This window comes from Poecilia mexicana, unplaced genomic scaffold (genome assembly GCF_051168715.1).
Source record: "Poecilia mexicana isolate PSO_F unplaced genomic scaffold, ASM5116871v1 scaffold_17, whole genome shotgun sequence".
In the NCBI taxonomy this organism is placed as follows: Eukaryota; Metazoa; Chordata; class Actinopteri; order Cyprinodontiformes; family Poeciliidae; genus Poecilia; species Poecilia mexicana.
This window is the reverse complement of record NW_028263386.1, coordinates 16986555-17229718: the sequence shown is the minus strand read 5'-3', so window position 1 is coordinate 17229718 and position 243164 is coordinate 16986555. Positions and strand designations below refer to the sequence as shown.

General features: G+C 39.2%; 11 protein-coding genes, 1 long non-coding RNA gene and 14 other non-coding genes across 42 annotated transcripts; 17 read left to right on the top strand and 9 right to left on the bottom strand.

The window, feature by feature from the left end:
• Positions 1 to 653: 653 nt before the first annotated feature.
• LOC106934285 (ras-related protein Rap-2b-like) lies at positions 654 to 3119 on the bottom strand. The gene has a single exon (XM_015014086.2). It carries the CDS (start codon positions 2583 to 2585, stop codon positions 2037 to 2039), a length of 549 nt encoding a protein of 182 aa, XP_014869572.1. The 5' UTR covers positions 2586 to 3119; the 3' UTR covers positions 654 to 2036.
• A 1448-nt stretch (positions 3120 to 4567) lies between these two features.
• Positions 4568 to 49704, bottom strand: mbnl1 (muscleblind-like splicing regulator 1). Of its 14 annotated transcripts, XM_088015048.1 has the most exons (14): positions 49614 to 49704; positions 49279 to 49388; positions 47315 to 47473; positions 33069 to 33972; positions 16827 to 16997; positions 16053 to 16277; positions 14430 to 14669; positions 13342 to 13395; positions 12049 to 12202; positions 10841 to 10876; positions 9994 to 10085; positions 9549 to 9593; positions 8715 to 8786; positions 4568 to 8120 (listed from the first exon to the last, which is right to left on the bottom strand). In XM_088015048.1, the coding sequence occupies exons 4-13, from the start codon at positions 33240 to 33242 to the stop codon at positions 8730 to 8732; spliced, it is 1248 nt and encodes a 415-aa protein (XP_087871174.1). In that variant the 5' UTR covers positions 33243 to 33972; positions 47315 to 47473; positions 49279 to 49388; positions 49614 to 49704; the 3' UTR covers positions 4568 to 8120; positions 8715 to 8729. The 14 variants fall into 14 exon arrangements, with proteins under 14 accessions (XP_087871174.1, XP_087871173.1, XP_087871175.1 ...); XM_088015047.1 differs by lacking the exons at positions 47315 to 47473; positions 49279 to 49388; positions 49614 to 49704 and adding an exon at positions 46435 to 46514; XM_088015049.1 differs by lacking the exons at positions 47315 to 47473; positions 49279 to 49388; positions 49614 to 49704 and adding an exon at positions 41238 to 42053 and having other exon boundaries at positions 9549 to 9575.
• Positions 49705 to 55670: 5966 nt separating this feature from the next.
• LOC106931448 (cullin-3-like) lies at positions 55671 to 66778 on the top strand. The gene is made up of 16 exons (XM_015009585.2): positions 55671 to 55967; positions 57707 to 57904; positions 58026 to 58139; positions 61570 to 61730; positions 61841 to 61955; positions 62037 to 62265; positions 62360 to 62505; positions 62622 to 62798; positions 62901 to 63071; positions 63735 to 63842; positions 64038 to 64162; positions 64239 to 64335; positions 64453 to 64587; positions 65231 to 65417; positions 65727 to 65872; positions 66224 to 66778. Exons 1-16 carry the CDS (start codon positions 55908 to 55910, stop codon positions 66353 to 66355), a joined length of 2301 nt encoding a protein of 766 aa, XP_014865071.1. The 5' UTR covers positions 55671 to 55907; the 3' UTR covers positions 66356 to 66778.
• A 1031-nt stretch (positions 66779 to 67809) lies between these two features.
• On the bottom strand, positions 67810 to 72178 carry LOC106931450 (dehydrogenase/reductase SDR family member 12-like). 2 transcript variants are annotated; one of them, XM_015009587.2, is made up of 10 exons: positions 71911 to 72178; positions 70792 to 70925; positions 70606 to 70688; positions 70419 to 70514; positions 70212 to 70293; positions 70069 to 70130; positions 69827 to 69931; positions 68537 to 68627; positions 68249 to 68386; positions 67810 to 68121 (listed from the first exon to the last, which is right to left on the bottom strand). In XM_015009587.2, exons 1-10 carry the CDS (start codon positions 72132 to 72134, stop codon positions 67955 to 67957), a joined length of 1182 nt encoding a protein of 393 aa, XP_014865073.2. In that variant the 5' UTR covers positions 72135 to 72178; the 3' UTR covers positions 67810 to 67954. The 2 variants fall into 2 exon arrangements, with proteins under 2 accessions (XP_014865073.2, XP_014865074.2); XM_015009588.2 differs by lacking the exons at positions 70069 to 70130; positions 70212 to 70293.
• Positions 72179 to 72289: 111 nt separating this feature from the next.
• ap1s3b (adaptor related protein complex 1 subunit sigma 3b) lies at positions 72290 to 77482 on the top strand. Of its 2 annotated transcripts, XM_015009594.2 has the most exons (6): positions 72290 to 72427; positions 74820 to 74998; positions 75156 to 75264; positions 75806 to 75943; positions 76687 to 76748; positions 76921 to 77482. In XM_015009594.2, the coding sequence occupies exons 1-5, from the start codon at positions 72425 to 72427 to the stop codon at positions 76726 to 76728; spliced, it is 471 nt and encodes a 156-aa protein (XP_014865080.1). In that variant the 5' UTR covers positions 72290 to 72424; the 3' UTR covers positions 76729 to 76748; positions 76921 to 77482. The 2 variants fall into 2 exon arrangements, with proteins under 2 accessions (XP_014865080.1, XP_014865081.1); XM_015009595.2 differs by lacking the exon at positions 76687 to 76748.
• Positions 77483 to 77567: 85 nt separating this feature from the next.
• Positions 77568 to 80274, bottom strand: scg2b (secretogranin II b). Its single transcript, XM_015009586.2, has one exon. The coding sequence runs from the start codon at positions 80118 to 80120 to the stop codon at positions 78363 to 78365; it is 1758 nt and encodes a 585-aa protein (XP_014865072.1). The 5' UTR covers positions 80121 to 80274; the 3' UTR covers positions 77568 to 78362.
• An 11899-nt stretch (positions 80275 to 92173) lies between these two features.
• Positions 92174 to 104618, bottom strand: acsl3b (acyl-CoA synthetase long chain family member 3b). The gene is made up of 15 exons (XM_015009597.2): positions 104399 to 104618; positions 100758 to 101236; positions 98971 to 99148; positions 98778 to 98887; positions 98528 to 98666; positions 97288 to 97432; positions 96970 to 97093; positions 96760 to 96831; positions 96524 to 96663; positions 96015 to 96187; positions 95842 to 95916; positions 95568 to 95759; positions 95365 to 95479; positions 95123 to 95280; positions 92174 to 94695 (listed from the first exon to the last, which is right to left on the bottom strand). Exons 2-15 carry the CDS (start codon positions 101106 to 101108, stop codon positions 94538 to 94540), a joined length of 2130 nt encoding a protein of 709 aa, XP_014865083.1. The 5' UTR covers positions 101109 to 101236; positions 104399 to 104618; the 3' UTR covers positions 92174 to 94537.
• A 3667-nt stretch (positions 104619 to 108285) lies between these two features.
• On the bottom strand, positions 108286 to 113174 carry LOC106931461 (RING finger protein 228-like). The gene is made up of 2 exons (XM_015009607.2): positions 113007 to 113174; positions 108286 to 109408 (listed from the first exon to the last, which is right to left on the bottom strand). The coding sequence occupies exons 1-2, from the start codon at positions 113158 to 113160 to the stop codon at positions 108915 to 108917; spliced, it is 648 nt and encodes a 215-aa protein (XP_014865093.2). The 5' UTR covers positions 113161 to 113174; the 3' UTR covers positions 108286 to 108914.
• Positions 113175 to 122217: 9043 nt separating this feature from the next.
• On the top strand, positions 122218 to 142960 carry pax3a (paired box 3a). The gene is made up of 8 exons (XM_088014573.1): positions 122218 to 122928; positions 123428 to 123663; positions 124260 to 124389; positions 124504 to 124647; positions 134659 to 134858; positions 136681 to 136846; positions 136954 to 137174; positions 142629 to 142960. The coding sequence occupies exons 1-8, from the start codon at positions 122844 to 122846 to the stop codon at positions 142917 to 142919; spliced, it is 1473 nt and encodes a 490-aa protein (XP_087870699.1). The 5' UTR covers positions 122218 to 122843; the 3' UTR covers positions 142920 to 142960.
• On the bottom strand, positions 124396 to 136705 carry LOC148154791 (uncharacterized). Its single transcript, XR_015765804.1, has 2 exons — positions 136618 to 136705; positions 124396 to 124684 (listed from the first exon to the last, which is right to left on the bottom strand). It is a non-coding gene; the product is annotated as an uncharacterized LOC148154791 (long non-coding RNA).
• A 7873-nt stretch (positions 142961 to 150833) lies between the features above and the next one.
• Positions 150834 to 157265, bottom strand: LOC106931458 (uncharacterized). 2 transcript variants are annotated; one of them, XM_088014475.1, is made up of 10 exons: positions 157116 to 157265; positions 156539 to 156571; positions 156418 to 156474; positions 156281 to 156304; positions 155015 to 155047; positions 154858 to 154890; positions 154699 to 154731; positions 154363 to 154503; positions 152846 to 152934; positions 150834 to 152754 (listed from the first exon to the last, which is right to left on the bottom strand). In XM_088014475.1, exons 1-10 carry the CDS (start codon positions 157171 to 157173, stop codon positions 152665 to 152667), a joined length of 591 nt encoding a protein of 196 aa, XP_087870601.1. In that variant the 5' UTR covers positions 157174 to 157265; the 3' UTR covers positions 150834 to 152664. The 2 variants fall into 2 exon arrangements, with proteins under 2 accessions (XP_087870601.1, XP_087870602.1); XM_088014476.1 differs by lacking the exon at positions 156418 to 156474.
• A 54-nt stretch (positions 157266 to 157319) lies between these two features.
• On the bottom strand, positions 157320 to 168880 carry LOC106931457 (uncharacterized). Its single transcript, XM_015009600.2, has 29 exons — positions 168794 to 168880; positions 168146 to 168311; positions 168016 to 168068; positions 167838 to 167906; positions 167394 to 167617; positions 167235 to 167313; positions 166753 to 167150; positions 165825 to 166389; positions 165558 to 165754; positions 165098 to 165487; positions 164578 to 164870; positions 163969 to 164231; positions 163820 to 163873; positions 163606 to 163743; positions 163277 to 163533; positions 163113 to 163197; positions 162670 to 162804; positions 162128 to 162384; positions 161966 to 162050; positions 161630 to 161893; positions 161404 to 161541; positions 161008 to 161258; positions 160834 to 160915; positions 159008 to 160768; positions 158715 to 158923; positions 158480 to 158636; positions 158096 to 158397; positions 157840 to 157969; positions 157320 to 157763 (listed from the first exon to the last, which is right to left on the bottom strand). The coding sequence occupies exons 2-29, from the start codon at positions 168220 to 168222 to the stop codon at positions 157615 to 157617; spliced, it is 7062 nt and encodes a 2353-aa protein (XP_014865086.2). The 5' UTR covers positions 168223 to 168311; positions 168794 to 168880; the 3' UTR covers positions 157320 to 157614.
• Positions 168881 to 213712: 44832 nt separating this feature from the next.
• trnae-uuc (transfer RNA glutamic acid (anticodon UUC)) lies at positions 213713 to 213784 on the top strand. Its single transcript has one exon. It is a non-coding gene; the product is annotated as a tRNA-Glu (tRNA).
• Positions 213785 to 214382: 598 nt separating this feature from the next.
• Positions 214383 to 214454, top strand: trnae-uuc (transfer RNA glutamic acid (anticodon UUC)). Its single transcript has one exon. It is a non-coding gene; the product is annotated as a tRNA-Glu (tRNA).
• Positions 214455 to 215353: 899 nt separating this feature from the next.
• trnae-uuc (transfer RNA glutamic acid (anticodon UUC)) lies at positions 215354 to 215425 on the top strand. Its single transcript has one exon. It is a non-coding gene; the product is annotated as a tRNA-Glu (tRNA).
• Positions 215426 to 216009: 584 nt separating this feature from the next.
• Positions 216010 to 216081, top strand: trnae-uuc (transfer RNA glutamic acid (anticodon UUC)). Its single transcript has one exon. It is a non-coding gene; the product is annotated as a tRNA-Glu (tRNA).
• Positions 216082 to 216826: 745 nt separating this feature from the next.
• trnae-uuc (transfer RNA glutamic acid (anticodon UUC)) lies at positions 216827 to 216898 on the top strand. The gene has a single exon. It is a non-coding gene; the product is annotated as a tRNA-Glu (tRNA).
• Positions 216899 to 217797: 899 nt separating this feature from the next.
• trnae-uuc (transfer RNA glutamic acid (anticodon UUC)) lies at positions 217798 to 217869 on the top strand. The gene has a single exon. It is a non-coding gene; the product is annotated as a tRNA-Glu (tRNA).
• A 584-nt stretch (positions 217870 to 218453) lies between these two features.
• Positions 218454 to 218525, top strand: trnae-uuc (transfer RNA glutamic acid (anticodon UUC)). Its single transcript has one exon. It is a non-coding gene; the product is annotated as a tRNA-Glu (tRNA).
• Positions 218526 to 219270: 745 nt separating this feature from the next.
• Positions 219271 to 219342, top strand: trnae-uuc (transfer RNA glutamic acid (anticodon UUC)). Its single transcript has one exon. It is a non-coding gene; the product is annotated as a tRNA-Glu (tRNA).
• An 899-nt stretch (positions 219343 to 220241) lies between these two features.
• trnae-uuc (transfer RNA glutamic acid (anticodon UUC)) lies at positions 220242 to 220313 on the top strand. Its single transcript has one exon. It is a non-coding gene; the product is annotated as a tRNA-Glu (tRNA).
• Positions 220314 to 220897: 584 nt separating this feature from the next.
• trnae-uuc (transfer RNA glutamic acid (anticodon UUC)) lies at positions 220898 to 220969 on the top strand. Its single transcript has one exon. It is a non-coding gene; the product is annotated as a tRNA-Glu (tRNA).
• Positions 220970 to 221714: 745 nt separating this feature from the next.
• Positions 221715 to 221786, top strand: trnae-uuc (transfer RNA glutamic acid (anticodon UUC)). Its single transcript has one exon. It is a non-coding gene; the product is annotated as a tRNA-Glu (tRNA).
• An 899-nt stretch (positions 221787 to 222685) lies between these two features.
• On the top strand, positions 222686 to 222757 carry trnae-uuc (transfer RNA glutamic acid (anticodon UUC)). The gene has a single exon. It is a non-coding gene; the product is annotated as a tRNA-Glu (tRNA).
• A 585-nt stretch (positions 222758 to 223342) lies between these two features.
• trnae-uuc (transfer RNA glutamic acid (anticodon UUC)) lies at positions 223343 to 223414 on the top strand. Its single transcript has one exon. It is a non-coding gene; the product is annotated as a tRNA-Glu (tRNA).
• Positions 223415 to 224157: 743 nt separating this feature from the next.
• Positions 224158 to 224229, top strand: trnae-uuc (transfer RNA glutamic acid (anticodon UUC)). The gene has a single exon. It is a non-coding gene; the product is annotated as a tRNA-Glu (tRNA).
• The last annotated feature ends 18935 nt before the right edge of the window (positions 224230 to 243164 follow it).

Below are 243164 nucleotides of genomic sequence, written 5' to 3'. Positions count from 1 at the left end.
TCAAACTGCTGTGCCAGAAAAACGGTTCAGTTTTTTTTTTTTTTTTTTTTTGGCATCGTTGCCTACATACAGGATAGCAGAAGGTTCTCCCGTTTTCGTGCTGCATTGAAAAACACAGATCAACTTCATCTATATTTTGACATATAAATTGACTTATTGTTAAAGGTAATAACCATCATGACCTGCTTTGTTTTATTTTATTTTTTTTAAGTATGGAAATGTTTAAAGGGTTCAAAAGCTTGCCTCGTTCACTTCATATGGGGAATTAGTTTTTTTTTTAAAGTGTTTAGATAAGTGATATTATATAAACACCAGAAATAACAGCACACATCTGCTAAAGGATCTGAATTGATCAAGAGCATTGTATGCAGATGGAGTGCGTGACCTGCAACAGGATCACAGAAGTGTCAAAAGGTCACAACACAGGTGTCAAACTGCGGCAGGCGTCCTGCAACATTCAGAGGAGTCTCCGCCTCAGCTGACCTGCACCATGTAACTGGATCGCTAGCGGGACCCATTACCTGCGTGAGGAGGCAACTCGGCCGTGTCGTTCAGGTGTGCCGGAGTCGGGACACATCCGAAAGTCGGGAGAACAGCAGCGACGCTTCGCAGCACCCACACAGTTAAATGAGGCGAGACACGCACACACCACACACTGTTACGTAAAATGTGTTCTGTATTCCAAGTCTCTCAAACCGACAGGTGGATGGCCAGAAAATATCGTCCAAAAGCAGAAATACAATTACAGTAAGTCAAAAATGTCACTTTTTTTGTTTTTAGAAAACAATCTACATCATAGATACAAACATGGCTTGCCATTCACTGAACCGAGATCCCAGCAGGTTATCCCGCTTGTTCTTTATGGACTAGTACCTCTGGAAACAGCCTGAATTTGATGTCTGCTTACAAGCTCAGCATCCAGGCTGCAAAATAGCTTTTTTTTCATTATTATTATTATTATTACTACTATTTCACTTTGACACCAAATGAAAACCAGAATGCAGAGGCTGGAAACCTGTTTTAAAAAGAAAAAAAAAAAAGTTCTGATTGCCATTAGGACGCACTGCAGAGGAAGTAAGGGCTCATCAGTTGGCACAGTCACAGGAGTTTTTTTTTTTTTTTTTTTTTTTTTTTTTTTTTTTAAAGCAGGGAAGGCACTTGACATGGGGTCGCAGTGTTTCCCCATGCAGCGACAGCAATGCACCAAGGTCCTTGTTTGTGCACACCGAGGAGGAACACAGTCAGCTGGGTGCAAGTTTCAGATAAGAAAATAACAAATCACCAAACCTGCGGATGAGCTAAAGGAGGAGAGAGAGAGAAAAAAAAAACAAGAATGTATTGGCTTCAGATGTGGTATCCGAGTGGGCGGTGGGTCTGCGCCTCTTGTGTTTAACTTGACAGTTCGTGTTGGAGCGAGCTGTGCAAGGCTTGAGTGGTGATTTTTTTTAAAATGCTTTCCGAGCTCTCCTATGCATAAAAAAAATAAAAAATAAAACAACAACAACAAAAAATGCAATAAAAGAAGAGCAATCTCTGCTTCTCTACGAGGGAGATTTGGTTGAAGTAAACCCATCATCACCATCACCACTAATCTCCAAGACAGAAGAACCGGGCCGGAACAAATAACAGTACAGCTGAGAAAAAAATGGAGAGAAATAATAATAATAATTAAAAATAAAAAATAAAAAAAAAACAGGCCTGAAAACACATGACTCTTAGGTTTCACAATTAGACATTCCCACCGAGGCACATTTTCCAGCGAAGTGTCAAATACAAAGCTAGAAAAGAAAAACAAAACAAAACAAAGAAAAAATCCCAAAACATTCAAGTACTTTGTCATGTAAACACTTTCCAGACTATGATACATAATAGACTGTTGTCGATTTTTGTTCTTGTGCAACAATAAGACAACAGTGTGAGGAGTGAGGAAACTTTTAGAAAAAAATAAAATAAAGAAGAAAGCCTTCAGAGCCTCAACTTTTTTTTTTGAAGCTCTGAACTCAAGCCCCAGGTTTCTGCACGTCTCTGCGGCTCCTTCAGAGCAGGACACACGAGCAGCACTGGTCGCCTCCGCTGGGAACGCTGGAATAGTTCATCTGTCTCACGATTTCTGCGAACAGCTCGTCCACCGAGATTTTATTTTTGGCTGAGGTCTCCATGAAGGGGCAGCTCCAGTCCTGGGCCAGCGCCTTGCCTTCCCCGGAAGACACCTCCCGCTCCCCCTCCAGGTCCACCTTGTTCCCCACCAGGATCATGGGCACCCTCTCGTACCTCTTCACCCGGATGATCTGGTCCCGCATGGGCTTGATGTCCTGGAAGCTCTGCTGGTTCACCAGGCTGTAGACCAGGATGAAGCCCTGGCCGTTCTTGATGTACAGGTCCCGCATGGAGGCGAACTGCTCGGTCCCGGCCGTGTCCAGGATCTCCAGCACCGACGGGGACGAGTCCACCTCGATCTCCTTCCTGTAGAAATCCTCTATCGTGGGGTCGTACTTCTCGATGAAGGAGCCGGTCACGAATTGGACCGTCAGCGCCGATTTACCGACTCCGCCCGAGCCCAAAACGACCACTTTGTACTCCCTCATGGTTAAAGGAGGGGTGGCGGCGGCGGCGGCGGTGGTAGGGGGGATAAGCAGACACCTCCTTTTTTTTTTTCTTTTTTTTCCCCTCGACGAAGCCTCCTCTCGCTCCCTGGCTGTCTATCTCGCTCACCAGCCCCGATGTTTTCAAACCGAGCAGACTGCGAAGGCTGCTCCCCTCGTCGCTCGGGAGGCCGTCAAAATCGCACGCCGGCGAATCCTCCGAGGCTGTGGCAGCGCGGTGAGGGCCGCTGGGGAGCAGATCCGAGGAGAGCGACCGCCCCTGGACATCAACGTGGGGAATTAAAGCGCATTTTGATCGCGCTGTGTTGTGCAACGGTGCGGGGGAAAAGCGTGATCGCGTCTCTGTTCTTGCATGGCGTTTCCTGCCCACATCCTCAGCGCGTCAAAAAAAAAAAAAAAAAAAAAAGCCGAGGCTCAGTTCCGTTTTCTTAAAGGAGCCGTCACACGGGCACCCCGGTCCTTCCTTCCCTCCCTCAGTCTGGTCATCAGCAGCGGGTCTGCTGATCAGACTGGGCTGGGCAGAGCCCGCCACGGAAGCCCCTCAGCTGTAGCTGTTACACGCATTTGACCGTGTGAACTAATGAGGCCTGCCATTTGGTCAATAATCAATTTTAAATGTCTGGTTCCGCGTTAGATGTAAATTTAAAATGTTTTTGTGTTCTAAAAAGTTTTGTTTCTGAGACGACAAGAGGCAGCCACCTCTACAAGATAACTAAGCGACGAAAAAGCAACTCCAGTCTGTTTTTATTTCTACTTTACTCCAAAAAAGTGACATGTTAAACTTTGCTCAATTATCGATGAAAAAACCGTTATTGGGTTGAAAGGTCACCTTGCCATCAACCCAATTATTAGCCCCCTTTATATGTTCTTTATCAGATTCAAGTTTTAGAGTTTAGTTCACTAGTTAGAAGAAACATGTTGGTGAAAATTAAAGTGTTATTTTAAGTTTAAATTTGATCATTTTTGGGTTTAACGGGGTTGTATTGACCAACTTTATAGTTGTTACAGTTTTTGTTTTGCCCCAAAACTTTCAGTTGAATTTGGGTCTGGACTTACTTTGACTGGAAATGTGAGTTTACAGACATTTGTTTAATATTTGCTAGAGGTTGCAAAATCCATCCATGCCCAAGCTTTAACTTCCAGGTTGATGAAATTTAGCTTCAACATTTCCACATAATGTATATTTCCTATACAGTTACTTTTTAAAAGAAGAGCCTCTCTATTACATGCTTGTTGGAGTTAAGATATCTCCAGACGTTGAGATACTTGTAACTGACGGCATCTGTAAATCCCAATCTGACGTTTTCTGTTGCTTTTGAAATAATGACGTTTTCTTGACCCACCTCAGCAAAAATAATAATTCCAGTGGAGAATAATGTTCTCTTAGCACCTTCATGCTAATTTTACACCAAAAACATTTTCATCTTTGAGACAAAAAACCCTTATCCTTCCTGAACGCCATGATGTCTTGACATCACCATGATGCCGATAGTTCCCTACTTATTTGCCTATAATTTTTTCAACAGATGAAGGCAAGTCCTTCATGCATCTGAAAATTGTACCCATCCAATTTTACCTTATTTTGAGTGACTTTTTTATTTTTCCATAATATCACACAAGTAAGCTGCATGCCTGAGGTCATCAGGTCAGCCTCCGTTTAACAGATATTGTAACGTAACCAATCAGAAGCCTGTAAAGCCATGACACCAAGCCATGGGTTTCTTAAATGGTTACTATACTGTATTATATAGTAATATTGGTCTAAAAGTAATTGGAACACATTATGAAATAATATGTATTTTAAATTCACTCTTATTATTCTGTGAATTACTAAAATCCAGATATCTTTGATAATCCTAACTGACCTAAAACAAGAATGGCTTAATCTAATTTAATAATCAGACTATCAGAGAAAAAAAAATTCTAATTTAAACCTCCAAGATCAAAAGCACAAAGACACAAGGTTGCATGAGCAAATCAAATAGTTTTATTCAGATTTTTTTTTTTGTTGTTCTTTTCATCCATACAGCAAGAGTCAAAATATGGCAACAATAAAATGAGCATAAACAAATCTGGAGACAGAATAGTACATCATCATGTGACAGCTGTTAGCAAATACATAACTGGTGTCTGCGCTTACAAGTAAAAAGCAGTCAAAAGCGAACATGTGCACCCAGCAGGGAAGAAGAAGAAAGACCTTGGTTGCAGCCAGAAGACTTGAAAAGTCTTGTATTTCTCTCTCTCTTTTTTTTTTTTTGTTGTTGAGAAAATGGTGCTTTGGTTATGTAGCGACTATACAAAGCAGCCTCAAGTTAGAAACATATTGACACTGACTTTTACATTCATTTTAAAGAGGAATTTGCCAAATATGCATTTGGTATGACGAGCCTTCGCCTGCTGAGTGCACAGCTAAGAGAAGCAGGAACAACTGTTTGTGAGTTAGTGGGGACTGTAATTCTCTATCTGAACATATCTGAGGTGGACAAGTGCTAATATGTTATTATTGTTATTTTTTTTAAATAACTTGTTTTCTTGGAAATACTTGAGTAAGATGACTTGTTTTTAAAAGTATTATTTCTCCACACCGTAGATGTTATCTATGGCATGTATGATTTCAGAAACAAAAAAGGAACTACATTTTTTTTGTTTTTTTTTAAGGTTTTGTGGATCTCAAAGTGCCGTCTGTCCTTATATATCTACACAGCTTCTTTTGTTTACATGCAATCAAATCAAACTATAATAGAAGATATTTTTTATTTATTCTTTTTATAGATTCATGTATCTACTGTACCATGGGACACTGCTTGTCCGGTAAATGAGTATATGGACCTTAATGGATATGTCATCATATCGGAGGCATAGAGTTAGCATGACACGGGGAAATCCACTCCCCTGCAACGTTCCCTGACATTACGAGCCACCTATAAAATAAGCGCATAGCTTCCTCTGAATGCATTGGCCAAGAAACTAGTGCCCTTCTTTGCAAGCAAATTTTAGCTGGTCTTCTAATTTAAGAATTTTAAATTAATCTAACAAAATTCCTTATAATTATAGATCTTTTTTTTCTTTTTATTCAAAATAATATCTCATTATGATACACGTTTTTTTATTTATTTTCTCTGTTCATTTTACTATATACAGAAGTGCAAAAAGTTAACCTTCGTTCCTTAGGTTAGAACTCATTATCTGCAGCATGTCCGACTCTTCCCCCAGCGGGGTGCGGGGGGCGAAAGTCTCGGCTTTTCCTCACTCCAAATCTCAACAAACATCAACATCAATCTCACTGCTCGTTTTGGCCTGACATTCAGGGCAAACTTAATATTCAAACAAAACTACAAATCTCTTTGAAATGGATACAGTAGAAAATATTTTTTTTTCCTCTCTCAAACATGGACAATCCACTTTTTTTTTTTTTTTTCTCAATACAATATAGTATTTTCAAACATGACATTGACATGTTACAAGGAAAATCGGAACTTTTCCCGACAATCATCTCATTCCTTGTATCAAAAAGTTTCTCATCAATAAAATTAATTGACAAATACAACAACAAATGAGAAAGACATCCAGCTATATGAATGAAGTGAGTATTTAAACACATTATCCTCTATATGGTTTGAAAAAGTTATGAATGTCATACTATCTTAACATCTACAACGGCTATATGAATGTTGTCAAGTAATAATATAGTAAGGCAAAAAAAAAAAAAGAAAAGAAAAAAATCTAAAACTACATACCTCAAATAGATTCAAATTCTTAAGTAGTACATAACACATAAATTCAATGAAATTTAGGAGAGTAATTGTTTCAGAAAGAGAGACAAAACAACAAAAAAAGAGATCAAAAGCGGCTTGAGTGAAGTATAAAACTCATTGGTGTTTTTTTTTTTTTTTTTTTTTGTTTTACCTGCATGGTGATTGAAAGGACATTTGATTGGGTACAGACCCATAAATTGTGATCTAAGGCTTTGTTAGGTACATAACATTGGTAAAAACACAGCACACGCTTCTGTGAAGACCTAAGAGGGAAATAATCATACGACACGCACATGGAGGAAAGATAGTTAACATATTTCCTTATCTGTTTAATCCTCGACCTAGATGTGAGTAAGACTTAAGAGCAAATCTGTGCTTTGGTTTCATAGTGAGATCAACAAAAGCTTCATATTTTTACTTGAAATGCAAGCAGCACTCTATAGTAAAAACGAGAAACTGAAACAGAGTGAACCACAAAATTGAAGTGCACGAATGGTTTTTTTTTTTTAATGACCTACAAGACCTTTGGGCCTGTTTGTTTTTAAAAGTGGCTCAAAAGTGCTTCTCGGAGACACGTTTTTAGAGCTGCTCCTGTTTAAAAAGGAAGGGAATAAAGTAACACAACGCTAATTAAAGCTACTCCCTCTATTTCCCCAGGCTTTAGAGTCGACGGACTTGATTAACAAATTATCCTGACGAATAAAACTGGTTCATTTGAAGGAGGCATGACGGATTTTTTTTTTTTTTTTTTTTAGAAAAACACTCTCCATTTTTGATAAAAAAAACCCAAACCAAAACAAAAAATTAAAACCCCACTTTCAAACCTAATGAAATCTAAAAAAGAAAAGAAGATGAAAATAATAATAAAATAATAATAATAATAATAATAATAATAAAAAACACTCAGAATGGAGATTCTAAAAGAAAACAATACAAAAAGAGCCATACAAAAGTTTTACCTTCGGTAAACAAATAACACTGCTGAGATAACACTCTGGTTTTAGCTGTATGGCCTTGATGGCACATGACAAGGTGAGACAAGCTAGCCTGGCTGTGCTTTCAAGGTACACAGGTATGTTGGTTTACCCAGAACATTCATATGTCCAAGACCCTCATTTCAACATCTAGTTTCACTAGTAGCCGTAAAACACAATACTGTACATGCCCAATGCATTTGGCAGAGAGAAGAGAAACAAATAAAATAAAATAAAAATAAAAATTGATAATATCATTGTGCCTTTTAGATTTCAATTAAATTCAAGGTGCATATTTGCATTCCACTTGTAAACTATGAAATATGGCTATTGATTAAAAGTAAAGCTGAAAAAAAAAAGAAACAATAAAAGAGGGTGGAAAACTCTCGGTCTGTTAACGTACCAGCACTAGATGTTGTCTTGTAGCAACAACGCTCTTAACCTTCTGTGCATGCAGTTATGATAACAAGTAGAGTAAACTGAGTGGTATGATTCAGTTAGACACAGAGGCGCTACGCGATTGTTTCCACCAACTCATCCCCTTCTTCTTCTTCTTCTTCTTCTCGGCTGGACGTCGATTCTGACGGCGAATTCTTCTGGATATTGATATGTGGGAAGATGGCACAGATCGTGTGTTTGTACCCTTGACGCATGTGACGAGTCCCTCGTTGTGGACAGGCTAAGAGATGGCTGACCCTCCTTGTCCCATTGCTTGACATTCTGAAGGTTATGTACATAAAGGCTTAACTCTTTTGGCTTGGACGGTGCCAGCACACATTCATTTTGATCTGCAAGAGAGGACGGATGTCACTTAAAAACGAAAGTTCAGGGAGCAGAGTGCATAGAGTGTCCTGCACTTGAACTGTTTAGCATTTTGTCAACCTACAACCAAAAACGTCAGTGTATTTTACTGAAATTGTATGTGGTGAAAAAAACAAAACCCAGTGTTGCTTAAATGCAAAGCGGAAGGAAAACGAGACATGGTTCTCAATGTTTATCTTGCAAAGAACGAAAAAAAGGTGACAAGTATTAGTAGTCAGCTCCTCTTAGTCAGCATTTGATCGAACCTCATTTTGCTCTAATTAGTGATTAGATGTAACGTGAAGGCAATTTAGTTTGAAGTTATCAGAGTAAATCATCATTCTTCCAGTTCACAAACGTGCATTTTGTGATAGTCTATTGCATAAAATCCAAATAAAATACACTGGAGTTTGTGGTTGCAATGGGACCTTAAAGTGGAACATCCTACAGAGTATGAATGCTACTGTAAAACCAACACTCTACAGCCATGGAGTTGAAACCAGAGCTAAAGCGAGTCACACAACAAAGCCTAAAAACCTGGAATGAATAGACAGAATAGAAGCACTGTAATAGAAACTCACTGTTCTTAAGAGGAACTACATTTGAGTCAAGTACTTGTGACTACTCAGATGATCTGCAGATATTATTGGAATCTGGTGACAGAAAACAGAGAACATATGAAGCATGTCAAATCGAAAACACACAAAGTGAGCATTGGCCTCTAAACAAACAGATCAGTGCAATGTGACCACATCCTCTCTCTATGAGATGAGCTCGCTGCTGAAAGGAGACAAAGTTAAGGAGACAGGACAAGCTTACTGCTACATTCGGGGGGCACAATCGATGCAAGTTTGTCATACCAAGGACAAATAGTTCAATCAAGACACACTAGCAGGGGCGGGAAGAGGGTGACTTAAAGGAAGTGTGAGATGAGGGAGGGTTGGATGGGAAGCTCTCAGTTAGGTGGCTTTCCCCATGCAAATCTAAGTCCTCCATGTTGTTGACCTCCACACCTCAATCAGATGCGGAAAACATGTAATAATGCATGACATGTTGACTGATTCTTAATTCTTTTGCCAAAAACTTTTAATTCTGTATAATTCACCTCCAGCAAAATTTCAATCAGAATGTTGCAACATTGCAATACTGCTTTTTAACTAATAAAAAAACAACAACAAAAAACTAATAAAGTCCAGCGTTTAAACACAAAGATAATGGTAGAGCTTTGCTTTATGTGCTGGAAGCGGCTGCAAAAAAAAAAAAAAGAACAAAAAAAACAATAGTAAGCCAAGCACCAGAGGGGCACAGACAGCGACTGTTGCACAAAGCTGTGCAAAAAGGCTCTCAAAAATGTAGAAAAACAAAAATTAAACAAATGAAAAGAAAAAAAAAAAAGAGAACTACCTCATACATACCAATTGCATGTATTCGTTGGTAGTCAACTTTGATAAGGAAGAGTCCTCAAAGGTGGAAAGGACAAAAATCAAGGTTACAATGAGGACACAGAATAAATACACATCAGATACTTTAAGGGAAAAAAAATGATTATGCTTAAAGTTAACAAATATAGCCAAAAGAAACGCTTCATCATAATGTGTTAAGACATTAAATATGGCATGTTGGACAAGTGTAGGCCAACAAGAGGGAGTACTGCTTTCTACCCAACCCACCCATTATAAGACACAAGCATTCCAACTCTATCAATGTGCACAGATAGATAGATAGATAGATAGATAGATAGATAGATAGATAGATAGATAGATAGATAGATAGATAGATAGATAGATAGATAGATAGATAGATAGATAGATAGATAGATAGATAGATAGATAGATAGATGGTGGTAGAGGTGCTGCAAACCTGATTGGTGGAGGCAGTTGCGAAGGGAACGCTTGTGGCAGATGTGGTGGCTGCAGACACAGTGGCTGGAGTACCACCGTGCATCATGGGAACTTTTTTTTTTGGAGGGAAAATCATGTAAGCATAAATACACAGAGCAGAGGAGCCACATACAAACCAGGCAAATAAAAAGAAAGAAAATGTGAGCGGGTGGGGGTAAAGGGGGTGGCAGGTCTGGGCCCAAGTGGGATTCGATTTAACTAGTTCCCCTGACTTCTCTCTGCCAAGACTTGAATGCATATTTGAGTATTGTTATAATTGAAGTGATTCGATTGTGCTTTAGTTTCTTGGCCCACGTAACTTTAAAAGTTTACCTCACATTTATTGTTGCATGATGCTTAATAATGAAGTAACTACAGCAGAGGAGATGAAGGGACCAGTTGTAATTGAACTCCCTTTAGTATTCTTTAGGTATAAAAAGTAGGTCAGTCAAGTTAGGACGGCCAAAAAGAAGTTCTTAACAAGCAGGAAGTCGACTGTTCAAGCAGTTTATGAGCACACAGGGGAACTAACAAAGCATCGGTCGGTTTAACCGCTACTGAAATCAGCTGATAAACAAAATTCTGTTTCACATCATTCGTTTTTCAATGTGTGGACTCATGTTGCAGGTCTGAACTCGCGTCTTTACGCAGCTAAAACAGCGACTCTCGGGTCACCAAAATCAACATTGACCTCTAATTCTAACAAATAATTTTTAATGGACAACTTGGTTTTGATGACCAGTGACTCAAAGACACCAGGTTACAAAAAAGGAAACAAACAAACAAACAAACAAAAAACAACTGAAGAAGGAAAAGCTGGAACCTACCAACGCTGGCTGCAGGTGTCATGCACAATATTGAGCCTGCCCATCATGCAGTGCAACAGGAAGTGGATTGGGTAGGGAAGAGAAATCAAAACAGCCCATCACAAGATTCGTTAGAGGGAAGGGAGAGATAACGTGGGAGAAAAAGTTAATATTTCTCAAACACAGACATCAGAGACTGGAGAAGGTGCAAAGGCGACTGAGACTTTTGTCTGCAGGGTAGTGTAAGAGTTTGTAATTTGCTAAGCATAACAGGAGGAGAATCATTACAATCATTGAACATCAAATACACATTTCAGCATTGAGCCCAAAGCAAAGTCCCAGAATCATGGTTTGACCCCATCCCACGGACTATTACACAGTTTGATATCTTTTATGGTGGTTAATTTCGTATTTAGTTAAAAATCATTGTTACACTAAATTCTATAGATAGATATCCACAGTTTAATCAAGGTAATTAGTCGGAAGAAAGAGATTAAAACCCCATCTTAATTCACAGAGGCCATGCAATGCCATACAAAACATAAAGCAAGTATTTAGAGCCTTTCTTTTAAACTACAATACAAGGCACATGCAGTGCCTTGCACAAATTTACATTTCTATTAATCTTTACAACATTTTGTCACATTTCAACTAGCTTGCATTTGTATTCCCCTCAGTACGTTACAGCCACGACCATCTTTAATGATGGAGATGGTGCGTTTAGGAAAAGGTTCTCCGACTCCAGTGCTTTTCTATTTTACCACCAAATCTGAAGATTGCATCAAACTTTGATACATTTTTTTATTTATATAAAGTGCTGAAAGCATTGCATCAGTTTTTTGTCCCACTTAATTAATCATTACACCCCATACGCAAAAAAGACAACAAATGATATATATATATATATATATATATATATATATATATATATATATATATATATATATATATATATATATTACTGAAGTATATCGTTCTAAGGTGACAAAATGTAAAAAAAAAATTCAAGTGCTACAAAAACTTTTACAACATATGAATCTATGTTGGTTCAAAGTGGAAGTTCTCGTTTACTCAGTTCTGTAATTTCCTCCTGTCTGATGAAATAGTTGAACTGTTTATGACCCAACTGAGCTGTGTTGCAATCTATCACCCTGCCAAACCCCAGCCAAGCAAAGAAGCCAGGTTATACTGATCCACCATCCTCTGGCTGATTGCTTCGGGAGCCATACCTGATGGGAGGAAAGCAGCTTGCTGCTGAAACTGCATGCTGGCCAGGGCTTGTTGGTACTGAAGCATGCCAGTGTTAAACATGGCAGTGGCCCCGTTGGCCTTCTCCAGAGCCGCCCGCTTTGGGAGGGGAGCCATGACACTAGGGGTGATGCCCTGCCCGTCCACATGGAGGGAGGACAGTGAAAAGGGAAAAAAAAAAAAAAGAGGCAGAGATAGATAGAAAGAGAGGTGTGTGGAATTTAGAGAAGGTGTGTTAGAAAGAGGCAAAGACAGGGAAGAAAACAAGAAAAAAACATTAGAGAACATCAGAGAAACAGAGCCACAACATCTTTGTGTGTACAACAATTACAATATCATATCATCAGTAGCAAGCAAGCAGCAGTCTGACACAAATACTACACAAGCAGGAGCATGATGCCTACTGGAGCTATGAGCAGACAGGCATTTACATATTAATAAAAAAAGGCTTTATTATTAACTTTACACACACATAAGGCTGACTAATAAAGCAAGCATTAACCATTAAAACAATGAGGCTGCTAACGAGGTGGAACAGGTAGTAAGCACAGAGAAAGGGAGGCTGCACTGCTAGCTCCATGATAAACTGTGTAAGCCATGTTTAAGTGATGGTTCACTCTCAGAAAAAAAAAAAAAATCTATCAAAAATGGTTTAAAGCCAAGAAAAAAAAATTTAATAAATAACTGCAAGGCGTAACACTCTACACGTCTTGGCGTTAGGCCATTCTTGACTTCTGGTGATTAGTGTCAAGATCAAGATATGAGTGAACTATCATTTGTTACAACTAACCTGTTAATGTGGGATCACTCCTGTTTGGTTAGCCTAGCCCCCACCCAGATCCATTACCCATGCACTAGCAACACAGACATGCACACATTTGATTGACACTGACATTTAGACACACAAGACTTGAAGCCATGCCACTTTAATAGAAGCTCTACTTCCCTCGCCCTCACTAACTTTTGTTAGACAGGCTGCAGGCGATGAAATGACTGTGGCTCTTTACCACAATCTGCAACAGTGAATTTGTGTTTTTGCAAATTTGACACAAACCGTTTGAACTCTTAACGGGCCACAGTCATTGTATCACAAGCAGCAGTTATAGAGTAACAAGAAGAAGAAGGAGAAGAACACACACTGCACTGAGACGAACATTGTAAAACAAAACAAAACAAAAAAACACAACAACAAAAAGCTAAGTATCTTTGGTTAAAACATTGCTGCACAACAAAGCCACATGCGTGCCAAGCTAAAAGGTGAAAGGTCATAGTACCAGGTCAAAGGTTGCGTCGAGGGGTCGCTTCAGTGATTTGACAGCCGACTGAGTCTTAATTAGCAGGCAGCGAGCACATGATGGCAATGGGCCAATGGGGTTCAAGCGCATTAACATAAACCAGCAAGCAGAGGTGCATCATGGGGGCAGCAGTGCAGTTTGGGTATAGGTGAGAAAAAACAAAAATAAAAAAACAAATCATTGGAATGCAATATACAAAGGGGATAACAGGGCTAAGGCATGCACAGTGTGGACATTAGCTCTACTACTCAACAGTTAAATCATCATCAGAGAGATGATAACTACCGGACTACAGTGGTTATTTTCACACAGGAATAAATGAAAACAGAAAATTATTCAACCATCATTTGAAAAGAGCCTCAGCAAAAAAAACAGCAAATAAAAATGTACAGGGGTGTAAATTCACATTTCTCCGTTTCACTGTGCACGTCACGATCAAGTCGACATTACACTGATTCACCCCCATGTTCTCTGTATTGCTGCACCACTAAAAAGCACGTGGAGATAAACGGGACGTGTGGCTGCGCTACTATTCACCGGCACCGTCACAGCAGGAAAAGACAGAAGGCACAATGAAATCGTTTCAAATAATATCAAGAGGAAGAGAAGTTGTAGGTAGGAACAACAGAAACAATGGAGTCATAAAGGAGGCCAGGCAGAGAGAGACGGACAGAAAAGGAACTGGACTCTCTGCTCGTGGTCTGAGATGAGATGAACAAGGAACGAAACAAATGGTTTGACAAATGAGGAAGAAGAAAAAAAAACGCTTGACATGACAGTAGTCCTGGTTACAGTACACTGTTGTCTCATCTTTCTTCATGTCATCCAGCACAGAGCAGATTTTACCCACACCAACATGCAGACCTTTTAATATTTGACCTGGCAAAAGCAGAACTGAAAATGTTACACAACAACCAATTAGGAAGGCGAGACACGTTCAAACATGAAGGTGATTAACTTTGGCTCAACACGGCTAGACTTGCTAGCAAATACAAAATTCTCTCTCTCTCTCTCTCTCTCTTTTCTGGATTTGAATGAGTGCAACCGTACTGAAAGAGAACGCTCACCATGGCCGCGGCAGCCGTGGCCTGGTTCACCTGATGCTGGGTGGCCTTAATTTTGGCCTGCAGGTGGGCTGGGGGGTGAAAGTACTTGCACTTTTCCCTGGTGCACCGGCCCTTGATGTAGTCCATGCACACAGTGACGGTGTTGTCATTGGTGTCAATCATGGTGCTGTCTGCAGGGTGAGCGAAGCGGCACTCGCCCTCCCCCCGAGCGCAGTTTCCCCTCTGGTACTCCCGGCACACCTAAATGAGTCAGAGGGAGAATGGTTCAATAGTTTCCACGTCAAAATCAAAACACTGCGAAGTAGTTAATAAAAGTAAAAAAAAAAAAAAAAGAAAAATATGTACGACATGATCGAAATGCTTCTCTTTGACTCAACAACGCCTACTGCTACTAAAAGTATCTAACATGTTGATTATTAAGGTTAAAATGACGTTAATTGTTACATTTATTTACTATTGCTTTGATATTGATTTGTAGCTATGAAACAATTAGTAATAAATTGTTTATTGCGCAGGACAGACACACCTTTTTCTCCTTAATAACAGATTCTAATAAACAGAGAACTACACAGTACAAGGTACAAAATCTGCGTTTAAAATATTTCTATTTGGTTAAATGTGTAAAGATAAAAATGTAAAATATTATAGTGAACCCATTTAGTAGTTGGAACACTTAGTGGTATGTGCTAGCTTTCCTGTTGTATTACACTTTTAAAGAGTTTTGGTCTTAAAACTGTATTTTTGGGCAAGATTATTACATTTAAAATCTACCAATTTCTTAATGTTATTTTCCTTTGTTACATTACTGATGGTTCCACTTGCTTAAAGCAGAGGTCAAGTAGGATTTTAGGCATACAAAAGAGATTTTAAGTAAATGTCTTTAAAAAAGTTAAACAAGTGGAGGGGGGAGACCTTGTGTAAGCAGCATGCTTTGTGGTTTAATGCCGTTTGTTATTAAAAGGTAAACATTTTTCCAGTATGAACAAATACAATATTCACAGTTTAATCTTCAGAAGCTTCTCAAGTTTACCTTTGAGACAGTAGAGGGCAGCACTTTCTTTAAAATCAGAGCTAAAACCTTCTTTTAGCACCTAACATGAATTGAATAGAAATGTTGCTGTGCATGCTTCGTCTTCTAACTAATACATGAGCAAGATTGAGTTAAATCTGCTAGTGCAATATTGAAGATTTTTCAACATCAGAGATTATAGATTATTTTCTGTGTTTTTTTAAGAGTCATATCTTTGCTGATGTTTTGCAGTTACTGGTAGCCTGGGAACTGCTGGTGCTTTCTGCTCAACCAAAAGCAATTTCCACACAAATCAGAATTTCTTCTGGTGATTTCAGTCATGAAAAACCTCAAGACGGCAGCAGCAGCAGCAGGGACATGAAGGACAACTTCTCCTGTGACTTGGGCCTTCGAGTAGAAAGAGTCCCATTTTTTGTGTTTTTTATCTTCTATTAAACCTGTGATGTTCACATTTACCCATTGCATAAAGTACATTTGGTTAAAGTGAACGTCTTACTGGGATACAGTAGATTGCCTTCTAACAGAAGCATTTTCCCTTGAAAACAAAAAATGCAGAGAAATAAACAGGTTGCACCCATTGTTTTGTCTGTTACCTCAAGCCGGTCTGTTCTCAGCAGTTTCTGGGCTGCGGCAGCAGCAGCATTGGGAACTTGGCTGACGGTGGGGCTGGAGGCCATGAGCACGGGGGTGCTGGGCAGGATCTCCGGAGGCATCAGGCTCGGAGACACAGGGCTCAGGTAGGGATTAAAGGCTGCAGCAGCAGCAGCTGCTGCTGCGCTGGCGTTGGTCGCCAGGCCTGGTGTCACTGAAAACATGGGCTGGAGCAGGAACAAAACAAAAAGTAAAAAAAAAAAAAACTCTGATTGTGAGACTGTTTGCATTCACAAGCCTTCTGTTTGAGAAAATATACAAACTAATGACAAAAACAGCTGAAGAGAGATGAAGTTACGTGGAAGGCCTTATGAAAGAAGTTTATATTTGAACTTTTTCACAATTTGTCACCTTAAAAACACAAACTTCAGCTTCCCATGTCGTTGTTTAACTGACAATGTTTGATTGAGAGTCGATGCGAAAGACCAACACAAAGTAGCCAACAATTGAGGGAAGTAAAAGTTGTTGTTTTTAGCATCCTTAAAACTGAGACCCCTAAATAAAATTCAGTGTCATCTTCTTTGGCTTCTGTCGTCGGCTTCAGAAGCCAACAAAGTTGTGTCGCAGTGTTGCTGAATACAAGTGAATGCCATCTTTTTGGATTTTCATTTGTAAAAAAAATAATAATGACAATCGTATTTTCCTTTTCTCCCACGTCACTACAGCGTCACTGTGCAGTCGCTTTGGTGTATTTCATACTCGTGTTGTCCTCTTACCATAGGGGGTAGCTGCGTGCCGGGCATCATGGCATTGGCAAGCTGCATCTGCTGGGCCAGCATGGCCATATTCTTCTGCTGAATCAGATTGTTCCTGCCATTGATCTCCAGCTGGGTCTTTAGATGGGGAGGAGGGTGCAGGTACTTGCAGTTCTCCCTGGAACAACGGCCCTGAGATGAAAAAAAACAAAAACAAAAACAAACAAACAAAAAAAACAGACGTGTCAACATTCAGCATTACTCATGAGTGATGCAGGTACGGTCGGATGAACTGCATCCACAACAAGTGCAAAGTTCCTAAGGAAGTGACAAAGATACGAAATAAAAATACGGGAGAAAAAAAAATGCCAATGAGTCACAGCTGTATTTAAACACAGCAGATGTTTTCTCCAAAACGACAATAATAAATGACAAACATTTATCTGGTGTAACTATCAGCAGATCTTTCAGATCCCACAACAGCCCATATTTTATGCGAACATGACGAAAACCAACATATTTCAAGTTCTGCTGCATTTATCATTAAAAAAAAAAAAAAAAAAAAAAAGACAAAACAAAAAAGACATTACACAGTTTCAAACAAATTACATCTGGTCAATGACAGACTGTTACATTCAAGTTGGGCTCAGTCTGTCACTAATTGTTAACAGCCTGCTATTTCTGTCGGTCCCAGCTGGGACATGTGAGCATGTGTGCAACAGCCTCAAGGGGTCATGACTGACATACAGTGCTGTTTTTCTCCAGACATCTAGTTTAAGGCACACAACATGTCTAAGTGACACCAAAAATACTCATGTGCTCATCTGACCCGTCTACATTATCCCAGGAGTCACGCAGAGGTCGACCCATCAAAGCTTCTGGCTAATTATTTAGGACAGAGATCACATTCTGCTTTCTGTAGCAAATATCATTCTATACTTTCAGTTTCTAGAATCGCCCAGCCTGAAGGCCCAAGGATGCATACACATTTATGCTTTTTGTGCACTCGAGAGTTCATTCTTTTGGAAGTAACGCTCGTACGACCAGCGTCCGATATGCACGGACACACACACACACACTCACGACCAGGTCCACAATGTATTAAAGGCGTGTGTTTACTTTCAGGCCAGCGGCAGGGCTTATCTAACTGTGGCACCTATCTCTTGCTGACAGAGCCGGGATTTATCTCTACACGTTGACGTGACTATATCCCACTCTTCAGTCTTCTTTTACTTTCACTGACACTGGAGAACCAGACAGGTGCGGAGGCGGGAGGATAAACAAGAACCACTATTGAGGCAAAACAGGGTGACCGTAAAACGGTTAAGGTGTTTTATTTATTTTCTGTTTGCTCAAAGCTGCCGTCTCTGCCTCTTCCTGGATTTCCTTGTAAGGATATTGCGGCATGTGCGGCTAATGGCAGGCTGACACCAATTAAGAATTCATGGACTTGGATTTATGGACCTCTATATACAGGCCCTGTGATCTTCTGCACTGCTTGGATTATAAATTACAGCTTGATGTGGGCCGTTTCCTGATAAAATCTTCGAGGAAGTGGGAAATGATGGCACCTGTCACGTACCATTCTAGCGCGAAATCTGGTTCAAAAACTGTTTACATTCCCCAGCTCTAAATAAGTGCCAAAAATGTCAGGCTAATGTAGAAAGCAGACCACATAAAGAGAAGAAAAAATGTGCTTGATGCTTTAATATTTAGACAACCTGCCCTCCTACTGCAATAAATAAAAAATGTGCCTGTGGAACTAAAACTAGCTGTAGGGAAACGTACAGCCAACAATTTAACTCGTAGGTAACTTCCCATGTTGCAAGAACGAAAGAAAATGAAAGAAATGTAAGAAAATGGAAAAAAAAAATAATGTACTGACAAATACGGACATAAAGTTTTTATGCATACTGTTCAAACCATTTAAAATGTTGCCATGTCGCAGCCACATACTTTGATGTACTACAAATGTTCTGTGTGTGCTAGAAAAACACAGAGTAATACACAACTGTGAAAAGGAAGGAAATACTTAAAAATATTCACAAGTAAAAATACTGTAGCATGGTTTGTTTACCCTCCTGTGTCAGTACTTTGAAGAATCAGCTTTTCGTACATTTATAGCTGCAAGTCTTTCTGTGTTTGCCTCTGCGCCTACAGAGTGAAATTTATTCACATTTTTTCGTGCAGCTTTGTCGGATTGGACGGGGGCGTGGGGGTGGGGAGGGGCACTTGCGAACACCAGTTTTGAAATCTTTTTCACAGTTGCAATTAAGCCTGGACTTGTTAACACATGAATATGCTGTATCTACTGTAGCGCTGGTTGTGTACCCTGAGGGCTGGTATTCTGCTGGAAGGTCCAGGTCTCAAGTGTTTTTTCAGTCTTCAGCAGGTTGTCTTACAGGGTTGCCCTGAATTTACCTTAATTCACCTTCAGTATAAAACCTGACCAACTTTGCTGCCTCTGTGCGGAACACCGCCACGTTTCGCCCTCGTATGGTGTTTACCTTTACACGGTGTTTTACGTGTTTGTGGTGTCCTTGCATGGACGAACAGAACACCGTATAGCTTTCTTTCAACGGTGGCTCTCGTCTTGCCACTCTTCCATGAAGGGTTGATTTGTAGAGTGCATGGCCAATTCTTGTCCCGTCAACAGATTCTGAGAGGTGGATCTCTGGAGCTTCACTTGATCTAACATGTGCCGCTTCACTGCTTCTCTGAATAACGCCCACCTCAGACAGTTTACTTAGGCAACCTTATCTTGGTAGTTTTGCAGCTGTGGCATACTTTTCTAATTTCCTGATCCTGGAATGAACATTGTTTACGCAAGACATCTGAATCTTAGGATATTGTTTTGTAACCTAACCCTGCTTTAAACCCCTTAAGCACAACTACATATCTGCCTGCTGTGTTCTTCAATATTCACTATGCAATTTGAATTTCACTCATTTTCATTAATAAAACTTCAGGACAACTGTATTCACACTGAGGCATCATAATCACGTAGCTTCAGAAGTCAGTTGGCTGCGCTGGATACACATGAAATACACATATATATGTATCCACATATACATATATATGAAGTTATGCACTGCATACGAAGAAATGCATAATTTTTGCAAATCATGTATCATTTTCTAGCCACTTTGCAGTATCCATCACTTTCAGTGGGCCTATCATACCAATAAAAATATTGAAGTTTGTGGTTTTAACATGACAGAATATTCAACTCTTCAAGTTGCATTAATAATTTGACAAGGCATTGCATGAATCTAAATAACAGCATGTATTTATATGTATTTATATATTGAACAAAGACCAGTGATATTCTCCTGTAATTTCAGGAAACTGGGAAAATGCCTAATTTAATTTGAAATACCCAGCTTTTTTTTTATTTTTGAAGAGGAATATGAAATGGTTTTATTATTCCATAACAGTCCTTTCGGTGCTCGAGTAAATGTAATTTTATGACAAGCCACATGCTGAGATGTGCAGGTCTGTGGCAGAAGATCTGTGCATGAGCATGAAAAAGGAGAAAGAAAAAAAAAGAGTTGAAAGCAGGTAGTCCAAAGCATAAAAATGATAGGCGGTGAGGGGTGGAAAGTGTGGGTGTGATTTCAATGTGGTGTGTGTGGAGGGAGGGGGTGGGGGAGCGGTGTGGGCTGGAAAGACATAAAAGATCATGTTGCGCTCACCCCACATGACCTCGACCGCTGACTGCCAGGGTTGGCAACTGGAGCAGCGTATGTGAATGAGTAAAACAACAACAACAAAAAAAGATTCTAAGTAACCAGACCTGATCTAGTCGAGATGTTCAAAGAAAATGCCTGCTACCAGAACAGGTAGCCATTTTGAATAAGTAAGTCTGGGCCCAGAATAGGAAACGCCAGTCTGACTGTGACGAGAATGAGAGAAAGCGGGAGTCACGGCAACCCTGCGAGCCGGAGTGAGGCTGCGTTAGGGAAATCTTAGAAGTTGCAGAAGAAGAAGAAGAAGGAGAAGAAGAAGAAGGAGTGATTAAAAAAAATGGGGGGACTGTCAAGCGCAGGAAAGTGATGCGGACTGAGACGAAAGGAAGACGCTGCCGTGTTTGTGTCTGTTATGGTGACATCAGCGGCCTTGAGGAGTAGCTACAGATGGTGTCCACAGCAACGGAGCAGCCTGCCTGATCACTGGCAGACAGAGACAGTCAGAGAAGAAATCACTACTCGCCTTGCAGCCATAATTAGTTCAAATGCATCTGTGTCTGTACACCAGCCCAATTTGTTCCATGTCCACGCCAGTAATTAAAAAGGTCACTCTCAATGAAAACAAATGATGGAGGTGTCGTCTTCAATATTTCCATGCGCCGACTGACTCCACTATGAGATGCAAAAACCGAAAAGAGGATATCATCTTGTGACGCTGATGCAATTTAAATGTAATCATGCAAATGAAATGTTTGAAATGTGTAGCGCAGCCACACTTAATAAAGCCTGCGTGGGGATGCTTTGAGGAAATCGGTGGCAATAATGGGGACGTAAAGACTGAATAATACGATCCATACTTAATGTTTATGCTTACGACGCGCTTTCTGAACGATTCACCAGCGTCGTGAGCCGATTCCCAGGAGTGAATTCAGGTTGTGAGCAGAGAAAAATATAAATATTAATCTGTTAGTCAAAAAAATAAAATAAAATAAAGCAAACATGCAACAGTAGCTAACGTTGTCCTACGATCATCGACAACCTCCTTCTTTTTCGGGTTCACTCCAGGTCATGTTTTTGTGCTATCTGTGGAAGTCTGAGCTTCTCCTGTAGAGATCAGACCAGGCGATATCCACTCAGGCCAAACTGGGAACAATAATCCCACCGGCTACTGGGCTGACTGTTTGATGATAAGTTGTAAAAACACGTCCCGCCCTGATCGCGCTCCCCTCTAACTCGCTGTCTCTCACCCACAGACACACACCCTGGTTTTGTAAGTATGTGGGAATTAAACAAACAGTGAAGCAATGTGTAAAGAATGCAGGGTGTGGCCGAATCCCATTCTTTTTGGGAGGAGATGAAGCATGCAACGAAATTTCATAAAATGCACACACGCTCGAGTGAAATGGCATATAAGATAAATGCAATAAAACTTAAGTGTTGACTTGAAATCTGTGATTACTGTTTAAATGATAATCGGAAAGGAGCTCCTATATATGGAAGACATTTTTCAGATTTCCATTTCCCCGGCATCGGCCTGTGAGTGTTCGGAGGATCAACAGGTTATGGTCATTATTGTGAAATCCTTATTTTCAGTCTTGCACTGTTGGAATCCATGTTCTTCACCCACATTAATGCAAATTAATCCAGCAAAATGTCAAATGTCAAGAATTACTGGTTAGTTTTGTGGTAAATATAAACTCGTTGTGGGTTGCAGTATATTATCCCTTTTTATCGTTCTTTTTTCTTAAGAGTATCACAAATACAGAGGGTTTGTATTTCCTTTGCCTCTGCACCTACAGATTTTCTTTCAGGCAGTTGACTGGCAGTGTGCAGCAGCAGCAGACAGGAGCGATAAATATTCGGCCAGTTTATTGCTTTCCCTATTGTTTTTCCTGCAGTTTAGAGACTCTAAACTCTAAAGGATTTGGAGCCGTTGAAAGGATTAAAAACCTTTTTAGACAATGTAAAAAGGTTTCCAAAGGCTGTTTAGAGACTAAACTCAGTTTAGAGTTTCTAAACTTTCCTAAGTTAGAGACTTAAGAAAGTCTCCTAACAGCAGGAGTGGTCTAATGTAAAATTTATTGCAATTTTGAAAAAAGAAAAACAACAAACTTTTCAAACCTATGAAGAAAACAAATTAAACACTGAATGATGTAAATGTTATCTAATATTTCAGCTACCATTTTTTCCCCTCTTAATTCCAGCTTTGTGTAATCCATTAATATTTTATATTTGGCTTTATGCAGAAAATGAAATGGTTTTTGACTTACTTATGTAAGCTTTTATATTTTCAAAACCATCCACTTCAAAATAAATTGCTCAAAGAAAAAAAACCTTTTACACAAACTGCTGCCAAGGCCATTATGTGAATCCACCTCACGTATCTCATCTTCGCTGCGCCAGTGTTGTGGTATGATGGTATTCGGCTGCTGTTGGGATGTGAAGCTACGCTGTTCTGCGGCCTGCGTTCCACCGTCTTCTGTCCAAACATACACAGAGATGAAAGCCCCACTCTTCACACACACACACACACACACACACGTTGAAAGGAGCTTTGTTCTGCCGGAGAGTGGCGGAGACTCAAAGGAACCGGCCCAGCGGTTGGTCTCTTTGTCTCCCGTGCACGTATGAATATAAATATATCAAATCAATCTGCATGCTATGTATGTGCAGATTCCCGTGTTACCTAGAGCTGGTTGAATGAGCGGACAATGTACAAAAAGTAATCTTTCTTATAAAATTAAATAAAGTTTAGAAGATTTTAAATTTCTGCGCAAAACTGCAACTCTTTATTGGACGGCGAGCACACATCTGTACTCTTGTGATTACTTCCCTGCCGGGTTGCGACGCACGCACGGATCCGTGTTGGCGTTCTGCGGTCAGGGAGTTGACGTCGCCGCATGTGCTGGGGCTTGTGGCGCTCCGGAGATGCGAGGGAGTGTTAATCTATGATAATAGTTCAAATATGTCCACGGTGGCGCATTATCGCCCTCACTTATACGACACCAGAGTTAAAAGGACGGTGTACTTATCTGAAAAAGGACCACACATACTGCAGTAAGGTTAACCAAACACATTTTAAAGTGTTTAGTATACATAGTCAAAGAAAAAAGAAAAAAAAAAAAACCTGGGTGAATTATTATGTGATGCAAACTGCAAATCGAGGACAAATGCAAATGTGTTACAGCAGCAACCACACAGACGTGCAGAGCAATGAGTTATTCACACTTGAAAGTGTGTTGGTTCTCAGAAATGCTCCAGGTCAGATGTCATGTACACTGGAGCCCTGGGTCCAAACTTAGATCTCTCTGTCGTTCTGCTGATATGCTCCCCCATCTTCCTCCTCCTTCCCATGTGTTACCTCTTTCTACACCAAAACACTTTCATGTGACTCCTTCTACACGTCCTCCTCTCAACGCACTGTTGATTTCCGTGCCACTTTTCCTCCTCTGAGTGCTAACAAGGTTAGTTTCTTACTTTTCATTATGTGCAAATCCAGTGCAATAAGGCAGGTATTGATCTGAGCGAGCAGCGTTTCATTTAAAAAAAAACAAAAAAACTCCCAATGCTTAATATGTAAGTATGAGAAGCGAGTCCCGGAAGGTTCATTTAATCGTCTCTGAGCTTCGTTTCCCAGTGGGAGTTAAAAAGAAGAGTCACTGCAAAAATCCTATAAGGTTCTGGCAGTGGCCAGAGAGTCAACGATGACTCTGTTGTCGCTGAAATGACAGAGCTGTATTCTTCTTCAGCAGAGACTTGTATCTGAATGGACAAAAGCGAAATGGGAGCAGCATATGACAACATTCCAGCTTAAAACTCTTCCTCTTCTTGCTTCCAGGGTGGCCCCACTCCCCCCCTCCGGCGTCGTCAACAAAAGGGTCCTTTCTCCTCGTACCTCCGTGACACCAAGACTCATGACTAATTTAGTTTGCAGCAATAACAGATTTAATCTAGTATGCATTATGCTAATCTCATCTCACAGTCTTTAATCCTATCCACAACTCTAATCCCACTGTCAACTGGTCTAATCCTGTTTCTGTGTGCGCTTATCTCCGTGGGGTTTGGCAGTGAAACAAGGAGGATGCCTCCAGATTCTTTCCTGTGCTTTGGTGTCATATTCCTTCGGAATAAAATTCCTTTGAAATTTATGATGATTTCTGCAATGATTCACTGTTTTTACACAGAAACTAAACTCTGTAGACCGGACTCTACGTTACGTAAACGGAACGAAAAGATGGCAAAACAAAAATAAACTGAATTCCACTAAAGATATATATGGTGGCTTTGCAATAAGAGTCATTTAAGTACATATCCATGTCAATAAATATCACTGAGAAGTTCACTGATTTAGTAATGCAGTTTAAAATGTGAAGCTCGTGTATTGTAAAGGTTTTTCTATGTTATCTCCTACACAATCAGAGGGAAAGTACTGACTTGACGGTTGTCCAGCAGACATTGAACCCATCATAAGAAGAGTAAGATACAGAAGGTCACCACTAAAGAAGTTGGCCATGTCCAGAGTGCTGCACCCAGACATTTTTTTACTTGAAAGTTTAGTGGAAGGAAACAGTGTGGCATTAAAAGCTCTATTATCAACAGGGAAAGCAATCACATTCACAGGATGCGGGCTGCAATTGTAGGATTAACGTTTTAATAACTCCTGGAAGAGAGAGTCGGGAGCTTTTCAGATTGAGTTAATTAAATAGTCAGAGTCTGGAGGAACGGTTAGGTAACATCAGCTGAATTACTAACATGAATGAACCTTTAATATACATTCTGTTTTATAGAAACTGACATCTTCAGTGAGAAATAAGCACAGCTGGATTTAACGGGGGTCACACAAATCAAATCTGATTTAGCAATTAGACCTGCCCTGTTTCAACTCGAAGCGGACGTGTTGACTGGCAACAATAAAAAGCCTGAGGATGTTGATTGAGTCATGTTTCACTTATCAAAGCTCTTTTGCTCTACATCATAAACCAGAGATATTCGTCATTGTATGAAGATTGTGCATTAAGATGATGCTCTGGCCAATAAACGGCACTGTTAAATTTTTGCCGCTGTTGTTGGACAATAGACTCCTCAGACATTATCAGATGAGCTATCATTACGTTGACACTGGTGTATCTTTGTTGTCTTTAATATCTATGTTTCACAACAGAGAGGGGGTGGAGAAACTCGTGACTGATGGACCTAACAGCTGGTAAGAGGGAGAGGCTCGCCACAAAGGTGTTAAGAGAGTTGCGGCTAAAGCGAATAGCTGTGCCCTCCAGCTCATGTCTCGCTCGTCTAATGGGAAGAAAATAGCAGAGCTGACTAGTAGGATATCTGTTCACATGTTGGGTAAGGTGTAACGAAAGAACTGTAAAGAAAGGAGAAGAAAGTTGCAGTCAGCTCTAAAAGAGGAGCACATGAAAAAAGACCCCACAAACTACAAGGTTAATAAATGCATGCTTAGTAATTTAGCAATGTTAGCTTTACCGACAAACTCTACGCATTTAGTTTATAGGTACATTTTAGCGTCCGACCTTCACTTCCCTGCATCTGTGAAAACATTCCTGGTTAAAAGCCGAGGATGAACAGATTACCAATTAATGGATATAATTGAGTCTCTTTACAGTCAAGTAAGTGTTAATTAAATAGATATTGGCAAGTCATTTGCTGGGTCAGTTGAAGATGTGATACAGTTAAAGTGCACGTTTAATCCACGCAGAGAAAAAGCATAAAATGTGGAATTTTCTTCATCCTGTCTTGGAGTTTGTTTGTTTGTTTGTTTGTTTTTGTTGAAATCTCATCTCATGTCATTTCAAGTAAAATAAAACATTTAGTGCTCACAATTACACAGTCGATGCTTGTAAGTTCAGCTCTAACAAACGCTAATGCCTTTTACATTAAATCAGATTTTTTTTTTTAATGTTAGCTTTCTTTTGGTTGGTGGGAAATTAGTGAAAATGTAGTGTTTTAAATAAAAATACCACAAAATGTTTGAAGTTGGATTATTTTTTGTTTTGCTTTATTACAAAAAAAAAAAAACTATTTTAAGCTCTAAAGGACATTAACAGTCAATACATTCATAGCAATTTGTGTTCCAGGATTACAGACCACAAAGAGAAACAGTTCTCAACTGTTAAATTTAGAGTTACATAAAAAGCCACAGTGTCACAGAGCGTCACTAGGACATTAAATTATAATTTAAATCCAACATTCAATGAAAAATATGCAAACACTTATTCTTATGAAGCTTAATTGATGAATGTAACCATGTTTTAAACTACAAATGCTCGTGTGCATACAAACCCAAGCATAATTTTGTGGAAAAGGCATAAAAAAGGTGGCAGTGCCTAATATCTAAGCAATGTTTAAGCATGGCTCAAAAAGAGAAAGATTGATGAAAAGACGCATGTGTAAATATTTATGGAGAGTTAGCCGGAGGTATAAGCAAACCTTTAAACTGCTTTGGGCCCCCTGCAGGACGGGGTTCCCAAGGATGTTTGAATACACAGAGGACAAGATGACGAATGCACCGGCTGTATACATACAAAGAAAAACACCTTCATAGCTTGGAAATTATGCATATATGGTTACTGCTACTGCCGCTTGTGTCTGAGCTGGTAAAACATTTAAAACCGTCAACAAATCTATATGCTATATGCTATAAAATACTTACTATGGCTGTATGAGAACGCAACGATAAACTAGACTTTGCCTTCCTCACTCGAGAGTGGGTTAAACGCAGAGTCCAGAAATACAGCAACATAAAAGATAAAAAAGGAAAAAAATATATATATACAGAGACAATATAAACGGGAGCTTCGTTGTGCTGCGGTGGCCAGAAGTGGACTCTCAAACTAAATTCAGCAGGATCTCATAAAACCTTCAGCCGGCTTTGGTTTCATGTGTAAATGTGGCAAAAAAGGAGTTGGGGTTGATCAAACAGGCTAAGCAGGCGCGACTTTCGACACCCTTTCACGGAGCAAATGTGGACGGCTTACGGGGTCCAGAAGAAGAGAGACTTCTCAAGCTTAAACAAAAGAGAGCGACAAGTCATCTGGCATGGACATAAAAAAGATTCTCATGGACATCAACCTTTTGAAGAGGGATTTCTAGAAATACACATGCTGGCGCAAAACAAATCTAAAAGTGTATGTGATGTATAAAATCGGGGACATGTTTTAATCCTCTATATTATTTCATGCTGACATTTACGCACTGATCTGGTTATTATTCTGTAATCGGCAAACCTCGGCGGTCCGGAGGGCTATCTGAGGTTGTCTTCTCGCTGAGCTAAAGAGCCAGAAGCAGGGCTTGTAGTAAAGTGATTATTGTATCAGTGGCGTTATAATGGGCCCAGTGTGACAGAGAGACAGCGACGGCTGACACTGAAAAGAAAAGACTGTTGTCGCTGATCTTCCGTCACATAAGCTCACAGACAAGATGCAAAGCCATGCTGATGTGACAAGGATGTACGCACGCCATAAAACCAGCGCTGCAAAGAATAGCGCTGTGTGGTGGGGTGTGTGTGTGTGTGTGTGTGTGTGTGTGTGTAAGGAGGATAAAACAGAAACCCAACCCAGCTTGAAACTGAGAAGATGTTAGTATATTTCAGTAAATATGAGACTTATAAGAGCTAACTTACTAAAAAAAAAAAAATGACACTTTTTTATCTAAGTTGATCATTTTCTTCAGTAAGAGAGGAAGGAAGCGAGTGAGACAAAAAGCACAGCAATAAGAGCCGTTTCCTCCATGTAAAAGCCGGATCTTCTGGACGGCTTAAATCAAATTAAATGAAAAAGCTAAATCATTAATTGTGAATGCACTCTCAGTCATTCCATTAATTAAGTTGAAGATTCCCTGTGTTAACAGCTAATGCATCCAGAAAGCACAGTCTGAATTTCAGGCTTACATCAGCCTACAGACTAAAGTTTAACACCGTTCAACTCAATACAACTTGCTGATTGTAGGACAAAGGCTTCCTCCTGAGAACACGTCTCCTAGGTAGTTTTTATTCTAAATGTTTCCCTCAGAAAATACAAAAAAAAAACCTCAGAAAAAAAAGGAGTCAATTCAATATTTTAACCCTTTTACCATCCGAATCAACCATGCAATCAATACGAAACACAGCTCTTCATGTACCCTGCACATGGTCGTGTACAGTTTGGCTGTCAACGCAGTAAACAGTGTCTGACAGCAGTGTCAAACACACAATACCCCCTCGAACTCAGAACCCTGCGCTTTTCACACACAGTGCACACATAGTGTTGATTTTATAGAGAGAGAGAGGGACTGTAGCGAGATTTGTTAGGACCAATAACAGATCAGATTTCCCCAACATGTGTCTGGAAAACATCACATCCACTGTGGTAACCTTGTGGATGCAGCAAGCAGTCGCTACTATGACGCTCCTATCAGAAAGGCTGTGTAAGAATGAAGACGTGTGGTATTCATTTGACTACAAATAGGCTTTCTAATGTTTAAGAAAGCGTCACAGTAAATCTGGTGAAAATCTAAATACGTGCAATGGTTTTTTTTTCTTTGTGGCATGAGAGGTTTCCTGTATCGTTACTTTTTCTTGCCGTTATCAATCGGTTTTGACTTATCTTTACATTTTACTGATTTATACAACTTTGCTGCCAACCCCTGCTGCACCAGCAGACTTTATGTTATTGGTAACCTTGGTAAACACCAAATAATATCTGTTAAATTGATGATAACAATGTTAAAATAAATTTATCTATGGCAAGATTCGATGTAAACCTAATTTTATCTTGCCACCATTAATAAATGAGGATGGCAGGATAGCAACAAAGTGCAATGCTTACTGAGAACTGCAACACACACACACACGCACGCACGCACGCACGCACGCACACACACACACACACAAAAACAAGAGTGGATTTTTAAAATCTATAAAAAAAAACAGTTTACCTACATCTTTCCTGTTTCCTTTATGCTAACTCCTAATTTATTTTAAGAAAAGTTTTAAAAGCCAGTGTGAGCTCCAGAATTTTCTTAGCAGAAAATGCCCCAGGAGGAAAAATGCATAATCTGTCCAGTTGCTTATTGCTTGGACTGCAGATGAAATGATTAAAGTAGAAATTTGACTCAGAACAATCCAGAAGTGAACAGACTGCAGCTGCAACACAAACATAGCATATGCATGCACAAGTGTTTGACCTCTTTTTATCCAAACTAAGAAGTGACCACCATGGGCGTGTCACTTAGACAGGGAACAAAGTCTATCATGCATCAAAGCGAATTCAAACCGTTGTCCATGGCGGATTTTAACCGCTTTTTTTTGTGACTGCAAAAAGGAGGTACAAACAAAACGAGCTGCTAATGCTAATGAGCTAATATCACTGACTTATTGTCACTCCACACTGCTAAACACTTGCCACACAGGTTTTTGTGTGTAAATATGTACATATGTATGTGTTTGAGGCTGTTGAGGTAACAAGATGTTTGCGAGGGATAATGTGAGCCGTGCTCTAGATGGGTGTGACGACAGGAGGAAAAAAACAAAAACGAACTGAGTGGGGATATCAAGAAGAAGAAGAAGCCCGTCAAGTATGAAAACAAGCAACAACAAGTTCAATCATAGCTGAGAGCGGGATGAGTTATGGCACACTCAATTTAATTTTAACTAATGAGGCATCCATCCACTTCCATGATTCTGCAGATATGATTACAAACAAAAAAAAAAAAAATCTAGGCTTCCTTCACCGAAACGACATGAAGCATCTACTTTAAGCTCTCTATCTGTACAAGATAAAGCATATGGCTTCTTCCAGTTTTAACTATGAGCATGTTGTTTACACAGATCCCAAATCAGCATATTCTGCCCACCCAATCTGATCAGTCGGTTAATCATCAACTAACAAAGTTACAAAGCCAAATTAAAATCCAGGAGTCGAGGCTGCCATTATCCCTCTCTAAATATTTACCCTGTTTCAACATAGCTGAGCTGTCCGTGCAGCACCGACCGGAGAGACAGAGAGGGCTGTGCTCCGGGGTTAAGGCCAAGTCTGAGGCCAGAAGAACACGCGCATAAAACACACGCGTGCATATCTGCATGCTCAAACGCTGTGGTGTGTTTGACGGAGGACGCGACACGGTCCAAACGCAACGACATAGACGCCACGGGCATGTTGCCGTGAAAAGTTACAACTTTTTTTTTCTTACGCCCGCGTCAGGGAACGACTGCGTGAGCAGAACGTGTGCGTTATCTCTGTGCATGCCTGCGTGCGCGTGCAACACATGAAACGTTGGCTAAAAAGAGATAGAGAGTGGATGTTGGGGGAAATGACTCGGTTTGGGTGTGACCTGCTCAGCAATGCACTGGTGATCATGCGAGACCTGTTCTAATTATATACTTCTCAAGAAGAAGGTCGATCCGCTCTCATGGGCCAGGAGCTTGTGCACGCGTCCAAGAGGATGCACTGATGTCGAGTGCGAGACAAGTAAAGGAGAGCAATATGGCCTGTTGTAACGGCGCTCATTGGAGAGTTTGTCCTATTTCAACAGTAAATTAAAGTAGGACAACTCACTCTGTCAGTGAACGTGTTTGTGGGTCCGTGCGACAGAAAACCCAATGCGGTGCAATGCAGATGTTTCTGTGTATTTTTGTTTTAGATGTTTGAATAATCAACAGGCTTCATTTCATATTTGTTATTGTTCTTTTATGCTTTTATTCCCCTCCCCCCATCCTTTTTGCTCAATCAGCTTTTTTCTAGTGTTTTTTTATATTTTATTTTATTTATAGACCTGCTCTGGTTTTTCCAGGAAAAAAATGGGACAAATGGTTAAAGAAAAAAAAAAGAGCTAGACAAGTCCCCATAACAGCTGCTTATTTCCAATTATGATCTGTACTTCAAAATAGACGAGAATATGTGACCTCAAAATGTGACCTCAAAATAGTCAGAAATTAACTGTGTCAGGTTTTTGTACTAATTATATTTCACTAGATTAAGTTCAGATATTTTTTTGTCCTCGTTAACATCTATTGATCTCACTTGCCAGTGCTAACCGTTTACTTAATGATGCAGTGAACAGGCTTTTTCCGACAATTTTCCAATTTTCTATGAGGTTTGACCTTTTTATACCCCAAGAACTAAATCAAATTACAGAAAAATGTTCTACATTACCTGACAGGTGATTGTTTTGTTTTCAATCCAACAGAAAATGAAGGAATTTCAGCTTCAAGTCTGCACTCTTGCTGGAGCACTCTTACTTCCAGTCAGAATAAACATGCTGGTCGAATTAAAACATTGTTTTAAACCGTGGTATACCGGTATCAATAGTTTAATGACCAGCTGTGAGTAAAAAAGTTTCTTAACATTGATGCGATTGATTGATGTGTTCATAGACTAAAAATGGCAAAAGTTCTTTGTTTCGACTCATTTTAAGATTGGCTCAGAACTACTCATAAGAGGAAATTGGCTGATCGATTGGTGCTGCTACAGTTTTACCCACGCTGTGTATTTCTGGTAACACAGCAGCATCTCTGCAGCCATGTAGGAGATGGAAATAAACACTTTTTCTTGTGGAATCATGTGCTTTTCTTTACTTGTCCCATGAGAAAGGTTGCAAATTGATGCAGGCAGTTAACAGTGGTGTGACAGATTGCCAGCACTCCTAATTTTCAAAAGATCCACTGAAAAAGAAACGTACCAATCACACCAAGAGGCGAATTGTGAATAAATTTGAGCATGACTCTGCTTCTGCCTTCTGATGATCAAAATCCTGATATAAACTCTTAGTTCTAAACAACTCAGTCTCATATTAATCTAGAGAGATCTAAAGTCTCTTTAGAGATAAAAAAATAAAAAAAAGCACAAACACATAAACCATCATCTTGTTCTCTAGGCTTTGGGTTTAAAATAATCTCTCAGTTGAGATCATGAGCTCCGTCTGATAGACGGCTTGTGACAGAAGGACTAAGAAAAAAAGGTTTTCTTTTTTCTTTCATTTTGCTACCACTTGGGAAATGATTGCATACGGTTCTCCAAAACTGCCTCCAACTGTGCTCAAAAACATGAACATGCAGAATGAGATACTCGCACCAACCCCCTGTGGCCGCCCTTCGTTCTTTACACAGGAAGTGGTTTGAAGGATGCTATCGCTTCAGTCCTTTTAGATACCTCGATGTGAAATACTAAGGGGGGCTGTACAGAATTACATGGCAGCCTGTTAGGGGTTTTTTTTATCCTCTTAGCAAAATGGTGGCAATGTTTTTATTTCCAGTGGGATGTTGCATTTCTAAAAAATCAAGCCACAGTGTTGATGTAGTGTAATCAGATCTACAGAGGTCAAAACATTGTAGCTTGTTCTGTAAAGTCCTATTACCATTATTGGTTTAAAAAAAAGCCAGTTTAATTCCTCAAAAAGATTTACCTTCCTTTTCCTCTTTATTACAGTTGACTCACATGACCAGAAAGGGGTAGGGCAAAAAAAAAAGACCTGATGCTGCTCATGCTATTTCCAGTTTTTAGCTCTACATAGTTCCTCAACAGCTTTTCAGCCACTAATCTGTAATCTGTCTCACCGGCCGAGACACGGCTTATGCTTTTCTTACCTTGAGGGAGTCGAAGCAAGCAATCACCCGTCCGTTGTCCACCTGGCAGCTCTTGGCCGGATGGGCAAACTTGCACTCCTGGTCGGAGCGCGAGCACGTGCCCCTCTGAAATTCCCGGCATACTTCCAGTGTGAGCCACTTTGTGTCGCGGATGTGTGCTATGTTCATGGCCATGGCAAAACGCAGGCAAAAGGTGTTCCTAGCAAAGATACGTTCAAGTGCGGATAAAGTACTTCTTCTAGTGTTTTAATCCACAATTGTCCTGCCTTGTTTTAAATGTCTTCCTTGGTATCGTTGCTGCTTGTGACAAGCTGAAATGAAACATTCAGAAACGTACGGCTTGGTGAAATGCTGCAGGACAGTGTTTTGCTGTGGACGTTAATGAGTCATTTTCCCGATGCAAAACAGCATCTGGCAACAGGTCCGAGATATCCGGGAGACGTCTTAGCCAACTTGTTCCTCCTCACTGTTTGTGTTTATTGCTTACTCTCTTATGCAACATCCAAAAAGAGAGAGCCCTCTGGTTGGGTGCAGTGAAGCAGGCAACAAAGGTGACAGTCTGTATAGTCTGCTTCAGGAAGGTTAAGGACACTGAGGACTGAACAGAGGCCTTAAGGGGCTGAAGGCGATGGTGAAAGGCAAGGTGGGTGAAATGCTGTTTGTGGGGCCTGGCGGTGCAGTGGTAAGGCTGGTCAGCTGGTGGTGAGCAGCGAGGGTCGTCTGGTGAGTAGGGCTGATGTTGGAGTGGATGCTGATGGTGGAGCAACGGGGAAGGGCGTGGTCGTTGTCCCTTTACTCTTAAAACTGTGGCAGCAAGCGAGCGAGCAAGGGGAGAGGGGAGGGATGGAGCTTCAGCTGTAGAAGCAGGTCAAAGCTGCAGCAGACATCAGGGAAGGCACTTCCTCTGAGGAGAGAGGGGGAAAAGAGACAGACAGATTAGTCTAATAGTGTGTGTTGAATAAATATTTTTTTTTTCTCTCTCTTGTAGCTTTCAGAGGAGTTTCTAATCCGCTGCACCTTTTAAATCGTGCCACCGCAACACTATGCAGCTGTGGGAATGAAGAAAATGTAAAAATGTCAGAAATGCAGCAATGTCAGCTAAAAACAAAAACAACATTCGCCATAGCCTGTGCACTAAAAATGCACACATGCTCATCGTGCCACCGCGCTCATACTCACACAGAACGACAACAAAAAAAACCCAAACAAAACCGCAGAAAGCAGCTATCCACAACTTCCGCCTCTTCTGATCGACGAGGCAAAATCAGATCAGATCGGCTCCAGTGTCGCCTACAGTCTCATCAAGCAGAGGTCGGTCAGTCATTAAAGCGGTTTAGGAAAGAAAAAAGAAAGGGAAGAGTGAAAGCAGGGAGGGAAGTTGAGGCAGGGCATGAGGGAGAAGAGTTTAGTCATTTCCTTTCTTGTAAAGTCTTGTGAGAGTGGGGACCAATGAGAACGAGCGGAGTTGCAGCAACATTCTGGGCCGAGGGCCAGGTGAGAGCAAGAGGGGGAGGAGCAGACAGGAGGCCGACCTGACTGCTGCTGGAGAAAAACACAGGCGCAGAGCGAAAATTATCACTCTGTTTATTATTTATATAACTGCTGGTTCTCTCATAAACAGGTGATCAGTCACGCTGCCACACAACGCATTATTCTCACCGGGCCAACATCACAGCCCTGCGTCGGTCTCCATGTTATGCTTATTACAGCAGGATACTTTTTAAAAGTTTAAAAAAGATGAAGGCTTGTTTCCTCGACTAAGGTTTTCTTTTCCAGGCAGTGTTTATTTATTTATTTTTGTCATTTTTTGGTGCACCAATTTGCTCGCCATTTACATGATTGGGCTCCCAGGGGCCCATTCTGCTCTTATCGCACCGGCAGCCTGAGTCACCACACCCTCTGCGCAGAGAAATCGCATTTCCCAGAAAAAGTATATGCACCTTCAGTAACACAACTGACCCCTGCTAAGTTAACGATCACAACACGCTATATCAGAGCGGCGCAGAGGCTCAGCCCGAGCCACGAGGATCCAGCAACACAGTCAACATGTTAGCAGACCCAGAGAAGCAGAAGAGAAATTATACCTTTTTACCTTGGATGACCTTGAGGAAGTATTACTGCTAGAAATGACCTTTGGAGCTCAACCATAATTGTAAACAAATGCTGCAACTTCTTCAGTTGTGCAGCTGCGTATACAAGTTCACTGCATAAACAATACAGCTACCATACAGGGCTGTAGGCAGGAGACTAGTAACTTTAACAGTGTCTCTAAATGAATTATTTTAATATTTTATCAACTGTTTGTTTCTCAGAGAATGACTGGTGCCTGGAATCACACATATAGCACACAGTATACCATCATTTCGTTTGCATGAATTTCAGTTCCCATGAACTCTCCTAGTTTTTCATCATTTCATCCTTAAAGATCAGCCATGTCTGCAGGACCTGCTTAACATCATATAGTGTTGATGAGACTAATGCTGTTGCACTGCATGATGCAAACACTCCATAAACCACACTGCAGCTTTTTTTTTTTCTGAACAATAGCCACAGCTGGACACCATTAATGAGCGGGAACGGAGGATTCTATATAAAGATTTAAGTGAAAGGCATCAGCGGCCGTCTTTAAGAAAACGAGAGTGTAATGACTCGACGCTTGAAAAACGGCTGCCCCCTGAGATCCGTCTTAATCAGTTTCCATGGTTTCTGTTTGAGTCAGGCAAGTGGATATCTGTGACAATGCAGTATAAGGTAATGTGCTAGCGGGATAATGAGCTCTCCTTATGATCCATCATGTCCAGACGCAGGCATTCTTGCCCTATTGATTTCTTCATCTCAGTGGCCTTTCCTGTCAGTATTTCCAGTCCTCTATATAATTCCACTTTAACTGTCTCCTGTGGATCCATCTTTAAAAAAAAAAAAAAAAAAAAAGTTATTGGCTTGAACCATCAAATTCACATTATGTTTCAGGATGAATTCATACAGGAGCCAAAGCTCCATCCATATATTAATGTGACTGTCGCGTCTAAACTCTCCTCCAGCATCCTCGGCAGCCCTCCTTTAGGCTCCAAGGTCTCGCAGGCTGGTGCAAGGTCAGCCACGACGGTGGAACATGACGGCGCGAGAGAGCAAACAAAAAAGTCTGTGTGCTTCCCGTCGGCCTTTCGAACACGTGGTTCAAATATTGCATGGCGGCGAAAAGAAGAAGTTCATCTTCGATATCAGCACATCAGCAGCAGCGGCTCGCGGTCATGTGACACCGGCGAATGCCTTAACGGCATACGCGGTATCAGAAACAAGTCTGCACATCTTTTGCTTTCTCTTCATAATGGGCTGCACAACATATCGGCTCAGCAACGACAGCACTCGGCTTTCACAGAACGCACAAACTGAGCACAAAGCCTGCTTGAGATTTGATTGGTGATTATTCACTGAGGTTTTTCTCCGGCACAAAAGACTGTTTTGCAACGGAGACGTGTCTCAACTGATTAAGAAGACGAAGCTGTCAAAGTATTGCAAAAGTACGAAGGGGATGTTGAAGTGTTGCTGTTATTTTAACCGAAAAAAAAAAAAAAAGAGGTGTGGTTGCCAGATTAAACTTCCCCAAAATTAATAAGGGCCCACATTTTAAATGTAGCTAACAGCACATTAACTTAGTTTGACAGCTTAGGTCATGAAAAATAGAAATGGTTCAAATTTCCTCTTTAAATTAAATGAACTTTTTCAGTAATCTTGTAAATGAAAAAAAAAAAAAAAAAACAGACAAGAGGGCAAACCGTCATCACTTTATGCTTCATTCATACTTTAAATAATACGGAATAAATGAATGTATGTTAGTGATCATAGGCACTACGTGCTTGATTTAATTTACTAACACAAATTGGGCTTTAAATCCAGTCTGATTGTTTTTTTGTTTGTTTTTACCTCGACAGCAAAGAGATAGGCATTGGCGCCTTCTGGTTTGCTGCTCTTCAGTAAAATGGAGTAGTTTCAGCATTCTGACAGAGGTGGAGTCAGGGTGACAGTTTGCTGATGCAGGTCATCACAGAACACAAACCAGTGGGAAATGCAACACCGCTGGCCTTTGTGCTCACACTGCACCGTGTGCTTGGAAAAAAAAAAAAAGCATCCTCGCTGACCTTTACATCCACACATACACTTTGGTGCACATATCAGCTCATTTATAGTCGAACATTTGTTCCTGAGAGGCCAATGCAAACCAGCCATGACTACTGAGTAAAAAAAGCACTTTTTCTGAAAGGAAACCAATCAGACTATTTTTTTTTAAAATTAATAATACATGACTCATGTGTATGGCAATGAAACCACAGGACATCCTGTTGGTTTTATTTCGATATTGACATTCATTCTTATGCTCCTTGTGTCATCGTCATCACTACCAAGCTATTAGGTCTTCTTAACTATTATGTCTACTAAGTTTTTGTCCTTCAATTATATATAATTTGACTCTGAAAGTGCAGCCCCGGCTAGGAATGCCAAACAAACAATGCCTATTGATTCCTCTTAGCGCAAACCGCTGGGGACAATGAGATCTCTTGTTTAGCATACATAGACAAAACTAGTCTCACATACACACACACACATGCACACACTGACAACATACAGAAATGCAAACCTTAGCAACAAAACACAAACCTCGGTCTGTCCTAACAGAGAGTATTCTTCAGATGTGGTGAATATCTAGCTGTCTGCAACACTGTATCTTTGTGTACATGTGTGATTGGACCCATGTATGGCCTCATGGCACAATAAGTAGCTGAGCTAATGAGTGGATTTTTTATTTTTTTAGCTTCAATAATTAGGGCAATTATTAAGATTAGCAAGGTTAGTACACACTACACTGAGTGGGCATGAGCAGATACATTAAGGTTAAAAATATAATTAAGATTCTAAAAAAGCTAGAATGTTCTACCCTACTGTTCTAATGATTTAAATTTAAACAGCAAAGCAAACAGGGACAACAGTTCCTGTTTTAAGAACTTTAAAACTACCACTACATTTAGAGGAAGGTTTACAAATCCATGTATAAAAATCAGGCTGTAGACATTAGAAATAATAGCTCTTTTTCTGTTTCAGACAAAAGCAGTTTGTTGGTGGATAGTTGTTGGGCAACTTTAATTGTTTTTGTGCAAATAGTGTGACACCATTAAACTCGAGGTTACCGTCAGAACCTCATGCAGGCGTGTGCCTAGAAATGAGCAAAGGCAAATTCAGTTTATGTAGTTACTGGAAATATAAACAATGTGTATGAATAACTGTGATCTGCAAAAAACAGATCTCAACAACTGTCTCCGAGAGATTCTGCAGACGTGCGCTAGACGGGTCGGTAGGTTTTAATGGAGGATATATATCGCTCTAAACCTAAATGGCAATGGACCAACAACTTGCCAAAACAGTGTTTATGTTGTCTGTGCTGTGGTCCGCTCGGTTTGCCGTCCGCATGACGGAGTGACAATACTTTGCAACACGATAGAGAAGGTCATATTTTTAAACACCGTTGTCATAATTGCCTAGCTGCCTTGCCTACAAAAACAGAGTAGAGGATGTTGAAAAATGGAACGAATCCTGTCTTTATCCCAGCCAGCCACGCTCTGCTCAAAGTGCCGTGTCTGAGGGTTATTTAGCTGTTTATATGGAGCAGGGGGAGGATAAAGGAAGATGTAGCACTTAAAAATGGAAATACAGTATCTGAGGGGCACTTTTAGAAAGGAAACGACATGGGTGAGCTTCCGGATAAACTCACAACTGTAAATATATTCTTAGTTATCAAAGTTTATTGAGTGTGTAGTTCGACTCATTCTGATGTATTTTGTGAGATAATTTTACTCTTCACAAGTCAGTAAAGAAAAAAAACCCACAGCATTTCTCTGTTTAAAATATATTTTTACGAGTACAAACACACATACAACACTTTATTTTGGTTTATGCTGATGCACTGCCCACAGTAAAAAGTCATGGTTCTTGTGTATTAGTAATCAAACTAATCTCTAAATTTTGTGTATGCTTAAAGTATGCTACTTTGGAAGACTTACATTTTTGTAAAAGAAGAATTATCCTTCTTTTACAGAGAAGGATCATTTTGAGTTGGGATAGCTCATGTTTTAAATATGCATTTATCGACCTACGTTAGAAGTCTGAAGCAAACATTACAGTATTACAGTGCTAAGTACTGACTTACGATGCAAATGAGGGTGAAAGGAAGCTCTCAAATATTTGCTCTGTCTATCTCTCCTAAAATTATTAACTGCTGATAAGCAAAGAATTAGATAAGTATCATGTACGATTAAAGACATGTTAATTATAGGAGTAACACAGAGCTGTGTCCCGCCTCTGACAGCTGTTCCAGTCAATTATTATTATTAGCTTAGCCAGGATTGTACAAAGTGGAGAGAGACTTACCCAACAAAAGCTGTGGGAAAGTGTCACTCAGATGGGGTTAAAATGTTGTCATAACATCATAGGAACATGTATAGGATTCCTCGTGTAATGCAGGCTTAACCTGTCAGTGCAGACTCACCCATGCACAAAATCCTGTCTGTAGGGCAGATTAAATCACAGGTGACATACATCACTGGACAACAGTCTGCACCCAGAGTTTACATGCATATTTACACTGACAACAGCAGCATGTTGCTCTGACATCGCAGCGAGGCAACGACTCGGAGAAGTCTACCTGCAGGAAGGACTTTTCCACAGTCTCCTCTTTAAAGTCTATTACGCTTTAGTCCGCGTGTCTACACAAATTCAAATTGCACTGCTACTATTTTAGCAACCGTGAATCCAGCTCAGTCACAACAACATTCCTCTTCCTTTCCCCCAACCACAGACACACCACCAAGAAGAAACCCAGCAGGGCAAACAGGAGGAGGGCAGAGATAGTGAGAAGATCAGACAACGAGAAGGGAGAAAAGGAACGGAGGCCAGAGTTCAATTCTGTGTAAACTGTAAACATCTCTTGCATTACTTATTTATTTTTTTATGTACGGTACAATAATTAATGATTTTCTTTTGGTCAGAGTGTTCTTGGAATCTGAAAAGAGGAAATGGAAGCCGAACGGATGAAATACCTAAAATAACCGCAACTCTGATACGAAACAAACCATTTCCCCACAAATATTAGCACTTTTGCGACTTTTAAACTGACAAGATGAGCTGAAACAAACCCAGCACTTTAAAGAAAGAAAAGCACAACGCAAGAACCTAAAAGAATACTTCAAAGCGTTAAAAATGCGAAAATTCACTTACTTTCTCTCCCGTCGAAACATCAACTAAATTATCTCCATGTACTTGGACTTCCTACTTGTCCCTCGTTGCCTCTTAAACTTTCTTCCTCCCTATTCGTTACTTGCCTGCTGTCAGTCGCACGAAAACACTCAAACAGACAAACCCGCCAACACACACACACACACACACACACTCCCACAGACAGTCACCCTCTAACACACTCTTCTCCCGTGACCCAAAATGCTTGGCAACATTCTACTGTCCTGAAATACGGCTCTCACCATAAAAGGTAGCAGTAGCCTCTTATGTCACACGCAATTTACATATGCTGGGGTGGGAGTTTGGCTCACACAGCATGCATGTTAAAAACACACAAAGATATGAAGCCATGCTTTCCACCTTTGGGCTGACGCAGCAAGAAACGGATGGCGGGGGGGCAATGCCTTTGGAGATCGTTACCATTCTCAATGTTTACCATGCCCTGCAGGATTCCAACATGTCCAACGTTGAGTCAGATGGAGGGAATGGAAGCTGAGTGGGCGATCTATTGATCCTCTCCACTGCTTCCTGGAAAAACCACGGCCCTCCAAAGTCTCTCTCTCTCTCACACACACACACACATATACCAGCATATTTTCTCGCAAAGCAGCGCTACCCTCAGGAAGAAGTTGTTGTGTGACGGTGTGATTTGAGCCAAGAATGTGTCTTTCAGTGAGTGTGTGCTCATTTCTATAAAATAGGCTACAACAAATAGAAGTCCACTCGCAGCAGAAGACTGTAAAGGCAATGAATCTCGATCTCTCTACCTATGCGCTCCACTGCATGGAGACTTACTTTGCAAAGTGGAGCCTGAAGCTCGCACACGAGGAAAGATCTCGATAAACCAACAAGACAGGGTGGAGGGTGGTGAACCTCAGCTCTTACCTCTCACATTGCTCTCCAGTTCTGTGCGCGTGAGCTTCCGTGTGTCGACTGGCTCTGTGTGTTTATGCGCGCATTCAGACAGGCCGCGACAGCAGACCCTTAGGCACCGGCTGGACCATTCTCAGGCAGGCAGGCGGGCAGGGGGAAGGCAGGCAGAACGCAGCAAGGCAGAGCGACTGGCAGAGGAGAGGCAAGCGAGGGAGTGAGTGAATCAGCAGCGAATGAGTGAAGGAGCAGTGCAGAACCGAGCACCAGAGTGAGAGAGCGAGAGAGAGAAAACGAGAGCGAGAGAGAGAGGAGTGTGTGTCTGATCGCTCACGCGCGCGCTCCTGTGCGTGCGCGTGTGTGTGTGTGTTTGTGTGTGTGTGTGAATGTGTTGCAGTGTATCCCCTCCCCAGGCTCTCTTCGAGCGTCTGAGCCGGGCTGTGCCGAGCTGTGCTGAGACGGGTTGGGTTGTGTCTTTACTGATCCCCCAGCCTCTGGATCGTCTGTCTGCTGCAGGGAAGTGCTGCTCGCTGGGCGGCAGTAGCAACAGCTGTGGAGGAGGAGGAGGAGGAGGAGGAAGGAGGAGGAGTAGGAGGGAGCCCTGACTGCACTGAGCATACAGATCCTGCAGTTCCCTCTCCCTAACCTAAACTCAAAGCCAGCCACGCCCCCACTCTCCCCCCCCCCTCTCCCTAAAACAACACCAGGAAGTACTGGCTCACTTACAGCAGCATTGCCCTTGCCTTTCCAGTGAAACTGGGGGAAGGAGAGAGGAAACGGGCAAAAAAAAAAAAAAAGAATGAGAGAATAATTTAAAGAAAGAAACAAGATAAACATAAAAAAAAAATGACTGCGGACAATGAGATAGGGGGGGGGGTATCCAAAAGCAAATAACATCACGACCATGAGGTTAGACTATGAGCAAAGTGTGTGAAAGTTGGGTAGAAAATGGAAGCTGGGTGGAATGAAAAGAATAAGGGGTGTGGAGGAAACAAGTATGGAAAGATTTACAGGGAGTGTGTGACAGAATAGGTCTGGATTCTGTCCCGCTCCCCTCTTTCTCCTTCGAGCTGCTTTTCTGCTGTGGCATGCAACCCTCAGCTCAGTCTCATTGCAACAGCATCACACGGTACACCAGTCATACCCAACCTGCGCTGTAGTTATATTCTAGATATACTACTAGTGGTACATTTAAGGTAACATCAAGGAGAAAAAGTAAATAGAGGAAGTTTGTTGCATTTCAGAAACTTAATAAAGGACAAAGTAAAGTGGGGAAACATACACAGCTACAAAGTCTCCTGTACGGCTGTTGACACAAGGCTTCTGTGCATCGACCTTTGTATTCGGGGAAGAGCTGTTGTGTCAGAGGGGAGCCTCTAAAAATTGAATTCAGCTATGATGCTGCAATATCCGGTAGCTTAGGAGATAGAGGCCCTGGCATCAAAAGGAATCCTTCCAGGTTTTAAGCTGCGAGCAGAGCTTTGTTACTGATACTCTTTTCACTCATACTCTTGTGAAACCTCATTTTCCTTGATTGTGATCAGAGGAAAGGAACATTTATATAGTTCTGTTTGAAATATTGAAACTGCTTTACTAAATATTTTCTTTAACAAAGAAAGGAAATTCTATGTCGTTCCTAAAAATGAGCTAGCTGAGAAAACACATGAAGCCGAAATATTTGAGGGGATATTTCAGAATTTGAGAAAGTGGTGTTCCAGAAAAAAGCAGATGTTACGCAGTTGACATCTTACCTGAAGTATATATTTCTCATAGTATCTTCATTTAGTAAACATTTAGAACATTTTGGGCAGAAAGCTGGAGCTGCTAACTGCTTCGTATCTCAGCTGATTCTGCCGAAGATGAAAACAGCTTTTGTTGTTTCGTGTTTCTTTTCAGACCTTTTTAGATGGTGAAAACATTCCAAGATACGAAGGCTCAGATTTAAACCAACTAATCAAACCGTTAAAGGTCCACGATCAAAACAGACTTGTTCTGTCTTAAAGTAACTCCAACGTCAATAACGTCAAAATGCTTTTATGGAAACACTGTTTTGAGAACCTTTAAACAGGCACTTGAGGACCAGGGTTGGGGAACTCTGCTTTACATATTTCACACAAAATGATCTCTGGTGTTGCACCAGTAGGTGCAACACCAATGTATGAAACATCTGTCCACAAAACAGCCTTCACAGCCCCAAGCAGCTGTGACAGTTTTGAGATAGGAGTTGTGGTCTGAAACTGTTAGTTTGTGCCTTTAGGCCTCAAGGCCTAAAGGCACAACTACTCTACATTTATCCAAAAATAAAGAACCCAATAGAGTTATCAGACACAAGTTGGATATTAACTGTTTATACCCTTCAGAGAGGATTTTCAATCAACGTGGAAAAGATGATGTTGTCTTCCATCTGAACAACATGGAAACATTGTTGAAAGGTGAAAGGGTGCTTACTCAAAGACGTCTACTGATATCCAAATGTGGTTTAACAAAAGACAGTTATGTCTTTGGACTGAGTAAAGACGAGTATTAGCTAGCCTTTAAAAGTAATTTAAAAAAAAGACGTCTGTGGACATCCGGTCTTGAGAGGATAACCTTTTAATAGGTTCTGAACAAGCACCTTTTGTTTGAAGTGCTTCCTCAGCTCTAACTGAAAGGTGAAGGCATTTCCTTTGAAGACATTACATTTTTACACCCAAAATCTATGGCAATTCTCACTCCTTTTTTCCCAGAAAATGGTATATTGTTATATGTACATTACTGTAGATGTGAGTAACATACAACAGCACAGTCCCAGTATTTCCTAAAGAAACTCAAATTTTTCCGTTTGTCCGCCTTTAACTGGTCTGAGCAAACCAGATCCAGTGTTGCATCTCTCCACACGTGGTGATAAGTCATTGCTAATTTACACATCAGTCCCTTAAATCCTTGGTGCTAATTTGTAGATAAGAGAGCAGCAGGGGCCAATGTCTTATAGTTCACTATGCCCGATAGTGAATTACATTGAAGCAGTGAGAAAGCACAAAACACTTTGTTATGCAAAATATAACAAGCGATTGAATTTTATGTGCCTTTATCCATTACCAGCTGTTAGTCTGCAGTGTTGGAAAGAACTACTTCCTATTATGGAGCAATCCGGCTGGAATGCTGTTTTAAATTATCGGAACATTAGCTTTGGACGGAAGGCGAGTTTTTCTTGACCCATAATTTGAAACAGCGACTGATTTTCTTACACATACTAGCATTAGCTCTAAAGATCTGAAGTCCCTGTGAAACTCAAACACTGACGTGGAATTTCCCCTTTTCTGCTGCAGCTGACAGCGTTCTACTGCCTCTCTCTGTTCTGCCCTCTGCCTCTTTCTTTCACTCATCCACCATGCTATCTTATTCATATATTTATGAACTATGCATCATCATACTGCCATTGGCAGCTCATATCACAATAGCTTAAATCCAAACGTGGAAAAAAAGCTTAGTCTTAAAAAGCCACGCAGCCTCGATGTCTGCTTTGTACACAGTTTTATTTCCCTACCGATCCAAACATAGATCTGACAACTGAAACACATTTTGCATTCACGAAACGCCTGCACATTTAGCCTGACGCGCAACATCTTCAGGTTCTGCAAAAGTCTGAGTCAAATCTAAAAAAAAAAAAAAGTCTGAACTTTGTTCATTTCTACATATTTCTCCAGATGACATTAACCAAATGGGTTTTTTTTTTCCCCATGTGTCTTGTCTTACAGACAGAAGGGTGTTGTGACTTCTCTTCTCTGTGGAGTTCAGTGAGAGCAGCATGAATAAACACAATGAGTCTGAGAAAACTGTTCACACACAAGCGATGATAACCAACCGAAAACAGGAAGAAGTGAGTAAGTGGTATACTAAAAGGGGAATTCCGCCAGCAAGAAAAGTGAAATAGCCAACTACTCAGCCCCTAAACGCATAAGTAAAACGTTGTCGTTAGATTTAGCAAATCGCGAAAATTAACTCCACCAACGTCGGCTCCGCAAAGCATTAAGGTGAAACAGTCTCTCCTTTGTTGAGTCCAAATATTTGATGAAGGATTTGTATCTTTTAAAAATATCATTTCGGGCTTATAGTTATCAGAAAGTAAAACTAAGACAGGATTCTTGAGCTAATTTCACAAAGAAGCTCTACAAATCTTGATGGTCCATTGAAGTCATAATTTAATCTTGGCAGCAGCAGCTTTTCATGTGTGACTCATTTGTCTCGGTCAAATAAAAAAGTCCTCACGTCGGGTTTTACCTCCACATGTCCTCTCATATTTTACCTCATCCCTAATGAACACAACTTTCCATCTTGTGCTTCCATATCATCTCAGGGCTGAGCTATTTGTCAGTCGTCTGTAAATGACTTTGGTTGGCAGATGTGAACTCTCACTGGTCTGAGGAGACATCCCAGAGCTTCTGTGAGTCAAACTCTGAAGGCTCATCCATCACGAGGTCTCCAAGTACACATTACAATCACATTACAGACCATCACAACAACTGGAAGAGCACAATGATTTAGCATCAAATGAAAACAGCTTAGGGATGAATTTAAAATGGTCCTGTTTTACAGGCTGCAAAATGACAGCAAAACATATTTCCCAGAGACCAATGCAACACAGTGCTCTCTCTTTGTTTATAGCAAATTAAAAGTTAAACAAATGAGCCTCTTCATGTAGAATTGCAGTAGCATTTGCCCGTTGCATGCTCTGTGGTTTTCTCTAAAGTTTTTTTTGCTTTTTTTTTTTCCATTTTGACACAGTGGTGGGAAGCAGGTGCAGTTCAAACTGCCAGATCTGAAATACAGACTGAGGAAATAGCAGTGTGCTTTGTCCCCATCTGACACGAAGTGTTTAAGAGCAGATACTGTTTGAGCTTTGCGCTTATCTTGGAGATAAAATAAAAACTAAATGGAAACACCTTTGCGTAGGATTTCATTGTAACTTTATCTCATTTTCTGTCTGAATGCAGTCAACAGATAAAATGTATAACCATTATTCGCTCCTTACACACAAATTCTACTTACAACAGCGGAAAGAAGTTGAGAACTAGCTAAATTAGTTTACGTTAGATTCGTATTGTAAGTCTTGTAGAAAGTAGCTAAAGCATAACAACAAACACAAAACAATAAATATTCTTAGAAATAGTTGCGCACCGAGTCAGTATACAGATATAAATCCTTCAGATAGATTCATAGACAGAAGTTTTACCTGCGTGTCTGTCTATCGCTGACGTGCCACTGGGACAGACCAAGCCGCTTCAATGCAGGTCATGCTGGTGCAGTGCATTGTGGGACGAACTGACATCTTCATTCCTTCCTTCCTCTACTTCTCTCACTCTAACTCTCTCACATTCTCATAATAGGACCGTCTGCTTGGCAACGGCCATACCGCAAATGTGGTCAGGTTTACTGCAAGCCATCACTGCGGAACATCAAGTCTCCATGACAACAGCTCCTTTATCTCATTTGCATCTTCTGCTTGCATTATGAACTCATGCCAAATATGGTCACCTTGTTATTTTTGCCCGCCTCTCTCAGGATCCCCTTTTTTTTTATAACTTCCTCTTTCCCTCCATTTGCACAACCGTGCATGCACTCTTTGCATTTAACATGCGCACTCTGAAGACCTAACAGAAGCACCTGCTGCAAGCAAGTACAGCTTTCGATTAAAGTGTGCAAAGTACAATCATACGACTTCTATTGTCTTCAGGTTGTGAGTTATGTCCTTTTCTTCGAGACATTTATGCTGCATTAACTTATACCGGCGGATTTCACAAACAACTTCATCACCGTGTCAACAAAAAAGTGAATATTTTTAATAATTTAAGAGTACATTTTTGCAGCTACATTCGTATGTTTTGAGCTATGTGACTAATAAAAAGGAGTCTGACTGCGTATGCATGCTTAGAATTGCTTCTAAGAGCGCATTAAAAGAGGAAGCGTACGTGACATTAGGTCAGTTTGCAGCTTGAGAGATAAGCTATAAAGCTAAATGATACATTAGGACACGGAGGGCTTGTAGGGTGTCGCTGAGTCACACACACACACACGCACACACACACACACACACTCTACTGGGCTTCACTTACCCCTTCGGTTGTTCGTCTGCGTAGACCAGTGCTGCATTTCCTCCACTCCTCTTCCTCCCAGAAGGACTATGTCTATCAAACCTTCACTGGAATGTTGAACCAGGCCTCTGGGGCCCACACACGCAGCAACACTCAGCAGCACTCAGCACCTGTCTCCAACTGCCAGCGCAGAGAAAGAGACACGGTCAATCACACAGGACAGCACAGCAAAGTGGGAAAAATAAGCGAGAGAGTAGGAGGTGGGAAGCAAGCAGTTCATCAGCAAAATACTCTTCTAGATACGGAACAAAAGGAAGGAATATGCTTAACAGCCTGATTGGGCCAAATAAAAATCATTACTTTAAATAAGCTGGGTTGCTTCTTTGCAAAAATGAAACACAGAAGTACTGACTAATATCTATTGTAAATGTCAAACAGATAAAAAGTACATTGAATCTGCCATCTTAAAGCAAACGAAAACGGGGATTGTACAGGAGTGGAATTTTAGACTTTCAACAAATCTAGTTTAAACATTTATACAATTTCTAGTAGCCTTCCAATATCATTTTTCAAAAATTATAAGTATTAAAAGTACTGGAGACATTTCCGGTGGTCTGCTAACACAAAAACTAAATGTTTGGTCATAATAGCTATCAGGAGATTATTTGGAGGAAAAGGTGAAAGCTGGCCGGCCTGAGGACACCGTCCTAGCTGTTAATTATAGGTGTGTTAGCATCAGTTTGAGGGGGTGTGATAGTACAGGAAGGACAATAGATGGCATCATAAAAAAAGCGTTATGTGGAAAGATTGAAGCTACATTTTAAAACATTAGCCAGGAAGTTACAGCTTGGGCACAAATTGATCTTAAAACAGACAATGAGGCAAAGCATAGCACTGAATTAGTTGTGAAGTGGCTCAAAAGTTGACAAAGTACTTTCTTTTTGAATAGTCATCTCAAAGCCCAGAGCTTAGTTTCGTGGAATATTTGTAGCGTTAAAAAGGAGCAAAGGAACAATAAAGATGACTCAGTTACGCCAGTTCTGAGTAAAGGAATGGGCCAAAACTCCAGAAAACTGTGCTGAGAAGCTTGTGGAGGGATACAAAAAATGTTTGACACAAATAATATTAAAAAAGTAATTAATCAATTCTACAGATATAGTTCTAAAATGAAAAATAAAGTCTTTAAAATATCTAAAGACGTAGCTCCTATTATTCCTTCAGTAAATATAAATACTTTTGGTAATGCTAACTAACCTAAAACAGGAAAAGTTCTGTGATTTATTTTTCTTTTGCTACGGTATATTTTAAAATAAATCAATTGATTGTCCACTGTTGGTAAGGTGGTACATAATACTTTAATTTGAAAGAAAAAGGTATAGCTTGATACAAGAAAATTATTTTATTTTACAATAATAACAACGTGCAAATTGTAACTAATAACGAAAATTTTCATGAAGCAAAAAATTACAAAAACACTTCTTGACTTTTGAAATATGAACATTTACTGTATTTTCCGCACAATAAGGCGCACCTAAAAACCTTCAAAAGCCAACAGTCCGCCTTATAATCTGGTGCGCCTTATATATGGACCAATATTGAGCCACAACAGGTCTAGCAACTACGGTAGAGTGCGGAACAAAGGTACGGGTGGCAACCCTTCCTGTAGCGTCTATTCTGTGCGCCTTATTTATGAAAAAGGTTTTAAAATAGGCCATTCATTGAAGGTGCGCCTTATAGTGCGGAAAAGTTTCCAATTAAAAAGTACAATTTTTAAACCTAAAGGTCAACATTGTAAAATATATAAAACGATTTGCTTCTTTCATAACAGTACTCTGTATTTAATTTTTGTAGTTTGAACTATATATAGTAATCACAGAAATTGGGTTATGAAAATAACCCAGCATTTTTTACTGTGTATACACCAACAAATCAACTGTAAATTACAAAACCTTTCATAGTTTTCAGCATATATTCCTTAAACTTACCGCAGAGACCCCGGCAGCAGCAGTCTCGCCCACTCTCTGAATGGCTGCTGTGACTTCAGGGTTGGAAGCCAGTAAAATTGGGCCTAATTTAGCCTCCCCAGCATTGCAAGCTGCCATCAGAGACACACAGAGAGAGAGAGAGAGAGAGAAAGTGAGACCCTTCCCTTTTAAAAACTCTTTGGAAACTGTGGTCCACAAGTTGTACCACTACATTCTTATCTTAATGTGAAGAGATAAAATTGTTTGAGAATGTGCAATTTCTACAGCTGTCTTTATCTAAAAGCTATAAACTGAAGTAAATTGAAACCAAGTAAAATTCAACAAGTTTATTTCACCTTAATTTATGAGTGCCTTATCTTTCCCCAACTGTCACCAGATACGTAGGCAGATCTGCAAATGGATCCCAAGCCAGAATCAGAGCAACCTGTAATAAAATCACACTGGTAATTAGGTGAGAAGAGGCAACCTATCTAAGAGTCTATGCTTGCACCCTCCACTTTCTATGCTTGCACCCTCCACTTAGCCACTCCCTGACACTGTCATATAATCTTTAATAACAGCAACCTTCACTGTAACTAGACGCCGCAGGCGTAGAAGTCATCTGGCTGAGGTTCATGTGACAAAGAGATGGAGAGAGGCTGAAAGTAGAGCTGTAACTCCACATCGTATAACCCACTGGTGCGAAACGTAGCACTTTTATCTGCGCTTAAAATGTTTCAATTATCTACTTACATAAACGTCTGCACTGCCAATGCATAGGAAAGGAGGAATCACCATTAATGACTCTGACACACCAAGCATTTCCTTCAGAAACAAACAGCAGATGAGCACAATCTGTTTGTTGATGTATGTCTGACAACACATGGTAGTGCAAAAAGGGAAAGGCATTACTGCTCGTCGGTGCATTTGTGAAAATAATAGACACATCACTCCATTAACTGTGGCATTCCATGTATTCAAAATAAAAGGATTAGACGAGGATTACTCTTTGAGCCTCAATTCCCCTAAGATCGCGCAGTTTTGTTTTTTTTTTCTTCTCATGATATGGCCGCACATGTATTATTGAAGACAGTGATCACATGGAATACAAAACAGGATTAGCCACACTGGTGTGGTGAAGTACCTCACAATGCGTAGCAGGCCGAAAAATGCATGTTTGCAATTCTGCTTCATTTGTGTAAAACACCCAAAGCAGAAGAGTGTTTCAAATTAATCCCATTAGTCTGCCAGAGGCCCCTGTACAACCAACATGCATAATACGGAAGCAGAACCAAATGCAAAATCTAGAGGCTGTTGTTAGGCAGAAATATATGCATACTTCTACACACAAGTCATCTACTTGTGTTTTAAGAGCTACACCTGACTGGATGATACACATAATGAAAAATATTGTATACTTTGAAAAGAAATCCTACACCACGAACCAAGGAATGGGTACAAAATTCCTCAGCTGAATCAAGAACCTTCCTGCTGTAACCTGACAGCACTGTTCGACTCTTTGGAACCAGGTTAGTTTCTAAAAAATGTCTCTGCTAGCTTCTTAGCATCGGTCATTTTTAGTGCATAAAGTCACACTTTAAAATAAAATGAGAGCGTAGGAAGAACAATCTCACAATACCATAAACTGCTAATGAGGTTATTCAACGCTAAGTAGGTTTGTTATAATGGGCTGGTGGTAAGTAACTAAAACAGTATTTGAAAATCACTTAAAAACATCTTCCTCACTTAGTAACCTAGCAACCAGTCATTTCAACATGGAAGCCATTGTGATTCTTAAAATTTCCCCACATAATTATATCCCTCCACAGCCAATCACATGAGGCCTTGAGCCATAAATAACAGTCTGCTCCCCTACAGAGCTGTGCAAGTCTGTGCCATAAAGTCAACAAACACTTTCTCCAGTAGCGGGTCCTGCACAGCACGGGATTGGTTTAGCTGAAATTAAGATAAACACAAGAGGAAGAGGGCGGTAGGGAGGCAGAGAGAGGGAGAAGGGAGAGAGAAAGATAGGCATGAATGCAAAGAATGGCAAGAGTGGAGTGATGGGAAAAAAAAAAAGAGGAAAAGATAAACAAATGTAGCCTGTGATTATAGTGTCGCTGTGGAGGTTGTTAAATGGGACTCTGGTTATGAGCTGTATCATTACAGACTGTGCAAACAGTTGGTAAAATAAAGCCCTTCTATTTGAAACACTGGCTTGCTACAAGATCAATTCACACAGCTTAAACTAAATTATTGAACTATTTACCAAAAAGCTACAAAAATAGCACGATAGCAGAACCTCGCGTCTGTATGCGCTGCACTTTCAAGCCAAGTGCAGCAGTAACCGCAGTGCTGTTAAACAACTTAGTCTCTTGAGCATTATATTTAGATTTTATGACAAATACTAAACTGTGACCCATTAGGGTAATTTAAGATGTGAGCTCAGTATGGTAACAAGTCATGACTCCAATTATAATCAAGTAATTTCATCTTACATGCCTGGAAGAGGACATTGTTCCATTTGCTCACTCTGGGTGATGATAGCTAGGACTAGGAATGTTGCTAATGTGTTGCAAAATACCAAAACGTTTGTGTTTCTTTAGAGGTCAGACGGTTTATCAGACCTCCTCATAACGCATCTTCGCTGTCTTAGAGTCTGTGTGGCAGAATGGCGACACAGTTGCATAATGTTAGAGCCTCTGTTTTAGATAAGTTATTTTCAAATTGCCACAAAGTCTTTTGAAACAAACAGTTAAAATATGTGGTCACACACTTCCTGAGCCTGATAAACATACGTGTCATTAGTAAAAATAAAAATAAAAAACGGAGAAATGTCTATTATTTTTCAGCTGTTCTTATATAGGGAGCTGGTTCTTTCAAGTCCCAGTCACACTTAATTGTGCATGCTTATAATATGGTATGTGTAAGTGTTTTAGCACACGCAGAAGAAATTTTTTGCAGAAGGGTAAGAGCTTTGTGCATTATTTTTCAAACTTTACCGGTATTATTTTATGACCCCTAATGGCTTCTGGAGAAAGGCACCAGCTCCTCTGTGAGCCTGAGGGTAGAAAGAAATGGGTGGATGGATGTTACAGTGTCTTGCAGAAATAGTAATTCAACTAAACATTTTTCATCAATTGTCAAATTGAAAAGAACTTTAATGTGTTTTCATTTTGCTTTCATGTTGTAGAACAACACAAAAGTAGTGTGTGATTTTAAAATGGAAAGAAAATGATTGTTTAAATTTATTTTTGCTCTTACTCTGGTACTCTGAAAACAAGAAAGCTAATTAGCTTTACAACTCACCTAATAAGGAAAGCAAGGATACCTGCGTGTAATTTAAACTTACTATGGAAACAGTGTGTCGGCAGAGGCTTCAGAACTTTGTCAGGGATCAATAACAAAGACCAAGCAACACATACTCAGCAAAAAAATTGGAAAGAAGCATTGATAAACGGCAGGATACAAATGTAGGTCCTCCTTTCAGATTTTAACTTCTATTAAACATATGACAAGCTATGCAGTCTTCTCATTTATGCACAGCCTTGTTTTGGTCTATTCCATAAAATTATATATTACACAATGCAGGTTGTAGTTCAAAAAATTAAGAAAAAGTTCAAGGGGTAACATTACCTTAGCAAAGGATTTTATTTTCCAATTTCTTCTCGCAAACCTAAAGGGCAAATCTACATCTTTAGAGGTGAGACACCTGGATGTGACACAACATGCAGATCCACCTCACCTCTTTCTCAGTCGCCAGCAAATTTTCTTCATGCCTCCCAATTGGGATTCTGCTAGCCTACATTCCTCTCTTCAAGGTTGGCGGTGATGGCAAATTAAATTACTTGTCCTGTTTTGCAGTGCTGGCGCCAGGTCAACAGCATATCTATCGGCTAAAATGATGAGCGCAGGATTCTGGAGACTGATGCATTTGTCCTGACCTGTTGGTGTCATGTTTGCAAAGCAGGTAGCAGCAAGGAAAGAAGCTGAAATCAGAAGCAGCGTCTTAAATTCTGCCTCTCTAATCACCTGGAAAAAAAAAGAGAGATAAAAAATCAATGTGTCTCTCCTTTCAGATGTGCAACTTTATACTTTTATCTTTTGGGCTTACCCTGCTGATGGAAAACGTGTCATGTGCTTGCACTTGGAGAGAAGCTTGACTGCATTAGATGTAATTGTATTAACCTCTCAGTACAGCACACACCACCTGCTGGAGATTTAAGATATGACATAGGATGAAAAATACACTTTTTTTTTTACAAACACATTTTTCATGTACGTCTTGAGGATTGCTCTTTGTGCTGCAAAAAAAAAAAAAAATATTGCATTTGATTTCTGACTATGTTAAGCAAACTTAGCTGGGTTTTCATTTCTTCGGCCACAATGCTTATCTGTCTGAATGTAGGCTGCCTGAATGTCAACAGCAGCATTTGGAGTTTATCTATGATTTGCAGAGAGGGCTGCAATCGGTGGACAAACATCTTACACAGTACTCTGTGGAATGGGAGGAACTTGTAGTGTGTTAGGTGCTGTTCAACACAACACAAATAAACAAGCAACTTGATATTATGATTCTTTTGGCAGTCGAATGGGTGAGCAAGAGTTCTGTTTATAGTCACAACATAAGTCCAAAATGTTGAAGATATCACTGTGGCATAAACTGCACCACTAAATTTCATATACAGACATCGTTTTTATTATGACAAAAGATCCCTATATTTGTCTAGTTGTGTAATTTACCTAACAACTAGAGTTTAAATTGTGGTTTTATGCAAATACGTTTGATAACCTTGAAAGGCTGCTGTCGACATCGCGTTACTAAAGGCTTTAGATATACAGTATGTTTCAATTTTATTATTCATTGGTCTCTCACGGGGTCACCTCCACATATGCGGAGAATGAAAGGCAGCAGTCTCAGCTGGCCGTGAGCAGAAGATTTCAGCCAAGCAGATCTGTGAAAAAGTGATTTTCTGCTTGATATTAGATAAAAATACAGACATGAGGCTGGAACTACTGGACACTAGAGTGCAGCAGAGGAACTAACAAACAATGGCAGATAGGCTTAAAAAATGTGAATATAAAAGCATTTTTATTGTTTTCAAGAGTTGGGATAACTGTGTTGGTCTGAAAGTATTGAGAGTAAAAAGTATATTTAGGAGGAATTTCAGACATGGTGGATTGTCCTGCAAACAGTCCTGTGCAGACAGTGCCCACTGAATTATTTAGACCAGGGGTTCTTAACCAAGTATGACCTGTGAATACCAGGTTTTCCAGGTATCAAACAACAAGACTCTGACTTCTTAGTTTCTTGTGGTAGATGATAAATGCAAACCGAAAAAATGGAAAGAAAATCTTATTTATTGCTCAATGGAAAAAAGATGTTTAATCTTGTGGTATAATTTCACAAATATGCTGAAAAAACAAACAAAAAAATAGTCCTCAGAAGCTTACATTACAGATTGGAGAGTCAAGTGTTCTCACCAAATTTAAAATTCAATATGGTGGCCTTCCATAATAAAGATGAAATTAGATTAAATTATTTTTTGGCGAACAGCATCTTGTTAAATCTTTCATTTATATTGTGCTATCTACTTCAGTGAGTGTGCTGCACTGTCAGAAAGTGCAAATGTGTTTAATTTGCATGTGTTGATATAAGTGGCTATTCTTTTCAGGAATTTCCTTTCATGGTTTTTACAAAGTCAATACACTTTGCATGCAGTATATTGACTTAGCTTTTCCACTTAAAGTAGAAAAGTAAACTCTATGTGACTTTTGATGCTTACTAGCTCTATGTTAAAGTAAAACCAAGCTTCATTTGAGAAACATGAAAGTCAGAGAAAGAGTTACTAATGGTAGAGTCAGGGATTTAAATAATGGCTTGTCGGAGAATGGGTATGTATTAGCCTATTTTCAACTATCTTATGGACTGCAACAGAATGTGTTGTGATAGCAACATACTTGCCATGAGTGTATTAATGAATTTGAACATACACGTTACTTCTGTCAGTCATTTCCTTCCATAGTTTCATAGTCAATACTGTGTTTTAATAGTCTGTTTGTTTTTAACATGTACTTGGTTAATTGAGTCTGAAGCATCTTGATGGATCTGAATGATTTTATAAATAAAGACTAAAAAAACTCGATGTTAATTAGCTACTTGTAGCTTATAGCCAAATAAAAATAATGATTTATATCCAGCAGACTACGTTAAAACGACAAAATGGAGCATTTCTATGGTCACGCTACTTCTGAATAAATTGAGTTTTACTGTAAACCAGGAAAAGGTTAAATACTTACAAGAATAAACCTCAGAAACTAAGTGGGAGCGGGAGTCGTTCAAACTACTAGTCAACCTGTGGCACGCACCTGTCGTTGTTGTGACTCTACAACTCTCGCGAGATTTCCGGATTGCGCAGTGGAGAAGACTATTCACTTCGGCCGCCATCACCGCATACAAGCTAAAACATTAGCCGAAACATTCTGAGGAAAGCGACTGACAACAGTGTAACGAACGCAGATACTGACCGCATTCCCATAAGGGAGGCCATTAAGCGTCCTTTTTTCTGTCCGGGTGCAGAAAGCAGACTAGCAGCTGCCTTTCATGTAGTCTTTAAGTCAACTTAGTAACGAAGTCGCTTTAAGTAATCATGTCCAACCTCAAAGGCGGCACCAAGAAGGACACCAAGATGAGGATACGAGCCTTTCCTGTGAGTATTATTAGACGGACACTGCTTTTAAAACTAGGGCGTTGGAAATGAAAGATCTCTGTGTTTGTAGCTGCCAGCTAACTAGCATCTCAAACGAAAAAATAGACGTCATTGTCAGGGGGAAACTACAACTGCCTGAACAAATCATCTGAGGCACAGAGGCTTTAATTATTTTGGTTCAGGAGCATTATTTTCGTTATCGGTTTGAAAATATTACCGTTTATTTGTCACGAGCTAATGCTAGCATGTGTGAGGAAACTTCAAATAAAAGCTCGTTAGTAGCAGGCCTGTTAGCTGGCATGACGTTTGCCAAGTTTCTGTCAGTCTGTCAACCAGTATCATTACGTTATAATAACCGCTCTCGCTTCCGAGGACTGTGTGCATAAGTGTTTAACTCATGTGAGTGAATTCATTTGAGACCTAGTGGTTCTTTATTGAGAATGAAACATGAATGTGCCTGTCTAACCTAAGTTCTGAGGTTGAGATAAAAATTAGAACTGTGTAGATAAAAAATGAACGTATGTCAAAATAAACGATTTAATCTGAACGAGTCTTAAAACAAATTTTCAATGATGCATGGTCCCTGTCCCTGTATGGAGCCTAAAAGTTGATACAGGGATTTCGTTTGAAAGGTTGTATTTCTGGGATAATTTATGTCCCCCAATTTCCATTGAAACCTTTAAAATAAATAAAAAAGTTGGGATCTAAAATCACATAAATTGTTTCTAGATTTTTCAACGTGTTCAGCAAATAATCTCTGAGTGATCCACCCTTTCAGTGATAAATGTTTGTTTATTGTATATGACCTAATTTTACCCAAAAGTTATGCTTCATTGTTGAGAATATTATATTACTCTTTTAGATTATAAAGTAGTCTCCCTAGAAACAAGCAGAGAAACAGTTTGCAGAAATTATATTTTATTATTCCTTAAAAATCAAGGGATAAGTTATTTTCTATATCCTTGTTGTTGTTGTTTATGTGTTATAATGATTTTTTTTGTAGTACCAGTGGCCTTGACAATGATCAAACAGGGAATGGGCAAAAAGGAAAAGGGGGAAGATAAGCTCCTGAGGTCAGGAATCGAACCCAGGATGGTGTTAGGAACTATCGCTTCTTAGTATATGTGAGGTCTGTTCTACCTCTGCACCATGTGGGCTAATTAAGCCGGTCTCTGCATACCAAATCAGTTTGTTTGTATGAATTTCTGTCAATACGAAACAAAACAACTCAGCATAAGATGTCAGTTTTGATCTACATGCTAGGACTTTGCTTTGTAGTGTAACATGAAGAATAAGGTGTCATAGCTAAGTTTAACTCAATGGGGCATACTTATATTTTTTATATAATACTGCAGGAATAGTTGACATGCTTCTGACATGAAAGGATTTCTTGCTTTGCACAGAAATGCACCATAAAATGGATGAGAAAAGGAGACAAAAAACAGGAGACAACAGTTACAGTTGAAGTGTACACTGGCATTTTATGTAAGAATAATTGCTCATTTAATTACACCAACTTGACTTAGAGAAGACAATTAGACAAGGAAGTGCATGTAATTACAATACATCTAAAGCAACACTAGGACATATGTTTAATGTAACGTATTTGAAAATTGTTTCGTCTTTTGAAATTGTATTGAAAGAATAAACTCTCATCTTGCTAAGCTCATACGATTTACCAATATAGATCAGTTGACGTTTCCAAACCACAACTTTTCATTATTTTTTGTGTCCCGCAGATGACGATGGATGAGAAGTATGTAAATAACATCTGGGACCTTCTGAAAAATGCCATCCAGGAGATTCAGAGGAAGAACAACAGCGGGCTGAGCTTTGAGGAGCTTTACAGGAACGCCTACACCATGGTGCTCCACAAGCACGGCGAGAAGCTCTACACAGGCCTAAGGGAAGTGGTCACAGAGCACCTTATCAACAAAGTAAGATGCTGCTTTTCTCTTCAACAAAGTCATCAAGATTCTAAAAATGTAATCTGCACTGGTCCCACCGTAGATAAATTGGCTTGACGTGACTTGGTTTGGTTGTTTGTGTTGTTTTTAGGTACGGGAAGATGTTCTAAACTCCTTAAACAATAACTTTCTGCAAACACTGAACCAGGCTTGGAATGACCATCAAACTGCCATGGTTATGATCAGAGACATCCTCATGTACATGGTAGGAACTCTGTTCTGAAATTATTTGTGGACTAAAACAATGAGGCTTTGTTTGCATGTTTGTTTAATCGGAATACTAGCAGGACCATTTACATTACCTTTGCCAACAGCGAGAACAAAATGTGTCTGTGTGTGGTTGTGCTCGAGTGATTGATCCCTTGAGATTAGCTCAAGTGTAGGCTAAAACAATAGCCCAGTCAGTATGGAGATCACAGCGCTCTACTGGGGTCCTTTTGCTTCACACTTTTCTGGGTTTTTGACTGGCAGCGGGCCGACTGTTGTTTAACTTGATATCAAAAATAATTTTGTGCTCATAATTCCAAACCTGCCTGAAGATAAACATAAATCAATCCTCTGAAAGATTACATCATCTTCAAAGAAACGGTACACACCTTGATTGAGTTGTTTAGAGGATTGTTTAAGACCAGACTCGCTGTGATCAGTCTTGGGTTTCCTTAAAAAACTCCTATGTAAGAGATTATCAGTGAAACCAAAACTGCTATGTAAAACACTCATTAAAACCATAAAGTTTGGTATTTATTGTCTGAAGCCTGACAACTAAGCCCATGGATCATAAGGTTGTTGCAATGCAAAAACACAAACTCTTACTGTGTATTTTTGGTCAGGTTTCTTGGGCAAATATATTGGTATTCTTAAAATAAGACAAAACTAACTTACAAGTAACTTTTCAATAAGATATACAGTAGGGCTGTAGTGCTACAATAATCTCACAATACAATACACAATATTCTGCTCATGATACAATATATTTTGCGGTATTCATCAAACGATACAATTCAATACACTTTTGCGATTTTTTTGAAAGATTTTAGAGGACAGAGTGATTTTGGTGACATTTTGTGACTGTTATAGAGTTGGACTGAACTAATTTAACTAAAAACTGATTAAAAGCACCAACTACACAATACCTGGCTCTGGTTGGACATGGACACAGACTTAAAGTCGACAGCTGGACAAAATGAATCAAAGAAGTGGTGAGAAAACATGTTTCTTTTAATTGAAACAGTACAAACTGTAGCTTACATGCATTTGTAAAGTAAATAAAGTGCACCAAGTACCCTGCTCTAAATAGTTTGATACCTTTTTAACCTTGACACTTAACATCTGAAGGAATCACTAAACCTGGTGACCTAGTCACTCTCCCGGCGAAGCAAGCAGTGAGTGAGCAGGGTGACAGTTGGATGTTACGATACTTGCAGATGAATATCGATTTTTTTCTAGGAAGGAAAATATCGATATATATTGCAAAAATCGATATTATTACGCAGCTCTAATATACAGACTTGTTTTAAGTAAATAATTCTTATTATTGATGGCGATGTACTTGCTCCATTGACAGAAAAGACATTTTTCCCACATTATAAGTTTATTTATCTGAGTAAATGTTTTGTTTCTTTATTTAGACCGTGCGTCTTTGGTCTATTTTGTAAAACCAACTCACTTTTGCTTTTATTTCTCTGTTGATGTCAAAAGATAAATTGAACCTACTTGTTTGTCTTTCACCAAATGTATGTCTTACCAATACTTGAGCTTAAATATTACGTATACATGATTTTCCTTCTCGGATTACATAAAGCCTAATTTTCACATGAAATTGAAATGCAGCTTAAATATTAGTGATATGATGGTAATCTGCAGCTTATGACCTGAGATCATGTGGATTTTTTTACAGTGCCAAGAATCTGATTCAAAGCATCTCTTAAACCTTGGTAAATGTTTCAAAGACCAGTTGGTTACGATTAGTCCTATTTTTTCCACTTCACCAATAAACAGTGTCCTCATGGTGGGATAACTATCTCATACACTTAAAAATATACATCAAATATACGCATTTATAGTCCGTTCTAATAAAATAAAAAAAATCAATCTGCAGAGAATAAATAAATGACACATGAAATATAGTTTTCTACCAAATATTGCATTGAAGCAGCCTCTTGTCGTTCACGTGGATATTACGATGATTGCGATTTGATACATTGTGCAGGTCAATTCAAATTGATAGTCTAACTATTAACATGCTTTTAGTTTCTTTGAAGGGAAAATCTACTGGGAAAAAAATTCATCATCCAGAAGAAAAAAAGTTATAGAAGAATTAATAATGTTCTGTTATTCTCTAGACTAAACAAAGCATTTATCAGAAATACTATTGAGGAATACATTTTGAGTCTCATGTTGAGATAATTGTACTGGCTGAAACATTGCTGGTAGCTGCATGTGACAGTTTGTATCATGCTGTCGTTTCATTTTTAACAAGTGATTAACACTTAAAGTTGGCAGTCAAGGAAGTAAAGTAGATTTCCAACTAGATGTCAACAAAGAACACAAAGCATTAGGCGTGCTTAATAAACTTCCTCCAACATTTTTCCCTGCTGCAATTTTCAGTTTCTTCAAAACCAAAAAGACATGCGCTCATCAGGAACTCAAACAGGAAAATGATAATGACTCATTTCAGTTGTATTAAGACAGGTAGTTCCTCTGGTCTTGCATTACAATATGGCAAACTGTAATTGGAGTTTAGCCAGTGCTGAAACATAACAGGTTTCAAGATTAAAGATCAAAACACTACTTGCTTAACAGTCTCTCAAAGGTAAATTAAAGAAAATAATATTGCATTAATGGCTTCTTTAAGCTATTAAAGATTTGGAACATTCATATACTTGTTTTGGTTCAAATAAACCCTGAACTACAGAAAATGTTACACATTCATGTGTACACAGCAGTATATTTGTATTTTAGGTCATTTAGGTCATTTTAGGCAAATTTTGTTTGCATTTATTTTGTTTTGGTGCAAAGATTATGAAGTAAGTAAGTGCTGCAGCTGACTAAAACACCAGAACTCCCTTGCATCTCATACACACACACACACACACACACACACACACACACACACACACACACACACACACACACACACACACACACACACACACACACAAAGTGTTAGCATAAAAGCATTAAAAAAATACATCAGTACAAAATCCTACTCATTCTCTGAGATCCCTCACATGTTAGGTTAAGGGGAAGAAAACAACACTCAAGCTTCCATAATAAAATAATCAGACTTTCCACAAGCAAAATAAATGAGCTGAATGTTTTGGGACTAAACATTAAAGGTCATTTGGTCTGGTTGGACCAGATTAACCCTGCCTTAAAGATAGAAGAAGAAGAAAGGCGATAGATGAATAGTGCCTGATATACGGGAATCTATGAGCTACTGACTGACAAGGACTCTGTTTTCTTTTCTTTTATCAATTGTCATATTCTGAGATGACAACGCTAGGGTTCATTGAGCTCCAATAATTTATTTTTAAAAGAATACAGTGGGGAATATGTGCTACAATACAAGCTAAAACGTAACATTAAAATTGAGCAAAGTCATTGTCTCTCTTTGTTTTCTAACTCTCTTTTAGGATAGGGTTTATGTTCAGCAAAACAACGTGGAGAATGTATACAACCTCGGCCTAATCATATTCAGGGACCAGGTGGTACGCTACGGCTGCATTCGGGACCACCTACGACAGACGCTGCTGGACATGATTGCGCGGGAAAGAAAGGGGGAAGTCGTAGACAGGTAAGCTCCTGTGTTCCTTCACCGGACGCACAGCCAGATGTCTCGAATGAATCAGCAAGTCTGATGTAACTCGAGGTTTGTGTTTGTTTCCTTCCCGCCATCATCTGCAGGGGCGCCATCAGAAACGCCTGCCAGATGCTGATGATTCTCGGCCTGGATGGCAGATCTGTGTACGAGGAGGACTTCGAATGCCCCTTCTTAGACATGTCAGCTGAATTCTTCCAGGTGAGTTTGCTCTTGGTGCCTTTGTGCACTCGCTTGTCGTGTCTGCAGTAAAACAGCCCCATTAATTTTTAAACTTTTCAGATGGAGAGCCAAAAGTTCCTGGCAGAAAACAGTGCTAGCGTCTACATAAAGAAGGTCGAGGCGAGGATCAATGAAGAGATTGAGCGAGTTATGCACTGCTTAGACAAGTCAACCGAAGAGCCAATCGTTAAGGTAGTGGAGAGGGAGCTTATTTCAAAACATATGAAAACTATTGTGGAGATGGAGAATTCCGGCTTGGTGCACATGCTCAAGAATGGAAAGACGGAAGGTAAATATGTTGTTTTGTCGGTTTTGTTTTGATTGAATTCTTGATATCCTTTGTTTAATTATTATAATTTTTTTGCTTCATGTTTCGCTCTCAGATCTGGCTTGCATGTACAAGCTATTCAGTCGAGTACCAAATGGCCTGAAAACGATGTGCGAGTGCATGAGCTCGTACCTGAGGGAACAGGGCAAAGCTCTGGTGTCGGAAGAGGGAGAGGGCAAGAACCCTGTTGATTACATTCAGGTACGCTGACAGAACTGTCACAAAACTCCTTAGAAATTTAAAGACTTCATCTCAACATTATAAGAGAAACACGCTGTATTAGAGATGTCATTTTGTGTTTATCGCTTTCTCCACAGGGTCTGCTAGACTTGAAAACGCGATTTGATCATTTCCTCCTCGAGTCTTTCAGCAGTGACAGACTCTTTAAGCAAACCATCGCTGGAGACTTTGAGTATTTTCTTAACCTCAACTCGCGCTCACCAGAGTACCTGTCACTGTTCATAGACGATAAGCTCAAGAAGGGAGTAAAAGGGGTATGTGACTTTACAATAAAAACTCATTTTTATTTATTTATTTTTTTTTTTTTTATGAGGTATCCCAGTATTTACATTTTGTTTGATCTTTATTTTGATCAGCTGACAGAACAGGAGGTGGAGTCTATTCTCGACAAGGCCATGGTGTTGTTCAGGTTTATGCAGGAGAAGGACGTTTTTGAAAGATACTACAAGCAGCATCTGGGCCGTCGGCTTCTCAGCAACAAGAGTGTCTCAGATGACTCGGAGAAGAACATGATCTCTAAGCTGAAGGTGAAAGATTTGTGAGGTGTACAGGTCCTGCTCAGTAAACCCGGTTTATTTTAGTAATTCCATTCAGAAATTAGAAACTCGAGGTGATACATTTCAGGTATTTCGTTGTTTTTTGTTTTGTAATTTTGATGACTATGTCTAACAACTCAAAGAAATTCTCATTAATGATGCTCGTATATCAAAAAATGACAAACACTCAGGAGGAAGGTTTTCCTAAACGTAAGCTTGTAATAAACATTTGTCGTATTTGTGGTTGAGTTAGCCATCTTTACTTTTTTGTATTTGATAAGCCAATATTATGTCATGTTATGTTAAAAATCCATATTTGTAATGGCTGGGAATACTTCGATAACCAGAGAAACAGAATGTTCTTTTTTTTTTTATTCGCTCTAAGCCATAATAATCAGAATTAAAACAAAGGACTCTTAAAACGTATCGCTCTGTTTTATGATTATTGCGTAGGTTTTAAACTTTTTTGTATTGATTTTATCAAAATGAACTTTTTGATCATTTTCTAATATGCTAATGTGCACTTGTATCTGTATCTTTTAGGATCATATTCATGCTCTACATCAAATCCACCTCCACCTTTTTTTTATTTTATTTACTCTACATGTTTGTTTGCAGTCGTAGCTCATTGTTCTCCCCATCTCTCCCTTGCAGACAGAATGTGGCTGTCAGTTCACCTCTAAACTGGAAGGAATGTTCAGAGACATGAGCATCTCAAACAGTACTATGGATGAGTTCAGGCAATACATCCAGAGCATATCGGTAAGACATTAAAAACACAACGCCCACACTTAAAGTATGCGTTTTTATTCAAAACCAGTGTGGGAAATTCTTGCACGGTCACTAGGCTATGTGGTTCTCATTTTATTACATTTAAAAAAATATATATATATGAATCCTAAATACACCTAAAGATCATTGTTAAGGAATCTGAGAGGTTTTATGCATCAATTTCAGGCTTCTTTAAGTGGTGTAGACCTAACAGTAAGGGTCCTTACCACGGGTTACTGGCCTACACAGTCTGCAACACCCAAGTGCACCATCCCTCCTGCTCCTAGAGATGCATATGAAGTCTTCAGAAGGTAAGATATTCAGCAAGGTGAGAATGGTATTACTGCGCAGCTTCTAATGAGAATGCTGCCTGTCTGTATCGACCAGGTTTTACCTTGCTAAGCACAGTGGAAGGCAGCTCACACTACAACATCACATGGGTGGAGCAGATCTAAATGCAACCTTTTATGGAGCTATCAAAAAGGTACCAGCTTTGGTCCAACTATTGAAATCCTAAGCAATTTTAAGGGTCGAGTCGTGGATACTGGATTTAGATTCATGTTTTTATTTCAGTTGTCATCTTTTCCCGTTTCCTCTGCAGGAGGATGGTTCGGAGGTTGGTGTCGGTGGAGCACAGGTAACAGGTTCTAACACCCGGAAGCACATCTTGCAGGTCTCCACCTTCCAGATGACCATCCTCATGCTCTTCAACAACAGGGAAAAGTGCACTTTTGAGGTGAGAATGCTGCGCTCCATCTTTTCTGTTTCTAGACACAAATTAGGCATAACATTATGACCACCTGTCTCGGATAGAGAAGAGCTTCGTTTTACAGGAGCGAGTCGGGGTCAAGATGTGCTCCCTGGCTTATCTTTGTGCTTTGTGCTGTGCACAACAAATGACAGTCCATTGTTTTCTTTCACTTTCTGTCAAAGCCGTTTGACCTTATTATGGATGTGAACAATAATTGCTCTTCAATTTTATCCTACAGAGGCCAGCATTCACTAGTTGTGAGCATGAAAATATTTTTAGTGCACGTTTCACTGAATTACCGGTTTTGTTTTGTTTTTTCTGTCTCTACTCTTGTGTTCTGATCACTGCTTATATATAAACAATGTAATCTGGTAATACAATAATTACAAAGGCCAAATAGTTATCTGCCTCTCTCTCTGCTTTCAAGTCTTCAACTTTAATGGTTGATTAACTTCCTGCTACATACACAAAAGCCTATTTCTGTGTTTGGATCTGTTAGATATTAACAATTTTGACATGAATGAATGTTTGCAATCTTATAGAAATGTACGTGTTCCTGAATAGGACAAACCTTTAGTCCACAGGTCTTTTCTTAATTATTAGTCGTCACCTTTGTCCTCTTCTGCAGGAGATCCAGCAGGAGACAGACATCCCAGAGAGAGAGCTGGTGCGGGCGTTGCAGTCATTAGCCTGTGGAAAACCTACACAAAGAGTTCTAACAAAAGAGCCAAAGTCTAAAGAGATTGAAAATGGCCATGTGTTTACAGTCAATGATCAGTTTACCTCCAAGCTGCACAGAGTCAAAATCCAGACAGGTGGGTTGAATGGCTGCATGTCTATTTTTGTTTTCCTTTTCTTTTTTGTGAACTGGGTTCTTGCTGAGACAATTTGCACAATTTCCTCATTTATGCCACTTTGTTTCCCATTTTAACCTATTTTTATAGACTTCCTTCCCCATTTAGCTCAGAATATAAACACTCCAAAAGTTGTTTGATTTCTTACACAAGATCTGTTTAACAAATTGTAAATGGGGTTGGGATTTTTCCATTTCTTTTTGAGTTACCTTTTTTTTTTTTAGTTTCTTCTGTTAACCTTTTGTCTTTACCTGGCACCTACCTTACTAGTTGCTGCTAAACAAGGAGAATCGGATCCTGAAAGAAAGGAGACACGACAGAAAGTCGACGACGACAGGAAGCATGAGATCGAGGCAGCCATCGTCCGTATCATGAAGTCGAGGAAGAAGATGCAGCACAACGTCCTGGTAGCAGAGGTGAGGGCCACACAGATTTTTGATTTTTTTCCCCTTTTGACCTGAAAGCCACCGGTATTGTTGTTCCATTTGAAATGCTATGTAATAATACTTGTGATGTAGGGTTCTTTGAAGGTGGAGCACTCATTATTTGACCTTCATCAGTACATCGTGAGGACAAAGAGAGAGGAGTCCTTGTCTTACTGTAACTCAAAACAGTCAGAGATTAGCCTGGCTAATCTAGTAAAACTCCTGCTTCTATCTTATCAATGACCTTTACTATTCAGCATCTCCACAATGTCATTAAAAATACAATTTTAATGAGCAGTCTTTAACCTTGAGCCAAACATTTTTGCCTCTTTGCGTCTTCAGGTGACCCAGCAGCTCCGAGCACGGTTCCTTCCCAGTCCTGTGGTAATCAAAAAGCGCATTGAAGGACTGATAGAAAGAGAATACTTGGCACGGACGCCAGAGGATCGCAAAGTGTACACCTACGTGGCGTAGGAGATGAATGCTGGGGAGTAAAGATTGGAATGTTTTCTGTGGACTGTTGTTGCGTATGGACTGTAAGTTTCTTTTTACAGACATCGACTGGAACCCTGATTCATCAACTTGTGCAAAAAAAACAAAACAAAAACAAACAAAAAAACCCACAATAAACCCTCGTACATGGGACGTAAAAACTTGGAATAGACAAAAAAAGAAAATCCATCAGATGTTCTAGATGACTCTTGAAATCGGGCTCGGTCTTCCTATTCCCACTGAGTTTTTACATGGATGGATCCAGCTTCAAGATTTTCACTGTTTTACCCTGGTAGAGTTCATAACTTGCAAAGAATCCCGTGGGAAAATGTGAATGCACCACATTATTATTATTATTTTTTTGTGTTTCAGTACTGTATAAAGCTAATAAAATTATTAAAAACAGCAGAAGTGGATTGTTACAAAATAAAAATTAGGATTCTTTGTTATGGAATTGCTTTGCTCATCTTCTATATTAGGCTCTATTCAGATATAAAATGCTGTTTTACTCTTGAACTTACAAATAATTTAGGTATTTTGGACATATAATTATTTTTTTCCGTTTATGCATTTGATAACAGAAGTGACTTTAAAATGAACAACTGAGGTGTGGAAATGTGAAATTCAGTAAGCAGTTGCCAAATTAATTTGAGTAAAATTAAGCAGCCTACTCCTTTTTACCTTCATCTGATGGCTGTAGCATTCAGTGTATTTGATTTTCCTCTTTAAATTAACCCTTTTCTGATCGTATGTCTCTTAAATTTTATTTTTATTCCACCTTGAAATATATGAAACAAGTCCCAGTTATCACTCTTTGTAGTATCTATATTTAAACAGCAATTCTGTTGCTACAAAACTAAACATATTTACCTGAAATGTTTCCAATATAAACGGTTTCTGGATGAATGGAACCCAGTGCCACGCCGCTCTTTCTCCCGCCGCCGTCCCAACCAATCAAAATGCGGCAAATGTTCTGAATTTTGAAGAGAGAAATGAAGCGCAGTCCTGCTCAAACTATATAAAATATGCTTCCTGTTATCAGCATCATAGTTGGGGGCAGTAGGGAAGTTTTTCAAGGGGAAACTGCTGGATAACTTTTAGGTTTTTTTGTCCGGTTCTTAGGGAAATTGGGAATTAAAGTGTTTTGATTTTTGTCTACAATGTGAAAGTATTAACATGATTTTGATGTATTTTGCTGTTCTTGTAGTTTTTCTCAGTTCAGAAAATATAAACATTGTCATAAAGTCAAGCAGAGTCATGCTTAAACTGAGTTTTAATCAAAAAAGTTCAACCAGTGCCCTGAGGGGTGTCTTCAGTTTCCTAAAACAAGTTGCTAGTTGGTCGGCTGCTGTCCCATATTTTGTCAACAGAAACTGTATTAGGACATTACTTCAAGTCATGGGTATACTAATTCAACATTATACACCACTCTGTAGTGAGGTGACCAGAGTTCGATTTTATTTCAGGGGAAAACCTAGAGCAATATTTTACTGCAACATTTAAAACATAAATGTAATACGTTGTTCTTTCAATCTGCGACAATTTTACTTTCTGAGTCACCAACGCATTTCATAACACAAGTCAGACAAACTGAGGTACGGAAGCGTCCGTCTGGCCTCTGAGATCCGCATCATGTCGTGACTGAACAGCTCTGGCCAGAGTCTCCAGCTGAGTTATGAAACTGTGAATCTCTTCAGCAGAGCTGTGAGTCCAAGCCAGGGGCAGGTGCGTGGGAACGGGCTTACGATCTGAAACAAAAACTGCCAGTCAGAGGACTCAATGGCGAATGACGTCTGAGCTCGTCGAAGAGAGCTGAAGTAAAAACTGACCTGTTTTTCTAATTTGACAAAGACTACCTTACTTTGTTGATCTCACCTTGGAAAAACCGGCCACTGCGTTTTCTAGCAGCAGCTCTGGACAGAGCTAACCACACAACCGTGTCAGCTCCTTGGTCCACACTGCGCAACCTGTCCCCCATCATCTGATGGAACTGAGGCATTGCTGCAGAAACAGCTGGAAACAAAAGAAAAAAAAAACATTTCTGCACATATTCTGCTTTTAACGACATCACCTGATGGATCGTACACTTTGTTAAATGTGTATGATCCATCAAAAAAAAAAAAACTCCTTTTCAGATATTTGTCCACCCTATTAAGACTGTACCTGGTGTGTCAACCCAGCCCGGATGCATGACAGAAAAGTGAATGACAGGGTTGGCTTTGGCCCAGTGTTCTGTTAGCACCACCTGCTGTCTCTAAAAAGAAACAGCACATTGTCACGTTCCTTCAAATTTCTCTAATATAACCTTAGATTTTATAGCTTAGCAAAAATACAACCGCCGTGAAAAAAGTATTAAACACCTAAAGGTGGTTCGCATTTTTCTAGCAGACTATTTGTTGGATTTTTATGTGATAAAACACAAAATTCTGCACAATTGTGAGGTGGAAAGAAAATGCATCGTTTATTTTACTTATTCTTTACAAATAGTAATCTAAAAAAATGTGTTGTGCATTAATATTTAGCTCCCATTTCTTTTGACACCCTTAAATAAAATCTGCAACCAACTACTGTCACTTACATGGTCCACCTGTGCCTAATATATTCTCAGTATAACTTTTAGTTTTTCTCTGAAGAGGAACATTAGTCGACAAAAGCTTCCACCAGGACGCCTTAGGAACACATCAGACATGTCCGTCATAAAAATCATTGGCAAATCAAAGGAGTTCAGCTAAACTGTAAATGTACAAATTAATAACTGTCCTCCCTCCTAAACTTACAGTGTAGGCAATGAAGACTTAACTCACAGAAGCAGCCTAGAGGTTCTTATGGAAAAGTGAAAGAAGGAAACCTTTGTTTGTTTTTCTTATTTATTTGATAACGTCTTACGAAGTCACAGTTAGCCATGGATCTGTAAGGGATAAAATAATCATTAGGAGGAAGCTGCCCTGGTCAAAAAATTGCATCTTTTGATTGACATGTGGAATGTGTAGCAGAAAGCTAAGAGAGCTTCGGGCTTCATCATTTGTGTCATCATCCTATGACACAAAACACATCTAAATCATTTTATTCACCAGGTATAGGGGAGCTAGTCAGAGCTGAAAAGACGATGGATGAAAACAGCTAAATACTGGAAGGAAATATGTTAGATGCCGGAAAGGACTTGAGTCTGGGAACTCGAAGCAACAACCTGAAACATACTTTGACAGCAACGGTGCACTTGTACAGATCACAGAACATTTTAATGTGTTTGAAAAGCCCAAAGTCCAGGAATATATTCATGGACACAGCCAAAACAACAACACAAGGAAATCTGCATTTTCCCTTCCTTGTGATACTCAGTGTTAGCTTGTCACATAAAATCACAATAAAATAGAGGCCATTAACTGCAATGTGGAAAAGTTCAACAGCTGTGAATACCCTCTTTCTTATATGTAAATAATATCCTTGTCTTACCTTGTTTTGTGCATAAACCATGACGCCATCAAAGTGGCCCTTCTCTGACTGCAGATCATCAGCTCTGAGACTCTGGACCAGCATGCCCCCTGAGGACACGGTGATCTAACCGCCGAGAGAGCGAACAGCAACAGCAGTGTGGTTAGACAACAGCCACTGAAGCATAGACAAAAGTGGCATTATGCAGTCCACATGATCCAGATGAAGCCTCTGTTTGTGAGTATTTATGCATGAAGTCGTACCACTCGTGGGTCCCGGCTCTTCTGCAGAAGTGGTATGAGAGACTGAGTGAGAATATACACCCCTAAAGTAACGGAAGTAAAGTTAGCAGGAACAGTGAAGTGCTGCAGGAAATCACGCTCCGACTGCTGGAATCAGCTCTCACCCATGGTGTTGGTGGCAAAGTTCATCTCCAGGCCCTCTGCATTCAGCTCTCTCTTGTGAATCATACAGCCTGCATTGTTTATCTACCACATTATGTAAAAACCATCACATCAAACACACAAAGCAAAAACTTTTAAATTGTAAAACAAGAAAAGATTTGCCATTATTCTGTATGTGGCTAAGAATAAAGATGACGACTGATGCCTACCAAGACATTCAGCGACGGATGCTCTTTCGTGAAGGCCTCAGCAAACTCCCACACTTTGCGTGTCTGGGACATGTCAACGACATGGATGTACACCTCCTACAACAACTAGAGTGAGTTTCCAACCCCCTCTAGATATAGAATTCATCTTTAATTTTGACAATTTGATGTTCAAATTTTAGTCACTCACCGCGTTCCCAGACTCAGAAACAATCTCTGACTTGGCTTCTTCTGCTCTGTCTTTGTTCCTGCACACCATGTGGACTGTTCCTCCTGGGCGACAAAATACATTTTTACAGCTTAGATCCCGATGAGAGTGCACAAACATGACCATATGACTATAGTGGGACACAGAGTGCAACTCTTTAGCTGATACCTTTCTTGGCTATAGCCATGGCTGTTGCTTTGCCAATACCACTGTTTGCTCCAGTGATCAAGAAAGATCGCCCCACTACAGAAACGTCAAGATCCTTCGTCTCAAAGTCTTTGGAAGCGGCTGCGTATCCCTTCCTGAAAAAAAAAAATTAAATAAACATACTAGTCAGCTATTGTGTGAGAGGAATATTGATTACAATGAAATAAAGGTGAAAGATTCAATCATGTATTCAGCTGTAGAGCTCTCAGCACAGCTGAAAAGAAGCCCAGCTGCACAGAATTGCTTTACTGACAAATTATAAAGAAATCCAGCAGGATATGAGGAGTTTTATAAATCTACATGAATTAAGTAAATAAAATGTTAAAATAATTCAGTCTGAAATAATAAAAAAAAGAAACTCAAAAGAGGTATATTTTTTTATTTTAAAAAATTAAGTTCATGGCCCTGGATGAATTATTTACTGTTAAACATGGGGTACTATTTTCACATAGTGTCAGGTTGGTTTTGATAGCTTTTTCTGTCCTAGATGAATGAATTCTAATATCTAGGACTTGAACTAAAACTTATTTAATGATCTGAAATATGTAAGTATGACAGGATAGAAGAAAGGTAAAATAAACAGTTTCAAAAACAGAAGTCAGATCTAAAATCACTGTGACATCAACATTACCAAACCTTACAGCTAATAACTAATTTTAAAACTTTTAAAGACTATTTCTGTGCTGTGGTTGGATTTTAAAACCAGATGGTAACTTTTGAAAATGGGAATCAAGATATGGCTGCATTTGTTCATAAACAACCTTCTCCAAGATTGACGCTGTTTTAGCGTCAGTAGAGATGTGTCATCCTCAAGACACACCAGCTGTCAATAGATCCATTGTGATTGAACATAAAGACCAGTTTGTGTTGTGATTTGTGCCACACAGTGATCAGACCTTTGATTTGACCGTGTCAGGCAACAATTACAGCTACAGAACAAGCTATGACACAAAACACATCTAAATAGCCAAACAAAACGTTATAATTTGAACCAACATCCAGTCCATTAGTGACAAAGCATCTTTTTTTATATATATCCAGATCTCAGATCAGCATCAAAGTGATATTGTAGCTACTAACCTTGTGTACTGTTGGATCCCATTCAAAAACCAGATGGCGTTTCGGTAAATAGACATGATATGAAGTGGACAACAGCTCCCAGTGCAGTGGACCAACCAGTTCCCCTGTTTCTTTCTCAACCACTGAGACGGATTGGCATCACATGAAACGGACGCAGGAGCAATATGCTGCTCCCTACCGATCATCAGTTGCAACAGCATCGAAGCGGACCAGCTGACAGTCATTTGCTAAACTTTTATCAGTTCATTCATTTACATTTCACGCAGCGCGCTCCTGGGTGCGCTGATCCCTGTAACACAGGCCTGACAGTGACCAATCCAGATGCTTGTAAGTTGTGATGACGCGCCGTTCCTACGGAGGCCAGCAGGGCGGGGTTAAACTGGATTTTTCTCACTGGTTGCACTTCGCGGAGGGTAGATATGTTTTCAGCCTGGCCGTCTGACCCTTTGTGAGGGTTAAAGTGTATACTTTCTTGTTTTTGATAGCGTTCGTGTCTCTTGGCCCAGCGTCAAAAATGGTAAGTACTTTAAAAGCTAGTTTGTGCGCATGGCTGTAGCTGTAAAGTGGCCGCAGCCCGCTGGGCTATTCACCTGTCTCACCTGACAACAGGTGGCTAACACTGGAGCGCTGCCTAGTCACTTCCTCGAACACCGTAGCTGGTTTGTTTTGTCGGGCTTCCAAATAATTTACGCTATTTGCTTATATTGAGGCAAATTTACGAGTTTCAGTCCAATTTTGAGAACGGTGAAAAGAAAGGTGTTAGTTTGCTCCCACCGGTGGATTCCTTAAAACAGGTTTCGTCGCTTTTCTGTAGGTGTCCTGCCCTTAATGGCAGTTTAATGCTTTACATATTAATTTGCCTGCTGTGAACAGGGACACTCACGAAACTTGTAGTTTTTCTGCTTAATGTTAAACTATGTGGTTGTACATTAAGAAAAAAATGCTGCTAATTTTCCTTCTGTTTTATTAATTTCATTTCCTGACAAGTTTCAAATACTGGAAATACTTGTATGTCCACTTTTTGAGGTCCTTTTGAATTCTGTCATTGTTCTTTTTTCTCTATTGTCTGCATGTGTTGCTTTGTGGGGTGGAAAGGGTATTCAGAACAAGGTTAAGTTTTTTTATTTTTATTTTTATTTTTTTTATGGGGCTCTATGCAGATTTGGACCCCATCTACGGTCAAGCCACAAGGGCATCAATAATATCTGTTTTGAATGCTTGGTTATTTGTTTGCATATTGTGGATTATCAACCCTAAATTTCTTTGTTTACCATTAAGTAAACAGTTAAATTAATTTATGTGTTTTGATTGACTCTCAAAATGTTGACTTCATATTATTTATTATATATTCCACTAATGATTTATTAAGCTAATCTCTCAGCTCATTTCAATTTTGTTTCTCTCTAAACTTTTATTGCATGCCAGAAAAACAAAGTGCAAATGAAAACTTTATATACATAAATCAGACTGACACTGTCATAGTTTCATGGTTTCTTTATTCTTGCGTCATTAAATTATTCATCATTAAAATTATTACTCAGATGGTGATGCGGATTGACAGCTGACGTTACAAGGAGCCCACAGAAAACTCAACTCTAACCCCCGCTGACTGCAGCCAGGGGGCTTCTGTACACAACTGTCACTTTTACTGAAACATTCATGAAGCTGAGAACGACAAATTTGTTAAAATTATGTGTTGGCTCTAAATATTTTTCTCAAGAAATCATTACAGTCGAAACCATCAGTTATGACGCCTAGTTGCAGCGTCCCTTACGTAAGTTGCTATTAATAAATTGCCAAGGTTATTTGTCTGACGACTCAGTTTGTCTGGGAAACATGTTTCAATTTAGAGCCAGAAAAGCCTCAAATCATGACCTTACACCCGCGAATGGACGTAAGGACATTTAGTGATGTATAAATCTGCATAAACAGCAGAATTCATTAATAAGTCATCTCCAATACATTCCTTAGAAAAGGTACAATTTGTACATTTCTGAAGATCTTTAAAAATACTTTCATAATTGTCATTTTCCTATTTATTTTTAATAAATGTAAATACAGATGACACCTGTAATATGTGTGAGACGTTGGCTCCTTTTTGAAGGCTGGGCTTGGGACCCAGTGCAGGAGCTTGGCTTGGTTTGCTTCTGTCACGGGGCCTGTTCAGTGCCTTTATTAAAACACAAATAGGTTCAAGTTTCTTTATTGAAAACATACATTTACCAAATGTGTAAATATGTACCGTTTCAGGTGTAAAAGCATGGCTTGCAAATTAAAAAAAAAAACAAAAAAAAACAGTTAAGCAAATTTTTCTATGCAACAAGATGGTCTCACAGTTGATAGATGTTACGTAGTCAAGTTAAATCCAGAGGTTAGTCAAAAAGTTGGGAGGAAAAAGAAAATAATTTAGCAAAGAAAAAATAAAATTACACATGCATACACACAGTCACATGCATATCTCATGTTTTTATACATATCCAAGGTGTGAGGTGAAGTACAGCTTGAGGGTTTAACTAATTGACCTTCTATTTGGACTAAAGCATAGTTAAAACTTAAGATTTCTTCTTTAAATGCACATTTATTTTTCATTGTTTTAATGGCTTTTTAGAAGATTTAAGAGCAGGCTTTGCCAAATGTTCTCATTCGTGCCGAGGAAACTCTCCTGTTAATACAGTGAAATGTGTCCACTGCATAAAGAGAATTGGTACAACTATTATGTGTAATTTTGAGGGTTTTTTATATATATATATATATATATATATATATATATATATAAATGAAACATGTTAAAGCATTCCTCTTGACTACCGATTACAGTGAATGAATAACTTATCATGGCTTTATTAGGTTTCAATTTTGGTGATTCAGACATAACATCCCCCCCCCCCGCTGACTGTCTGTGTTGTCAGATGCGTTTCCTGCTGCTCTTCAGTCGCCAAGGGCGCCTGCGTCTGCAGAAGTGGTACACGGCTATATCAGAGCGCGAGAAGAAGAAGATCATAAGGGAGATGACAACCATGGTCTTAGCAAGGCAGCCGCGCACCTGCAACTTCCTTCAGTGGAAAGACCTGAAGATTGTTTATAAGAGGCGAGTCACTCTCTCGCATGTCTGCTCAAGCAGCTCAAATTAGTAGACGGGTTTTAGTAGATGGATCATTAGAGTTTCTCTCTGATAGTGAAGCTTTGTGTTGTGTAATATGTGTTTGTCCATCACCACCTGACAAATGCCTTTGTTCTCTTCGTAGGTATGCAAGCTTATATTTCTGTTTGGGCGTGGAGCATGAGGAGAATGAGCTTTTAGCCCTGGAGATTATTCACCGCTATGTAGAGCTGCTGGACAAATACTTTGGCAATGTACGTCACTCTATTTTTAAATTTTTTTCAAAGTTTTCTTTAAGCTGTTTATACAGGGCCAGCCACAATTATTGGCATCACTGTTGTGACCACTTTTGCCAGTAGACAATTTCATAAGGTTTAATCAAGCAGAGAGAACAATCTGGGCGTTCTGGGTTCTCTCTTGCCTTTCAGCTCACCTTGAGATTTTTTTACCATCCCCCTCACTGCACTTATTTTACTTCATTTATTATAAGTTAAAAGAAAGCGGAGCCAATAATTGTGCTATTAAAAACAATTGTTTGATAATGTGGATTTTTTCCCCCCCCATCTAATCACTAAATGTACTTGAGTTAAATATTGGAATTTCCTGAATTCTAGATGAAAGTATGAGTTTATCTAAAAGCTGTTTAGACATCTTTAACAGAAGTGTCAATAGATAATGTGGCAGACACTGCATTTACTTTTGTATGTTTAACTTTGATGTAGTATAAAAAGCAATAAATTATGTGTGCTGTGCAGATTTGATAACTTCAATAACTGGCATCATATCCTCTCTCAGGTGTGTGAGTTGGACATAATCTTCAACTTTGAGAAAGCCTATTTTATCCTGGATGAGTTTTTAATGGGAGGAGAGATCCAGGAAACCTCTAAACAGATTGTGAATCGAGCCATCGAATCCTCAGACATGTTACAAGAGGTAAGATGCATGAGCACACATGGATGCACACGCACGCACACACACACACACCCATGCACACACATTTTTTATTCTAATGCTGTGTGAGCATGTAACTTCTGTTGCATGCCTCAGTGATTTTTAAAGCACTAGTGACACATTTTTAGATTAAAACATCTGTTGTGTGTGTCTATTTATTTGATTTTTTTCTAAAGTTGTGGTTGTGGGGTAATCCAAATCTACAAAACTGGGTGTTTGAAGATTTCTCTCTACAACAACGCTTCTTTTAAAATACTACTTTATGCTCTGAAATGAGAGTGCAAGTTTACTGAGTGAATGTAGTGCGGTTAGTTTTCCTGTAGCGAGTTCAATGAATAGGTGCAGCTCAGTCCCTATTGTGTCTTTGTTTTCCTCATAGCTTAAAGACGTTTTAATGTTAGTGGCCCCTCCTGTTTTATAGATTTGTGCTTGCGCTGCTGTTTGTCCTGCCCCTCCTTTTCCAGCGTGCATATCTGCCTCTTCCTCAGCCAGGGTCACTGCGAGTGAGAAGCAGATTCTGCTGGAATTTGGAGTGAACTTTAGTGTTTGCCTGGTGCTTCCTGCTCCCACCCCTTCCTCTGTGCTCGTGGTTGTGTGGTACAGTGTTAGCCTAACTGGGTGTGTTGTCCTGTGCTTCTGACTAGGGCTGACTAACACTTCTAATCTAGAGTTGGATGATGTTCAGTTTAGCCTCCCTTTATTCATTTTGACCATTATCACTTCAGGATGACCACAGTGAGTGGTATGAGGTGGAGCTGTTTGGATGACCTTGAATATGGACAGACAGGTTAGATGGTGTGCTTGTGTTAGTTAACCTGCTGTGTGTTGGCACTGAATTGGAGGTGATGTGTAGGTGTGTGCCTGTGAATATTAAGAATTAAGTGTATAATTTTGCATGTTTGTTTTTTAAAAATAAAAGCTGATATTCTCTTCTTACCTCTGATGTGCCTTTTTCTCAGACCATGGAGGAGTATATGAGCAAACCTGCGTTTTAACTGTTGGGAAAGGAGGATGTGAACTTCGTGGAGGACTCCACAACCTGGATGTACTGTAAATGGGTCATGAAGTTTCTAAAAAAATTAGCTTCATTTAATCTATTTTTTCTTTCTTTTTTTTTTTTTTTTCAAAAACTTTGGAATGCGCAGGATTATTTTTCGAACTCATTTATAATGGATTTGAATGATATTACAAATAGACGATAAAGTTTTTGTTCTTTTTTTTTCTAGAATTAGAATTGTGATTCGTTCATATGAAAATCATACCTTTTAATATATTGACATTTTCACTCTTAGAAAAGTTTTTTTTTTTGTTTTTTTTTTCCAAGTGTGCTACTATTTTGACTTTCACCCTACTAAAATGTTTTTTTTTTCAAGTGTACTACTCAGATGTTTCACTCAAAATTTTCACTAGCAAAATGCCCACTTATAAAATATTTTTTACATTTTGTAATCTATAAACCTTACCACGTGTGAGATTTTACAATGCACATTTTCGATTAAAGTGTATATTTTGATACAAAAAGCTTTTCAGTCGTATGATCTTTCAAAACTGTGTAGACTGTGATTCGTGTCTGTTTCTCAATAAGGCAACAGAACTCAGCAAGAAGAAAAATAATACATCTGATGCTTTATTCGTCTGTGATTGATCACACGTTGTTGAACATGTACAAAATGGTTTAAAAATGAGCATACGTAGCACAACCACTGTTAGGCCAACGACACAGAGCTTTGCAGTATGAAAGGGTTAGAAGGCAGGCGACGGTCTGATATTTAGACTTAGAAATAATTACTCCATAACATGAAATCCACTAACCCTGAATATGTCAAGAGTCACAACACTCGCCCTCAGCCCTGACAAACAATAATTATTCTCAAGTAAAGCTTGACTGTTTTTTTTTAAAGGCCCATTCAGATTTGTACCTAATAATTTACATTTATATTCACATATGTTAATAAATAGTTCTACATAGATGAAAATAAGCCATTTTTACTTTTTACTCTGTTGGTTAAACTATAGGGCTGTTGCAAACACCAGTAAATGTAAACTTAACATCACACAACTTTTCATCTGATTTGATTGTAGTTGATCGTTAGGCTTACCGAGAACTCGCATCTCTACCTCACTGGGTGCACCTTTAATTTCCTGTGATGTATTAGAATATTTCTAGGATGTTCTTGCAGCAAGTAGGGACAGTCATTGATAAAATCATAGTTTACTTCTAAAGTTACTATATTTATATATATATATATAATTGTCATTAGTGATTATTAATACCAGCTATAGTTCATATAATAGAAATGTGTAAACTAGATCACGTCCACCAAACGTTATTTCTGAGACAGTAGAAATACTACATATTCATAATAATGCATCTTGCAGGGAGGGGTGGGGAGAGATCAGATTACATCCCGGCCGCTTTTATCTCACGGCGCTCCTCCTCTTCCTTTGCGGTTTGAGGAGCGGAGGTCTTGGCCGTCACCTCCTCCTTTCCCTGTACCTCTGCGGGGTTCGCCTTCTCCTCCGTTTGCTCCGCGGTTTCCCTCTTGGCCACTGGCCGTGCCTCAGTGTCTGCTTGCTCCATGTAGTCCTTCATGGCGCGCTCGTACAGCTCGTAGGGGAACTGTCCCTTCAGCTGCGCCTGGGTGTCCCGCTTGGTGATGGTGTTGGGGTACTCTGTGAGGATTTTGGCCGCCAGATAGGTGGTCACCTCGTCCTCTACGTCGCCGCCGTCGTCGTCGTCTTCGTCGTTGACGTCGGCCTGACGCTTTAGGGGCATCTTGTTGAGTTCCGACAGGAACAGGTTCTCTCGGCGTCCGGAGGGTGACGGGATTTTAACCGGGACTGCGCCGGCGCTCGTCGCTGCTGAGATTCTGTCTGTGGAGGAGGGAGTCTTTATGGGTCTCTGCACAACGGGGTATTCGTTGCTGATGGTCTCCACCCCGATGATGTCCAGAAAGTCCTCTCTGTCCATGTCTTCGGGAGCAGGCTTGCTTTTCAGCGGCAGCCTGCGGCTGAAGTACCTGATTTTGGGGGTCTGGCCGGCCGTGTAGCGAGTTAAGGTTTGGGGGTCGCGGTGGAGCTTCCTGAGCTCCTCCGTGAGCAGCATGTCGATGAGGTCTTGAGGGGGAACGTGGAGCTTGAGGGAAAGCTCCAGCAGCTCTTTCACTGTCCGGGGATCCACGATGGAGGGGCGGATCAGCCTCTTCCTCTGATCTCCGGTCTGATCCCTCTTCTGCGTCTGATCGCTCATCTCCAGGACCTTCAACAGGTAGTAATCTACGAGTTTAGTGTCATCGTCAGCATCCTCTTGGTTTTGGTTGGCACGGCGTTGCATCTCCTCGCGCTCTGCTTCCTCCTGTTCATTGAGCGCCCTGTCCATCTCTTCGTGGCTCCTGTTCACCATCTCCTCGGTCTCCTCCCTCTCCTCTACGGGGACCCACTCCTCTCCTCCAGCTATTTCCTGAGTAAGCCCATCCCGCCCTTCTTCGTCGTCGTCCCCGAACACACCCCTCTTTTGGTTGGGGACTGCGGCCATCCTCCCCAGTTCATCGAAGATGGATCTCAGATTGGCCAGGCTCTGAGGGGTATACTGCTCGTCCAGATCTTCTGTTGCGCGCTTGGCTGCGTCTGTGTTCTCTTCATCTTCAAACATCAGTGGATACTTCTTGTGGGGTCTGGGGAAATTGCCATAGTCTGCTGGTGCACTTTCAGGTGCTTCAGTGTCTTTGGTGCGGTGCCTGTGCGTTCGGCGGTCGCTCCTGGGATCTTTACCAGCCTGATCCTGGAGGGTCTTGAGCATCGCCTTCATCAGCTGTTCAGCGGTTATGTCCGGGCCCTGGATGCCGGGGTTCGACTGGCGGTCCCCGGGAACCTCATCTTGTTGCGAGGCGAGTTGAAGCAAAATCTTGAATTTTTCCACCTCATCATAATTCGCGGGCTCGGGTCGGCCGCCGTTTCGCTGCTTCAGGTTTTCAATGTACTCCAGGGCTTTGATCAAGTCGGAGCTGGGTGAAAAGGCAGCCGGTTGCCCCTCGCTCTCCCCGCCCCGGAGCCTGTAGTGACGGGGAAGAGACGCAGCTTGCACGGCGCATCCGTGGAGAAGGAAGGCGAGCAGGACCACGGCTCCCCCCGCGGGCAACTTGTGGTGGAAATGCAGCATTATAGGCAAATGTATTACCTGTAAAATGAAACCAGAACGGGATTAGGAACCAGATCCTCAGGGATGGATGCGTTTTAAGAGATAATTCAGCGCATTCTAAGGCGAAAGTGCGTAAGCCAGTGTGTTTTGATCCAAGGTTGATCACATCAGGGAGTTACGCTGATGTGATGCTGAGCGCGTTACATGTACATCACTGGATGAGTCACTCCCTGCGTTGTTACGGGCAACCTCAACATTACGTTTACACCTGTTAGCGCCCTATAAAACCTAACACAACACGTATCGTATTTCATAGCCTGTAAGCAACAACGTGCTTTCAATATTAAGACGAACCGTTCCAGTAAATCCATAAGTCTCACTCGAAAACGCCCAAAAGCGAAACTATCATGCATAATACAATCGAGAAGCACATTTATATAAACTAATAACGGTTAGTTAAAACATAAAATATGATTTCGTTACCTTTGGTAATAAAGCTCAGACAGCAGTGAGGGTGTATGGCATCTCCTCAGGAACGGTGCTGATTCGCTTCTGTTTTCAGCACTTGGACAGCTCCTCCTGTTATATGAGGCACCACCTGACCAACGCGTCATCAAACAACACACGCAAAAGCTGATCCTAAAAAGTCCTTATAAATGATTCAGGTATAAGATATGGCAGACTAACGAGTCTGCTGTACTAAAATAGACCCTGTGTGTTGTTTGCAGCGTTGCACCTTTCTGTAGATGCTACGCTGGAGAGATGTTTAATGATCACGAGGACTTCTGCTTCTTCTCTTTAAAAAAAATAAAGGATGTTTGTGTTAATATTGAAATGACAAACACAGGTTTCACTCGTCAAAAAAATGGACTGTAGGGTAATTACATTTTTACTTTAATCTTAGTCTTTAATCTGATGCTTTGCTGATAACTGACATTTATTTTGATACTCTTTCATTATGATTTTTTTTACCCCCCCCCCCCCCCATTTTTGCGATTATGATTCAATTTAATTTAGTCTTCTCTGTCGTTGGCTTGCATCGTGGCATTTCAAGAGTTAACTTCTCCAGCGATGACTCACAGGGCTCAACGCGCCGCGGAGCTGCTGTCGCAGTTGAGCAGCCCTTCATCCCCTCCTCCCTGCGCTGATGGTGATGAACACCCTCCTGTCGGCTGGGGGCCAAAACCCCAGCATTCCGCAGGTCGACGAGATAAAGGGGCCACAGCACGCCAGCTGCCAATTAAAGGTCAGGGACGGGCGGTGACATAGTTTATGGAGAGATCAAAAGCTGTAATCAACACCTTCTTCTTTTAATATCTTCCCATGGAACATCTGTGATGATCACCAAAACAATGCTGCTTCATCATCCTAACCTTCTGTAGCCGCAGTCCACAACACTGCTTGGTACAAATGGATTTTTAAAAAATGAAAAGGAAAAAACAAACAAACAAAACGTTTGGTTTAATGCTACTAAAGCAAACGCACCGTGTTTCAATTCTTAGTATTTACATAGATTCATAAAATAATTAATTTTGTAATCGGAGCTGGTTTTGCCCAATGTTTGACTTCTTATGTTGTGTTCAAGTTTCCTCGGAAGTCGGAGCTTCGATGTGTGAATGACGTCACACACGACTAGAAAGCCAGCATGATTGCTAATCACTGTGCCACTGATGACTATTTCTAATGCAATACGTCAAATTTCTTTTAAGTTATGTTTGATATGCAGCATTTATATGACAGCCAAAACTTGATTATGTTATAAAATGTCTTTCACAAAATGGAGAAAAACAGTTAGTGCCTTGATAGTTTGCACTAAGAATGATCAAATTATACTGTTTTTGGGTGTTTAACCAGACAATTCTTAACTTGGCTGTGATGCATTCCCAGACCTAATCTTTCACTTACTGGGCAAAGGACTTCCAGCCATCCAAGTTGCAAACCCCAAACCACAGGATGTTAGGGATGCATTTCTAACTGGGAATTTGGAAAATCCTAATAGAGCACACCATTATTGCCCCCAGAACCCCAAAAAAATATCTTGGAGTCACTCCAGATCCCAAATCTCCACTAGAGCCTCCAAATTGATTCCCACTATTACTATCCCCTAACACTGAGGAGCACTTTTGTATGTACACAAAAGTGCTCCTCTATTTCAGCCATGCTCTGCCTAGTTTCACCATCCTTTACCCGTTTCTCTTCATACCTAGAGAAGTACAAACAAAACGTGGTCGCTTAATATCTCCACTCCCTTCTCAGGAGCAATTACAAAGCGTGACATTTTGACCAAGGTGACGTTGACGACGCTAGAGGAGCTTTCTTGTTTTCAATTGAACGTGCCTTTACCCGCCTGCCCCCTTGGGCCGAAGAGCTATAGAAAGCTTCCTGACATTCATAAGCACAATAATCCATTTTCCTGATGCTGTGTGCCGTTGTTCACCTCAGCTGTGAATGTGTGTGTGTGAGAGGGTAGTCGAGTTAATTGGCAGAAAAAGACAATTAGAGGTGTGGTATTTCATTTAAGCTTTATAGGATAATTCCATTTTATTAATCCTTGTGTTTTTATACAACTCTCTGCAAAAATCGCCTTCATGCTGAGAGGAGCACTCCACATTTACAGTCACTTCAAACTGATCGTTATCATGACGTTCTCTTGGTTTCATTAAGAAAGTGATTATGTTCGTTGTCTCCCATCAGTGTTACTGAAGAAGCAGGTCTGTCCTTCCCACACACAGTAAAATGGAAATAGCTTACAGCTCATTTACAGATCATGACGGAGTCTAATGAAAATGTCTTGGAGTGACTGTGATGGATGTTTCCCACACATCGGTAGCTGTGACAACAAATAATGGAGTGGAATATTCCATTTGCTGAAGCCTGTCAGTTGTTGTCCATTTACAGCCAACAGTTTACAGTGTAAATACACACGAGCACATAGATTTTTTTTAAATTTATATTTATTTTTTTGTCCAACTGAACATAATTACCTATGTCGTAGTTCAAGTATGCAACTTTTTTTTTTTTTTTTTTGGTAGATATGTTTTTTTTCTTTAGACACACTTCTGCCATCGTCTTGGATTTGGATCAGTCGTGAGACGTGGCAAGCTGTTAAACATCTGCTGAGGCTCCATAGGCATCATTCAGATCTGTGTGTTTATCTGCTGTGCTTGTTATTTAACCCTCCTGGGAGCGTCGAGGATTCTAAGTAACAGATAAGATTTCTCTGAAATCATATCTCTGTGGGCTCCTGGTGGTGGTGCAACATCCACTAAATGAATCTTTGATTCCTCTCTGGGGCCTGAGATGAGCTGTCTGTGGGCATCGTTGCAGACCACTTCCCTCACTGATGAAAAAGCAAAAAAAAAAAAAAAAAAAAAAAGATTTTCGGTAATTGGTACTAATGAATCCCTTTTGTCTCAGTCTTTGTCTGCAGTTCTTTCTCCCTCTTCATCAATGAACATTGCAGCAGAGTAGAAGAGAAGGAGAATTAGGCTAATTAAATAAGGTGTTCACTCACCGTCTTAATGACTTTGTGACTTTCATCACCTCACTTTGAGGCTCTCTCTTTCATGCTCTTTTTTTTGTTGTTGTTGCTGAAACTAAATTCATCAAAGGGCAACACATACATGCTGCAACCTCCACTCCATTTATAAAAAGCTTGACAAAGAAGTCATATTATCCAACAGTGCAATCTCGTGTTTAAATTCATAAAAGTGGGGCATTATACCCCCTTCCTTTAAAATGTGGGTGTGATCAGCCTATAAGTAATTTTCAATTACATTTCACAGAAAAATTTAGAAAGGTATTTCCTTCATTTTATTTGATAAATTACATTGCTTATATCAATTTTTAAATATTTCATTTTCTCTCTTCTTGCATCACATTTCTATAATCCTTGATATGCTTAAACCGTTCATCAATAAATCAAATAATACCTCACACATATCACTGTGTATCTGCAGCATACCAAGTATACTGCTCTATTTACCTACATGCCGATCTTTTCTAGGGGGGGAGGAAGAGGAGAGGATAAACACAAAAGACATGCGTCAAACCAGATGCTTATCCAATCCAAACACATTCATGAAACTGTGCTGTTTGTTCCTCTGTGTGGCTTTGAAGCTTCAAAATCAGCTCAAGGACCAGTGAGTCATACAGAAGTTGAGGTGTTGAAAACACTGCAGCATTTCACCTTCACTTATGTGGCTGCAAATACAATAACGTTTCATAAAGTCATGTAAATACAAAAGGCTAAAAAGAATAAATCACCATGCGACAGGGAGGGGGGAGGGGGAAAAAGGGCCACCCACCACCAATCTCACCTCTTCTTCGACCCGCGAGAGCATGAAGCTTGGCACACCCGTTGTCAAGGCTTCCTTGCAGCCAATGTCTCCATGGTGACGCTGCCCTCAAAGCTTTTCAGCTGCCTCCAGCTTCATCTCCTTCCCCCAGGTTGGTGTCCTTGTCTCGTTCATTAGAGTCTTCACTTTTTTTAAAAATCTGGTCCCTTTCCCCTGGGGCTTGTGTTCATTGCTTTTTTCTTTTTTTTCTTTACCACCCAGCCCCTCCCTTTGAATGTGCCAATTACAGCAGCAAATGCATGGCCCTTGTCTTCAGGAGGAAGGTGGTTCAGGTGTAAAGACGGAAGTGATTAGAGCCACAATGTGTTAGCTGAGCCATTAGGTCAAAGGAGTAGACTGAAGGAACTACAAAACTTGACATCGTCCATGCAGTAAAGCAGCTGAAGTTCTGCCTAATGGATTCAAAGTCTGATAATTAGATTAGACTGCTGCTACTGAGCATTCATTACTTTTTATTAAGATTAATCAGCTTGTCTTTTTGTTTAAGATAATCAAATCATTATTTTCTTTTACTGATATTCAAAAGTACATTTATTCTGCTTCTCTTGTTTGACAAAACTGATTTCCCTTCATAGATCCAGGAGCTCTTCAAAACCAGCCAGTTAGATCTTGTTTGTTCAATCAGCGTCACTGAAGAACTGTGACTGATTTCGCAGGATTGCCGTGCCAGACGTTTCCTGGCCAGCGTTTTCTACTTCCAGGAATCCTGTCTAGTTTCTTGGCAACTTGATCTCAACTAAAAGTGATTTGAAAACATAAATGGTGCACAGGAATTTTTACCCTGCAGTTATTACCACAATCCTCTTTTTCTCCATGTCAAGTCATGCTCCAGCTTTTTGGCATACACTCTATACAGGATGTGTGTAGTGTGTGTGTAAGATGGTTGTGGGGGGTGTTCTTCTGTTTTGCCCACAATACCTATTCTCACAACACATCTTGTAGGCTTTTCACCGGGTTATTTTTGGCTAGATACATCCTGTGGTTTTGAATAAAACCTGTCCCTAAAATCTTTGTTTTACTTGGATTAAACTGCAAAAATTAATCTCCTGTCAAGGAAATTTTGGAAAACTAGTCGTATTTTTCCAAAATGCAACTATTTTGGCAAAATGCAGATATTGTAATTTTCTTTCATTAGTTTGTCCTGGTAGTGCTGCAAAAAGCCTCTAGTTGATCCAAACATGTTGCAAGAAGAATTCACACATGAACTAAAGTCAGACATTCTCCTGTCAGCCATTAGCTGTCAAATCCTTTACATGTAAAATCTTTAAAACTGAGAACGAGCTACAGTTTTTGCTACTACCTCACACTTATTTACTAACTAGAGAGGCTTTTTTCTGGCCAAAGTATTCGTGCCTCTAAAATATTTTATCTACAAAGTAAAGCTGTCTACATAAGCTGACATGCTGCCTAAGGAGGGCATTAATCAAAGTTTGGAAAAAAAAAAAAATCCAAACCTATAAGCAGCAAATAATTTGAGACCGAACTGAAGTACAACCCAAAACATGCAGCCAGATTTGCAATTGAGTGTCTTCAGATCAAAGCATGTCCATGTTTTAAAATGGCCCAGTCAAAGTCTACAACCAAATCCGATTGAAAATATGCAGAAAGACTTGATTGTGAGAGATGCTCTCCATTGAATTTGACTGAGCTGCTTTGCAGTAAACACATGGAGCCATTTGAAAGAAAAATGGGGAAAGTTTTCAGTTTGCAGCTGTAGCCACGTTGAATGTGGTTATTCAAAATATTTACATGGTCTGTCTGGCATGCCGCACATTTCAGACTATTTGTATTAGATTTTGAAAACCATGTTTTCGTTTCCTTGCTCTTTAAACCTATGCACTAGTCGGTTTTAGTGACGCACACAAAATCACAACAAAACACATTGAAGTTTGCGGGTTGATTCAAAATTTGAACATTTTCAAAAATGATACATATTTCTTGTAAGGAACTGCAACTGTTTTCCAATTTTGAGAGGTTCACATCCTCATTTGTCTTTTTTTTTTGTAACGCTTACATCGGTAGCCTTAAAGCAGACATTAATTTTGCAGCTTTGCACTGAAGCTGCCAGGGAATTTTCAGTCACTCACCTCCATTTTCATACTTTGTTGTCATCGAGTTTGTGTGCTTCCCTTTCTTTTTCAGTCCGAACCCTGTTGTTTCAGCACGAAGCTAAAGCCCATCATCTTTGTTCCCCGTTTCTTCTTAAGCTTCTTTATAAGACAAGACTGTTGCATAACTAGTTGGCTTTTTAACCCCTGTCACTTTTGGTTAGTCATTATCATTTGAGTTGAATGATAATTTACAGAGGCAATTTCTGGTAATGCAAAGCTCTAAACTCGTACTTGCAGGAGAAAAACTATGAATAGATGCAAAAATATGGAGTCAAAGCTCATCAAATGATCCGTCACAACTCGGTTATCATCACTGCAACAGATCCATGGATAAAAATAGAGAGAAAAAAGTAGCCGAAAACACGAAATCCTTTTAATGAATGAAACTCTTTTTAGTTTATTTGCTTGATAAATGGCCTTAAATAAACATTGTAATGAAATTTCCCTCCATCTGAAGGAGGACATGCCAGAATGAGTTTGAAAGCCATTAGGCTAATAAAGCATTAGTTCCTAACCCCAGACCCACCATTGCTTTTGCATCTTGTATAACTGAGTTATTTTTATGGGAATACATGCTTGTTTGTTGTGTGTGTGTGTGCGTGTGAGTGTTTTTTTTTTTGCTCAGCTGATTCATATTTGCCCACATTTGTGCAACAAGGGATAAGTGGATGAAATGCAGCAGACGAGGCGGATAAGATACTGATGATAAAAGTCCAGGCACAATGCGTATCAAGAGCTTCGTTTTTATTTGCTTTTTTGTTTAATTTTATTCCCCTCCTTGACGACGGCCGGCTGTGAATCCTTTGAATCGTCCCTCGTCCGTCTAAGTGATGCTTTGTTCTCATGCACATGTGTGCGCGAGCACAACGTGAACTGATTTGATCAGTCTCTCTGGTAAAAAGGATGCAGCTTGACGCACTGGCTGACGTCACTAGAAACCAGGGCAGAATGTGTTTATTGATGAAGTCAAGAGCCGAGAAAGAAACATAAAGAAACCTCCAAGAACCAGAAACAGAAACCCTCGTGTCGCCAAGACCGACGAATACAGGAAAGTTTAGTTTGATATAATAGCCTCGCGCACACTAATAAAGCGCCTATTTACTGCACAAATATTTGGAAGATGTCTGTTGTTTTGCCTCGCTAATTGGCTGAACGTTTCTGGAAGTGCGCAGTGTCTAGGCAACAGCAGAGAGTTTTAGAGTTTTAGGCTCATTAAAGAGTGCCACCTTTTCCTGTCCTCCTCTGCAAACTGTGTGTGTGCGTATATATATATATATATATATATATATATATATATATATATATATATATATATATATATATATATATATATATATATATATATATATATATATATATATATATATATGTGTGTGTGTGTGTGCGCTCAATAAGAGGTTGAACAGAGGCGTGGGCTTTTTTCTCTCTCTCTCTCTCTCTCTCTCTCTCTCTTTTTAACGTGAATGAGTCAATATGTGCGGATGCTAATATACCAGAAACAGTTATTATTATTATTATTATTATTATTATTATTATTATTATTATTATTATTATTATTATTATTATTATTCAGCTAAAAGCCAACATCCTGTCCTTGCCACAGCACACTGACAGGATGTTGTCGCTGCACTGAGCCAAAACATGATTTGAGTTAATGTGTGAATTTTGAAAAGGCTTTCTATTTTTGTCCCCCCCTTCCCTCCTCCCCCTCTTCTACCCACTTTTTAATCACAGTTAATCCTCTCATCTCTCCATCTCTCGCGGTCACCAACCCTTACACCGCTCCCTTTCCCTTATTTCCTTTTTTGCCCCCCCCCCCTTCATCTTCTCTTCTGTTTTGTCCCTCTCACCTCTTCCTTTTCTCTGTCACTTTTATCTCTCTGTCACTTTTATCTCTTTGGTTTCTCTTTAAACCGCTCTTTGTTGTGAAGCTGCCTCCAAAAAACATAGTGACCCCTCGCTCCTCCATCCCTACTCCTACTCCTACCCTCCCTTCCCTTCCCTTCCTCCCTCCTCTCCTCCTGACTGATGCTATAAATACCCATCATCGGTGAGTCATCGTCCCGACGTATCAGTTGCCTATCTCTCTGTGCCTTGCCACCCTCAGCCTCCCCGCTTCCCCCTCGCCTACCCTCCCCAGAACTCTCAGCTCATTACCAGCCCTCGCTCTTTTTACCATCTCTAATTTGGCCTTTGCATCATGATACATCCATGCTGAGTGAAGCAGAGCCCAGTGCCTGGCATGGCGCTGACAAAGGTCGGACTGACACATTACCGACACAGACACCAAAAAAAACAGAATCAGCAGGAGGGCTGAAAGTCAAAAACACTGTCAACCGAAAACGAGCATCAAAGTCACTGTAGGTGATTCGAAATGTGTGAAGTAACTTTCTTCATTTAGCTCTGAAATGCCTCAAGTCTTGAAGAAATAATCAATGTATCAACAGCAACACATAAAAAGTCTCTTTGACTGAGTTGTACACATCTCATCTTAATTATGAATTAACGGGAAATAAACACGAAGAAAGGAACGGGACACAAATGTTTTCTCCAGCTAATTCAATGCTGAAAATTATCCAGGTGTGTAGTGCTGGAAGTATCTCAGCTGTTAACTGGAACTGAATTCACAATCAAAGCAGAAAGGATGAGCTGGTAAATAAAAAAAAAAGAAACGCCCACCAGTTTTAATGAACAAGAACTTATTGCATGAAAAGAATGTGACAGCATGAAAATGTTGCCTCATTATTTTGTGTGTGCAAAAACAACTTGGTGAAAAATATGAGTTAAAACACACAAAACTTATTTCTACAAAAGTGGAAGTAGAGTCATTCGCATCTTTTTTAAAATTTTTTTATTGCTAGTAGTGATAGCATGGCTCACTGCCCAGGGCGCCATTATACCAGTGCCACAAGTGTTCAATTGGATATTGTCATGCCTTCTATTTTACATTTTATCTGTTTTATTTACATTAAAGTTTTCTTCTTCATAAGTAGATCCTGAGTCTGAGTGAGATACTCTATGTACTTTTCTTCCTGCAATAAATTATCCACTAACGTCTAGAGTTACGTTTTAACTTCTTAAAGTTACCATGTTCAACATGTCTCTATTTGTTCCTCATATTGTTGACAAAATAATACCATTCATCTACCTTTGTGACCCTGCATGGATCTTTCCAGATTTTAGTGTTAGTTTAATTACTACCACCGATGTATACACAGTTGTTTTCAGGGCTTTGTGCTGATTTTCTTGATTTGTTTTGTAGATGTTGCAGTGCTCTGTGCTCAAGTGAGCTTGTCTCTTCCCAGAAAATATTTATTTCTAGAAGTCTTGTTCAGCTGCAGCTTTGAAGTTCTAACACAGCCTGATGGGTTAGAGATAACGCCCTCAAAACCCAATGAATGCTGATGTTGTGCATGTCCAAATAGTGGGAAATGTAGTCCTACACAGCTCACATAGTAAGTAAACTTTATTTACATAGAACCTGTTACAGGACAGAAATCACAAAGTGCTTTACAAAATAAAAGACATAAAACAAAAGATAAAACAGGAGGAGGTATAAAACAGCACACACGTGATATAAAACAAAATAAGACTAATTAAAAACCTTGGATGCAAGCAGATTTTTTTTTTTTTTTTACAGATCCATTGGGAAATAAAGTGGGTTTATGTTTGAAAGGTTACAATCTATATGTACTTCCTCAAACATCTTCTTCCTCTTTTTCCACATCTCAGCTCCGTCCTTGCGTTACCGCCATTTTTCAGCCTGAAATGCAATTATTCTCACTTCTTCTCCAGGCACCACCCACCACCTCTCCAGAGTTATGAAGCAGTCCAGCGTCAGCCCTGCTCATCCCTGGGTAAACGCCAATATGTCTCTGGCTAACCCAGGAGTGTGTGTGAGCAGAACATAAAGATAAAAGTTTTTTTTTTTTTTTTTTCCGCACTTCTGAGTCATAAGCAGACAGGAAGAGGGAGCCAAGCGAAGCAGCAGCAGGATGAGGGGAAAAAAAAAAGATGGAACAGCATGCCAGTGGAAAAAAAAAAAGGAAGACGGAAACAATACAAAAATAGAAACAACAATCTTTATTCAAACAATATGGAAGACAACCTTCCTGCTTCTCTGTGTTGTTGTTGTTGTTGTTGTGGCAGAGCCGTTTCTTCTCTCTACATGTGTGCATCAGTATCAGTGGACTAATGAAGGGAGCGTTATGCCTATGACTCACTCACTTGTCCCAGAGGAATGGATGGAGGGATGAAATGGCAGAGAAGAGTGGGAAGGATTGCCTGACTGTGTGGTCTTGTAGACCGCCTTTTATTTCAAATGAAAGATGGAGCCAAGAAAAAAAAAAAAAAAAAATACCACGTCAGTTGAAAACTAAAATTAAAATTAGCAGTAAGCCTACCTCAATAAAACACAACATTATTATTTAGTGTTGTAGGTGTCACTGATACTCCAGCATTGTGGGTTAGCAAAAAAAAAAAAAAAAAAAAAAAAAGGTGGAGAAGCTGGTTGTTCACAGCGCGCTAACTAAAACAAGTTAATGAAAAGTGGAGTGGAAGGAAAACATTTTACTAGAAAATAGTGCACAGGCAATGGAAATAACTGCAGCCTTCAGAGAAAGGAAGAAAGGATTTTTCAAGAGAATGGAGAAGGTGTAGGTGTGTGTGTGTGTGTGTGTGGGGGGGTGTGGGGGGTTCAAATTAATTACTGGAGTCAGTGTTTCAAGAGCCACAGCACACAGACGTAGCTAAGACACGAGCTACGGCTGTTGCATTCCTGATCCAGAGACGACATCAGAGGAGTCTTACCTGTTGGTCCGCTGGGTTTCTCAAGTCCAAAGTCAGTCAGTGCAGTCATCCACTGGAACGTTTTATAGCACTCCATGCTTCCCTCTGCTCACAATCTTGGTGAAGATGTTTCAGTTTTCCAGCAGCACTTGGCACACATTGCCAGAGATACCAAAAGCTGGTATTATTGTGCATAAGCTGGGCAAACCCAAACCTCCCGGAGAATCCATGGAGTATTGCATGGAGAAAGAGGAGAGAGACACCCAATCATCAGATTTTGATCATTGTGATAATTAAGGCCATGATTACTAGAAATAAGCTTTTTAAATATGGGACTTTATGTGTACTGAATCTTTGACATCTTGTGTGAAGTGAATTAATTACTCAAATAAGTTAACTTTTTTTTGAGACAAATCTGTAATTTATTTGTTAATTATCTAGTCTGGTTCCAAGAAAGAGAAACATGCACGCTTCTTTGCTAATCGATAGTTTAATGACGTAATTATGGGATCGATAAGTGAGAGTCTGCTTTCTTGCAACAACAACAATCTTCTTCCTTCAACAGATGAGGTGGGAGCGCAGGTCTGTCATCAAAACACTGAAAACAGAAAGAGAAATCTTATTTTTTCAAGCGCTACATTTTCGACTCCGAGAACTGCGTGTTCTGTGTGTGTCGGGGCGCCGCGCCGCCTTCCACCAACCGCGTTCACTCAGACAGGAACACTGGCCTTCGTTACCATAGAAACTATAGTTTCAGGGTGATTCCAATCAAGTTGCTTATCTCTCAGACGCTCGACACGCCAAGAACAGAAGGACCAACAATACAAACTTCTTTATTTCCATTACATAATTGCCAAGGCCAAATCACAAATAAATAAGAAAGGATACACTTGCAGTAGCTCAGCTTCATCACACAAAAACAAACCAAAAAAAACAAAACAAGAGGAAACGGAGACCCTCAAAACCGGTCAATAACAGAGATCATCAAATACATTTACAGGAGGCTTTACAGGTGTACAGTTATTGGTAGTATTTAATGCAGTTTAGATATCAGAGCCCCCCCTGACCTCTAAGCCTTTTTTTACAAAGCAAGTGAAAAATAAACATTAGATTTTGTCTCTGCACCATCTGCTGCCTCCGCCTCGCCGCTGAGGGCAGGTACACGGAGTGTGTGCGATATCAACAATAAGCATGGAGCGCTTCACATTCTAAAGAACCCCTGAAGATATCTCATGTCTGTTTTTTTGTCAGAAGGCAACAAGCCACCTCTAGCCGGGCAAAAGGAAAAAAAAAGCAGAGTAAAGGACTCTTCATTGAAACATCAGAGAGCGGAGGAAGGAGCATTTTGTGTTTATGTTAAAAAAACAAAAAAAGGGAAGACACAGGCGAGGTTCTTACAATCTAAACCTTTTCGAGCTAAAAGGGATGGAGCTAGACTGCCTGACTGTACCTTTGTCGACGCAGGGATGCTTTAAGTACCAGAAAGCAGAGGTTGCATTCAGAAAAAACTGTCCTCCTTACATTACAGCACTGAGCAAACATTCTCATCTTCAGTCTATAAACACATAATACTGAAGGAAGAAAGTCACTTGTAATATGTAATTAATTAAACACCACCGTCTATCTGACAGCCTACCGTTGGAGCTCTATATTACATGGATTCAAATAAATGGGAGGTTACAGAATCCTTTTTTTTTATGTACATTACACATACAGTTATTATACACACAAACCTGTCTAAATATACAGAAATCTCAGTTTGAGTTTTCCCTATGTACTCTAACATGGAGTGTGTTCATAAAGCATTTCTTTTTCAGTGGCCTGAATGGAGTGCGATTTTTTATTTTATTTTTTGGTACAGTCGTGCACCTTCCATCATGCAGTTTTAATGAATATTTTCCAGCACAGGCTACATCTAAACTCCCCTATCAGTGTCTCTCTACCATCCTCTACAAAGCCTTCACCCTAAACGAAGCTTAGTGTCGAATACGCCACAAAAAAAAAAAAAAAAATCTGTCGGCTGTGCATTTTCTTCCTTCTTACATTAACATTGAGTATAAATATTGCACATTCATTTTTGTATCCCATTATTCTATTTAAAAACTGAGAGAAGTAACAGTAAGACCTATGGTTAATAAGATTAACATACAACTGAGCCCAAAAAAAAAAAAAAAAAAAGACTAAATCTACTTCAAACCATTCTACAGTAAGCTAAGTTCCCTTGGAGTATATCCGTATTGGTGCATTAATTATGACCGGAGGAATTCAGGGCAGATGACGCAGGTCATTTTGGAGCAAATCCCAACCCATGCATTGTCTCAAAGGACACCTTTCCCCATTGATGCTGCATTAGATGGGAGCAGGGATAAAAGAGACAAGTGAGTAAACATGCACTCAAATGAGAAAACTTTGGGATTCCTGACAAAAAAATAAAAGGAGAAAATGATCTTAAAAATGGAATGAAAACATACAATGGAGCATGAACAGGTAGAAAATACAACTTAACCATATAAAAACAGTAAACCCATCTGAATAATACAAGTAACAAGAAAACGTATTTTCCAATGTCGTAATGTAAAATCTCTCATGGCTTCGCAACAGTTACTCACCGCACACATGGACTCCAATGCAGACAAACCAAACGTAGAAGAAACATTGCAAAACACACAAAAGAAAAAAAAAAAAAATTATGACAACAATGATCCCTGCAAATATTCCAACCTGAATGTTCCTCAGAGTCTTAAGAGGGATCGCACGTCCCTGCCGGATATCTGCGCCGCGTGTTGGCAAACCGAGCTGCAGAGGTGGAATGTTCCAGAACGCGTGGCGGGGAGAAGAGAAGCGAGACAGACACGGATGTACAAGCGTCCAGCATGACATTCTTTATACTTTGAGTCATGCAAAGGTCTGACTTCATGTGGTCGCCGTGGCAACTCGATGGGTTTTTTTTTTTTTTTTTTTGGATCGGCGGAGAGTGGAGTTGTTAGTGCGTCTGGTGGGATCGGCCTCTTGCTCTCGACCTAAAGATGTGAACCTGACTCCAGACTTTTCGTGCCTCGTTTGATCGTAGATGGTGACGGAGAAGCTGAAGAGGAGGCGAACAAGTCCGCGTGTCTGTGTTTGTGTGAGTGTCGTCCATGTAAGTCCTCGTGAGACGGTCATTTGGAGTGCGTCTACTCTTTTATTTCCCACCGTACATCCTCTCAATGTCCTCTTGGTAGTGTGTTTTGAGCTCCTTGCGTTTCAACTTGAACGCGTCGGTGACCAAGCCGGTCTCCGGCGTCCACGGCTCGGAACTCAGGCGGATTTTCTTGGGAATCTCGAACTTCTCCAGTTTGCCTAATTGGAAGAGAGCAGAATCACAGATCAGCCTGACAAATACCTTAATGGCCAGAAGTTCAAAGCTATCATAACACATTTAAAAGTTGTGGCCTAGCAGACACGAGTTATCATTAGCTGTTAATTGTGGTTTCTACACATTTTCCAAGTTGAAATTTCTCCAGACTGATATTTTCAAAGAATCTGTTTCTGTAACTCTGTGTTTACGGATACATTGGCAGATTAGTAAGAAAAATATAGACTTTTATTACACACTACCATCCCAAATTTATTTATAGAGCTGTACACAATCATATAACACAAATATGATCAATCATAAAATCAATGCCGACAGGAAACGAGATAAAATCCAGAAATGATGGTTTTCCCCCACATTTTTCTTTCTTCCCATATTAAATCCCATAGTTTCAAGCCTTTTCCTAACTACCTGAGACGGCCGCCTCAGTAATGACGCGGAGAACCTCCTTCTCCATCTTGGGATTGTTGCAGAGCTCTTCCCACGTGCCCTTTATTTGAACCTGCTCCGCCAATGACATGAGGTGTTTGTGGTTGGGAACCACAAAGCTGATCACATATGACTCTTCACTGAAAACAACAACAAAAAACATCATAGAACATCCTTACAGAGCAGGGACAATGCCTAAGAGGGAAGCAGGTGCGGGATGATACCTGTTGGCGTAGGCACAGATATTGTCTATGAGCGGGCAGTTCTTCAAAACCGCCTCTACTTTTCCGAGAGAGACGTATTCGCCTGCCTGGAGTTTCACCAAGTCTTTCTTACGGTCTGCAGAGAAACAAAAACAAAGAGCTGATGAGAGGCTTAGCTTTTTATTTTTAAATGTGTGAACAAACAGAGCAGTTTGCGTGTTTACCGATAATCTTCAGGCATCCGTCAGGATGGAATTCTCCTATGTCTCCCGTACAGAACCATCTCTGGCCCTTCGCATCCACGAAGAAGTCTTCATGGTTCCTGCCTTCGCTTTTGTAGTAACCCATTGTTACATTTGGACCTCCAATCAAAATTTCCCCCCTTGGGTTGGGCTTGTCAGTGCTGTGGTAGCCACCTAAACAACCACCAATCTTGTCAGTGATGTTTTTTCCCCAACATGACCTCTGGACATGTTGCCTTGCTACGAGTTTCCTTACCCTCTTCCCAGTCCTTCAGAGTGATCTCTGAGCAAACCAGCGGCGCGCCAACCCGTCCAGTACTGTAATCCCACACTGGAAAAAAACAAACAAAACAAAAACAAGTCCAATTTAATCTAAAATTCATAAGTACATCGAGAAAACCCTCACTCGCTATTTTCCGATGTCCTTACTCTCACTGATGGTGCCAGCCCCACACGTCTCTGTCAGGCCGTAGCCCTGTCCCACCGGGCAGCACATGCAGACGTTCATGAAGCGCTGCGTTGCCGCAGAGAGCGGAGCCCCACCAGAAAGCAGCACCCGAGTGTTGCCTCCCAACAGAGACCGCACTCTGTTAAAAACTATTCTACAGGGCAGGAGAAAAAGAAAAAGAAAAAAAAAAAAAAAAGAGATCAGCGAGGTGATGAGGAACATTTTGTCACATCACTAAAACGAAGTTCAATTTATTTTATTGGAATTTTATGCGTCACAAAGTGGCATTTTTACATTTGTAAAATACTTCACAACACATTAAGTTTTAATATCTCTAGCTACAGTTTTGCTTTACTGAGGATTAGTGGAGGAAGAAGTTCCTTTAAGTTGCGATTAGACAGAAAGATCTAGAGATTAATGAATGCTCGAGTGTGAAAGGCGAATCAAATGTCAAGTCAGTGAGCAGCTTTGTGTGTGCAATGTGGATTACCTGTCACAGAGAGGCGTACTGTAGCCCTTGGAGAGCTGCTCCATCTTGTAGTTGTAAGCCAACACAAAGAGCGTCTTCTGAAATTTGCTCATCTCGTCCACTTTGGTCATGACATTTTTGTAAATTCGATCCATGATCTCCTGCACGCGGAGAGATCAGACGACAGCTCAGATGTGACTGAACACACAGCATTTCGTCTGTTTCGGTAAGCTATGTGACAGGTTAACGGGACTTACTGGCACAGATGCCATGAGAGTCGGTTTCAGCACGCTGGTATCCCCTTTGCTGCCCTTCTTGATCTTGGAGGACTATGAAAATGAAACAACTCTGGTGAACTGTTATCGTACAGATCGCAGTCTGTCACCTGTCACAACCTCAGAGCTCACTGCGCTTTAGATTATAAGACAGACTGGCTCGAAGAGCTGTTTGTCCATTTGCACACTGACCTGGTCGGCGAGAGTCTGAGGAGAGGAATATCCGATGCGACAGCCGTGGGAGATGCAAACCAGCTCTGCGCTGAGCTCTAAAACGTGGGCCAGTGGTAGGTACCCAATGTAGGTGTCAGTCTCACTGCCAAGACAACAAAAACAAGCATTGTCATCTATTTACATATACAGGAGAAGAGAGCATCACAAAAATAAGCATCTCTAAAAATGCTTGGAAAGTCACAGTTACGAAGAGAAAGACGTTCTGAAGAATTTAACCGCTAGAAAAATCAGAGGGGAAGTGTCAAAAGCAAGCCGGTCAAACTGAGAACCTCATACTTGAGATTAGGGATCCGCTCGGCCATGCCTGCGATGCCAGCGATGAGGTTGCCATGGGAGATCATCACACCCTTGGGGATGCCAGTGGAACCACTGGTGTACATGATGACAGCGATGTCCGAGGGCTCCGGCTGTCTGCGGTCCACTACAAGCGCGGAGCAGAAAGGGATGGTTGGAGAGGAAATATAAGGCAAATTAAAATTCTTTCAAATTAAAACAATCTGAAGAATATTACACAGTTGTTTTTATTTACAACATCTTCGAAACCAAATGGTTTTGAGGTTTTCTGGACTGATGCTTCAGAATAATATCATATTTTTGACTCACACAAGTAACTGTTGAGAATAGAAACCAAATGTTATCAAATGTGCATTCATAAAAGTACATTGTTGCAGGTGGAAAATCATTTCAATTTAACACTTAGTACTTTTTTAAGACCTTCAAGCAAGTTGGTAAAAAATGTATCCAATTCAAATTAGCCACCACCCGTTCTGCTGCAGGTGGGGGAAAAAAAAAAGAGACGTTCTCCCTTTTCAAATACACAATCGAGAACCGATAGCACGTCCAATAAAACTTAAACACAATTTTTAAAAGCAAAGACTGCATTCTTCTTAGTGATCGCAACAGCCTGAAAGACGACGAAAAAAGAGAAAGCAAACATGAACCAACATATTACCTAAAACAAATATGAACTATCCTCAGGGTTGAATACAGCCGGAAAGAGTCAAAACCTAATATTGTTCTTCACATACTTTTGAAGGCATTATCAAAATTCGTAAAAACATTTGTAAAAACTGTGACCTTCTATTCTTACTCAAGGTTATCATATTATGAGAATCTCAAATCTGCCCCATGTTTAGCTACACTGTGTCATAATAGGCAAAAGTTACACAGTCAAATAAAACCTAAACGCTCCAACTAAGCTGATTCAGGCTTGGACAGCTCTTTGATTTTGTTCCAGTTTGTTCTCATTATTTTAAACTACCTCAATCATCTAAATACCTATTGTTTCTCTCTCAAATGTAGCTGAAGTGATGCCAGAGCGCCGTTATGGCTGTTATCCCATTACCCCACCGTGATCAGGGCGGCGTTTGGTAAGAAGTGATTTGATGACTCTTTTATGCACCGGCACATCATTCTACTTACATATCAGCGAGCTGGCTTTGCATTAAGCCAGCATCTGTGTACTTCCGTGTCCTGGATAAAACTAAAAACATTTCAATCAGCACTAGACGCTCACTCTGAACGGGCTTGGATCCCAGCTCCTTCACACCCTCCATGTTGTAGACTGTGATGCCTCTGGGAATGTCTGACCAGCTGGTGGGTTTAATGTCCACGACGATGATGTACTGGAGCCGCGGCACGTCGCACAAAATGGCCTGGGAAGGAAAGCTCAATTTAGAATCAAAAACCAAATTATGCAAGTGTATATATTTACATTGCTTAATGATATTTACTTAACAGAGGGAGGGGGAAAAAAAAAAAGGTACCTTAAGGCGGCTCTGAAGTAAGTCCTTGCTTGTGATGATGTGAGTGACCTCTGTCTCGTTCAGCCCGTGAGCTATGGCTTTGGGCCCGAGTGTGGCGTACAGTGTCACGACTGTGAAAGTCAGTTACATTCAAGTCTGGTTAGTTTTTACTGACGGCTCACTAGATATCGCAGTCTGCCTGTGAGTCACTTACGTGGGAAATTGTACATGAAGCAGGCCTGCGCTGCTATGACCCACTCCGCTCTGGTCTCACAGAAAACGGCGATGTTATGGTGAGGCTTCTGATTAAGAGCTGCCAGACCACTACCAAAGCACTTTGCTGCATTGTAGGCTTCCTCATACGTGAGCCAGTTATAGTTCCCCAGAATCACCTGCAGAAAACACGAAGGTTACATTCGGCAACCAGGATTACACAGCACACACAAACTGAGAGCTGCCCTGCAGAACGTTCATGCCATCAGTCTGAAGCTTTATAGAAATGATTCGAGAGAGCAGGTTGCACAATGAATGAAAACAATCACTTCGACAACTGGTGTTTAAGTGTATAGTAAAGATATATTATTTAATGATTTTGACACCAGAAACAAACCAAGAAGAAAACCAACCCCCAGAAAGATAATGTGCTTAAATATAAGCAGTAGCATTTGAGGTTGACGCATGCTGATGCAAATCAGACCTCGATGCTTATACGCTGTCAGTTAGCGCCATCTACAGGGCATTTCTTGTCATTCAGCTGTCAACTAAGATGAAGCTTCAATATCAGAACTTGCGCTTTGGCCGTTTTGGCTTTACTCACATTCTGACATACAAAAGCTAACATTTAGCCAGCCACTTATGACATTATGTCAATAATTATTCTATTATTTATTTAATTAAAACATAGGACACATTTTTTGTGATGAAAAAGATATATTTCTGTTATTGGTATAGTTTTGGCATTTTAGTTTTTTTGACATCCAGGTTTGACATTTACAACAAACACATTCAAGAACAAAATGCATGTTTAACATGACATCTCCAGCACAACTAATGTAAATTAAGTGAAACTCAGCATTTTTTTGTTTAAAAAATGTGTTCAATATTCAGCACTGAACGTGGGATGTGCTATTAAAGTCGAAATAAAGAAAACTAGGACCCGTTTCAGTTTCACTGCAACTCCACAGGGGCAATAACCAATTTCTATAAAAGTTTTTTTTCAACTCTAATTGTGGAGACTAAAACATTTCCATGCAACATGAATTTTATTAATTAACTGTTTGGATTATGTGTGAGAGTTCGCTTGGTTTAGATTGCATTCGTTACGGTATAAAATTATCTAAGCAGGTAAATGTAATAAAATGGGCAAAAGTAAAAATGGATCAGATCAGATGCATGAAGCCTGGATGTTAAAACGTGCAGGAAGAGCTTTAAAATGTTAAATAGAGCTTGGGACAGATTTTTATTTAGAAGTTTGAATCAACATGTAATCAATGTGAAATGTAGAAAATCAACAACGTGACTAACTGCATGTATTCAGCAGCTTATAAAAATCAAATGGTGACTTTGTCTTGTTGGGTCATTACTAAGTGCATCATCGTTGTGCTGCAGACCAAAACCTCTGTTTGTTGTTATGTCACCCAAAGCATCTCCAGACTTTAGATCTCTTCTGACTTTAAAATCTTTGAAAATCTCTTAAAAATCCGCTCGTTCACAGCTGAAGCTAATATTTCTTCCCTTATGATGTTTTGAAACTACAGCCATTCTTTGATTGCTGCCAAACTCCAATGACATGTGCTCTCACATTTATGTTTATAACCCCATGCTCACTGCTTCCAGAGGGGTTTTTCACTGTAAACTGAAAAACTGTTGTTTTTTTGTTGTTGTTGTTGTTGTGAAAGGTTTAGAAAAAATAATTCTGAAAATTTCTCTGTTGATAAATTACCATACATTATAAAAACTTCCCTCACTAGCCATATTTAAAACAGGAGGCACGTCACTCACCTTTTTAAACACTTTTCCATTTGGCTGCAGTTCATCCTCCTCACTCAGCACCTCCCTGGTGCCCAGGCAGTCCCTGTTTGGAAACCTCCTCGCTGCAAACTCGAACATTTTGTCCAGTGTGTCGACTCCCGGCTGCACCAATGCCACCAGCTTTTCTCGGCTATTGACGGCCCGGTAAGGTCCCGCTGGGTGTCCGCTGATAGAGCAGGCCTTAATCCGACGCGCTCGCTCCAAATTGGTTCCGGCCCCGGAAAAGAAGTACCAGGGTAGGAAGGTTATGACGGAATAGACCCAGACGACAGAGCGGAAAACCTGCAGGAGCAGGGGGTTTATATCCTCCTTCAACTTCATTTTTGTAATGAAGTCGGTCCTAGAGACAAGTCGATCCCTTCTGACCAATGACAAACTGAGCTGGCCTGTACAAAGTATTCTGAAGTGCTGCCAGTCCAGCTGGTGGGTACTTCATGCAGCAAGGCACCCTGCAAAGCAAAGGGTACACGTGAAATTTTAGAGGTGTTCTATGAGATAAAAATCAATCTAGCACATTTTCCATAGATTGGATTGCAGTAAATATAAGTAACTGCATCCTGGTAAGTAAATCCTTGCTTGAATGAAAACCAAGTCTGCCTATTCTTAGGCTGCGTCTCAGTCAGCACTTTTTATTTCACTCGAATGTCTGGCAATGCTTACAGTGAAACATCTTACAGCAGAAAGTGTGAAGCTGAAACTCCCAAAATCAAGATTTGAGCTATTTTAATGGATAAACTAATTTGTCAAATAAGAAACAGCTTTCTGTCATTTCAACTGGTGAACTTAATTTATTTATTGTCTTTGCTTTACAGATGAAAATGGCAATAAAATGGAACTACAATGTGAAATAGAAACAATTCCGATCTTTGAGTCAGTTCCTGCTTTCACACTCTGTGGAAAACCCCCCCAACTTTGTAGGTTAAACAGACAAAAAGCAGACAATCTAGAAGACGACACTTGGAACAAGCCGTGACTCCCTTTACAATAGCCTCTCCGAGTGTCTTGAATAATTCACTGAAACATACACTGCACTAAGTTCTTTGGCTACACGGCAAAACTCTTTGGATCACCCCAGACGCAGCTCGGGTATCTGAAGTGTATGCTTAGGGAGGCCTGATTGTGGTAGAAGAGGCTGCGGTGACTCATGCTGCAGCTTGCAGGGAGAGGAACCTGGGTCAGGAGGACAGACGGTCCGCTAGAGTCACAGTGCTATGAGGAAATACTTCAGGCTGAAGATGTGGGCCGCTACCACCATCTGCAGCTGAAATTCCTTTGGAACGATAGAACCAAACTGGTTGCCACACACCTGTGTGATCCGCTCTGCACCTCACAGCCAATGCAGAGTTAGACTGCAAATGCAAAACTCTTTGGTTTAACCAACCACGTGTCTATAGTATAACTCTGTGCCCCATTAATAAATCTATAAAACGTTATTTCTTTCCACAGAGTTGGTTCTCTGTTTCTTAAAGAACGCATAAAATTTCTGAGTGTTGTGCATCTTTCTTCCCCCCCCCCCCTCTAAACAAGTAAAAGTCATTCAAGATAAACGTGTTTCACTTGTTTTGCAGCATCTCAAAGAACAACGCCAACTGACACAACTCAACTGTGATTTGGTAAACCAAACAGTGTGAAGGTGAATCGGCAGCCCTGGCAGTAAAATCTTAGACGCATTTGGTTCGACTTGGCAGTACATGTGTGGCATGTTGTATGTTTGACTTTGAGGGTGTCGGTGGGGAAGGAGACACACCCTTTCCCATGTTAGCTTTACATCAACAAAGAGAAAACATTCTTTCTCAGATGAAGGCAGTTCCTTGGAGAAGGACGGTTACTGTGACTCACCAGATATTCTGCTTTAGACACAACACTTCCTTTTTGGAATTTTACTTTACGTTAGGAATGAAAAACAAATGTGCTGCACAGATTCACTGAAGCACAGGGTGATTGCACATATCTAAATAAATAAATGTAACTTATGAGTCCATTGTGAAAATATAAAAATCCAATATTAACGATCAGTATTGCAATGATGATATTAATTGTGATCAAAAATGTTCCTTACTGTTCTCCGACTTTTCCATCATCACAATGAGCTTTAGCATTTTGATGTCAAAGAACAATATCATGTTTAAGCATAAAAGACTACCAAATACTGCACATAAGCAGTTCTTATGTGCAGTATAGTGAAATATAGTGAAATTGGGAGGACACTTTTGTCCAGCTCTGCTTTCTTTGATTATTTTCTTGATGCTTCAGGCTATGGCATGACAAGAAACATTTCATTAGTAAGTCAATGGGTTTATTTCACTTCTCCGCTAGGTTTTTAATGATGCAAAACAGAACATTCTGTAAATTAGGACATGCTCCAAAAATGATGTTCTGGTTTACACAGAAAAAATATAGGTGTGCCATTTTATCTGACAGTTATCTGGACAGTTCAGCTCTGTACAGAGATAAGCAGCAAGTACACTTCCAAATTCAATGCTTTTACATCTATCAGAAATAAACAAAACAAAGACAACTGCTGAAGATGTTTCCTCTCGCCTTTCAGTTGTTATAGCACTTAGGTAAAAAAAAAAAAAAAAAAAAAAAAAAAAAAAATCTGAATCAGGAGGTCAGATGTTAAAGTTTACTATAATTTATGATGTAACACCAGCCAGGAAAAGTCTTATCAGTGGATCTTTAACGAGTATAAGATTTCTAAATAATACAGTAATGCAAATTAATACACAAAGTGTGTACAGATTTTCCAGCCCTATCATGGACGGTTGACAGGATGATGGTTGTTACAGCAATTTGTAGGAAATTAATTTGTTAAAAGAGCCCACCTCACCAACTACTAATACAATCAGCTAGGTTACAGAAACCTTACTATCAAACATCAGTGTTTCGGTGCACACCTGCATGTCATTTCACCAATATATTTGAGATTTTCTTATAATACGGCGTTCAATATGTCAAGTGCACCTTTACGGTTCAAGCAGCACGTTTGACAGCACAGGTGAGCGCATCAAAATGAGAGGACGATAAGCGAATGGTTATATTTTAAGTTCGTACATTTTTATTTTTGTTTATTGACTTTCCTGGTAAATGATCACAGCTTTTCACTCTGTAACTTGCTAGTTAACATCTATTATCTGCAATGCAATATAGACATTGCGTTGCCACTGTTTATGTCTGTGTCGTTACCTTTAAAACGTCGCTATCTTTTATACATACATACATACATACATACATACATACATACATACAAGCGGCACTGTATTTTACAAGTCACGTTTTTTTTTTTTTACTTTTAGCTAGCATATGTCTTTCAAAATGTCCATAAGGTTAGCTATAATTCGCTAAGATTAGCAGTTAGCGGACACTCGCTCTCCTCGCGAGGTAAGCTACTCATTAGCTGCCTTGCTACACGCTGGAGAGGCTGCAGTGCCCGCTGCTGGTGAACTGAAATCAGCTTACTCACACATATTTACCTAAGATGTAAAAAAACGAGACACACTCATCATCTCATAAACCAGGCGAGGCATTGAGCTTTTGAGCAACCTGGGGCTAACAATCGTCCTGTCCTTCCCCAACATCTGCAACGCGCTTAAAGTGAAACACATTCTCACCTCTTTTCTCAACCGCTATGCCCGAGCCGCTCCGGGACCGTCTTCGTTATATGTATCCTCGTAACGACAGCTCCGATAAAAATATTCGCATAAACTATATACATTGGATTTTCCGGCAATAAATAACAACAGCAAGCATGTCATAAAATTGTAATAAAGAAGCAAAATCTATGAATTACCGGGCCACCGCTACCAGCCCGGAAGCTTTAGTTTGACGTCACACTGTTTCTCCGATAGTGATTGGTGTTTTGGTGGTGGCGCGTGCTTGGGGCAGCGGCAACGTAACAGAGGTTACTCACGGTCACTACTTGGCAGTTCCGTAATGCTGGGATTCACCGTTCTTTTCACGAATTCGGATCATTTGGAGTAGTTCGTGAACGAGATCCGGTTCTTTAACGTTTCCAAACTGTTTTTCACAAGGTAGGCTGATCCATATTTTGATATTCTATCAACATGTGTGCATAAAAAATGTCCATATAATGTTAACACTGAGCAATATATTTTCAACTATTTCATATAGAGAAAGATAAAGAAAAAAGTAAGACATTATAGTATTTTTACTCTATTTACTTGTTATCACCATGTAATATTAGTATCACTGAAATAGAGGATTTATATTTGGTAACCAAAGAAATAAAACAGTGTTTTATATTTTAAGGTGCCACTTTGATAAAGAACTATTTATAGTACATGTATCTATTGTCTTACTATGGGCATAACTGTGTATTTCTATAAACAGTATATTTCATAAAGCACTGAAAATAGACGTCTAGTGGTGTTTCTTTCACATCCACTTTCACTTCAAGATGGGGAATGTGAGACTGACCATCTCTCCCAAGATGAAACTCAGCAGTGAAACATAGTACCGGTTTAGGTTTTTTTTTATTTACAGTGGCTATGCTCTCCCTTGTAGGCGACTGCACTTTATTTTAATTTTTGAAACAACACAACATGCACATATGTCCTCTTGTTGGTCATGTGCTTTCATATATTAATATATTATATTAAAAAAATAGTGGTGGGCAAGAATGTCTGGTCCATTTATTGTTCCCAGTCCAGGCCTACGTTAAGTACAGTAGTTGCTGACTTAAAACACTTTTTTTTTAGAAAAAAAACCCAAACAAACATATATATATATAAACGGTATGCAAACGATGCATTTTTTTTCCAAATATGTTTAATTTGCAGTTAGTAGATATAAAGTCTTTTATAAAAAAAGAAGACTGCCTTGGGAAACAGGGTGGCTAACATGCACACCATCTGCAGAGATTGTATTCCGTTAGGGTTCTTCTTCAGGGTTTGGTTCCCAGTTTTGCCAAACAATATAGAAAGTGAAACACAACAAAATCAGTGGGTGTGCTTTTAATAATGATTTGTCATTAAAACTATAGCTTGAGGTAAGTTTTTTTCCTTGAAAATTAATTGTTTGGAAGTAAAGAAATTCACTTGTTGTCATTTTAACAGACAGTTTGTTAATTTTTCAATCCCCCTTTTCCATGCAAACATTTTTTCACACACAAGAGGGAGCCAGATTTGATACTTCCTGTGATTTATCATGCCATTTGTTTCAATTTGGCATAGGAAAATGTCCGTGTCCATACATAAAACAGACAGAACATCTTCCTTGACATGTTTAGGGCGACGAGATTAAAGTGAAGTTGCAAGATAAGCTTCGTTTGACACTTTTAACCTTAAACATTGAGCTCACGTCACTTGACTCTGGAGGTTTTGCATGCTTTTTAGACCATATGTCTTTGCAGGGACATTTTGACAACTGCACGCTCATTCTTCCCCACAACCCCCCATCCGCAACATACACACCCCATAGGCACACACACTTGAACACACGTACATACACAAGTGTGTGATCACATGACGAGTCAAAGTGCGTACGGAGAGGTGATAATCGCTTTCCTCGGGCAATGTCTTTGAGGTTCTGATGGGTCCAGATGTTACAAGTATATGGAAGACTTTCATCTCCCCTGTGAAATATGTGTGTCCAATCTGGTAATGACACATCGACACACTTTGCACACACTTAAGGCAAGTTGCAGGAAGATGTGTATCCCACAACTGTCTCCATTCGATTCTTGACATTTGTGCACAGAAAATAATGGTCAGAACCCTGGGACTCACCTGCAACTCCAAGAGATCCAAGGAAAGTTTCATTTATTCACTGAGAAACTTTCCCAAAAGTGTGAGAGCCATTTCACATGTTTTTTTTTTTTATTGTTCTGCTTAATAAATTATTTAAATCACTGAAAGTAAAAAGTAAAAGCTTCTTGTCATTTATTGTAGAAAAGGTAAACAAATATGTTTTGAACCCCTGACGGAAGCCACTTAATGTCCAATTGGACTTACAGAGAGAGGAAAAAAAGGGTGCCAGGGGGGTTTTGTGGGGATTAGGGAACAAAAGGATCCTTCTCTGTCATCAAAGAGGATCTACTCTCCACTCATCCCCTTTTCTGTGGAGACAGCTTTTTTTTTTTTTTTTTGGGAGCTGAAATGATGGCTGCAGGGAGGAGGAAGGGTGGGGAGATACCAGGAGAGTCTGATGGTAGGGGATGCAGATTTCAAAGTGATCTTTAACTTTAAGCCCTACAGTCCCCATGACATGAGCCCCTTTGCCCCAGACACAGCGTTGCCTATATTGCTCCAAGTAGAAGTCTGCCACCCCTCCTTTCTTTTTTTTTCTTTTTTTCCCCCTCTCTCAAGCTTTTGTCATGGTGGCATTTAAGCGGCATTACTCACTGACCAAAAGAAGGAATTCTTTTGAGGGACCTAAAAGGGATGGATTTTAACTACGGAGACCACTGTCTCCACTTAGGACAACACTGGGTGGATATAAATGCCCACTGTGTGACTCGGAATCAACACAATGGAGACATCAGCTTGATCATAAGTCTTTGAGCCCAGTAAGTTCATTCACATTGTTATTTTTCGTCCACATTTTTAGAAAATGTAAAATTATGTCAAAAAGCACTAAGCTAATAATTAACTGCCAACAAATAACCTTAAACAAACTTAAAAGTTATGAGATGATTTAGAACCCTGCCGGAGGGCATCTGCACTTCTATTGTTTTGTCACATTACAAAACTATGTATTTAGGCCCCCTGCCTCAGTTATTTATTTTTCTTTGAATGATTCATGTCCCCTCAGGGTTACTAATCTGGGATCCCCTGCTGACCTGCTCCACCGTAGGGAGTCACTGTGATCACACAAAGGTAGTTATGAGGTAAACAGGTCTGAGTCCGTGGTATAGGTGATTGAAATAATTGTACCTTAGCAAATAATGCATTGATTTGATTAATAAAACACAAACAGGTTGTTATACAGGAAACAACTTAAGGATATTATCTCTTAATATCTCAATGTTGATTTCAAATGATTGGTGACGTTATGCTTTGGTATGTAAGTTTTTTATTTTGCAGATTTCAGCTCAATCTAAACTTTTCTAATTAATAAGTCTTTTAAGCTGTTAGAAGCGTGGATTGTCTTTTTTTTTTTTGCTTCAATGCAAGACCTTTTTTTTAAATAAGATATGCTTTTATATTAATCTTATTTAAATAAATAAAAAAGGCTCAGGTCATTTCACCTCTTTGCTTTTTACCTTTTTAGTTTTACTATTTCTTCTTCTTTCAAGTGCTCTGTTGTTATTTCACTGTTTGGCAGCTTTGATAACTTATTACACAACTTTTCTTTAGGAACATAATGGAGCGCTCTTTTGAAGAATGTTTAATTCCTGCCATAACTCAAGTTACACCCAACAGTGCAACGTTTTGGTCTGCCTTGACAATGACGTTTTATACAAACTATGTTAAATGGCTGGAATAGAATGTCAGGTTTTAGCAAGGGAGTACAGTAACAACTCGATCAAATAAAATAGTTTGTATTGGAACTTTGAAGAGTTTCTATTTTAATCTTAAAAGTTCATGAAATACACAATTACAATAAAAAGCCATAAGTGGATCTTAGGTACACCAAACAATATGAAACAGCACTGCATAGGTATGTAAAGTTAGGTAAAGAGCAAATTGGTCCAGACCCAAATGATACAATTTGCCATTGGCAGTATCAGTTCTTCTGACATGAACGTCGCCTTGGGCAGGAACCGCCGTTTGCACTTGAGAACGGCAACAAGAGATTTAAATTTTTAACTCTTCTTAGAAAACGTTTCTCCGTAGGAGAAAGTGCCACCCTGACAAAAAAAAAAAAAAAAAAAAAAAAAAAGCTGTGTTGGCATGAAATGGACTGTTTGAAGATACTGAAAATAAAAAGGACATAAAGGGCAACATGAGGTTTGAAAATAAATTGGTTATGTGGCGCTCCTCACCACAGTAAATGAAACTCAAACAAATGAGCAACAACAATTTCCATTAGTCCATTTTCACAAAGCACACAGTCATTTATTGACAGTCCTAATTGTTCTCAAAATTCACTATGGAGGCGCGTCAAGCCCTTGAATTTCACACCTCTGAATATCCCATTTCAAAAGTCCAGTTCAAACTCTGAGGATCACATTACATTAGAGGTGAGGGAACTTAGAGTGCTCGCTTCTGCTTCTGCTCCATACTTCAGCATGCACATCAGCCAAGTGAGTATTATAGAGAGCAGAGCCAGGACGCTGGCGACGAACAGACAAACCGGGCCGACAGGAGACGCTATGAAGTTGTGCACAAAAATGAGGCCCAGAAATAAAAGCACCAGAAATAAAAGCACCACCATGGAGAGGAAGGAGAAGATGGCGCACACACAGCCCGCGGTAAAGGCTGCGTTCTTGCAGGTCTCACAGCGTTCCTCGGTGGCGAAAGATCCGGACGGACCTGTCTGTTGTTCTTCCGTGACTGATGAGCTCTGACGCCGATGCTCTCTAAGGGGAAGAGCCTCGAACAGCGCCCTGTTGTTCGGGAGGTTTTGAACCTGATATTCCCGAACCGGAGTCCGATGGCGACACACGGGACAGCCGATCCTCCATCCTCGACCCTCTCGTGAGTGCAGAGTTTCGAGGCCAGCAGGGCCGAGCGCAAATCGTGACACCGCACCTCGTACTGGCACTTCCGGTGGCAGGTCTGACACCTGCCACAAGTGCCACTGCGTTCGGCTGACTTCGGCTGACCTCGGCACCTCTTACTGGCACTTCCGCTGACACCTGCCACAAGTGCCACTGCTTTCGGGACTAGCTGCCAGAGTTGCCACTGCGTTCGGCTGACTTCGGCTGACCTCGGCACCTCTTACTGGCACTTCCGGTGACACCTGCCACAAGTGCCACTGCTTTCGGGACTAGCTGCCAGAGTTGCCACTGCGTTCGGCTGACTTCGGCTGACCTCGGCACCTCTTACTGGCACTTCCGGTGACACCTGCCATTAGTGCCACTGTTTTCGGGTCTAGCTCTCAGTGTTGCTACTGACTTAGGCAAATGGACTACATATCCCATGATGCTTTATTACTAGTAGAAGAAGAACTTAAACACAGACGAAGAAGACAGAATTTAATAATTTTTTTTTCGCATAAATACTTATGTTAGCTGAATTCCTACACGTTTATTATATCATGTATGATTCGTTCATCCTATTTATTCACTAAAGTTCATCTGAATAATCCAGCCGACTCCTTCCGTCTTTGAATTAATCAAATACACAGAAGGTATCAGGGATGCCATTGGTTTCGGCACCTTTGTAACAGCTGAGTCTCGCCTCCACTAGAGCTGCTGTTAGATGTCCAGGATGTTTCAGAGCTGTCACAACTGTTTCCGATGTTTTGGGGGATGGCAATGACAGTTTTTTGAAAACGTGTTACTTATAATGCGTGTTTATAAAAAAAAATTCAATGGTAATTGTATATTTATCCATTTAACACTTTGAATATTTTTGACTGAGTTTAATTCAATCAAGATGGCCAATTGAATATACTATAAAGTGTCACTATTACAGTGGAACCTGTCACTATGTTCAAAGACACATCTGGTTAATCACACATCACTGATAGTTAATAGGACTTTTTACTTAATCAAAATGACATTCAACCCTTGCCCATGTTTATATCGCAGAACAGTGGCTGACATAGTGCAACAGGAAGCCAAATGTTGCAACTGGATAATAGTAATAATAATCAGACTCTGTATAACGTATATTGTAGAAATTAATAAAGTTTGAAAAATAAATTTAAGCTTAATGATCATAATTTCTCATGGAGGAATAATAAGTTATTTGATCCTGATGTAGTAAATTCACACGTTGACTAAACATGAATTTTACAGTAGACTTCAAATTGCTGTTTAAAGTATTTACATACAATGGCTAATAAATATTGACAAATCAATTACTATGCATATACTTTGTGACATAAACTTGAAAAAATGTTGAAACATATCTGCCAAATAAAATAATATGTAAACAGCACAATTTTCTTTGAAAAAATCATTTGCATCTTAAGTATAAACTAAAGTAATTTTTATTTCCAAAAATATGTAACATTCTTGTTCTTAATGCTGCTTAAGATTCACACATTGTCAAATTTTTTGAGGTGTAAATAATTTGTGTTTTGACTTATCAATATTCAATATTGGTGTAAAAAAATTGAAGTTGTTTTAACTTGAAAGTGAAAATCCTCCTGCTGCCTTGAAAATGCTGTTGAAATGCATTTTTTAGCTCAGATTTTAGTCATTCTCTCATCTTTGAATAAGAAAACTTTGAAGACAATGAACCGAACCAGAAAAAAACACAGAGAAGCAACCTTCATTTATGCCACACAAATCTGTAATAAACTTGACAAATAATGAAAAATAGCGGGGATTAAATGTAATAAATAAAAACAAGTAATAACTATTTAAAAATGATTAACTGGCATTTTTGGAAAATTATGATAACATGTTTCTTTTTTTAAAAAATGCATTATCTTAACAAAAAACACTGAAAGTTATAGTGGCTGCCTGGTCTATTAGATAATAGACCAGGCAGCCACTATAACTTATGACATCCTGTGCACTGTCATGGAACCAGGCTGAACATAATGTCACTCTGGAATTGTCAATATCTCATGTTGCCACTGTCAGAAATGTTAACTAATAAGTCAATATTAGTGAACTTACCCGGTTTAATAATCAATAGCATTATATTAAGGTCATTGTATGAAAATAATTATAATCCGGAACTGACAGGAGCTTGTCAGCACTGACATACCATGGCAACCGAGTGTCAGTTGTAGTGGTAGGTACCTACTGGTAGCTATTATCACCTGTTGCAGAAGAGGTCCCATCTGAAAGCGCAGGAGTTGTCTTTCTCTGTTTAAGTCTGAACACCGGCTGTATATTTAAATATGTATGAGAATTATGTTGTAATTAAGATATATTTTATTTCTATTTGTTTGATCTAAAGTTATTCATATGCTACATTCTGTCTGAAACAGATAGAGAATGAGGTTAGCAGCCTGTGGCACCCATGGCCACCTTACTTGTGTCACCTTACCCAGTGGTAAGGTGGCACAAGTGGCACCTTACCCAGAAGCCCGTGGCACAAGTGGCAGCTTATGGCAACTGTCAACATGTTTTCACTGAGGCTGTTTATTGGAAACTGAAATTTGAGACTGTATAAAAAATAGACCAGGGCATATTTGCTTTTTTTAAGGGAACAGAATACTTAACAAGAAATGCAATACTTTGTGCCAGATCCACCATTATTTTCATTAATTATAAATTCATTCATATTAATTCTGACACAGAAGCTGTCACCAAAGAATATTATATTTCTATTCTATTGTTTTCCCCACTAAGCATATTTAAATATGCTGAAGTATGTATAATACAATTAAAAATACTTTAAAAATACAACTGTTTATAAATATGGCTGCATGTATAAGGTTTCCAGTAACAAAACAGCGTGTTATGAAAGATTAAATGTTCAAATACGTCATTGTGCCTGTTAAACATATAACGCTGAGTGGAGCGGTCGAACGCTATAAGATGGCCGCCCTAAATCTCGTGAGCAAAAATAGGCGAGAGGGGTCCGTGAGGCGTGGGAGGTGCCAGTATGAGGTCGTGGCAACCCTTGGAAGGTGCCGAAGTCAGCCGAAGTCAGCCGAACGCAGTGGCAACACTGACAGCTAGACCCGAAAACAGTGACACTAATGGCAGGTGTCAGAGGAAGTGCCAGTAAGAGGTGCCGAGGTCAGCCGAAGTCAGCCGAAGTCACCCGAACACAGTGGCAACTCTGGCAGCTAGTCCCGAAAGCAGTGGCACTTGTGGCAGGTGTCAGCGGAAGTGCCAGTAAGAGGTGCCGAGGTCAGCCGAAGTCAGCCGAACGCAGCGGCAGCACTGGCAGCTAATCCCGAACGCAGTGGCACTTGTGGCAGGTGTCAGACCTGCCACCGGAAGTGCCAGTACGAGGTGCCGAGGTCAGCCGAAGTCAGCCGAACGCAGTGGCAACTCTGGCAGCTAGTCCCGAAGGCAGTGGCACTTGTGGCAGGTGTCAGCGGAAGTGCCAGTAAGAGGTGCCGAGGTCAGCCGAAGTCAGCCGAACGCAGTGGCACTTGTGGCAGGTGTCAGACCTGCCACCGGAAGTGCCAGTACGAGGTGCGGTGTCACGATTTGCGCCTGCTGTCTCTCTTCGAGGCACTCCAGACAGAAGGTGTGGGAGCAGCTCAACTCTTTGGGAATGCGACGGTCCAAGTCGTAGTGGTTGTAGCAGATTTTGCACTCGTATTCTCCTTCTTCTTCGTTAGACTGAGCAAAAGCAGAGCCGCTTTGTCCATGGACTTTGTCCGCCATGTTCTCCCATATTGCACAGCTTCATTTGACCACACAAGCTAAATGTTAATAATTAATATGTACTCGGCATCAAAATCAGTTAAAAACGTTTTTTTTTTTCATGTGACTTTTTTTTTTCTTTTTCTTTTTCTTTTTTTTTCTCTAAGTGTGAGTTTGACCTGGTTTCAGTCCAGCTCCATCCGGTTCACAGACTCGTGTAACAGCCCCCCCGGAGCAAAACCCGAGAACAGGGATGCTAAATCTAACCGTGAAACAACTACCTGAATAGACGAAAAGAAAAGAGAGAGAGAGTGACAGAGAGAGAGAGAGAGAGAGAGAGAGAGAGAATAAATAGACGTGTTCAGATTGATTTTCTGATCCGTTGTCACCTGGTTGGCGTCACAACGAGCATCATGTGATCGATGCGCCCTATTAAACCGTGTAATTAAAATTGGGCACCTGCTCTAACAGTAAGAAGCGCCGTCAGACGTGTCGCTTTGAGTTTCAGCACCACAGTCATCGGACAGCGCCGAGCAGGGCGACGGCGGTGACATCTTCAACAGCGACTGCAAGGTCTTTCAAAAGCATTCACGCTTCTCACGTTGTAACAGCAAACTTGAAAGAATGCATGTTCCAAGAACAAAGTAGCACATTATTGTGAAGAGAAAGTAAAAATGATTACACGTTTCCATTTCTTATTACATTATTCTGAAAACCCCATAAGTAAAATCCAAGTGCCTGAAGAGCTATAGCAAGTGTACAATCCACTTGTGTATAATTTCACATCTACATAAATGTAGCTGTTTTGTGAAGCCCTTCTTAGAGAACATAAATGAACAAAATGAACTAACTGCATGAAAACGGAAGGAGTATGGTGTAAATGCAAACCGAGACATGCGAGTCCACCTAAACTGACAGGACAGACAAGGAGAGTATTGATAGACTCCACTTACAGGGTCATGTAGTAAAATCTACCTATATAATGACTTGTTCTGTACTGTAACAAAGAAAAAAAAGCCATGTGAGACCAAAACCTGAAGTTGAAGGAGAACCATACTGACGACAGCATCATTAGGTGGAAATTATTTACTTTAGGGCAAAGAGGGAAGTGTGTCAGTGTTGCTGCTAAATACAGGGCAATCCTGGAAGAAAACCTATTAAGACAGGAACAGAGGTTCGCCTTCCAGTAGCACTCAACCCTTAAGCATACATCCATAGCTACAATGGATAGCTCACAGCAAAGACTGTTCAGATGTCAGAAGTATATGAATACTTGTGCAAGGCATGTCAGAACATTATAATCCATTAAAATCACACTTCAAACAAACTGTCTGTGTAATGTTTGTAAAAGCTGTTCACTAAGCTATTATGCTCTCAACATTTTCCCTGACCTTACTGATGTTTGCCTTAGTCTTCATTATGTCCTTTATTTGTTGATGTTCTCTGACAAACCTTTGAGACCTTCACAGAACAACTGTCTTTATACCAAATTTAAATTACGCACAAGTGGACTTGATTAACTGATTAGGGGATTTCTCAAAGCAACTGGTTGGAATGAAGTTTCTTTAGATGTTTGAGATTATGGGGCAGACTTTATGTGCACACCATACACACACACACACACACGATAATTAAGAGCATTATTTAAAACTTCATGGGTTTGTATTGGTCTGCAACATAAAATGCCAACAAAATGAAGGAGATAAAGTTCAAGGAGTGCATTCTTCTGCGTAGCATTGCATAAGCCCCCTCCTTCCTAAATGCACAGAGTATGTAATGGAAAAAATTCTGTATTCCATATCTATAAGCTTTAAAAAAAATCATTTTTTGACAACCATGAGAAAGAGTATCTTGCAATGCAGAGAGTTTGAAATATAATTCTAGAAATTAATTCCCAGCACAGACCAGATTTCATTTTAAACCAAATTACACTGTGTCATGCAAGTAATTTACTGAATTACTTCCAGGTTAGATTTTTTTTTCAAGGTTTAGGATAGATTACTTTTTAATAATGTTATATTGAATTAGTGGATGTATGCTGTGAGTATTTGTTACACTTTTCAACTATACAAATTCAGATTGATAGTATAAAAAATAAAAATAAAAAATAAGATAAAAGCTGCAATAAAACAAAAACATAGATAGATAGATAGATAGATAGATAGATAGATAGATAGATAGATAGATAGATAGATAGATAGATAGATGGATGGATGGATAGATAGATAGATAGATAGATAGATAGATAGATAGATAGATAGATAGATAGATAGATAGATAGATAGATAGATAGATAGATAGATAGATAGATAGATAGATAGATAGATACAGTAGATAGAAAGTGCCCTCTTGTGGCCAAATTTATATGTGCATGTAAAGTAATGAATTCTGTGTTTCCAGTGTGAGGGATTGGGTGATTTTATGCTTTATCTAAAACTGAACAGAAATTAGGAGCTGTTGATTTTTTCAGGGGAAAGGAATTAATGATGTTCGAACAAGACTGGTAAGACACAAGATGTGGCGGTCATAAGGACATGTTAATGTCAACTAGTTTAATTATTTTAAGCTCTATTAAAACATAAATAGGTTTTGCATAGTCAGCTCTCTATGGTCAGATGTTTTGCCCTTAATGCTAATCTCATGAGAGGAGCTTTACAGGAACAGGTGAAAATATAAGTTTCTTTTGAGCTCTGCGACATCCAACGATTAATGTAACTTTTTATTTTACACATGCTTATTTTCTGTGAAATAAAATGCTGTATATAATTTAAAGTTATTCCGTTAGATAAAATTGGAAATATGTGTAAAAATACATAAATTCAGATATAAACACTGTAAATGTTCCAAGATTTTTAAGCATCTGTAAACTTCACAAAAATACTGTAAATAGTTAACTTCACTCAGATTTCCCTTCATGGAAAGATCATGGTGTCTAAAATAGCACTTTTTTTTAAATTTGCAACTTGTAAAGATTTTTGGATTTCGTTGTTTCTATTCTAAGTCCAAACTGATACAGCATTCTCCAGTTTTCCGTAGATCTTTTTGATAGTTTCGCTTGTATCTGATAAGCATGGTGTTCTGTTGCCATACACTTTATCAGCAGGCAAACGATAAGCCTCATAAGTCACTAAATTTGTCTTGGCTCTATAATACAAACGCGCCAAGTTTGCTTTTTATGCGTGAAGAGGCAGAAAACCCCCTTCTCTGTTATCCTCTGTAATTCCAGTTAGATAAGAATCTCACAGGAGGTGTGACTGCGTGTTCGTCATGAGATCATGAACTGTTAGCTTGACGGTTTTCAGTCGCCGTTTGCTGGACTGTTAATTTAAGCCTGCATGCCCTTTGGCTGTTCCTTTAACAAACGCTCTGATTATCTGTTTTTGGTTCTTCTGCCTCACCTGGGTTCACCTTCTCAAGCCTTTTGTCATGATAACTCCACTCAGTCTGAATTGCCACTGATAGGTTTTGGGGCCAGTTATATTTGATAAGATCAAACACATGAAAAAAAAAAAAGTCTTTTGATAGTGCCTTGTAAGTGTATGTAGTATGAGAACAGATTTCCCTATTTCAAACCTGTGACCTTCCTGAGATGTTTATCTTAATTGATGACTTGATCCTTCAGCTAATGTATATTTTTCCGCCATTATACTCTCTTGGAGAGTGGAGTACAATTAGGCTCTTTCTGAGCAGCTACACTTTAAAACATGCATGTGAATACAATTAAATTAGCTGCCCTTATTTAATTTATGTCATTCCTGAACTCCATTTTGATCATCACTGCTTATTCATGTAAATACGATCTTAAGCAGAATTTATTTATTTTTGGAAATAGAAATGAATCACAAACCTTTTATTTTCCATGCTGTAAAACTTTAGGCTAAATTAGCATAACCTTTTAAGTTTAAAATGTGTGGTTCATAATTCCAGCATATCATAATACAATTTGTTCCTTGATTGACAAATATTTAAATCTTACAAAAAACAATCAGTTCTGTCCTACTTAAGAAAAGAAGGTATTATAGTACAGTACAGCAGATTAAACTGCTTTATCCAACGCTTCTACTATACAGGTGCTGGTCATAAAATTAGAATATTGTGATAAAGTTCATTATTTTCCATAATGTCATGATAAAAATTAAATTGTCATATATTTTAGATTCATTGCACACCAACTGAAATATTTCAGGTCTTTTATTGTTTTAATTTTGATGATTTTGGCAAACAGCTCATGAAAACCCAAAATCCCTGTCTCAAAAAATTAGAATATTATGAAAAGGTTCTCTGAACGAGCAATAAAAATAATCATCTGAATCAACAAAGTAACTCTAAACACCTGAAAAAGATTCCTGAGGCCTTTAAAAACTCCCAGCCTGGTTCATTACTCAAAACCGCAATCATGGGTCAGACTGCTGACCTGACTGCTGTCCAGAAGGCCATCACTGACATCCTCAAGCAAGAGGGTGAGAAACAGAAAGAAATTTCTGAACGAATCGGCTGTTTGCAGAGTGTTATATCAAGGCACCTCAGTGGGAAGTCAGTAGGAAGGAAAAAGTGTGGCAGAAAACGCTACACAACGAGAAGAGGTGACCGGACCCTGAGGAAGATTGTGGAGAAGGGCCGATTCCAGACCAAATTAAATTTTCATCTCCATAAAACTTTTCAGCAGAAGTAAGCATGAAGTGCTCCAAAATCTTCTGATAGCTGCTGCATTGATCCTGCCCTTGATAAAACCCAGTGGACCAACACCAGCAGCTGACATGGCACCCAGACCATCACTGACTGTGGGTACTTGACACTGGACTTCTGGCATTTTGGCATTTCCTTCTCCCCAGTCTTCCTCCAGAGTCTGGCACTTTGATTTCCGAATGACATGCAAAGTTTGCTTTCATCCGAAAAAAGTACTTTGGACCACTGAACAACAGTGGTCCAAAGTGCTGCTTCTCTGTAGCCCAGGTCAGGCGCTTCTGCCGCTGTTTCTGGTTCAAAAGTGGCTTGACCTTTGACCTGGGGAATGCGGCACCTGTAGCCCATTTCCTGCACACGCCTGTGCACGGTGGCTCTGGATGTTTCTACTCCAGACTCAGTCCACTGCTTCCCCCAAGGTCTGGAATCGGCCCTTCTCCACAATCTTCCTCAGGGTCCGGTCACCTCTTCTCGTTGTGCAGCGTTTTCTGCCACACTTTTTCCTTCCTACTGACTTCCCACTGAGGTGCCTTGATATAACACTCTGCAAACAGCTGATTTGTTCAGAAATTTCTTTCTGTTTCTCACCCTCTTGCTTGAGGATGTCAGTGATGGCCTTCTGGACAGCAGTCAGGTCAGCAGTCTGACCCATGATTGCGGTTTTGAGTAATGAACCAGGCTGGGAGTTTTTAAAGGCCTCAGGAATCTTTTTCAGGTGTTTAGAGTTACTTTGTTGATTCAGATGATTATTTTTATTGCTCGTTCAGAGAACCTTTTCATAATATTCTAATTTTTTGAGACAGGGATTTTGGGTTTTCATGAGCTGTTTGCCAAAATCATCAAAATTAAAACAATAAAAGACCTGAAATATTTCAGTTGGTGTGCAATGAATCTAAAATATATGACAATTTAATTTTTATCATGACATTATGGAAAATAATGAACTTTATCACAATATTCTAATTTTATGACCAGCACCTGTAGTTTCAATAACACATTATATTTGACATATCATCAGACATGTAAAGAAAAAATAATCTAAGCAAAGAAAAAAAGGACAAAAAAACAAACAAAAAAAAAAAACAACAACAAGAGCTTGCAATAATTGTCCATTATCCAAATCCTGAACCAATAGTCATTATTTCAGAACAGAAACTTCAGTGATGATGCACTATTAAGGGCCTCCTTACACAGCAGTGGCTTCTTCATTTACAGGGCCAATAAAGGTTAAGCGCATGCTGTTTTACAACCAGCTGCCAGTTTCACAAACTCAGAGCTATGTCTAAATGAAACAAATTTATAATATGAATTAAAGTTACTGCTTTCAGAGGTAAATGTATTTTAGTATTTTTTAGGACCCACACTCGTCTCGCAATTTCAAACAGATCATCAGGATGATAGCAAGGTAAAAACAACTCTAAAGCTCAATAAAACATCATCAACAAATAGTGGCAACTTGGGATCATCAACTCTCCACATTAGCATACCAAATGATTATTTGAGAAATACCCGATATAAGCTTTGTCTATCCTACTATCACAAATGTAAACATGTGGAGTTGGTTAAACTTTTTTGAGATCTTCACTATAATGTTTTTGCGTTGGCCAGATGAGGATAATGTTGTGGGCTGGATCTCTTTCGTATTTCATAGCATCATGAAATATCAGGCAACTTCTTCATAAAATGTTGGTGTACTCCCCTAAAAAATTTTAACTGGTCATTATCCAGTGATTCGATGCATTAATGATCAGAAACACGTGGCCATAACAACAAGGAAACTGTTCACCAGACACAATATCAACCCAATAAATCAACAATCAATTTAAAGCAAAAAAATAATCATCTGTATGGTGAGCTGAAGAGAAGAGAGCATAAAACAGGACCTTGTTAGAGTGCTTGCAATTTGGTTCTGCAGGATCCAAAACATATGGCCAAATCAACATGGTAATGGTTCAACTGACACAAAATCAATTTTTCCATGACCATCTCAGTTCCCAGATCCCAAACCTTTGGGATGACCTAAGATAACAGATCATAAGAGGCAACCCAGAACTGGGTGATCTAGAGACGCTGTACAAAGAGGAAAGGTCAAATCGCTTTGTCTGCTGAAACATACAGAGCAGGAGAAGACCAGCTATCCTTCTGCCAAAATGCGGCAATGTAAAACTAATAGCAGCCTGTATACCAGTAACTGTGTCACTGATATTAATAAAGAATTTCTCTCAAAGTCCGTATTAAATAAATGCATTCAAATAAAAGTTTTTTTTTTTTCAAAAATGCTTTGGGTTTTTTCTTTCTTTTTTTTTTTTTTTTTTTTTTTTTTTAGTTTCTGATGTTACCCAGTCTTGTAAATCTGATGAGAAAACGCAAAGTTAGGGGTACAGCCAACAGATACAAACTTTTCCATTGACTGACTCAGAAAAAATAAGGTAACATTTCATTTAATGGAGACAGATACTGTGCGTTATTGATTTAATTGATTTAGAAATATAGCCTCTGGATCCCTGAGTTGCTACTTGTACACACTGCAACACGCTATTCCTCCTCAGAAACATTTTTTTTTCTTTTTTTGGCTTGTTTCTGACGTAGCTTGTCCACCGGCGCTGCACATTTCTGACCCAGCTCCCCACTCTAATTGATTTGGCACGGTAGATCCGATATCCTTTTCATGATAGTCAAACTTTACTATGATAACTCTCTATGGCCCCCATTCTTGCTTTTATAGAGGTATAATGTTTCCACGTCTTTTTTTTTTGTGTCCACGCCATCATTTTTTTACTGCCCAGTGTCTTGGGAGTTAAAGTGCAGTGAGAGAGAATATGGATTAAAATACCACTTTAAAACCTCTGTGCCACAAAAAGAGCGTGATGTTGACTTATTTTACTTTACATCTTCATAAAATCCCTCCCTTGATGTTTGTTGGCCTGTTTGAAAGGAAAAATTCTGATTGTAGCAAGCGTGTTACATATTGAATATTGTAAGGTATATAAGTTTTGCTTGTTTATTCTGGACACAAAATGATCAAGCCATTCATGGGACGCAGAGCAAGGGAATGCAAAAAAAAAAAAAACGGGACAGAGTTTTTCCTTGAGGGACAAAAGAACGAGAAAAAAAAGAAGAAGAAGCGTCGGTCTATTAAACACGCCTAATTATTGCAATTATCACATCTCTACGAGCTTCAGAAAAGTCAAGTGATCCCTCATGTGGTCCAGTGTGTCAGCAGTTGCGACATTTTGCACGGATGTGTTCCACGGCCGTGTGGGCCAACCGCGGCTTTGCTGCAGCGCCCTTTGTTAAATCAGCGCTACCGCTGCGAGAGACCACGCGGAGCTTTTCTGACGTGGGCTGAGGTGGAACTCGTGGAGGAGAGCGGATCCTCTTCTCCACGCTTAAACTCAGCGGTGTCCGCACCTTGTAGTTCTGCAATCACCTCCATTGTGGACGCTTTAGTTTGCGCTCATCAGGTGGTTCCCTTCGGACAACGAATACAGATGATTGTCGTTGTTGGACTTTTCAGTGTTGTTATGAACATGCTCATGTTGTAGGTGTTTGATAGAAGCGAACAGTGGTTTATTAAGTAGTCTATCTATCTATCTATCTATCTATCTATCTATCTATCTATCTATCTATCTATCTATCTATCTATCTATCTATCTATCTATCTATCTATCTATCTATCTATCTATCTATCTATCTATCTATCTATCTATCTATCTATCTATCTATCTATCTATCTATCTATCTTTTGATGGACTGATGCATCATGATGTGTTTTGTTCAGAACTTTTTCAGTTCTTCCGTTCTAAAAAAAAATCTGTCATATTTCTTGACTTAAATTACGCAGATATCGCAGCATACCGTATATTACAATGTGTAATGTCTTGTTTTGTGTATTCATGTATTTCTCACAAAAATGTGTAAATAAACAAGTAAATACATAAATTAATAAATTAATTAATTTACAAAGTTTTTAACATTTTGGCGTAAACATTCTACAAGTTAGACTAATGGTTGTTTTATGTCTAGTATTTTGAAAGATTGTCATTTTAATGTCTTTTTCATGTATTTGGAAAATGAAACGCATAACATTTAGACGTAAGTGCAGTTCTATTAATAATCAGGATATATGAGATGTTTTTGAAAACGGTGTCGTTGTTTAAAACTCAAAAATTTCGTGTTGCACGTTTTGTGTCAGCATGCTGGTAAAACAGTTGCGGAAATCTATATACATTTTAAAATGAGTAAAGTAGATGTACTTTTTCTCCCCCTCTAAGGCACTTGTGGGATTATAGTTTTCTTGTTCCTTAACAAGCATACGACTAATGTTTACTGCAGGATTGCTAACCGGTTAACATGTGTAGAAAGACACTAATGCGCATATGTTAGCATAGCAGAGTTCAGAACTAATGATGTTTCTGCTTTGGAATGGAGTGTCCCATTTGTCAGCTGAATGTTTCACTCACCACCTGAGTTAAGTGTCAAGGCATGGGGCATACTCCACCTTAATATACACATGCTTGCTTTATTGAAAACATTTACTGTATGTGAAAACTTTAAAGCAAAGACTCCCGTGACAAGTTGACCTCATGAGGTCAATTCAACCACAACTTCAGCCTCTTCTGTCCAATCACAGAGCTCCTCCTACTTCCTAATGTCCGGGTCCCGAACCAATCATTGCGCCCAGCTGGGAGTCAGAGGGTATAGTGTCCACAGATAAAAATCTTTGACCATCATCCATCCTCTCAGAGCATCTTTCTTATCCTCCGAGGAACCCGTCCGAAAACCCGGAGTGTCGATTCCAAACTCTCCCCGTTGGGATAACATTAGGCAACATCTTTGAGTCCCCGGGTTCACTTTTCTTCCCCAACTGTGGCAACCTGTTACTCAGGAATCCAGACGACGGAAAAGGGTAAATGAAACAAAACTGACAAAAGGTAATTACTGGATTTAAGAAAGAAAAAGAAAAAGAAAGAAAGGCGCATCGCAGACAGCTTATCCAGGTGACAGAGATCGGAGGGAATATGACGGCGCTGGCAGGAGGTTTACCGAGAATGATGAGACCGACTCCTCACCAGAACTACCCGCGTGGAGGATACTCGTTGGAAGGTAAGAATCCACCACCAGTTGCGGGTGGACATGACAAAAAAAAAGAAAAAGAAAAAATCAGAAACGTAGGCAAACTTTGTTAAACTCGATTTTGCTGAAATATTTACTCTTGAAAAATTACTATGTTGGATAAAAAAAAGAAAAATTTTGTAAACCAAAAAATAAAAAAATGAACAGCGGCACATTTTCGAGAAAAAGTAAAGATTTCAAAACTTAACCGACATTTATTACGCAATTTACAACTAATTTAATTTCGAGTATGTCTGTTTTCAAAATTATGTGAAGCAAGTAGACTTTCCTTAGTAAGACAGAAATTAAGTTTTGTTTTTTCTAAGTAGATGTCAAGTTTTTTTTTTTTACATTTTAAGTATGCAGTCTTGCAAGTTTTAAAATATTAACATAGATAATTCTGAAATGACCTCCTGCAATGTTGGATTATAAATTATGCGTTATTTGGAAACAGACAGTACCCGGCTGAATAAAAGCGCTCCCTGTCCAGTTTCCACTCCGTTAGGACAGGGTCGCGTCAACCAGCTCGGAGGAGTCTTCATAAACGGCAGACCTCTCCCCAACCACATCCGCCACAAAATCGTAGAGATGGCCCACCACGGAGTCCGGCCGTGCGTCATCTCCCGGCAGCTGAGGGTGTCCCACGGTTGTGTCTCCAAAATTCTCTGCCGGTACCAGGAGACGGGCTCGATCAGGCCGGGAGCAATCGGAGGCAGCAAACCAAAGGTATGGCGCACATGATCGTACAGCTGTGTTTTATACCCAGTAGAAAGAACGTGTTCATTATAAGGATTTAGTTTCCATACTCCTCAACTTTCTGAGATGTTCAGAAACTACCAGCATGAGTTAAGCGCAGTCGCTGCAGCTTTTCCATGAAGGTCAAAAAAGAAGTTTAGCAATTCGTTTTTATTCATGTCCTCTTTTTAATATTTTTTCCCCCTCCAAACATGCGTTGTAAAAAAACTGATTGATCTTTGGTGTTGTCAAAATACGTAACAACGAAGTCTGTTTAAAACTTTTGATTTGTTCTCTCTCAAAGTAAAAGTAAAATATAGATCTACCGAGAGGTCAAGCTAAAAAAAAGTTTATATTTATATCTGCTTTATGTTATTTGCTTAGAACACGACAAGGTAAACGTGATCATCTGCTGTCCTTTTTATATTTTTAACAACCACAAACATATTCATGGGGCGTCAAGTTCTGTGGATATTTATACACTGTTGCTGTAAATTTCTTGCATTTTGTGACTTTTGTGTTTTCTGCCAAGCCGTAGCACTTTATTTATTTAACTAACATGACGTGTCCTGATTGTCTCTACGAAGCAAAGTGCCTCCCCAGAAGTGGACAAGAAGATCGAGGAGTACAAGAGAGAGAATCCCGGCATGTTCAGCTGGGAAATCAGGGACAAACTACTGAAAGACGGAATCTGCGACAGGAACAATGTTCCCTCAGGTATAGACCTAATAATTTATTAACCACAAAATACATTTAAGAAAAAAAAAAAAAAAAAAGCTGACATTTTGTTTGAATTTATTGAGCAGTATTGGTTTGGTCTCTGTTTCTCAGTGAGCGCCATCAGCCGCGTCATGCGTTCTAAGTTTGGCGGAGTTGGTGAGGACGAGGAGGAGGACGATGAGATGGTGAAGAGGACGCTGGAGGAGAGCGAGCCCCGGACTAAACACAGCATCGATGGCATCCTGGGAGACAGATGTGAGTCCGACTTTTTACACTGTAATCATCCAAACCACTGAAAGCAAAACAGAAGACTGTGGGAATCAGGTTTCAATAATAATAATAATAATAATAATAATAATAATAATAATAATAATAATAATAATAATAATAATAATAATTTTCTTCCTGTTTATAGCTTTTTAGACTATTTAAAAGTGTAACGTTTAAAGTTTGAAGCAGTTTACGCATACACTGGCCTCAAAAAGAAGAAGAAAAAAACTTTTCAGACGAGCTTTAAAAAAAAAAAAAAAAAAAAAATCAAACATTTGTTTAGTTTCCAAGCCTGAGAAAGTTTTTTTTTTTTTTTTTTTTTCACTCAATCGGATACTTAAGGATGAACTTCACTGAACAAAGCGCGGAGAGTCCATTGAGTCTCACACCTCAGTTTGACGCGCACAAAAGCCAAACTCCAGCAAGCAGCGCAGTGCCGTACAAAAAAAAAAAAAAAAAAAAATGCCAGAGCTTTTTTTTTTTTTTAAATAATGAGGAGAGAAAAGAAAGAGGGTGAAAAAAGAGATACACTGACAAAAAGGGGGTGAGAGGAGACATTATGAACTCGCAATGAGCGATGAATTATTCAGGGAGCCAGTGCGCCATTGCACAAAGAAATGCCACTTTTGAGCCTCCTGTCACTGTTAACAGTTTGCTTTTTTTTTAAAAAACCAGGCCTTTAGACAAACACCTGTTGATTTATAACCTGTTGGAGACTCAGCAGGTTTGTTAAAAAGGAAACCCGGACATAAAACATCCAATATAGTTAATAATTAATTAACTTTCGCTTGAGACGATGTTACTTTGCACACATTTCCACTTTAAATACATTGCTGAAGATTTGTTTAAAGCAATCAAAGAAAATTTAGTTTGACCATAACTATGCAGGGGGAACACGCAGATTATAGACCACAACCATATTGACTGACTTAGTTGTTTTTACGTAGCTTTGTATTTTTTATTTTTATTTTTTCTTCAACAAACGAGCACAGGGAAACTGTTCTCCTCACTAGATTAAATCCAAACCCTTTTATTTCTCTGCACTTTCATCTCAGACTGAAGTCCGCCCCTTTTTCCTTTTGGCCCTGGGCGCCCACATTTAGTACGGGGGACACTTCCCACCCCTTCTATAGCCCGTAGCCGTGGCGGGACAAACCCCACTGACTTGGTTAAAAACTCGAGTTGATTATTCTGAATGAAAATAGAGTAATCAAAGTTAGAATGTCTAAATTTTAGTCTATGAGCATTGAGCTTTATATGTCAGTAAAAAAAAACTTAGTTGTGTACTTTTTTTGTGTATTTAATCTTTTTTTTTTTTTTAAAGAAAAATTAAAATTACTCAGCATCATCCTAAATGCAAGCACTTTCTCTAATCCAGATCAGCCCTATTTTATTGTTGTGTCTCTTTGTGGAAAGCAGTAGTTGTTTTTTCTCTTTTATAGCACTTCATTAGAATGTGAAAAGGGTGATTGGGGACCGAGAGAGGGTCTTCTGGCCAAATATTGATTAAGTAGGTGTTTGCAGAGGCCATTGTTGTGGTGGGGAGAGGCCTGTTGCTCTCTGCCCCTTTTCTCCTCTACTACTATTGTTGGCCTTCCATTAAGTGCTAAGATCAAAGCTGACTCATTTAGATTTATTTGTCTGGGAAAAGGAGAGCTGATGTTTGTGGGACAAAGTACACTGTGGCATCAGAAAGTTTAGCAGATTACAGGAGCATTGTTGTTGCAGTAACGCGAACAATTATTATTTTTTTTTAACGTTTGCACAATAAATTAACAAATATTCCTTCTCAGAATTTAAGGACTTATTTTCTGTTTATACGCTTCATGAGGAATTTATTCATTTTCGTTTTATTCTCTAATTATGAATCAGTGTCAGAATCGCTGTTCCTCCTGCTAGTGTTCTTGATTTAATTGATGGCATCCTCTATTTATTAGTGTTAGCACATTAGCCTTTAGCCTCATTTAACTAATTAAAGTAACCAAAGTCATGAAAGGCAGCCACTCTTGCAGGATCTTTTATGACAGGACGGACGGGAGGGAGGGAGGCTGAAAGACAGAAAGAAGAAGGGAGGAGGGGTGGGGGGGTGGGGGGTGGGGAAGCTCAGAAATACAAACAGTCAAAGGGATAACTTTTCTTTAAAAGGGAGTCCTGCAGAGCCAGAGTGAATGAGCCCAGTTCTTTCAAATGTGCCATGGTGAACGCAGTCAACATGTAATAATTGGTCTCATTGAGGTGCATTCCAACAATCTGCTGCCATTCTCCTGCCTCCATTGTGCCGGGGCAGGCAAGTAGCCAGAGGGACAGGAGGAATCAAGTCCTGACAAAACATGAAAGATTTAGCTGCTTTTGTCACAGGAGCTGAGTGGGACTTTGTTTGTGTAAATAAACTGGGTCTATATAGGCTCCCTGGGATCTTGGCATGGGTTTAGGATGAGGGATATTATTTGAAAGTGAGAAGGACCGGAGAGTTAATATCCGCGCCGCAGCGTATGTCTAGTTTTGGAGCTGTTGTGTGTGTACGTTTTCGGTTCAAAAACCAGGAGAGAAGAAATATGAAAACAAAAGATGTCCACTTCTATACCACCTTCAAAGGTTTGTGGCTTAAACACTGTAAAAAAACAAAACAAAAAAAAAACAAACCCAGATGAAACGCCTTCAAATAACACAAAGTTGTTTTTAAAGTATAGCGTGGTAATATCCTTTAGCTGTAATCATCGAGGTATATGTGGAATTTTCTTTTTTTTTTTTTTTTTTTTTTTTAGTTTATGTGAGTGAAGGCCCAAAACGCAGCCAGAGGAATGTCTGCTGCAGCCACATTTCCTTTTTCCTCTGAGGGCTGGATAGTGCAGAAATTTATATGAGGGCTTTATTGTCCTTTTTCCTGTATTAATAGTGTTTATATTGCTTGTTGATTGTGCTGGACTGCTGGGGAAAAACAAACTGTAGTTCAGAAATCCAGACAGATGCACAACAACAGAGAAAATTCAGCTCACTTGCATTATCGATTTGTAAGACCACTTGTTTCTGCAATTATAGCCGATTATGACATGTTTTACGATATTTTTCTACCATCTAGATATTTGTTTTGGCAAATCTTCTTTGCAAAATACCCCGAATATATGGTGAAAAAAAACATTCTTTAAAGTTCTGGCTGCAAGTTTGGTGTTGTTGTCATGCTTGAAAGCAAACATCTTTTCCGGTCTTGAGTCTTTATCGGCCTATTGAAGATTTTTCTGAAGGACTTTTGTGTGTTTAGCTGCATCAGTCTTCTTATCATCTCTGAACAGCTTCTCTGCCCCTGTTGATGAAGAGCAATCCACAGCATAATGCTGCCACTACCATGTGTGTCACCATGGGGGATGGTATATTTTTTTTGTCATGTCATGTCACACTGGATTTTTCAAAGTAAAGAAGCTGAATACAAACGCATTCTCCACTTTTTGTATTTTTCTTTGCTGAAAACTGAAAAACCATAACTTTTTTCCACTTCACAATTATATGCCACGTTATATTTAAGGTTATGTGAAAGAGAACAAATACTAAAAGCACGGACGGCGACGAGACGGCCTTCCTAAATATAAGCAGTCAGAACTTTCTTCTTCTGCGTTGGCATGATTCTCAAGACTCTCTTTCTTCAGAAAGAAAGAAAAAATCCACACTGGCTGATCTGCAACTGAATACAGACTCTATGCTTCATTAAAGCCTCTTTCTCTGTTAGCAACCTCATTGTGATCCCCCCCAATATTAATTCAAAGGACAATTAATGAATGCGGGCCAACTTTGAAGTAATGGGCTGGGGTCCTGCCCCAAGCCGGCCCCTTGGCGCTGATGTACTCCTCGCATTCTCCCCAACTAACCCCAGAGACACTGCGAAGTGACTGAAAGGAGAAGTAGCAAGCAATGGAAGGTCAAGAAGAGGAGCCCCAACAGAAAAAAGAGCTCTCTATTTCCTCCAAGTATTAGCCAAGCAAAACTCTGTGATGGGGAGGATAAAGGGGTGTGAGGAAGAAAAGGGTCGGGGGCATGGGGACTTTGCAAAGAGGGGCACAATGGGATGGTTAATTGAGTAAAGCCAGACAGTGTTGTCAATCACTTAACTTTGTTTAGGCTCAGGTTTTGTGGAGCTCTTTCGTCTTGGACATCGCACATTATGGACGTGCCAGCAGAACCCTGTTTCTGATTGATTGATGGCATTTTTCCCTACGTTCGGTGTGATGCAGCTCTGCGTTTGCACCACTCGAGAATAATTAAAAAAAAAAAAAGAACAAGAAAATAAACAGATGCTCTTGAGTTTATGGTGTTTAAAGTGAAAGTATGTTTTTTTTTCTTCTCTGAATGCTCTTGAAGTTAGTCTGAAGAGCCAGCGCAAGGCTGCTTTTGCTGCAGTGCTGTGTAGTTGTGTGAAAAGGTCAGGGGCCAACTTAAGGTCAGTTGACTGTTACAACTATCAGGCCCCAGGAACTGGAGGTTAGGATAACGTTTAGAAAAGATCTGAGCTCAAAATCTTGTGTAAGGATTTCAAAGCAATGGCTCTTGCGCTGCCCTTTTGAGTACCTTAAAACACCTGGATTTTTTATTTTTCTTTTAAACAAAAATGTATTTTCTTGAAACAAGCTGCTTTGGTTTGGTTGTTGTCTTTGCTAGTTAGTCTCCGTCGATCTGGAACGTGCAGTGGACGGGCCTTTTTAGCTCGCGGCCCAGTGTGGGCTTCGCAAGTCGCTTTGTCTCCACACGGAGGGTGGAAATGCCACCGTGAAACTGTCACCTAACTGCACCGCGGTGGGACGGAATAATAACCGTCACACACTGGGCGCAAATAATAGCCACTCAGTGCCATTCGTGGCTTCTTGTCACTGCCGTGGTGTTCGACAGAGATACATCCTTCAGCTTCATATTGCCAGCTCCTTCTTTGTCCGTTAAGTGCCAACCTCCTGTGCTCTTTCGCTTAATTTTGTTTTGTGTCCATCACATCATCATCTCACTCTCCTTTTATTTCTATAACCCCCCACCCCCCCACCCTGCCCCCCTTTCCCAGGCAGCTGCAGGTTCCTAGGGGCTCTTTAGCAAGTCAAGTGAGCAGCCCACTCGCTCCCATTTTTTCTCTTAAACTGTTAACCCCAGCTGAGTCCATAAGCTGTCAGTTTACCATTCTTTCCCCCTCCTCACCCCCCACACCTCACCCAGTGCATCTGCTCGCTTTGGCTCCGCGCGGCACGCAGCTATTTTATTCAGTGGCCCACTCGCACCACACTCCCTGCCCTGAAAGGGCCAGATCTACTTCCCTGGGCAAATAGCGAGTTCATTTGTCTCTTATGCCCTTTGTTTTGCGTCACGAACACATGTCACCAGCTCAATTACCTTCTCTATTAAAAGCCCCAGGAGGATGGGCCAGCCAGCCCCTACTAAGACAAGGCCATAAACTGCCCCATATGGTTTGGTTTCTCTCTCCATACGTGATTCTTCGTTTCTTATGCTTTGTCACACTTTCCATTTCTTTTATTTACATTTTTGAACCACGGATGGGAATTTCTTTGCACACATGAGCAAAGATGTTGCTGTGCGTAGCTTTGCATGCCTACTTATATTAATGTCTCCTAAGGCGTAGGAGAGGGTGGGAGACGGGTGGATGTCCGCCAAGATGAGCCTGAGCAGTAAACAAGGTCAGCCTTTATCCTGATGGCAGGAATCCTCTCTGGGTTTTTTTTTTTTTTTTTCAAGGCGGGAGGTTGGGGGGGGGATTTTTTTATTTGCATCTTAGAAGCACTCCTCCTACCGGTGAAGCTAATAAAACTGGAAGTTCACCAGATTCACATCATTTTTGTCTGTTTTTGGAACATTTTTTTTTTTTACAGTAAAGAAACCTTTACAATTTTATTCACAGTGAAAGGAGCGTTTTGTAGTCACTTGTTAAACTCAGTTCTACTTCCTAAATATGTTTCTTTTTTGCTGGTTAATTAACATAACTTAATGTTTATGTCTTATTAAATTTCTGAGCAGGTCTACACATGGAGGAATTGACCTTTTTTTTTTATAAGTTGTCATAGTCAAACTTTGTCTTTCTTGCTTTATTTATTTCAAGAGAAAGATACACATTCAACTAATCACAAATTTCAACCAGTCACTCAAACTATATTTGCAGTACTTTTCGTACAGACAGGTGTAACCCACCAGAAATGGTCAAACTAAATAAACAAACAAAATCTAAAAAAAAAACTGAACACATTTAAGAGCAATTACGAAAGATGGTATATTGAGGAAACATTATCATGCAGTGAAGAAACATAATGAAAAATTCTGAACTATCAAATGTAAGTGAATGAACAAAACAATCAGAAAAAGTATAAATAATTTTAAATGCAATATAATCAAAAGAAATTGGACAAAGTGTAAAATTAGAAAAAACCCATGTAAAATAATGAAATATCAATATATTCTAAATGACTAAATTTCAACTATAAACTCATCTAAGCAAGTTGATTTATAGTTTGCTGTTGAAATAACCAACACTCTCCACTGCTGTTGGATTTTCAGAAAAGTTTTCCTACATGTAAGTGTCACACACGGAAAAGAGCCCCTCACTGATACTAACAGAGGACCTTTTCCATAACACCCAAACAGGAGGGCATGAGTGATAAAAGCAACTATTTCCCCCTGACATGAAGAGGTCGCTGCCACAACTTGATGCTCTGCTTCCGCCTTTGAAAGTCTGTCCAAAAACCCTCAGCTTTGCACTGACCGAGCAAGCTGACAAAAGCTATGCGCCATCAATGAATTAATACCAAAAATATGGTCAAAAATGTATCGACTGGTCTCGGGTAATAAGGCGATATAAAATAAACAACTCTGTGTTATCTGGGTTGCGATGGAAGTGAATGTTACTTCTTTTACATGAATAAGTGGCAACATGTAAAGATAAAAATAGTGCAGCTTAAAATTGGGCCTTGTGTTAATCCAGAGTTTAAGTTGCAACATTCCGACAAATAACGTCCTAAACGAGGTTTGAGCTAAACCATGTGTGGAGATTAATTACCAACCAATTAAAGGGGAATAGTCCTATTCTTTGGGTTACTGTATTCCAAGTATTAGCTGCTGTGCCGGAGAAAGCCGACTGTCCAAAGGCACTTATGCTGTGTGGGATCTTACACATTTCCTCTGGTGCAGACAGGGACAGGCCCCTTGTTGCTTTATCTGTTGCACAGAATTTGATTGAGGAATTCGAGTAACAACGCTGATACTTTCCCGTTATATGGCCAGTATTATCTCCTGTCATTGTTGTGTGGAATGTGTGGGAACAAGTCTGCTCCAGCATCAGCTTGGCTTAAATCATTCCCAGGCAGACTTAGAACAGTGTTTGACAGTGTCTCAGATGCGGATGTATAGCAGTGGGTGAATCCAGGAAGAGACGAGTGATGTGAATGGCTGAGGTGAAAAAAGACAGGTCCTATTTTATTTTTTTTTCTTTTTTAACAATCACTGCCTCCCCCCACCCCTCATTCGCTGTGCACCCTCCTCCCTCAACCCCAGCATCTTCTTCAGGTGCTTTCAGCTTTCCTTCTCCTCTCCATGTCAACCCCTTTGACTTCCCATCCCCCAGCTTTGTGCCCCTCGGGCCGTGGAAGGAGGGAATATAGGGGTGCTCCCCTGCTGTGCCCCTCCACAGCCCCAATGGCCCTTCTCTGGACCCTTTTGTGCCCCCTTTTTTCTCCTCCTACTCCTCATTCCCCTACTCCAGCCCCCAACTTACTCTTCTCCCCACCTCCCCCCAGGTCCCCTGCTGTGCAGGTGACAGGCCCCTGAATAAGGGCCCGGGCGTCCCTGATGGCTCCTACAGATGGAGCGTGGTAATCGGTCCAATAGAGCCCTGCCACAGGCTTTTCCCCACTGGGATACAATGGCCTGGCCACATCACTCCCCAAAAATAAAGGAGAAAAGTGGGTGAAGAAGAAGACAGAAAAAGACAAAAGAGCAAGCAAAGGATGACAAAAGCATCGCTGTCATTTGCCATTACGGAATAGTCAAAGACAAATAAAAACAGGAAGGGAAAAAGAGGAAATGGTAAAAAGTAAAAAGGGCTGTGGGGGTAACCCTATGGTAAGCAGAGAGAGCAAATGGATAACTGTTGCCTTCAAAGTTTTCTAAGCTTTCCTTCACTAAACAGCAAGGAAGTATATTTTATAAATGATAAAATTGGCTAAATAAAGCAGCTTGCTTGAATTTGCATGTGTTAGCCTGGCACCTCAATCTGGTTTAGATCTAATAATGAGCTTGTCTCAGAGTCAGGATCGTTTCTTTCTTTTTTTTTTTTTTTTTTTGCCAGCAGGCCTTTGACTAACAGCATTCCCAGAGGCCAAATCTGTGTGTAATGCCTGGTCAGACACACACTGGCAACCGGTGCAAAGACTTCCTGCCTTCCTTGCAGAGGCTCCAGAGCCAAGGGGAGATCACTGTCCCCCTCTCCCTGCCCCCCTTCAATGTCTGACTTGGCACTTTTTTAATTAAAGCCTAAGAGGAATAAGAAAGAGTCTGAGACAGACCAGTATTTCTCTTGCACTCGCCTGTCTTTTTGCTTTTGAGCATTTTATTTCGTCACAGTTTATTGCGTCAAAAATGTGGCGGGATCCCTCATGATGATTTTCTCACTGGCATTGATTTAGGAGTGGATTTTAACTCAGGATGCACCGAGTGACAACTAGCAATCCAGAGTCAGCAGATTCATGTTTTTGATGGAGAAAATGAAGGATAAGATTGCTGGTGATCATGATCATTTTTAGGGCTTTGTAGTTTTTTTTTTTTTGTTTTTTTTTTTTTTAATAAATATGAAAATCCACACAAATTCAGAAACATCAATTTCTGATATCGTTTCCAAAGTTCAATAATGCTCCTCCTCTTCTGCACCTCCCATGTTAGCTCAGTCAGTTTCTCTTGACCTGAGCGAGCAGATTAGGAAGCACCTGCAACGGGCTGCCTTTCCTGTGCTGCTGAATATCAGCCTAACACACAGCATGGCTAAGACTAGAAGAGACACAGTGTCCCAGGCGATTGATGCCCCGGAGGGATCTTGTCCTCTTTAATCCATGTTCAAGCAGGCTTTTGCTTTTGATCCCCCGGGGAACCACTGAGGAGTTTAAGAAATCAGGAGGACACAACCTAGAGTGGCTCTGTGCGACGTGCTGTGGAGCAGCTGGTATGCTGTGTGAAACTATTAAATTTACATCAGTAGAAGTAGTCACGGTCCAACTCAAAACCGAAAATCTGTGAAACATCCGTTCTGAAGGATGAATTGTTTTATATAAAGTGAGCAATCTGCAATTGAAAGAAAGAAATTTTGTATATTCCTCATAGTTAAGATTTTTTAACCAGTTTACGAGATTTGAATTTATTTCATTTAATATATGAATACATCATTCATTTACATCACAATAGGAAATGCTCCCAAATATGTTATTTAAGCAAATCAAACACACAGAAAATGTTAAAATTTAAGCAACACTACTTCTGTAAATTAATTTAACAGGGGAAAAAATGAATATTTTGCAAGTGTGAAATAGTATTTTCAACTGTCAATAAGGAAAATAAATATGTTTTTAAACTCGGAGAAAAACTAACTAGATTTGTTGATGCTATGCTATATCAGTCTTAAATTTGTCATTGATTTTAAGATCTCTAAAACAAACTCTTGCTGTTGAATAAAAAGAAAGTTTAGAATTCATAAAGTTAGTCTTATAACTCTGTGTTGCTAAATCAGCAACATATGGTTATATATTGCAAACTGACAGATAATCGTCATTAGACAATTTATATTTTGCGTTGAGCAGTTCAGGATCACAAAAAACTTTAATGGCCAGGATGCCAGCAGCATGGTTATAGGTGTTTTATTAAACTGCAACGGCTTAGCCTGTGTGTGTGTGTGTGTGTGTGTGTGTGTGTATGTGTTGATATTATAAATTAATTGAAAACGTCTTTTTTTTTTTTTTTTTTTTCTTTCTATCCCAGCGAGCCACTCGGACGAGGCTTCAGACGTGGACTCCGAGCCGGGCCTGCCGTTGAAGAGGAAGCAGCGCCGCAGTCGGACGACCTTCACAGCAGAGCAGCTGGAGGAACTGGAGAGGGCCTTTGAACGTACGCACTACCCAGACATCTACACGCGAGAGGAGCTGGCTCAGAGGGCCAAACTGACAGAAGCTCGAGTTCAGGTTAGAAACACGAGCATGCATGCAAGTCTAAATCTTGACAGCGCGGCAATCTGTCACTCCCTCTGAGACATGCGGGTGTTAAGTTGTTTTGGGATGTTGCTACGCATTCTTTACAACCATTAGCCATGTGGTCCATCCCCAAAACAACCCCTGGACCACCCCAGCGCCTCCCCCTGCCGCTCCACACGGAGACACCCACAGCCGCCTTTATACACAAAGACATCTTTCTATTTTTGTCAACATTTTGCCGAAAGGGGGCTATGTAAAAAAAAAAAAAATCTGCAAATAGATTCTCGATTTAGATAGCCTCTCAATATAGCTTTTAATAGCCATGACAGCCCTCTGGCAATGTATGAACTCTGTGACGTTAAGTAGCTCACAAAGATGTGGTTTCACTGCGCTCTACAGATGTGAAGATCGCTATCAGCGTAGGTCCCTGCAAAGGGACAGAGAGTCCTTGCACAGATACATTTTCAGTGAATGAAGTAAAGTTACAGTTCTAACTGTTCCAACTGAAAAAAAAAAGTGATTTTTTTAAAATAAAAGACTAAAATACATATGTAATATTTTTTTACTAATAAAAATTGGTAAAGTGTGGCATGTATTCAACCTTTTGCGTGAATACTTTTGCTTGGTTCTACCGTATTTGAGCATCTAGAGACATAATTTTGCTGTTCTTCTTTGCAAAGTAACTAAAGCTCAGAAAGTATCTATGCAACAGCAGATTTTAAGTTTCTCATCTAATTTAGTACTGAACGTTGACTGGCCCAGTCTAACAATTGTTTCATGCTTTGATCTTAATCGTTCTGTTGTCGCTCTGGCTGTATATTCGGATTTGTTGTCTCCTGGATGATGAGCCTCCACTGCAGCCTCAAGCTTTTTGCAGCCTCTAACCGGTTTATATTATTTTTATGCATGTGATTTCATGCATAATCCAATAAACCTTCACCAGCTTCCCTGTTTCTACTTAAGGAAAGTCTCCCCACAGCCTGATGCTGCCACCAACATGTTTCATAGTGGGGATAGTGTGCGAAGTGATAGTTTTGGGCTAAAATTTTTAACTTTTGCATCATCTTTCTAGAGCACCTTCTTCCACATGGGTGTTGTGTCCCATATATGCATTATGGCAAAGCAGACCGATTCACAGAAGACTTTTTTTCTTGGCCCTCTTCCACAAAGGCCAGATTTGTAGACTGCATGACAAATATAGTTCCCCTGTCAACAGATCCTTTCATCTGACAAATGGAGCTCTCACAGAGTTACTGTGGGGGTCTTGGTTGCTTCTCTGATTAAGGATTTCCTTACCCGTCACTATAATTTTAGATGGTTGGTTAAACAATGCGTCATGTCAGGATCAGTGCTTAGAATATTATTTTATTACCTAACCCTGGTTTAAACTTCTCCACAATTTAATTCCTGACCCATCTGCTGCATCCCTGTTGTTTGTTCAATAATGTCCTCTAACAAACCACTAAGTTCTTTACAGATCAGCTCAATTTTTATTCAATTATAATAATTAGATGCCTTCTAAAGGCCGTTGGTTGCTCTCGGTTTGTTCTGATCAACAGGGGGCTGAACACAAACGTCTGTAAAACCACGTATCCTTTTTTCTTTTACTTTCCAACTCGGCGCTATTTGCTTTGTCTGTTGTATAAAATGCAAATCAATTACAACAAAGTAACTGACTGTTGCAAGACTGGAAGTTCATGGAGAATATTTTTTAAAGGCACTAAACTTAAAAGAAAAAAAATCTACTTACCATGTTGGTGACGATTTTCTAACCAAAAAATTTCTTTCATGTTCAATTGTATTTTCCTGTCAGGTGTGGTTCAGCAACAGAAGAGCTCGATGGAGGAAACAAGCAGGAGCCAATCAGCTAATGGCTTTTAATCACCTCATACCAGGTGGTTTCCCTCCGTCAGCCATGCCAGGCCTGCAGCCTTATCAGCTGTCAGACAGCCCTTACCCTCCAACCTCTATAGCCCAAGGTGGGCCTAGTCAAACACACACTCGTCTTAATGCTTAAACTGTGTTGCAAGTCTGCGAATAAATAAAACGCCAGCAGCACAATGACTTCCTGTTTCATTCTCATCAGCCTCTGAACAACCAAGTACAGTCCATCGACCTCAGCCTCTGCCGCCCACCTCAGTGCACCAGAGCGCGCTCAGCTCATCCGCAGCCTCCCAAGATGGCGGCTCAGGATACTGCCTTTCCTCTGGAAGACACAACTTCTCAGGGTACTCGGACAGCTTTGTGCCCCCGACGGGACACGGCAACGCTGTCAATCCCAGCATCAGCAACGCCATCTCTCCACAGGTCAGTGATGTCAAATGTAATTCAATTAAAAATAATAATTTGTCACATCATTTATTTGGCAAAACACAATATAATAGTTCTCTAGGATGTTTTGGTGTGAACGTAAAAAAAAAAAAAAAAAAAAAAAAAAAAAAATATATATATATATATATATATATATATATATATATATATGAAATTTGATTAAAAACCATAAGGAAAGTAAGTACCCGAATATACAGGACAATCTAAACACCAGTTGAGCGTTTTAATAATTTGCGGCGTGTCTGATGGTTTGTTTGCCTGATGGCAGCATTTAAATGCCTTGTACCTGTAGAGACTTTGAATCGTAGATCCTGACCAAAGGGTTGGGACACTACAATATCCTTCTTAGCTCCTCTCACGATCCTTTAAAGGGGCCTCTGGTCTGCCATGTTCCAGCTGGAGTCTCATGCTGAGCTGGAGTCTGTGAACATGCCGCAACTCTGTCAAGTCTTAAGCCCCTTCTGGATCATTCTTTAGTTACAAGAGCTATGGCGATCTTTATGGCTTGCAATAAAGGGAAAATCCAACATAGAGTGGGAGGTTGACGCTGACTGTGGAATCAAGAGGTGGTTAGCACCTGTGACCATTATCAACAGTAAGGGATAATACAAGATTACGCAACAACCATGCAAAGCAAACGTTTTAGAAGATACGGTGATCCCTCGCTATAACGCGGTTCACCTTTCGCGGTCATGCTGCTTCGTGATTTTTTTGTGTGTGCAGTTTTTTTTGTGTTCTTTTTTTTACAGTGCATTTTGTTCTGCATCCTGATTGGCTAAACAGTCTCTGCGGTTCTCCTCTACTTGTGTGCCAATAAAGTTCCGGTATTTAAATATAAGTAATACAGCTTGGCCATTCAGGAGATGAAAAGTGAAACTTTGAATGCCTGCTGGAAAAAAAACTGGCTGGAATCAGCGCAAAACCCGACCGGAAGCTCGCTTGACGAGATCCATCGCTCTGCCGTAGATACAGCTGTGAGTCTCGCAGGGCAGGTTGGAGGAGACGCTGTAATGACATGACTCCGGATCAAATGAAGGCCCTGATTGATGATCATGCACATCCGCTGACCTGAACACAGTTTTTGTTCTTTGGTTTCAATGTAGAGTATTTAATTATGCTGTGTAATAATTGTAAAAACTAAAGGAAATGCAAAAAACGCGAAAAACGAGGGATCACAACAATGTTTCCTGTATTTAAAGCCTTAAATTAATTTTTACCATTCGCAAGAGGACTTTGACACAGAGCTCATATGCATGTCACTCAGGCCCGTTTGGTTCCGAAATCCTAGCTGCATGTTTTGAAAACGCACAATCTCAGCAGACCTAGTTGTATGACGTGAAAGGATAACGGGATGTGGGGATTTGTGGCTTTCTGTTTATAGCAGAGCTCTTACCTGGAAGATGTAATAGTCGATGAATCCTCCTCTAATACAAGTGTGCTCGCAAACTTATATTTCTGTGGAGCAAGCTCTCCACAATCTGGCAGTTCTCACACGTCGCCGCATATTTAGCACGTCAGTAAACGGAAGGCTTCATGAGGTGTACCATATGGTAAAAATAATAAAGCGCACAAACACATACTTCTCTGCGTGACCTATGCAGGAGGTGTCACTGTCACGACAATGATGGATCCTTGTCAGGGTGAGGAACTCTGTGGCTGTTCAAAATTTTTTTATTTTTTTGTTTATCTCGACAAATAGTTTGATGAATTTAAAATGTGGCAAACGTCCATCACCAGAGAGGCGGGAAGGCAGCAGACACGGGGAAGGATGCATGGATGTCAGACGATGACACAAATCAAAACTGAAAAGACAATTATGGTTGATTACACAGTCATCAGTGTCTATCAGTGGCACCCTGTGAGTCCAAGAGATGGACTAACAGGCGGAAAACGAGCTTTTAGCTGGCACAAAGGGTGGCCAGCCCTTGTGCTTTGCATGTTGGGTACTAATTCCCATGAGAGAGGATCTCCATTTCCTGTTATGCACTGATAAAAAAAATATGAAAAAAAAAAGGGAGGCAGGTTTGTTGCTTTTTGTTATTGATGCCTCTGAAGGCCTCTTTTGAAGCTGAAAGTATAATTAACTGCTTTCGTGTGCAAGTTCCAGTTATATTTCTTTTTCCCTTTACTGTCTAACCGCATAAACTGGTAAAATATTACCTGTTTTTAATGAAAACTGAGGGTTAAAATGACACAAAGCAAAACGCAGGTGCAAATTCGTGTAACCTGGCAGTCTTAATGAACTCTTAAACTGCGCCTCAGATAATGATTTTGTCGAAGCAGAGCTGGTCTGCAAGGTGGATGCTTTCTCCTGTCAGTGGTTGTGCTGGTAGGTGTTCGAATACTTGCAGGGTCAAAGAGTGAGATCAGCTCCAACAAAAAGGCCAAAGGTGCTCAGTCTCTGCGCATGGTTTCAGCATTAACCTTTCCAGGCAGCTTGCATAGAATGGAAATCTCATCTGTCAAATTGCACCACTCTCCTTTAAGGTTTCTCTCAGTCTGGGAATGCAATCACGTAGCGTTCCAGTGTCCTAATTGATTGGAATGAAGTAATCTAGCAACTCGTAACAAAGTGTGTAATTTATGCAAATGAATCACTTTGTTGGCTAATTTGTTTTAATTCGTGTATTCATTGCAGCTGTTTGAATGTATATTGCAAATCAGTTTTCTCTATTTGGTATGTTGATTTAATTAATTTTCAGATTTTAACTTAATAAGAGAGAGGAAATGAGAAATACGTTCGTTGACATTGATAGCAAAGGACCTCTTTGCACTTGGAAAAAAGTTTACAACTTCGTTTTTTTCTGAGATCGCCTCAGCTTTACGGATTTATACGCCCAATCCTTGCAGAAATTACATCTCTTGTGTTATCTGGACTCCAGATTTGTCTCTAAAAGCCGCCTATTATTCTGTATACATGAGAGGATTCCGCTAACTCCAGATATGGTCACAGCACCGCGCAGTCCTGCTTTAGAGACGGTTTGCTTTAGATCGGAGATATTCTCATCTGAGCAGTTAGCTCTGCACACTGAGCAAACAGACAGAGTGAAGGCTTTCTCCATCTCTGGCGTCGCAGCTCTGATCTGGTGCATACCTTAGCAATCCTTTCTCACCAAGGAAGCAAACAGTCAGGATTTGCACCCCCTGGGACCTAATCCCCGGAACAACCTGGAAACAGACAGACCATCGGGGAAATGCTGCTGTTTCAGTTGCTCAAACTCTGGACACATGCATGCACACAACAGGATACAATTAGTACCTTAAACCATCTTAGACATCAAACAAAAGTATTAAAGTTTGGAAAATGAGTTTGAAACCTTGTTATTGATTGATTATTAATCTGCAGGCCCAAAAAAAATGTATAATATTTCTGTCATATTAGATAAATTGTGTTCTATGTTTTATTTTTACTTGTGAAGTACATATATTAAAGCCGAACAAGTTAACCTTTGTCTGTGGACATGTACATTTTCTGATCAACTGGAAGTGAGTTGGGGAAGCTCGTGTTTTCTCTTCATTCGTTATCATCTGTCCAGCAAAGGCCACTTGGATTTTAGTTTTGGCTTTTGCTGTGTTTTCTCCAAGATGGACTTTTTCACAACTTTGCTTCTCACGCAAACCCTTATGCAGCTGTTCACGATGGATCACTGATACCCCAGCAGACCTGACATCAGAACAAAAAAAAAAGAAAAAAAACCCGACATCCCCCACAGGCATGTGCACATACACAGGCTCGCTGTTTAGGCATGACCCCACATATAGGTAGCTTCGACATAAAAACATACCTTACTTCTGCTTCTCATGTAACCTTTGGTCTCCTTTATGAGGACAAGGTCATTTTGAAGACAGAGGCAAAAAAAGTAATGCGATACAATCATTTTTTTTATGTTTGCGCACAAAGGAGATTTGCTTCCTGTAAGTTCAGGTTGAAAGATATCACCTCATGCAGTTTATTAAATTCTTATGGCGGCTTTGGGAGAAATTTAGAGTGGATATTTTTTATTTTCTTTAAATTTTATAATATACGGCGACATAAGTATTCGCTCCCATTTTATAAAGTCACAACAACAAATTTTAGTGCATTTTATTGAGGAAAATGACAAATGGTTTAAAGATATATCAGAAAAAAACAAAACAAAACAAAAAAACAATCGCAACATGTCAGGCATTTCTATTCAACCCCACAGAGTCAATATAATTTAATTATTTTCAAAGTAGCTGAAGCTCATTCAGAGTGAACAGCACTTCTCAAGTCTTGCCACAGATTCTCAGTTAGATTTAGGTTTGGACTAACTAGCCTATTTTAATATTTTAGATGCTTTAATCTAACTCTTTCCATTATAGCTCAGGTTGTAAATTTAATGCCATTGTGCTGCTGGAAGGTGAACCTTTACCCCAAGTCTCAGGTTCTCTGGAGCTGCTAAAGTCCAGCTTTATCAGATCAGTTGAAAGAAAGTATTCCCACCGCATGATGCTGCCACCACCATGTGTAACTGTTGATGTATTCAGGTTGGTGTGCAAACTTACAAACTTCAGCTTTTATTTTTTTTTAGCTAAAAGTTTAATTTTAGTGACATCTAACTTGAACAGATATTAATGATGTGTAGCAATGTTTAAGCTTGACTTTTTATGGCTTTATGGGTTTATTTAAATGACGTGGTCCTCTTTGCTACTTTTCATGAAAGGAAGAATTACAGAGTGCATAACAAATAGTTGCCCTGGGAGCTCTGCAGACTCCTAACTAGTACTCGAAAGCTGTCAGTTTAGGTGGATGGCTATGTTTGACTAGTTTTGCAGTTGTGTGACACTTTTTTTGTGTCACAAATTGGTGTTCAGTACTTGTGATGTTTTATAAACTAACTTCCGAACAATCTAACACCTGACCTCTCTGCTTGGTTTCTTGGTCTTCATGGCACACAACATTTCTGAGTGCTTCGTAGAAAACCTGGACTTGTACTGGAAACAAATGATTTGTGCTGATGTGTCACATAAAATACAATGAGGTTTGGGGTTGTAATGTGACATAATGTTGAAAAGTTCAATGGGTTTGAATAGTTTTTTTTGCAAGGCACTGTATGCAACTGTTCTTTTGTGTACTTCATGACGGAACATCAATGAGAAAAAAAAAGATGCAACTGGTGTTAGTTTTAGTCAAGTCAATCAAGTTTATACACATTTCAGCAACGAGGCAGTTCAAAGTGCTTTACATCATAAAAAGGAAAGAATACAGAGAACATGTCTGAACAGAGCTGCTAATGCTAACAGTGAAGAAAAAACACCAAGATAGGAAAGTTTTCAAGAGTGGAAACTGAACATAAATTGTCAGCATTGTTTGTACGTAATGGTGAACACTAGAAAACCTCAGCCATGTGGCTTTCAGTTAAATCGACATGCGTTCTAACGATTCTATCTCTCTGTGTCTCCTTGCAGGTGATGGGCTTGCTGAACCCGAGTGGAGTGCCGCATCAGTCCCAGAGTGACTTTGCCCTCTCCCCTCTCACAGGAGGCCTCGAGCCTAACGGGGCCATGGCTGCTAGCTGCCACGGCTCTCAGCGCTTGGAGGCCCTTCCGAGCCTGAGCAGCATGCCCACCCTGCCAAGTACCCAGTCTTACTGCCCACCTTCTTACACCTCCCCGGCCTACGCCGTCGACCACCACCCCAGCTACCAGTACGGACAGTACGGACAGAGCAAGGTAGTGGTGCACCTTTGTTTTTATTGAAGAAACAATTTCATTCACGCTGGTTGTTATTGCGAGGACACATCGTTCTGCAATGCCATCTGTTGGCTGTTGATTTAGCCAGGATTTTCGGACTCACAGTTAATTGCAAAGACCCCCTCTGATTAGGGAGCGTCTCAAATCTCCATGTGCTGCACTGGAATTACATTGGGGTTTGGGGGATCGCTAGTGGCCGGGTTACTTCAGTTTATATTATCATCATTACGGTGGCCCAGTCGCTGTCTCGGTACACTCGTTTTTACTAACTGTTCTTTCGTGACCCTGTGTGATGAGCTTGCCCATCAAATCCACAGAGCAGCTCACCTAGCCATGTAATGACCTCTGTGTAACAAGGATAGCTGCCCAAATAAAAGAAGCCACATTCCCAAAGTATGTTTGACAGGAGGGAGGGGTGGATTGTGTGTGTTAGAGGCCTGATGTGAGGTACACCACCACATGTTGACCGGCCCGTCAGTGCCAACATCTTGATGTCATTAATTTAGTCAGGGACCTGGAAGAAAACCACATGTTTTGGGCAGGGTGGGGGGCATACAGGGGTTGTTCTCGTGAAGTGTGTACACGTCTGTACGTGAGCACAGGTATGTGTGTATGAAGGCACGGTGAGAGGGCTCTTTAGCAGGGGGGCGATTACAGCCCCTGGCAGCTGAGGATTAGAACCATGTGTCCCTACGGAGGTCAGATTTGGAATTGTTATTGATCAGTAAAAGCAGTGCCAGAGATCCAGGCTGAAACTTGGTCAACCTCTCTATCTTCTGGATTGATTTCTGGTCTTTTTTACCAGAGAAAAAGTTTCATTCTCACCTGCTGTAAAATACATTTAAACTTTTTGATTACATGGGAAATGTATTGGTGAAAAGCTTTTTTCTTCTGTTTCTGTCTGTTCTTAATAGGTGCCTTTCATTATATGAAGCCCCGACACGGCCTATGCAGGAAGCTCACATGGGTACGCTGGCATTCCTACCCGGAGAGAGCCGCCACCCACTGTCTTTGCCAACTTCTCCAGCCCTTGGGACAGCGAGACCAGCAGCGTGGGAGGTGAAAGGGTTTATTTGGTTTGACTTCAGCAAGAAGCAGAGACACTTTGGATGGTTGTGTAGCAGCGATGGAAACGAACAAGTTTCACTGTAATGATTAAAGACTGTGGGCAACCTCACGCCCACCATGCCAAGCTGAAAGGACCAAGAAAATTGTTTTTTTCTATTTTTTTCTGAAAAAAATAGGGAAGTGGGACTTTGTGTATGAACTGAATGTTCAGGACTTTGTATTTGGATCCTACGGCAAGGCGGAGATGTAATGTGGGCTTTTCCAGCCCCAGGTGCCTCTGTGGGTTTTTTTGTGCTCGAAGGTTAGACAGGTTGGTGATAGTGTGCTCAGCTGTAATACTTCTCTCAGAATGTCTTCATGACAAAGTCTTACTGTATATTGACGAGACTCATGCATATGTAGTTCGACATGAACACGCGGCTGCGTTTGGAAATCCAGCAAGAAAGCACAAACTGAAGCCAAGTGGTGTTGGTGCAACCCAAAGAAAGTGCAATACATTCATACCTCATGTGCTGTAAATGAACACAGATCGAGGATCTCCAGTTATATCCTCGATTAGCTATCTCTCTTTTTTTTTTTTGGTGGTATAAAATTTTGGGTGAGTGCATTTATCAGTCAGGGGAACTTATCAAGCAATGGATAGAAGTCAATGTAGTCATACAGTCTTTTGCCAAAAAGTATATTAAGAGACTCTACCAGTGAGTACAACTTTCATCTTGACTGTTGATTTTGTTGTCGCTTTGCATGTTATAGTTGTTTTCAGGATCTTGTCGATTTGTAGGTGCCCTCCTTATTTATTATTGTTTTTTTTGTTTTGTTTTTACAGTAATTCTCCTACAACTGCTCCACTGTGCTTAAGTCTTACATACAGTTCATTATTCCCTTTCTTTTGTATGATTTTTTTTTTAATTTACAATTGTGTGATTTATTTTTGTTGTTGTTGTTGTAAGAAGTTTTGTGTAAAGCATAGCACTATTTCTATTTATAATAAACAACGTGCAAAATACAGAAGTTTTACATTTGGAATATTTTCATTTGTTTGTCGGACTTAAAAAAAATGTACAGATAGTTTCTAAAATTAGAAACCTGCAGTTCTGTAAAATGTATTTTTATAGTGTTGTCTAATTGACAACAAAACTATACTATAAAAGCTTTATTAAACAAAAGAACTGAAAAGTTGGTGTTCCCGATAAAACACCAGGATTTCACAGAGCACAAGAAGTGAACGTTACACCATAAATTTAATATTTAAATATGGTTTGAATAAATCACCTTTGTAAAATATTTTTTTCAGAAATAATGTGACATGCGTCCCAATATTCACTTAGAAAACAAACACATCCTTAAAAATGATAACAAAGAAACAAAACTGTGATTTTGTTTGTGCTCTTCTCACTTTTGTACATTTTGATGGCTGTAGCCTAAAGATTGTAAATAGACAAATGGAAAGTTCTACTGCAGCAGCTGAACCGTATTTTAGACGATTTATATTCCCAATAATTAAATTTGGTTGTACACCAGAGAGGACTGAATGCAAAAATGGAAGGTTTGAACATTTGTGCAGTGCGGGTAAGTGCAGCATTTTTATTTTTAATTTTACGTAACTTATAATTTCTCAAACTTATAATTTCTCAGTTAAATTGTACAAGCTGTGTGAGATATTAGAACTGAAAAAGACTTGAAAGTATTTTTCATGTTATTCTGTTAAGTCACTAAACCGGTCTGTTTATTAAAATAAATAAATAAATAAATAAATAAATGAAATAATCTGAAAAATAGTGGAAATGTACAGCTTAAGAAATGTAGATGAACCAAAAATATCATATTTTATCTATAATGTGAGATTTTTTTGTGTATTGTTATTTAAAAAACACATTTGTCAAATAATATTATCTAGATACATATTTGGTAAAAACATATTTCATGGTTCATGTGTTTGTTTTACTTCAGTTTGGAAATGTTTTGTATTCGTCATTAATGGGTTTACATAGATTACAGATAAACATAATTTCACTGGAACTGACCAGTTAATAGCACTATTAATAATCCAAGAAAATATATTATGTGATAGAAGTTTATTTATGTTTTTCGTCAAGTATTTAATATTTCCAACTGCAAACATTACATTTTTATCAAATGGGCACCTATTTATTTATTTATTTATTTATTTATTTATTTATGTATTTATTTATTTATTTATTTTTACTCACACATGCAAGATACTTCATAACAAGTGCTTAGAACATTTAATATAGCTTTTTATTGTATTTTTAAAAGTATTGACAGTTCTTTTGTCTATTAAAAAAATCTACTCAAAAATATTAAACAAAAAATATATATAAAAAATAAGTGTTGGCATTACAGCAAATAAAATCTGTCAAAAAATAATTTAACAGCTTTAAGATATTTTATACACCTATAGTTTTGCATGGTAAAATGTCTAGAATTTGTTTGATTTTTGCCCGAATTTGCCTCAGGTTAGCCACATGTAATTTTAAGAATTGTATCATCTGTTGCATTTTAATTAAATTAAACAAGACAATCTAAGCTATACTCAGAGGGACCCCTGTTAGATTTCCCGTCATATTGGTTCTATGTGCCTTGGAGGGACTTTGGTCTTGTGTGATTTTCTGTCTCACTCACACTCTCCAGCACTAAATCATAAATATATCCTCTTTCATAAACACTCCTTTCGAACAAATTCCCGCTCCCCGGTGGCTCCTTCACACCCCGTAATGACTAAAGCAGAGCGGCTGTAAATTATATAAGGCCGACAGGCCTCAGACACACTGGGACATCAGTCACTGACATGGCTGCACAGAGCTCAGACGGCTTTGGGCTCCGACCGCCAAACAGAGATGAAAAACACTGCTCACCCAGTGGGCAGAGTCCCCAGAAGGTTAAACAAATCGCCAGCGCATTTTTATCATTCCCCGCTGTTTTTTCTCTCGCTTTCCCTCTGAGTTTCAGGAATCAGGTGTGCAGCTGTCGGTGTCATTTATGATACAGCCCTAAAACGAGCATAAATGTGTGTTTAAATGTGTGTGTGTGTGTTTGTTATGTTTTTTTTTGTTTGTGTGGTTAGCTTTTAGTTTTTTTTTTGTTTGTTTGTCTTGTTTTTTTGCAATTCAGCTTCTTTGGCTGCATTTGTTTAAGTTTGCTGATTGACCAAAATGAGATCAAACTAAACTTTGCTATATTTTTTATAACTCTGAGAAAGGTTTTATTTTTTTCTTTTACCACTGCTCTGAACTTGTAAGAGTAAAAGAAAAAAAAAAGAAAGTCAAAGGGGTTGCTTTGGAACAAAGTGTCAGTCAAGCAGCTACACACTGGAGACAACTTAACCTCTGACCCCAACACTCTTTGAAATGAGTAGACTACTTGACCGGAGCTGACAACAATCCAAGCGTTTCTGCAGCTTCCAACCCCCAAATTAAAAGTGAAAGGAAGAAGGACAAAGACGATGGGCTAAAAAAATATTAAGATTTCAGTTAAAAATATTGAAGCAAAGGTATTTACAGTCAGGATATTTGATGAGAGGAAATTGACTAATTTTAGTTTTTGTCTTACCCAACAAAATGTTTTTTTGCTTCAGCCATATTGTGCAGGAAAAAGGGGAGCTTTATCTGAGAAATGCCACCTTATCAAGCCACTTAAAGAGTGGGTGGCTCACAGCATGCCTTTCCTAAAGTGGTGTGTGCCTCCCTCCTGTGCACCCGTGCCATTTGCTGCCCATTTTCCGTTGTCCATGTTCATTTCCCTGCACATTTTTCAGTTTTATTTGGCTTCTAGTTAATTCTTTTTTTTTTTTTTTTTTTTTTTACATTTAAATATGAAGAGCACGAACCGGACCCACTTCCTTGCTCTCTTTAGTCAATGCAAGCAAATTCTGGAGGACGCGAGCCTCGCCGTCCACGACGTGGAAGTGAACAGGACTTTTTCCAACTCCACCACGAGTCCACTTTCTCACACTCGTCCGGCGTTCTCCACTTCCAGGGAGACTTACGACAATGCTTACTTCTACATACTTTTTGTGATGCTCTTTTACTCCTTCCTCGCCATGACACTTTTTAAGTGCTTCATAGGCAGCGATGAAGAGAAAAAGGATCCCTATGAGGAGTTCATAGGAACGAGGCGCCCGTCAACACAAACATGCAACGCAGGCCACATGGCTGAGAAGTTTTACTTTGAAGAGGAGAGCAGCCTGTGAGCCACAGGCTTTCTGGGGGAAAGCGGAGGAGGGGTACGGGTGCATATGGGGAATGTTTTGACAGTCACCAAGCCAGAAAAACGTCAGGCGAGACCTGCTAGTGATTTTGCGAGACTCTCAGTAACTTCATTTTCCCCTTTCCTCCCGCTACCCCTCCTTTCGCCAACTGACAATCAGAAAACTCGCGCAAGTACGGCCAGTCGGCTGACATGAGGGGAGACTTACGCGTCTCTGATCATCCGAGAGAAGGATGGAAACATGCAAAAAGTGTGGGTCAATGGCGGGCCGGAATCTCCTCCTGTGAGGCCCAATCAGGATCAATAACACCGGGGCCCACAACGTGCACACACCGCAGGGAACTAGGAATGATGAACTCTCTCCACGAATGCGTGTGTGTATGTGTGTTTTAAAGAATTAGAAAATATAAAAAAGTGTAAATATTAACCAGCTTTATTACTTTTTTCTGAATACCTAGAGTACATTCCTAAAGTGTTGAACTCTCTTAAGCTTTAACATTTTATTGCATAACACCCTAAAGTTTCTATTTATTTTATTGGCAATTTGCATAATAGACCAAACAAATCAGCACATAACAGTAAGGAGGAAGGAAAGTGATGCATAGCTCTTTATTTTATTTTACATAAAGATCTTAAAATTGTGGTGGACATAAATGTTCCGCCATCGATTCAGGACGGTACTTTGCAGAATCATCATTCCCTGCAGTTACAACTGCAAGTTTATTGTGCGCAGAGAGTTAAAGGTTGTTATTCTGTGGCTGTATGTGTAGACCTGTCCTGCTGAAACCTAAACTTCTGTAATGATCTCAAGTCTTTTGCAGCCTCTTCCAAGATTGCCCTGTATTTACCACCGTCAAGAAACACATTCATTCTGACTAGTTTCCCCTTATGTGCTGTTCTGTTCGGGGCAATGAGCACACTTAACGTTTCCACCACATATGACATTTTGTATGCAAGCCAAAAGTTACGTTTTCGTCTCATCTGACTGGAGGGTCTTTTTCCATATGTTTGTAGTGTCCTCTGCATCTTTTTAGTTCTCCCTACTGTCAGTAAGAGGCCAAACCTGTGGAGTGTAAGACAAATTTTTGTCATGTCAACAGATCTTTCCGCTTGAACCGTGGGCCTCTTTGCTGTTTTTGACAAATGATCTACCTGCCCAGTCTTTATATTTGATTGTCTTCGGAGGTTTGCAGTTGTGCCATACACTTTCCATTTTCAGATAATGGATTAAATTGTGCTCTTTGAAATAAAATAGTCAATTTTCTGAATTTCTCCTTAGTTTAAATTACACACAGGTGGAATCTCTTTCCTAAGATGCTGACCTTTAAAGCCAAATATCTAATTGTATATAGAGGTATTAGAATAAAAGGGATTCAATATATGTGTATGCTGCACTTTTCATATATATATATTAAACTAAGAGCTTTTTTTCTTACACTTCACAATTATGCAGTACTTTTTATATTTCCATCGGTTAAACTACATTGACATTATACTCATTGTTTGTGAGTATATTAGATGAGAAGGAGCTGCAGGGGTCTGTACGTTTTTGCAATGCATTGCAAGATAAAAATACATTATTCAATCAAGAAAAAATTAAATAGTCCAAATTAGGCTTTAAAAAAATATTTCATATCGTCCTGACAATGAACATTGATCTTATAGTATTTTGTGCTATTTTTAACCAAAGTGCAGTTGATTATTCCAAAACATGACGACATCTCAGGCCCACATTGGCTCTGCGGTAGTCACAATTGAGGGACATTCCTTTGTCATTATATTGTAATTGATCTGCAGTGTATGCACAGTTACAGATCGTTTCAACCCCAAAGTGACCCCATCAGAGCCAACTTTACAAAGCTTTGGGTGAAATGCGAACCCAGGACTCCCTCTGCAGAATTAACTTCAGTTGAGCGGTGGGTTGTTTTGGGGAGGATTTCTTGAGAGAACACACGCTTCTGATTTGGGGCACGAATTGCAAAAGTTACCAAACGAAGAGAAAAGGAGGATGCTTCAGATTAGCAGTCAGCTGGACACGCAGGTATCGCTCTAGATCTCTCAGATGCACAAAACTTTGGTGCGATTTGTACAATTAAATCTCCTGGGGGGGTCAAAGGTGGACCTGGGCGGACAATGCCGCTCTAATTTGAACTATCCGCTCCTGCCGGTCCCTAAGGCTGAGTGGGCCTGTTTTCACTTCGCCCTTCATAATTAAATTTTTGCCTCGTCCTCCTCCTGTGAGGAGCAGGGGGTCAGCATGTGTTTGTACAGGCTCACGCCCCTGGAAAACTAGCTCTCATTTTGAACAAATATTTCCTAATACTTCAAATGCTAACACTTCAATTTATCGTAGCAAGGCAAACGTGAAAACTGTAATAGATGTTGGATTCTTTTCAATGTTTTTAATTGTCCGCTTGCAATAAATTAAACATTAAGCATCAGCGTTTTGTTAAATACAGGTTCTCTTTGTAAGTGAACATAACTAAGCTATTTGTTATTTTGGATGTCTCCATAAAAATGCGTTTTATATCACAAATTAACTTTAGTTTGTTTATTCTTCCTTTGCTAGAGTCATGCTTTCTAAACCAGAGATTTGCTGCCATCTGGTGGTCAAAATATAATATATTTTTCCTGGTAGTCAGGAGGCTAAAGCTAACGCCACCAACAAGAAGTTATTCTGCAGCAGATAATACTGTTCTCCCAGTTAACTTCAACACCACTACAGTCAAGAGCTCATGATGTACTTGGTATCCTAATTCTGGTCATTAAATTGAAAATCACATTTACATTGCATGAAGATTGATCCAAATCAGTAACATAATTCACACATTCTCCAAAGCATACGATGAGGATGCACAGATATATTTATAATAGGAGAGAAATTAAGTAAAAAAAAAAAAAAAAAAAAAAACTAAGCTAAGTTTTATTATAATCTTATTTTTGTTAATAGTAACTTTTTTTTATTTGTAGCACATTTTTAATAAAATGTCAAAAGATTATTGCCAGTTACCATGACCTGGAGCAGCCCCTCTATTTCAATGTATCCCAGTCATACACACTGCCTCACATAACATGATGATATATTAGATGCCCCATGAGAAAACTAGAAAACAAGTTGCCTGCATAGAAAAAGATAAAAACACCAATTTCTGACAAAGTTGAAATTTTCATTCTTTTTGCAATACATACTTGCCGTCATGAAGAGAGCACCCATTGACTTCAATTGTTTTATAGAGACTTTAGAAAAAGGCACACCGTATTTGTATTCTTAGTTGTTTCGGGGCTCAGAGAAATTAACAGCTGATTAAACATACAGGGGCATTTTGCTATTTATTTTTAGTTTTTGCCAAGAAGATGAACATTTGAAAGAAACACATGGCTACTCAACAACAGATTCTTCAGCAGCAAAAAGAGAGCAGCAGGACATGAGAATTACTGCATATTTTGAAATCAACAGGCATGTTTCCATACTTGAGATGACATCCACCAGAAAGATACAAGTGAAAACACATCAGGACTGCTGATATGATCGGAGGCATTCGTGTCAGTTATGATATAGCCTCCAGATTGAAAACCTGGGCGTGGACAGCCGAGGCTATATGATGGTAATCCGACAGGTGAGCAGTGGTGTGATAAACCGCATCAAGTAAAAATGCATCACCTAAAATTTATTTTATGTTTCCTACAAGATGAGTCAGATAAATACTCACTTTTGTCTGCGCACATTCCCGGGCAAACCTGTTGGCAATCAATCCTGAGGTGATGGCACAGTAATGTGAATGGACAGCCTTTCTTGGCACCACAAGGCTGCTCATCAAGTTTGGGGACAATTTTTTTTTTAACTATGAGGATTGTTATCTGTTTCCCCATTCTTTATTTGTTTTTGTTTCAAATCACTGGGAATCGCAGAATCCACACTTTTGCAATCTGTCGCAATGCACCTGGTTTTGTCTTAGTCCCGCAACCTCTGAACTGCTGTGTTCTAGGTAAGCACAATCAGTGTAGGTAAAGTTTCTTAGTGCATCAGTGGATTATTGTGGGCATCCGCCTATGCATGTTAATGCTTTATGCCTTTGTGTTTGACAACGTCAGCCGCCTGTGGATGTATGTGTACAAGCATCTGACGCAGGAGGAAGTCCGACAAACCTCTACAAAGTTTCTCTCCTAATTTTTTATTTTTTTTTTGCAGTATATGTAAATATCTCGTCTCAACTGTGAATCAGTGCCATTTTCCTTCAACAGTTTATTGTTGAATTTGTTTAATTGTTTATCTGGATTTACAGAACAATTATATTATTTACCAGTTTTAGTAGAGAAGAAAAAAAAAAACAGAGCTTAGAACCTGCCGAAAAAATTACAATAAGGATTGGTACCAATAAAAGACAAACATTTTAACTCCAGAACTTTCCTGCACAGCTCACTGTCAATTTCAGTGACTGCGTCACCATATACAGCTCTATCCCCCGGGGGTTTGGTTGAATACGATGTGCTTGATTGTCAGAGAGCAATTATTGCAGGTCGGCTCAAGAAGGATTTGGGATAAATACTGCAGGAAAGGAGAAACCCGTTAATTGTGAGCAAATAACTTTGTGATCCTGACAATGTGTGATGCAAATTAAAAGGGGATTTATACTCACGCCAAACAAAGCATCAGAAATCCCATCATTGTTATTGTTTCCACGGGTTAACAGAGAGACTTTTAGGTGAAGTGTCATAGATTGGAAATCTGAAACAAAGAAATGGCATCAGCTAAACTCTGCACTTTGACATTTCTTCTCCAAACTCACTCTGCTCTTCTGCACTTCATTTTTACTACCAATCAGCTACAATATCAGCCCTAAGAAATAAAATCAGCTTTACATAAAAATATTAATCCTTTGACACTCTGAACAATTTGATTGTTGATAATTAAATCATCATCTCTAGCATAGGGCTGCAACTAAATAGTTTTTAGTAATCAATTATTTTTTTTACTATTAATAGACTAAAAATGGCACATTCTTCAGATTTTTAATTTAACCAAGAGAAGCTAAAAATAGGCCTCTTGAGTCTTGGGTAGAACATATTAAGATTTTTATCTGAAATGCAAAATGCATAACTATTTGTACGATTTTAGCTTAATTGCTGCTATGAGCATGTTGTTCTTTCAGCAAATGATGGTTTTTTTGAATCTGTATGCTCCAGTTAATGATTAATCCATTCCTAAATTAGCTGATAGTTATCTCAGTAATCGATTCATCATGATTAATCGTGTCGGCTCTTCTCCGGTGAAATCAATTCCCACGTAGGTTTTGTCAGGAAGTAACATTTTAGCTGTTTCCTCAGCCTTTGAGGAAACAGCTAAAATGAAAGTTGACCTCTGACTGTCAGGTTAACCAGTTGGTCAACCTGTAAATGTGGAAGTTGATGTGTTATAGTCAGCAGAAGTCGCAGAGGCTTGTGACTCAGTGGTCTCAGTTTGGGGAGGACAAGGAGTGCTGCTATTGGCTGAATTGAAGACTGTAGAGAAAACTGTCAGATCATAACTGTGTGACTTTTATGTTAATGCACTCAAAGTATGATTTTGTAATTGACAGAGAAAGTGTTTCCCATTTCATAAAAACACTTGCACCATATTAAATAGAGGTGGATTTTCACTGCACATTTAATTCAAATGATGAAATCATGGCACTTTTTAGTGTTGTGCCAGAAAATTATGTTAATTTTCTTACTCTTAAAGGTTAATTGGTGTTGAGCAGCTTTTAATGTTACCTGGAAATCTCCTGTTGGGTTAAAATATCTACTGCTGTCAAGAAAAGTAAGACGAGAGACTACGGTATTTTAAATGTTATAGGCAACTGCAATGCAAAATCAATTTTAATGTAGTGTGTGTTAAGCCTGTAGATTTTGCTTAATAAAGTTACACAAAAGTGAAAATCTGTGTTTTTAAGTTCTTTTTAAAGGTGCAACATGCGCTATTTTAATCAACTGTGATTACTGTCCATCACGCTTATCATACGTTTGTTTATTGAAGTCTAGCATGTTTACAAGGACTAATTTCCTCCTTCTTGAACCGCATGTTTAATTAATTTAATCAGTCTCCACTATTGAGTTTAGGTTGCATTGTAAGGAATTATGTATTTTCTCTTATTTTATTGTGTTTACTCTTACTTACAGTTCTTGCAGGTTGACTCAAAGTCGGAGCAGCAGTCCCCTAAAGTCACACAGGCCTGATCACAGAAACACGTGTTCCTATGACAGCCATTATTGAGACCCGCGCAGCACAGTACTGGTGGATCTGAGCAGCCTGGACCAACTACAGAAAGCACAGCTTTTTCAGATGAAACTCAACTTTTTTTTTAACCTTTAAAATACTCAATTTAAAGTGGAAATAATGAAGTAATTTGACTGGCAGACCCTGAAACAAGGGTCACAAAAATAATGGGAGCAATGAAAGCGAATGCACAAGAGTAAATTAAAGGAGTGAAAACTGTGATTGTGTTTGCATTACCTGTTGCATTGACATTTGCAACTGTTGTTTCAGCTGGAAAATTGCAAAGCACAAGTCAAATGAATTTTAAAAGAAAGAAAACTCTAAGACAAATAGCTCAGTTACCTAGTTGGAATCCACTGAAAATTTACTAGCTGTCGGAATGAAAACATTGGTTACCTGTTGTGTTGGCATTTCTAAAAGTTGTTTCAGCTGGAAATTGCAAAATACAAGTCAAATGAATAATAAAATAAATAAAACTAATAAAGCTCAGTTAGCTAGCTGGTTGGAATCTACTGAAAATTTATGCTCTGAATGAAACTAGTGGTTGTTTTACCTGTTGTGCTGACATTTGTAACAGTTGTTTCAGCTGGTGAAGAGCAAAGCACAAGTTAGTCAAATTAAATTTAAAGTAAATAAAACATTTCACCTAGAAATAATGACAAAGAAAGCACAGTGATTGCCATGCGATCCAAACTAATGGTTGAATATGTGCTATTTCTAAGCCTATAAGCTTTCAAATTTAACTTTTTACCATCTTTGGTAGGATTGCCTCAGTTTTGTGCATGACACCTCATATATTTTCTAGTATTTGTATCTTAAAATCCCCAAATAATCAAGCAATGCATGAGTCATGTGTTGTACTCATGACAAGGGAAAAATGCAGCCAAGCTGAAATGCCTAAATAAAAAAAAACACACACTGGGTCACATAGCTGTTGTGGGTTTCCTCTGGTTTTCTTCTCAGCAACGAAACTACAGTCCAATTGGTTTCTACAGATAATCATCTTTGACTTTTCATTTGGGGACATTCTATTTTGAGAAGTTAGAAGATTTACTTAGCAACTAGTTACAAAACAACAAAAAAGCTTTCATAAGCCTACGCAAATAAACATTTGGGACTCTGCCAAATAAGGTTACTCCCATCATGTATTGAAGTGAGCTACAAAACAAGTTAAGCAATGACATTTCCCTGAATGACTTGACTGCCTAATAAAAAAAAGAAAAAAAAACAACTTGTCCAAGTCTGTCTAAAGATCTGATCAAGCAATTTTTTTTCTCTCCCAAACATATTTTTAGTTTGTGTAATATATTTCCAATTAAACCTACAAATCAATCTTCCTCTCAATCCCTGTGATTTAATCAGATACTAACCAGATTTTTCTCCCATAAAAAAAGAGCTCCTGTTGCAGTCTCTCATTAAGTAGTACAGTCATCAGTTTGGTTGTATTTTATATTGTTTACTTTGCCCATTGGGCTTTCTTATTTTTCTATTTGGTTTTGTTCATTAGAATATTGTATTAATTTCATGTGCAATATTTTTATCAACCTGTTTTGAAGTAATTAATTTCTGTGCTCAAAGTCTCCTATTTTAAGTTCCATTTAAAACTTCTGAGGTGTAATTCCTCAGGTTAAATTAAATATAAAGAGGTGGAGCTGAGTTGATCTGGAAATTCAGTGAGATTGGTTGCCATTATATATATATATATATATATATATATATATATATATATATATATAATTTAAAGCAGCCATTAAGCAAGGTACCAGTTGAAAGTTTAAAAACATCTAAGCCTACAATTTAGTGGTAAAGGACTGATTACCTGTTGCATTTGTTACCGTTTCAGCTGAGAAATGACAAAGCACAAGTTAGTCAAATTAAACTGGAATAGTATAAATTAAACAATCCTGATGTGTTGTGATGCTTAGAAATGCAAAATGCATTTGAAACACCCCATACCTATGTGAAGATGCAGAATCGTACCAGTAAAATTGTAGGAAATTGGCAGAGAAGTTTCTGGACACATTTCACAAGGTCAACAAAGAGTGGTGGAAAATGTCAATTACATTCATGAAATTACCTGAAGGACTGGCGTTTCTGTATGTTGTTTGTGCTATAAGAGATACAAAAGCAAAATTTTAATTTCAGAAACTAATTTCAACTAAAGATACAAAACCCTTTGCTTTCAGAGGCTGTTCGTTGAAGCGATACGAGTATCGGCAGTGTAGCTGGTGATGTTATCTTCATTTGGTACATCTATGGAGCCGCTGTGTGTTTTGCAAGGTAAGCTATCAAAGTTAACTTAACCAGCTCGAGTAAGATTGTCTTGTGATCAACCCCATTTGGATACTCTAGTTAATACACAACTAAATGAGTAATTTCCTATTTTATGCAAACAGAAAATCTTTTGCTATAGCATGCCGGTTTTTGGTTTCCTAAAGATAATTGTGTCGATTCCCATGAACTACCTGTGGAAAGAAAAAAAAAAAAAAAGTCTAAGACTAAACTTTTCTGTTGCCATTAAAGTCATGGCAAGAAGCCATTTCTGCATCAATTGTTTAAACCTTTCGACAGATTACTTTCAATTTTAAGAGTTACAAGAAATCTTGATTCAAGAGGCATTTTTAGAAGCTGGTAGAATGTCATTTTCAACTCACCATTACAGGAACATAGCTCCCCAAAGACAAGAATAAAGTAAAGCAGGAGCAAAGCCATTTCTCTGCGAACAAGTCTGAAGGTTAATCAGACTGTCTAAGTGTGCCGTTAGAGAACAGGACATTTAGAATACTGGCATGCAGACATTCTAGTTCTACAGGTTCAGTCAAACAGTTCAGTTTAACAGCACATAGTAAACAGACAAGTTAACATTTCCTTTGAATTTATTAGGCTCAAATGTCAGAAGGCAGGATACTGCATTTGAAATACACATGACACTCATGTTTCTTGCACTTAGACTCATGACATTTATCCAAGTCGCAGTATTAGAAAATCCAGAATAGCAAACTGTTACAGATGAGATTGCGTTGCAGATAAACATTGATCAAAGGAAACTGGAACATTCACAGCAAAGCCAGTGTGAAAATGTAAAAGGCACAGTGCCACACTACTTCCAAGGATGATTTTACAATGTTGGAGATGAAACATGAAAATGTACTCCTAGATATGCACTCTCCAGCTTTCGCCAAACTCTTGTGTATTCTTGGCGATAGTTCCATCTGGTTTCACTTTGTCATTCGTCTTTCGGCCATCGAAGTTTCCACACAAGCCTTCTACTCTCCTTTTATAGAGGAACGGCAGAATGATATCTACAGAGCAACAAAAGGTCTGCATAAGTAAACAGAATTGAGATGTGGCTCACACAGTGGGTGAAGGATTCATTACCAGCTTTACAGTGTCCACTGAAGTCCACCAAAAGGCCAAAATCCGTCTTTAGGTAGACGCGAGAAGAATGCATTTGGATATCAAGGCCAGGAGCTGCTGAACCTGGAGCTTTAATTCTTTTTCCATCCACCTGCAAGAAAGAGGAAAAAAAAGTAATTGAGAAACTCGAAATATTAAAATATCCATACAGTATTTTCCTTGTAGTAGACTAGAAATTTGTAAAGCTTGTCAAACGCGTTATGGCTTTGATACTTACGAACACTTTCCTCTTGTGCTTAAGCTCTACAGTGTGGTTGTAGACTTTAATTTTAAGCTCCTGCAATCTTCGTTTGTGCTCCTCCTCCTCCTCATCATCCTCTCCACTGATTTCACTTCTCTCCATCTCCTCACTGCTGTCATCAGTGCATGCATTTGTGCCCTCTATATAGATTTCTGGGAGATTCTTTGGCAGATTTTTGGTCCTCACCAGCACATACAAGTTTGTTCCACTGAAACCATGTTTCAGTTTATCAAATGTTTGGTACTGTGGGTTTCCCTGGACGGTGCATTCACCAAAGTCTGTAAACATCACCAAAAAAAAAAAAAAAAACGTTTGTAGCATTGCCAACATTTTGAGAGTTAAGGAATTTTCATGCCTTACCTGTAGACTTGCAATAATATTTGCCCGTTTCAAGCTGAAGGCACACAGCATCATCTTCACACCCATCTTTGTCTTTGCAGTCAACCTTTCCCTCTCCGTCATCTTCTTCACACTCACATTTCTGCTTGCAGTGACTGGTGTACCATACTTCATTGAACTAGAAAATGACAGACAATCTTAGAGCAATATACACATTGCTTTGAAAGCAAATTTGGTGACATTTAAAGTTATTTACCTGGTGAGTTTCACCATTCCCATCAATACATCCACATTTCTGAATAGGCACACAAATGCTCCCTTTTTGTACAAAGCCATCATCACATACACATCCTGAGTCACAAGAAATCTCTGAACTGCAGTGTGGTGGACCAGTCAGGTTTTTGCATGTAGGGCTGCATGCAGGAATGCAAGTGGTGTAGTGACTGTTCTCTGCACAAGAGGGTGCTGAAAGAAACATTTGACAACTTTCAGTCCGACTCTGAACAAACAATTATAGATATTATTCATAGAAAGATGCAAGTAATTTACTTGAAACATGTGGCACTCCTGGTTCTGGAACAGTTTGTTGGGGTCTCATTGTAAGATTAGTGGAAAGGTTTGGCCTCAATGTTGGTACTTGCGATTCATTTGTGGGTGGAATTGTAGGTGTTTGTGATGTAGTTGAATTTGGAGGCTGTAAACCAGTCTCTGGGGAAGGTGCTGGGTTGGTTGGAGCTGGAAATTGAGGCCCAACAGTAGCATTGCCTTGTGCAGTTGTAGCATGTGGCCCACCTGTGGGAGAAGGCTGTGGCCTTGTGTCGGAGGGCGCTTGGTTGGTTGGAGCTGGAACCTGGGGCCCAGGAGTAGCATTGCCTTGTGCAGTTGTAGCATGTGGCCCACCTGTGGGTGAAGGCTGTGGCCTTGTCTCATTGGAGGGCGCTTGGTTGGTTGGAGCTGGAACCTGGGGTCCAGCAGTAGCATTGCCTCGTGCAGTTGTAGCATGTGGCCCACCTGTGGGAGAAGGCTGTGGCCTTGTGTCGGAGGGCGCTTGGTTGGTTTGAGCTGGAACCTGGGGCCCAGGAGTAGCATTGCCTTGTGCAGTTGTAGCATGTGGCCCACCTGTGGGTGAAGGCTGTGGCCTTGTCTCATTGGAGGGCGCTTGGTTGGTTGGAGCTGGAACCTGGGGTCCAGCAGTAGCATTGCCTCGTGCAGTAGTAGGATGTGGCCCACCTGTGGGTACGGGCTGAAGTTCAGTCACATTGGAGGGTGCTTGGTTGGTTGGAGCTGGAACCTGGGGCCCAACAGTAGCATTGTCTCGTGCAGTAGTAGGATGTGGCCCACCTGTGGGTACGGGCTGGGGTTCAGTCACATTGGAGGGAGCTTGGTTGGTTGGAGCTGGAAATTGAGGCCCAAGAGTAGCATTGCCTTGTGCAGTTGTGGGATGTGGCCCACCTGTGGGAACGGGCTGGGGTTCAGTCACATTGGAGGGTGCTTGGTTGGTTGGAGCTGGAACCTGGGGCCCAACAGTAGCATTGTCTCGTGCAGTAGTAGGATGTGGCCCACCTGTGGGTACGGGCTGGGGTTCAGTCACATTGGAGGGAGCTTGGTTGGTTGGAGCTGGAAATTGAGGCCCAAGAGTAGCATTGCCTTGTGCAGTTGTGGGATGTGGCCCACCTGTGGGAACGGGCTGGGGTTCAGTCACATTGGAGGGTGCTTGGTTGGTTGGAGCTGGAACCTGGGGCCCAACAGTAGCATTGTCTTGTGCAGTAGTAGGATGTGGCCCACCTGTGGGTACGGGCTGGGGTTCAGTCACATTGGAGGGAGCTTGGTTGGTTGGAGCTGGAAATTGAGGCCCAAGAGTAGCATTGCCTTGTGCAGTTGTGGGATGTGGCCCACCTGTGGGAACGGGCTGGGGTTCAGTCACATTGGAGGGTGCTTGGTTGGTTGGAGCTGGAACCTGGGGCCCAACAGTAGCATTGTCTTGTGCAGTAGTAGGATGTGGCCCACCTGTGGGTACGGGCTGGGGTTCAGTCACATTGGAGGGAGCTTGGTTGGTTGGAGCTGGAAATTGAGGCCCAAGAGTAGCATTGCCTTGTGCAGTTGTGGGATGTGGCCCACCTGTGGGTGATGGCTGTGGCCTCGTCTCATTGGAGGGTGCTGAGCTGGTTGTAGCTGGAACCTGTGGTCTAGCAGTAGCATTGCTTTGTGTAGTTGGAGTATGCAGTCCAGTCTCACTGGAGGGTGCTGGAACCTCAGGGGCATTTGTTGTAGTCCAGTTTGCTGGTGCCACAGTTGCTGGGTTGACCAAATCTGCAACATTAATGAGTTAATTTGAGGGTTTTTAGAGAACTAAGAGCTAAACATTACAAGATTACCTTGGCAGCCTCCACGGTGAAGTTTTACGTCATCCAAAGCTACGCCAGATTCATTGGTGCCTCTTCGGCCCTCAAAAATGATCTGAGTGAGAACCACAGAATAGAAGCATGTTCCATTGTCACTTAAAAGTAAACACTGTACTTTAATCATTGGGAAAATACAAGAACTCCCACCTGAAATGTCCCATTTCCCACCACATCCACCTGAGCAAGATGCCACACATTTCCTTGGTCATTTCTTCTCCATAAGATGGTAGCCTTTCTGTCTTGAAGCAGGTATACATTTAGACCCATTGTGTCAGAGCCAGACATATGGTACCAGAATGTTAGACATTGTGGGCCAGTGTCTGAACACTCTGTACTAATAAGACGAGCAGTGTCCCCTAGTGATGCCATGCTTGCATCAAGGTGGAGATAGTGGCCATCTGGACAAGGAAATGAGAAAAGTTGTAGATTTTGTAATTCTTGAGATGACCAAAAAAATAAATCTGATCCTTTGGTCAGGTCTGAACAAGTATTCATGACCAACACTCAGGATGTAACTCAGTTTTGCTATAATTAGTTGAATACCTCCTGTGGTGTGATCCAAGAGGGGACCAGTGATCAGTGTAGGGATGGAACCATTACGCCTTTCCCAGTCAAACACGTCAGTGAGCATCTGACTCCACTGGCAAAAATCTTTTTCAAAGTCACAGTCAAGATCGCATACTGAAATGAAAAGTTAGTAATTTGGAGAGTTCATTTTTCCAGGTAGTAGTTAAAAAAAAAAAAAAAAACTGTTGTGGCTTTACCATACCTGGGTGTTTGGCTTCCTCAGGAGTTTTAGTTGCATTGTCCATATTGATGGTCATTAGTTTAATTGTATGAGGCACAACATTCAGTGTTGGTACCTCAGCTGTGCCATTCAGCATGGGGGGTTCCAGAGCTGTTGTGGTAGGCGAAGTGACACTCAAGGGAGCTGTAACATTTCCCATTGTGGGTTCTGGAGCCATCATGGTAGGTGAATTGACACTTGGGCTGGATGTTTTAAAAGGAAGAACTGTACCTATGCCACCCAGATCTGTAGAATGAGAAAAGGCTAGTTTTTTTCTTGGGAGGATAGAGAGCGAGTTTTTTTCTTTTTAAAGCTTACCTGAACATCTTCCTTGGTGCAGTGCAATATCATCTATGGCCACATCTGATTGATCATTGGAACCCCTCCGTCCCTCAATGATAATCTACATGGTGAAGTTAGATTTGTAAGTGTCCACAATCATTTTAAATTAGCTAGACATTCCACATTTGGATACATCACCTGAAACACTGCAGTTGTGTTTAGATCAACCTGGGCCAGGTGCCACATATCACCATGGTTGTTCCTCTTCTGCCAGACTGCCTTAGCTACTTTGTTCTCAAGAAGGTAAATATTGAGGCCCATTGTGTCTGCTGACCCATACATATGGTACCAGAACTGCAGACACTGAGGACCAATGTTTGCACACTGGGAGCTGATAAGACGAGCTGTGTCACCATGTGTCGTGTTCGTGGACTCAATATAAATGTAGTGGCCATCTAGTCAAAAGGAAACGTATAGATGTCATTTGTATAATTTCTCAGAGTAAAGCAGAATTCTCACACTGTAACCTTCAAGGGCAAGTGCCCTGCAATATTTAGCTGCATCTCCTGTCCTACACACCAATTCAATGGCTAAACTGCCTCACTAGCATGCAGTTGAGCTCGATACTGATGAGCCAATAGTGGATCCAGGTGTGCTGAAGCAGAAAGACAACCAAATGTTGCAGGACCAGCCTTTGAGGGCTGGAGTTCAAGATCACAGAGTTGGAGAATAACCATTACCACCAGTGTGGTCGCTAGAGGGACCAGTCATCTCAGTAGGGGTGGAGCCATTGTTCCTTTCCCAATCAAAGGCGTCAGTGATCATCTGCCGCCAAGTGCATAAGCCGTTCTGGAAGCTACAGTCAAAGTTGCAGACTAGAGAGAAATTTTGGAATGAGTATCAAGAGGCAACTATTCCACTTCCTAAAACCTCAAGTCTGAGTTTTACATTTCCTCGTTTGCTAAATATGGCAATTAAATCTTCAAGTGGCAAGTAACCTCTAAAGGAAACTTCTTGTGCACATACTTTGGAGTAATGGGGGTACTTTTGTAGTTATGAAAGGTAATACAGTTCCAGTTACATTGGGGAAGGCAACTAAGGGGTAAAAAAAAAAAGGAACATCCTAATTCATGTACATCACTTAGTATAATTGGTGTATGCATTTTTAATAGGCAGCAGTCACCTGAACATGACCCAGAAGTGATAGCAATGTCATCTATAGCCAGGTCTGACTGAGCAGTGGAGCCTCGAATTCCCTCAATTATTAACTGAAAGAAAGTTATATCAGTTATTTCCAAGACAAGAGAATTAGCAACTTTGAGGTATATGGAGAGAAAAAAAAATTACCTTGAATGGACCAGAAATTTCCAGGTCAGCTAATCCCAACTGCCACTCAGGTCCTTTGTTGTCCACTGTAGTCCATACCCTGGTAGCCTTATTACCTTGGAGTTGATAGACATTCAGAACCATACTAGTGGCTGAACCAAGCATGTGGTACCAGAAATGGAAGCAGATTGGGCCATCAAGCTGGCATGATGGGCTCAACAGTCGAGCAGGATCTCCATAGGTTACATCATCTCCCTCAAGGTACATGTAAAAACCAGCTGGAAGCATCACATTAGTCATTGACATTGAAAATGAGTGGGGAGGGGGAGGAAAAAAAACAAAACCCTTACCTCCTGTGGTGTGGTCCTGGTTTGGTCCCGTCAAATCTGATGGTGTAGATCCAGAATGTCTTGTCCAGTCAAAACTGTCTTGAATGAGCTGCTCCCATCCACACATATTTGTGTCAAAGCTACAGTTAAGGGGACAGGCTACAAAAAAATAAAAATAAGCCATTTGACAAGCCAATTAAGAGTTTTGGACAAGAGGTACCATTTTATGTCTTACAATTGATGTTTAGAGATGTAGTGCCTGGAATTGTTGGATCTGCAGTTGAGAAATCTGAAAATTAGTGGATAGAAAGGGTGGGAGCAGGCATTAATGTTTGAGCCAGTTTACTTAAAGAATATTAAAGTCTTGAAGGGTCAAATACTCACCACATAGTGTGCCAGTTTGCCAGCTAGAGAGTTCCACTCCTTCAACTTGGCATGCTGTGGCATAAGATTTCATGGATTCGCAAAAAGTGAGCTGATCACCACTTGTGGCACAATAGTCATATACACAACTGCTGAAGTAGATGCTTGGGTGAACATACTCATGGCAGGCCTCAAAGGCCCCATGAAACACCATGGAGCATTCCTCATTGGCCACAGTCCCATCATTGTCACATTCTCTAGGATCATTTGGATGGGCAATGCATCTAAAAAAAAATTAAAAAACAACTTTGAGTGATCATCTGTGTCCAGTAGATTACACAAGATCAAAATTCCCATATTTAAATTTAACATCTACTTTTCACCAACAGAAAGTGAAACTGCATGCTTAAATAGTTTCAACTATGTTGCTACAGTATTTAAATTCTACCCCAGCAACCGGGTAACTCAGAACATCCAGGAATACTTTATTTTACTTTCAGAGCACCTTAATGTCCCTTCGTGTATGACCACCAACATGTTCATGACAGCAAGGACTACAAATCTGACATTTAGTAACTTGCAACACCCAGATACATTCAATACAACTGATATTTTCTGGCATCAACTTACTCTTCAGTGGTACGAGTTCTCCAGCTGTCACCAAATTCAAATGATCCAGAGGCAATATGGCCTCCTGGCATCATGAAGTCATCCTCCTGATATCCAGAGTAGGTGCCACACAGACCACAGAGTTCATATTCGTAACGTTCATCCACTTGCAAGAACAACCTGCCGTGTCCATCTATCCATAATTTCAAGCCAAAGGTAGTCTCCAGAACGGTGTAATCCTCCTTCACAAAGATCCACAGTGAGCCATATGACCCATTGGTTGAATAAGGAAGTCTGACGGAGACGCCATGGACCTGAACAGAACAGCATTCAAGGTATGAAAGTGACAGACAAATTAGCCTTTACCTCTGAGTCATTTTGTTAAAGTTGGAGGCTTTAAAGGTTTAGGATAGGACAAAACAATTTACCAATTTGAAACAGATACTTATGTAAATCATTGCTATAGTTGAGGACAATGAAAACCAATGCCCTTCCCACTTCTGGTTTAATTTGGCTTGCATTATTATAGCTGTTTACTTACATCGACTTGCCCGCTCTGATTCAAGGTGACATCCAGTCCATCAAGCTGAAGAACCACAGCTTCAAGTTTAGCTCTAGTAAAATTTTGTCCTGCAGGGTGGATGTTGAAGCCAGTTACAGTGAACTGCACTGTGCTGTGCCTGCCACATGTTGTAGCAAGAGTGTAAGCACAGCCCCCTTGAAAGCTGTAAGCCAGTTCGTCAAAGGTAACGTAATGTGGATCACCATACACGCTACAGGTGGCGGGTTTGAACGGGAAGCAGCCTTTGATGCCATTTTTTTCCTTACAAACTTCATCACTTGCACATGTCATTGCAGTGCATCGCATGGCATTATTGCCAATGCATTGGCACTGTCGCACACAGTCGCCCTCCACAGTCATTCCCCCCCTCTGTCAAGAAAAAGCAAAAAGTTTAAGTAAAATGCAGTACTGTGTAACCAAATAGATTATAAACAGTTACCTCATAGTGTTTTCCATTATGCCAGCACCCACAATGCTCTGCTGGGACACATTTACCCCCACTGAGACTGAACCCGTGGTCGCACTCGCATCTTTCCTCACAGCTACCACATAAGCTCGATTGATCTAGACTGGAGCACACCTCTGGACAGCCATTGGCACATGAATTATAATGGCTGTTCTCGCCACACTCGAGCGCTGAAAGAGAAAACAACATGAGATCCAGCCACGAGCTACAAAGTTAAAGATGGTCGATAACGAGACCTACAGCAGAAAGTAGAGTTCCTCCATGTGGGTATGGCAATTCCAGCCTCTCGGCAGACATCTGCATAGGCTTTCAGTGCTTCACACAGTACTTTTTGATCACCACGAGCAGAACACAAGGAGAGTAAACAAGCACGGAAATAGCTCTCGGCGCCTAGATCTGGTAGACAGGACGCAAAGGGCCCGGAGCCAGAACGAAGGAGTCCACAGTAATTCTCACTGCTATAATGAGCCTCATCTCGTGCGCTACACTGTTGTGGTACTTGAATGGCTTCACAGGAGGAGACATTTCCCCCAGTTTGCCAACTCTCAGCCAAAGCTGTGGCACTTTCAGCTTTTGTGCCATCAGGCTTGAGCAAGTCATCTCCTGGGAGCTGATTGAAGTTGCCACACAATCCACAAACCCTGTCAGAATATTGTAATGGAATTCTGAGCTGAAGAGCCCCAGCATTGTCAAAGGAAACAGACACTCCAGAACTGCTTCGCACTACTACGGCAGCAGGGTTGCTCTCAATGTGGATCGTATTATTGTTCAGGTTTAGTGGAAGCTCTCGCCAGATGCCATTAACCTGAGGGGGGGAAAAAATGCCATCTATAAAACAGAATCATGCAACATTTTACATAGGGGTTCAAAGCTTTGGATATTGCTACAAATCTGAAGTTGTGTCGAGTCAATATTCTGGGCACATTATGATATAGCTTTAGCCTGCCTTCCAATGAATGCCAACAGCATATTCAGTTTGGGCAAGATCAGTGTCAAGCTGGTGCATTACATAAGTTACAGCCATACACTTACAACTTACTCTACTCCATGCTTGTTAAACACACAGGTGATCATTTTAGCACATTTAAATTGATAAAAACATCTACATTTAGACACCCACCAAATGCCACAACGGTTCACTTTAAACAATTACTTTGAGGAGACTTACCACAACCCAGTGGGTCTGACTCTTTAGCAAGGACACCCTCGTGTTCCCCAGGTTTATAGTGATTCGCTGTATAGTAGGCTGCGACACATTGCCTGTTTGCATGTTGGCTACCTCAACGGTGAACTTTGGCAGAGCTTCAGATGCTGAACACGTTTTGGCCAGTACATATGTGCAGGGGGAAGTGAAGCGGAACAATGCACCATCAAAGGTGTGACAATCCGTGTTGCTTTGAATAGTGCACACGCCTGAAGGGGAAAGGCTCCTGGGTTCATCTCTTTGAGGACCACATATTTGGCCCTTAGGGCAATGAGAGAGAAAGCAGAACAGCTGACCAACTGAGCAAAGGCAGCGTGTGGAGTCACCAGTCCACAGGTCAGTGTTTGAGTCACACTGGTTTCCTGTAGGGTAAGAATATGATCAGGAAACTGGGAAAGAAAATCATGGCTCAGAGCTTCAGATTTATGAGGGTAAGCAGCACTTACTACATGATCCACTTCTTATGCCAATCTGTTTTAATGTTGTCTGATCTACAGACAGTGGATGGACAGCTTCAAATATGACCTAATAGACAGATTAATCTGTTACCAAAGCAAAATTCAAACCGTAGCACAATTCAGCACAGCCAATGTAGAGCCGGTCACCTGAGTGCCTGGTTCGGTAAGGTTCAGGGGCACTGAGACTTGTCTCCATGCATCTCTGGGGAGAGGAGGAGAAGTCCAGATTTCCACTTGCCTCAAGCCGCTTTTCAGCAAAGCACGCAATGTAGCGCCACTGGAAACACCTGAAGCCAGATGCCAGAACTCCAAGCAGGCCTTGCCAGTGACAGTCAGTGGATGGCTTGTCAGTATTTCCACTGAATTATCTCCTGGATAGGGAGATAAAAATGTAAAACCCATTTCCAGAGAAATTCTCAAACATTAGATGGCAGTAGTGCAATTGAACACACTTTTTTTTTTAAGTGCGCAATTATGCACCATTTCAAAAAGGAGCCAATAGTCTTCAGATTAGCACATTATTTGATCTCAAGGAAAAGAACCATTTCAATTAAATTAATCAGCCTCTATGCTGCACGTCATCTTTAGTACCCGTTTGGCTTCTTGTCCAGTCGCAAGTCAGATTCCCATGTTGGCTGTAGAAACACCGGCCAACATAATCTAGAGATTTAAAAAATAAATAAAATTAAAGCTGGATTATACTAATTGTCTGATCTGTCCTTCCAGACATCATCATTTCCAGTGTTTATAATTATAGGCGATGCAGTACCTGAGGTGTCTTTCCACCCTGGCAATTTTACCAAAGACAAATCATTTTCAGCTCTGAAAACAAAAAAAAGTAGTCCAAGATTAATGTTATAAAGACAGTATTTATTTATTACAAAAAATAAAATCCTTACCTGCACATGGAGTCCAAATGAGCCAAAAAGATTAGTGCCACAGTGATCAACAAATCTGTGTGGATCTTGCCAAGCATGGTTGATCCAACAGTAGCAGCTTTTCAGCCGTCACCAACTCAAATCCTTCAATAAGTCAACAGATTAAAGTAGTAGAAGCAGAGCCTTCCTGTAGAGACAAACAAGCCGTCAACCACCTGCACAAAGTTAGAAGCTCTGCAACTCTGACAGAGCTGGGAGTCAAAAGGTATATTTTATCCCCTACAACCAGGTAACTTAGTGGGAGGAGAAACAAACAGCCTGGGTTTGGCATGCGAATGCTCTGAAAAGGTCATGACAACCAACCAACAGTTTCAGTAAATGGTGACGGATGAGGCAAGGTTTGGGACTTCCAGGTCATAAAAAGCACTGAACCAAAGCAAGCTCCAAAAAGAGCCAGCTTAAAAATAAAAGGCTAGTTAGTAGGCTGACTGGAGAACCTCTTTCATTAACTTGTGAAAAGTGCAGCACGGTTAACAAAACGACCAGACTCAAATGACCAGAGGGTGAAGAAAACGTAATACAGATCAGTTCTAGTGAAAAGTAAAAACAAATGAGTTTAAGACTGAGCTTAAATGTTTGTTTGAAAAAAATAATAGGTAGTTAACTCACCCCTACGGAGTCAGTCACCCTGCTCTGTAGGTTTAGGTTTCAATGCCTCAGCACAGGTGATTTAAATAGAGGCTCATCAGTGGACCTTTGAGGAGCAAAGACAACCCAGATAAGATCATCTATTTGAATCAGGTGTTCTGGAGTAAAAACAGCTTAATGTCTAAGACCATCAATGGGAAATGCTGATCTCAAAATATTTCCTTACATGGATAAATAGTACCTGTTAAACACATACCTACTAAATGAAATAAACAAATAAATTTGACATGTGTAAATGTCCTTACAGTTATTTTAATACAAGTAATATAGATGTGGTATTCCTTTGTAAACAGTCTCAGCTGATATTTCTGTTAGGTTATAAAATAATGAAGTTCCCATGCTGGTATGTACTATAACCTTAAAGCTGTCATTTTATCTTTTATTTCCTTGCACAAGATATGCTGAAAAATAATCTGCACTAACTTATGCAACCCTTGTTCTCAAACATATCCACAAAGCAAATAATATATTGTGACTTGATGATGCAGGTTGTGTTTGCAGAGGTAAATGTTGCGCATATATGTCAGTCAAGTAGCCTGACAGGGGTTGTGATATGAAAAAAGATGCATTGTGTGTGTGTGTGGGAAGTGCTATCTGGGCCAGCATGTGTAAACACAGAACTTCACCCTAAATTGTGTTCCCAAAGAGTTGTCTTTGTTAGGGACCTAATAGTATCAAGAACTATTCATTCTGAGCATTTATGGTGTACAATAAATGTTGCAGAGCTGCACTGAATGACATATACCGACATAAAAAGTCTGTAGTAATTTTTTGCTGCATGCTGTTTCAGAACTTGACATTGTTCCAAGGCCTTTATATTTATGGGGTCTTTATAAATTCCCATTATGTGCAAATGCAAAAAGGAATCAATATGTTGTCACTTAGTTGTAATTTCGCTCCTTTAATTGAATTTCACTGGATAACCTGACAACAATGCAGAGCTACCTGAGAAGTCAGCAGCAGCAACAGATAATATCTGGGTGGGTTCGATTTTGTCACTGCTACAAAGTGGGAGTTGTCTGTCTACTGAAGCCTATCCCCAAGTCAAACACAGTCGGGTCTATGTGTAAGATTAATGAAGTTGAATGTTGACTGCAGACTTATTCGTTTGGATGTTATCTAACAGCGTCTCTGATTTGGAACCTTTCTGTCTCAGCCCTAGGAACAAAACAGCACTGATACACCCCATAGAAACCTTATCAGTGTTACCTAGTAATCATAATGAATGTTGAAATATGACATTTAGAGAACACTGCCTAACCACATACCTATAAATCCATAAAGCTGTACTTGTCGCCGTTTCCCCCCCCCCACCTCCTGCAAACAGGCTCAATTAATAATAAACCTCATCCACAGGAAGCAGGAGATGAAGAAACAAGGGTCCAGGAGCACGTACCAAATAATACGCGGTGGAATATTCCAAGGGTCACTTAAAGCAGATGCCCTGATCCATGACAGACAGTTAATAAACCTCTGCTTGCTATTTATATCTACACAGACCACTGTGTTCACAAATAGTACACCATAGCTAAGAGGAGACAAAGAACATGCTAGATCTGTCAGATTTTTACAAAACTCAGCATTGTTTGCTACGCTACTGCGTTTTTAAAATTGAGAATATGTGTTTCGTTTAAAAAATAACAAAAGCAAGAACTGAACAGATTTCAGGGAGATAATAAAGACGAACATTATAAAATATAATATTTCGTAAAGTTCAGGTGGAGTTGGAGTTCTCTATCTTGAATTTATTCCTGTACAAAACTGCTGTGGTAGTAGTGGCGGTAATAGGGATTTTGAGCTCCCTTGAGGTCAGCAGTAATAAGTAAACAATCCATTAGCTGTTGAACGGCAGAATAACTTTCCACTTCTCTGAGATTTTCCAACTCATTTTACATGTTTTTCTTTAGTTTATCTTTTCTTTGTGTCCCAGTTGGTAGTTTTCTGCCTGTCAGTTGTGATTGTAGTAGTGCAAAACTTGAGTGAATCTCTCGAGCAACCAAACAAGGAGGACATCAGAAGCGCTACAGGAGTGGTTAAATCACAAGACGTATTTTTTGCATCCTAAACCTGTCCTTCAAAAAAATGCAGTCCTTGCATGTTCCAATGAGAGCATCTATTGACACAAGCAAACAAATGAGCCAGTTTGCATGAGTCAAAGTGCAGCTCTAAATATATATACTTCTATGCATCATCATCAAACATTCATGGCCATGGCATGTACCGCATGGATTTCCAGTTTCTCACAGATGCTTTGGTTCATAACTCAGATCACAACTGAAATTTTCAATGCTACTTGTTTAATCTTCAAATTATTGTGTCAGCAAAAAAACAAAAAAAAAGAAAGAAAAAAAGATCGAAACAAAGATGTCATGCCGTTGCAAAAGAGCAGAAGTAGAAAATGACTGTCAAAAGAAGATTAACGCAGACCAGTGAGAGACGGTCCACTGGTCAAATGAGACCAAGATTGTTGTTTTATTGGATTACTGTCAAAATGTTATGAGCTGTGGAAAACTAACTGCATATCATTATTTTGAAAAAAAAACAAACAAAAAAAAACATAACGATTGCTTTTTTCCCCCACACTCTTGTAGCTTTTCATTTGACAGTGGTCAAACAGGAAATCAGGTGTGAGAGAGGGGGACGACGTGTGGCAAAGGTCAACAGACCACTGCGCCATCGCCACGCCCTCTGAGTATCATCCTGAACACATCACACCTGCCATGAAACACTGTGGTGGCAGTCATGCTGCAGGGATGGTGCAGCATGACATGAAAACATGTGGCGGGAACTCGAACATGTGACGGCCTTGTCAAGGACTAAGGCCTCTGTACATGCTCTACCCCTGCGCCACCACATCACCGAGGGATGCTTTTTTTTTTTAACACATAATAAAATAGAATTTATGCCAATGAAATGTAGAAGTTTGTATTTGAAATGTGACAAATTGTTTGAAAGGCATTTTATTATAGATCCGTTCATTCCTTGGGAAAAAGTTTTTTTTAGTGCTGCTTTAGAAAGTATAAACTTGAGAATCTCCTTGACCCTTTTTGTCAGAGTTCAAACTTACCCAAACTACTCTTGAGGTCACCTCGGCCAGAGAAGAAATCAATCCTGGAAGTAGTGTTCAGTCTACAAATAGGTCACTCAGTGCCATTTAAAAAAAATGTTTTCAGTTATTGAAGAATTCCTCAGATGTAGCACCAAGGTCAAAGTTAGAGATGATTAGAGGACGGAACAATTCATGGAGATTATACATCTACTCGTACCTTTATCCACTCTCCATTATAATCTCATTCCACAGACTCAAACCTGTGCCGACTACGACTAAGGGCCTCTGTAAACAGATTACAGATCTACTTAGACACATATTTATCTATGCTTCGCATCTGAAGAATGTGTTTGTGAAATTGGAGGAAGAGGAGGAGGAAGGAGGTGCTTGCGAGGGGCCTATTTTTCTCAGACTCACCGCTGTATGGGATGTGAAGCAAGGCACTCAAGGTTTACCGCAAGGTTATGCAAAATAAGTATATGAGGACTAATTAGGTTTCAATGCGCAGCGGCTCTTTAATATTCATTATTCATCTTCAGTTGACTTGGCAGAGCGTTTATTCATTTCACAGGGAGGGCTCAAACTTGTTAACATTTCACCCCCAAGCCTTCAAAGTGAACAGATGTTTAAGAAGCAATAAAGCAACAAATAACCTGTCTCAGTCCAATCATATTTCCAATGAATGCAGCCATTTTAGCTTTTTTTAAATTTATTTTTAACTTTACCACTGTGTCACCTCTCTGTTTTTCTGTGTCTTTTTTTTTTTTTTTTTTTTTACATGAGGTATGGGCCAAGCTTTCCTTCCATTTGATTCTGTCCCCACTGTCACGCTTCGTGGAGAAGTTTCTGTTCGATTTAGCTGGTGTTTCTCGCTCCGCGGTGCTTCGCTTTGCGAACAGAGGCTGACTTCTCCTTGTGCTCTGTGGTTACTAAACAGGTTGTTTAATGAATACAGGTGCTGCGGTTCTGCTCTGACTGTCAGGGTGACACGATCAATCCCGATGGCAGGCTGCGTTTAATTGTCTTCTGTCAACACTCAGGGGAGACGGAGGAGAAAGGAAAGAAAAACACTTCACACCGATCACACATTCCCCCACTTTATTACGGTTTTTCTCTAAGGTTTTTCTGCATCGATTTTATTACCAAAACAACATTGTTCTTCTTAGTCTAGGAAAAAACATGGCAGTTTTCTTTAAAGTCAATGTTTTTTAAAAACCGTAGTGGTGTAAGATCGATTTATTATTTTAATTGTGTATTCAAGACAAGACAAAAAACAAACAAACAAAAAAACCAGACTGAATCAGCTGATTTCACATAAGATCCCCTATTTTGTTTGTTTGCTGTATGTTGTATTTTTAAGGACTCTGAGCGTTAAGAAAGTGTGTAATTAATTTCTTCCACCAGAAGATGGCAGTATTTCTCCTTTTCAAATCCAGTTGAACGGGAGCCACAGAACAGCAAAGTTGTTTTGAATCTGCACAGACTCAGATTGCTGCATCCTAGAACTTCTTTCACTGTTGCTATCCAAGCGCTACAATTTCATATTTATCACGTATTTAAGGGAAGCTAAAAAGCATACGTGAATGACAAGAAATTGTCGGCAAACATAATGTCACAACATTTAAGTTTGTGAATGCTTAAATATGTCTTGCAGCTGCAAGTTTGTCCCCAAAACAAATGGAATTAAGTCAATTCAAGACAATTCAACTTCTACTTACAATGGGAAAGTAATGTAAATTCCTTTTGATAAATGTTTATTTCCTTACTATTATTTAAAGATATTATAGACTTTTTCACTGTGAAGCCCAACACCCCACTACAGTGCTGCAGCAGGCAGTGGTCTAGTGTCCTATCTCCCCTCAATTAACTTCAAACTGCTTTCTATTACACGCTACAATGAAACACGCAATTTCATTACCTCACACAAGCCAATCAGAACCACTAATTGTTTTTTTCTTCAGTATCCCTCCATTTCCTGAGCAGAGGGTGATATTCCATGTTTATAAAAATAGAAAGAGGATGGACTGTAGATTTAAAAAAAGGAGAAAAGACTCAGAGAGGTTATTGGTTGTCTGGTGTCACTGCTGTTATATAAAATCTAAGATTTGTGTCCTGAACTGTTAAATCAATTCTTCTTTTTTTTTTGCACACACGTGTCAATAATTTCTTAAAGCAGAACAGAACTATGACAAAACTTAACTTATGAGCGAGAAGTTATGTCCCAAAAATAGGTGTTCTCAGAAAACTGTAGCGTCTCACTTAATTCATGTGTTGACCTTTGGCTAATTTTATGTCAAGAGTCTCTGAGGACTTCGGTCTCCTGGCCTTTGAGCATAGAAATGCACACCAAACTTTTTAAAATGTGATATGTCAAGTATTTTTTGTTTTCTATTTTATCTAACATCCTCTACTCTGTATTGGCCAATCAAATGTGAATAAATTAAACTAAAATTGGTGGTGGTATTGCGTTAAAATATAAAATGTTCAAGAGGCGTGACTGCTTTTTAGATGGACCATATGTTTTAGAATGTACTTTGTTGTTATTTAATACAGAGCTTTAAATTTAACCGGACTAAAACCTGCAAAAGTGTATTTTTTCTGTCTTTTTGTTTTAAATCTGGTTAGGTGTATTGTATTGATTATTCTGTGTTGCTTTATTTTCATACCCTTTTCTGTCATTTTTAAAAGCCTTTCCTCATGTTTTCCCGTATCCACACTGAATTAAATCAGAAGCACCCGGTTGAACGTGCCCCGACGACTTATACGTTAGTCAGGGTCTCCAGTCTCAAGCTGCAATCGCTTTGGTTGTGCTGTGCAAGATTTGATTCGCTTACCCAACCAGCCGAGACCCACCTGTGATGAGGTACTGGTCTCCAGCAGGGCTGTAGAAATCACATGGACACTGTTTTCACCTTAGCTGAGACACACAGGGAAAAAAAAAAATGCATAAACTACAGAGAGACACATGGACAGCAAGAGAGAGAGGAGCAGAGATAAGGAGAGGGAAGTCTTGGATGTTCAAGCAGGAGAGTTCCCCTGCCCTAAATCCAGTTCAGTCAAGCATGGAAGAGCAATCAAAGCTTTCAAAAACACACCTACACACACACACACACGCTCACACACTTGTTTGAATAGTTTCCTAGTTGTTTCATCCTCCAACTTACTGTTTTTCTTGCTAAATGATTCAGCGTTGTCCGCAATGGTCAGCCCATGGGAACTAAACAACAGCAACCTCTTTTCAATTAAGGTGAAAGAAAAAACAGTCAAAGGAAGAAACCTTTTATTCTAATTACTGAGCAATCTGCATACATTCAAAGAGCGACATAGTAGCCCAAGGCGGGCCCTCGGTTCTCTGACGTGAGGAATAAAAGTGGTTTTTCTCCTTCTTTGTGAAGGGACCAGGCACAGCGGCACCCAGGCAAACTCTCATTATGCTGTGAAGATCCGGCTTCGCCTGCAGCGCCCAACCTATGCACCTTTTTTCGCTCAGCCTAGCCGAAGCAGATAACAGAGCAGCTGCAGCCAGGTAGAACGGGCCACATTTGAATGTCAACCGTTGAATATCAGAAGCTACAAACGGTGCGGCAGCGTCAGTCGCACAGACACACATTATCTCAACATGGAGCAGCTCTGATAAGACGAATAAAAGCCAGAGGAATTTCAATCATGATATTAGGGATTAGACTTTAGTAGCTGAATGGCATTAATTTTAACTTGCCTAACACATGCCTGAATGCGAAATGAACACGTTTCATGAGAGATGCATAAAGAACAGTCATGGTTGGTGGTATGTTTTAATAATCGATGCGGCGCTTTATTTATGCAAATACTAGCTAATTTGTAATTATATGAGTGGGTGCATGTTAGATATCTTTTTAATGCATTCCCTCAGTGTATAACTAACAGCCCCCGTCCATAGCTGCTGATAGTAATGAGGAAATCAGAAGCAGGGATTCCTTAATAAAATGCTAGATTACGAACGATGCTTCAGACATTTCAGGTGTCCTACAGTAAATAACCGTTAGACTTAGTCATCGCTGATTTGGTGCTACAACTGCCATCAAAAAAAAAAAAAAAAAAAAGAAAAGAAAGAGCAATAAGCCTTTCAGCAGGGGAAGAAATGGCAGTCAGTTTTATTACGGTTGTTTGGTGTGTGCTTGCATCAGGTTTACTGTGTATAGTATGATCATGACAGTCTAATTGTTTTTTTCTTCTGCCGTGTATGTGAGCAATGCGAGTTCAAAGAGCAACACTAACATAAAATTATAACCAGAAGTTTACATACACTTTACAAGAATACTTTTTTTTCACATGTTCAAATTTCAGGTTAATTGAGATCAATCAATCAATCAATCAATCAATCAATCAATCAATCAATCAATCAATCAATCAAATTTTACTTGTAGAGCACATTTCAGCAACAGGCCATTTCAAAGTGTTTAACATCTCAAAAACACAAAAAACACAACATCATAGAACATAGATGACCAACATTAATACCATTGGCTACATTTGTGAATAATTATAAAAGCTTTTTATTATAGAACGTTTCCAGTAAACAATTTTAATATCTTTCCACAAGCTTCTCACAATGATTTGCTGGAAATTTGGTCATTCCTCCCAACCAAACTGTGACTAAATTAAGTTTTTAGGACGTATTGCTTATGCATTACGTTCCTGCTTGATTTTTTTTTTTTTTTTTGCAAACTTGCCTCAATATTTTCTCATGATGCTCTTTTTTCATTTTGCCATGAAAAAGAGTTCACACAGGTGAACTTAATAAAGTTCTTTGTCTAAATACACAAACCGATGTTGTTCACCTTCTCCCTGAAATGTAATGATGGTCATTATGACCAAATGTTTCAGTTTGACATTCTTGATCCAAAACATGAGCTCTGAGAGCATTTACAAACTCTAATTTGGCTTTTTATGTTACGTTTGGAGTAATGATTTCTTCCTCCCTGACTGGACTTTCTCACTGAAAGTTCTGCCAGAGCATCCAAATGAAAAATAACAAAGTCAGGAGATAAAACTTTGCTTTCAAATAAAGTTGCTAAGCTCACCATCTTAGTTGTGACTTTGGCCACCAGTGGCATGTCGATTTGATCTATGTAGTGTAAAGCTAGCCAGCTCATAAGTAGATGTCGATGCTTTAAGACCCATCCCGTCCTCATTTAAAAAACGAGAAAGAAATGCATCGGGTAAAGTACGAATAGGGGACAGAAAAATGTGAACAGAACACCGGGATATGAAGAGATGCAGGAAAACAAATGCATTTATAGATAAAATAATTGAAAAGACATCTAAGAGTAAAAGGAAAAAAATATATATATTTAAAAAATATTTTAAGAGCAGGAATATGTGTAATATAGACTAAAATTTATGATTTGTTGAAACTGAAAAAATAAATATGAAGGTCAAAAAAATGATAAAACATGAAGTAAAGTTCTCTTTTTTTAAGTAATTGGAGCATTTAAAGTATTGATTTTTTAAAATTTTTTTTATTGGGACATTTTTATATTCCTGCTTTTATTTTTAATGATGTCAGGTTTGGTCCTTCATAGGACACAGAGATGAACATGAGTTTGTACTCGTCTCCAGAAGCCTCTCACGGTGATAAAAGGCATGCTCACCTCGTCGATAAACAATCTGAGCACCACAAAAGAACAACGGCCACAATGTTTTGTTCATGCTCCTTACGCGTTCTCCTTAAAGTGTTGAAAGCAATATCTCTCAGAATTGTTCAGCCTCCATTTGATTCAAAATGGGGTCATCACTTGACTACCATGCCCAGTTTGTGGACTACGTCCATGTTCAATACACAGTGATGAGTAAGAATGAGGCTATTTAGTAAATCGCAGAGACTTTTCTTACAGTCTTTAAGTGTTAGCAAAGACAGGAATAAAACTTTGAACTTTTCTTGTAAAGAACTAGATATGTGTGTGAGAGAGTGTGTAGGTAGGGGTATTGTGTTGACAATAGCTGTAGTTCCAAACATGATTTCTTTTTAAACGGGGACTCAAAACCTGAACCCAAAAATAAAACGGAGGTGTTTTAAGTCTCACTTCCTTTGAAGGGTGGTCAAGTGTGGATATAGTCAAGTTTAATATCCCTCCTTCTTGACCCGGTAAAACACCCACGACTTTTAATCTATGTTGTGGCATTTACTTTTTTTTTTAACTTGTGCAACTTTTTTGATTTAGGTAATGTTTTAGGTAATGTAGTAAAAAGATGTACACCAATTTCCACACATCCGCAAACTAATCTTATTTAGTTCGAGTATTTTACCTCAGCTGACGCTAAACTAGCTCAAACAGCACAGTGGCCAGAGCTTCAATTTTTGTCGCTTCTTCTATCGCCGCCCCGTTCTTCCGAGAGGCATGCTTTGCGCAGTGCTGCGAAATATGGTCATTCTACTCCAAAAGTCGACACATGTATTCCTGGCTCTGCTTATGATTGCAATATCCGGTCTTTGCGCGTGCAGTCATGTAAATCACGGGCCAGTCCACAAATGGAGTCTGCTGTCAATCAAATTGCAATTCTACACGGCTTGGCCCGGCTTGGCCCATTCCTGAAGTGGGTACAAAAAAACGAAGAAAAAAGAGAATCCGCTGTTGATCAATCTGGCCAGGGTTCACTGTGGATGAACAGGTTAAAGCCATGACTGTGGAGAAAGGGCTGTCTGAGATGTGCTTAATCCATAAAGGATTAAGGGCTTGTTTTGATTGTTTGCGATTCTCCTACATTGAAATAGATTGATGAATTAACCCAGAAAATATTTCAGCAAACTAAATATTGGGGCCACGTTTGGTCATCATCACAATAACAACTTTATTTTTGCTTTTACATCTTGTGCAATGCAAAGATGAAATGCACTACATAGAACCAGTTTGGTTAACGTTAGTGGCAGTGCCTAAATATGCAGTTTTAGATTAGATGTATTGGGATGTAAAATATTGACAAAAAAAAAAAAAAGAAAGAAAAACATATTATGACAGTGCATTGCTGTCATGCTGGAAAATACAGTTTTGAGCATTATCACATTATAACATGATAGCTATATTGTATAAACGTGATAATTTCATACGTCCAGAAGGTGGCGGTAAGGAGGCAAGTTTTGAAGTGCCTAAGCATGTTCGTTTTTAAAGCAGAACAGATTAAAGATGCTCAAGGTCGTGAAAATTAGGTGGATAAAACATTTATCCATGTCCAGAATCGGAAGCTGCAATCAGAAGCCAACTTCAGCTTTGTTGGCCACCTTACTGCCGGATGGATACAATTCTCACATTTATACAATATAAGTATCACTTTTGCACAATACAATGATCATGTTGTTACAATTATTACATTTATACAACATTTCACGCAATATTATGTTTGCACATGTGACAGTGCTCGAAAATGTATTTTTGTTTGTGAGAGCAATATGATTCTGTAAAAAAAAAATCGTTGTCCTATAATATAATATACATGCTAACATAACTGAGGTGGCATGATGGTGTTTCATGTTCGAGCTCTGGGGAACAGAGGCATAGAGGCATAAGCTGAAGTTAGGATGTTTCTGAAGTATCATCTAGCAAATGATTTGTAATATAAGCATAAAATCCATGAAAGATAATGAAACCTCCCAAGATTTTATTAGACCTTTAAAGCAGTACATGCACCATATGTTGTCCAGATCATTCAACGAAATTACTGACATGGAAAGTAATGAATTACACTGCTGACCATGTTCTTGTAATACTAATTTAATTTAGAGAGGCTATTGTTGTGGGATAAAAGGAGCACACAGAGGAGCACTTAACTCAAAATGAGAAGCTTTTTGATAATAAGAGTGATGGAATACTTTGGCAATAGACCCATTTCTCTGCCGGGGTCACAAAAATATCTAATCACAACAAGAAGAACAGACGGAATCTTGAAATAAGAGGCAATCATGCATTTACAACAATTACAATGATTTTTTTTTTTAGAAAACAATTATCTGCAGATCTTTTTCATGTTTAGCTGTTACATGAGACAACGTCCTTTAATTTTGTGAAACTTATGTTTTTTTAAAAATCCTTTTTAGCTCTGATTTACTTCTAACTAAATAAACTACAATTGTTATTATTTATTTTGTTTATTACTTAAGGTAAGATGAACATACATTAGAATGAAAAGTAAGAGCTGTGTATTTATTAGTAATATTCAAAATAGATCCTTTAAGTATTTAAAATCACAAAGATCAGGTATAAGGTGCACAAAAATGTGAGTAGAATATTTTAAATTATTTAAAATTTCTCCAACCTTAATGGTTGCTGGGTGTATTGGTTTGCGTTTTTTATGGGTTATTTATGATACATACTTTTTGCATTAAAGTAACTTTGGCGTTAACCTTCCTAAACAGTTTCTGTTGTGAAATAACAGAGCGTCTTTCCGTATTTAGGATATTTTAGTCCTTGCTCATCGGGTTTTGTCATGCCAGTCCATGTATAGTTTCATAGTTTATTCTTTAACCCTGATTATTAGGGTTTTTTCCCCTTTTGATTGTTCCTGTCATGGTCTTGTACCTGTCTTTTGGTTCTCTTAGTGTTGCGCTTCTTGTGTATTTATATTTATTTTCTTAGACTGTTGTCAGGCCCGTTTTTCCTTTTGGTTCCAGTTCCTCAGATCATCTAATTGTCCCAGCAATCAAGCCCATTGAACCCACCTGTGTTTCCCCATCTTAGTTATGCCACTCACCTGTCTCGCTGTCTATTTAGGTTCCTGCCTTCCCTTTGTTCTCTGCTCCCTTTAACTCGGTTCAGGTCTGTTCCTTGTTCTAGTCAAGTCTGATTAAGTGTGTGGTTTTTAGAGAAACTAAATCTGTCTATTGCCACACATCAGCAGTCATCAGCAATTTGGCTCTCTGGGACTCATCCTGACGGTAACAGTCAAACCACAAGTCATCTTTTGCACAACTTTTATTTGGCGTGCCTTGATTAACAATGGTTTATCCTTTGTGCAATGTTTCTGTATTTCTAGATACTGTATCTGTTTACTTGGATTTAGAAGAAAATGTACTGATGTGCTGCCTGTGCGTTGTTTTTCAAACCTCAGTGGCTTTGTGATAAATCATTATTGCCCACCAGACATCTGCCTGTATTACAGCGGGACCAGACTAATGAACTGGACTGAAACACAGTCATAATTAACGTTTAGTTGCAAAATCATCATCTTAAATGAGAAAAAGCCATACATAAAATGGAAAAAGTTTGTCTATCAGTTGAGGGTAATTCAATAAGCTGAAATCCTAGGTCGGAGAGAAACAAACTCTGACCTAGGAGAGTTTGGTCTCCTAGGAAATGTAAGAACCTTTTCTGGTTCTTGCGCTTCCAGAAGGAAATGCAAGAACCAAAAAAGAGGTAAAATGTCAGGAATTTGGCACATTGCATTGATTGGTCTGTTGTTGCTGCCAGAAAAAAGACTTTTAATTTGAATTTTGCATGCAAATCAGATATTTTTCAGTGGCATATGTAGGCAAAGGGTCACTTTTGTCTTTGCCCAGGAAACACATGGAAACATGAATAGGGTTCTATTAAAATGCAAGGTAATGTCGAGGCTTTAGACTCGACATTACCTTGACGTGAGCATCTAAGAGTAAAAACTTAGATGCTCATGGTTTTAATACATGAAAAGGACAATCCAAAAGCAAATTTACATAAAATTCACTTCAGCTGTTGGCAACAATCCAAGTTATCCACACATGCTAAGAAGTAGCATATGTGGATATTTGTTTGTCCATGAATAAAGTTATGGATAAACAATCCAGTGTAAGTGTTGAGCAGACACTTTGTATAAATGTTGAGATGACTCCTATATCTATTAATTAGTTGCATGTATTGTAAAGGACTTGAGTGTGCCCAGTTGTCTCGCATCAGCTGACTAGTTCTTCTAAATCAGCATGTTTTCTCAATTTCCCTTCACTGATGACGAGAAACCTTTTATAAGGTATCAGTTAATGTTAAATCAACTTGTATTGATTTGTACATAAAAACAAGGAATCTCTAAATACCGGTTTCCTGTTGACGCATGTGAATAATCTGAAAATGTTAACGTATAAATACTAGATTACACAGATCAATCAAGCTATTATTTTGACCTAAAAGCCTCTGAGGGTTACCCAATTCACAGCAACGAGTTACCTAGGGAGCGACGACCGACGGCGAAAGATGAGTTTTTCGTGGCAGCAGACGGCAACAGAAGTTGAACATTTAGAACTTGTGTAGCGTCACCAGCTTGATCGAAATTTCACATGCATGAGATATGCCGGTCGTTCAGCAGGAAGAGGATAAGCGACTGTTTCCATGTCAGGTTCCATATGAAATTAATGAAGGACTTTTCTATTAACATTTTAAACAAAATTACTTCCTTTAGAGCTTCCTGAAGAAAAAACCTTGAAAATGGAACATTTACAGACATGTTTGGGTTGAGACAATAAATTATATATTTTTTTAATGTGCATGCAGTGCTGATTTTTGATATGGGCTACATGGGCAGTTACCCAGGGCGGCATCAGAAAGGGGTGGCGCACTCACAAACAAGAAAATATATTTTATCTGTTAGTTGTCCTCCAAACACATTTCCTGTTTATATAATGGAGTAGGTTTTCCTTAGTTGCTGTTGAGTACTTGTGCAGAGTACACCAACTACTTTTAGCAACAACAAAATATCAGATAATTGCTTGCTTTTTAATTGGTTAGGGTTTGGTGGGAGGATCTTGACCACTGTGTACATGTTTATATTCCAAGTTTACAAAGTTAGACAAGGGGTTAATTGTGATTAGTCTCACCAAAACTTGTAATTGATTGACAGCAGTAATCATCTACATGTTATGGCATTCTAAACCTCCATTTTTATGTTTAAAAATTCACCGAAGGCTTACAGCATTCTAAACGTTTATAAACATTGTCTGAGACAATATATCTTAAAATGGATTACAAGAAAATTTGTATCTGATATTCCATTTATCAGCCCTATATTTAGGCAGCATAGCTGTTTTGAAAACATCAATTTAGCAACATTTCTGAGAGCCTGGTGGGAATATCATTTAATGAATAGGTTTTCAATCCTCCAATGCCGACGCCTCTTTGGAACAAGTACAGCAACCTACAAAAGAAGAATGCCTTTAACTTTAACATGGAGCAGCAAGGGGATGTGTCAATGAAAGCACATATTTGATATATGAGATAATCTTTATAAGAATAAAGTTTATTTTATATTCCATAAGCATTAAGCAGAGTATTAAAATGCTCATTGAATAACCGGAGCGGCAAACCACCTAAAGTTCTGTTTTTATTTAATTGTGCATTTAATTACAAGCCCTTAAAAAAATCTATTTTAATTCCTGGAAAAGCCATCATGGCAAAAAAAATAAATAAAATAAAAGGTGCCCAGGAAGGTTGTCATTGTTTTACCTCTATATTGTACATCCAGGATGACATTTACCAACATACCTCTAGATTATGAGATTTTTTAGTTTTTTTTTTTTTTTTTTTATAGCTGGAAGAGCTTGACCCAAAGTTCCCTGAAGTATAATGAAGTGACAATGATAGCATACCTTCACACTCAACTTTTTGTAGGAGTATTTCTGATGCAACTGATACTGAAATTGCCTAAAAGTGAAAGTAAAAATAAATATATATATTTTTCTCCTGCCAGCAACTTGCTGTCTTTCAGTTGAACGTAAATAGTCCCTTTTAACATTTTTTTTTTTTGCGCAGAAGGTAGAGAGCAGGAACAAAACACGGACTGCATGCACCTTTACATAAAACTCTGAAATCCCAATGTTGAGTTTCTGTCTGTTCAGAAAATATACACAGAAAATTCTAATTAGAACAATTATGCAAGTATAATCTTTCTGCATTGTTTTTGGTTGTTGATTAGGTTGATGAACTCATTATACATTTTACAGAGCAATTAGTAATATGCTGACAGTTCAATTTAACAATCATAATGAGATAACACTAAGTCACAGCAACAGTCAGTTGAAGTCGGGTTTTAAAGCAAAAAACAACCCATTCGCAGAGTTTTTTTTTTTTTTTTTTTTTTTTTTTGCAACCTTTTCAAATCAAATATGTTTTTATGAAACGGGTAACACAGAGTTCAATCTTCAATGTTGTATTTGTAGATGTAGGTAACAGACTGTTGTCGTCACATGTCCAACATGGAGTCGTCGATTAGTAGGGATAGCTCTCAAAAATCTCCCTAATGATCTCTCCACAGTGTGAGAGTGATGAATAAAACACAGTAGAATCAATAAATTATTGACTATGTGCCATCTGATTCAGGAAACCCCACATGAAAGTGATACAAATCCAGGCTCTAATGCAACATATGCAAATATGATTTATTAACTTTGTTGGGCCTCTAAGCAAAACCATATGTGTCCACAGCAATAAAATCATTTTTTTCAGGGGGGCGGGAATAAACGACAAATATTTTAAAGTAAGTCAAGTCAAGTTTATTTGGATAGCACAATTCAGCAAGGTGGTTCAAGGTGCTTTACATCAATATTTCATTTATTATAGTTCAAACTGGTGGCTTTTGAGTCTTGACTTAGAGAAACTCGGTGCTTCAGCTGTTTTACAGTTTTCTGGAAGTTTGTTCCCGATTGGAGGAACTTAGAAACCGAATGCTGCTTCTCCATGTTTGGTTCTGGGGATGCAGAGCAGAACCAGAAGTCCTGAGTGGTCTGGAATGTCGATACAACAATAGCAGATACTTAATGTATTGCGGTGCTAATTCATTCAGTGATTCATAAACTACATTTTGTAAAGTTTGTTCTCTGTGAATCGCTAAGGAACATTTTTTAAACTCTTACCTAAACCTCACTTGTGTAGTGGTTAATTTTTTTCTACTGCAGGAAAAAAAAATTATGAATACACAAAGAAAAAACTTTACCTACAGTTCAGCCTGTTATCATTCTCTTGGCATATTTAGGGTGGAAGGAATCTTAGCAATTTTTCTTCTGACTCAAAGTCCCCAACTTGAATCTGACATGATGGCACACCAGCCTTCCACCCTCACAGACGTGAAACTCTTTAAGATAAACCATCAAAATATCAATGAGAACATTCACAAAGATGGTCAGCAACTATCAAGCTTTGATATACATTTATGACTAGCCAATTTTTTTTATAAAACGTAACCAAAGACAGATAATTTCTTCAAACATTGTCCTTTAAATTTTTTGTGTCATTTGTTCCATTTCCTATCAGGAACAAACTTGTTTAGTGAATGAAAACTAAATTCAACTAAATGTTTTGAACTGTGACTCATGACTACATCAGGGGACCCTGTGCATTGCTTACTGCCAATGCTCAGGGTCCCCTGCATCCCTGAGCAGGACAAAGAAGGCTCCAAGATGGATTTACTCTTTAGACCTGTTTGGAGTCAGTAATGGCCCTTACTCTTTAATAACAAACATGTTTCTTCCCCACTTACAAAAAAATAATAAAATAACAGCAAAGCACACATTTTCATGCAAATGGGCTTTGCAACCGCATCTGCAAAAATATTTAAAGTACCGACATTATCGCTGGCTGCTCCTGTCGGCTGTCTGAAAGCTAAATGGTGAAGTGGTTCTCGCTTGTCTGTCGCTGAAAAGCAGTGAAGCTGTGGGCCCATTTTCTGTCTCAGACTGACAGCTCTGTGATGTATACAAAGCCCCCATTCCTCAGCTGGGAAATCAGCCTTATACAGCCCCGTCACAAACAATCAGTGCTTATTACCGGCTACACACTACCACATTTGACTGCACTGTTTGGGCAGGTATTGTATGTACAAGCTCGCCAGTCTGTGTTTGTATGCTGCACGAGGTCCATGGTGTTTTTGGTGCGCAATGAATAATAAGCACGCCTAGGTAAATTGCTGTTATGGGGCAAACTTTGAGGCTCTAACTTGGTGAGTGAGCTCTATTGTCAGGTGCTTTTGCTGATGTACCCGTGGACTCTGACCTTGCAATGAGCAGAGCAACCGTCAAATTCAGCGAGGTGCTTTTATCTGCTTGGTGCCCCCAACGCAGCGCACTCAACCAATTATCTCCCAGTCAGACGTAAATACGGATGCAGTGTTGCTATTCTCTGTGTACACCTTTTCTGAAGGACATGATGATCGCAAACCAACCTTGTGGCAGGGAGAGGGCCATTGCATGAATTGAGTGTAATTGGTGAGGAGAGCTGCGAGCCAGTTGCTCTCTGTGTAAGCAGATTACAGGCTGGCAAAGCTGAGACCCCCTCAGGGCGCCACAACATGGCCGTTGGTACGTGGTGTGTAAAACAAGCATGTCACTCATGAATTATACATGGGAGGATGCCCAGCCATGAAATTGGAAGACCGGGAAAAACAGTGGAACAGGATGAGGTAAAAAATAAGAGAAAAGAAACGAAAGAGGGGAAAAAAAATGAATGACTGACATCGTTGCACAGCGATTAAACAGGAAACAGGTATTGGAAGCTTTTGTCTCTGCAAACAAATGTTTGTTTGTTTTTTTATCTCAGTTGCTTCTAAAATAAGCTTGATCAAATTAAAAACTGAGTCACCATTTCCATTTCATACTCAAGATCTTTCTAAATGTGTTTTGTTTTCGTGATCTTATCATTCATGACCAAGTCAAATTCTAGCAAAAACAAAGAAAATCTATGTAAAATCTTCAATCTGAATAACTTTAAAAAAATTAATTTCTATATAACAAAATACATTGATTAAAACAATTATGACATTTAGCAAATGAAAAGTTTTGAATTCATGAATAAAGCTACAGCCAGAAATGCTTAGTCTGATTTAATGTCAGCAGGCGAGGCTATACATCTCGGATCAGTAGATTAATATCAAGGCAGTATTGGTGACAATACTTTTTCTAATAAGAGGATTACCCTTGTTAGGCAAAAGTCAGGATTCTTTATTCCTAGTTTACTGAAGCAGAGCTGCAGTTTCCTCCTCAAAACTGGAGGACAGAAACGCAGCTTAGCTCAAGTTTCAACAACAGAAACTTGAGCTAACCATGTTTATGAAGGTTATTTCCTTATTTCTGAATTCATGCTCCACACTCTGGATACTTTTGTTTTGAATTCAAGTTTTTGTAAGGAAAGAATTGATTTAGCCAAAGGGAGGATCTATAAACAACCAGTAATTTACTTGGCATTGACAAATTTCCATTATGTAACTATATTTTTTAATGGAATAGATTATTTTATTACTTCATCTATTCTGAAGAGATCAAAACAACGTTTGAAATTCAGCAACTTCAGTTAACAATGTGTTAAAGTCCAATGCATTGTTGTTTAATTTACCAGACTAGTATCTAGTGGGGAAAAAAAAAAAGTCTCACAGAAGTTACATTTTTATTTCTTGGCAATTGTTTTAGGAAATGAAAGCTGCTAATCACATTTTTAAGCAAAAGTACAACCAGAGCACCAGGCCATCGAGAGAGTCACAGTTGTTGATGATGCTCATTTCAAGACACATCATAGAACCAAAACAAAATCAGCAGGCAAAAAAAAAAAAACAGCTTCCGAATGAGACTGTCCAGTGCCAAATGAGCATCGCTGGTGCTGCTTTAGAAATTCAAATCACTTCTCTTTTGTGTTTTGCATTAGGATGCGGCGGACAGAAAACCTTGATAATGGTTTTCATTTACCCCCCAGCAAGATTAATCACACTGCTATTGGTTCCACTCACTGCTCTGGCTGATGCATCTGAATTCTGCAGACCAGCTCTGTCAGTGGCAGTGGAACAGGTTGGTGTCCTTGCATTACCTTGTCTACCAGTGACGCCCACACAAGCTCAAAGCAAGAATGCAAGGAATCTTGACTGTTATGTCACAGCACACGTAAAGAGTGCCAAAAAAAAAAAAAAAAAAACCTCTGAACACCTCAGATTAGTTGAATTTATGTTTTGTTTTTTGTGCCAAAATAATGTCAAACATATAGCCCAGCTGCCATGCAGGTGCTGTAAGTTGCCCATTGAATCAGAATCAAGTGAGAGGTATCCAGGTCAGCAGTGGCTTTATCAAAAAAGCCTAATTTTGATAAAGCAATGAAAGAGGTGTCAAAAATACTCACATTCTTTAAGTAGAAGTACAGATACATGCCTGGGAAAAAAACTCTGGTACTCTGGTAAAACTCTGGTAAAAGTAAAAGTGCAGTTTAAAAAAACTGCTTGTTTTGAAAGGTACTTAAAGTTGCAGAGTTCTGACAAAACTGTGGATCTTAGCTATGTTTGCTGCATGGAAACTGCCTGTATTTTCTGATGTTGACAGGGAAAAAGTTCCATGTTTAGACAAAATCACCAGAACACTGAATCTGGTGTAGTTTTCATGCCAGGCCACTACGTGGCGCTGTGACTTTAGCAAGTTGTCAGGAACTTATCAAACATTTCTTGTTCAAGGGTTAATTTTCTTTGTAAGGAACACTAATGGAGGGAATGCATCATGGATGTATTATAAGAATCACAATATTAACCCTTGAATTCAAAATTCTGCTCAAGGTTTATTGCATGAACTAAGAAGAGACATGCGGTAGATTATAAATTAGCAGAATAAGTCCATTATTTCAAAGAACATTGCCTGACATGCACTGATGTGTTTACAACTGGCAATTTATCATAGTAGCTTTATTTTTATTGTATTTGGTTAAATCTGTGGAGCACAGTCTGTGGAATAGAAGACTATTAATTAATCTTGAACTCACTATGAAGGTCTTTTGGTCAGGGTGTGAAGTGTGTGCGTATGTGTACAATCTATTTGGATATGTTTAAAGTCAGATTCTGTGCTTTTCTTAATGTTATTCATTAATGCTTAAAAGATCCCCTAATAGGAATAAACTCATAACAATAATAAATGATTTACTACCAATTTAATGGGATAAGTGAAAATTGCATTTAATTGTAGATGCCCATTTCCATTTGTCAGTTTAGAAAGTGAACAATGTATCTACAACAGACTTAGTCTTATATCAACTCACTAGCATAACAGTGATTTCATCACTTAATTAATTATGATGTATAAAATGAAGTCACATTTACTTAGACCCAGATATATTTTTCTTTGTCCTGCTGATTTATCCTGATAACAGGCTCTTGGTCCTGTGTGATGCACCATCAGCTTCAAACCCTTCCAGCACAAAAATCTCCACCAGGCTTCTGACAATCATTCAGAGGAGAGGGTTCCATTTGTGGAAAATGGTGTCCATTTTCCACATGGCCGAATAACTGAATAAGTCAACAGCAACAATGTGAGAGAATTTGTTCTTGACTTAGCCATTTCTCAAAATAACTTTCCTGAGGCTGAAATTGAGATGATATGAAAAGGAGAGAAAATAGGTGGAAAAAAAAAAAAAAAAAAAGCAAAGCAAGCTGCCTCTGTGAACTGCCTGACTCGCATGGCTTTCTATGAAATAACAAAAGCTGAGGACTAAGGTCATACTTTATTCAGATTAAAAGCCTCTTGCATTTTTGTTGCCTTAAAGGGCTAATTTAAACCCTGTCAGTTTCTATCTTTGTTTTAGCCGTATCACACTGTTACCGTAATCAAGTGAAGACAACACTTCTGCAGCAGAGAGAGAGAGAGAGAATTAAGCTATGCAGCAAACCTATGCATATGATTTAAGTTAATAATCTTTACCAAGGTTATTTCACTGGTACAAAAGGAAAGTAAGGAATGCTTGAATAACCAGGGTACATTGATTACACCACAGAGAAATTTCTTTTCTCAGTTTTGACTCTGTTATCCATGATTTTTTTTTTTTTCTTTGGTTTTAGCTGTTCTGCTCGGGATTTGGAGGCAGGAAAACACTAATTAAAACAATGATGAAGAACGGATTTTCTTATTGTTTTGCCATGATGGTTGATTAGGTGGATGAAATCATTATCCAACACTTCTGTGTATAATTAGGGGAGATGCTGACAATCTAGCTCAACAAGGATAATTAAGAATTAACACTTCAAGTCCCAGAAAGAGTCATCAGCAGACTGTTTAAGACCTAGCATGGCAGTAATTATGCTTCTTAAATTTTGCTTCTTGGTACAAAAACTAACGCATTGGAAAACAAAAACCAAAATATTGTTTCTTCACTTAGATTGAATTAAAAAAAACAAAAAAAAAAATAACCAACGTAATGTGAAATGAAAGAAAAAAATTCACAAGGCTGTCAGTCAGTGGAAAAATATTGGAAATATTTATTGAACTTACTGACTGATTTCTTGCAATGTAAATGGCTATTCAACGAGGTCATTGATAATTGTATTGCATAAAACCTAAAGACATACATAAACTGAACATTTTATTATTACTTTTTACATTGATTATTAAGACAGCTACCAAATCAAAGGGGAGCATCACAATTCGCATACCATTTTATGTGGTTCAAATTGAGTATCATAATGAAAATACGGGTTTAACTTACTTTTAGCATGTGTGTTGGTGGACTGGGTCGAGTATTTCTGACACTGTTGATCTGATTTAGATATAATGTTTTGTTAAAATGAGATAATGTTTCTTTTCTATAATATGTCGCTGTTAAATAACAGGTTATCTGTAACCATTCCTCATATAACTGGTTTATATAGCTCTATGTATCTGTGTGTGCGTGTGTGTGTGTGTGTGTGTTGACATGTTCTTTCTGCTTGAGCAGTACTTCACTATGCAGCTGCTGATTTGTTCTGTCTGGGAGCAGCAACATAAGTCTTGAACTTGTCACATTCTGGCATGATATTGTTTGATAAGAGCACAAGAAAGGCACTTTGCATCCTTTGGGGTTTTCTGCTGCAATAAAAGTACAGCAGTACTGCTTCATAAGCTGAAACAGAACAGTTTTTCTACAGAAATAAAGTACTTATATTTTTCAGTTTTATCTCTTCCCTTTAACCCCCATTTTTAGGGTCTGATCTGTTATCAGGGAATTTCACTAAATGGAAAAAAGATGGGGACAGAGAGTAATCCAAGCCATCAGTATACAAAGCATGCCATTTCACATGTAGTTGCACATGGTAAAATAATAAAACAATTACTGTATTTTCCGCACTATAAGGCGCACCTAAAAACCTTCATTTTCCTCAAAAGCCGACAGTGCGCCTTATAATCCGGTGTGCCTTATTTATGGACCAATATTGAGCCACAACAGGTCTAGCAACTACAGTAAGCAGCCGCTGACTTCATTTTTGCCCGTAGAAGAAGAAGCGCGCGGTGCATGCTGGGATAGTTGTCAGAACGCTGGTTTGTAATCTATTAATAAAGTTTGACTGACCTACCTACCTACCTACCGACCTGGTGATCAGGTCGTCTGCAGGTCATTTAGCACCACGTTCTCCACAAACATGCTGTGCGCGAACGGAGAAGGCTGACCATCGTCCGGCCACGCCCCGGCCCAGTCGCGGAAGGCTCTCCTCGCCGACCGAGTCGGACTGTTTCGTTGATATTCTCTTCAATGCAGCTCCATCTAGTGGATGCATAACGTAACTCCAGCCTCCACTGTAGCATCTATTCTATGTGCCTTATATATGAAAAAAGTTTTAAAATGGGCCATTGATTGAAGGCGCGCCTTATAATCCGGTGTGCTTTATAGTGCGGAACATACGGTAGTTACACTAAATGCATTCATGCCAAATCTTATGCCCTCTAAGTCAGGACACATGAAGGCACTTGTGCCTTTATGCGTAAAATAAGAGGAAAAAAATAGCCTTGTTTAATTTTACGCCTTCATAAACTCTTCACACTGCCAATATTTCCATTAACAGATAATGTAAAAGTGGACAATGTTTGTGCTTTAGCCTAAATATTTGATGGTTTTATCATCGATAGAACTTCAACTTCCCACCCAAGTGCTCTAAGATATCAGATTTTCAGAGAACATCTTTAAACACTGTAGAACTAGAGCTTCTGTATCGTAAAACAGTTTTTTTTTTAAAACATTAAAGTGTGATCAAATCCTCAGCTTACAAAATCATCACCACGTAAAGACAGCTGATATTTTAGTTATAGCAGACAGTAAAGATAGAAGGAATAGAATGCATTAAGCGGCGGCTTCATTCCACTGTTCATGTTTGATGCAACTGCAAATCCACACCTGCTCAGCAGACTGATACACAGCTCAATACAACTAGGATGCAGAAAGAAATCAAAGTAACCTATCAGTTTTAATAGTCTGGGGATGGCCTACCAGTAAGGCAGCAAATATTGTCAATAACATAGCAGGACAAAGACAGATGTAGGTGTGTGCGTATGTGTGTGTGTGTTTGTGTCTGTGTGCAGGGGTGTGTGTGTGTGTAACAACCTTAATCACACCCTTGGGTGCATACACACATTGCAGTTACCAATCATTTAGAAGAAGTTTCACAACTACTACTTCCTGGATACAGTTTTTAAAGTTTGGTGTAGAAGTTTCTCAGCTTTTACTCATTCCCACATGGATGCATGAATATTACCAGGGAAAGATGTCCATTTGGTTAATGAGCTCTCAAAACAAAAGCTCTAATCTTAAAGATAAATAAGGTGTCTAAATGTACGTCATTTAAAAGTTTACAAATGTATTAGCTATTTCTGTGACATCCTCAATCCATTTAGCAACTACAAAAACAAAAAAAAAAAAACGAGGCACACAATCCTCATTAAAGAATATATCAAAGAAAGAAGTGAAATTGCTCTTTATTGTATAGAAAAAGCTGTTAATGTTATTACACTGTGTAACAATATAATGTGAAAATTAGGTTCTACATAAAACAGAATGCTACACAGAAAATGACAAGCTGTTTTCAACTAGCTCAGTTTTTTTTTTTTTTTTGCCTCTAGGCAAAAATCATTCTCATTACCAAGTTATCAGATACTTGAGCCTACTGAGGAGACATTTATGTTTGTTGTCAATGTGCCAAACTACTCTATACTGCCTTTGGATATGTTTTTATTGTTGGGGACAATGTTACCAAGAAGATGCAAAACATATTCTTATGCTTTGCAGCAGTGTTTATTTTAACGCCTGACAATAAGTATTCCATAAGATTTCTAATTTTCTAACAAAGTACCGATGAAGTTGCCATTATTTTCTCCTGCGGTGCCCAGTTAGAAATTTTCTGCACATCATTTAGTGAATCACAAACTAGCTTTGGCAGTACGACAGTCTACATCTGCAGAGTGACAAATGGTTGAGAAGACAACAAAGGTTGTGACAAATTTAGAGTGTTGCCTAAGCAGACGTGAAGACAACGGTAAAAACAGAAAGGTTTTTAGAACAAGTTAAAATGAAGTTTCTTTTTTTGTTGTTTTTCTGTCCTTTACATCAGATGGGAAGTATCTAATATTTTGTAAAAAAAAAAGGAAAAAAAGTCAAACAAGCAAAACATTTTTTACAAAGACCTTCAACAGTCTCCACAACCTAATTAAAACGCCAGGTAAAAACAATGACATGCTGAATAGTTTCAACATTTTTATTCACAAGTAATGGGACGTTTTTGTTGCACAGTTAATCAGAAAATATAAACATAAGTAGCCTTAGGTTGGCAGTACCTGACCTCCCTACATCCCTGAGCAGTTGTTTTCTCTTGTATTAGTTTTGTAGAAAACTCCTGCTTTTGCGATGTAACAGTTGCTCCAAGATTTGCTTCCTTTTATTCACATGACATTCTCTGACAAACTTAAACAAGCATTTTAAACAAGGTTTTTCTGATTTCTTTAGATTTTTCCAAGATGTCAGTTGGAAGATGGAAAATTCATCCCCAGCTTTTGCCTCCATTTAGCCCAGAGGCAGTGAATTAACCAATCACAAGCTTAGAAAGCAATGATGTCGTCATCTTTACTTTCCCAAACAGTTCAAAGGCATTATAATCCTGGTGTATGTACACTATGAATGTTGAAAAAAGTAATAAAAATAAGTTTGTTCTGGCATTTAGCAAACTATTATTATGCTTGATTGCACACTTCAATGGTTTAATCTATATAAATTACTTCCTTTGAATAATAATAACACAAACAACAACTTTGGAACATTTCTAACCTCCCTGCTAGCTGGGGCTTTAGCTAATGGATTCAAGTCAGTACATGTCAAGAAAATCCTTTATTACAGCACAACTTTATTTAAAGTTGACACTATTTTCTATAGCTGATAATAGGTGTGAATCTAAGAAGACAAAATGCTGGAACTAAATCAGAAGGTTGTCCTTCCTCTACTCTGCCTCTCAGCTAAAATCTATGCAACCAGCTTCCTCCAGAAGTCGTTAAAAGAAGAATATGTAGACTGTTCAAATCCACAAGTGTAGCAGATTATCCTGTACCCCCAAGAATCGATGCACTTTGTATTAATATTTCACATTAAAGAAATAATTATTCACACAAAAGACGAAAAGTGGTGCAAAGACAGATGAAGGAGACACAGTTCAGGTCTCTCTCGCTTTCTCTCTGACTGTGTGTCAATATTTACAAATGCCTTGAAGCATCTCTGATTGAATCAGCATGATATCAGATTTGGTGAAAACATGTGGTGTGCTGTTACCCAACATAGAGCTGTCAGTATGCACCAAGACCCGTAGAGTGTGAATCGCAAAGGCGTGCTCGTCTCGTCGATGCCTTCCTGTCTCAGTGGACTGTCACAAGCTATGTTTGGCTCGAGACTTGAAAACCATTTATTTAGTTTATTTATTAGATTTTTTTTTTTTTTAAGTGCACCATCTTTCCTTGTGAGTATGGTGTTGTGTATCTGGTCTATTTACAGCATGTATTTTTCATCTAACTTTCTAGACGAGTGGTTTCCTAAAACATGATTGCTCAAAGTGCAATAGGTTTAAAGGTAAAAAAAAAAATAAAAAAATCAATTTGTACTGATTTCTGGCTGTCCCTACTGCACGTCATTTTGATGGATTAAACCCAATCAGATCAAATTTTTGCATGCTCTGCAATTTGCGCAACATATCTTCAACAACCACATTAACAAATTTAGCTGATTTGTTCCTGTACTGCAAGAGACTCAGCCTTACGCTGGATTCAGTTAATTTGAACACAGCACAAGTTGATGCTTAATGGAGCCTCATCTGTAGCTGTAGATAGGCCTCGCATCTCACTCCACGTTTTGGAATCCAATCTGTACAGAGAATAAAAGAGAAGAGCACCATGCTGGCCTCACCAAGTTGTGATCCTGTGGCATCTTCTCTGTGTGTACTTCTTCACACTGCCAAGAAAGCTCGGCTCCTGCTGGTTCTGCATCCTGTGTGAAGAATAAACTGAATTTCCAGTTTCTTTATTTAGTGCTGCCTCAATTTAGAAAAGCTAGCAACAATTTCAAATTCTTTCCACCGAGTTTTAAATGACGGGGACACAGGGACGTTGTCCCAGAACAAGAGACCCCTGGGTAAGGCGGGTTCAATACGTAGACGTGCAACACCCATGGAAGCAAGCAGTCACCTTTCCAGCTGATTTAGGGTGACCAGTTAAGATAACAGCTACATCTTCATGCTGGAAAAACTAAATAGTATTTTATACACAAGAGAAGAACAGATGTGTAGTCAAGAATGATATTTCTGCACCTGCCTACATTTCCTTCTTTGTGGAAGTAGCTGGGAATTACATTGTCCGTCTTTATTTGCACAATTAGGACAAGCAGATTTCACTTTCTACTCCTGGCTTTGTAAAAAAAACAAAAAAACAAAAAACTTGCTCCCCCCTGTTGTGACTCTAGCAACCCTGAGAAAGAGCAGGTGGTCTTGTTTTGAGTGACCTTTCCCGTCGGGGGAGTCACCAGGGCCAGAGCGGCCTGAGGATAAAGCCACAGGGTCCAGCTGCTTCAACTAGTTAGCAGTAATGAGGGCAAAAAATAGGCAATAAAGATGGATCTTCTTTCTATCTCTGCCTTCCTAAAAAAAACTTTTACGCTTGTCTGTTTTGTATTTTGCCTGTCTATATGTACAGGTTTGTCTCACTTACTGTATCTTTTTAATGTAAACTTTTAGTAATTCAATTCAATCTCACATACTTCAAGCATTTCTTTTCAGGTAAATTATATTGCAGTTGTTTTCAGTTACTCCAAATTCACATAACAAACATTTTGAGACACTGATAAAAAGAAAAAAGAAAATGAAAACATAGCGTGCTGTGACCTACAGAATAATGGGCAAAAGTTACATACGCAACAAGTAAGTTACAAAAAGTAATCGCTAAAGATCTTAAGGTGGTTGTTAGGAAAATCTATGTTACTAGAGAATTCAGTGAAAGGAAAAATGTGTTCGACAAAACAATACCACTCAAGACCAATTCAAGAGATAAGAGGAGGACATTATGCAGAGATATGCGACTTAACTTTATTCTGGAGTCTAAAGGAAAAATGTAGAGTTGATCCAGAGGGGACAAGTTGCTCGAAAGCCTGAAAAGAGCTGTGACTGTCATAATTTGGGGATTAATTTTAATGTTTGTCCACTATATGTTTTGTCAGATCCAAAGTTTGGGCAGCTGTTTACCGGGACATTCTAGAGCAGGGCTGTCAAGCTCCAGTCCTCAAGGGCCGCTGTCCTGCAGTTCTTAGATGTGCCACAGGTACAAAAACGCTGGAATGAAGTGGCTTAACTACCCCCTTCTTGTCTAGCTATGTTCTCCAGAGCCTTGCTAATGACCTGATTATTGTATTCAGGTGTGGTGCAGCAGAGGCACATCTAAAAGTTGCAGGGCAGTGACCCTCCAGGACTGGAGTTTGACACCTGTGTACTAGAGCACTGTGTGCTTGCCTCTGCTGATAAGCTTTATGGAGATGCTGATTTCATCATCCAGGGTTTAGCACGTGGCAGTACTACCAAAAGTACCAATACCTTCTTTAATGACCACCACATTATGAGCGTCCTTGATTAACTAGCAAACTCGCCTGATTTAAGCTCCACAGAGTGGAATATTACGAAGAGGAAGATGAGCGACTCCAGACCCAACAAGCAGAGGAGCTGATACCCTAAAACTTTAACACCTCAGTAGCGCCATATCTTAATTCCTTCATGCCATGCTACAGTGACGCTGCAGAAATTCATGCAAAGAGAACCCAAGCCTACACTAGACGTCTGATTTTTCATATTCTGTTTTCATGCCCTGATTGACATATAGTTCCTCGCTCGTTTTTTTTTTTTTACGTCCCTACGTTTAATAAGTTTTGTCCTTTAAATTTCTCAGTGATTGCTCTCGTTAGTGGCTGTCTGCACATTGGCTTGGTCTCTTCACCACAAGGCTTAACAGGTTGCTGTAGTGCTACTGTGTGCAAGCAGAGTGCCCCAGTGACAGAGAGGGAGTGAGCATGTACAGAGCTTCAGGCGGAACATATTGATGGGGAAACTCAGACTGACTTAACACCTGTTATAACACTGGAAAAAGCCCCAGTATGCTGAGGGGTAACATTTAGTGGTGGTCCTGGGCATTTGCGGCCCACCTAAAGCACTGCCACAGTGTCGCTTTCGTAGTTTTCTCAGCACACATGCTTCTAGGTCTTTGTTTGAAATTGTTTTGTTTTTCTGTCTGGAAAAATATGTTCAGTACAGCATATGTTCTGTTTACTTTGCTTTGTGTTTTAAGCTTTCAGATTTGATTGGTTATTCAAATGACACCTCTGATTGCTTTTGTTTAACCTCTATTTTCAAGAGCACAACAAGCCAGTTGCAAACACTCGTCAAAATGCCACTGTAAGTGTGGAGTGAGTAACACTGGAGAAAAACAGCCCAGTTTTTGCTGGAAGGGTGTTTAGCAACAAATCGTCCGTAAATGCTTCTTAACTAGCAGACACCAAATAACTGTGAAACTACTGGGTGATCCTCTCTTGCCAAGAGGCACAGCACACTCTTTACTCCTGCGCCGCAGCAGTTTGACTTCCTATTCAGCAGTCACGGCAGAGTTTGCTGAACTGCAAGCTTTATGAGAAAATCACTATAAATGCTGGTACTTGATCTTTTCCCGAGGTTGTGAAGGTTATTCCACAAATCTGCCAGAGGATATGGATTAAATCTGTCCTCTGTGCCCCTTTTTTTTTTTTTTGCTAATTTTTCTCATCTTTGCAAAGTTCCTGAACTTTCGTGGGATTTTTTTTTTTTTTTTCCGCAGCTCCTAATCTACTAAATAAAAGGCCTGTGGAGATCATTAACAGATCTCAGTTCCAAAGTGATTTAATCTGGAACTTGAGGAGGGAAGCTTTTGGATTAAAAACCAGTAAATAAGATGTGTTGGTGTTTTGGCTTCCCAGAACTTGTTTCTCTTTGTCTTAGGTGAAATGATGGGGTGGTCACTCTCTACAGCTGCACATCCATTGTGTCCTGTCTTCTCCATATCCTGACAAGTATTTAAGAAAGGATCAGACACTTCTCTAGCACTAAATCATTACAATCACTACTGAGACAACTGCCACTCCCAAAGTATGTACTATGATTGATCTTTGGTGATCTTTCTCCTTCATTCTTCCGCTGCAGAATCACTCTGTTTTAGAGAGATTTTATCCTGCATTTCTCCAGCTGATCAAACTCCTTCTTCCCATAAGGACCCTCAACTTTGTGTTCAGTTTCCACAGCTCCTCTACAAAGATATCGCGTGCCTGTCTACAAAACTGTTGTCTTTATGAGCTTGATTAGCGCTTCTCCTTTGGTTTTAACCCAGGAATTTCTGTTCATATCCAATCAGCTAAAACTGGCTTTAATTTAAGTTCGAGAAAAGTGAAGAAGCCTTCTTTCAGCAAGCTGACCTGCAGCGCACAGAAACGAGAGAAAACCTTTTTTTTTTCTGTTTAGATTTTATTGGCTCTAGGCCTTTATTTAAGACTGGTCAAACAGGATAGCGTGTTGAGAGAGACAGTGAAGACATGTGGGCAAAGGTCATCAGGCTGTGACCCCAGGAGGCATCCATGATGGCCGTATCGAAGACTAAGGACTATAAGTCACTACTATCCTACTATTTTGACCCCAGGAACAATAGAAAATCTTTCTTTTTTTTTCCTTTTTTAGGAACTTGGCTTCTTCTCACCACTGCTGCTAGTCACCACCTCACCTCAGACGGCTGACTCTCCCAGGTCTGGATATCGATAGAAAACAAGCAAGTATTGGAAATTATAATCACTGCTGTAATGTCAAAGACATGTCACAATTCTCAAAATTGAAGAAAAACTGACAATATGAATTTTGCAGCACAGATGTTTTTGTGCCCTTTATGATAATGTCATGAAATGGTAATTATGTAAATGTTCTTCTCTGCCACGGCATGCCCCAGTCTTTTTACGTTCCAACAGACACAATATTTGACAGTGGGCATATCACGTAGGATGCATGCTGCTTCAATATAATCTGTAGGATTTGGATTCGGATTTAAAGCCCAGAAAACTACCACTAAACACATGCAGATGCATGCTCCAGAGCACCTAAAGTCTGATTGTAACGGGCCTCACATATTTACGAATGAAAAAACAAGCTTAAACAAAACGATTTTATTGAAATGAATAGATGTTTTTCTCGGTAACTGCTTGAGGTAATGCATTGTTAAGCTTCTGCAATCTTTGTAATAGAAGACACTGTAATGAAAAATGAAAATTCTGATGAGAAAGTCACTTCTATAAACCCAGTTAATCAATCACAAAGAGCCTACTGCATGCAGTTAGCTGAAGCATTGCACAAAAACAACTTGATTACAGTTGCTGTTGATTCAGAGAAGTGTGATGTTAAAACTGACGTGAACTGCTTGCAAATTACGAAAAGCAACAGCTGCCACACTCATTTAACACTTTGCACACTCTCCTTGTATCTACATACAAAAGCCACCGGGATCGATGTGGAGTCACAGAGTGTTCCTACAATGGGAAATCAATGACCACAAACATTCATTATGGGAAAATTGCCACAAAGGGTTTATGTTTTTTTTCTGTTTTTTACTGACCAGTGGTGAGGGTTGGACTTCTTGTAACGTCGGAGTCCACCTCTGACATAAGAGAGTGAGCTGCTGAAGTCACACCTTTTATTTACTGCAATGAGCTTTTTATGTGTGTGTGTGTGTTTTTTTTTTTGATTACTCTAAATGGATTTGCCAGTGGGAGATTCAAGCATTGTACACATCTGTATTTTTATTTTTTATTTTCCACTTTGTGGCATGAAATATTAATGCTTGTTGTGTGCGCCTCAGTCAGAATCTGACAGCTCTGAAAATACAGGCTATAGATTTAAACACAGACAAACAGAGGCGGTGTACAGAAGCTGAATTAAAACTGCAGAAACTGAACTCAACAAGTTCCTGAATATTATTTTTAACAAAAAATTTCTGAGAGGTTTTCAAGTTGCTTTCTACATTTAAGAGCTTAGATTTAATTGGTGACACACAAATGGGCAATTGCAATAAACTGTAATCTATGTCCTTATTCCACATTCCTTGTCTTTTTCCTCTGCTTTGTCTGTTTTTTCTTGTCTCTGGATAGCAATCAATAGTTATTATCTGCTGAGTGTTGCGATAGACACAGCATAGAGCCCCCCGTTCTGAGTTGATGGTGCTTTTTCATTATAGCTGACACTAGTCTAAACAAAGCAGGCCTATTTGCCTGCCACCAGACAAACACTGTCTCCATAATGGCACCAGATAAAAGAGGAGCAGAAGGGAAAATTGAATTTCACATAATGGTGAATCAGTATCTCAGGACTTTTCTCACTCCATTTTTTCCCATCTCTTACTTCATTCTTTGAAGTATTTGGCTAATACACACAAAAAAATGTGTGGATGTTATTTTCTTACATAATGTCACCAGGCTGTCCATCCCTAAATCTTTCCTACATTTCCTCCAATTTACATCCAATTTCGGGTAATTTATCATCCATCCTTCCCTTCCGTCTGTCTGTGCACTGGTTTGTCCTTCCACTCATTTATCTGGCTGCTCGGCTCACCTCATAGGAGGCGGGGTTGTTTTGTTTTTGACGGGGTTGTTGTTTCATAAAATAAATAAATGATATCTGCGCAGCAGAGTGGAAAGCATAACGAATGGCACTTGGAGAAAAGGCAATTTAGGGAGAAGTGTGCAGGCTGCCACGGCAACAGAATGGGTTTTTACTGTGAAGTATAACCAATGCATTACAAAACACATCACCAGAGGTTTATTGAAAAAGCCAAGCACACCTCGCTCCCCCCCTTTGCCCCCTTCCCCATCCAATGAAAATGCCCGACATTATCATTGCCTACATGGTTCAACGCTGAAAGTCAGTCTGAGAAAGTCGGGGCAGGCACTTATTGCTGAGGCTGAGGAGAACTTGAGGAATGACAGAGCAAGAGGTGGTCGTTTTACAATTCACTTACACATGTATGGGCAAGTACGGTTCCTGACACACAGCGTGGGGCTCTGATGTCACATCCTTTCATTTATTTACGTCCCCCAGTTTGTTATTAGTATGATGCCGGAGTACAAGGAGAATCCGTGAGAAGCACGTCGCCTATGAAAGCTGATGCATAGTGGACAAAAGAAACCCATTGAAAAGTAAAAACTAAATATTTGCACGTTATGATATCAATAAAATTAAACTAACTAAGTATCTGTGACTGCATTGTGTCTGTAATTTATTAAATGCACAATTAAATTAAATGTCACATTTGTAATTTAAAATGTTAATTTGCTGTGTCTTGAAATCAAGTGTGATTTCTGCATTCGTTTAAGTATTTCATGTTTTCTGTTCTAAAGTCCATTACGAAGTAATTTAAAGTCATCAAACAGACCCTTAATTTGATCATTTAACCTGATTAACGACTCATTTCCAGAAACATTTACCTTGTTTTTAATTGTCTGTATCATTTGATTTGTATTTCATTAAGGTTGCAGTTTGATGATGTTTTGATGTTTTTGCTCTCTTTGTGAAGCACTTAGCCATGTTTTATCTGCGAGCCAATATCATTTCCTTTTAAAACAAAGTATGTAAAATCAAGTTTATGTAATTTATTTTGACATTTATGTCATGTAGGTTTTTAATAAAACATCTTAAGATTTATATAACATAGATATATTCATTTATTTATTACATGTACTTCCACATTTTTATTTTCTCATCTAAACATGTTTACATACATATATATGTATTACATGTCGGTAATTTTGCCCATTGACACTTTAGCTGTTAAATTTCAAATACTTGAACTGTATCTGAAACAGTGACAGTAAACTTGTCTGACACTGAGAAGATGACAACTGAAGAAAATAACAGGAATTTTACTTTATGAAACCTGCAGGAAGAAATTGTAAGATTGCTTTTTTTTTTAAAGAAAGAAAAATTGCATTGATTCAAATTTGTAATAAAATATCATGGGATTAGTTGGGGTACTTTTCAACTGCTACAGCAAGAGACTTGGCTGGCCTGGTTCAGAAACACCTTTAGTTGTTCTTAGTTTACACGTTCGGTTGTTTTTTCTCATTCCTTTAGACTCAGTATACATCCTGAGGCTTATATTCTCTGTTCACTTACCAGAATAAAATTGTGCCATTACTTAATCACAACTTGTAGTAGAGAGATTGTTGCTATCATTTTTACACAAACCCCTCTGATGTAGATTGCGTGCCCTGTGCTGCACGCTTGACTTAAAATGCGGCTGCTGCAGTTATTGTTGTGAATGCAGGTGGGGTGCTATGAACAGTTGTGTTTTAACTTGTACAGAGAAAACAGCATTCGATGTACGTTACCCACGGTGTGGCTAAATGAGACCATTTAGTCAGAAACAGTCCAGTGGAAATCGTTGACCACAACAGGGAAGAATGAATGTGATGAATTGTGCTGGTAAGCCAGATTGCTCAACACAAGTGGTATATTGTTCAATTGGGTATAACGTAACAGCTTAAAAATTGTATAGTAATTAAACAGACGCCCTTAAAAGAGGGCTCCACCAGGTTAGTGACAATGCTGGTAGACTACAACTGAATCACAACTAAGTTCTTGAAGTTTAATTTACGGTGGCCTACAGGTACAAATGCGCAGCAGCGGAAAAAAATGGAAACAAAACAAGCAAATGAAATGCAGAGATTTAGATTGACATTTTAGACCCCATGGCTAAAATTGCAATTGCAAAGAATATAAAGGAAAAACATGATATAGGAATGTCAGCATTCTGCATTTCACCACATTTAAGGACAGAATGATAACTTTAATTTAAGCTGCAACAAAAACAAACAAACAAAAAAAAACCTGTGTCTCTGAATGGTTGTAAGATATGTGTGTTTTCAGGCGTGTTTAGAAGGACAGCATTTTGAAAATGATGCTAAAACCTTTATGAGAATGACAATTTTCTGTCAAAACAGCAAGAACACACCAGCGTGGAAATGAAATGTGTCGCAATAAAATGAGCACAGCCTCATTTACAGATATGACTTGCCTTTGCTGAGATTAGTTCTCAATAACGGGTTGATTTCATCCCACTCTGTTGTTCTATATAGATTTTTCTGGGCTTTGCCGAGTGGGGGGTGGGAGGGTTTTTAGTTATCACTGAGAATTATTATAGCTAGATGTATGCTCTGCTATATGCAACATGTCTTGTGCATTCAAGGAATTTACCCTGCATACTAATGAACAATGATAGCTACCTTACTGACCAACTTCACAAACCAGTCTACTTTGTTAATAACTAGCTCTCATTAAGATGGCAGAAAACTGCTAGTGTATTTTCTATTTAGGAATTTACATTGGAGAATTAATTATTTTGCCCATTGGTGGGTGTTTTTATGGCATTTTCAACAAGTGTATTGGTGCTTAAGAAGTATTTTCTTCCGTCAGGTGTATCTTCTGGGAGCTATAGAGAATGTGTTTGTAATCTCTGCAGTCCAAATACATAATGTAATGATGATAAGATAAGCTATACCACTGTGTGTTTGCTTCCTGACTAAAGGGAGGGAAAGGGAACATCTGCAATAAGTAATAACAGAGCCCCACTATCAGCAAACAGATAAATGTCCTGTAGGGGACTTTGTATATATATTACAAATTAAATGGAATACAACTCAAAAGTCGACTCTCTGTAATGCTGAAGAGATCTTCTAGATGTCACTGGTGATGGTTTTACAGGGCTTTACATTTCATGCATTTTACTTATTTTTGTAGCAGAAATGGATTATTCAGACTTTACTTTGGAGCTTGTGCAACAGTTCGGTGAAGATATTGTGGATTCCTGTCAGACTTAATACCTGCAGCCCAAATGAAGTTATGTACAAGCTTTTGTAGTTTTTCTAATTCAAAAATAGAAAACAAACCTAATATTTGACATTTTGCATTTATTTATTTATTTTGTTTTGCCACACCATTAACAAACAGAGCCCCAAACCAAATACATACCTAATTATGATGAATGTGAACTATTACACCACTAATGTGCATCAAAGCTGTTTATTAAAAATGCTTTGTGGGACAAAAAAAAAAAATCATTTAGAACCATAGTTCTCAAACTGTCTGACTGGTTGCACCTGGGCAGGTCTTGTAGCACTCAGATGACAATATTAATGTTGCTATTATTTGCAAAGTAAATATACATCCAATCCAATTATATTTGTAAAACACTTTAAAAATCAAAAGTGGACCAAAATGCTGTATGAAAAAAATGAAACATTTTAAAATGAATAAAATGCAAACATATATTTTAAAAAGAAACATTAACAAAAGCTGTGTAAAAGAGAAACATTAATACAATCAAAAGGTATGGAAAAATACGGGTTTTAGAAATGGTATTTAAAGGCAGACAGTGAGGAGGCCTGTTTGATGTGGAAAAGAAGACCATTCCATAGTTAGGACAGTGGTCTCAAACTGTGGTCGAGGCCCAGAGTCCTGCGACTTTTAAATGACTCCCTTGGCCTACACACTTGAAATAAGTGGCTATACTGCTTCACTAGCATGCAGTTAAGCTCCACAGAGCTCAGCTGATGAGCTAATATTAGAGCCAGGTGTCCTGAAACAGAAAGAAATCTAAAGGTTGCAGGACACTGACCCATGAGACTCCTGGTTTAGGAGCTACCGCAACAAAGGCATGGCCACCTCTAAGCTTGAATTTTGTTATTGGTAATCTCAGGAGCGGTGAACTGAGACACAGGAGACGGAAAGATAAAGCTTGATATCCTCTGTTCTCTGGGACCACAATGGAGGAAGACATATGCAAACACCTGTAGCCCAGAAGGCCTAGAGCCGTAGCATAAATGTATACAGAAAACAACTGAAGAAAACATACCTACTTAATTGTGCTATAAAATGATACTGTGTGTCTGGAAAATATTACCCCCCCCCCAATCCTATTTAATCCTAAATTTTGTTTTTAAACATTGAAGCAATATCAGTGTTTTTACATGTGACTGCATTGTAAAACTTTTCATAATCAGGAAACAAATTAGTGAGATCGTTTTGGTCTATAAGGGAAGGTTCAGGTATCATATGCTCATCCTCTATAAAAGTTTAAAACTTTTCCTCTTCAGTTTTTAGTATCCATCCCTTTTTGTGAATAAAGGTGTCTGTCTTTTGAGTTGTCATCACAAAACTGCAGAAAATTGATTTTTCTTTTTTTTTTTTTTTTTTTTTTACATTCAAAAGCAGGAGCATCACAATACATGGTCCTTACCCATTATTGATTATCCTTCAACATATTTTGACATGACCTCTTTGGAGAATTCTTCCAAAAAAGAAAATAAAGAAGAATAGAGAAACTGTTTTTACAAATCAGTAGAAGTATATACCATAACTAATGCCTCCAGCTAACGGCGAAGAGGGTTTGCAGCTACACAGAGCACAAATAAATCACTTTTCAAAATGCATTTGCATTATCAATGTGACAAAATGAATGTGACAGTGAAGAAGATAACCTCTAAAGTACCCCCAAACCGTATTACTCAACTTAAAGTCTGCTTAGTAGATTGATGGTCATTATCACTATTTTCTACCTTATCATAAAGCTAACCATTATCAGAACATGTCTAACCCTAAACCTAATGCCGAACCCAAAAACAGCACTGCTCTCTTTTAGGGCACAAGCTTTTGGTCCCGTCAGGAACAACTGATCCTCACAATGTAATATTTGTTGGAAAAATTGACCTCACAAGGGGAGAATTGATAAAATGCATACACACATTTCTATTTCTAGTACATTAAAGCTATTACAATAACAAAGCAGTTTTATAAGTCTGCCTTACCTAAACTCACACTAGGTCTGCTCCCCCCAACTACTTCTCATTGAGTATTTGGAGAATGTCACTTAAATTCAATTATTTGTATCGACTGAATAAACTGAGTGAACAGACATGGGTCCCCACAACGTAACTAAAACTCATGAAAATTCAAAGGTGCAAAGAGATGGTCACCTTCATGCTCAGTGGGATGCTTCCTGAAGCACAAAAATGTTACCAAAACATTGTCATTCTGTGCAAAGACAGAGGCCAAAGGCCAGAGAAAGGGCAGTACACCCCAGCCAGGGAGGCTGGAAGGAAAGAAGTATTTCTTCTTTTAGAGAGCAATTGTGTTTATAAAAAGATTTATGAATAAGTGATGTAGCATACCTTTAAGCTTTTGTGTGAGGCTTTTAAAAAAGTGAATTAGGAAAAAGAGGAAGACAGTTATGCATTGCACAAACAAATACGTTAATCTCTTGTGAATATGATCACGTATTGTATGTGCTGTGTAATCCTGGTTTAAGCTAATTGATATTTGGATTAAACATTTGATTTTACCCTTAAATAACTATTTACTTTTTCTGGTTAGGATCTCAAAGTATTTTTTACATCCCGCCATAAACAGAAAATGTGGCAACCAGATTTTTTTTTTCTTTTCCTTCATCTTGCATGTCATGAAGTTTGCAATGACATTGGCAAAACTGCAGAAAATTCATGCCAATGTTTTCAGTGGCCCTAATTATTCACTAGAAATGTGTTGTCTGTTTGTCCTGATAAGCAATTGGCACATTCTTTTTGCTACAATCATATGAGCAGAGCTGATTTTGCTTGCAACACTTCGGTTTCTGCTCATAACCAGTGTCCTCTGTCTCACACGCTCTTAAACTTAAATGTGTTCTGGTTTCATTTAAATTTATTAAGAAATGCTAATACTAAGCAATTTATTTTCTTTTTGTTTTTCAGCTTGCAACGATACTTAAGAAATCTGCAACTTTCTATAAAAAAAAAAAAAATTGACACAACTTTAGAAAATTACTGGTTAAAGTATTTCAACAATCTTTGTTTTTTAGGGCTGAAGCTGAAGGCTTAAACTGCATGCACTGATAGATAACAGGTGTGTGGTCCTCCATTGTGGGCATTTGTATTCCCAACACTTTATTTAAGAACATGTGTGTGCGAGAGCAGGAGGATAAAAAAAGACAGGCCAATCAATTAGGCTTTCAAGCGCTCTGCTTTGCTTGCTCCCCACTAATCAGATACAACCCTAATTCTTTGCCAAAAAGCACACACAAGGAGCCCACCATAGTGAAGAGTGAGACACAGCCATGTCAAATCATCAAGGAGCCAATGGGAGACGCCACTTGGATATTTTTGGTGTCCAACTGGAAGATCCAACGTTGGAAATGCCCACCTCAGAGACACTTTCACATCTTCCCTAGTGGTGGTAAAGTGGATGTTTAGAAAGCAGTGTAAACTTCAGAGCAATCCTCCTGTGTAATGATCCGACAGCTGTGACCTTCACGGGAATGTGTCCAATGACCTCACAGGGGGGAATGCTCTATAATCGGACAAGCATCTCTTCTGAAAATGCAGTAAAAAACAAGGCATGATTGACTAGAAGTGGAGAGAAGCTATAGGAGACGGTAATTTATCTGGGTCTAAGCTTCCTAAACAGAGTCGGGGTTGTGTCTGGATAAGGTTAGGGTAGAGACTTGTAACAGATTAGGAGTGCATCATACACAAAGATGGAAATCACAGTGCATTATGAAAGCAAACAATGCTGAACATCCCATTTGGCTCCTTCCGAAAGGAACAAAGAAACCTTGAAATTTCTCTTTTTTTTCCTGAGTTTTTTGAAAATGGGTTAAAAACTACAATTTCATACAAAGTTGGGAATGTGGATTGTTATGCTATTTTGCAGAAAACTCTTGCAGTTCCATGCAGGATTATTCATGTCCCTTTACAGTAACTTTCCAACAGTGATCAGTTTGATCAAATTACAACCCCGATCTTGGATGTATTTTTTCATAATTTTTATGTGATTGACCAACATAAAATAATGCACACTTATTTATATACTGAAAGGAAAATAATGCTAACTGTCACAATATTGTTTATTTAATGAAAATATAAAAAGTAAGAAATGTATTTGTGTTTAACAAATTTATCCCTAAATAAAATCAAGTACTGTCAACTATTTTTGAAAAGTCTCCCAATTAGTAAGTAAAGCTTTTTGTTAGAAAGCATTAGTGAACAAACATTAAGACCATGAAACACGCCAGACGTCACAGTTCTGGATTGAACTTTCAACGTTCCTGAGAGAACTGCTGAAAGTACTTTCAGGAATGTACTTTCAACATTGCACCATATCTGCAGTAGTTTGCAATTATTTTGCAAACTACTTCACCATTTCATCTGTTAATGAAACCAGAACTGTTAATGAAGCTTGAGATAGACTGGCAAAGAGAGTACAGGCAAAAGGTCCATGGCAACTTAGGAGTAGCTGCAGAGATCCACAGCTCAGGTGAAAAAATTCTGTTGACATTACAATTATCAATCTAGTTTTATGGAAGAGTGGCAATAATAATGATGACACAAAATTTCCAGCTTGCCATAAAAGGAAAGCAGAGAACATGTGGCAGAAGGTGCCCTTGTGAGATGAGATTAAATTTAACCTGCAATACAAAACGCTATTTATGGTGAAATACAAACACTTCAAGACAGAGTTATCCCCAAAACATGAAAGTGGGAGGCTGTTAGGGGCTAGAAAGAAGATAGGTGGAGCAACATTTGGGGCTACCCTGGAAGAAAGCTGTTCAAACCTTTGTTGAAGCACTCTGGGTAACGGGTATCCCAGCTGTCCAATTTTGAACCTGTATATGACTTTTGTTAGAAAATTCCAATAAAACATGTTGAATTTCATGGTGGTCGTGGATCAAAACTTGGAAAATTTCAGAGTGTACTGTATAAATATTTTTGCAAACTACTGCACCAAAAACAGCGTATCATTTTTCCTATAGGGCAGAACTTCTCATTAATCTAGTGCAAAGGAGTTACTCAGTAGATGTCTCAGGTTTCGCTGTGCTGACCAGAGGTGAATTGTGAGGCCTGTGGCACAGTTTCGTTTACCATACTGTGAATGTAATTAAATCCAAGCCCTGCCAGTGTTTACTGGCAAGAAAGAGAGAGCCTCTTTCTGCTCCTCAAACAGCCGTCCATCTGTCTGATTGGATTTTGGTCTCAGGCAGTTGCAGACATGACACAAGCACTGGAGGAGGCACGCCAGACTGAAATCTCCAACTAGTGTCATGCTGTGTTTTTATTTTATTTTTTTATACAATATGACCTAGCCGGGAGGGATTCAGACACAGAAGCAAAAAAAAAAAAAAACAACAAAAAAACAACAACAACATAATGCTGTTTCTGTTTGCTTACTGATGTAAACACAATAAGAGCGGTTATAATCCCCCACAGGTTAACACAGACAAGTGTTTATACTGTGATGGTTTTTCTTGATAGAGCTCCGCTTTGACAGATAACAAATACAGTGCAGACCATAAAACGTTTAGTGTCAAGAGAGTATTGAAAGGGGCAAAGGCGCACACATTCACAGTCAAGTGGGTTTAATGGCTTAATGGTAGAGCGAACCAATAGAAAAATAGCAGCATTGAGACACAGATCACATTTTAATTGATTCTTTTGACAACATAATGCATAACAGAGGCAACACTTAAGTCTCCTCTGTCTGGTATGGCTTTGCAGTGCTGTTAAGGACGACAGCACTTTTAACACTAATTATTTCTAATGTTTAAAGTACTTATTTAAACTGACAAAACGTTTCTAAAGTTGATCTTGTTTTTCCAACTGTTCTGATGTCTGTTGTCCCATTTTATTTTTTTTCCTTCATGCACTCGTCAGTTGAAGCATTAGTTATGTGAAATAAGTGCAGCTGATATCTCTGTGGATTTTGATCCTTTTCCAGTAGTTTGCATATGTGAACAAAAACCTTTTAAAATACATAAAAAAATAGTTTTACCTTTTACCAGCACTGAATCCCCAACAGACCATTTAGGAGAATGTGAATGCAGTTTGACTGTTAAAAATGGGCTTGCAAATAGATATGGATTTCCTTCAAATGTATGTGTCAGCTGGATCTTAAAAATGAGAAATTTACAAAGGTAAATAGATTTAATAAATGTTTTATTTTTTTTTTTTTTGTGGTGAAACACATTAAAAATAATAGAAGGAAAATCTCCCCTGTCAGATACCCTGTGATTAACGAACGGTTGGTAGTAATAACTACATAACGGTTAACTTTATTGCTAAAATTAAGCTAAAATTTTGCAGTTCTAAAATGACATAATTAAAAACAATATATGGCTGTGGATACTTTTGCTAGACAAAATGTGAAGTTTGTAATTTTACTCAACCATGCTGTACAAACATTTATTCAGTTGTATTACTGATTATATTATTTTTTTTCTTTCAATGTTTCTCTGCAAACTTTATCTTGATATATGTTATTTTAAATAGTTTCCTAAAGTTAAACCAAAGCAATTCTTTTAATTTGACGATTCATCCGATTAACTTTTCAAACTGCATGAATTCCACCTGACAATCTACCACGATTTTGTTGACTTGTCATGTAATAGATCAGAATACAACCCCGGAGTTGACTGGACAGTTCTACGTCTCAATAAAGATACTGAAATAACATGGAATCCCCATGTAGACATTGGGCTTCATTTACATTTACTTTATGTTTGAACAGTTTTCCTCAATCCTTTTTTTCACCTTGAGATATAAAGTCCTCTTTGGCCCATATAACAGCCTCACCTTTGTTTTTTCTTTCCCTCCCATTTTTCCCTTCATTGCCTTTCTCTCTTTTCTCCTCATTTGTCACTGTCTTGCAATGAGGACTCCCCCCACAAGCTCTCTGCTCAACCAAATGTCGGCATTCATCACATCAGCCAGGAACAACTCAACAGGCCCTCTAGCACGGCGTATTAGAGAGCAAGATGGGATGAGAGATGATGAAGCTTTGAACCAATTTCTTGCTGCCATAAATGGAAGTAAAGTGTTGAAGTCCTCTGACAAAATCTCATACAACGTATGAAATCAGTATTTTCCAGATTCACCTTCGTAGGGTAATGAGAAATTCTTCTTTGCAAAGGGAGAATCTGATGTCATATTTACCTCAGACTAAGGTGAAATGTAGAGAAAAAAAATAGAAAATGAAACAAAAGGCTAATATTATATTGGTACATTAAAATAAATGTATGTTTATTAATTTATCTTTTTTTATTTTATTTTCACAATCCCTTAAGCATACTGACGATTCTGGCTTTCCATGCACACTTTAAATAATCTGCAGTATGCATGGCACAGAGGAAACACGAATAATATATATATATATTTTTTTTCCTGTGTAGAGAAAAGTTAATGTAATCCTGACATGTAGGGATTTGCATGTTCTGCAGCATCCTCCCTCTCTCCCAAAACATATGTTAGGTTATCTTGTTGTTTTGAGCCTCCAATAGTAGTAAGTTTATCCATCCACCCATCCATTATACAACACGCTTTATCCCTTATGGGGCTGCTAGAGGTGCTGGTGTCTATCTCCAGAGGCCAATGGGGTAGAGGCGGAGTTCACCCTGGACAGGTCATCAGTCCATCACAGAGCAACTCAGAGACAAACCAGACAAACAATCATCAAGGAGTCAATAAGGAGAATTTAGAGAGACCAGTCAAACTCTTAAGTAAACTTTAAGGCGAGAGACTATGCGTGAACACCAGGTTTTTGGAGAATTAAACTGCAAACAGATTTTCAAACTGTGAGCCAAACTTTACTTCCATATGTAGAAACAAGATGTTAAAGTTCCTGCTTTGAGATGGTGTTAAACCTAACACTTCCTTGTCAAATAAAAACCCTTTCCAATTTCAAATTAAACTGTTCAGGGATCTTCCCATCACCAAGGATTTAAAACACAACCACATAATTATGCAAGGGAAATATACGAATAAGCTATTTGGTCAAGACCTTTCCATGGTAAACAATATTCTTAAACTGATCTGAAGTGTTAATCTCAGCAAATGTCTTTTATTGTCTATGATATGTGCTGGGGTTTGAAAACATCCTCAAGCAAATCCTGTAGCAAATGCAACCTCAGTAAAATACTTGTTGGACTTATCTATTTTTAATTAAAACCTGAATAGTTTTTTTCAAAACAGATAACAAACATCTGTGATTTATGACATTCATGATAGAAGCAGCGGAAAGACCACTCAGTCTTCAGCAAAGTGACTTTAAGTATTAGCATTTTCAAGCCTTTTCAATAACTGCTTGAGAGAAAAAAGTGACTCATAGAGCAAGTACATGAAAATGGATATATGACATTCAAGATTGAAATTCTCAATAAATGAACTCAGTGGTACCACAATAAACATGCATAATTACATTCAGGCCCTCCCTAACATGACGGAAAGGGGAGGATTAAAGTGTCATCTTGTGTTTTTAGCAGTTTTACAGGAACATTGTAATGTCACAGTATTCACAAACAAAACAGAAAGTCTCGCAGCATATGGTGCCCTTCTCTTATTTTTATACAATGTGATAACTTTGACGCTTTTTAGCAGCTTTACAAGCAACAGCTGAGCTAAGGAAATAGTTTTATGTGAATCAGACTCTATGTAGTTAATGTTAGTTGTGTGTGCAAGACGACTAAACAGTGAAATTCGATCAAAAGTGGTTCATCTTTTAGTTATGCAAAAAAAGTTATTGCAGCTTTTTTTATTTTGAATTTTTTCACCCTTCTAACAAATATGGTTGTGCTTCAGTTGAACTGTACAAAGTACTAGATGAAAAAATACTGAAAACTCAAGGTGAGTTATTTTTTTCACCTCACAAAACATGGCCATTTGAGAGGAATGTGTACACTTTTGATACAAACTTTAGATACAACCTTCTTTCAAATCACCATTTCCTTTCATGATCCACACCTGAGCCACCTCAGGAGGTTGTCATAAACCCGTCTGCCCTATGGACAGGCAGTATGCAATTGTGGAACCTGTGTGACACAGAACAAAAGAGTCTACTGATGCACACAGAGCGGAGATGTGGCATCATCCTTTAGTTTCTATCTTATTTGAGCTTTATGTTAATCAGTAGAATTTATGACACCATTTTTAACCAGAACGATTTCCATTTTACAAATCTATTGTTTGTCCGTTACATTCTCATACATTTATGTAAGGACCGGTTCTCATTCATACATAAGATTTTGTTGGCAATTACTGCCCATGCATTAAATCCAAGAGAAATTTAACCTGCTTGTGATTCCTTCACTTTGATTGCGTGCTGAAATACAGACCCCTCCCCATGCCCCATTCTTAATGATTCTTAGTGATTGTAGATCATCCAGTAGAAATTGCAATGAAGATAGCACATGCTAGCTTGATGTTCTTCCATTTTACCACAGTAATCAATTACTTCCACCTCCAGGTCAAAACTGGTAATAGAATTCTTCAAAATGTTACTTTTTAGTCTCACATAGCCTGAATAAAATGAAGCTCTTGTAAAAGACTTTCTCTTTGGTCTGGAGGGAGCAGAATTATACCTTATGTGGTCCATCATCAGCTGACTAAGCTCTACCATTTGGTACCACAGTGTAACAGTTTTGGCCAGCTTCAAACTGAGGACAAAAATTAAGGTAAAAACATTTTTACATTTCTTATGGGTCCCATATGGTCTAGCGGTTAGGATTCCTGGTTTTCACCTAGGTGGCCTGGGTTCAACTCCCGGTATGGGAACTTCTTGTCTCTACAATTTACCTGAGGATAAATCCCAATAAATTTATTATTTCTCAGAATTTTTGAGTGTGAATTAAAATCCTTAGTACGAAGGTTGAACTTTTTTTTTGTTTTAGAAATAAACAATTACACACTGTCTTTATTTCTGTCATTTCGCACCGTGAGTCCGAACCACATGTGCGAAGCTTATAGTCAGTCTGTTTTCATTGTGCATAGTGTTCAGCCTTTGAACTATAGTGGTGAACCTGGTCACCTATAGCAGTATGATGATAAGTTTTAGTTATTGCACTATTTTGGTGGGCCATATTTAGCTGCACTGATGTTTAGCAAGGGCAAGCCTAGCTATGTAAGCATACTGGTTTGTTATTGTGTTACTGGTTTAATGTCACAATGCTGGGTAGAAACTAACAGTCTTGCTTTGGCAGTCCTGGTTAAATTTCTTCAGGAATTTAATTTGTCTAGGTATATACATACAACCTTATGTGGTCCATCAACTGACCAAGCTCCACACCAAGCATCCTACAGTGTTCCGGTTTCAGCCATCCTCAAAAATGGGATCAAAAATTAAGATAAAAAAAGTTTTCACAGTTCTTATGGGTCCCATATGGTCTAGCGGTTAGGATTCCTGGTTTTCACCCAGGCGGCCCGGGTTCAACTCCCGGTATGGGAACTTCTTGTTTCTACAATTTACCTGAGGATAAATCCCAAAGGGATGAATGAAGTATCTAAAAACTTGACTCATCTATGTTTGCATCAAAAAAAATCTGCAAGAGTCAACAATATGTCAAACAAGAAGGCTTCACTTTCACATCTCGGGCTTACATTACCTGAGACATTACACAGTTATCTCAAGGCAACTTCACATTAATAATGCTGTGCAAGACAGACATAACTTACAAGAAATATTATGGAAATTTAATATTGCTCCATCCTCACCAGTTTCACAACCAGTTTCATTCTTAATGTATTACGTCAACGTTAATGCGGCCCGAACCGCTGCGTGCACCCCCACAAAAGTGGTATTAAAACGTTCAGCTTGATCCCAAGAAGGAAGTTACTACTTTTAGTGGGATTCTGAGTTAAAATGGCGACATAAATGGCGAAAAACGAGGCAGGGTGTCTCACAGAGACAGGAATCTTTCTCTCTGACACACACATACACAGCACTACGGAAGAGGATTAGGGCCACTGGAAAGAATAAAAAAACAAATCTGACTTTAATCTCAGAATTCTGAGATTAAATTCTGGCCACAAATATCGCTCCTTTGGTCTCAAAGTCGGTCATGACATTGATACCCATACCTGCTCCCATAAGATGTTTTCAAAATTTTGCTAGGGCTTACGGTTTTTTGTCAGGCTCCTTGAGACCGACGCTTGGTGTCTCACAAGGATAGAAACTCTCTCTACCATTCTGATAGAGCCAGCCCAGATGGCGATCGTTAATTACCATACCAACGGGGCCCAGACAGAGGCAGTGAGAAGTCTCTAGCGTCCTAAGGGTACCAGTCTCGGCCATCCTGACAATGAGGTCAAAAATTAAAGTGTAACAGTCTTCACAGTTCTTATGGGTCCCATATGGTCTAGCGGTTAGGATTCCTGGTTTTCACCCAGGTGGCCCGGGTTCAACTCCCGGTATGGGAACTTCTTGTCTCTACAATTTACCTGAGGATAAATCCCAATAAATTTATTATTTCTCAGAATTTTTGAGTGTGAATTAAAATCCTTAGTACGAAGTTTGAACTTTTTTTTTTTTTTTTTTAGAAATAAACAATTACCCACTGTCTTTATTGCTGTCATTTTGCACCGTGAGTCAGAACCACATGTGCGAAGCTTATAGTCAGTCTGTTTTCATGGTGCATACTATATTGGTGAACCTGGTCACCTATAGCAGTATGATGATAAGTTTTAGTTATTGCACTATTTTGTTGGGCCATATTTAGCTGCACTGGTGTTTAGCAAGGGCAAGCCTAGCTATTTGAGCATACTGGTTTGTTATTGTGTTACTGGTTTAGTGTCACAATGCTGGGTAGAAATAACAGTCTTTCTTTGGCAGTCCCAGTTAAATTTCTTTAGGAATTTAATTTGTCTTGGTATATACATACAACCTTATGTGGTCCATCAACTGACCAAGCTCCACACCAAGCGTCTTACAGTGTTCCAGTTTCAGCCATCCTCAAAATGGGATCAAAAATTAAGATAAAAACAGTTTTCACAGTTCTTATGGGTCCCATATGGTCTAGCGGTTAGGATTCCTGGTTTTCACCCAGGCGGCCCGGGTTCGACTCCCGGTATGGGAACCTCTTGTTTCTACAATTTCCCTGAGAGTAAATCCCAAAGGGATGAATAAAGTATCTAGAAACTTGACTCATCTATATTTGCATCAAAAAAAATGTGCAGAGGCAGTGAGAAGGCTCAGAGAGAGGTCTCGCAATGCATTGTGGGAAAATACATATTTCCTGTGACTATTCATATTTTGCTTACATAAATTTATTATTTCTCAGAATTTTTGAGTGTGATCCTTAGTACGAAGGTTGAACATTTTGTTTTAGAAATAAACAATTACCCACTGTCTTTATTTCTGTTATTTCTCAACGTGAGTCAGAACCACATGTGCGAAGCTTATCATCAGTCTGTTTTCATTGTGTATAGTGTTTAGTCTTTGAACTGTAGTGATGAACCTGGTCACTTATAGCACTATGATGACAGACTTGTTATAAATTTTAGTTATTGCACTGTTGTGGTGGACCATATTTAGCTGCACTAATGTTTACCAAGGGCAAGCCTAGCTATGTAAGCATACTGGTTTGTTATTGTGTTACTGGTTTAATGTCACAATGCTGGGTAGAAACTAACAGTCTTGCTTTGGCAGTCCCAGTTAAATTTCTTCAGGAATTTAATTTGTCTAGGTATATACATACAACCTTATGTGGTCCATCAACTGACCAAGCTCCACACCAAGCATCCTACAGTGTTCCAGTTTCAGCCATCCTCAAAAATGGGATCAAAAATTAAGATAAAAAAAGTTTTCACAGTTCTTATGGGTCCCATATGGTCTAGCGGTTAGGATTCCTGGTTTTCACCCAGGCGGCCCGGGTTCAACTCCCGGTATGGGAACTTCTTGTTTCTACAATTTACCTGAGGATAAATCCCAAAGGGATGAATGAAGTATCTAAAAACTTGACTCATCTATGTTTGCATCAAAAAAAATCTGCAAGAGTCAACAATATGTCAAACAAGAAGGCTTCACTTTCACATCTCGGGCTTACATTACCTGAGACATTACACAGTTATCTCAAGGCAACTTCACATTAATAATGCTGTGCAAGACAGACATAACTTACAAGAAATATTATGGAAATTTAATATTGCTCCATCCTCACCAGTTTCACAACCAGTTTCATTCTTAATGTATTACGTCAACGTTAATGCGGCCCGAACCGCTGCGTGCACCCCCACAAAAGTGGTATTAAAACGTTCAGCTTGATCCCAAGAAGGAAGTTACTACTTTTAGTGGGATTCTGAGTTAAAATGGCGACATAAATGGCGAAAAACGAGGCAGGGTGTCTCACAGAGACAGGAATCTTTCTCTCTGACACACACATACACAGCACTACGGAAGAGGATTAGGGCCACTGGAAAGAATAAAAAAACAAATCTGACTTTAATCTCAGAATTCTGAGATTAAATTCTGGCCACAAATATCGCTCCTTTGGTCTCAAAGTTGGTCATGACATTGATACCCATACCTGCTCCCATAAGATGTTTTCAAAATTTTGCTAGGGCTTACGGTTTTTTGTCAGGCTCCTTGAGACCGACGCTTGGTGTCTCACAAGGATAGAAACTCTCTCTACCATTCTGATAGAGCCAGCCCAGATGGCGATCGTTAATTACCATACCAACGGGGCCCAGACAGAGGCAGTGAGAAGTCTCTAGCGTCCTAAGGGTACCAGTCTCGGCCATCCTGACAATGAGGTCAAAAATTAAAGTGTAACAGTCTTCACAGTTCTTATGGGTCCCATATGGTCTAGCAGTTAGGATTCCTGGTTTTCACCCAGGTGGCCCGGGTTCAACTCCCGGTATGGGAACCTCTTGTCTCTACAATTTACCTGAGGATAAATCCCAGTAAATTTATTATTTCTCAGAATTTTTGAGTGTGAATTAAAATCCTTAGTACGAAGTTTGAACTTTTTTGTTTTTTTTTTTAGAAATTAACAATTACCCACTGTCTTTATTGCTGTCATTTTGCACCGTGAGTCAGAACCACATGTGCGAAGCTTATAGTCAGTCTGTTTTCATGGTGCATACTATATTGGTGAACCTGGTCACCTATAGCAGTATGATGATAAGTTTTAGTTATTGCACTATTTTGTTGGGCCATATTTAGCTGCACTGGTGTTTAGCAAGGGCAAGCCTAGCTATTTGAGCATACTGGTTTGTTATTGTGTTACTGGTTTAGTGTCACAATGCTGGGTAGAAATAACAGTCTTTCTTTGGCAGTCCCAGTTAAATTTCTTTAGGAATTTAATTTGTCTTGGTATATACATACAACCTTATGTGGTCCATCAACTGACCAAGCTCCACACCAAGCGTCTTACAGTGTTCCAGTTTCAGCCATCCTCAAAATGGGATCAAAAATTAAGATAAAAACAGTTTTCACAGTTCTTATGGGTCCCATATGGTCTAGCGGTTAGGATTCCTGGTTTTCACCCAGGCGGCCCGGGTTCGACTCCCGGTATGGGAACTTCTTGTTTCTACAATTTCCCTGAGAGTAAATCCCAAAGGGATGAATAAAGTATCTAAAAACTTGACTCATCTATATTTGCATCAAAAAAAATGTGCAGAGGCAGTGAGAAGGCTCAGAGAGAGGTCTCGCAATGCATTGTGGGAAAATACATATTTCCTGTGACTATTCATATTTTGCTTACATAAATTTATTATTTCTCAGAATTTTTGAGTGTGATCCTTAGTACGAAGGTTGAACATTTTGTTTTAGAAATAAACAATTACCCACTGTCTTTATTTCTGTTATTTCTCAACGTGAGTCAGAACCACATGTGCGAAGCTTATCATCAGTCTGTTTTCATTGTGTATAGTGTTTAGTCTTTGAACTGTAGTGATGAACCTGGTCACTTATAGCACTATGATGACAGACTTGTTATAAATTTTAGTTATTGCACTGTTGTGGTGGACCATATTTAGCTGCACTAATGTTTACCAAGGGCAAGCCTAGCTATGTAAGCATACTGGTTTGTTATTGTGTTACTGGTTTAATGTCACAATGCTGGGTAGAAACTAACAGTCTTGCTTTGGCAGTCCCAGTTAAATTTCTTCAGGAATTTAATTTGTCTAGGTATATACATACAACCTTATGTGGTCCATCAACTGACCAAGCTCCACACCAAGCATCCTACAGTGTTCCAGTTTCAGCCATCCTCAAAAATGGGATCAAAAATTAAGATAAAAAAAGTTTTCACAGTTCTTATGGGTCCCATATGGTCTAGCGGTTAGGATTCCTGGTTTTCACCCAGGCGGCCCAGGTTCAACTCCCGGTATGGGAACTTCTTGTTTCTACAATTTACCTGAGGATAAATCCCAAAGGGATGAATGAAGTATCTAAAAACTTGACTCATCTATGTTTGCATCAAAAAAAATCTGCAAGAGTCAACAATATGTCAAACAAGAAGGCTTCACTTTCACATCTCGGGCTTACATTACCTGAGACATTACACAGTTATCTCAAGGCAACTTCACATTAATAATGCTGTGCAAGACAGACATAACTTACAAGAAATATTATGGAAATTTAATATTGCTCCATCCTCACCAGTTTCACAACCAGTTTCATTCTTAATGTATTACGTCAACGTTAATGCGGCCCGAACCGCTGCGTGCACCCCCACAAAAGTGGTATTAAAACGTTCAGCTTGATCCCAAGAAGGAAGTTACTACTTTTAGTGGGATTCTGAGTTAAAATGGCGACATAAATGGCGAAAAACGAGGCAGGGTGTCTCACAGAGACAGGAATCTTTCTCTCTGACACACACATACACAGCACTACGGAAGAGGATTAGGGCCACTGGAAAGAATAAAAAAACAAATCTGACTTTAATCTCAGAATTCTGAGATTAAATTCTGGCCACAAATATCGCTCCTTTGGTCTCAAAGTTGGTCATGACATTGATACCCATACCTGCTCCCATAAGATGTTTTCAAAATTTTGCTAGGGCTTACGGTTTTTTGTCAGGCTCCTTGAGACCGACGCTTGGTGTCTCACAAGGATAGAAACTCTCTCTACCATTCTGATAGAGCCAGCCCAGATGGCGATCGTTAATTACCATACCAACGGGGCCCAGACAGAGGCAGTGAGAAGTCTCTAGCGTCCTAAGGGTACCAGTCTCGGCCATCCTGACAATGAGGTCAAAAATTAAAGTGTAACAGTCTTCACAGTTCTTATGGGTCCCATATGGTCTAGCAGTTAGGATTCCTGGTTTTCACCCAGGTGGCCCGGGTTCAACTCCCGGTATGGGAACTTCTTGTCTCTACAATTTACCTGAGGATAAATCCCAGTAAATTTATTATTTCTCAGAATTTTTGAGTGTGAATTAAAATCCTTAGTACGAAGTTTGAACTTTTTTGTTTTTTTTTTTAGAAATAAACAATTACCCACTGTCTTTATTGCTGTCATTTTGCACCGTGAGTCAGAACCACATGTGCGAAGCTTATAGTCAGTCTGTTTTCATGGTGCATACTATATTGGTGAACCTGGTCACCTATAGCAGTATGATGATAAGTTTTAGTTATTGCACTATTTTGTTGGGCCATATTTAGCTGCACTGGTGTTTAGCAAGGGCAAGCCTAGCTATTTGAGCATACTGGTTTGTTATTGTGTTACTGGTTTAGTGTCACAATGCTGGGTAGAAATAACAGTCTTTCTTTGGCAGTCCCAGTTAAATTTCTTTAGGAATTTAATTTGTCTTGGTATATACATACAACCTTATGTGGTCCATCAACTGACCAAGCTCCACACCAAGCGTCTTACAGTGTTCCAGTTTCAGCCATCCTCAAAATGGGATCAAAAATTAAGATAAAAACAGTTTTCACAGTTCTTATGGGTCCCATATGGTCTAGCGGTTAGGATTCCTGGTTTTCACCCAGGCGGCCCGGGTTCGACTCCCGGTATGGGAACTTCTTGTTTCTACAATTTCCCTGAGAGTAAATCCCAAAGGGATGAATAAAGTATCTAAAAACTTGACTCATCTATATTTGCATCAAAAAAAATGTGCAGAGGCAGTGAGAAGGCTCAGAGAGAGGTCTCGCAATGCATTGTGGGAAAATACATATTTCCTGTGACTATTCATATTTTGCTTACATAAATTTATTATTTCTCAGAATTTTTGAGTGTGATCCTTAGTACGAAGGTTGAACATTTTGTTTTAGAAATAAACAATTACCCACTGTCTTTATTTCTGTTATTTCTCAACGTGAGTCAGAACCACATGTGCGAAGCTTATCATCAGTCTGTTTTCATTGTGTATAGTGTTTAGTCTTTGAACTGTAGTGATGAACCTGGTCACTTATAGCACTATGATGACAGACTTGTTATAAATTTTAGTTATTGCACTGTTGTGGTGGACCATATTTAGCTGCACTAATGTTTACCAAGGGCAAGCCTAGCTATGTAAGCATACTGGTTTGTTATTGTGTTACTGGTTTAATGTCACAATGCTGGGTAGAAACTAACAGTCTTGCTTTGGCAGTCCCAGTTAAATTTCTTCAGGAATTTAATTTGTCTAGGTATATACATACAACCTTATGTGGTCCATCAACTGACCAAGCTCCACACCAAGCATCCTACAGTGTTCCAGTTTCAGCCATCCTCAAAAATGGGATCAAAAATTAAGATAAAAAAAGTTTTCACAGTTCTTATGGGTCCCATATGGTCTAGCGGTTAGGATTCCTGGTTTTCACCCAGGCGGCCCAGGTTCAACTCCCGGTATGGGAACTTCTTGTTTCTACAATTTACCTGAGGATAAATCCCAAAGGGATGAATGAAGTATCTAAAAACTTGACTCATCTATGTTTGCATCAAAAAAAATCTGCAAGAGTCAACAATATGTCAAACAAGAAGGCTTCACTTTCACATCTCGGGCTTACATTACCTGAGACATTACACAGTTATCTCAAGGCAACTTCACATTAATAATGCTGTGCAAGACAGACATAACTTACAAGAAATATTATGGAAATTTAATATTGCTCCATCCTCACCAGTTTCACAACCAGTTTCATTCTTAATGTATTACGTCAACGTTAATGCGGCCCGAACCGCTGCGTGCACCCCCACAAAAGTGGTATTAAAACGTTCAGCTTGATCCCAAGAAGGAAGTTACTACTTTTAGTGGGATTCTGAGTTAAAATGGCGACATAAATGGCGAAAAACGAGGCAGGGTGTCTCACAGAGACAGGAATCTTTCTCTCTGACACACACATACACAGCACTACGGAAGAGGATTAGGGCCACTGGAAAGAATAAAAAAACAAATCTGACTTTAATCTCAGAATTCTGAGATTAAATTCTGGCCACAAATATCGCTCCTTTGGTCTCAAAGTCGGTCATGACATTGATACCCATACCTGCTCCCATAAGATGTTTTCAAAATTTTGCTAGGGCTTACGGTTTTTTGTCAGGCTCCTTGAGACCGACACTTGGTGTCTCACAAGGATAGAAACTCTCTCTACCATTCTGATAGAGCCAGCCCAGATGGCGATCGTTAATTACCATACCAACGGGGCCCAGACAGAGGCAGTGAGAAGTCTCTAGCGTCCTAAGGGTACCAGTCTCGGCCATCCTGACAATGAGGTCAAAAATTAAAGTGTAACAGTCTTCACAGTTCTTATGGGTCCCATATGGTCTAGCGGTTAGGATTCCTGGTTTTCACCCAGGTGGCCCGGGTTCAACTCCCGGTATGGGAACTTCTTGTCTCTACAATTTACCTGAGGATAAATCCCAGTAAATTTATTATTTCTCAGAATTTTTGAGTGTGAATTAAAATCCTTAGTACGAAGTTTGAACTTTTTTTTTTTTTTTTTTTAGAAATAAACAATTACCCACTGTCTTTATTGCTGTCATTTTGCACCGTGAGTCAGAACCACATGTGCGAAGCTTATAGTCAGTCTGTTTTCATGGTGCATACTATATTGGTGAACCTGGTCACCTATAGCAGTATGATGATAAGTTTTAGTTATTGCACTATTTTGTTGGGCCATATTTAGCTGCACTGGTGTTTAGCAAGGGCAAGCCTAGCTATTTGAGCATACTGGTTTGTTATTGTGTTACTGGTTTAGTGTCACAATGCTGGGTAGAAATAACAGTCTTTCTTTGGCAGTCCCAGTTAAATTTCTTTAGGAATTTAATTTGTCTTGGTATATACATACAACCTTATGTGGTCCATCAACTGACCAAGCTCCACACCAAGCGTCTTACAGTGTTCCAGTTTCAGCCATCCTCAAAATGGGATCAAAAATTAAGATAAAAACAGTTTTCACAGTTCTTATGGGTCCCATATGGTCTAGCGGTTAGGATTCCTGGTTTTCACCCAGGCGGCCCGGGTTCGACTCCCGGTATGGGAACTTCTTGTTTCTACAATTTCCCTGAGAGTAAATCCCAAAGGGATGAATAAAGTATCTAAAAACTTGACTCATCTATATTTGCATCAAAAAAAATGTGCAGAGGCAGTGAGAAGGCTCAGAGAGGTCTCGCAATGCATTGTGGGAAAATACATATTTCCTGTGACTATTCATATTTTGCTTACATAAATTTATTATTTCTCAGAATTTTTGAGTGTGATCCTTAGTACGAAGGTTGAACATTTTGTTTTAGAAATAAACAATTACCCACTGTCTTTATTTCTGTTATTTCTCAACGTGAGTCAGAACCACATGTGCGAAGCTTATCATCAGTCTGTTTTCATTGTGTATAGTGTTTAGTCTTTGAACTGTAGTTATGAACCTGGTCACTTATAGCACTATGATGACAGACTTGTTATAAATTTTAGTTATTGCACTGTTGTGGTGGACCATATTTAGCTGCACTAATGTTTACCAAGGGCAAGCCTAGCTATGTAAGCATACTGGTTTGTTATTGTGTTACTGGTTTAATGTCACAATGCTGGGTAGAAACTAACAGTCTTGCTTTGGCAGTCCCAGTTAAATTTCTTCAGGAATTTAATTTGTCTAGGTATATACATACAACCTTATGTGGTCCATCAACTGACCAAGCTCCACACCAAGCATCCTACAGTGTTCCAGTTTCAGCCATCCTCAAAAATGGGATCAAAAATTAAGATAAAAAAAGTTTTCACAGTTCTTATGGGTCCCATATGGTCTAGCGGTTAGGATTCCTGGTTTTCACCCAGGTGGCCCGGGTTCAACTCCCGGTATGGGAACTTCTTGTTTCTACCTGAGGGTAATCCCAAAAGGATGTATAAAGTTTCTTTCTTCTTCAATCATCTGTATTTACATCAAAAAAATGTGCAAGAGTCAACAATATGTCAAACTTTCACATCTCAGGCTTACATTACACAGTTATTTCAAGGCAACTTCACATTAACTGGATAATGCTGTGCAAGACAGACATAACTCTGACAAGAAATATTATGGAAATCTAATATTGCTCATACTTATTCTAACATATCTTTTTACCTCCCCCAGTGATCCCTACCACACTGCTAATAAAATCTGAATTGGATCTTCTACATTTAGCTAATGATAATCACATCCTCACCAACTTCACAACAATGACTTTGGGGCTTGCTAAATGTAAAAAATAAAAATAAGAAGACATTACATTGTTCATTCAATATGAAGCATCCATGAAACTTCATGACATATTTGAGATTGTGTAATGTGTAGAAAACCTCTTTGTCTTTCAAAATCTTGCTCATTTGACATATGCCCCCTTCGGTGATATTGAACAGAATGAACAAGTAAGCATCTATGGACTTATCTGTGTAATTTTGCAAGATAAGAGAAACTCAAATGTCTTTTGAAGGGGTCTTTAATTTTTTATTTCTCCTGTAATGAGAGGTAGGTAGCCATTGTTCCCTGCTGCGTCTTCTTCTATATTGACACATTCTTGTTTCAGAGACATCTTATCCGCTCCCTGTGGCCTTCAGTGCCACCTCGCCACTGTTCTTTATAGATTCCCCCCATGGTAAGTCTAATCTTTAGACACAGCAAGCAAAGTTGCAGTGATCCCCTTTCAAAAGACAAGACAAGGGGAGGTTGAGTTCACAGAATATGACATATGTCACAAAACAGGATCCTATTATACTGATATGACTCTTCCTGAGGCATTCTATTGACAACCCACAGCAGGTGATTGCCGATTAATCTCTCCACCACACTGACATTCAGTGTGTCAAAGCGAGTACTGGGATGGATAGTGTAGTGCTACGTTGAGACTTTGCGGAGGGATAAATACACACAACACCAAACAGTTTCCACCTAGCATTCAGCACAGCTGGTGAACTACTGCCGTGTCTCACATAAGAGGAGGAAATCCTTTTCGAGCCAGGAAATTCTGCCTGTGTGTTCATAATTGCCTAATTGTTCTCACTACAGTATTACTGTCAATTTTCAGGTAAATAAAAAACTGCTTTGCTTGGTATTGTTGTCAGATAAAAGAGGGACAACAAATGTGCTTCTTTTACTAAGGAAGAGTTAATCATTCAAAATGAATGCTATTTAGTTTACGTTAAAGTCCAAGTTGCTTTTCTGAAATATGGAGAGACCAAGAAAGCCTAGTTAAAGAAATAGACTGAAATAGCTTAACTGAAATAGACATTCATATTCAAAGGTCTTATGCATTTTAATTTATATTTATGGCATGTTGGAGCTATACAAGGTTTAGCTAATTTTGTAAGGGTGTAATCAGTGAAAAAAAAAAGTCCAAATAAATTCTTAGCAAAACAAATAAGATCACCCTAATTTGTCATCTAATTGGCCAGTAATTATGTCATAAATCATTATGACAATGACAGGTAGCTCCAATTATGCATGTCATGGTTGGGACAGCGCATTGTCAGATGCTGTCATTCTTAGATATTAAACTGCATAAAACTCACCTTGTTTATTCAGTGTTAAAGCTGTCAAAGGTAGATAATTGAAGAATTTCTTATCTGAAAAAAAAATCTATCAATTTCTCTAAAGTGCACCTTTTATTTTTCTGATTGATATTGAAGCCATAAGTACTATAATTACATAATAATTAGAAATCTATCCATTAATTGTTTCACTCCATTCTGTTCAGGGGTCATGTGGCCAGCTGGTCAGCCAGGGAAGTGTCAAAGTGGATGAAACTGCATCTACTCACCATATGTTTCTAATGTATATTCATACTGTACATTTCCTCCTTACTGTACATTTATTCATCATGCTTTAATTTGACATTTTTCTTCATGGAGTATCGTAGGTTTGTTTGTGTTTGCATTGCAAAAGTGGTGTCTGTCCCAGCAGTCACAGGCATTGACTTCCATTCATTTTTCCTTCATTTCTTTGGCATTTACCCTAGACCTAACAATGGCCAGTACATGTCCAACCCTAAACCTAACCTAAACTCAGTTCATCTAATCTTACCCAAAACAACACTTCTTCTTATGGAGGTCCTGGCTTTGGGCCCCGGGAGGAGCTGTGGGTTCCCACAACATAGCATGTGTTAAGAAAATAGCCCTTGCAAACTATCAAATACAAGGCCACACACACACACACACACACACACACACACACACACACACACACACACACACACACACACACACACACCCACACACAGACACACACACTGCACAACCTGAAAAAAATTATATCTGTTTGAATTGTAGAAAATCAGCTTTTACATGTTTTGCAGAGAGTCTGTTTTAAACTTGTGTTGGGGGCCACTTGGTCTTTAAACTCAATACCAGACAGAAGGAACCCTGCTGAAGTATGCCTTGTCTGACGTTCCCTCCTCTTTTGCACTGTGCATTTGCATTCTGGGTGCGTCTTATAGCCGACGGTGACAGCTATTTAGCATTGTATTTGAATAACTTTAAAAAGACCTCTTCAAAAGAGCGCAGGGATGGTAACAAGAGTAAGAACTAATAACAGATGGTGTTGAAACTCCATGTTCTCATCAGGGGGTATTGCAAGTCCTCATCCTTTTAAGCTGTGAATAATGAAGTGTGCTTCACATACTTGGTTTATCAAGCTCTAAACATCGTAAAATCTGATCAAGGCAAGTTAGAGTAAGTGGAACCGGTCATTATGAATAAAATGTATCAAATGAATAAAGATCTGTAACCCTGAAATGTTTTTATTGGCCCCCTTACTTGAAAAGAGGAGGCGCTGTAAGCATTTACATCAGTTTATCAGAAAAAGTAACTGTACCAAATCACTATAGTACACAATATATAGCACAAACGTGGACCCATAACAAAATGTTTCTCAAGTATGTCAACAGAAACATTTTGGTAAATAGATCATGGCCCAAAGAAAAAAAGACAATGTTTTAGAAGTTGTAAAGGTAGTCACAATGTCTCTGAGAATAAGTCTACTCCCACACCGGAAATGTAGCTTTACATTTCAATTTAAAATCATTTTAATTGAAGACGGTGCTCTTTGTGTTGCATTGTATTCAGGGAGCTCTGTGAGGGAGAACCTCAGCTTGGCGACTGCAGCTCTGAGGTGGAGCTGCGTACAAAAGGTAATGCTCAGTGAGAGCAAGCGTTTTGGCAGCCCCATTTGGCAGCCACGGGGAGATTAAAGAGTTTGCCAATATGCATGAATGAAACAGCAACACTCCATGTTTGTTTTTGATGAGGGGAATGGCATTGTAAGCTCAAGAATGTAACTTTTACATAATACTGCCCATATCTGGAATTGTATTTTTTTTTTCAACAGCTAGGAAAAACTTTGCAAACATACAGAGCTTGAACTTACTTGTTGTCTTCATTCAAAAGGTCTCACTGCTCTGCATCATTCACAGTCTCTTGACCTTATCTCTGTAACTATATTCCCGTGCATCGTGGCAGCAAGTGCCACACGTAATTGGACTGTTAGACTTACGCCTGTTGTCTGCGTCTTTTCATTTACTGTTACCTCCTTCGCACTACCCCTCAAACTTTGTAATCATTCCATTTGCTTTTTAAACCAATGTATCCACTTATTTCTCAGTGTTCTCAGCTGTCCCCTTAAGACTCACTATTTCTGTTGCTCGTCTCCCCTCTGTTTATGGAGACGGCTGTCGCCAGGCAGTGGGTGGTGCAGACAGAGGCAGGGATTAGAGGTCACTTCACAAGTGTAGCTACTAATTACCAGAATTGTAATGAATATTTTCAAAGGGAGATGCTGTGGACACGCAATTCAGACCCTTCATTTCATCTTGTGTTTTTTTTTTGTTGTTTTTTTCTATTTCTAGCCGCTTCTCCCTCAGATCTTCTCCAAAAACACTCGGTGACTTCTATTTCCATGGACACAGGCGCCTCTCCGCACCTGCATGAGCATGTTTTGTAGCACGAGCCCCACTTGGACACATCCACATTGTTGTTTCATTCTAGAGATGACATTTAATTCCACGCGTGCAGCTTTTCCCGGATCAGTTTTCAACATTTATTACACCTGCTGACCTTAAAGTGAAGTCTCTGAGATGCAAAATTGTCCACTTATGTCTAGTAGCATTAGGAACAAGTACAACTCTGTGCAATCTCTTGTTTCTCTATTTCTCTTTCTCTTGTTCAGATACACACACAAATGCAAAATAGCTTGGAGTTGAATGCATTGCTTTCCTCCCTGAATAAGAAATATGCTCTTAAAGTAAAGCTCTAAAAAACTTTATTTTTTTCTGAAATGCACTTTAAGTAATAGATTTTAATTTTAGCCAGTTTAAAATGAGAAAATTAGCACAGATACTAACGATTTACTGACCTCAGCATATCAAATGCTGCAACTAATACTAGCATCTATTTTCTGGTAATTCTACATAACTATTTGACCATATATACAACACTGAGCATTCATATTTTGATTGTTAGTTGAATGTTATATATGTAAAAATATACTAATTTGAGAAGGTGATATCACAACAAAAAATAATCTGCCCCATCCTAATGCAGAACAGAATTTGCCACACAAAATAAATATCATATTGTTGGAATTATATGGAGTTGAAGATTTAAAAAAAAAAATCCATTTATAATTTTATGATTTATTGTCATTCCAATTGAAATGGTTCTTTAACAATATGGCTATTAGCTTCCCTTCTCTTTTCTTTAGCTGTTGTCAACACATTTTCGGATGCATCAGTTACCAGTTTACAGCCGATTATGGTCAAATTCAGCTCTAAAAATTGAACGAGATCTAGTCAGGTCAGTTCCTCTCACATATGTGCAGGTTTTTGTCCCGGCTAGTTGTGCTGACTGTCCCCAATAAATGCAGATTGGTGCAAAATTAGGCAAAAAATATCTTGTGGCGTGATCTTTAACTTTAGAGAGCTATATCATTTTCAAACAAAAACATTTTAGTTGAAGAATCGACTTACTGGTACCGTATTTGGACATTAACACACCAAAGAAATATCATTAAAAAAATTTAGTGGTGCTTTTATTGCATAGAATGTCTCTCAGGCTTTAAATATAAAAATCTGAATGAAACTTTTGAAATTTTTCTGATGGCGGAGCCGATACAGTTTCATCCTGCCAGCTTAATCCTTTAATTTGCCTTCTGAATCTCAAGGCGTCACTCACAGATAGATCACCATAACCTACTGTGCAGCGAAGGTGTTCAGTAGAACCTTTGATTTACAATTTCAGTCTGTAAGTACATCTCTTCCATTTCCAACATCTGAGAGTATCGGCTATAGGTGGCTCTTCTTGTGTGCAGCATGTGCATGAGGGGTTGAAAAATAACAAAAAGAGAAATGTCTCGTTTCAGGTGATGATATTGCAGTCTTGATTGATGCATAGTTCTGCCTCTACCGAGGAATCAATGACATGGTTGCCGGTATGAATCAAGCTCACAGCTGTCAGGACAGTGAAGCACAGCTTGGCTAAGAACTGAGGCAGGTGGATGGATTGTTTTAAGCAAAATTAAACAACTGTGGATTGCAAGACATATTGAAATGTTTATTTCATTTTATTTTCTTTGGTGAGGGAATGATGACCAAAACAGAGGCGGAGTAAACATTTTGTCTTTTTCAGGGAGATATTTTCTAAATGAAAATAATTTTTCTTTGCATAACATTTTTAGTTAGCAAAATGTAAAAAATGATTAAAGTAGGTTTTTAATACAAAGGGATTGATACAAGAAACACTGAGACGTGAAGCCCACTTCTTTTTCTCTCAAGCACTGCTTCACACTGTCTATTATCTGCCTTAAAATGAAGAAAAGCTATTATAGAATCAAGAAGTGTATGCTATAAACTAAAGAGCTCCTTTTATGACATCATAGTTACTCAAGTATCAATTTTAGCTTTTGTGCAAAAATAACTGGAAAGCATACATTTATCTGACTGGGTGTACAGACCTTAAAAAAATGATCTACATTCAATGCATTATAGCGCTTACATGGTTAATTCTATTTTTCTATTACTGGTTTACTGAGAAGATAGATAAGACATGTCTTACCGCATACCCCAGGGTTTATCAAATGCAGTGCATGCATTACATAGAAAAAATAAAAAATAAAAAATTGCAGAAAGAGGAAGATTCACTCATTTGTGACTTTCCAATAATTGGCCAAAAGTGTCTGTGTTCCTGTTTCACTCTATGTGTGCTCCAAATGCAAATCCTGAGAAGAAGCTGTTCAGTCATCACTGTAGATTTTAGTCAGTTAAAAAGCATCTTGACACAATGAGTGAGCATTGTTTCAAGAAACATAGGGGTTGGAAATAATCTGTCTTTCTTCTATGTCTATTAAAAAAAAACTCTTATGAATGAATCTGCATACACTCATCTTTGATCTTTTGATTGTTGTATTTTTAAAATTCAATTTGAAATAAAGAGTCTCGTGCAGTGGATCATATAGAAGGTGCTGCAAAAGGGCAAGTTTTGTCCAAATTTATGGTTTCATTCTTATTTTCATCAAAACTCAAGGAAAAGCCACAGTGGAAATTGGCTCCTTTTAACAATTTGGGAACACTGTTCTCACATACTAAATAGATTTATTTTCATGTGCTCATAAATAATGACAAAGGGAAATTATTTATTTGATCATATTCGGATACTGACTTTATATCCAGTAAAGTTTTAGAAGAACAAAAAAATAAGATTTGTTTTGCATCTGCCTTCTGAAAGTCTCCTGTCTTGCCTCGTGAGCAGACAAATCTTCAGATCCCCCTATGCAACTTTTTTTTTTTTTTTTTTTTTTTTTTTTAGAAATAAGTGCTTTATGGAAAACAGTCAAATAACTGCAAGCCCAGACGTTGGAAACTGATGGTCATTTTAATATCTGGGTTTCACTATTACCAGCAAATTATAAAAACAGGTGCTGATCATTTTGCGGTTTTTCCTTTCTAAAACGTTTTGGCCCTTTTGTGCCAAGTCTTTTTCAGTCCAAGCAGGATACTCCAACCATGCCTTGATTGCATCTACACCAGGTACATGTTGTACTTCCAATCAAGTGACTTGCATCAAAAGATTAAAAATGGTCTTTTGTAGAGAAATATCTTTATGCCACTCAAACAGGTGACATCTTTATTGCTTCTAACTAGATTATAATTTGTTGCATTTTCATTTACTTCTCTTTTTCTCTGGTTTTGTGTTATTTGTTATGCCAATATTCTTAATAACATACCTTTCCACTCTTGGTAATTGACTACACTGCAAGTTAAATTTGTCTGCCAAACTTAATGCTAATAATTATGGAAATACTAGAGAATCTAATTATATTTGATATTTGGACATTTTCAGGGTTGTATTTATTAATTGTTTTTCTAAGAATGTCTTTAAATACTGAAAACAAATCAAGTCTGTTAGAGTATTGTTGAATATATACAGTTAATGCTCACAAACCTGGTAAATTTAAATTTGAATTATTTTAATTTACCCAAAAGATAGATTGTTATAGGAAATGAGAAATATGACATTTCCAAAAAAAAGCACTAATGACGTTTATGTTCTGTTTTTGTGTTTGTTAAATTTTTAAAAGGTTATGCCATAAAAATGTAGCCTTCTCAATAAAACATGATTGAATCAAATCCTTTTTGTAATTACTGAGCAGCTATTTGCATATTTCATTTGAACCACATAATATGTCTGATAATATTTTATCCCTTGCAATTACTTTGTGTAGACCGACGAAAAAATAGCAGTTTCTTTATTTAAAAAAATAAAAAATAAAGGTACATCTTTTATACAATTGTCTGAACGGCACATATGTTTTCATCAAACAGCTTCTGAAGTCAAAGTTGAAACGCAATCAGATTCTTTGCATCATTACAATATTCATTATTCTTTTAGGCTCCTCATTTAGATCCTGTTGTGAAAGATCTGTAACAGGAATCAGATCTCACACATACAATCTGTTACATAGAAGCCAAAGCCTTTGATTCTGTTCCCTGTTGGCAACATCAGCTTGAATTTTGGGAGTGTGTGAATCCTAACAGAAGGGTCAGAGCTGCAGTGGGAAACAACATGTGTGGGACACATCTGAAAAGATTTTCAGCTTTGATATTCAGATCAGCCAGTGCCCTGCTGAAAAGAGGCTTAGTATTGCCACAAACTGGAGTACATGCATGAAAAGGCATATTGACTCTGTACAAACTAAACACACACAGAGGTCTGATTGCTTTAATCTTACTTAATGACTCAGAGTAGGACCAAGGTTGAGGTTTCATGAGTATAAATGTATAATTTTGAGCTACAGGGTGCTCAATTTATTCAGTAATAAGAGAAACTCATCATTCCTTTGCTATTTCCTTTCAAGGTATCGTCCAACTCTTTTAACAACTGTGTTATAAAGGAATTGATAAACTCCTTGAGGTTGTTTTCAGATGCATTTATTGACTCACACATTGCAGATAATCTATGTCTGACAGAGAGCTTTTTGTATTAGTGCACATTAAAGTCTGTGAATACAATTTGACTTCTTCAAACAGGTCATTTGTATCATAAAAATATCAATGTGGAAACAAGTTCCCTACTGAAAATAAAGAATGACACATTTCCTGTTTGAATTTAAATATGGTTTTCAGTAATTTGCCTGCGTAGCTCAAGACAAGACAGGACTTCAATCGTAAATTATTTAAATTACACCTGAGCATAATGAAATTTGACTTCTTTTCATTTGTTTTCTCTCTCACAACTGGAAGAAAATCTGTCCACCCTTGTTTTGTCCACCTGTTCAGTATATGCATAGGTCAGCCAAGCTAACTTGTGAATAAGAACCCCCCCCCTCCCCCCACTGTGTTGTCAACTTTCTAAAAAAAAAAAAAAAAAAAAAAAAAAAACACCATAAGCTTTTTCTGCAGTTTGGACTACATTAAATCTTATATTATGTCGGACAACGTTAAACAGCTTTTGATGCCCATGTGCATCACTGAGTATCAACAGCTGATTACGCTTCAGTCGGTTCACTGGTTTCTCCTGCCTAAACAGCTGCGGTAGTTCCTGACTTTTTACAGTCAAGGCTGTAGTTTTTGGAGATGCTTTGACCCTGTAGTCTATCAATCAAAATCTGGGTCTTGTCAAAGTTGGTCCAATCCTATACTTGCCCATTTTTACACTTCCAGCACATAAACTTCAAGGACAGAATCTTCAATGGCTGTCTAATACATCCTACTGACAGCCAGGTGCTATAACAACATAATCAATGTTTTTCCCTCCACCATTCTGGGGGTCAGTAAATCTCTCTTTTCTATAATGTATAAAAATAGTTTATAATTTTCCTGCAGCGTAATACTGCAAAGCTTATCAAGAGGACGTATTCATGTTTTACACAAATCTGAGTAATATCCCTTCTAATATTTTCATGTCATATTTAATTTTACTTGTTAAGGTTTCACCCACAGGAATTTTAGCAGTAATAGATCAGTGTGGTCTGCTCCCATCCTCTCATTGTTTCAGTCTAATTTCCCTTGTCTAACCTAACTGCCCTCTACGTTTCCTGGTGGTATCTCATTAGAATACCTATTGCTCTATTTCTAAACAGACCGGCATCAGTGGGAGAGCTTTATTGTTAGCAAAGCAAGCCAAAAAAATTGAGTTACTGCTTATATTGACCCACAATATGTGTTTCTGACCCACAATGAGTCATGCAAGAAATTTCTAATTTAAAGAAGGGGTTACGTACATATGCATAGTCCTTCACAACAGTCCTCGCATTGCAGGCAAGTAGATTTTCTCTCCACATGCATAATATCATGCATGCTGAATTTATAGGCAAAACGATCAGGCCTCCGGGGCTCAAAGGGCTGGCTTAGCGCCTCTCTGCACAGCCTCAGCTGCTATGGCCAGCATACGCTTGTGATTGGCTTGACAGCTTCATTAAAAAAAAGAGAAGGTGATTGCTTTCTGTTCCATTCTCGCAGCATGCATGACTAACCAGGCTCAGCTGTCAGTAGGAGGGACCCACTCGAGTTTCTTTCCATTGGATTTATGTCAGTTTTAATACAAAGCTCTTACATAAGGATGGCTGTACCTTTCACTGCTGTCCTGTTATCTCAGGATTTTAACAAAGATGTTCACCGTGTTTACATGCACACAAAAGAACAAAATTATAAACAGTTCCTTTTAAAAGTTTTTGTATCCCTGGAACTTTTTTTTTTTTTTGGCATTTTGAAGAACTACAGTCACAAATTTTAATGTGTTTTATGTGAAATAATTTTTGCATATTTGACGGAAGAAAATGGATGCATGGTTTTCAAAATATGTGCACCAGCAAATCTCAAAACAATGCTTTTTTTTAAATTTCTATTCATACCCTCTACTTTGATACCGAAGAATAAAATTCATTGCAAAACGTTAGTAAACAAATTGCGTCATGAAGATCAATGTTCATGTCAGATAGGTCAGGGATAAAGTTGTGAAGAGGAGGGATAAGCTGCAGACCAACATCACACGTTTTAAACATTTAATCACATATGTGACACTCATTTGGTCAGATGGTTTACGTTAAAAATATTGTGTAGAGAAAATGTAACATTGCTAATCACTCTGACCACACAATGCATCATGCTGTGGTGATGTATTTTTTTTCTTTTTTTTTAGCAGATGCAGAAAAGTTGATCCAAGTACATGGGAAATGGAGGAGCTAAATTAAGGCAAATCATGCAGGGAAAAAAAACAATGACAAAAAAGCTCATAGTTAAATGGTATAGATAAAATTGTATTCCTGAGTATAATTACTCCTTCATACTCCAGAAATGATGTTTCTGGAGTATGAAGTCACAGCTTGAAAATTGCAGGTCACAGATACTCTCTAACCAATTTGCCTGTGCTTGAGCATCACTGCAAAAATGACATAGTCCATAACCCCAATGACTTCCTGATGTAATTTCAGTGGCAAAAGGAACTTTGAGATGAAACAGAGCAATAAATTCCGTGTTAGCAGGAAACAATCTAAATGTTTCAAACTTCATTACTTTTTCAACTCACATCTCTCAGATTTTTTTTTCTTAGAAACTGATTTTAATTATTTGTCTTCTGTTGTTCTTTTAGGACTTTCCAATCTTTTTTTTTTTATCTGCATAGTTTCACTAAGAAACTCGTTTAGTTCTTATCCTTAAAATTAAAGCATAAATCTAATCTCCTCTGCTTGTTCTAGCTTATTCTGACTACCATAAGAAGTAAGGCCTGCGTTTGAAGAAAAATCAAAGTTTGATCTTTTTTTCTAATCGTACAGCCATTACACAGTTGATTACATAGCTCTATCTAGCAAAATACTTTTTTTTTTTCTTCATTTACAATTTACATTTCTCCAAAGGGCTATTGAATGGTGAGGCTTCTGTCTTTGATCATCACACTCAGCTATCAGTTGAATGTTTTGCAGAGACCTAGTTTCACTAAAGTAAAGTTTTCAACTTTTCTCACAAAGTTAACCCTAATTGCTGACCAATTCTGATAAAATATTACTTGGCATTTAGTTTTTAGAATAGAATATAGTGTTGGATTTCCATTTCTGATTTACAGAAAGCACAGGAACGTCTCCATGACTGGCTAGGTCAAAAAAAGGACGGGTAGGTCTTTTCTGTGGATTTAGCAGAGCCACACCTCTGACACAAACATAAAATGTAGCATTGATATCCTTTCTCTTTTCTATGAAATGCTTTTTTTTTTTCCATATGGAGGATTTAGAATTGGAAGTGTATGTGCATGAGCGGTGAGAGTCAAAAAATATTGGATTCTTGCTGTGACAATCATACAACAGAAGAATGCAGTTTACAGGAAAGAAGGAATAGTCTAAAAATGTACACCACTTCACTTCAGCAAGCTACTCGCCGCATGCAGAACCATTCTAAGAATGACATTTGTTATTTGAACAAATTGTTGTTACCCCAAACACCTGCTATTAGGTTCATTTGCATAATCTATAGACCACAATGCATACTAAATGACCAGCAGTCATTTAGAGAGATTTAAAGCTTGCTGATCACTCAAAGCGATTTTACGGTGCAACTCTCATTCACCACTGTGCTCACTCAAACATGCTCACACATCGGAAAGCAGATCAGTGTAGATTGTGGGGTTCAATGTCATGCTTATGGAAACTTTGACATGTGCTGGGAGGAAGATGGAATCAAACGCACAAGCTCCTGATTGCCAGAGAACTACTTCTTCCACCCTTCCTGCTGAGCAGCAGTGTGCATGTAGATGTTGAGCTTAGTCTTTTCTTTTCTGGTATCTTAAGTAGCTTATTTCAAGAGAAAGATTGGTTTATAAAATGCTTTATGTACACAACAAAAGAAATGTTGTCTGTAAATCAAGGTCTAAATTATATTGAAACCTACCTGGCAAAAACAAGTAGCATAAAAAAAATATATATATATCACAAAATCATCACATCGTGCCCAGATATGAAAAAAATGAGAAACCAAGTCACTAAAATCTATCAATCTGGAAGAGGTTAATCACTTATGTGGCTCGAGGGCTCCAGCAAATCAATTTGCTGTGCTGGAGCCCTAGTCGATTTGTGGATAATTTGTCATTATCCACAAATCGACAAAATATTGAACAGTGGTACCAGCCTACCAAAGCTACGTCAACGCCACACTGAAGACCTATCTAGAAGGTCATCATGGGACCCAGAACAATGTCTAATTGCAGGAGGCCTCACTTGCCTAACAGTCAACATTCATGACTCAGCAACAATAAGATAGTTCTTCCATGTTTTCTAATGTTCCACGTGTCCTTATCAAATGTGTAAATATAAATACAACTAAAGATGTTCATTAAAAAAAACAGCATTACAGGTCTAGTTTTCTCTATTTATTTGCAACCAACTTTTTTTCATATTATTTACAAACATTTAATATGTGTAGAATGGCTGTTACGTTTCTGAATCAATTGGGGATTGATGCACTTTGTTGGTGCATTGGAATATAACATATAAATTCACCAGTGCTTCAGAGAGATCAGACTTTTGACTGGTGCTTGACGGGATTTGAACCCAGGACCTTCTAAGACACCAGCACTGCCACTTAACCAGTTTGCAGTCACCGATCTCACCCAATAAAGAAAATCAAATGCAATGTTCCACCAGTTGCGAAGAAAGTGGATTTGAATTTATCACTTGTAACATAGAGGTTGTTATTCAGGCAACCCATAGCTTCATTTAAAATTCTCACATTTCGTAAGCAATTACATGGCTTTCCTAATCTCGTGTTTCAGACAGTCAGAGAGACAGCTGCTGAAGTGTTTCATTCTTATCTCTTCTGCCCGCTGCAGTTTCCTCTCTGTCTTTGCTCACTTCTCCTCCATCTTCCTCAAGTTATATGTCTGGCATGTGTGGTGACAGCGAGTCCTTGGCTCACATTGGCTCTACTTTTCAGAAGATAGAGTACATGCCAAGAATTATCAGAGCTAGGTCTGCACTGACTTTTTTGTTTTGGCAGAAGCCTACCTTTCAATGTGTCATTGCAGCTTTGCCCACAGTTTCAGACAGGCTGCTTAGAGCAAAAATATCTCAGTGTCTCACCCACAGCTGTTTTATATAAACGTGTCGCAAAACCAAATTCTTCCGCACACGAGCCTGGATTTAACAGGCTACACCTTGGATTGGTCAAACCATATATCTGCAGTGGGACAGTGAGCTCTTCTTATTGTGGACCACAAGGCGAGTGATATGTAACTCATATTGCAGCACAACTTCAAAGACAAACCGAAGCAAAGTCCAAAAATCAGTGAGTAGATAAAACAAAAGACAAAAGTAGAGAAGAGGATGCAAAGTATGAGTTTCAGCAAAAAGGTTAATCAGAGCATTTACTACTCCTCTAAAACGTCACAATTTAAATCAAATTATTCCTGATGTTTGTGTTAAACGTATTCCAGATAAAGGCGCTCTTTTCCATGTGCAGAGCTTCAAACTTACTATGTTCATCTTTCGCTTGATTGAACAGGATGTGCCAGTGGACAGTAAACTCAGCTTGCCGCACATTTTTCCTGATGGCTTCAAATGACTCACAAAGAGAAAGAAGCTTGTGAGTGTTTGCCTTTTACAGGCTCCGAACTGGAAGAACACAGACAGACCAAAGAGAAACGAAAGGATAAAACTATTGAGCAACAACCTGGCAATGGAAAAACTGACTTACGTAGCTAAAGGGAAGACTTCAAAGATATCTGGTTTCTCTTCCTACGTCTTTTTATGTTGTTTGTATGTCGGTGTAGCAGAAAAATTCTAATAAAGATTTCTGCAAAATTGTTAAGAAGGGTAAAATACAAATCTGTAGTGTTACTAGTGTTTGTCGTAACCTGAATATGTGAAAAAGATTCAGTTAAAACTGATTTACACTTTGAGGAGATTCATTTATAAAGTGTTTATTTTCATTTTCTACATGTAGCAACAATAACACATTCAGGGTTTTTTTTTTCTTTCATAAGTGGCTTTTTTGGGGGGTTTTCATGCATTTTTAACACTTTCCCAGATTCAAGACTGTAAATATAACATTTCTACATCTAAAGCTCTTGATAAATCTGCAATGATAGAAGTGGTAAAATATTTAACAACGTGCCTGTGAAAACTCAGTCACCACCTGCCCCTCAAACACACTCAAAACTTATAAAACACAGTTTTCTGACTAAAATAGCAAAGTTAGGCTGGATTGTCAGCTGAGGCTACAATTTCCCCCGAGTCACCAAAGAATAATATGTTCAGCAGAAGTAATTCTCAGCATCACCTTTAATCTCTGGCAGATTTGCGGCTGTGTACTTACCAGCCTACAGTATCAGTGGCATGTCAGCCACGTTTATTTTGGATGGCAGTTGCAATCTCCTCCCGTATCAAATGGTGGGTCAATCCATATCTCATTACTCTTTGCAAACAGTATCATCTTTTCTTTTTTTTTTTTTTTTTTAGGATTCACAATGCATAGAAATAAATTTAGCTGTTTTAATATCTTGGATGGCTTATTTGATAGCACACCCGGCACACCCGTAAAAAAAAAAAAAAAAAAAAAAAAAATTAGAATACTGCAAATCATTTATTATTTTTTTTTCTTCCAAAGCTGCAACATTTGAATTCAATGCCATTTCACACTCTGAAGCATTTATTAGTCATATTCTTATCTCAGCTTTTACTCCAAAATCTTTTTTCCTCCTCATACCCGTCTTTGTTATTATTATTCACTTTTTTCCCCCCTGCGATGGCTCTGAAGCAGGCCTTTCTTGTGTGATTTACTTTCTATTAGGGGATTAAAAATCAATTATGCAGGAAGCCATGCGTAGGCGTGATTATAGCTGCGCATGACGGCACCATTCATCACAGGACCACTCATCTCTGCAGCCGTTAGCTACACAACACACAGGGACAGCCATCCTTTACCGCGAACTCTGCCCCTCGTCTTTTAACCAGTCTAAATGAAGTAGATCCACAATATATAATGAAATGAATAATTTGTCCAGTTTTGCAGTGAAAAAAAAAAACACACAAAAAAACACAGTAAAACGAAAACGAAAGTGAAAGTTTCTCATAATAAATTCAAATAATTTCAGATTGTTTTTGTAGGATAGATTCAGAGGCTTAAAAATGCCTGAAGAAACGTCCCAAGGTCACATCCAGTGTTTTATTAAATAAATCTCCATCCACTGTGTAATATTTGGATGCCGTCACTAACGTTTGGGGTGGGCTAGTTATGGTTGATCTCCCCATCCCAGTTAATGTTACAACCAATTGTGCTATGTTCCAAATATATTTCACTCAAAGTAAGACATTTTTGTAATCTCTGACAATATATTCTTTAAATATATTTACATGTGCATGTTTTGATTTGAAAAGTTAAAATGTGCAGAATACCATAAGGAAACCGACACTGTGAAACAGGATTTTTTTCCCCTTGATGATTTCTTCTTTTTTTTGCTTTTTTTTTTTGGTCACACTTAAATCTTGTCAAATCTCAAATAATCAAACAAATCTTCATAGATTAATGAATTGTCATGAACTCCCGGTAATCATGAAGTGTGATTAGCCACATTTTTTGGAGGGAAAGTACTCTCAGAGTAAACAATCAAATAATTTAATTAGACCACAAACCAGGTTAGAAAGTGTTTCCCTTTTGATGTTCTGCAGAATTTTAGTGACACAAATGTTTCTTTCTCCCGCACTGCAACTACTAAAACCAATTTAGTTTCACTGGGTCAATGATTATTGTCTTAAAAATCTACGCTCATTTCTGCTTCCTGATTACTTTGAAGAATGACTCTAAAATGTTTCATTTATACTTCATTTACATTCAAATGATGTCTGTCCACACCATTTGGTGAAAAAAAACGACACAATCCATCATAATTCCAGGTTTTGCTAAAAGTCAAAGGTGTCACTGGTTATTGGACAATTTTCATATAATATTTCTCAAAATATCTCTTTGAAACAATTTGTAAAGTGCAGCTTTCCATGTCCTTGCTTATAACGACATGATGTTCTTTGCACTTCTGGATTCTGGACACTCCCTTAAACACTCAGAAGCTCAGATATGTATCTGTAACCATTTCCACCAGAACAGTAGAACTGCAAAGCTCTGGAGAGATCTCTTTGATTTCAGCCGATGTAAGTTTTCTTGTTTAATACTGAGAAACCTTTTCATATGTAATCAGTTAGGATTAACTCAGCCGATATTGTTTTGTTCTAATGGGAGCAGGGTGGTTTAAAATGCTAACAGATTTTAGATTTTTCTTCACCTTCCAATACTTGTTGCTCTCAATTTCCCTCATGTTTTCTATTCTTATGTTATTTCACCTTAAACCCCATCAGCTCGTTTTTTGGACTAATTTGTTTTGATTTCTTTGTATGTGTGAATTACTTGGGCTGTTACTCTAATAGCTCCATTAGAAATATTGTAATTAAGAAAAACACTTGACGTGTGCTTTTTCAGCTGAATATGAGTTTTTTTTTGTAAATTTAATGTGTGTCGCATTTACCTCTTAGCTGTTGCTGAACAGCTTTACTCATGCCATTACTCCTGACGTCATGCCCTTCAGAATAAATTACACAGAAACGAAATGAGAGTGATAAACCATGTATTATTTCCTTTAGTGGTATTTGTTGCTACGTGTAGAAATTACTTTTGACTTTAACATGCAGTCTTTTAGTCAAATATGGCCCACAGATTCTTGCTGTACCTCAATAACTCATATTTCACACTGTCATAAAAGTAGCACTGAAGCTTCTCACACTTTGTTTTTTTATTATTATTATTATTTCAGTACACTTCTGGAATAGATAGATGAAACAAAGGCATTTTGCCCTTTGCCCGCTGAGAGTCCTTTTGAAAAACTTTTGAAAAACTAATGTAGAGTTGTAAAGCTATACTGCAGTGTGCTGAGGAGAGAGCTGCAATCCTTGTAAGGTTGACAGGAAAAACCATTGGGTGATAAAGGTAGTCTTTTAGTGAGGATGCATTCTGAAGGCCCTGGAGGCCTGGGCACAGGAGGTGCACTTAAACAAGCCCCCTTTCATCCTGACATTCTATCATATTCAAAGCCAACCAAGTCTGTATAAGATACATCCTACACAGGTGCAGTTTTGCATGACAGACGACACAAGATTCCTTCCTGTCCCAATCTACCTCTCACCAAAGAAGGAACTAGAGACGGAACAGCGATAGTCATGCAAATGTAACATTTTGTCTCCACATTTTTTTTTTCTCACATGTTACATTTTCCCAAAAGTTCTTCATGGTGTCATTAACTTTAGTGTTTTTTTTTTTTATATCTCTATAAAATATTTAACTATACAAATTTGTAAATAAAATTAATTTGTTTATTCATTCATTCTTTAGTTCAAATTTACTCCTATTCATAGTGTTGCATTGTTTTTTTGTTTTTTTTTGTTTCACAGCATCACCTGTTTCTTGAGGACAAAGACTCAACTTGATCAAGGTTTTGCAAAGTTTTTTTATAGAACCACTGATCAGACCCCCTGCTGCATTGACACTTCCTCGTAGTCTAGTTCTAGGCTTCAAAACATAGCTCACAAAAAGCCGTTTTTATGGGAGGGGAACAATGACTGCGAGGCAGAGCATCTGATCTGAAAAGCCTTCAGTGGAGGTCACATCTACAGGAGTGTGCAACTTATTTTATAAAAAGATTTTTTTTTTTTTTAACTGAGAGTTGTGAATTTTTATATCGAACCATGCAACTATTTTGAGCGTAAATGTTCAGTTGAAATAGTATAACCATTGTTTTTAACTAGCATGCACTGCAATGTCAAAGCTGGGCTGCATGTAGCATATTCTACATCACATGAAACTTGTCAGAGTTTAGCGGAAGATGGAAGTACAAGACAGTTCTAGAACAAAACCTGATAGAGGTTGCAAAAGACTAAATATTGGGGCGAAGGTTGACATTTCAGCAGGACTATTTGAATTTGGTCTAGACTGCAACATATACATAAACATGTGTTTTAGAATGGCCCAGTCAAATTCAACTGAGAATCTGTGGCAAATCTTGTAAATGGATGTCCTCAGGTTGTTCCAACCATACTGAACTTGAACAAGTAATGGTCAGCATTTTAAAAGTTACTTGTGGACCCTAACTGCATTCTACAAATGTTTGACCACATTATTCTGATTTTATTTATGAAAACATTCCACATTATCACGTTACGCTACTTTGTGTTGGGCTCTTAAATAAATACTTTAGAAATGCAAATAGAGGTTTGTGGTTGTGATCTGATGAAATGGAGCTAAAGCGGAAGTTCA

Excerpts from the sequence above, each read along its gene's own strand:
- LOC106934285 (XM_015014086.2), bottom strand. The coding sequence starts at position 2,585 with ATGAGGGAGTACAAAGTGGTCGTTTTGGGCTCGGGCGGAGTCGGTAAA.
- mbnl1 (XM_088015048.1), bottom strand. The coding sequence starts at position 33,242 with ATGGCCATGAACATAGCACACATCCGCGACACAAAGTGGCTCACACTG. Across the intron at positions 16,998-33,068 it reads CTTGCTTCGACTCCCTCAAG|GGCCGTTGTTCCAGGGAGAA; the intron begins GTAAGAAAAGCA and ends TTTTCATCTCAG. Across the intron at positions 13,396-14,429 it reads CCACGGCTGCCGCGGCCATG|ACTCAGTCGGCTGTCAAATC; the intron begins GTGAGCGTTCTC and ends CTGCTAATTAAG.
- LOC106931448 (XM_015009585.2), top strand. The coding sequence starts at position 55,908 with ATGTCCAACCTCAAAGGCGGCACCAAGAAGGACACCAAGATGAGGATA. Across the intron at positions 61,731-61,840 it reads AAGGGGGAAGTCGTAGACAG|GGGCGCCATCAGAAACGCCT; the intron begins GTAAGCTCCTGT and ends CATCATCTGCAG. Across the intron at positions 62,506-62,621 it reads ACCCTGTTGATTACATTCAG|GGTCTGCTAGACTTGAAAAC; the intron begins GTACGCTGACAG and ends CTTTCTCCACAG.
- LOC106931450 (XM_015009587.2), bottom strand. The coding sequence starts at position 72,134 with ATGACTGTCAGCTGGTCCGCTTCGATGCTGTTGCAACTGATGATCGGT. Across the intron at positions 70,926-71,910 it reads GGGATCCAACAGTACACAAG|GAAGGGATACGCAGCCGCTT; the intron begins GTTAGTAGCTAC and ends TTTTTTTTTCAG. Across the intron at positions 68,387-68,536 it reads GGGCTGGGTTGACACACCAG|CTGTTTCTGCAGCAATGCCT; the intron begins GTACAGTCTTAA and ends TTTTGTTTCCAG.
- ap1s3b (XM_015009594.2), top strand. Across the intron at positions 74,999-75,155 it reads CTGAAGATTGTTTATAAGAG|GTATGCAAGCTTATATTTCT; the intron begins GCGAGTCACTCT and ends TTCTCTTCGTAG. Across the intron at positions 75,944-76,686 it reads CCTCAGACATGTTACAAGAG|GATGACCACAGTGAGTGGTA; the intron begins GTAAGATGCATG and ends TTATCACTTCAG.
- scg2b (XM_015009586.2), bottom strand. The coding sequence starts at position 80,120 with ATGCTGCATTTCCACCACAAGTTGCCCGCGGGGGGAGCCGTGGTCCTG.
- acsl3b (XM_015009597.2), bottom strand. The coding sequence starts at position 101,108 with ATGAAGTTGAAGGAGGATATAAACCCCCTGCTCCTGCAGGTTTTCCGC. Across the intron at positions 98,667-98,777 it reads TACTTCAGAGCCGCCTTAAG|GCCATTTTGTGCGACGTGCC; the intron begins GTACCTTTTTTT and ends TTTCCTTCCCAG. Across the intron at positions 96,188-96,523 it reads AGTACGCCTCTCTGTGACAG|AATAGTTTTTAACAGAGTGC; the intron begins GTAATCCACATT and ends CCTGCCCTGTAG.
- LOC106931461 (XM_015009607.2), bottom strand. The coding sequence starts at position 113,160 with ATGGCGGACAAAGTCCATGGACAAAGCGGCTCTGCTTTTGCTCAGTCT. Across the intron at positions 109,409-113,006 it reads CCACACCTTCTGTCTGGAGT|GCCTCGAAACTCTGCACTCA; the intron begins GCCTCGAAGAGA and ends TCGGCCCTGCTG.
- pax3a (XM_088014573.1), top strand. The coding sequence starts at position 122,844 with ATGACGGCGCTGGCAGGAGGTTTACCGAGAATGATGAGACCGACTCCT. Across the intron at positions 122,929-123,427 it reads TGGAGGATACTCGTTGGAAG|TTTCCACTCCGTTAGGACAG; the intron begins GTAAGAATCCAC and ends CTCCCTGTCCAG. Across the intron at positions 124,390-124,503 it reads CAGGAACAATGTTCCCTCAG|TGAGCGCCATCAGCCGCGTC; the intron begins GTATAGACCTAA and ends TCTGTTTCTCAG.
- LOC106931458 (XM_088014475.1), bottom strand. The coding sequence starts at position 157,173 with ATGGCTTTGCTCCTGCTTTACTTTATTCTTGTCTTTGGGGAGCTATGT. Across the intron at positions 156,572-157,115 it reads GGAGCTATGTTCCTGTAATG|CACAAACAACATACAGAAAC; the intron begins GTGAGTTGAAAA and ends TATCTCTTATAG. Across the intron at positions 154,891-155,014 it reads TACAAATGTCAGCACAACAG|CTGAAACAACTTTTAGAAAT; the intron begins GTAAAACAACCA and ends TGCAATTTCCAG.
- LOC106931457 (XM_015009600.2), bottom strand. The coding sequence starts at position 168,222 with ATGCTTGGCAAGATCCACACAGATTTGTTGATCACTGTGGCACTAATC. Across the intron at positions 167,907-168,015 it reads AGGGTGGAAAGACACCTCAG|ATTATGTTGGCCGGTGTTTC; the intron begins GTACTGCATCGC and ends TTAAATCTCTAG. Across the intron at positions 165,488-165,557 it reads ATAATGGAAAACACTATGAG|AGGGGGGGAATGACTGTGGA; the intron begins GTAACTGTTTAT and ends TTTTCTTGACAG.